This window comes from Vulpes lagopus, chromosome 13, assembly GCF_018345385.1.
Source record: "Vulpes lagopus strain Blue_001 chromosome 13, ASM1834538v1, whole genome shotgun sequence".
Taxonomy (NCBI): domain Eukaryota; kingdom Metazoa; phylum Chordata; class Mammalia; order Carnivora; family Canidae; genus Vulpes; species Vulpes lagopus.
This window is the reverse complement of record NC_054836.1, coordinates 37840626-38098971: the sequence shown is the minus strand read 5'-3', so window position 1 is coordinate 38098971 and position 258346 is coordinate 37840626. Positions and strand designations below refer to the sequence as shown.

At 38.5% G+C, this 258346-nt stretch overlaps 2 protein-coding genes across 7 annotated transcripts; one reads left to right on the top strand and one right to left on the bottom strand.

Moving 5' to 3' along the window:
• The first annotated feature begins 31511 nt into the window (after positions 1-31511).
• On the top strand, positions 31512-102974 carry GSDME (gasdermin E). Its single transcript, XM_041727301.1, has 10 exons — positions 31512-31686; positions 43587-43815; positions 46668-46860; positions 70509-70680; positions 72332-72452; positions 77305-77466; positions 79471-79598; positions 81373-81568; positions 98136-98209; positions 100971-102974. The coding sequence occupies exons 2-10, from the start codon at positions 43605-43607 to the stop codon at positions 101199-101201; spliced, it is 1488 nt and encodes a 495-aa protein (XP_041583235.1). The 5' UTR covers positions 31512-31686; positions 43587-43604; the 3' UTR covers positions 101202-102974.
• Positions 102975-110251: 7277 nt separating this feature from the next.
• Positions 110252-217314, bottom strand: PALS2 (protein associated with LIN7 2, MAGUK family member). 6 transcript variants are annotated; one of them, XM_041727668.1, is made up of 13 exons: positions 217109-217314; positions 169628-169749; positions 155577-155729; positions 151214-151366; positions 150273-150500; positions 135450-135491; positions 133887-134018; positions 131954-132053; positions 131551-131619; positions 129783-129944; positions 118666-118868; positions 117534-117662; positions 110252-110472 (listed from the first exon to the last, which is right to left on the bottom strand). In XM_041727668.1, the coding sequence occupies exons 2-13, from the start codon at positions 169742-169744 to the stop codon at positions 110296-110298; spliced, it is 1665 nt and encodes a 554-aa protein (XP_041583602.1). In that variant the 5' UTR covers positions 169745-169749; positions 217109-217314; the 3' UTR covers positions 110252-110295. The 6 variants fall into 6 exon arrangements, with proteins under 6 accessions (XP_041583602.1, XP_041583601.1, XP_041583603.1 ...); XM_041727667.1 differs by having other exon boundaries at positions 169628-169746; XM_041727669.1 differs by lacking the exon at positions 217109-217314 and adding an exon at positions 216434-216706.
• Between the last annotated feature and the right edge of the window lie 41032 nt (positions 217315-258346).

Below are 258346 nucleotides of genomic sequence, written 5' to 3'. Positions count from 1 at the left end.
AATCACAAGGACAAATGGACCAAATACCACCTTCGTAGTCATCTTATTTGAGATGGAAGTGGGGATAAATTAGAATATGATATGGGACTGTATGCAGACTTAAAAAGCTACTAGTGAGTACCAGCCCTATGAAGGGCTTTTCTGAAATGTAAACAGCTTAGGGATGCATCCTGTTAGAGTCTCAAAACTACCTGGAGGGGGAAATGCTTCTTTTTCCTTTCAGTCCCTATTCTCAAAAGCACCCTCCCATCTAATTTGTAGTTCAAGGGCATTTTATATTTTTGGGACAAAGAAAACAGAAACATGGTAGCATTCTTTGGGATGAAGGGAGATAGAATTTAACTTTCTGGATTTTGAAAATCCCAGTGAAATAATTGCATTCACTGCGCTGAGATTCATGTTTTAGCCTCCATTGTATTCCTGATTATTCTATCCCAAATTTATGGTGAATTTTATATATATACTTGGAAATGGGACTCTGTGCAGTCAACCATGTTGTACTTCAGATGTGCCCGTGGCCACTACCAATCACCCCAAGTTGCAGGAGATGCATTCAGGAAGAAGCCAGCAGTGTCCCATGGAGCCAGGCAGCAGGTCACTTCCCTCTGCAGGCCCCAGAGCAGAGGCTGGGATCACCCTGAGTCAAATGTCATAATCAAAATCACAGTGCAGCTCTCCATGCGGTTCACCTCCCAGAAGGCAGGCTGTTTCTTTTTCTTTCTTTCTTTCTTTCTTTCTTTCTTTCTTTCTTTCTTTCTTTTTTAAGATTTTATTTATTTATTCGTGAGAGAGAGAGAGACTGAGAGAGAGAGGCAGAAACACAGGCAGGGGGAGAAGCAGGCTCCATGCAGGGAGCCCGACGTGGGACTCGATCCCTGGTCTCCAGGAACTCACCCTGGGCCAAAGACAGATGCTCAACCGCTGAGCCACCCAGGTGTTCCTGGTTCTGATACCAACTAAGCAGATAGAGTTCACTTTAGGACAAGAGTCCAGGTCTCTATCAAGTCCCTAGAGTGCCCGGATTGCCCAGGATCTTTGTGTGCTTCCTGTGGGAGTCTCTGGAAGAGAAAAAACATAACAAGTTAAAAAAAGTTCTTAATGTTTACTTCATTTGAGCTGCTGCTTTTCTCATATTCTGCTTTTAATTTACTTCCAGTAAATCACTTGCTTGGGCTTCGAGGACTCTCCCTCCTCTTGTATTTTCCAGATTTATGATGAATGGTCTTATCCTGCTATTAACCGTGTCAATCTGAAAAGCAAAATAACCAAGTTTTTATTTGGCTCTTGAACCTTGTGGCAGGCCTCCTACATATTCAACGAGTTATATTATGCCCTCAAGCTATCATGGAATTTCCTCAGACCTCTTAGTTATGGGTAGGAGCAATAAAGTTGTTCTTATGATGTTTGGGAATAATAGTTTCAGTGCATTGGCATTATTTATTTGAATGTCTTTAATTTTGATATTAACATTGGCATAAATCTATTTTTGCTACCAGATGATAGCTATTTTCATGCACTCAGCTTCCTTCTGCATTGTAAGAATCTATTACTTGGTGTTAGTCGTTATTTTTCTGTGTTGGAAATATTTATCACAGAAGTATCTGTAAATCATGACAGAAAATGGAAACCATTTTCTGAGACTTTTGTTTTGAGTTACACAATGATAAGAAGTTGCTAATTTATTTTAGTCATGATTTTATCTTCCTCCATTACCTTCAGAGGATACTTTTTTTTTTTTTTTTTTTTTTTTTAACAGGATATCTGTAAATCTTCTCTCTGGCTGTGTATAAGATTATTTTCTGTTTAAATCCCACCCCTCCACCCATACCCCATTCTCCCCCAAAAGCTCCTACTAATTTGTTTATCCTCCTCATGTAGCTAGTTGACAGTGAATAAACAACTTGGAAAAAGGGTCACCCTTGTCTTTGTTTTTGCTGGTTAATGGGTCTTAGTGGCTGCTGAAGGGGACAAAGCATCTAAGCTGGGCTCTTTTGAAGAAACACGCCTGGTTATCTAAAGCGATAGAGATTTGAAATAAGAACACCCTGGGATATAAACTAAGAGTTTAAAGTTGCCATACTACAAATGTAGATCCCCCAGCCCTTTGGAGGAGGGACCTGAGGCAGCTGGAGTCCCAGATGCCTCCCACGGAGTGCCCTATGTTTACCCCAGCATACAATGGAAATATGATGTTCTGTGTCCCCTAACATGAGAAAGGAAATGCTAACTGCTCATACCGATGTAATGGCCCTTATGAATGACTGACTGACTCATCTCCTCCTGCCCTATGCAAGTTGTGTCCTCTGCAATGCCAGGAACATCCTTAGCTTTCACCAAAGACCCGTCTGATTCATTGACATATTTATCGTGTTACATAAGACACTGGATCGTAGAATTATGTGCATCAACTCACATCTCTGTATCCCTAAAAACACTTAGACAACCAAAAATAATTTATGAAACTTGATTGGATCCTGGCTTAAAAGAAAAATAAGCTATAAAAGACATTGTGAGGATAATCACTGAAATCTGCATAGAAACATAATGAAATTCTTGCTAATTTTCAAATTTGTGTTGTTGATATTGCCTGTTGATCGGTATCAAATCTGCCATCAGAGAAGGACCATTTTCCAACATTATCCAGAATAATGGGTGATGAACACTAAAGGAAATCTTTTTTTTTTTTTCTACTAAAGGAATTCTTAACAAGCAACCTCAATATTTCAACATGTTGGCCAATGCTGAAATAGGTCTTAAAACATCCTATGGTGTCAACTTTGAGGAGGCAATGAAGTTTGGAGGTATGGGTTCCAGGCCTTGGTTTACAAACTTGGTCATACTATTTCCTTAGTCATGCCAACAGAATACTAGCACTGACATGATTCATGGCCGTCAGTTATCTGCAAATCAGGACCTCACTGTCTTCCTCTACACCCTCACAGGACAGCACTGTCCTCCACACCCTTGTCACCTCTTATCATGCACTTATTCATTGGAGACCCTGCAGGAAACCAAATCTAACTCTGGTCATTCTAGAGAGTGAGTAAAGGGGTTACTTGTGGGGCTTCTAGCAAATTGAAGGCATAGTAGCAACAGCAGGAAGTTGTTACCACCGCTCTGAAGCAGCTGGAGCTTCAAAGAAGGGAAGTGCCATCAGGAGCTGTAGTGGAGGGTCTCTGCTAGAAAATCCAGCCCAGAGTAAGGAAGCTTAGCCCAATCTCTGTCTCCTCTGGCCTCTATCCTACTTGGTGGTGGAATCCAAGTCAGGCCAGAACCTGCAGCACTGTTCTTAGACCTTAGCCCTGCGGCGGTGGGGAGGGCCACGGCAAACAGGGCAGACACCTGGATCTTATATCGATGGGAGGAATTCCTGTCTGGGCTCTCAGAGGAATCTGCAGTAAGTAATAGACTTAAGAACTTTTTTATTTTTATTTTTTTTTTGAGAGAATAGAATTTGTTAAATTATTTTGGCTCCCAGTTATTTTACCAAGGATGAATTATGATTAACTGTGCTTTCTAAAAAAACAAAAACAAAAACAAAAAACAAAAAACAAAAAAAAAAAACACAACAAAACAAAACTCTGGTTCTCTGTAATATTACGGTTGTCAAATTTTTGGTGAGCTAAGAGCAGCCTCTCTTCTTTATTAACTACCATAACTTATACCAGACTAGGAAGGACATAGCAACATCAGCAGGGATTCTCAAATTTGGATAATGTGCTGGTAGTAATTATACACAAACACACACACACACACACACACACACACACACACTTCCCAGACAGCTGCACATATTCTGTTCACCAGCGCTTGCTCACCACCGAGCTGCGACACCACCTTCTGATTGTATGATAGTTCTAGGTCTTTAAAAGTAGCGTGTTGGCCTTTCTTTTCACAAAATGTTGTGTATTGCTTTTGTACCACGTTGGAAATGTAAAGATAAGGGCCTTGTCACCTCTTTCTCCTGTGACACCTCATGGGTACTCTAAAAGGGCCTTGCACACAGGGAGCAGTCCACAGCTGCTGTGATAGATTATTTGAAACACGTGTGCCCAGCCAGGAACGGCCCCAGGCCCTGGGAATACACAGTCCTCCACCTTGAGGAGCTTCCAGTCTGGTGGGAAGTCAGTAGGTCAGGACAGAGGATGCCCAAGTGACAAGGGGAGAGGTGACGGGGTCTCCTCAGACGTGCGCTGAGAGGAGGGACAGACCTCCGGCAGTGAAGAGAACAAGAGGACCTGGCGACCCAGAAGGCCGGGGTGGGAAGGAGGTGCCACATCTGACTCCCAGTCCCTCTCCATGCCAGTTGAGTCACAACGCTGCTTCCCAACTAACATCACAGTGAAGTTTTTGATGTGTCACAAGACCTGGGGTTTCCTCAGCCTGGAGCCATGAGACAAAGGGTGGGGAGTGTAGGCAGGCAGCTGCCAGGTGCCTCTGTGGACTGAAGAATACCAAGGAAGTCACACCAGGACCTCACTCTTCCTCCTTCACTGCCGGATCACATAAGCCACCACCTCCAGGCTTTCCCCCACCCCATACATCCGAACACAGTCCTAGGGAAAGTGAGGCTAAGCCTGAGAAATCTGAGGGGTTGATGATCTTTCCAGAAGTGACTCAATATTATCAGAACAGCATCTGAATTATCTGAATAGACTAAGGTTTTTCATTTTAATCTTTCATTGTGGTAAAATATACATAAAAAATTACCATTTTAGCCATTTTTAAGTGTATAGTTCAGTGGCATTGAGTAAATTCACATTATTGTGGGACCATCACGAATACCCATCTCCCGAACTTTTTCATTGTCTCACACTGAAAATCTGTTCCCATTTAGACTAGGGTTGGTTGTTTTTTTTAAATTTTGTTTATTTACTCATGAGACAGAGAGAGGCAGGGACATAAGCAGAGGGAGAAGTAGGCTCTGTGCAGGGAGCCCGATGCTGGACTGGATCCTGGGGTCCTGGGATCATGACCTGAGGCAAAGGCAGACGCTCAACCTGAGCCACCCAGGTGTCCTGCATTTAGACTAAGTTTTAAACAAAATTGGATCTTGAGTTAATTTTTTCTTGCTAATCAATAGGTGAAGGGCTCATGAGGAAGACCAGGTCAGTTACAGACAAGATGGAAGCACTAGATCTTCCTGACTTGTTAAGTTACAGCATGGGTCACAGCGTGGGTCACCCTGCTGTGGAAGTCTCACAACAGCACCACTTAGGTCATCCCCATTTAACAGATGAATTCACTGAGGACCAGAAGTTAAGCCACTTGACCCAACTCTCACAACTAGTTGATAGTTGTATGGGGACATTCTGCTGACCTGTCCGAACCCAATTTCTTCTGATACAGAATGAGATGCAAACAATGTGACCGCGACTCCCTTGTCCCTTCCAAATGTTAAGAACTTATTCTCCAAAGGTCTCATTAGGTCTTTGAAGCTGACATAAGCAGTTCAAGGATAGGAGAGAACCATGGGATGGGGCTTGGGAAACCGAATTCTAGTTAGCAGTGAGACCTTGGGTAAGTCACTTACCCTCTACAAATCTCCCATTTAGGCCCAACAGCAAATTGGGGCTAAACTGGGGCAAGTTATCCTTAAGTTTCTCTCTATGTTACCACTTTGTGGTGTCAAGAATAGGTGGGAATGTTCTTTGCCCAATCACCAAATATTCATGAGCACCAAGCATGTGCCAGACACAGTCCCTATCCTTATCTATACATTGCAGCTTATAGTCTAGTGGGTAGAGGGTAGGGGTAGAGACAAGAGCACAGAAACAGACAAATGTGTGGAGACAGATATGCAAGGATGGTGGGAAGGCAAAGCTGGAGGAGACTGTTATTTCATGCTACACAGAATGGTGAGGGAGGGTTTCACTGGTCCAGGACTTGAGAGTGGTGCGGAGGAAAAGCAGGAGAACATTTCAGGTCCTGGGAACAGCAAATACAAGCCTGATGCAAAGTTATGTCTGGTGCAGTTGGAGGAATGGCCAGGAGGCCAGTGTGGGTGGAGCCTGGGAGTGGGTGAGCAGTGGGGGGAAGGATAGTAAGTCAAAATGAGGGCCAGGAGGTATTTGGGATCAGGGGCCTTTGGTTTTTACTCCGAGTGAAATGAAAAGTCATAAAGGGTTTTGAGCAGAGGAATGACATGATTTGACTTATGATCTGGCTGCCTGGGGGAGCCTAGGAGGCACGGGCAGAAACGGGGAGTCCAGTCCAGAGAGAGAGGTGGCGGTGGTGGTGGTTTGGACCAGGGCAGAAGCAGTGGAGGTAGAGAGAAGCCATAAGAAACTGGACATATTTTGAGAGTGGAATCAGTAAAATTGGCTGATGAATCAGATTTGGGGTGTGAGGAGAGGGGTCAAGGACAAGCGCAAGTCCTGTGGCCTGATCTCCTAGAAGGACGGAGTTGCCATGGGCTGAGATAAGGAGCACTATGCACAGAGCAGACTCGGGTGCGCTGGTGAAAAAATGAGGTGGTGATTCTTTCCCAGAGGGCCTCTTAAGTAGGCAGCTGGGTGTGTGTGTGCAGTAAAGGGTAGTGCAGCTGGCTTGGCTTATTCAAACCCTGCACATGTAAGGCTGGCGCTTGACCATCTCCTGGGAGATTCCCTCCAAGCCTTCGGAATATCCCTCCTGATAAGAGTGGCTTTGTAGACCTGGGACCTTGGCCCATGCCATCGTTTATGCTAAAAATGTGTCTTACAGCGGAGACTTTGGATAACCCCATATCAGTTTGACATCTGCACAGGTCAGAGACTAAGTCACTATGGTCAGCCACATGGGTGCCCCGTGCTCCTGCGACCCACCCTGGAGACCAAGCCTGCCCTGGCTGACAGTGCTCTGAATATGCTGTCACACCATGTTGTTGGGATTTCTCCTGTGGGAAACCAGGGGGGTTTGGACTCCACCATCGCCCTCATCCCCACGCTCATGGGGACCAAGGCCTGCCCAGCCTTCCCAGCCCTCCCATGCTGTTCCTTTTCCTAACCCCACTGTCTGTGCTGCAGGGGGGCCCTTGTCGGTTCCTGCCTGGCGCACAGGGCCCCCGGCGCGGTCACAACCCCTTCCCACTCATCCTCTAGGCGGCAAACACAGAGATCTTTCTAGACTCTCATCATATCCTTAATCTCTTTGTAATCTTGCTGTGCGCAGGGCACCGCAGCATGGTGCGTGTGTAACACAGCGGTCACAAGCCCAGCCTGGGATCAGAGAGACCAGGGTTTGAAACCCGGCTCTGCTGTGCTCTGTGTGCCCTTTCTCGGTTCTAATCCCCAGGGTTGCTGTGAGGATCGCTGCTCACTCTGGGTTAGCCACTAGTTTCAGGCTCCTTCAGCATCTGCACTTTCCCTAAGAGGAGTTCGAGACCCAGGTGAGGTGGCTGGCTCACAGTCCAGCCTCAGGCTTGACGAAGCCAGGCTGCAGGTGCTCTTAGCCCCAAAGCCTGCAGTTCTCAGAAAGTGGTCTGGGCACCGCTGCGGGCCCTCAAGACCCACCCGAGGGATGTGCGAGGTCCCATGTTTTCACAATAATATCAATACACTATTTGCCTTTCTCGCTCTCATGGTCTCACGAGTGTACCGTGGACTTTTCCAGAAGCTACAAGCCATGAGAATGCAGCAGCAGGTCGATGCAGAAGCAGTTACGCTATGTCCAGCTGTCTGCCTTTAAGCCAGACATTCAGTGATGTTTGCAAAAACGTAAAGCAATGCTATTCTTCCCTCTTTTTTTTTTTTTTTTTGAAAACTGTAGTTCTATTTCACCAAAAGTATGCTTTTCGATTAACATACGATGGAGTTGTTGTTGATTTTTTTTTTTAAGATTTTATTTATTCATTCATGAGAGAGACACACACAGAGAGAGGCAGAGACACAGGCAGAGGGAGAAGCAGGCTCCATGCAGGGAGCCCGACGTGGGACTCGATCCCAGGACCCCAGGATCACACCCTGGGCAGAAGGAGGCGCTAAACTGCTGAGCCACCAGGGCTGTCCTTGAATTTATTTAAAATATCAATTCCTTAGTTTGAATTTCTAATACGGTGAACATCAAAAGATATTCCCTACATAAATGCAAGCTCTCTGAGGATCTCTGTAAGTTTTAAGAAAATAAAGATTTTCTTGAGAGCATGTAATTTTTAAGAGCATATTTGGTCTTGGGGTACCTGGGTGGCTCAGTCAGTGGTTGAGCATCTGCCTTTGGCTCAGGACATCATCCTGGAGTCCTGGGATCGAGTCCCGCATCAGGCTCCCTGCATGGAGCCTGCTTCTTCCTCTGCCTGTGTCTCTGCCTCTCTGTGTGTGTCTCTCATGAATAAATAAATAAAATCTTTGTGTTTGGGTTTTTTTTTTTAAAAGAGCTTATTTGGTCTTGAGACCAAATAGTGTGAGAAGTAGAGCACTAACGCTGTGCAGACTGGATGTCATCCCTTACTCTAGTGTCTAACAGAGGACGAGGGCACAACAAATGGTTGTGTTTACTGTTTTATAAGGCTGCGCACACGAGTCATGAATTTACCGGCCTCTGACTTGCCTGAGCCTTCTCATCACTCTTCTGTCCTGTTACGCTGAGCTACACGCAAGCTTGGATCCCCACACCTTTGCACACTCCATGCCACACCTACCAAACTCTTACCTTCTCCCCTACCAGCCTCGACTCAGGCACCTGCACCTTTTAGAAGACTGTTCTGTGTTAGATGCTCCTGCTCGAACCCCCTGTCCAGGCTCTTCCCACTGAACCATACACACCTTGACTTTGGCAGAAAATGGATGCAAGGAGGATCATGGGCCAGGCCAGTGTTTCCCAAAATATGGCCTAGAGCCCCGGCTTCCAGGTCACTGAGGCACAAGTTAATATGTAGATTCCTGCCCCCCTTCTACAGCCTACTGAGTCAGCCCCTCATAGGGCCTGAGAATATGATTTTTTTAACTCAGTAAATTTTATTGTATGGAAATTATATCTCCATAAAGCTGTTCAGAAAAATATGAATTTATTCAGCGCTACAGTCCTTAGTATGTTCTTTGAACAGCCACCAATCAATAGTACAGGAGGTACTGCTTGTAAGCCAGCCGTAGGTTGTTTCTTCTAACTTATTGGGCTAGTAATAAGCTTAGATGTCGAAGGAAGTCGGTTTTCTTTTTATTCTGTAGTATTTAGAGGCCAAGATTATGATTTTTGAAAAGAAAGTCTTATGTTGATTTGGTGGTTCTTACACACACCAAAGTCTGAGAACTGCTCTTCCAGATACTTGTAGGTTCCAGAAGAACCACTCTACCATCCATGGGACAAAGATGACTAAGAATTATATTACGAGAGAGGAAATACAGCTTAGAAGGAATATTGGCCACCTATGGAAAATTCACAAAAGGAGATTTGGATCTATTGGGATGAGGGTCAGGGAGGATTTCACAGATGTGATACTTGAGTTGGCTTGAATGGGCATTTTTATGCAGTGAAAGACAGCAAGGGTGTCTAGGCAAGGAAAATATTGTAAACAACAGGAAAGAAGCAAGGAAGTGTGTGGCACAGACATAAAAGGGCACAAAACCATCTGGCATCCTTTGCTTTGATATTAGCTCAACCAAGAAACTTTCTGGATATTAATTGGGCTATTTAGCTATTCTCTACTGGATAGTAAATGTGAGTTTTTCAGCCATTGGAACGACATTTTGTGCACACTGCATTGCAAATCATTAAACTGATATCCCAACTTATAAACTGACCTTTAATGTGTCAATACTTCAGAAAATGTCGGGTGGCCAAATTATGTTTCTAACCCTAACACTAAGGCCTTCAGTGTGATTCCATAGGACATAACCAACCCCCAGGAGAGTGACCAGAAGAATCAGCTGAACTTCAGACCTCCTGCATCAGACATTATAGATTGTTTCCCAAAGTCACCTGTTCATCCTCTTTCTTACTTACTAATAGAATATTGGTCTTTTTGGATATGGATAGTCTGTGTTTGAAAGGAGGCCAAGCCCATCCTGGCCCCAGCATCTTTTTTGAAAAATATTTTGTTTAAATTAAATTTTCCAACATATAGTATAAAACCCAGTGCTCATCTCATCATGTGTCCTCCTTAGTGCCCATCACCCAGGTACCCCTCCAACCCACCCACTTCCCCTTCTGCAACCTTTTGTTTGTTTCCCAGAGTTAGGAGTCTCTCATGGTGTGTCTTCCTCTCTAATTTTTCCCCACTCAGTTCCCCTCCTTTCCCTTATAATCCCTTTCACCATTTATTATATTTCACATATGAGTGAAACAATATGATGATTGTCTTTCTCCATTTGACTTACTTCACTCAGCATGATACCCTACAGTTCTATCCATGTCGAAGCAAATGGTGAGCATTCGTCCTTTCTGATGGCTGAGGAATATTCCATTGTATACATAGACCACATCTTTATCCATTCATCTGTCGAAGGACATCATGGCTCCTTTCACAGTTTGGCTACTATGGTCATTGCTGCTATGAAGGTGTCCCGATGTTTCACTGTATCTGTATCTTTGGGGTAAATCCCCAGCAGTGCAATTGCTGGGTCGTAGGGTAGCTCTATTTTTAACTCTTTGAGGAACCTCCACACAGTTCTCCAGAGTGGCTGCACCAGTTCACATTCCCACCAACAGTGCAAGAGGCTTCCCCTTTCTCCACATCCTCTCCAACATGTGTTGTTTCCTGCCTTGTTAATTTTCCCCATTCTCACTGGTGTGAGGTGGGATCTCATTGTGGTTTTGATATGTATTTCCCTGAGGGCAAGTGATGCAGAGCATTTTCTCATGTGCTTGTTGGCCATGTCTATGGCTTCTTTGGAGAAATGTCTATTCATGTCTTCTGCCCATTCCATGACTAGATTGTTTCTTGAGTGTTGAGTTTGATAAGTTCTTTATAGATCTCGGATACTAGCCCCTTATCTAACATGTCATTTACAAATATCTTCTCCCATTCTGTAGGTTGTCTTTTGGTTTTGTTGACTGTTTCCTTTGCTGTTTATCTTGAAAACAGAAGCTTTTTATATTGATTAAGTCCCAATAGTCCATTTTTGCTTTTGTTTCCCTTGCCTTCATGGATGTATCTTGCAAGAAGTTGCTGTGGCCAAGTTCAAAAAGGGTGTTGCCTGTGTTCTCTAGGATTTTGATGGATTCTTGTCTCACATTTAGATCTTTTGTCCATTTTGAGGTCATCTTTGTGTATGGTGTAAGAGAATGGTCCAGTTTCATTCTTCTGCATGTGGTTGTCCAATTTTCCCAGCACCATTTATTGAAGAGACTGTCCTTTTTCCAGTGGATAGTCTTTCCTGCTTTGTTGAATATTAGTTGACCATAGAGTTGAGGGCCCATTTCTGGATTCTCTATTCTGTTCCATTGATCTATAGGTCTGTTTTTGTGCCAGCCAGTACCACACTGTCTTGATGACCACAGCTTTGTAATAGAGCTTGAAGTCAGGCATTGTGATGCTCCTGGCTTTGGTTTTCTTTTTCAACATTCTTCTGGCTGTTCAGAGTCTTTTCTGATTTCTCACAGATCTTAAGATGATTTGTTCCAACTCTGTGAAGAAAGTCCATGGTACTTTGATAGGGATTGCATTGAATGTGTAAATTGCCCTGGGTAGCATTGACATTTTCACAATATTTATTTTTCCAATTCATGAGCATGGAATGTTTTTCCATCTCTTTACATCTTCCTCAAGTTCTTTCAGAAGTGTTCTGTAGTTTTATTTAGAGTGTAGATCCTTTACCTCTTTGGTTAGGTTTATTCCTAGGTATCTTATGGTTTTGAGTGCAATCATAAATGGGATCGATTCCTTAATTTCTCTTTCTTCAATCTCATTGTTAGTGCATAGAAATGCCACTGATTTCTGGGCATTGGTTTTGCATCCCACCACATTGCTGAACTGCTGAATCAGTTCTAGCAATCTTTGGCCCCAGCATCTTGTTCAGGCTAAGCCTACATGGGAATTCTTCCTCCAGCCAGTGATCGATTTAGGAAGGGACATGGGATGCAGCTCTGGGCAGGGAGATGGGGTAGGGAGGATTTGCTGGCAGCTTTGGAAATGTTTCCAGTTTCACAAAGGGATAAAATACGAACAAGTCCCCTTCCAGCCTTGGACTATGACTTGTGTGGATTGTTTCCACAATCATCCTGAAACCAGGAAAAGGTGAGCCTTTCCTGAGGACGGTACCAGGGGGCCAAGAGTGGCAGCAAGAAGCAGTAGACAGAGCTTAGGCTGTGGGTGATGTCACTGGGTCTCTGAATCAGCTCTCCTGGAACTGCCCTACTTCCGCATGTCTTAATATGTGATATGACAGATGTCCTTACTCATTAGGCCACTTTTAGCTGTTTTTTTCCTCCAGCTGAGTGCACACACATGGCACCTCACCCACACAGACGCAAACAAACACAACATACCATGTTGTCACATTTCCAGCTTGAGAGATGTGACATTCCCTTGGTGTCACAGGGAATGGAGGAGCAGCCTTTCTCCCAGGCTCTACAAACTACAATATATTTGTGGAACTAGAAGATTATACAGCATCCCACCCACTTCCGTCAGTAAGTTCTCTCCTCAAGGACTAGTGAATTCCCCTCCTGGGTGCTTCTCTGCTGCTCCACCTGCCATCCTGCACTTACCAATGACTTCTCACCTGACTACCTTTTCTCTCGCTCACGGCTTCACTTGCTCAGTTTCTCCGGCCTAAATTCTCTCTGTATATCTTTCAGCTTCTGCAACTAAATATCTCCAGAGTTCAACTTTTCCAGAAAAAGGCCACACCCTGGTGCATAAGGCTATCCTGTCAGGCCATGTCATCAGCTACTGATGGCACTATAAGTGACTAGACTTGGGTCATAGGCCAAACTCTGCTCCACTCAGCTGGGGCCTCGGTAGCAGGTCGCACAGTACCAGTATGAGAACTTGTGCAGAAAACCACTTAGAAGAGGCTTGTGGACTACAAGCAGGCAATGTGAAGTATTATCTGCTTAGTATGATGGCGGTTTGCCAGACGTCCCTCCTACATTTATTCTCCCCTTCATCCAAAATAATAGAAGTTTTGGTTAGGCCCATGGTTACCAGATAATGTTTTCCAGAGTCTCACTAGGTGTGGCCATGTGACTGTATCCTGACTATAAATTTGTGAGCAGAGGGGGTACGTGGCAATTTCTAGGATGTGTCTATAAATGAAGGCCCCGTGGCCCCTGCATCCCTGCTGGCTGCACCCAGACATGATGATGAAGACTGGAGCAGTCATTCTACCTTTCAAGGTGGAAACTGCATGTTGGCAAACCAACAACGTCAGCGGACCCTGGGATCCAATACCCAGGGCTGCACCCTTATCTTGATTTGCCCAGAACTTTCCTAGTTTTAGCACTGAAATTCCTGCAAACCAGGAACCTCCACAGTTCTGGACAAATGGGACAGTTGGCCACCCTACTCCACTGAGCTGCTACACCAGTCTGGACCACCTACTCAATACTTGTTTGAGAGAGAACCAAAAGCAAATGAAAAACAAAATGCTTTTCTCTTGACTAAGCCACTGCATTATGGGATTTCGCTGTCTACATCATGCTCTCCTGTCTCCTAACTAATACAGATACATTCGATCTAAAGATCCTTATTGACTTATTGACCACCTTTTCATTGTTGCTCTGCCAAAGGTCTGATGCTCCTTGGCTGGGCTCTCAGAACCCCTTGTTGGCCCATGTCTCATTCCAACCTCTCACTACCTAGCCTCCTAGGGAGACTGAGGCCTGCTTGTCTTCTGGCTCTAAATTTGTCCATCTCATTCCCTATCTTAATGGATAGTCACTTTTTGAAACCTAGTTATTAGTCCATGCTGACCTCCTACATAAACACACACACATATACATATTCAATAACATGTATGCACATGCAAGCTTGCTCGCATGTGCATGTGCACACACACACGTCCTCCCTCTCTCTCTCTCTCTCTCTCCTTTCTTCTCTTGCTCTTTCTCTCAGCCTATTACCCATTTTTCATGCTCGGCCTTTCACAAGGCAGCTTTGTGGGGAACAGATGGGAAGCTCAAGTGGATTCAAGGGCAAAATAAATTTGTTTACTTTTTAAAATCATATAATACAAGTTCTTTGCAGAAAAATTAGAAAATGGAGTTTGGTTCCATAACCTGTTTTTTTAAGGCAAAAATAAATGCAAATAATAAATACAATTCATCAGGATTTAATCTTCTTTGACCCCACTCTCATAAAAGGCACTCGAGCTACTCTGGTTACTTGGGAGTAAGAGGGGGAGTTATGCTTCATGGGAGCAGAGGCCTTCAGGCTCACAGACAAGTATGGCCTTGGCTTTCTAGAAGCCACCTGCAAGGATGGCACCAACAGGAGCCAGTGACCCTCCGCTGTATCTCTAGGTTTTCCAGGAATGCCATAGTTTCAAGTATACTATCTCCTGTCCCTAAGAGCCGTCTAAAAAACTCAAACTTTGAGTGGTTGGATTCCTCAGCTACATTTCCTCCACTGCTTCTGCTCCCTGCGGTAACCCTAGGAGCGTAGGTTGGGCCATGTGTATGGTTTGGGTTCAGATAATATGCAGGGTCAGATTTTGATCCACCCATGGGTACAGCAGAGAAACTGCAGAGACCTTCCAGGGTGTCCAAATTCTGTTGATTGATTAAAATATTTTGTCCCTTTTTCATTTATTCTCAACTGTTCACCCTGTAGAAGGGGCTCGATATGTCATTTTCCAAAAAGCTTCTTTGGAATTTATATTCTTCCTGGTGGACATTTCTGCTCCTTTTTCTAATCACAAAAATAATTCATTACTTCTAGAAATAGAAAAAATTTAAATAATTATAAGCTACAAGGAAAGAATAAACTGGAAATTTCCTGAATTTATATCACCCTGAGAAAATGCTGTTAAAATTTTGACATATAATTTTTTACTTTTTAGCACTAATTCTATTATATACATTTCTGTGTCACCCAAATAAATAAATTTGTGGTCTTTTAGGCAATTAAAGGACACAATTTGCATCAGATTGGTTTGGGAAATAAATAATCTTTGGAGCAGGAGGTAGGAATAGTGACCTAAGAGATGGTAAAGTCAACCCACTAAGCTAACCCAAAAGCTATGCATTTTCAGCGCCCATCTCATGGGTTCCTTTGTGCAATAGCAGTTTATATCTGTTCCAGAAGGCTTTAACTAAGGCAGTCCAAGGCTTTACTTTTAATCAAATTTTTTAATGACATAAAAGCAAATCTTGATTAAGTGGTGAAGACCTGGTCATCAAATGAAACCTAGGGTTTGCTTCAAAATAAAATGGTGGTAGCCAGAAAGGGGTGGGGGTGGAGAGAGATGAAACAGAATTGTCCATTTGTTGGTAATAATTGGAGCTGGATGATGGATATGGGAAGTTTATTATACTATTATATCTTTGATAGATTTAACATTTTCCTTTTTTTTTTTTTTTAAGTGGGCTCTACACCCAATGTGGGGCTTGAACTCACTACTCAGAGATCAAGAGTCACATGCTCTACTGACTGAGCCAGCCAGGTACCCTGAGGTTTGACATTTTTCATAATAAAAAGTTAAATAACTTAAACTCAAGACCTGGCTCACAATGAGAGAGAAAATCCATCTTCCCATTTCTGAGACCTCTCTTTTCCCAGAAGCACCACCACCATGACCACTGTATTAGTCATAGGATTAATCACCATGAGCAACATGGTCATTGCCCAGGAGCTCTCCCTTGCCACAGTACATTCTTAGCAAAGATTCCAAGAGGAAGGTTGGGGCAAGTTGCTGGGGCAAAGAGGAGGGGGAAACAACCTTGCGCCAACTAGAATCACAGAATTCTAGTCGTTTTACAAATTGTTGATTTTGCATTCTAGACACTGGGATTTTTAGGCAGATTATTTAATCTCTGAGCTTCAGCTTCCAAGTTGATGAAATGAAGACAACTACCCTAACTTTGCAGCCCAGAAATAAATAAAATAACATTAAAAATGCTCTATCAGGATGTCTGACAACAGTAGATGGTCATTATTCATGCCCTTCCCTTCTTCTGAATTATTAAGAAAGCTGTGAGAAGGTCTTTGCCTTCCTAGACTTAAAACAGAGGCAGGAAGATAGTGTGTCCATATAATATTGTGTAACAGGATGAGACAGCAATTCCAGCAAAACTGGCATTGGAATTCCTCTTAGGAGGAGAACTGTCTTCGTCGGGAAAATTAATTTGAATAAACACTATGACACTCCAAGATTATGGTTTGGCAGAAGACAAACCATAGAGACGGCAAAATGCCAAGGCCACCCATTGCATCATTTCTAGTTGCTTGTTTTGTTTTCTTGTAAGCTCTATTTCCCCGAGCATTTAGTCACATCTTCCACACACATATGCCACTTGGGGGTGGCATTTGTATAAATGAAAGACAGGGACCTGATTCCATAGCTGGATCATCTCCAAAGACAGGAGGGACTAGGTAAGCATAGGTGAGTTTGCAGAACCAGGATCTCAAAGCCAGACATGAGAGTGAGATTGAAATCCTGGGAAATGCATGAAATCTTTGGGGAGGGCCTGGTTCTGGTTTGAGGTTTCCAGGTGAAATATGCGTTATTTAAAAAGTTAAGCAAGTGACCACGATCTGTTTTGGGGGAAGTGGCAAATGAGTGATGCAACCAGGAAATGACTTGAAGAGAGAGGGCATCCTTGGTGGAGTCATGGGACAGACAGTGCCTGGAGCCCCTCATTAAGATCGCTACAAGACAAGAGCCTCTCAGAAAGACCGTCTCTCGCCCTCTTAAAGAAAGTAGCATGATTCGTTTATAAACTAGACCCCACATACTTTCCAAAGAGATTTGTACATCTAAGAGACAGACATCTATGTAAACACAGGAAAATGAAAAGATAAAAAGAGATCAGAAACCGTAAGAAAAAGCAAGGAGATGGTTGTCCTGGGAACAAGAGAAGATGTGGCTGTGGCATTTGAGTCTTCTGGTAACCCCAGGGAGTAAGAGTCACAGAGCTTTCCACAACCAACAAAGGGAGTTATACCAACTCGGAAGGAACATACTAGATTTTAGGAAGAGTTCCTTCTAAGAGATGTTTCCATCTGCATATAGGTAAGCTCCCTGGCTCTGTAAAACCCGAGGGCTCATGCCATCACTATTTCAGAAGGAACAGAAAGGCCGCTAGAGACTTTAACATATATATATATAATACATATATATATAATATATATATAATTTTTTTAGAGAGAGGGAGAAAGAGAGAGTGGGGAAGTGGAGGTGGGCAGAGGGAGTAGAGGAGGGGAGAGAATCTTAAGCAGGCTCCATGCCCAGTGTGGAGTCCCAGTGTGGGCCTGGATCTCAAAACCCTGAGATCATGACCTGAGCTGAAGTCAGGAGTCGGACAGTTAACTAACTGAGCCACCCAGGCATCCCTATGACTATTAGTTTTAAAAATTCTTTAGTTCTGCATAATATATCTGAAGCTGAGAATCTCCATAAAACATGAAAACAAGAACAGATTACAAATCTGTAAATGGAAGAACAATGTGAATTGCCATCAAAGATGAACACCAAGTGAATTAGTCATAAGCTATATTAAAATGAAGGCCACGGATATATGGATTTAAGATTGGCACTAAAATGTGAAAGAATAAGAATAGTACTTTATCTTAAGCTATCAAACTTAATTTTTTTCCATATGCTTCAGATACTGGCTATATGAGTTGAGATGTCTAAGTCATAAAACAGAATTATAGTCCGAGTGATTTAAACAGTGGTATAAAACTAAACACTGTGTTCATTTATACCCAAGAACTTATAAGTGCCTGAAAGGAATTGTGCTTATACAGAAAATAAGATGGAAAAAAAATGTTTTTATTGTCACTGATGAGTTTCTGGGAGGACTAAAGATAGAATTTTCAGAAATGGAGGTGGGAAAAGAAAAGTTTATTCTGTTGCTGAGTGCCATCTTGTAGATCGCTGCTGACTACAGGCTCCCAGACCACACAGTCAGTTTCTTGGTATCCTATAACAATTCAATCCTGTACCTTAACCAGTACCTACTATCTGTCTCATCTCATCCCCACAAAGTCCTTGAGTGGTATTGGGTATTTATTCTTTGAAATAACCCAAGTCCCTAGCTATTGGATTCTTCATCTAACATTAAGTCTCATCTCATGCCACCTCCCCTTTTTAAAAATAAGAGGCTTTAGCATATAGCAGGAGAAGCAACAAACCAGAAAAAAATGCCCCTCTAAATTCTAGTGACCTGGATTTCTGAAAAAATTGCTGAACTCTATGGAAATCCAGTCCTAAAATCCCAACAGTTTTTATAAAGACATAAAACCAACTTAGGCATGGGACTATTAGCATCTGATGAGAAATACATCCATGAAATCAGCGGCTATCATTTATCATTTATCATTTATATGCCAGTAGCTTAACTGTGCCATTTCCTTAATCTAGAATTATCTCTAAGCAATGACCACTTGATTGTTCATTCATTCATCTATGCTTTCAAAATAATATTTGTGGAGTGCCTACTCTGTGCTAGATAGGATGAGAGGTTCTGGGGCTGTGGAAGTGAGCAGAGGTAGGCATGTCTCTCCCTCTAACAGAGCTGACCTTCTAGCAGGACAAACAGATATTAAATAGCTACATACCAATTAATTAATTACAATTAAGAAAATTATTAGGAAGAAAGGTGTGAGAATAAATAAGAGAGACCTTATTAAAGCTGTAGACCAGGGAATGCTGTCACTAGAAAGTGAAGTTTAAGCTGAGATCCAAAGATAAGCAAGAGAATAAATAAATAAAAATCTTAAAAAAACAAAGATAAGCAAGAGGCAGCCACACGAGGAGCCAGGGACAGAGTGGTCCTTGCAGATCCAGGTCCCATAGAAAGGAGTTCAGCTGGAGATGTGGATGGGAGGCCCGGAGAGTCAGGTCACCTGCCTAAGGTCACACAGTCTGTAAGAACCAGGATGTTAGTCTGGTCACACCCCTCCAACTGCACCAACGGGCCTATTATAGTCTCCAAATAAAGAAAAACATTATTAAAGCGTCCATGAAATCCAAAACTCACAGTAAATTTACCAAAAGTTCTCCATCCAGGGAGGCTTTCCTTGGCCACTTGGTGGAAAAATTCTAAACCTTTCTCCCTCCTCCCTGTATAACTCCTTAGTCCTCTCTTGACTTTTTCTCCATTAGCCTTTGCCACTATCTACTATGCCTTACATTTCCTTCATCTGAGATTTTTTTTCTTCCTCTGGTTTTCTGCAGTTTGAGGATGCTGTTTAGTTTGGTTGGTTGGTTTTGGTTTGGAAGTGGGGTTTTTTGCTTAATTTTTGTTCTTTTGTGTGTGGGGGGGTGTCTTTTAAGGCTTTTTCTTTTTTTCTTTTATTCCTTTTTTTGGTCTTTGTCCTATTTGGTGTTCTCTGGGCTTCCTGGATCTGTGGTGTGGTGTCTGACAATAATTTAGGGGAATTCTCAGTCATTATGGCTTCAAATACATCTTTGGATCCTTTCTCTCTTTGTATTCTCATTATGTTATACCTTTTGTCATTGTCCTGTAGTTCTTGGATCTTTAGTTCCTTTTTTTTTTTAGGCCCCTTCTCAGCTGTGTCTGTCTAATTAGTGTATCAAAGGCATTCTCCTTTTCAGTTACAATGTTTCTGATGTCTAGTATTTCTAATTCTTTCTCAGAGCTTTCATCTCTTTGCTTACATTACTCTTAGGTTCTTTCTGGAGTGTTTTCTAATACCAACAAATTCACCAGTTTTTTGACATCGAGTGGATGTCCAGCAATTCAATTCAATTTTGACACCAATTCCCAGAATTACTACAGACCCCATTGGTTAAAAGCTCTGTCCTGCAAGTTTGCCTACACCTCAGACACCAGTTGCAAGTATCAGGTCCCCAGGTTACCCATACTTTTGTTTCCCTTGGTTATAAATTTGGGGATTCCCACAACTCCCTCTTCAGTCTTGATAATTCACTAGAACAACTCACAGAAGTTAGGAAGGCACTTCAGTTACTATTACCTATTTGTTATAAATGATATCACTCAGGAACATTCAAAAGGAAGAGACGAGGGATCCCTGGGTGGCGCAGCGGTTTGGCGCCTGCCTTTGGCCCAGGGCGCGATCCTGGAGACCCGGGATCGAATCCCACGTCGGGCTCCCGGTGCATGGAGCCTGCTTCTCCCTCTGCCTGTGTCTCTGCCTCTCTCTCTATCTCTCTGTGACTATCATAAAAAAAAAAAAAAAAAAAAAGAAACATTAAAAAAAAAAAAAAAAGGAAGAGACGAAGGGACAAAATATGGGGTTAGTGCCCTAAGCTTCCACACTGATACAAGACCCTCCTAGCCTCTCAATGTGTCTGCCAACTGGGAAATTCTTCAAACCCTACTGTTTATGGAGTTTTATGGAAGTTCCACTACATAAGCATAATTGATTCAACCTTTGGCTATTGATGATTGAACACAATCCCCAGTCCCTCTGTCCTCCCCAGAGATCATGAGTAGGATTGAAGGTTGGAAACTACCATCTAATCCCATGGTATGGTCTTTCTTGTGAGCAACTCTCATCCTGAAGCTATTTGGCACCTCTCAACCAAGAGTCATTCCATTAACACACCAAAGACACTCATCACTCAGGAGGTTCCAAGAGTTTGAAGAGTTTGGTGCCAGGAACCAGGGCCAAAGACCAAATATTTCTTCTTATATTACAATTACTGATCTGTTATTGAATACTGCCTCCTGTGTGTGTGTGTGTGTGTGTGTGTGTGTGTGTGTGTGTCCCCATTGGAACCTTCAGCATTGTTGTTTTAAAATCCTGATCTGGTAATACAAACATCCATCCCTGCCATATTTGAGTCTGGTTCTGATGTTTATACTATCTCTTCAAACAGTGTTTTGTTTTGTTTTTTGCCTTTTGTTATGCCTTGTGGGTTTTGTTTATTTGTTTGTTTAAAGCTGGGCATTATGTATGTACTGGGTAAAGAAACTTGGTACATAGGCCTTTTGTGATGAGGTGGTAAGGTGGTGTGGGGGAGGGCCAATGGTCCATAGTTCTGTCCTTAGATCTCAGTCCTTCAGAGAGCCTGTGCAGGTGTGCTGTGAAATACACAAGAGCTTCTCAGCACTTTACCCCCAGGTGGGGGCGGGGGGGGGCAGGGTAGCTAGAGGAGCTGAAGTTGGTTATTTCTTCTCCATCAGATCCATCAGGCTCTGATAAAGCCTCAACAGGTTAGGCCTTGGTGAAAGAGTTTCTCTTGAAGACAGTTAAGGAGAGTGTTAAGAAGAACTGAGGCACTGGTATATTTTTAGATGGTTACTCTTCCCTTTTCCCTGCTGGAAGCATTAGAAGATTTTTCTTCAGTCTTCACTGGGAGAACCTGCTAGAAGTCCTAGAGGTAAAATTCACAAAAGTGTGGAAAGTTCTTAACTCTTACACTCATTCACTGTGAGCCTCCAGGAATTTATCAGTTCTAGAGCAGGCTTTCCTCTCCTGGACTGTTCCTGCAGAGGGTTCTGCTCTGGTAGGTTGTGATTCTCTGTATTTGCCCATCTGTCTGCAAGACAGCCATTTGCCCTGTGATCTCACTTCTCAACAGATCCAAGTGGAGTCATTGATCTTTCAGTTTGTTCAACTTTTCACTTGGGTTAGGATGGAGAGATACCATCCTAGCTCCTTACATGCCAAATTGGAACCTGGAAGTGTGTCTTCTCTATTTTCCTATTTATTGTCATTTCACCCATTAGAATATGCACTCTACAATGGGAGGGGTTTTAGTCTGTTTTTATCTGTTGTTCATGGCTGTATCCTTCATGCCTAATCTAGTTCCTGGCACATATAAGGGCCTCAGTAAGTATGTGTGTTGAGTGAATTTTCTCTATCTTCATTCATTCATTTAATTAACATGATATATAGTACAACTCAGTATAATTGTCTTGATTCTTTGGGGCTGCTATAATAAAATATCAGCTTATAAATAATAAGATTTATTTCCCACAGTTCCAGAGCCTGGAAAATCCAAGATGAAGGCAGATTTGGTATCTGGTAAGGGCCTGCTCCATGGTTCACATGGAAGAAGGGGAAGAGAGCTCTGTGGGATCTCTTTTGTGAGGATACAAATCCCAGTCAAGAGGGCTCTGCTCTTATGACCTAATCACCTCTCAAAGGCCCCACTTCCAAATACCAACACACTGGAAATTAGATTTCAGTGGATGAATCTTGGGGGGAGATACAAATATTTAGTCTATGATACAATTTAATATAATTGTGCAATTGTATAATTGCTTGTATAGTAATACAAACAATTACACAATTTAATATAAATGCTATTTATGCTTGAACTGCTAATGAAAAACATTTGCTAAGAAAATAAATTTGGTGGACTGGATTAATTCAGAGTAGTGCTCCCAATCTTTGCTATATCATGGTACATATAGAAAATAAAGTATTTATGTAATAGCCAGCCAATGACTCATCTCTAGGTCTAAAGGTTTCGATTTCTAGGTCCACACATCACCTGCATGCTGTACCATTTGGAAAACTGCTTTAAAGGTAATGTTTAGCCCACTCAAGAGAGTGGCTAGACCTATGTGAATGGTTCCTAAGGACTAAAGAAAACTAAGACAAGGAGGAGGGAAATGGTAAAGATCCAGCTGTCAATTCTTCTTATCAGGTAAAGCCCTCCCCAATCTGTTCTTTGTCTATCTTTCTAGTCTCAGTTCTCCACTCCTGCCTCAACCTTATATGATGCTGCACCTGCCTGTCTTATGCTGTTCTCTCTCCCCACCCATCCTAAATCATTAGGTCCCAGGCCACAGCCAGGAAGTGTTTACCAGCCATCCCCATACATAATCCCCTCCTCTGTGTTCCTGGGGCTTGGGTCCCCCTGCATTTGAGCTTCTGACTTAGAATTTTAAAACTTTGAAGTAATCTCAGAGATTGAGTCCAACCTTCAATTTTGAGGTGAAGCACGTGGGGCCCAAAAAGGTAGAGGGACTGTGCTGGCCACAAGACCAGCTGGGGGCAGCCTTGAGACATGTGTATCCTGGTCCCCTATTCTTTCCACACTACCCGGTTTAATCTCTCTTTTGCTAATCATGACACTTGATAATTTATTCATGGGTAAGAACCTACTCATTGGAGAGTCTATATGATCTGTAGCAACTGCCAGATGGTCTTTAATGAAACATTAATGTAGCAAAAGCAGATGGCATTTAATAAAGTATATAAATAATAAGTATTATATAAACATGCCTGAGAGTCCTCAAAAAGCATTTTTTTCTAGACTCCCTAATAATAGAAAATCATCAGACAAGACATAAAAGAGGAAAAATTGTGATGTGAGAAATGTTTTAGGTTCTGGTAGATATTATGGATAATAATAAAAGATTTTAAATTTATTTTTATCCCAGATTTCTTAGCCCTACAATGACTGTTATGTGGCAATTTTAGAAGAAATGACAAAAGCTTTAATAAAACATAAGGTAAGTCTTACAACTTTCTCCTCCCTTATAATTTCAGCCAAAGCCAGGCTATCCAGTTTTCCCACTTTCCTAGAAAAAGAGATTTCTAGAAAACATAAAAAGATACTAAATGTTAATATCAGGGCAATAGAAATCACTAGATTGGCCTGCAAGGGGTTGTTTTAAGAGTCAGTATTCCAGAGAGCCTTTAGGAACAGAAGTAATAACCTGTTTTGATTGATTATTAATTTACCTGAAGGTAAAAAGTTGAAGTTTCAGAATTATGTTTATATGTTTAGCTTCTTCCCCAAATTCACTTATTAGGCAGCAGTCAAAAGTTAAGGCTTAGACTCAGATCTGACTTGAAATCTTAGTATCAATTATGCCAAACTTCTAGGCTGCCTCTCAAGGATTTCATTTTTTAGGTTTTTCCATCTATTAAATAGGGATAATAATGCTTGGTAGAGTTGTATAAAGATTTAATGAAATAATGTACATAAAAGACCATGCATGACACAAAGTAAGCTTTGAAAAAATGTAGCAAGTATAGATTTCCAACCTAGTGCCCACTGTTCTAAATAAGCTAAAAGTAAAAAAGTTGTGAAATAAGTAGGTTTCCTTTCCCTAGCCCTCCCATGTGTCTTTCAACTGCTTGATCAAACCCTGCTGCTATCTGAAAGAATCTGTATCAATTTTTACATCTTATGTGATTGTATGAATTCCCCTGGGGATATTTGCATTCCAGCCTGTTTCTAATTCTAGAATGTGAGGCTAATCATTGTTAGAGGGAATGTTTGGCATTACCCTTGTGCCAGCACGGCTTTTCTGGTAAGGAGGGAAAATAAGACATAAGGGAGTTTGCAAGCATGCAAACTGAGTTGTCTGGATCCTTTACTGCAAGGTCCTGATCAAAGGCTAGTCTTTCCAAAACACATTTCCATACAACTTCCTCACCCAAATCAGAATTACTGGGTTCTTTAAAAAAGTTTCTTTAGCAGGTCAGTCCTCTAATAGTTGTGAGCTTTTGAAACTTCTTAAATGACAGTCCAAAGTGATGGCAGGATGTGCTCCTTTGATTGGCTTCTGGTCTCTGTATTAGAGTTCTCTAGAGAAACAGAACCAATAGGACACAGTTTTTGTGGCTTGAACAACCCAGGGGTTGGGGGTTAGGGTTAGCTTTTGACTCCCCAGAACTTAACTATTAACAGCCTACTGTTGACTGGAAGCCTTACCAATAACATAAATAATTGATTAAACATTTTATTATATGTATTATACACTGTATCCTTTATTTTTTGAAGATTTTATTTATTTATTCAGGAGAGACAGACAGAGAGAGAGAGAGAAAGGCAGAGACACAGGCAGAGGAGAAGCAGGCTCCATGCAGGGATCCTGACATGGGACTTGATCCCAGGTCTCCTCCAGGATCAAGCCCTGAGCCAAAGGCAGGTGCTCAACCGCTGAGCCACCCAGGCATCCCTATACACTGTATCCTTAAAATAAGGTAAGCTACAGGAAATGTTATTAAGAAAATCACAAGGTAGAGAAAATACATTTTTATGGCTATCTGTAGATTTATTGAAAAAATCTGCATATTTTTGGGGTGAATTGGACTCACCCAATTCAAACCCATGTTCAAGGGTCAACTGCTTATTTACATAACTATGTAGATAAATCTGTATAGACACATAAAATTTACTGGGAAAATCTTTCTGTATATTTATGTAGAACTACAGATGTATATAGATATATCCTATTGGTTCTGTTTTCTTCTATATATAGACATCTGGATTATATATATCAGGAGATTTATTTTAGGAACTGATTCACATGATTACCGAGGCTGAGGGTCCCACAATCTGCTATCTATGTGCTAGAGAACCAGGGAAACCAGTGGTGTAATTCAGTCAAAGTCTGAGGGTTGAAGAATCAGGAAAGCCAGTGTCTGAGGGCAGAAGATGGATGTCCCAACTCAGGCAGAGAGAGCAATTCATTCTTCCTCCTCCTTTGTGTTCTCTTCAGACCCTCAAGTGATTGGATGCTGCCCACCTGCACTGGTGAGGGCATCTGCATTTTTCAGTCTACAGATTCAAATCTATTTCCAGAAACACCCTCACAGATTCATCCCTGTCTTACCAGCTCTCGAGACATTGCTTAGCCCAGTCAAGTTGACACATAAAATTAACCATCAGGGTTGATGTTTTTTATTGTTTTTAAGATGAGAACGTTAGCAGAGGAAGATGGATTTGCCTTCAGAAAGTGAGCCTCCTTGAGTTGTGAAGTCCATGTGAGGCTATGTCCTACTGGCTAATTCCTCAGAGAAAACTAGCCTTGCAGTGAGGTGACAGGCACAGTTCTTCTGAGGAAGAAAGGAAGCTTCAAGATTTCAAAGTAAACTGTTAGAAAAAGAAAGTCCACCTTTACCAACGGTTTGAAACAAAATAAAAACCTTTCATGGTGTCAAAGGTGCCCAGACCCCACAGGGGCTAAACTTCTGGAGCTCTTTTCTCCTCCCCTGTTCAGACGAACACATTTATTGTACTGGTGTTTCTTGCAATCAGCCAAGATTGAGTCAGATGCCAAGATAATTTTTTTTCTTGCCAAATTGCTTTTTCCATTGTAATTAGCCTTTTTAAGAACCTTACTGAGCAAGAAATGTGTCTCCAATTCCCACTCTCCCCCTTCAATTAAAACTCAGCTAAGAAGTTTTATCAGAAATAACTGTTGAAGATGAAAATCCTACCCTCACCCACTTTATCATCAGTTTCTCCATGTTTTCTTAGATATCCTTTAAAGCAGGTGTAGGATTAAGGAAGGTTTAATTTTTTTCATAGTTTGTATTATATAATCTGAAAATAAATCATCTAAACTAAAAATGATTTAGCTGTCTGGGTTGCCCTTGTTCAGATCCTTTATACAAACTAGAAACTTGGACTATTTGTCCTCTAAAAGTGGTTTCAAGTGGATTCTGCTACTGCTCTTGGAAACCAATCCCCCCCCCCTCCCCCCGCACAGAGACATTTTCTAGTCTCCCTTGTGGTTAGAGGGGCCATATGACTAATTTCTGGACAACAGAAGGTACACAAAAGTGCCAGGCCCATGAAAAACCTCCCATGAGAGAGCCTCCAGGTTCTTTCCTTCTCTGCCTGCTGAAGATGTTGGTGCCCAGAAAACCAGGGCAGTCTTGAGCTGAAAATGGTAGTGCCTCCAACCAGTCTGGTTCCTGAAGGAAGAGACCACCCTTCTCCATCACTGCCTCCCATACTCTGGAATTGCCTTCAGTTGTTCACTGAGAAAAAAAAAATCTGCCATTATATTTGAGACATTATCATTTGGGGGTTTGTTTAGCTTACCCTACCTGACTTGACTTGACCTAGATACCTTTCCTCCTCAACCACATTAGATGGTCTAGCCAAACCTTCCCATGGCACCTGATCATTGAACTTCTCATCCTGTACCCTCATTGTTTATCTGTCTGCCTCCCCAGATACCCTCCAAACTCTGTGGGGGCATGAACAACATTTCCCTCTCTCATTATTATAGCCCCATTATCTCATATAGGGCTTGGGTTACAGTATGTCCTTAATAAATATTTGTTATTAACAAAATGTCGATGTATGGATTTTGCCTTTCTCTGTGCTGGGTATAGACAACTTAGATGCTGGACAAACTTTAAGAACAATAATGGAGCAAGAAAAGCACGTACAGCTCTGAATGGTACTACTCTGGAATGTTTTATAAACCTGACATCTGGTGGATGACTCCTGGTCTTCATCACAAATCTCTTTGATGCTAACAATGAAAGATGTTTCCACATGAACAATGAACAAAAATATAGGCTTTTTTTCCCACTAACTTTGTTTATTTGATGCCACTCTCTTTCATAAAAGCAAATGTGATAGACTGAAGGTATCCGAAGTTATTTGCTATTTCTCCCATTGAAAGGTAGAGTATAATCCTCCCCTCGGAATCTGGGCTGGCTTCAGCAATGGAATGTTGCAGAGGCTGCATGCCAGGTCTTCAGGGGCTAAGTCAGAACACATAGCTTCTGCCTTGTTTTTTGGAAAACTTGCTTTTGGAACCCTGAGCCTCTATATAAGTCTGATTTCCCTGGGGGCACCTGCCGTTGGCTCAAGTCATGATCCTGGGGTCCTAGGATCGAGTCCCGCATCAGGCTCCCTGCATGGAGCCTGCTTTTCCCTCTGTCTATGTCTCTGCCACTCTCTCTCTCTCTGTGTCTCTCATGAATAAATAAATGAAATATTTAAAAAAAAAGAAGTCTTATTTCCCTAAGACCACCATGATAAAGAGGCCACGTGTATGGAGGTCTGCTTGATAATCCCAGCTGAGTGCTCCCTTCCGGCCATCCCTGCCAAGGCATCAGCCATGTGGGTGAAGCCATCCAGGATGCTCCAGACTCAGTCATTCACTAACTAAATTCTACTGAATGATCCCAGTCGGAGCCACATGGAACTGAAGAATTACTCAGCTGAGCCCTGCCCTAAATTCTGACCTGCAAAATCCTGAGATGTAATAAAATGGTTGCTATTTCAAGTCATTTAAGCTTTAGGTAGTTTGTCATGTAGTAAATTATAATTTGAACAACAAATTACTTCATTTTTAAAAAAGATTTTATTTATTTGGGAGAGAAGGACAGAGCACAAGTAGGGGGAGGCGCAGAGGGAGAGGGAGAGGCAGGTTCCCTGCTGAGCTGAACTCCTGCGATCAGGACCTAAGCTGAAGGCAGCCACCTAGCTGACTGAGCCACCCAGGCGCCCCCCAAAGTACTTCATTTCTTTATTTGTCCCCAATAATATTTGCTTTGGGACTTTAAACTTTGATAATTTTGGTTTGTCATTTGTTGGCCACCAAGTAAATTTTAGCTTTCTCCTGTCTGTATCTATACCTTTCATTTGAAAAGAGATGGTTGAGACTCTGAAAGAAATAGGCTGTTAATTCTGGGCTGTATTTAACCCTCCATAAAGCTTTTTATTTTAGAGCAGTAATTGGTAATATGCATTGGCATTGCAGTCTCCAGTTAAAATACTTTTGGGATTCAGGGAGATAAATTGGTTTAAAAATATATATCAACGTATGCCAAATTTTATGTTAATTTATGTTAGTAGCTATGTTCCTCTGGGAAGCAGTCAATATGGTAAAAGGCAAAATTATACATAGGTGAAAAATTTTAGACTCAATTTAAAAGCAACATTAACTAGAAAGTAATTAATAAAGAAAAGGAAACTCATTTTTATTGATGGTCTACTATGTGCTGAGTGCTTTTTATACACTTTTTCTTTTAATCTCGTGACAACACTATAAGTAATTTTTGAAATAAGAAGTTGAAAATTTGCCTAAGGTCACTCAGTTGGTAGGTTGTAGGCTGGATTTGATGCAAATTCATCTGAAGCATGTGTGTGTGTGTGTGTGTGTCTGTGTGTTCTTTCTTTTCCATAGTGTCTATTCCTGTAAAAGAGACCAGGTCTCCCCAAGATCACCTCCTAAAGAACTAGATGTAGTTATGGCAGCCTTGCAGAGCTGGTTCGTTAATATGTTCATTTAAATACTACACCCCATTAATGAATTTTATCAATATAAAAGTATACTAAATCAATGTGTTGTATACCTTAAATAAAAAAATGTGGGATGCCTGGGTGGCTCAGCTGTTGAGTGTCTGCCTTCGGCTCAGGGCGTGATCACAGAGTTCCGAGATCGAGTCCCATGTCAGGCTCCCTGCATGGAGCCTGCTTCTCCTTCTGCCTGTGTCTCTGCCTCTCTCTGTATCTCTCATGAACAAATAAATTAATCAATCTTTAAAAACAAAAACAAAAGCAACTTTAAAAATGTTATATGTCAGTTATATACCAATTAAAAAAAGAAACCTAGATGGTGTCAGATGATCTGGATTTAAATCCTGGCTCTGTTTCTTCCCAGCTAGGTAAGCTTCCTGGCTTGTGCCTCAATGTACTCATTTGTAACTTGGGCCTCCAATCAGTTCCTGGGAGGATTAAATGAGTCAATTAATGCACATAAGGAACTCGGAACCGTGCTTCCTGATAGTAACTAGCGAGTGCTATATAAATATTAGCATCTAATATTATTACTATGCTTCTCATGCATTTAACTGAAAGGCAATGGATGGGACAAAAGGAGTGAAAGAATCTGAAGCCCTTAAGTAACCGTTGCAACAGAAAGGTCATGCATTCTCAGTTACAAGTGGTAACCTATCTAGACGGGGCTGGGGCTTGTTGGTGGGGACTTCGTGAACATTCTGTTTATAAGGATGTTCTTAAGGTTAAGGGAGTGATAACAAGCCAGAGTCATCACTATACAATTTTACGGACACAGACAAGCAATAGCACGGATGAAAGTCTCTTTCAAAAGCCAGCACAGTGATTCTTTTTGTCTTCCAATACCTCTTAGTTGGCAAGACAGAGGACCACCTCTCTCAGCCATTTCTATTCACTCATTCACGCAACAACCATTAACAGTGCACCTGCCTTGGGCCAGGCACTGCACAGATGAGTAAGACCCCACAGTCTAGCTGGGAGAACAAACAAGAGGATGCATTAATTAATTTAACAATTATTTACTGTCTACCATGTATCAGGTACTAGGCTAGGTGCTGCATATAGTAAACAAAACAGACCAAGGTCTCTACCCTTGTGGAACGGACATTCTAAGGAAGAGAAAGATAACACGTGAAGTACTCTGTGTATAGTCTATCAGACTGTGGTCAGTGCAAAGGAGGAAAATGAGGCAATCAAGGAACTAGGAGGTATTCCTGCAGATTGATGGCCTGGCTGTACTTTTTTTTTTTTTTTTAATTCATGAAAGAGAGAGAGAGAGAGAGAGAGAGAGAGGCAGAGGGAGAAGCAAGCTCCACGCGGGGATCCCAACATGGAACTCCATCCCGGGTCTCCAGGATCACACCCTGGGCTGAAGGCAGCGCTAAACCCCTGGGCCACCGGGCTGACCCCTGGCTGTACTTTTAATGTGAATAGTCAGAAGGGCTTTACTGAGACAAATACAAGGAGTTGGGGTAACTGCAATCTAGGGATCTGCTTAGAGCAATGGGGGCCCAAAAGAAAGCCTGCCTCCTCCCCAGCCCTGTGGAAGGCAGCAACAAAACTCAACACTCCCGGAGGCAAGTTCTCCAAGGACTGAAATTTTATTTTTTTCTCATTCATTGCTCTCACCCTGGCAGAGTACTGCTCGGAAAAGATGATCCTTAAACACTGACTGAAGGGGGTGTTTGAGTCATTAACTTAGCACCTAGTGAGGGATGTTGGGCTCTACCCTCGGGGAGCTTAGAATATAGTTGCATGAATTATTATTTTTAAAGATTTTATTTATTCATGAGAGAGAGAGAGAGAGAGAGGGAGGGAGAGGCAGAGACACAGGCAGAGGGAGAAGCACGTGGGGAGGCCGGGAGCCGAACATGGGACTCGATCCTGTGTCTCCAGGGTCAGGCCCTGGGCCAAAGGCAGGCGCCAAACCGCTGCGCCTCCCAGGGATCCCCATGAATTATTAATAATGCCAGGACTAGGGCAGCCCCGGTGGCTCAGCGGTTTAGCACCGCCTGCAGCCCAGGGTCTGACCCTGAAGTCCCGGGATCGAGTCCCACATTGGGCTCCCTGCATGGAGCCTGCTCCTCCCTCTGCCTGTGTCTCTGCCTCTCTCTCTCTCATGCATAAATAAATAAAATCTGAAATAATAATAATAGTAATAATGCCAGGACCAAGTGTGGCAGGGTGACGGCACAAATGCGGCCGGTCCAGGCGCGGGCATGCGGGCCCCCCCGGCTGGAGCAGCCTCAGGCCCGGCCGCGCAGGCCTCGGGCGCCCGTACGAGCGCGGGGGGGGGGGGGCAGCCTCCGAGAGCGGGCGTGTCCCCCGGGGCGCCCCAGGCCTGGGATCCCGGGCGGCGGGCGGGGACTGGGGCCGAAGCCGAGCCCGGGGAGTGGGTGTGGGCGCCCCGCGTGGGCGGAGCCTCCGAAGAGAGGGAACCGGCGGGCGGGCGGGCGGCCTCGGGGCGGGGCTCGGGACACCGCCCGCCGTCCCCGCCCGCCGTCCCCGCCCCGCCCCGCCTCGGCCGAGCTGGGCCCCGCGCCCCCAGTCCTGCCCGGCCCGGCCCAGGTCCCGCCCCCTCCCGCCCCCTCCCGCGGGGCTCGGCCGCGGGGCAGGCGGGGCTCCCAGTGCGCGGCTGCGGGACCGGCGGCGCTGGCAGGTGAGCGCGGCTGCGGGTGCGGGTGCGGCTGCGGCTGCGGGTGCGGGTGCGGGTGCGGCTGCGGGTGGCGGGGCCGGGCCCCCTCCCCTCGGTGCCCCCGACGGAGCCGGGTCTGCGGCGGCTGCCCTCCGCCCCTCCCCGCCCTCCCCGCCCTCCCTCCTCCCGGCCGTGGCGAGCCCCGGGACCCCCGTGCGCCCTCGCCACCGCCTCCGTTCCGCGGCCTCCGGCTTGCCCCTGGCGCGGCTGCGGGCGTGCGGGCGGGGCCGGGCCGAGGCGACGGGGGTCCCCGGGCTGGAGCGGCTCCCCGCGGCGCCTGACAGGGGCGGGAGCGCGCGGAGCAGCCCCCCCGGGTCGTGGGCCGGGCCGCGTGACGTCACGGCTGCCCGCGGCCCGCTCGGGCCTGGGGTGCGGACCCCCGGGGCCCCCGGCCCCCGCACGGGGTGCAGAGGATGCTTGGAGGCCGCCCTGGCCGAGCGTCTGCTTGTTGCAAGGAGTGAAGGGCCGCGGGGGCGCAGCCTCCAGGGGCGGGCAGGGAGTCAGCGCGGAGTGAACTGATCACGGGCGAAATCACCCATGCGCTCGCTATTTATTTATTTATTTGTTTGTTTGTTTATTTATTTATTTATTTATTTATGAATTTTCTTTTATTGGAGTTCTCTTTGCCAACATATAGCATAACACCCAGGGCTCATCCGCCAAGGGCCCCCCTCAGTGCCCGTCACCCCCGCCCTCCCCCCCTCCCACCACCCCTAGTTCGTTTCCCAGAGTTAGGAGTCTTCATGTTCTGTCTCCCTTTCTGATTTTCCCACTTATTTTCTCTCCTTTCGCTTTATTCCCTTTCACTAATTTTTATATTCCCCAAATGAATGAGACCATATAATGTTTGTCCTCCTCCGACTGACTTACTTCACTCAGCATCATACCCTCCAGGTCCATCCACGTCGAAGCAAATGGTGGGTGTTGGTCGTTTCCAGTGGCTGAGGAATATTCCACCGTGTACATAGCCCACAGCTTCTTGACCCAGTCCTCGGTCGTGGACACAGGCTCGAGGCGCTCTTCCTATAAAGGAAAGCAGCCCGGGAAGCGGAGGCCAGGCCATCAGAGATCCAGGAGTAGGCCCCGGCTTCCAGCTGCTGCCCCATAGGCCGCGCCTGACCACCAGGTTCTGCATTTGTTCTCTTTGCACCTTCAAGGGGACCAGAGAGTTCCCTTTTTTTTCTTCTTCTTCTTTTTTTTAAATTATTTTTTTATTGGAGTTCAATTTGCCGACATATAGCATTTCACCCAGTGCTCATCCTATCAAGTGCCCCCCTCTTCAAAAGCCGCCTCTCCTTTGTTACCCAGCCCACTTCCCAGAAGCCTTGGTCGCCTCACCCTCACTCCTTTCTCAAGCTTGTGCCTATTTTACGACCATCATTTCTCTCTCTCTGTGTGTGTGTGTGTGTGTGTTTATTTTCACACACGGATTTTTAGTTTAGAAAGAAGTGGTGGGGCACCTCGTCTTGAACTTGTCTTCTTACTGTCAAAAGGAGCTCAGTACTAGGCAGTGAGCTGGGAAGATAGAAAAGGATGACACCTCTAATAGACTAAATTTCATTTTGTTATTGAGAAAACTAAAAAGAACTCAAAATGTGCTGAAGTTAACTATGAGATAAGTCCAGCAACGTCTCCTTTCCCTCCACAGTGAGGAAAGCGCGTGTTCCATAACTGAGGTCTACCCTTTCGAGCACACTTTCTTATTTTATAAAATGAATCATGTAGCCCAAATTTTAAAAAGCTGACTTGAGGAATCAGCCAAGCGGGGTGGCCAAGCGCTCAGGCCTGGGAGGCGGCTGCACCTCCACTGGAGCCTTGGCTGAGCTTTAATTCTCTATGTGACATTCAGTGGCCTCCAGAGACCTCCAGGAATGCACTTCGAGTTGAAAAAGTTGAGTTTGTAGCTTGTTGCCGCGAGGGAGATCTCACACCAGGGGCGGCTCCTCAAGTGGGTGTTAGACAGGAGTCCTCACATTTAGGCTTTCACTTAGGTGATTTTGGGGAGAACTTAAGCAAACAGGACTTTGCTCTGGATTCGATGCTGTTAGGAAGGGGGAGGATTCCACTGAGTATCTTCACAAGGAAGCCACCAGTGAGGTTAAAGCTGTGGTTGGCCAAGAAGCGGCCGTCACTCATTAGCCAGGACTGGTGGTGGTGGTTGTGGGGGGGTGTTTGGTCATTTTTGTGGTTTGGACAATGTTCATAATCTGTCTGAGGTCAGATGAGATTATGAGGGGTCTTGTTTCTGTCTTAATTCATCATGACCACAGAGTGGCCTGGCCTGAGGTTGATGTTTGGAGACACTGTTCATGTATAACAGGAGGAGGCTGGGCCATTACCTAGCAACTCGTAGTATCAGAATGGCTCCCTGTGTCAGAGCTGCTTTTTTTTTCTTCCCTTCTCGTGATTTGGGCAAGTTACTTAACATCTTCAAACTTCAGTTAACACATCTGTAAAATGCCTACTCAGAGTTGCTGAGCAAGATTAAATGAGGAAATGCGTAGCAAGATTTTAGCCCAGTGCCTGGCACACCGCATGGACTCACCATACAGTTGTTTCTCTCTAGTGTATTTTGATGTTGAGGTTTCTTGCCCAGAACTATTCAAGCAGAGGCCCAGTGATCAAGTAGAGCTGCTCCAGAGAAGAATCCTGAATTGGGTATGAGAAGAACTGGGTCCTTTCCAACTCAAGAATTTGATAATTCTATCAATTATAACCAGTAAGAATGGATGCTAATTATAGTATATTCTCACACAATCATGACCTTGACACCTATTTTTAAGATTCTTTGTTCCCAGGGGCCAGTGGCCCCAGTTGGCCCTGTGCTTTTCTGACTTGGCATTGTCTTGTTTTCTTAGTTTCTTCCTTCGAGATCTGTTGTCCAGGAGCCTGATTCAAATTTACATATCCTTACCTCATTGTCTTTGGCTTTCTGAGTTCTAATTGCTTTGAGCTGGGAACCTACATATGCAGGTGAATTAACACACAGTAAAATATCAGTTTCAGGTATTATTTAGTGATTCAGCACTTCCATACAACACCGGTGCTCATCACAGCAGCGCTGTCCTTAATCCCCATCACCTGTTTAACCCCACTGAGCTAATAGAGTTCTTATGGCCCCATGTGAGAGTGGAGATCTGTGGTATAGTTGTGAAATGCAATGCAGGATTTTAGGCCATAAGCAATTTGAGCTACATCTCTCATGAAGCCATTTTTGTCCACTTCCACATTGGAACACACTGAAAATTTGAATCTGACTTCTGACATCTGACATATGGTTAATTGAGACTTTTTTGTGTTCGTCTATGTCAGACAACTTGGGTTCTTCAGTTGGCCCTAGACAAATTATTTAATCTTTCGTGGCTAGACAGTTACTTTAGATGTTTGAGTATGGTGTGGCGGCTTATTGTCTTCCAATGCCACGTGATAAACTGTTGTATTAGATTTCTAGACTATATTTTAGCTGATCTCTCTATCAAAAGCTCCTAGGAATAAAGAAAAAAATGAATAGAAAATGGACCAAGGACACAGTTAAGAAAAAGAAATACAAAAATTCTTTAAACAAAAGATGCTTGACTTAATTTATATTAAAATAACACACCCTAAGACCAGAGTACCATTTCTCACCTATGAGACTGACAAAAATACAAAAGTTTGATAACACTCTGTTTCTGAGACTTTTTTCATACCTTATTGGTGTGCCTGCAAAATGATGCAACCCCTAAAATTATAGATATATTTACCCATTGGTCTAGCAATCTCTCTTGTAGGAATCTTCTTTCAGGTTCTCTTGTCCATATGTGAAGAAGACAAATGTTCAAGAGTATTTAGTGTGGCATTTTTTTTTAATTTTTATTTATGATAGTCACAGAGAGGGAGAGAGAGAGGCAGAGACACAGGCAGAGGGAGAAGCAGGCTCCATGCACCGGGAGCCCGATGTGGGATTCGATCCCGGGTCTCCAGGATCGCGCCCTGGGCCAAAGGCAGGCGCCAAACTGCTGCGCCACCCAGGGATCCCTAGTGTGGCATTTTTAATGCAGAAATAAAATAACCTAAATGATCAGGAGTTTAGGACAAACAGTGGTACAGCCATGTGGTAGAGTATTATGCAGCTGCGAAGATGAAGGTACTAACATGGAAAGATCTCCAGGATATATTGTTACATGACAAAAAGTGACATGCAGAACAGGGTGCAGACTCCTTTGGATTTTTATTTGTATGAAGAAACACCAAGGTAATATACCTGTGGGGGAGAGCCATGAAAAGGGTAGATGGGACATGGGTTCAAATGGTATTTCTTAGTGTGTATTTTTTTACAAAGTAGATATTTGAGCCATCTAATATATTATGTATTCAAATGTAATAATAAAAAAGAAACCTCTAACTTCACAAGAATGTATACTGAGTTCCTTGATTGAATAAGCCTGATTCTAATAAAAACCTGTAAAGTGAGATCCACCTGCAATAACTCTTCCTAAAGCAAACTAACCTCAAGAAGGCAAATTGGCTGTTTGATGGTAGGTGGAAAAAAATTAAAAATTAATTTAGGAGTTCCCTTTCTTTATCCTGTAATTCCTCTGGGGAGGATTAGTGGCATTAGAAAAGCTTTGCCACCCACAATAGATGGTTTTTGTTGCATTTTAATGGCAAATCTAATGTGTCTTCAGAAACTTGTTTGATCTGAAGGGAAGTTGATGACATCCCTCTTGGGGTGTCTCATAAAAAGAGAAATTCTGATACGATTGCCACGCTGAAGCAGATCCTGCTATGACTCTTCTCTTGAACAAGCAGGTTGGATTTCCATAGGTCATTGGGGAGACCTTATTTTGTTAAAGGTTCTCTCCCTATGTTTGGCAAAATAAATCTTGCATGCTATCCTAGGTACACCTTCAGCAGGTACTGTTTTATTGTCCCCCACCAATCTGCTTCCTCCCGAATTCCCTTTCTCGGTAACTGGCATCTCTCTCTCATCAGCCAACTCACACCCGAGTTACATGGAGGCCATCATAGGGAGTCTCTTTCAACAGCACTCTCACATCCAAACAGAATTCTGGGGAAACCACCAAATCATTTTTTCTATGCTTCTGCCTGTGACGTAGTTCAGTATAACCATTTGTTGTCCATCTTTCATCTTGTTCCCTTCCAGCTGGTTTCCTATTTTGCTTCCAGAACATCTTGCTAAGTGACAACTCTGATTGCATCACTCCTTATACAACCCTTCCCTCTGATGGCTCCTGCTGCTCTGGCCTCCAGCAAGGGAGACCCAGGGTGCATGGCCTGGACTGAGGCTTACTCATCCCTGTCCTTTGCCCTCCCCCACTCTAGCACCAGTGCAGGAACAAGTCTCAGAGCTTGAAAAGCAATTCCATGTCTGCCAAGGAAGTGGCAAGGGGCATATTAACACAAAATGATGTCTTATGGATCATCACGAGCTTGCCAGGCACAAATCTTACTATGCAATGCATGAACTTCCCTACCCTTCCACCACCTCCTGCGAATGCTGAGCTTTTACAGTTGCTGCTCATCTGCTAGAGCACCCCCACAGTACTCTTTTGCCTGGTTCCACTTAGCCCACAAAATGCAGCTTACAGGTATAATTGTCCGCTATAAACATCGGAGGGGTATGTACCCCTTCGAATCTGTATTTTTGTATCCTTTGGGTAAATGCCTAGTAGTGCAATTGCTGTATTGTAGGGTAGTTCTATTTTTAACTTTTTTTTTTTTAAAGATTTTATTTATTCATGAGACACACACACACACACACACACACACAGAGGCAGAGACACAGGCAGAGGGAGAAGCAGGCTCCATGCAGGGAGCCCAACATGGGACTCGATCCTGGGTCTCCAGGATCACACCTTGGGTGGAAGGCAGCGCCAAACTGCTGGGCCATCGGGGTTGCCCTATTTTTAACTTTTTGAGGAACCTCCATACTGTTCTCCAGTTTGCATTCCTACCAACAATGCAGGAGGATTCCCCTTTCTCCTCATCCTCATCAACATCTGTTGTTTCAGGGATCCCTGGGTGGCTCAGTGGTTTGGTGCCTGCCTTTGGCCAGGGGCACGATCCTGGAGTCCCGGGATCGAGTCCCGCATTGGGCTCCCGGCATGGAGCCTGCTTCTCCCTCCTCCTGTGTCTCTGCCTCTTTCTCTCTCTCTCTGTGTCTATCATAAATAAAAATAAATAAATAAATCTTAAAAAAAAAATCTGTTGTTTCCTGTGTTGATTTTAGCCATTCTGACTGGTGTGAGGTGGCATCTCATTGTGGTTTTGATTTGTATTTCCTTGATGCTGAGTGATACTGAGCTTTTCTTCTCATGTATCTGTTAGCCATCTGGATGCTATCTTTGGAAAAGTGTATATTCATGTCTTTTGCCCATTTCTTATCTGCATTGTTTGTTTTTTGGGATGTTGATAAGTTCTTTGTGGATTTTGGATGCTAACCCTTTATCAGATGTCATTTGGAAATATCTTCTCCCATTCCATAGATTGCCTTTTAGTTTTGTTGATTGTTTTCTTTGCTGGGCAGAAGCTTTTCATTTTGATGAAATCCCAGTGGTTCATTATTGCTTTTGTTTCCCTGGCCTTTGAAGACATGTCTGGTAAGGAGTTGCTGCAGCTGAGCTCAAAGAGGTTGCTGCCTGTGTTCTCCTCTAGGACTTTGATGGATTCCTGTCTCACATTTAGGTCTTTCATCCATTTTGAATTTATCTTTGTGTATGGTGTAAAAAAATGGTCCAGTTTCATTCTTTTGCACGTGGCTGTCCAGGTTTCCCAACACCATTTGTTGAAGAGACTGTCTTTTTTCCAGTGGATATTTTTTACTGCTTTGTTGATCATAGAGTTGTGCATTCATTTCTGGGTTTCCTATTCTGTTCCATTGATGTATGTGTCTGTTTTTGAGGTGACACACAATGTTACGTTAGTTTCAGCTGTACAGCTTAATGATTTGACAACTCTCTACACCACAACTGTAGCTACCATCTGTCACCATACAAGGCTCTTACAGTACCATTGACTATATTCCCTGTGCTGTACCTTTCATCCTTGTAACTTATTCCATAACTGGAAGCCTGTGCCTTCCACTCCCCTTCACCCATCCCCCTCCTCTCTGGCCCATCCCCCTCAGTATGTTCTCTGTATTTATGAATCTGTTTCTGCTTTTGTTTGTTCACTTATTTTAGTGCTTTTGTTTAGTTCACTTATTTTAATCACTTATTTAGTGATTTTTATTTAGTTTTTCATTCAATTCCATATGTAAGTGTAATCATATATTTGTCTGACTTCACTTAGCATAATACCCTCTAGGTCCATCCATGTTGTTGCAAATGGCAAGATTTCATTCGTTTTTATGGCTGATATTCCATTGCATATATATAGCACTTTATCTTTCCATCTGTTGGTGGATACCTGGGTTGCTTCCATGTCTTGGCTATTGTAAATAATTCCACAGTAAACCTAGGGGTGCATTTATCTTTTCAGATTAGTGTTCTTTTTTTGGGGGGGGGCGGCGGCAAATATCCAGTAGTGGGATTACTGGATTGTTAGGTATTTCGATTTTATTTTTATTTATTTAATTTATTATTTTATTTTAGTTTTTTACTATTTATTTATTTGGTATTTCTATTTTAAATTTTTGAGGAACCTCCATACTGTTTTCCACAGAGGCTATGCCAATTTGCACTCCCACCAGTAGCGCATGGGACTTCCTTTTCATCCTCAACAACATTTGTTATTTCTTGTCTTTTTAATTCTAGCCATTCTGACTGGTGTGAAATCATATCTCATTATAGTTTTGATTTGCATTTTCCTAGTGATTAGTGATGTTGAGCATTTTTTCATGTGTCTGTTGGCTATCTGTATATAGGCTGTTTTTTGTATCATTATCCTAAGTGCTTAAATGCACTACCTGTGTATAGTAGGTACTAAAGGATAATTAATGATTCAGTAAATGTTTCGATAAATGAGTGAGTCCTCCATCACATGCAAGAAACTTACTATATTGAGAAATGCATTAGAGATGAGAGTTTGAGCATATGTGGTTTTCCTTATTTGCAGTTCACTGTTTATCAGAAAGGAACTTTTTAGGGGCTACTGGGTGGCTCAGTCAATTAAGCGTCTTACTCTTGGTTTGGGCTCAGTTTATGATCTCCTGGACGTGGGATTGAGTCCTATGTTGGGCTCCGTCCTTGGAGTACAGTCCGCTTCAGATTTTCTTTCCCTTTCCCTTCCCCTCTGCCCCTCCCCCTGCTCCCACACAAGTGCTCTCTCTCAAGTAAGAAAGGAACTTTTTATGTTTTAGAATCCCTTCCTTAAATGTTTATTCTTATTGTTACTATATAAGAATAGGGTGACGTAGCCACACAGTAATCTAAGAAAAGGCCTTTAGAGAAGAACTAGTGATAGGTAAGACAAACATTTTCTGGTGTCCCAGAGGAGGTTCATGTTAAAGCGAGTGGCTTGTGTCTGTTGGTCATTTGTATGTCTTCTTTGGAGAAATATCTATTCATGTCTTCTGCCCATTTCTTAACTGGATTATTTGTTTTTTCAGTGTTGAGTTTGATAAATTCTTTATAGATTTTGGATACTAGCCCTTCATCTGATAAGATTGATAAGATATCTTCTCTCATTCTGTAGGTTGTCTTTTGGCTTTGTTGACTATTTTCTTTGCTGTCCAAAAACTTTTTATCTTGACAAAGTCCCAGTAGTTCATTTTTGCTTTTGTTTCCCTTGCCTTTGGAGACATGTCTAGCTAGAAGTTGTTGTGGACAAGGTCAAAGAGGTTGCTGCCTGTGTTCTCCTCTAGGATTTTGATGGATTCCTGTCTCACATTTAGGTCTTTCATCCATTTTGAATTTATTTTTCTGTGTGGTGTAAGAAAATGGTCCCGTTCCATTCTTCCTCATGTGGCTGTCCAATTTTCCCGACACCATTTGTTGAAGAGACTGTCTTTTTACCATTGGATATTCTTTCCTGCTTTGTCGAAGATTGAGTTAACCATAGAGCTGAGGATCTATTTCTGGGTTCTCTATTCTGTTCCATTGATCTGTGCGTCTGTTTTTGTGCCAGTACTATACTATCTTGATGATTACAGCTTTGTTACAGAGCTTGAAGTCAGGCATTGTGATGCCCCCAGCTTTGGTTTTCTTTTTCAACATTCTTCTGGCTATTCGGGGTCTTTTCTGGTTCCATACTAACTTTAGGATTATTTGTTCCAGCTCTGTGAAAAATGTTGATGATATTTTGATAGGGATTGCATTGAATGTGTAGATTGCTCTGGGTAGCATAGACATTTTAACAATATTTGTTCTTTTTTAAAAAGATTTTATTTATTTATTTGAGAGAGAGCATGAGTGGGGTGGTGTGCAGAGGGAGAAGCAGACCCTCCACTGAGCAGGGAGCCCCATGTGAGGCTTGATCCTGGGACTCTGGGATCATGATCCAAGCCAAAGGCAGACCCTTAATCGCCTGGGCCACCCAGGTGACCCAACAACATTTGTTCTTAAAATGCTCAACATCACTCAGCATCAGGAAAATACAAATCAAAACCACAATGAGATACCACCTCATACCAGCCAGAATGGCTTAAATTAACAAGTCAGGAAATGACAGATGTTAGAGAGGATATGGAGAAAAGGGAACCCTCTTATACTGCTGGGGGAATACAAGCTGGCACAGCCACTCTGGAAATCAGTATGGAAGTTCCTCAAAAAGTTAAAAATAGAGCTACTCTATGACCTAGCAGTTGCACTACTAGGTATTTACCCAAAGGATACAAAGAGTGATCCAAAGGGGTACCTGCACTCCAATGTTTATAGCAGCAATGTCCACAATAACCAAACTATGGAAAGAACTCAGATGTCCATCGACAGATGACTGGATAAAGAAGATGTGGATTATTATATATTATTATTATATTATTATATATGTATAGTATATTATTATATACATATTCTCTTTCAGTATTTCAATTGAGAATTTTTATATAACGCAATGGAATATTACTCAGCCATCAAAGAGATTTAATCTTACCATTTGTAAGGACACAGACAGAACTAGAGGGTATTATGCTAAGCGAAGTAAGTCAATCTGAGAAAGACAATTACCATGCTTTCACTCATGTAGAATTTAAGAAACAAAACAGAGGATCATAGGGGAAGGGAGGAAAAAAAATAAGACAAAATCAGAGAGGGAGACAAACCATAAAAGACTCTTAACTATAAAAAACAAACTGAAGGTTCCTGGAGAGAAGGTGTGTAGAGGGATGGGGTAACTGGGTGATGGGCATTTGATGATTTGATGTAATGGAGGTCACTTGATGAAATGAGCACTGGGTGTTATATGCAACTGATGAATCACTAAACTCTTACCTCTGAAATAAATAACACTGTATATTAATTAATTGAGTTTAAATAGATAAATACAATTTAAAAATTAAAAAAAAACAAAAAATAAAGCAAGTGGGTTGAACTAGTTAATATCTAAGACTACTTCCAGTTTTTAAACTGTGATTTTACATCTATGTGACTGCCAGGCACCAGGGTACAAATACAAATAAAACACATTTCTTGTCCATTAGATATTTTAACCTTTGACTATGGATACTTTTTACAAAACTTATTTCACTTGTGTTTTTTTGAATAATAATAACTATATATGTGTGTTCTTGTGTGTTTGCGCATATGTGTATCTTCGTGTGTGTGTGTGTGTGTGTGTGTATGTATGGGCTAGGTGCAGTTTATATATTGTGAATTGTTAATAACCTTTGCCCATAATTTTTACTACAGTGTTTTAAAAAAACTTGTGAAATTTTTTTTAGTATATTAAGTATTCTAGTTTTTTGTTATAAATATTACAAGTATTTTCTTAGTTATTTCTCTTCCCAGAGGCCTTTCTATCCTACAATTGAACAATATTTGTCTCTATTTTTTTCTAGTACATATATGGTTTCATTTTTTCCTTAAAAAACCTTCTAATCCATTGAGAATTTTCTCTTCTGTACAGCATGAGATAGGAATCTGGCTTTATTTTTTCCACATGATTAGCCAGTTCTTCTAACACCATTTGAGGAATAGTCTACTTTTTCCAGTGAACACAGTATTTTATATCTTCCAATGTGTTTCTTCTTTTTCCCTCCAGCTGAAGAGTGACTAGGTCTTTATTTAAGGATTAAAAAGTAATATTTTCTTCCCATTTGTGAATAGGGGAGATCACACAGTATGGAGAAAAAGCATATTGACTCTTCAAAGAAGTGGTTATAACTTTGTACGTTAAAAATTAGGGCAGTCAGTATGTTGGTCAACAAATACTCTTAGTTGTCTACCTATTAAATACATGATATAATTGTATTTCCTTACCTTTCTGGCTGGCTGAGACCATATAACTACTCTAACAAATTGTGAGTGGACATGATGTGTGTTAGTTTAGGACCAGAGCATTTTAATTGCTAGTATAAGACTTTCCAGAACTCTTTCATGTTGGATGGTGGCTGCCCTTCAATCTGGATCTTTGGATGACTGTAATGAGAAAAGCTCTCCTGTCCTCCTCTATCAGATATAGAGTGTGACCAATAAATAAACATTTCTTATTATAAGCCACTAATATTTGGAGCCTTATTTGTGTCTGAAGCATAACTTAGCCTATCTAGATCTACATATCCTCTTTCAGTATTTCAGTTTGATTTCTTTATCACCAGCTGAACCCATACTAGAGTGTTTTCAAAGGAGAAGACATTCTTTCAGGCATACTGATTGACACTAAGGAAAAATAAGGCAATTTTAGAAAAAAATAAATAAAAAAATAATAACTTCTTATTTAATTTGGGGTAACAATTTTTTTTTTTGTTTTTTTCTTTTTGTATTCAGGTAATCTGGGCTCTCATAATGTTTGCCAAAGCAACAAGGAATTTTCTTAAAGAAGTTGATGCTGGAGGTAGTCTGATTGCAGTACCAAACTTGAATGACTCTGATAAGTTACAGCTTCTAAGTCTGGTGACCAAAAAGAAGAGATTCTGGTGCTGGCAGAGACCCAAGTACCAGTTTTTGTCTGTCACCCTTGGAGATGTACTCACAGAAAACCAATTTCTGAGTCCAGGTAGGTTTCTTTGGGTATATTCTATAGTTAGTCCCAGAAAAGAAGATGATTTATCTTCTAGATACATGTTGTTTTGAGTCACTGGTTATAAGGTGAGTCCTTAAAATGAGTTCTATTTCTGTGCATACTCTCTTAAAGATATATCCTTTCTTTTTTCTGTTCTCTCTCTCTCTCTCTCTCTCTTTTTTTTTTTTGGTAAAGATTTTATTTATTTATTTTAGGGTGGGGTAAGAGGCAGAGAGAGAGGGAGAGAATCTCAGGCAGACTTCCTGCTGAGCATGGTGCCTGAGGTGAGGCTTGGTCTTACAATCCCGAAATCATGACCTGAGCTAAAATCAAATGTCAGATGCTTAACTGACTGAGCCATCCAGGCACCCCAAGACATAGCGTTTCTTTAAATGAACAAACTTCTAGAGGTCAAACATGAGAAGTTATAGCTTAATATTTAAAAAATAATATTGCAGTTTTTGGTATAAAATTAAGACATGCCCATTTTAAGTGTTATGGCCACTCAACATCAGTAGGATGGATCTACCACCCAAAATCTGGTTTGTATGAGGTTGATGATGCCACATGTCCATCAGGAGGTTTTATTACTCATGTAATGAAGCTTTCTGCGGAGAGCAGGGCAAGCTCTCAAGCTGGTCCACAAATAGATAGAGATAAAGAAATAGGATTTCTATCTGTGTAGCATTTTGTACAACCTAGGACTATTCCTTTTATCAGGAAATAATATTGTTTTGGCCTAAACCCAGTGGATAGATTGAGCACTTGCTATGTGCCAGGCTCTGTATTATGTGATTTACATACATCAACTTGTAACAGAATCCATCAGGAAGGTATTATCTCCAAATTACATCTGAGAAAACTGAGGCTCAGGCAGATGAATGTTAGCCAGTTCATCTAGCTAGGAATATTAGAATAGTGATTAAAATCTTGAGCTCTTAACAACTGCTCTATGCTACTCCCCAGAGAATTTCCTAAAGTGTTTGTATTCCACAAAATTATAAAAAGGAAAGGGCTTCGAATTGAGGACATTTTCACAGTTGTCTTATTTTTGGCAGTGGTGACAGAGATGATTCTCTATTTTATAAATTGCAAAGATAATGATTGATAATTAATTCTCATTAGCCCTTGCTCAGGAATGGTTTTCCTGATAGGAGTGAAAAAATACAGGTGTTGGGGTATGGAAAGAATCCTTTCAGACTTTAGGCAGATTTGAATTTCTTAGGAAGTACAATCAGGAGCCCAAGAGAGCCTTGGATCTGGGAAATGAAAAAAGCCAAGTGTGAGGTTCCTAAGACGCTCTAAATGTAGCTATACCAAATGACAATGACTGACACGATTTTTATGGTGGTATTGGTTGGATTCAAAATGAGAACAGGGGAAATAAGAGATAAGAGAATGCTGGCAATTCAGAGATGAGCTCATCAGATGTTTATCTTCAGAGTCCAGATAAGAAAGGCAGATCTTGAAGGCAATGTAATAGTCACTTGGATGTGACCAGATGGGGAACTTAGTAATTTCCGGAGGACTAGATTGAAGCTGGGACACCTGGTAGATGGTGGCATCTTCCTAAGTCTGGGAAGCCAGAAAGTAAGGGTAGAGAGTCTGGAGCTTATGTGTCCCAGGATGGTGTGAGAGAGAGAGAGAGGAAGAGGGCAGGCATGCCCACTGACTTTATCAGAAGTAGAGATAAGGAATTAAATGGCTGGGTAGGGATTCCTGGGTGGCTCAGCAGTTTGGCGCCTGTCTTCGGCCCAGGGCGTGGTCCTGGGGTCCTGGGATCAAGTCCCATGTTGGGCTCCCTCATGGAGCCTGCTGCTCCCTCTGCCTGTGTCTCTGCCTCTCTCTCTCTCTCTCTCTCTCTCTCTCATGAATAAATAAATAAATTAAAAAAAAATAAATGGCTGGGTAGAGGTCAATAGAAACAGGTAAGCTGGCGCGCCTGGGTGGCCTCAGTTGGGTAAGTATCAAACTCTCAATTTCAGTTTAGGTCATGATCTCAGGGTCCTGAGATTCAGCCCCATGTCGAGCCCCGTATCTATGCTGGGGGTGGAGCCTGCTTAAGATTCTCTCCTCCTGCCTATATTCTCTCTCTCTCTCTGATGATGATGATGATGATGATGATAATAAAACAGGTAAGTATAGGAAGGGAAATTTTTTTCATAGGGACGATAATGAAGATAACAAAGGCCAGGGGAATGTCTTTCAAGACTGGTGGGTGGGAAAGGAAGATGCCCAAGGTCCATGTGGCTGACCTGCCAGATACAGAGTAATGCAGACCACTCAAACATGGGTTATGAGCAGAGACTTCTCTTTTCACCCTGTTAGGTGTCATCCTCATGAAGCCCCTTTACAGTCTTCACGCTGGAAAAGCACACATTTAAAATACTCTATTGGAAAAAATTAAAAAGTAACATATTCTATTTCATCGGGATAATGGTTAAATGGATGCTTAAAGTTTAACTTATTTACTTTTGAGTAATCTCTAAACCCAGTGCTGGGCTAAAACAACCCCAAAATCAAGAGCTGCATGCGCTTCTGACTGAGCCTGCCAGGTGCCCCGGATGCTTGCTTTCAAGTTATCTGTTAAACTCTTCAGATACTCTTGGTACCCCTGTCTACATATGTATATATTGGAATTGAAAGACAAACGAGCACCCAGTAGAGCCCCTGGCCACCGGTCACACCATGTTCTCAGTAGTACGTAGCGGTGCTAGCTCCATTTTCTCTTGAATATGCACATAGCGTAGCTGCCAGCTTTCCATGGAATTCCACAGGATTGGAAAGGGAGGCGGCCTAAGGCCGATAGGTGGCCATATTATCATTGTGTGTCTCATTCACTCCAGTGGTCGTGGAGTCGGACTTCGTGAAATATGAGAGCAAGTTTCAAAACCACGTCAGTGGGACCATTGAGACAGCGCTGGGGAAGGTCAAGCTGAACATTGGAGGCAAAGGACTTGTGGAAAGTCAGTCTTCTTTTGGGACCCTGAGGAAGCAGGAGGTGGACTTGCAGCAGCTCATCAGAGATTCCACGGAGAGGTAATAAGAATTCTGTTTGGCATTTTGGATTTTGACATGTATCACATTTAAAGGTCATTCGGTTGGACCTTTGTAAAAAGGGTGACAGATGGGAACTTTGCCCAAAAGCAAACATTACTGAATGACGGTTGTGCTAAAACTTTATGAGAGCTCCTCCTTTAGCCTGGGATTTCTTGGTTGTTCTTAGCCTGAGTGGGGAGACAAGGAAAGTGCCACTTTTTTTTTTTTTTTTAACTGAGGTATGATGACATTGTATTAGTTTCAGGTGTACAGCATAACAATTTATTATTTGTCTCTATTGCAAAATGTTCACCACAGTAAGTGTAGTTAACATCTCTCACCCTACCTAATTGCAAATACATTTTTTCTTGTGACTTGTGATGAGAACTTTTAAAATTTATTCTCTCAGCAACTTTCAAACATGAAATACAGTATTATCAACTACACTCACCATACTGTACATTACATCTCTAGGACTTATTTCATAACTGGAGGTTTTGATCTTCTTTATCTTCTTTACTCATGTCACATACCCCCCACCCTCCGCCTCTGGCAACCACTAATCTGATCTCTGTAACCATGAGCTCGTTTGTTTGTTTTGATTCCATATATAAGTGAGATTGTGCTCTTTTTGCCTTTCTCTGTCTGACTTAACTTCATTTAGCATAATCCCCTCAAGCTCCATCCATGTTATGGCAAGATTTCTCCCCCGCTTTTTAAAAAATTTATTTGGGAGAGGGAGAATGAGCACAGAGGGAGAGAGAGGACTCCCTGCTGAGCAGGGAGCCCGATGAGGGGCTCAGTCCCAGGACCCTGAGATCATGACCTGAGCAGAAGACAGACACTTAACTGACTGAGCTACCCAAGCGTCGCAGGATTTTTTCTTTTATATGGCTAAATAATATTCCACTGTATATGTATTAAATTCGGATCCTGAACCAGTTTCAGCAGTGTCGGAGAATTCAAGTGAATGCTGATACTATCTACCTAAAGATAGTATTAGATTTGCAGGGTAAGGTAAACTAAACGTCCAAAAAAGACCGTCCTCAACCTTTACTCTGGATCAGATGGCAGCAGCAAGCCCAGGCTGTTACCTGTGGTTTTGGTCACCCGTCTACAGACTGGAGGTTCCCACGACCCCCTCCTTGGACTTCAGATGCCCTTCATGAGTCCAGGTTGTTAGCTGTACTTCTGACCAATGGGCTAGAAGTCAGATTCCCCCTCCTTGAGTTCAATTAATTTGCTAGAGCAGCTCACAGAACTCAGAGAAATGTTTTACATAGTAGATCACTGTTTTATTATAAAAGGATATAACTCAGGAACATCCAGGTGGAGGAGATGCATAGGGAAGGGTATGGGAAAAGGGTGTGGAGCCTTCCTGTTCTCTCCAGGTCACCACTTTTTCCAGATCTTCATGTATTCACTTCTGGAAGCTCTCTGAAACCTGTCTTTTTGGGTTTTTAATGGAGGCTTTATCACATAGGCATGATTGATTGATCATCATTGACCACTGGTGATTGATTCAATCTCCAGCCAATCTCCCCTCCCTAGAGGTTACAGTGAAGGTACTGAAAATTAAAACCTTCTAATGACATGGTTGGCTCCCCAGATAACCAGCCCCTATCTTTAGGTTACCAAAGGGCTTCCCAAAAGTCACCTCATTAACATAATGAAAGACATCTTTATTACTCTTATCACAGGAGATTCCAAGGGTTTTAGGAGCTCTGTGCCAAGAACTGAGTTGAAGACCAAATATGCATCTCTTACAATAAATCACAATATAACACATATCCGCCATATATCTTTATCCATACATCCATCCACGGACACTTTGTATATTTTGGCTATTGTGAATAATGCTGCAGTGAACATGGGAGTGCAAATCTTCTCAAGTGAATATTTAAATACTTTGCATCAATACCCAGAAGTGAAGTTTCTGGATCATATGGTAGGGTTTTTTTTTTTTTTTTGAAGATTTTATTTATTTATTCATGAGAGACACAGAAACAGAGGCAGAGACATAGGCAGAAGGAGAAGCAGGAGCCTGCAGGGAGCCTCATGCAGGACCTGATCCCAGGACCCTGGGATCACAACCTGAGCTGAAGGCAATGCTCAACCACTGAGCCATCCAGGCGCCCTCATATGGTAGTTCTATTTTAAATTTTTGAGGAACCTTCATACTGTTTTCCATAGTGGTTGCAGCAATTTACAATTCCATCAATGGGACCAAGGGTTCCCATTTTTCCACATCCCCTCCAATTTTTGTTATTTCTTGTCTTTTTGATATTAGCTATTCTAACAGGTAGAAGGTGATATCTCATTGTGGTTTTGATTTGCATTTCCTTGATCATTAGTGATGTTGAGCATATTTTCATGTGGCCACTGGCTATCTGTATGTCTTCTTTGGAAAAATTGTCTACTCAGATATGCCCATTTTAAAAATTGGATTTCTTTTTTCTGTTGAATTATATGAGTTCTTTATATATTTTATATATTAACTGTACCAGGTATATGATTTGCAATTTTTTTTCCCCATTGAGTAGGTTGCCTTTTCACTTTGTTGATGGTTTTCTTTGCTATGCAGAAGTGTTTTAGTTCATAAGTAGTCCACTTGCTTATTTTTGCTTTTGTTGCTTTTGCTTTTGGTGTCAGATTAAAAAAATCATTGCCAAGGCTGATGTCTAAGAACTTACTACCTATGTTTTCTTCTAAGAGTTTTATGATTTCAGGTGTAACATTGAAATCTTTAATCCACTGTGAGTTAATTTTTGCATATGGTGTTAGAAAATGGCCCAGTTTCATTCTTTTACATGTGGCTGTTCAGTTTTCTCAATGCCATTTATTGAAGAGACCATCCTTTCCCCATTTTATATACTTATTATAATTAAATGACCATATGTGCATGGGTTTATTTCTGGGCTCTCTGTTCTGTTCCATTAATCTATATGTCTGTTTGTATGCCCAAATCATACTGTTTAGATTAGTGTAGTTTTGTAATATAGTTTGAAATAAGACAGTGTGATGCTTCCAGCTTTATTCTTCTTTCTCAAGATTGCTTTGGCTACTCAGGGATTTTTGTGGATCCATTCAAATTTAAGAATTTATTTAGAGTTTTTTTTTCTTTCTCTGAAAAATGCATTGGAATTTTGATGGAAATTACATTGAATCTGTAGATTGTTTTGGATAGTAGGGAAATTTTAGTGCTATTATAATCCGTGAGCACAGAGTATTTTATTATTATTTTTCAATTAATTTTTATCAGTGTTTTATACTTTTCAGTGTGCAGAATATTCACCTCTTTGGTTAAATTTATTCTTAGATATTTTATTCTTTTTGATGCAATTATAAAAGTAATTATTTTCTCAATTTCTCTTTTGAATGTTCATATCGATGTATAGACATGGAACAGATTTTTACATATTGCTTTTGTTTCCTGGAACTTTACTGAATTTGTTTATTAGTTCTAACAGTTTTTTGGTGGAGTTTTTAGGATTTTCTATATATATAGTATCATATGCAAATAGTGGTAGTTTTACTTCTTCCTTTCCTGTTTGGATGCATTTTATTTCTTTTTCTTGCCTAATCACTCTGGCTAGGATTTCTAATACAGTGTTGAATAAAGTGCAGAGGGTTAGCATCCTTGTCTTGTTCATAATCTTAGAGATGAAGCTTTTAGATTTTCACTGTTGAGTGTGATGTTAGCTGTGAGCTTATCATATATGGCCTTATTATATTGGGATATATTCCCTCTATACCTACTTGTTGAGGGGTTTTATCATAAAGGGATGTTGAATTTTCTAAACAGTGCATTTCTTGAGATGATCATATGATTGTTATCTTCCATTTTGTTAAGGTGGTGTATCACACTGATTCATGGATATCATCCTTGCATCCCTGGAGTAAATCCCACTTGATCATTATGGTGATCCTTTTAATGTGCTATTTTCTTCAGTTTGCTAATATTTTGTAAAGGATTTATGCATCTATGTCCATCATGGATATTGGCCTGTAATTTTCTTTCTTTTTAAAAATTGAAATATGATTGACGAGCAGCATTGCATTAGTTTGAAGTGTACCACATAATGATTTGGTATTTGTATATATTGTGAAATCACCACAAGTCTTGTTAACATCTGTTACCCTACTGGCCCATAATTTTCTTTTCTGTGGTGGTCTTGTATAGTTTCAATATAAGGGTAATGCTGGCATTATAAAATGAGTTTGGAAGTATCTTCTCCTTTTCTATTTTTTGCAAGAGTTTGAAAAGGATTGCTATTAATCTTTAAATGTTTGGTAGAATTTGTCAGTGAGTTGTGTGGTCCTAGACTTTTGTTTGTTTGGAGATTTTGATTACTAATTCAATCTAGTAATTGGTCTGTTCAGATTTTTTATTTCTTCTTGATTTAGTCTTGGTAGGTTGTATGTTTCTAGGAATTTATCCTTTCTTTTAGGTTATCCAATTTGTTGGTGTATAATTGTTCATTGTGGTCTCTTATGATCGTTTTTATGCCAATGTCTGTTGTGTATTCTAGTGGAGAGACGCAAAATGTACAACTTAGTAAAATATACAGTAGGTTGATGGGGATTGGTAGAATGGAGAAAAATATAGTAGGAAGGGGGACAAGGTAGCTAGCAATGGAGTCTGTGGTTTGAAAAAGTGGCCAAAGAAGGCATTGCAGAGAAGTTGGCATCAGAGCAAAGATTTGAAGAAGAATAGATTCAAGTATAAGAAAGAAAAAAAAAAAGATTCAAGTGTAAGGATATCCTGGGTAAGAGTGTTATAGGCAGAGTTCAGTGTGGCTGGAGCTAAGTAAGCTGGGCAGGAAAAGGGGAGATCTGAGGGGGTAAAAGGAGTTTATGGCAGGTCCTGAAGGGACTTGCAGGTTGCTAGAAAGATTTTACCTCTTCTGCAGAGTGAGATGGGAAGCCACCAGAAGACTTTGAGCAAAGAAATGACATAATGGGACTTATTTTTTAGAAGGATCATTCTGGCTGCTGGTTTGAGACTGGGTAAGTGGAAGCAGGGAGTTCAATTTAGAGGTTATTGCAATAATTCTTGTGAGAGATGATGTTTCAGTTTGTACATTAACATATGTGTTTTCCTGTGTAGTTTTAAAATCTTTTTTTAAATTCTTTTCAAATAGGAAATGCAACTCCAAATAAAGAGAAAACTCACTTGCATTTAGATATAGGTGGTTTATCTCCACTTTCCCAACATTCCTGATATTATATGAAATATAAAATTCATCCATTGAACAAAATTATGTTTAAAAAAATTAGTGAGTAAATAATACCAAAGAAGTCATATGTCAAGCATTTAGTGGGTGGATTTTGTATAGATATTCAGAATGCTGGGGCAACTGCAGTCTTCAAAATTCATTCACTAACCCCTGGTGCTTAACAGATTTGAAAGACCTTGGCTATTATTCAATGCCTCCCAGTACTACTGCCTAGAACTCTAAGACTCTGGCAGGAATCTCTCTTTGGTCAGACAACTTTAAGCTCTCTCTGGCAATGCCAGGTGGAAGGGACAGCCACCCCTGTCCGTGATAGTCATGGTCTTTAGTTTCCTTTCTCTGTGGCTTTTTTTCTTTGCTAGGGAGGCATTTTACTTTTCTACTACAATACTTGGGACATACCAAAAAAATATCTGTTGCTTATCTGAAAATAAAATTTATCCAGGCATCGTGCATTTTTATTTGCTAAGTCTGGCAAATAAGAGAGAAGAAGGACAGGTGGCTGGGAGTGTCCAGGGGCCCCTGTTTCTCAGTCATCAGCCAAACCTCTATAGTTGAGCCCTGTTTTGCATTTTTGTCACTTCTATTTTATGAACCACATTTGGCAATGCTTTATAATCACATTTCCCAGTATAGGTTTTCCAAACCCTCTTCATGATTCAGGTGTAGAAGATAGTGCCAACAGAAAGCATATGGAGAGGGGTCAGCAAGTAGAGCTAGGAGAAAATATTCTGAAGAGAAAGAAGTTCTTGCCAGCAGTTCTAAGTGGGAAGTCAGGGAGAAAGGGAGGGGAAGGAAATAAGCATCTTCTGAGCACCTACTGTGTGCCATGCACTTTATAGCACAGACATAAAGTGTGCATATACTCTGCACAGCTCTCTTCTTTTACACTTAAGAATCTAAGGCTCAGGAAGGAAAAGTAACTGGTTTTCAGTCCCAGAGCTCAATTTGGATGCTGGAGCTGGGATTCAACCCAGGACTTGCTGGCTCCAAGGCTCCTGTTCTTTCCTCAGAATTGTGTTTAAGTGGCTGTGAGGCAAAGAAACTAGCTGAGGTAAAAGTAGCTAAAGTTCTAGCACAGGATGTAAAGGTAAAGTGTGAATTCAGGTTTCCAGTACAGTGGACCAGATGCATGAGTAAGCAAGCCCAGTGCATGGCTAGGCTTGCCCACCTGGAGGTGCCATACACAGGGATGAGATCATCTCAGGAGGGTCTTTAGAAACCTGTTCATTGTCGAGGTGATGGGGAAGAGAGGGTGGGGATGGAAGTGACATTAGGAACATGGTAAAGAACAATTTAACGTCTAGAAATGGGAGATAGGTCTTATGACAGAGTCACCTCCTCCTTGTTCTGTTGCTAAGAGGTAAAGGTGAGCTACAGGTGAGGAGATGGTTGGCAAGGGAAGAGTCTGCCAGTCATGGGATAGAGATCATGTAGAGCGAATATTCTTACTTCATGGTGGAATCATAAAACCTTATCTACGTTGTCTGCCTGTCTTTGGACTCCCACAACATCACTGGATTGATAAGGTGCTGTTTGACATACGTGTGGCCTTGGGAGTGGTAATTAGTAATGCTTAAGTACTGTACGTTCTTGAGCGCTTATTTGCAGCCAGTCATTTTATTTCAGGTCATTTAGATAAGTTGTCATCTGTGTAAAAGTTACTTTAGTCCTCAGAATTCAGAGTATTAGCTTTATTGTCCATGCGATGTGTGTACATCTCAAAAACAAACTTCATCTATCCTTGAAAAAACAAGCACCCGCATATATAACATTTATCTAGCATTGTTGGGCATGAAGGTATTCTACTGTAATTAACCTTCCACGCACCTGGAGCTGACCTCTTTGAATGAGAGCTCTATGTTTATCTTAAAACATTCTTGATGGAAAACTATGCTAAGATATATCAGGAACTTTTTTTTTTTTTTAATGGAGAATCCCACGTTTATTGAGACCTTTGCATAATGATTTGGGTTCATGTTTTATTCTTAAGATCCACTATTATTTTGTAATAAACTCTCATTTTTCTGCCCTGTCTCCCACGGTCAGCAGCCATCTGTTACTGCCTTAAGTAAAGCTACCACACCACACTCCACCCCATCTCTGCCCCTGATCTATTGCTTCTAATCTCCCAGGGTCTTGGGGAAGTTTACCCCTGGTAAATAACTTCTGAAAGTTGGTATGTCACTTCTGCCCCTGGTCTGTTTTCTTAGCTGTCAGTGAAGTATCTGGACTAGATGGCCTTTGAGGGTTTTCTTCTGGCTAAATGTCAGAAGTGAGTGAACTGCAGGGTACAGGCATCAGCCCCTTCTTGAGTTCAGGCCTTGGTTTCAGCTGATTCCCAGAGCAGATACCATTCTCGTTTTCTGTTGTATTGTGAAGCAAATTCTGGTAAAACAGATTACATTGCTGTATGAATATGTGATAATTAGAAATTTGAAAAAAAAAAAAAGAAATTTGGCTCTTCATTAAGAATTCAACTTATAAATTACATGGAACTAATTTAGCAGCGCCAGCAATGGCATGGTAATGACAAACCTTCACAGTTATTAAAAATATTTCAAAATTACACTCAGTCTTATTATGTTTAAATACTTCTGAATTCCAAAGTTCTACACATAAAAATTTTAAATGCTCCTCTTTATTATGGCCCACATCGGACCTCTCTAAAGTTCCTACAGTAGCTCTCATGAGTAGTCTTTCAGTGTGCCATCAACTCTTACCCGATTTAAAAGTTTTTTGAGGGCGGGGTTTTGAATGCGCATGTCTTTCTTAAAAAAACAAAACAAAACAAAAAAAACATTGCATCGAGGTTGAAACCTGTCTTCCTTCCAGCCTGATACATTTCCCTGTGGCCAGCAGAGGGTTCGGAAATCCTTTTTGTTTTAGTGCTTGACTCAGTGTGGGCATCATTAGTTTTAACGGAGTTTGGGCCTAACAATTTAAAGACTTCTGGCCACACATACTTGGGGAACAAGAATTTCTTGAATCTGGTCCTTTCATTTATTCTCTTTTTTTCTTTGTTTCTTTCCTCAGGGTCAGCTTTTAAGTAGTCAAAACAAACCAGGGAAGTGCATCCCAAATTCTGGGTGTGGGAGCAGTAGCAGCACCTCATCATGCTTTTCTTTTGGCATTGGTGGTAGGAGTATTCTAGGCCCATCATGGAGTGGTAAACTTCAGGCTCATTTTTAAAAAGTAAAAAAAAAAAAATGGGGGGGGGGGGTACCTGGGTGGCTCAGGTGGATGTTTGCCTTTGGCTCAGGTCATGATCCCAGGGTCCTGGGGTCTAGTCCCTTGTTGGGCTCCCTGCTCAGTGGAGAGTCTGCTTCTCCCTCCTGCTCGTGATCTCTCTCATTCTCTCTCTCTCCCTCAAATAAATAAATTAATAAATAAATAAAATCTTAAAAAAAAAACAATTCTGGAAACGTAGACATATATAGAAGAGTATAACTAACAGTAATATACCACCTCCTCCCACTCCTGGCTTAAAAAAGATCTTTTTCTTTAAACCAAGACATAGGAGGCATCTTTGTCTCCTTCACTGCCCTGGATTTCATTAATAAGATGGGATTAGTGTTCCCAGGGTATTTGTGTGAGAATTAAGTGAGAGAATATAAACAAAGCTTGGCACACGGCAAGTTCTCACTGCATGTAGCTATTAGTGGGAACACTTTTATAACTACTGCTATTATTGCTACCCCCAAATAGAGCCTGGCTGTAAAAGCCAGCAAAGGTCAGAGCTGTCGGAGGGAAATAAATGTGTGACTTAGCCTTCGATAATGGAGCAGGGAGATGCTGAGGTTCGGAGGAGAAATAAAGTGAAGTCCTTGGAGTTTCTGACGTGTGGCATTTCTGACGTTCACATCTTGGGGGAGGCAGGCAGCCGTGTAGTCCCCGGTAGGAGCCCCACCGTGAGAGGACTGCCTTCAGGGAGATTGGGGGAGTATCTGGTCCCTGCCTGTAGCAACAGCCTGGCTTCTTCCAAAATGAGTGTGGACCCGGACATGTGGCTGTGCCACGAAGGCTGGGAAGCAGGGGGGCTGTCCCTGTGCATGTTTTGTCACAGTAAGTGCTTGTTAAATTCTTGAATAAAACTAGATGAAGTCCTTGAACAACATCAGGAAGACGTTAATGGGCCTTGTCTTGGTCACCCTATTCTTGGTGGGAAATGCAACTATGAAGCTTTCAAGGCCCCACCGAGTTCACTCTTTTTAAAAGATGTCTTTCTCGAGACCCTTGGCCACACTCATCTCTGGGCTGTCTGAAAGTCAGTCAACTTACTGTTATTATTATTTTTTTTCAAATTCTTCTGTCTCCTGGTTTTGGCCTTAGTTCTTAGGATTGGGGGCTCCTGGAAGCTTGTTTGACCTGTTATTTTTATCCACTATGTAATTCATGGCCAACTAATAACCCTTCATGTGGGAGACAAGGGCGCTCTGGGGATTCTTTCCAATATTTAATCCTGGGAGTGGTTTTTATTTATTTATTTATTTTGCAGAACCTGCCCAGCCTATGATCTTTACTTTGACAGGTTACTTTGGATCTTTTTGGAACGAGGTAGGATTTAAGTCCTAAGGAGAGACATTCAAATACTATTTTCTTCTAAGATTGGTAGACCTCGTATTTCATCAAATTGAAGATGCCATCCATTGTAAGATGCACCACTCTTGTACCTACCAGTAAGAAAGAACACTGCTAATCAGCCCATCTCACCCATCAATTTTAAAACATCCTGATTTAAACTGTTAAGATGTGAAAAAAATGCGTGTCTTAAAGTTGATGAGATGTAGTATTCAAAATTGGATTGCCTGGAACGAGTCAGGAGTTCAGGTTCAGATGAGCAGGTGTTTATCCCACCTGAGCCTTTCACACAGGGTCTGACACGTGGGCTATACCCATCACTGAACTTGTCGTCTTCTCTCTAAACCTGCTTCTGGGCCCAGTTCCCTCTGAGGTGCTGGTTGGTGAGGAGGTTTAAGTCCAGGTGTGTTAGCCAGAAATCTTAGTATCAGATGTAGCTCCTTCCTCACCTTTTCTCCTACATCTGGTCTCTCATTAGTTGACTTTACATCTTCAATATCTTTCTTACCCGTTCCCATTGCTCCAGCCTCACAACCACTTCCCTGGTGCTGGCCTCCTGATGGATATCCTCCTTTCTCTACCCACTGTCACCTCTCCCAGTTGATTCTCCACAGATAGTGGCTTCGATCAGGTCCTTGCCTGCCTCATGCCCTCTGTGCTCTCCAGGGTCCGAGGATGATGTCCACACCCTCTTTGGGTTGACACGGATCTGCTTTTGCTCTTCAGCCTCCTATCCTACCATTCTGCCCTCATATTCTCCAGGCCAGTTCCCTGAACTTATTTCATTTCCTGGGATTGAGCTTCAGGCTCTTTCTTACCTTCAGGTCTTATCTGCAAGCTCCTTCACTCCTGTCCATACAGATGTGCAAAAGGACACAAACAGATTTACCTCCTCTGCTTCTGGCCAATTCCTCAGATTAGCCCCACTGCCTTCAGGAGTCATGTCACCCATCCCAACGATTCCCCTGTTGGGACACAAACCAGTGTGACTCTGTGGGGTAACATATGTTGTATCTGCCTGATTCCGAGTCCGAGTTCCTCCTGACACATCGTCTGGCTCACCTCTGGCCCTGCATGGTGCCTGCAGCATACTAAGTACTGTCTGGTTGAGAGAATAATTGGTTCATCTTCAGTTTACATCTGAGGGGCCTGAATTGCTGACATTAATTACTTTGGACTCAGGATTTAAATCCAGGTCCACAACCCACCTGATTTTTCCAGTCTAGCTGCTGTAGCACAGAGTGTGGAAAGAGAAAAATGTCCCAAGGGCTCCTGTGTGAACTCACCTCTGCATCAGCAGCACTTGGTTTATCCCCCCCACCCTTTTTTTTAAAGATTTTATTTATTTATTTGAAAGGGAGAAAGCAAGAGAGCATGAATGGAGAAGAGAGGCAGAGGGAGAGGGAGAAGCAGACTCCCCACTGAGCAGGGAGCCCGACTCAGGGCTCCATCCCAGGACCCTGAGATCATGACCTGAGCTGAAGGAACTTAACCAGCTGAGCCACGCAGGTGTCCTTTGGTTTATCATCTTGCAGACCTGCTGCATCTCATCAACTGGTGGCTGTGAATGAATGACTATCTGAAGGCTGAATGTCTATAATTGCTCAGTTGTTTTTTCTTCTCTCTCTCTCTGGGTTGTATGTGAGGTGAGTGTCCTGTAGACCGTAATGTGAACAGAGGTGGAGCAGTCACAGTGTAGGGGTCACCTGGTTATGTTGGTAATCGTGTGGTTAGCGTTGTGCCTTGATTTTTGTTTTTTTTCAGGCAACTTACAGTCCTGAAGTTGCAGTCAAGTGAGAGAGAGAGAGAGAGCAAGGCTTTTCTCATTATATTACAGTGGAGGCCCCAGTGAGCAGTAGTTCAGGTTTCTAGAGATTTCCTGTCCCCAGCTCTGGGTTCAGTATCTCTGGTATGTGGGAAGTTTCTCTCATGCTTGAAATGGAGACTCTTGGTTGGTGGTGAGGAGCCTGCCCATGGGTGGCTGCTCCGGTTTCCAGCAGGCTGGTGTCTGGGGGAGCAGAAAGCCTGCTTGTCTGTTAACACACACCTATTTAGTACTTTCTGTGTGCTGGGCCCAGTGGAGGTCTTGGAGGGAGAAGACAGAAAGGCTCAGGGCTTCAGGGATGGCCACGCTCAGCTGATTCTCATTCTGTCCCTTATTAGCTGTGTGCCTTTGGCTCATTGGCTCACGAGCCCATGAAATAAGGGGGACAATGACTTCACGATCCAGTTACGATGGCTCTAGTTGCAAAGAACCTCACATAAGGAGTCATCTTGAGGTGGGATGAGTGACCCTTGACCCAAGTGAATGGTGGGTGGTTAATCCAGTGCCTCTGTGGGGCCACCCCCGTGGTAGCCTCCATGCATTGCGGTCTCAGCAGCGTACCTCCCCTCTTGGTCCTCAACTGGCCGCACTGCAGACAAGATCCAGAGGCAGAAAAGCGGTCTCTTCCTTGTACCTCTTTTTAGGAGGGAGGGAAAACACCTTGTGGGAGCCCTCAGCAGGTTTTCCTTAGGTCTCAGTGGCCCAGAATTGCCACAGTGGCCTTACTCCAATCCCTGCGAAGAGCAAGGGAATTACCAGGACTGGCCGAGAGACCCCTCTGTGGGGCTGGGTCTCTCCCTGCCAATCCGCCGGCACCAGGCTCTCAAGCTTGAACAAACGTGAGGTGGGCAGCTAGTGGCGAAGCACACTCGGGGTGCCAGAACCTTCCAGGCCCTGAGGGCTGTACCTGGAGGGCAGCACAGACGCAGGGGAGGTGCTGCTTCCCCTGCCTCCCTCCCAGGGAGCATGCAGACTTGAAAGGGGAAATGCATGTCCTCTTCCAGGCAGATGGAAGCAGCATTGGCTTCTGCATTTCAGGATTTTAGGGGGTGGTTGCCGCCCGCCACAGCGTTGGTGGGCGTTTTGCCGGCTAAGGCCTGGGGATGTTGGCTACCGAGAGAGAAGCAACCTCAGTTGCTCACGGGGCTGTTAGAAGAGCCAAGCTAAGCTTACCAGCAGCGTGCATAGACCTCTGCGAGCAGCCTCTTTCACTGCAGCTCTAGCTGATAAATCACAACTTTTTAGAAGAAATCCCTAAATTGCTAAAGCTTTAATCATCAGTATACATCTGTGTTCTTGTGGGTTAGTAATTCGTGCTTAATATTTTCGCAATAGTAGGCCAGCCACCATCTTCTGGCTCTTTTGATGTCCCCCTCTCTGTTCCTGGGGGGATGCTGAAACCGGCTCTAGCCATCCTGCCCCATTTCTCCAGGTGCCTCTGCACCCTGTGCCTCTTTGCTGTTTGTTTTCAGAGCAGTGGAGCAGAAAGAGCACTGGTCCAGGAGTCAGAAGCTGTGTGTCCCTTTGATGTAGTCCCAGTGGTTTATTTTTGCTTTTATTTCCCTTGCCTCGGGAGACATAGTTAGAAAAATGTTGCCACAGCTGATGTCAGAGACATTACTGCCTGTGCCCTCGTCTAGGATTTTCATGGTGTCAGGGCTCACATTTAGATCTTTAATCCATTTCGAGTTTATTTTTGTGCATGGTGTAAGGAAGCGGTCCAGTTTCCTTCTTCAGCATGTGGCTGTCCAGTTTTCCCAACACCATTTGTTGAAGAGACCGCCTTTTTCCCAAGTTCATATTCTTTTCTGCTTTGTGGAAGATTAATTGACCATGTACTTGTGGGTTTATTTCTGGGTTTTCTATTCTGTTCTATTGATCTATGTGTCTATTTTTGTACCAGTACCATACTGTCTTGATGACTACAGCTTTGTAATAGAGCTTGCAGTCTGGAATGGTCTCCAGCTTTGCTTTCCTTTTTCACAATTGCTTTGGCTATTAGGGGTCCTGTGTGGTTCCCTATCAGTTTTAGGATTTTTTGTAATTATACTGGAATTAAAATAAAATTATAGAAAAAAGAAGCTATGTGTCCTGATTCTGGCTGTGTCACTAGTGTGCCATGTGATTCAGGTGAGTCTGTAACCTGGGGGAGTGGGGGCAGGGGTGGGGCAAGGGGGAGGGTGGGGGAGGGAGGGATAGTCTCTGTTGCCTTCCTAGGCCTGTGCTGAGTAGCCAATCAGTTGTGGCTTTCTTGCTCCTCATTGCCTCAGGCCTAGACTCAGCTGTAGAATGCTTTTCCCTACAAGTAAGCAGCTGTTGCTAATGGGTTCATCTGGGGAGACAATCAAGAAGCATCCGGTTTTCCACCCCAGAACTAGTAAACTTGGGGCCTTTGCACTTTTATCATTTCTCTTTCGCAGACTTGATAAAAGCTGATGTTCCCTACTCTGTCCTGATGTTGCCTGCTTTTTGAGAGCCTTGTGAGAGGGCCAGGGGAAACCCTGTTCCTGTAGGACCTGTTATTATCAAGGGCTCTCACACGGCGGGGCGGGGGGATTGTGGCAACAGTGACTGCCTTGGTCTTGTTCACTGAGAAATCACCGGCATCTAGCCCAGTGCCTGGAATGTAATAGGATGGAGCTATTTGTGGAGTTGAATGGAGGAGTTTGGCGGGGTGGGGGAGGGTGGTCTGCATGAGAAAGCTTGCCCTCATCTCTGTAGGAGGTATCCTGGGGATGGCATTTGGAAAAGACACCTGGGGGGCTCAGTGCTTGGGCGTCTGCCCCGGGATCAAGTCCCATATCAGGCTCCCTGCATGGAGCCTGCTTCTCTCTTTGCCTATGTCTCTGCCTCTCTCTGTGTGTGTCTCATGAATAAATAAATAAAATCTTAAAAAAAGAAAAAAAAGAAGGGAAAAGAAAGCTGCTTCCCTCCTCCTTTTGGATATTATTAGAGTTGTAAAAATCTTCTCTAGGATTTCTTCTATATGAATTTGCATTTTGGCTTTCAAAGCCTTAGAAAAAGAATCCAAAGTAAAGCTCCAGCCTGGGAGAGGAGGCAGGTTCTTTGGGGCTGGGCCTAGGGAATGATTAGGTGCTTTGGGAATGGAGGTCTGGCTGCCTGCTGGCTGCCCTGGTCCCCAGCAGTGGCTGCCACCTGGCTGCTCTCCCCTCTCAGCCAGCCCCCCTTCTGCATCTGTAGAGTCATTTCTTCCTTGCTTTGAGGGTCCACCTCCTGGCTGAGCGCTCACCTCCTGAAGCCCCCTGAGAGTTGTGGGCATGTCTTTGACCTGTCTGGAAAGGGTTCTTGTCATGGCTTTCCTGCCAGGAGTAGAAGCAAAGAAATGGGCACAGTGCGGTCACTGTGTATAAGGCCTCACTAAACAGAAGCCTCATAGCCAATTCTCAGTTTCCAGGTGGGCAAACTGAGGCTCAGAGGAGGTGGGAACCCAACAGGTAGGAGATAAAGCTGGGGACGAGGTCTAGAAGGACAGCAGTGTTTCTGTGACACGGAGTGGCCAGGTACACACAAGTAGGATGATCCTGGGGCGCCTGGGGGGCTCAGTTGGTTAAGCGTCTGACTCTCGATTTTCAGTTCAGGTCATGATCTTGGGGTCGTAAGAAGGAGCCCTGAGTGGGGCTCTGCGCTCAGTGTGGAGCCTGCTTGAGGTTCTCTCTCTCTCTCTCTTCCTCTGTTCCTCCCTGGCTTATGTGTGTTCTCTCCTGCTCTCCTCTCTCTCTCAAAATAAATAAATAAATCTTTAAAAAGAAGTAGAATGATCCCACAGGAGAGTGTGGGCTAAGGGGGGGGGCATCCAGCAAGTGCACTGGGTAAGGAACGGGCACTTTCTTCCCATTTACTGTTACTTCCTTCACTCACCTCCAGGTGTGTTCCTTGGGGTCTAGCCCTTTAAGATGGGTTATATGCTGTCTCCATCCTGGTGGCCTCTGTTCTTGCTTTCATACTGCTGTCCCCAGGAAGAGGAAGGCACCTTGGGCCGTCCTTAAAAATATGTGTGAAGAAGACAAAGAACATCTGGCTGTTCATATGGGAGAGCTTCTGTCTCCTTCCTTCTGTCTATGGACATTGATCCCTGGCCGGACTGGGGAAGAGACCATTGTTGTTGTTGTTTTCTACATTGAGGTATAATTGACACATCACATCATATTAGTTTGAGTTGTATAATGTAATGATTCAATATTTGTATACCTTGCTAAATGATCACTATCGTAAGTGTAGTTAACATCTGTCACCGTATGGAATTACAAATATTTTCTTATGCTGAGAACATTTAAGACTTATTCTTCTAATAACTTTCAGATATAGTGGTCCCCCATTTCCCATGGGGGATATGTTCCAAGACCCTAGTGGATGCCTGAAACCATAGATAATACCGTACTCTGTATATGGTACATTTTTTTCATATATATTTATATATGTACATACATACACCTGTGATAAAGTTTTAATTTACAAATTGAACATAGTAAGAGAGTAACAAGAATAATAATAAAGTAGGATAATTCTAACAGTGTACTGTAATAAAAGTTATAAGAATGTGGTCTCTCTCTCTCTCAAAATATCTTATATACCATGCTCGCCCTTCTGATGTGAGATGGTAAAATGCCTATGTGATGGGAGGTAAATGATGTTGATGCTGTGACGTAGCATAAGGCTATTCTTGACCTGATGATTCATCAAAAGGAGGAACCTCTGCTTCCAGACCATGGTTGACTATAGGTAATTGAGACCATACATAAGGGGTGGCTACTGTGCAGTATTATTAACTGGAGTCATCTTCATGACTTACTTATAATTGCAATTTTGTACTTTTGACCCACGTCACCCATTTTATCCACCCGCCCCCACCAAACCCACATGTTTGGCAACCACCAGTCTGTTCTCCATATCTATGAGTTCTGTTGTTTATTTGTTTTTCTGAATTCCATATATGTGATCATACTGTATTTGTCTCTCTGATTCTGACATTTTTCACTTAGCACCATATCCGTAAAGTCCATTGTTTGCAAATGGCAAGATTTAATTCTTTTTTATGGCTGAATAAAAATTCATTGTATGTACATACCACATTTTCTTTATCCACTTGTTCGTTGATGAACGCATAGGTTATTTCTAAATCTTGACTATTGTAAATGATGCTGCATTGGGTGTGGGGGTGGATGTATCTTCTCAAGCAAGTGTTTTTGTTTTCTTTAGATAAATACTCAGAAGTGGAATTGCTGGATTATATGGTAGTTCTATTGTTAAATTTTTGAGAAATCTCCCTATTTTTTCGTAGTGGCCACACTAATTTACATTCTCACCCACAGCGCACAAAGGTTCTCTTCACATCCTCACCAACACTTGTTACTTCTTGTCTTTCTGAAAATAGCCATTCTAACAGGTGTCAGGTGATATCTCGTGGTTTTGATTTGCATTTCCCTGATGATGAGTGATGTTGAGCACTTTTGCATGTATGCATTGGCCATCAGTGTATTTCTTTGAAAAAATGTCTATTCAGATCCTCTGCTCCATTTTTATTTGGATTGTTTTTATGCTATTGACTTTTATGAATTCCTTATATATTTTGAATATTAATCCCTTATCAGGTATATGATTTATAAATGTCTCCTCCCATTCAGTAGGCTGTCTTTTCATTTTGTTGATGGTTTGCTTTGTTGTGCAGAAGTGTTTTAGTTTGATATCGTCCTACTTGTTTTTACTTTCATTGCTTTTGCTTTCATTTTTGCTTTTAGAGTCAGGTTAAAAAAATCATTGCCAAGACCAATGTTAAGGAACTTACTACTTATGCTTTCCTTTGAGAGTTTTATAGCTTCAGATGTAACATTCAAGTCTAATCCATTTTGAGTTAATTTTTGAGGATGCTATAAGATAATGGTTCCGTTTTGTTCTTTTACATGTGGTTGTTCAGGTTTCCCATCACTATTATTCTATATACTATAGTACTTTCTCCATTGTATGTTCTTGGCTCCTTAGTCATAAACTAACTCACCATACGTGCGTGGGCTTATTGCTGGGATCTTTGTTCTGTTCCAGTGATCTATGTGTATGATTTTATGCCAATACCATACTGTTTTGATTCCATAGTTTTGTAATACAGTTTGAAATAAGAGAGTATGATGACTCTAGCTTTGTTCTTCTTTGTAAAGATTGCTTTGACTATTAGGGTCTTTTATGGTTCCATACAAATTTTAGGATTGTTCTATTTCTGTGAAAAATACTATTGTGGTATTAATACAATTACATCGAATCCATAGATTATTTGGATTGTATGGAAATTTTAACAGTATTAATTATTCCAATCCATGAGCAAAGACTATCTTTTTCATTTATTTGTCTTCATTTTCTTTTATCCGTATCCTGTAGTTTTCAGTGTATAGGCCTTTCACCTCCTTGGTTAAATTTATTCCTAGGAATTTTATTCTTTTTGATATAATTATAAATGGTATTGCTTTCTTAATTTCTCTTTTGTTTCCTAATACAAAGAAATGCAACAGATTTTTATATATTGCTTTTGTGTCTTGCAACTTTATTGAATTTGTTCTAATATTTTTTGGTGGAGTGTTCAGGGTTTGATATAAGTAAAATCATGTCATATGCAAATAGTGAGTTTTTCTTTTCTGATTTGGATGTGCTTTATTTCCTTTTCTTGCCAAATTGCTCCAGCTCTTGATCTTAGAGGAAAATGTTTCACATTTTCACTGTTGAGTATGATGTTAGCTGTGGGCTTGTCGTATATGGCCTTATTATTTTGAGGTATGTTCCTTCTATACTTACTTTGTTGAGAGTTTTTATCATAAATGGGTGTTGAATTTTCTGCCTTTTCTGCATCTATTGAGATGGTCTTATGATTTTTATCCTTCATTTTGTTAATATGGTATATTAGAACACTGATTAGTGGATGTCAAATCAGCCTTGAATCCCTGGAGTAAATCCCAGTTGATCATGGTGTATTCTCCTTTAAATACATGGTTGAATTTGACTTGCTAATATTTTGTTGAGGATTTTGTGTCTGTATTCATCAGGGATATTGACCTATAACTCGCTTTTTTTGTGGACTCTTTGTCTGGTTTTTGTATTATGGTAATGCTGGTCTCATAAAAGGAGTCGGGAAGCATCACTCTTTTACTTTTTGGAGGGATTTTTGAGAAAGATTAATTAATTGTTTTTTTGAATGTTTGGTGGAATTCACCCTGGAAGCTGTCTGGTCCTGGGCTTTTGTTTGTTGGGAGGTTTTTAATCACTGATTAGATCTCCTTACTAGTAATAGATGTGTTCAGATTTTCTATTTCTTGATTTAGTCCTGGTAGAGGAGGGAGATTTATTCCAACCATGCCTTTTAGAATTTATGTGAGAACTTATTCATTTATCCATCACCTGGGTGGATAGCATAGGCATAGGGAACAATTAAAGGAGCAGGGTACTTGGTCCTCTAGGAATTTATAATCTGAGAGGTCTTTTTTTAACAATAAAATTTTAATAAGGATTTTATTTGAGAGAGAGCATGGGGGGGAGGAGAGGCAGAAAGGGAGGGAGAGGGAGAAGGGGTGAAGCAGGTTCCCCATTGAGCAGGGAGCCCAATGTGGGGCATGATCCCAGGATGACCTGAGCTGAAGGCAGGCACTTAACCTAACTGTTCACATGGTTTAAATGTCAACAATCAAAAGAAAAAAGATGAAGAATCTCCTACCCATGATCTTTCAGTCATCTAGTTTCCCACTCAAGAGGTAACTACTGTGAATAGTGTGTTTCTGAAGATGTGCTGTCCATGTTGTTGAGTGGCTCTTGACAGGGCCCAGGGAGGTGGAGCTAATCAGGGTAACCCAGGGAAAATTCTTTTAAGGGCACATGGCTGCAGCCATCAGGCGATAGGGTCAGGGAGGATGGGCAGGCAGAGATATTTTGAAAAAGATTCCTGGAGGACTTGGGTATAATCCTTGCTTCCAAACCCAGCTGTGGGTCTAGCTAGATAGGCAAGACATTTACACATGGGAATGGATATAGTAGTACAAGGTTTCAGTAGAAATGAAGGTCAAATTCCTGGTACAGCCAGATGGTTCCCCCACCCAGAGGAGCAAGATAGCAGCAGCGGGTCTCCATCACTGGCCGGGGCTTTAAGAAAGGTTACTGTCTTCAACCTGTCTGGGCCTCCTTGTTCCTCACCTCTGAAACCCCTAATCTAGGGTTTTAAACTTTTTTTTCTTTGAAGCCCAGTAGCAGTCTGAAGGAACCCATAGTCTTTTTTAAACATGCAGGATTATAAATGTAAATAAATTACACTGATATACAGTGGTTTCCCCCCTTGGGGGCCACAGGGTAGTCCGATGGCACAGAGACTCTTGCTCTGAGGAGAGCTAGGGCCAGATTCTGGCTCCCATGGGCTGTTCTGCATCTCGACACTGCTTGGGGCCTGGTGGTGTTCAACCAAGAGAAGGGGGTTCCCTCTGAGGTTGCTTTGCAAAGAGTCAAATGAACAACCCCATTTCCCCCATAATTAGCTTCCCCTCTGTCTACACTAGATCTGCTTTCCTAGCTGAAGATGAGTAGGTCTGTCTGGTGTTTGATTTCCAAAAGGTGGCAGCACTGTTCTGGGCAACAGAATCCCAGGCACCTGGGTGGGGAGTGCCTGCCCTCACAGCCTGGCTTCTGTAGCCCAGTGGAGAATTTCGGAGTCAGCCTGCCTGGTCTTACCTGTGTTACTGTCTCCTCCCCAGTTGCCTTGGAGATGCACCAAGCCTGCCCAGCTTCTGTTCTCGGCCTGTGGTGGGGCCACTCTGAGGGCTGCTGGGCCTCACAGGCACATGTCTCAGGATAGGCCTGCCAGCAGATGCAAAAGAAAGTCATGTTCCTGCAGTTGACTTTTCTCCCTCCTCCTTTCGGTGTTTGGCATGAGGGTTCTGGAGGGTGGTCAGTGTTTTAAGCAATGCAGTCTTGGCTGGCTTAGGCCAAATTTTTTCTTTTCAAATAATTTAACATTGGCTAGGACAGCATCAAGTATTTGTTTAAGGTACGGAGAAGTGCAACGAGATCCAGTGTGGGGGAGTCCCTTCAGACTCCTCAGGGTGTCTTCAGTTGTCCCTCTGCTATGGGTTCTGGGGGCTGTAAGCTGCTTCTGATATGTGCGTTCAGATGGCTACAGTCAATACCTGAGCATAATTGAAGCAGTCGAGTTTCAAGAATCTATTAGAAGCTGAAATTGCCTTCAGTAGACGAAGAGCCTCAGAAGGGCCTGGTTCAAATGTCCATTCTGCCTGCTGGACACACTGGCTCTCCTCTTCAGTCAGTGCCTCTAGGACATCTCATTCTCTACACTGCCCCGCTAGTCCTCTGTTTCCTTCATCTTCTCCGTGTTCTCTCTTCTACACAGGGATCCATCCATACAGACACATTTGCACATTTGTTAAGGCAAAGAAGGGAAAAAACCCAACAATATTATTCATCCATTTATTACCAAATTATATATTGTACCCTTGCTATGTACTAGGCACTGTCCAGAGATGAACCGTTATCAAGACGGGTACAGTCCCTATTCCATGGAGTTTATAGTCTAGAGGGAGGAGACAGATAATGTACAAATGAGCAAATGTGCTAGAAAAGTATTGGGTGTAAATATGCTCTCCAGCTAAACGGTCTTAGGTTGTGATAGAGTTGTCACTCTACACAGGGTGAGCAGGGAATGCCTGCCACCTGGAAGACGTGACTATTGTCAGCAAGATATGGGAATTGGGGACATGGCATCAAGGCCATGGGGTGGGCAAGCACCTGTTGTGTTTAAGGCATAGAGAGAAAGCTGGAAGTGGGGTTGACAGAGGCAGGGGCCAGGTCATAAGGTGTGATGTAGTCTTTGAAGGTTTCTAAGCAAGTGAGTAAAAAAGTACCACTAAGCCAATTAAATGGACTCATAATTCCCATCAAGTGCACACATTGGGGCTTTTTTGGGGGACCTCAGCAAAGGATACCAGAAGGTAGCTGGAGCCAGCTGGAGTTTGTGTGATATTCAGCTCACTGCATGTTATTTCATTGAGACCCTTCAACAGCTCCTTGAGGAGAGCATTGTTACCATCCATTTATCCATAAGAAAAGCAAGGTACAGAGGTGGAATAATTCACCCAGCTGGAGAGGCAGACCTGAGATTCGAACCCAGTGGGCAAGCTCCAAGCCCCCACTTCATATGCCTTCCTGGAAATGGACCCTTGGACAGCTTTTTTATTGTTGTTGTCAACTTATTTTTATTACTTATTTTTTTAACCCACGATTTATTTATTTATTTATTTATTTATTTAGTAACTCTACACCCACGGTGGGGCTCAAACTCATGACCCCATGGTCAAGAGCTGCATGCTTCTCCGACTGAGCCAGCCAGGTGCCTCATATTTCTATTTAATATGTGTGAAACATTGTTATAATTTGCATTTCTTTGAAACACTATGAGATTGAACAGTTTTTCCTGTGTCTATTTTTTAAAATTGTGATAAAAATATATAACATACAATCTGTCATTTTAACCACTTTTAAGTGTACAGTTCAGTGGCACAAAGTACATTCACACTTTCTTGCAATCATCACCACCATCCATTTCTAGAACTTTTTTGTCACCTCCAAACGTGTAGCCATCAAACAAGAGCTATTCATTCCTCCTCCCCTCAGCTCCTGGTAACTTTGAATCTAATTTGTCATTATAAATTTTCCTAATCTAGACACTTCATGTAAGTACGACCACCCAATATGTATCCTTTTTGCCTGGCTTATTTGACTTAACACGCTGTCTTCAGCGTTCGTTCATGAGGCAGCAGGCATCAGAACATTGTTCTTTTTTGTGGTTGAATAATGCCCCATTGTGTTTACGTAGCACATTTAGTCTGTCTTTCCGTTAATGGAGTTTCCACCTGGGGGCAGCTTTTCACACAGAGACAGGCCTTACAACTACTCACTCCTGTTCTGGAGATACTTCCTGAACCCTGGCAAATCTGTGTTTCTCTTGGGTCAGGAGTCACCCTCCACTGTGTGTGGTTAGGGGTGCTGCTGAGTTTCTTAAGATAACGAGCTTCAGACTGTATTTAAAAAGTTCAAGTGATGGGGAGCCTGGCTCAGTCAGTCGAGTACCTGATTCTTGATTTCAGCTCAGGTCATGATCTCAGGGTCATGAGATTAAGCCCTGCATCAGGCTCTGTGCTTAGCGGGGAGTCAGCTTGTCCCTCTCCTTCTGCTCCTCCCCTACTCACTCTCTTTCTCTCTCTCTCTAATAAATTAAAATCTTAAAAAAAAAAACAAACTCAAGAGGAATGCTATAACTGTCCTTGCGCCAACACCAACTCTAATTAGGTTCTTTCCCTGTCCGTTCCATCGATGGATAGCGTCAGAGAGCGCCACAGGAGTTATTTCATTGTTTACTTCTAAGCATGAAATCATCTGCTGTAGATGGAAATTTAGCTTATTCTTGAAATTCTCCAGAGTAGCCACACAGGAGCCCCAAGTCTGTGTGGGGGCCTGATCTATCTTCAGTGTCCTCATCTGTAAAATCACATTAAACTCTTTCTAAGGGATTATATATCCTTCCCAGAGAGGTTAAGATACTCCCTTCTAATTCTACCCTGGTCTCTTCCTTGCTACTTAGTCATTAAGCCTTCGCCTCTCTCCTCTCAACATTCCCCCACAGTAATCCCACATTACAGTGATGAGATGACAAAGCCGACTTTCAGGGTGCAAGGCCCAGGGACGCAGCTCCCTCACTTGCTGGGTTGCTATATGGCGGGGGCCCCTTCCCCTCCCAGCAGCCTTTCTCTGATGCCTGGAAGTGCTAGGCGGCCTTGGGAAGTTTGATTTATGTCTTTTTGCATGAACTGCCCCCTCTCTCATCACCAGGAAATCAACGGTGCTGGCGGCTACCTGTATGCTCAGCTGCCAGCTGCCAGAGAGGAGAAAATCCACACTGCCTCAATGTCCCCTGAGGCACTAAGCTGCTCACGGCTAGTTTTCTTTTTCAGAGCGATAAATCTGAGCAATCCAGTGCTGCAGCAGGTGCTGGAGAGGAAGAATGAGGTCCTGTGTGTCCTGACACAGAAGATAGTGACGACCCAGCAGTGCGTGATATCGGAGCACGTTCAGATTGAGGAGAAGTGTGGCGGCATGGTGGGGATCCAGACCAAGACCGTGCAGGTGTGCGTGCCCAGGGCACAGGCGTGGGCTCAGCGGGCTCTCTGGTCCCAGTCATTGTGGCCAGGGTCACGGGCTGCTTTGGGTGGTGTCTTCGTTTGTCAGGACCCTTCTGTAGTGAGCTAATAGAAATCCAACTCAAAGTGGCTTAAACGAGATATAATTTATTGGCTCCTGTAACTGAAACACTCAAGTAGTTCTGGCTTCAGTCACATTTAGATCCCAAATTTGGAAAACTGGCGTGTGCTGCCTTCCTGGGGGTGGATTCCCTCTCAGGTAGGCATCCTCCCTGTGGTGCAGCAGCTCCATGCTTTCATGCCACCTGCTGCCACCCCAGGGGAAAGTGTGCTCAGGGTTGGCTCCCACCGGACCCTCCCTGGTTGCACCCATTCCTGAAGCAGACCCAGGACTAGGGCAATAGGACCAGAATGGCCACCCAGCTTGGGACAGGTGCCTTCCCAAAAGAAAATGGGGCAAAGGAGCACTGGCCATGTCAATGTTCAGGTAACTGCCGGAGCCCCTCAGAGCCAGGGGTCTCAAAATGATTACTTTGGAATCAACTGCCTCAAATCCTTTGCGAATGGAGTGATGGGAGGTAGAGAGCAGTATATGTGTCTATATACACATAGACAGATGCTTCTGGATTAAAATAGTCTTATCAGGTTAATCCCTGAGCCAGTACTAAGCTTCTGTGGAACAGGAGGCTGCCAACCCCAAACTGCTCCACAGCTTGCCCTGATGCCTGATGTCCTATTCTTAGACATTTGCTCCCTGGGGGAAATTTTGGCATTTGTTAGAGGACCTGGGAAAGTTGTATTTGGAAGGAGGTGGAGACAGAGTCTGGTGTGGAGCAGGACTCTCACTGGGGCAGTGATGAGGGAGGTGCCTGACGAGAGGTGGCTGTGGTCCGCCTTGCCAGTATTTCTGCCCATGGTGACCCTCACCACAGGCCTGGCCCCTGCCTGGGAATCCGGAGGCTGGCTGTCCTTATACAAACCAGGATCAAGTTGCTACAAGGGGTCTCTGATCTCCAGTGTTTAGGCAATGATCCTCTCCCCAGGCCATCATGGGAAGAGCTCATGTTTGTAACAGTGTTGGAAGGAGAGAGCTTTAGTGTTTGACCACTTGGCATTTCCGGTAATCCTCCTCTTTTCCTTACCTCTCTTCCCTCCTTCCCTGGCTCTAGGTTTGTTTTACTGCACAGTGTGCCGTCCACAGGAGTCTGGAATGATGCCCTTTTGGGGGCTCCTCACTGTTAAGCTAGGTTCTTCCAGTCAGGCTTTGAAATTGTCCAGATTTTCATCCTTGTCAAGGATGTAGGAGTGGTTACCCTAATCCTCCGTGAGGGAAGTGGGAAGTTATCTTACATACCTTCTTTATTCAGTACCATAGACCTAGCCTCACTGTCTCCCACACTCTGGAATCTCATTTTGCGTACCCACAAAAGTTTGCTCATTTACTTCTCAATATCTGCACTACATCATGAGGCCCACAAGGACTGAATCCTTACCTACTGTGCTGCCAGCTTCTCTTTTTCACTTGGTTCCTTGGGCATTGGCTGAATGCAAAGCCCTAGGCCGGCCACAGTGGGGAGGCAGAGAGAATCCTGGGGGAGTCTGAGCATACAGGTGACTGCATGTGTTCTTATTCACAGGTGTCCGCAAAGGAGGATGGGAACATCACCAAGGATACCAACGTAGCACTGGAGATCCCAGCTTCCACCACCATCGCCTATGGCGTCATCGAGTTGTACGTGAAACTGGATGGCCAATTTGGTGAGTGCTGCCTCCCGCTCTGGGTATTAGAGGAAGGAGATGGGAAGTGTGGGGGTGTCCCATGACAAGTGAGGCAGGTGGGGTGCGTTGGGAGGGCATCAGTGTGGGTGAACTTTCACCAGCGTGGCACAGGGTCTGCAACGTGGTCTCTGCTGTCAGACAGACTGGGTATCAGTGCTGGTGCCTTGGAGTCCTAGGAGGCCTCAAGCAAGTTGTGGATGAGCCTTAACTCCCCATCTCTGGAAGGGGAAAAACATTCCCTCACAAGCCACAGTCAGGATTAAAGGGGATGAGCACATGAAGTACCTGGCACAGTGGTTGTTTATTAAGTCACGCTGTCTGCGTCAGCCCTTAATCATACTGTCAGCAGCAGCATCTCACCTTCCTTCCCCAACCAATATGAAGCCAAAAACACAGTACTTGACCTTGCTCTGCTGATCACCAGTGTTCAGAGCTGGGAGATCCTGGTCATTGCATCCTTTGAAGAACATGAGGGCTTTAGCTTCGCTCCTGTCTGCTGATCTTAGATGCTCATGGCCCTTCCCTCATGCTCAGCCTGAGAAGAGGTTGTGTTGAGCCCACGAAAACTGTTGACCACTTCTGGGGGACATGAATGAATAAATGTAACATAATGATTGACTTTTTAAGGTATGGTAATGTCATAGTTATGTTTATAAAGAAGACTCTATGTTTTTAGAGATTTATACTGAAGTCTTCACAGATGAAATGGTAACACGTTTGTGTTTTGATTCAGAAATAATCTGGGTGGTGTAAGGAGTGGGTGCATGGGGTCCGCAGAGGGAAAGAACAATCACTGAAGCTGGTCGGTGGGTACGTGGGGGTTCATTATACTACTCTAGTCTTGTGCCATTTCACATCTTCCATAATGAAAGAGTTTTAGGGACGCCTGGGTGGCTCAGTGGTTGAGTGTCTGCCTTTGGCTCAGGGCATGATCCCGATCCTGGGATCAAGTCCCCCATCAGGCTCCCCTCAAGGAGCCTACTTCTCCCTCTGCCTATGTCTTTGCCTCTCTTGGTCTGTCATGAATAAATAAAATCTAAAAAAAAAAGTTTCAAAAAGTGTGCCATAATAGACCATTCACGTATCCATTGCAGTCTCCTGCTTTTCTCCCATTTGTTCTCTGTAAGATTAGGGAGGAAGAAGATCCCCAGGAGTCAGCCTTTTATGTGTACTTGGCCCACTCGAGGTAACATGCCTTTGAGCTACAACTACAGGCACTCAGAACGTGCACCGTCCCTACAGTCACAGGCTCCTGGGAGTGTAGGAGCCAAAGAAGACACATGGGAGGCAGGGGAGGCAGTGGCAGAGACCCCACTCCCTCTTTCATTTCACACATGGAACAGCCTCCATTCCAGGGAGGTGACCAAGGGTGAGGGGGTTAGTTTTAAGAAGCTGCTCTAGAGAGGTTAGTCAGGGGCACATGAAATGCCAGGAACACCCAGAATCATGACATACAGGCTTTGGCTTGGCCTGGTTACAAATTTGTGTCCTCGCTGGCATTTTTATTATTTTACTCTCTTTGGAAGACTTTGTCTACTGAACAAACTGCGTTAAGATGATTAAGTTGTCCCTCTTGTTTTTGCTGTCGGCATGTTGCTCCATGCACTTACAGGATTCCAGCCTAAAGCTTTGGGGCCTGGCTATCCTGCCCAGAAGGGCTGGCACTTTCATAAGCATCTTGAAAGCTTGGCCCGACCCTGAGGCTGCCCATGAGTGCTCTGAGGACCTTTGGACCAGGCCGCCTCTCTAGTCTGTCTCTCTGAGGAGGTCCTGCCCTGCTTTCAGCCCCGTTGGGGCACCTGTTGCTCTCCTGGGAAGCCTCCCTGTTCTCCGACAGGGTTGGAAACACCTAAAAAAAAAAAAAAAAAAAAAAGAAAGAAAGAAACACCTAGCCTCGGCTGGTGTGGCTCTCTCGTTTGCATTTCAATGTCAAGCCTTTTAGCTTGGCTGGCTTCTGCCTTCTGTGAAATAAACTTCTCTTTGTGCTGTGGGGAGGTGCCCAGGGGGAATTCTGGGGCCCTCTCTGCTCACTTCGCATGCCCTGACCCAGGAAGCCCTGCTCCGTGGCTCTTTCCCACTGACAACTACCAAGCCTGTGCAGCCTGGCGGACAGGCTGACATTGTATGTGACTTGCTGCCTGATTTTTTTTTAAAAGACTTTATTTTTTTCATTCATGAGAAACACAGAGAGAGAGAGAGAGAGAGAGAGAGAGAGGCAGAGACACAGGCAGAGGAAGAAGCAGGCCCCATGCAGGGAGCCTGGTGTGGGACTTGATCCTGAGTCTCCAGGATCACGCCCTGGGCCAAAGGCAGGGGCTAAACCGCTGAGCCACCCAGGGATCCCCACACTGCCTGATTTTTAAGCCAGTTCTGCGATTTTTCCTTTTTGCCATCTGTGTTTTCTGTTGCTCTTGCCACAGAGTACTCTGATCTGGCTTCATAAACAGACGTGCAGGGGCCAGAGGGGGCCCTTAAGAGGCTGCCTTCCCACCTTCTGGGAGGATCCTGTGTGTCCCCTGAAACTCTAAGCAGGCGCTGACTCCCTTTGTATCCCTGGGGGGAGGCACCTGTGCAGCCTGTCCTCACCAAGAGATTCTCTCGGCCGTGCCCCCCTCCTCACCAACAGCCCCTCCCTTGCATAGCCAATCAGAAGCATCATTTTATGGTCTCGAACTTTAGCCTTGTGCTTTGTATAATTAGGGATAAGGCCAGTGTCCTTTCCGCGTGTACCCCTGATTGGAGCCCTGTGGCTAGGAGCCCGCGCTCCCCGCCCTGCCTGCCCTGCCTGCGTCTGTGCACCTTGGCAGGTGTGCTGGCCCTGACGGCATCTGCCTACTGAGTCCTGCCGCACACTCTTTTTTTAAAATTTTTTTAATTTTTTTTTTTTCTGCCACACACTCTTAATTGGCTCCCCTGCTTCTCGGAATCTTTCCCCATCTGTTCCATTCTAGCACTGTAGCCACTGTGATTATTTAAAAATAAAAATGTGGTCAATTCACACACCTGCTTAAACACCCTTCGGAGGCTCCCTGTGTCCCAAGATAAAGCTTGCCCCAGCATTTGTCCCGCCTTCCTTCTAATCTCCAGATGCCGCTGCTCTAGCCAAGACCCTGTTCTTGGTCTTACCCGGAGTTCCAGGACTACCTGCATGCTCTCTGCCTCTTCGCCTTGCTAATTCCTACCAAAACTTTAGGGGGTTCCTTAGACACTGCTTTATCCAAGAATCCTTTTCTAGTTCTCTCTCTGCATTTGCCACTGTGTCTGGCTTCAGGGACCTGACCACCTCCTCCAACAGCACTTGTGACCTCTGTCCCCACTTACACTTATTGTCCAGGCCTGGACTGTAGTCCTTTTGTGTCACTGGCCCCTAGCACAGTGCCTGACACTGAAAAGAATGAAAGAACTGGCAGTGTCTTCCGGGGCCTGTGCATGTATATGGGCAAGAGTGGTGCTGGTGCCAGACTCCTGAAATACCAGTTGGGGGTCCTGTGCAGCTCTCAGCAGGACTTGAGACTATGTTAATAGTCATGGTGGCTGCTCTGGGGGAGCAAAGGTATTACCTCAGGGCTGGTTCACGTTGATCTGCCTCAGTGCCTGGTGGAAAGGGCAAAGCCAGCCACGGGTGCCCTGGATGCCCAGTGAGTGTGGGTCATAGGTGAGTAAATGAAGGGTTGTTTCATTGGTCTTTAGATAGCTATTCGATCTTTTACATCATTAGTGCCTACAAGCAAGTAAAAATATGTGCTAATCTTCATGCCTTCCACATTTTTATTCCATAGCTTGTGCTTAAGTACACAAATCATTAAATAGAAGTATAAAAAGAACCCCAATTCATGAGTTCTCTTGCTGTTTTGGCTTATTAAGGACATAATAACTATTGCATAATAATTGTTACCTTTTGGATTTTTAAATATGGAAGTATTTAAGGAAACATTTTATTTTTTTATATTATTATAGAAAAATTTCATACATGTTCAAAAGGAGAGATAATAATATAATGAACTCCCGTGTACCTACCATCCAGCTTTAATAACTAGGGTGATTCATATTTCATCTATAACTTTACCACCTCACCCATCTCACTCAGTTATTTCGAAACAAATCCTAGGCATTATATTGCTCGGTCTATAAATAGTTCAGTATATCTAAAGATAAGGCTTTTAAAAAAAGACTAGTTTTGCCTTCATATAGATTCATGGAGAACATCTTCATCTGTGTCCAGCTTTTTTCACTTGACGTGTTTGTAAGATTCATTCATACAACTGCTAAAGTCAGAAGTTCATTTTTTTATTGTGTATTATTTACTAATGAAGAAAAGTTAGTATTTTAAAAATACAATCACACACCACTTGTATACTTAAATATTTTGTCAATAATACTTTAATATTATCAGTTCAGTCAAGTCAAATTAAACAAAATTTTTTTTTTTCTTTTGTTTCATACATTGTGAGTTGTGTAAGATTTGGTTTTGTTAAAAGGAAACCCCAGGCACCAAATGGTGTCATTTCAGAATTTATTTAGTTGAATTTTTGTTATTTAATAGTTTGTTCAAATCAGGCTAAAGGAATACTTAATGTTTGAAAGATTGCTTCCTACCTCTTCAGAGAGGACACACTGGAGAGCTTTATGTTGAGAACAACCATTTCTCCTTAATTTGTAGGAAGGGGCTGAGTTTTCGTCAAATAGCATAACGTGTAGGAAGTGGGTTTATGAGGTCAAAGAGTGCATGTGTTCCCCACCCCTGTCCCCTGTTAGGTAAATCTGGGTCTGAGGTGTGCCAGCAAGGCCCAGTTAACCCTGTGCCGGCTTGTCCTTTTCTCCCACATTACAGAATTATGCCTCCTACAAGGGAAGCATGGTGGCTTTGAACTCGAGAGAAGTGACTCTGTCTTCCTGGACCATCTGCCCTTTCGAGAGTTTGCATACGGGGACATGCCAGATGCTGGGCTGGGATCATCTGCCCTGGATGGGCCGTTGGATGTTTTAAAACAAGGTATTGCCTGCAGGGTGAGGTGTAGTGAGCTGATGGCTACTCGAGCACTGCGGTGCAAGAGGTGATGTGGCCTTCATGAGCCATGACTCCTTAGAGATGTGATAGAGAACATTTGAGAACCGAGAGGACAGTGCCTCCAAGTTGGACCTCATGCACTCAGCAGGACTCACCTCAGTGGCATCTCAGGGAACCTCACGTCTTAGGTGCCATGTTTTGAGGAAGAGATAGATGACTGAGGAATGAGAGGGCATTTTCTTTCATTTCAACCATAGAAGCCTTGCTGACTATTAAAAAATAATTGGTCAGCAACAGAGAGAGAACCCAAAATTTGCATCTGTTTCATTATATTCCAGCCTTCACTGCCAACACAGGCAAGGCTTTGTCAGCCTTACAGAACGCTTTCTTGGGGGCTCTTTATGCACATGGCTTGAAGCCCTGCGGTGCCATGGTGTGACTTACCTGCAGCAACTCCTTTTATTCCCCATGGTATTTTGTGTTTTAAAAAGTTGGCTTTTCTTGTGGTGGCATGGGCAGGGTGTGGAGTGCAGTATACGGCAGAAGAGGAAATGGGCAAGGAAAAGGTGAAACACAGAATCGGTAGGAGCTAAGAGCTAGTTCAGAATATGGTCTGGCTGGCAGGATAAGAAGATTCTTACCTAGGGGTCCTCAGTGAGTCCCAAACCAGAAGATGCTTCTGTTTCTGTAACAAAAATGGTAGTGTTGGAAGAAATGGCAGGGAAAGCCCAGTCTTCAGACGGGGCTTTCACATCTTATGCAGGGCCACAGGCCTTTCTTCTGCTTCCTTGAGATTGATGATTGAGCACAACTTCCAGCTGCTGTTTAAGCACTGCTGTGGGTTAGAAACACAGCAGAGCGGCCCTCTAGCCTTAAACTGTGCTACAGGGAAGTGACACGATAGTTTGTGGGCTGCAGCTTCTTTATAATTTCTTTTCCCACCAGTCCACCCTGCCAGTTGGCCGTCCTAGTCAGCCTGGGGTGGAGAGGGATGGCTGGGTCTGTGAAGCAGAAATAGGGTGGGGGGCCAGCAAGCCTTTGTGCTCTCAGACCCTAGACCAACAAGGAATGCTCTTCTCTCCAGGCTGAGGTGGCATTCCCTAGCTGTGTTCATAGGGAAATATTTGAATATGTCAGTGACTGATGTGACCCGTTCTCTCCATGGGGCTGACAACTGTGTGCTGGAATTTGCCATCAGCAGAGGTGTAGTATGCTATGTATTAGTATGCATCCCTGCATGTGAAAGCTGTGGTTTATCAAACCTTGCCTTTAAATCCCCACTGGGCTTAATTTACTAGAAGTGTTTCAATGTCTTAAAAAAAATATATTTTAAGGAGAGAGCCTCAAGCATCCTGCAGAGGATGTGCATAACCAGGCCGGGTGGGCCGGTGTGCCCGTCCTCCAGAATGGGTGAAGAATAATGAGTGGGAAAAGTGGAGTGGCTGTGTTTGCCATGAAAATAGGGTGCCAGCATTTGAGAAGCAAGCATTAAATATTAAAAGATAAAAATCTGCATAGTATTAGAAGAAAGGACATAAGAAATACTGGACTTTGGAATTCGTGTAGCTGTGAAACCCTGTAAAAGTACTGACTTGATGTTTTAGTGATTCAGCCTTAATAATTTACTTCTATAGAAATCATGCTAAAGAGGAGTCTAAATAATTGATTAGACTTTTCCAGAAAATAGACTTAATGTTTAGTGACTCATCAGAAAAAAAGAGTGAAGTCTGAAACAAATCTGGGCAGCCCTCTTTATTTTCTCTTTCCGTCCCCGTTTTTTTCTTCTTAAAGTAGTTTGACTGGTTATTGAAAAACATGCAGGGTGGTCACTAACTCTGTGTCTAACTTGAGCTCCATGACTGGCCGTGCTCCTGAAGTGTCTGTGAAAGAACTGAGGACAATGACTATAAAAAAAAGCAAAGTCTGCTGTCCCTTGTTCTGAGACAGCACAGTAGTCATGATGCCATGTGTGCTCTGCTGTTTTCATAGCAACTGTGCTCTTGGAGAAGAATTTCCACCCCTTTGTGGAGCTGCCCAAACAGCAACAGACAGCACTGAGCGACATCCTCCAGGCGGTCCTGTTTGATGAAGAATTACTTGTGGTCCTGGAACAAGTGGTAAGACCAAAGATAGCTTGAGGCAGAGCATCTCCACCTGGGTTTTTGGGAGATGTGGACAGGTGAGACCTCTTGAGATAAGGCTGTGAGCTGGGATAAAATTCTATTACAATTTCCCCACCTCCTTTAAACCTTAAAGCCTCCTTTTTTTTATTTTTTATTTTTTACTCCCAGGTCCTTAGTTTTCTGACTGAAGAAAAGTGGCTGATGTCAGGAATCAAATGGTAGATTGGTTCCCTAGGGTTGTTGTAACAATTTACTAGAAACTCCGTGGCTTAGGACAATGGAAATTTATTCTCTTAGAGTTCTGGAGGCCAGGAGTCTGGAGCTGAGGTGTCAGCAGGGCCATGCTTCTCAACCACAGGCTTTAGGGGACAGCCCTTCCTCACCTCTTTCATCTTCTGGTGGCTCCTGATGCTCCTTGCCTTGTGGCCACACTGATCCAGTCTGTCTTCCCAGTGTCATCTCCTTTTCTGTCTTAAAGGACACTCATCATTGGCATACAGGGCCCATTCCCATCCAGAAGTATCTCATCTTGAGATCCTTACCTTAATTATATCCGCAAAGACTCTTATTCCAGATAAGGTCATACTCTGAAATTTGGGGGGGGGGGGGATTATTCAACCCCACTACAAGGAGGCTGTCTGGTAGAGTCCAGTAAGTAAATTTATTCTATTTAGAATAGATTAAAAAGCAGGCCTTTGTGTTTTTCTGTTTTGTAGCAAAAGGGTTTTCTGGGGAGGTTGAGTTCCTTAACTAGTAGTCGTACAAATGGTGAAGGACATGCTAGCTGCCAACCTGCCAGACTTTGTATTCTTTGCTAAGGGGGCTGGGGCACTATTAAGATGATTTAGATGAGAGTTTTTCCTTTGTTTTTTTTTCCCCCCATTATTCAGAGTTTTTGAACTCTGATTTTCTGATTCAATGCTTTATGGTTTCCAGGAGAGTATTCTTGTTATTTTTCCCTCTTGAAACTGGATTGTGCCAAAAGAGCTTAGCTGCCAGTGATGGAACCTGCAATTGTTGTAATAGCCCAACAGTCCAGGACACCTGGGTGTTCTGGAGGATGCTAAGCTCACAGGACAGTGTGTTAACTCCAGGGTGAACACAAATGTTTCAAAAAACCAACTGATTTATACTTCCTAAAATAGCTCCTTCCAAGAGGGAAATCTCAGACCAGTACCCTTTAGAAAGAATGTCAGTTGCCCTGTCAGGTGTGGGAGAAGCAAGCTGCCCAGCTGGTGGGGGCCAGTGGGCTCATCTGTGAACGCACCTGATGTGTAAGTTACAATGGAGAAGAGCTCCCTAGGTGGTACTGAGCTGGCCAAAGTGACCCTCACTGGCAGGGCCACCTACCTCCCAGCGGGCCCAATGTGGATGGATGAGGCTGCCTTGGGCCCAGCTGGGAATGTGGCTGGGGGCTGCTGGTGTGCCAAGTTTAAAGCTGCAGAACCGTGATGGGACAATGCTTTTATGTTCCCCTCCTTAGTTCTGCATGTAGTCACCTGTTCCTGGTCCCTGGTCCAACCTGACTTGTCCTGGAAGGTTCTATCCGTAGTTCCTGCATCCCTTTTCCCTTCTCTGTGAAAGAATAGTACCAGGCAAGGCTGTTTACTCTCTCCTTATGAGAGACTAGTAATTTCAAAACAGAAAAGAATGTAGGGTTTTGCTTTAGTTGGGAGACGGTGGAAGGGTAAGCAGTTGTGTGTCATGGGGCAGAGGCTTAGCTTGGCCTTTGGCTTTAATGTATGTCTTTTTTCTCCTCCTCCTGCAGTGTGACGATGTGGTCAGAGGTCTGTCGCCCCCACTGGCAATACCGGGGGAGCTGAAGCCCCCACAGCAGCAGGACCTCATGGCTTTCCTGAGCTTGGTGGGCTACAGAGTACAGGGCGGGTGTCCAGACCAGGAGGATGCAATCAGCAACCAGAAGCTCCTTTCTGCGGCCCACTTCTTGGTCAGTGCACTAGCAGGTACGGAAAAAGAAAGAAATGCTGTTATTGCTTTGAAATTGCTTTGCTTATTATTGTGGAAGATTTGGTACATGTAGTTCCCTCCCTTTCAGCAGTACAGGGAGGATAAGAGGAAGGCTGAGGAAGCTTATGATTGTCACGAAAAGTCTAGACACCAGCTTCCTCTGCTCTCTGAGAGCATTTCTCTCTCCCTCCAGGGAGGGAAGACAAACACAGCTTCAAACACAGCCTTATGACCTTATGATTCACACTTAAGCCCTGACACTGCTGTGGGGCCGTGGCTTTCATTGGCAACTGCTCTCTCCTCTAGTGCTTTGGTACTTCTGATCCTCTCTGCAAACTTCTTGGCCACTTTGTGGCCATTTGGGGAAGGAGACTGTGGAAGGCATCCTGCTGCACTAGGATACTGGGCCCAGCCGCAACCCAGCTTCTCTACTGGTTTCCCCGGGCGTGGCCATGAAGTTATCACCTAGCAGTGGACCCCGCCCTGCCACTCCTCTACCACGGCCACCCAGAATTCACCATACCAGCGGGTCTGGGGTATCAGAAGGTAGCCATTCTGTGTGGGCTTTCAGTTCCTTCTTGGAAAGGCAAGACCTGGCATATCAGCCCAGTGTCCTTGTCCCCACAACTTCCCTTCATGGTGGTTACTTGAGGTTTTGAGTTCATGATGCGTTCACAGTTCCTTCCCAGCACTATAGAGAAAGAGGCCAAGGAGATCTTCAGTTTTCAAAAAGTTAATCAGAGAGGATCCCTCTTCCAGCTCTACATGCTGATGAATGCACACTCTTGTGCTAAATCACGGATAAAAGTTGTAGCTGGGATAGGACATAAGATAGAGGCCTGTGGAAAACCAATGGAGGTGTCCCCCCCGCCCCCAACCTGTTCCATGTTAACATCAGTGTACTAGGATCTTTATTTTTTTATTTTTATTTTTATTTTTTAGGATCTTTAAATACAGTCTATCAGGGGCTAATCCACTGGCTAGAGATTTCCAGCTTGTGTGTAGGGTCTTTTCTTCACATACCCTATTACTTATTGAAATACTTCTGTCAATAGGCTAGTTCAGTAATATGAAATATGCAGTATGTGTCTGACATCATGAATGCATGAGTCTCCTGCTCCTTGAAACCTGGACACAGGTTCAAATTCTCTTGCAACCTTGCAGATAGGGAGTCACTGGGAATTAACAAATAACCTGAGACTCATTTGCTATTTCTGAGCTGGAAACTTGGAGGTAGTGAAATCTTCAAATGCAGCTGAAAATATCCAGTCAGTTTCTGAACCAACAATGCCCTTTTGCATCTCTCAGAATTGATATCTCATTTACATGTCAGTCACTGCACAGGGCAGATCAGCTCCTTCATTGTAAAGCTCTTCCATTAGTGCTCCTCCTAATCCTCAGCCCTTCTGAGTTGACCTTTCCCTCTTATGAAAACAGTCTTCTCTCTTTAGAACCTAGGGAAAATGCTGGAACAAAGAGCAGCTTTCTAAATAATAACACCAGTTACTACTAGCTTTACAGTGCCTAACTTTAAAAAAATTGAGATAAAATAGATATACAACATCATTAGTTTTGGGAGTATCACATGATTCCTTATTTGTATACATTGCAAAACAATCATAACATGTCTAGTTAATATCCATCACAGATTTGTACAGTTACAAATCTTTCTTAGAATTTTTTTTCTTATGAGAATTTTTAACATTTACTCTTAGCTTTCAAATATACAATACAGTATTGTTAACTACAGAAATCATGCTGTACATTACATGTTCATGATTTACTTTTTTTAATAGCTGGAAGTTAGCACTTTTAACCACATTCATCCATTTCCATCCTTCCCTCCCCATTGCCCTCTGCTTTTGGCAACCCTCAATCTGTTGTTTATGTCCATGAGCTTGCTTGTTCATTCATTTTCTTTCTTCTCTTTCTTTTCTCCTTTCTTTTCTTTTCTTTTTTTTTCTTTTCTTCTTTCTTTCTTTCTCTTTTCTTTCTTTTCTCTTTCTTACTCTTTTTCTCTCTCTTTCTCTTTCTCCCTCTTTCTTTCCATATAAGTAACATCATATGTTTGTTGTTGTTCCCTGACTTCTTTCACTTAGCATAGTGTCCTCAGGGTCCATCCATGTTGTCAAAATAACAAGATTTCCTTCTTTCCTTCCTTTTTCATGGCTGAATAGTATTCCATTGTGTATACATACCACATTTTCTTTATCCATTCACGCATCAATGGACACTTAGGTTGCTAACATATCTTAGTTATTTTAAGTAATGCTGCAGTGAACGTGGAGGTGCTTATCTATTTTTCTCCAGTTAGTGTTTTTATTTTCTTCAGATAATTACCCAGAAGTGGAATTGCTAGATCATATGGCAGTTCCAGTTTTAATTTTTTGAGGAACTTCCATACTGTTTTCCACAGTGGCCGCACCAATTTACATTTCTACCAACAGTGCACAAGGATTCCCTTTTCTCCAGATCCTCACCAACATTTGTTATTTCTTGCCTTTTTGAAAAATAGCCATTCTAACAGGTATGAAGTAATATCTTATTGTGATTATAATTTGCATTTCTCTGATAATTAGGAACATTGAGCACCTTTTTATGTACCTTTTGGCCACTTATTAGTCGTCTTTGGAAGAATGTCTCTTCAGATCCTCTGCCCATTTCAATCAGATGTGTGTGTTTTTTTTTTCCTTTTGCTTTTGAATTGTAGGATTCCTTTTATATTTTGGTTATTAACACCTTATCAGAATTATCTTTTTGTAAATATTTTTTTTCTATTCAGTAGGTTGCCATTTGATTTTGTTGATGGTTTTCTTTGCTGTGCAGGATTTCCTTAGTTTGATGTAGCCCTACTCAGTTCTGGTTTTGTTACCTTTGGTGTTGGTGGATGATTTTTTTGGATTTGACACCAAACGCAGTCTCAAGGAACTTATTACCTTTGTTGATTTCTTTTAGGAGTTTTATGGTGTTCAGATCTTTGAACCATTTCAAGTTAATTTTTGTGTATGGTGTAAAATAGTGATCCAATTTCATTCCTTTGGTGTAGCTGCTCAATTTTCCCAGTGCCACTTACTAAAGAGATTGTCCTCTCCTGATTGTACATTTCTGGCTCCTTCTCATAAATTAATGGGCCAAATAGATTTATATCCTGGGCTCTCTATTCTGTTCCATTAATCTATATGTCTGTTTTTATGCCAATACTATACTGTTTTGATCAGTACAGCTTTGATAATATAGTTTGAAATAAGACAGAATGATCCCTCCAGCTTTGTTCATCTTTCTCAAGATTGCCTTGCTTATTTGGAGTCTTTTGTGGTTCTATACAAATCTTAGAATTGTTTGCTCTATTTCTGTGAAAAATGCCTTTGGAGTTTGGTAGAGATTACATCCAATCTGTACATTGCTTTGGGTAGTATGGACATTTTAACAATATTCTTCCAATTCACAAGCACAGATTATCTTTCCATTATTTGTGTCTTCAGTTTCTTTCATCAGTGTCCTCTAGATTTCAGTGTATAGGTCTTTCACCTCCTTGGTTAAATTTATTCCTAGCTATTTTATTCTTTTTGATGTAATTATAAATGGATTTCTCATTCATTAGTGTGTAGAAACACAAGAGTTTCGTATCATGGTTTTGTATGTTGTAACTTTTCTAAATTGTTCTAACAGTTTTTTGGGGGGAGAGTCTTTATTTTCTATATATAGTATCATGTCATCTGTAAATAGTGATGGTCTTACCTTTTCCTTTCCAATTCGGAAGTGTTTTATTTCCTTTTCTTGCCTAATTGCTCTAGCTAAGATTTTCAATACTATATTGAATAAAAGTGGTGAGAGTGGAATCCTTGTCTTGTTTCTGATCTTAGAGGAAAAGCATTCTGCTTTTCATTATTAAGTATGATGTTAGCTATAAGCTTGTCATATTTGGCCTTTTTATTTTGAGATACATTGCTTCTATACTTTATTGACAGGTTTTTATTATAAATGGATGCTGAATTTTATCAAATGCTTTTTCTGTATCTTTTGAGACAATCATATGATTTTTATCCTTAATATTTTTAATGTGGTATATCATGTTGATTGATTTGTGGAAGTTTAGCCATCCTTACATCCCTGGAATAAATCCCATTTGATCATGGTGTAGGAGTCTTTTAATGTACTGTTAAAATCAGTTTGTGAATATTTTGTTGAGGACTTTTGCATCTATGTTCATCAGTGATATTGGTATATAATTTTCGTGTGGCCTCCTTGTCTGGTCTTGCTATCATGGTAATACTGGCTTTGAAAAAGGCATTCCAAGAGTTTGAAAAGGATTGGTATTTATTTTCCTTTAAATTGTATTAATTTTTATTTTTTAAGCAGGCTTTATGCCCAGTGTGGGGCTTGAACTCATGACCCTGAGATCAAGACCTGTGCTCTACCAACTGAGACAGCTAGGTGCCCCAGTGTTAACTTTTATTTTTATTAAATTTTTTTTTTAAAGATTTTATTTATTCACTCATGAGAGACACAGGGAGAGAGGCAGACACACAGGCAGATGGAGGAGCAGGCTTCCCGCTGATGTGAGCCTTCCCGCTGAAGGAGCCTGATGTGAGACTTGATCCCAGGAACCTGGGATCACGATCTGAGCCAAAGGTAGACACTCAACCACTGAGCCACTTAGGCATCCCTTAATTTTTCTTTAAATGATTCACAGAATTCACCTGTGAAGCCATCTGGTCTTGGACGTTTGTTAGGAGATTTTTGGTTACTGATTCAATATCCTTACTTATAATCAGTCTGTTCAGATTTTCTATTTCTTCCTGATTCTGTCTTGGTAGGTTGTATATTTGTAGGAATTCATCCATTTATTCTAGGTTGTCCAATTTGTTGGTGTAGAGTTGTTCATCTGTTTTCATGACCTTCGAATGGCTTGCATATCTATAATTTTTCCTTCATTTTGTATTCATTAACTAATATATTGTTTGTAATTAGAATCAGTTCAAGAAATGCAAGATTGGATGGGATGAGCACTGGGTGTTATTCTGAATGTTGACAAAACACCAAAACACCAATAAAAAATAAATTTATTAAAAAAAAAAAGAAATGCAAGATTAAAATACAAAGGAAAAGTTGCTGAATCATGTTTATCCATAGCAATTCTTGATGTACTGGAGTTGGTTTCTCAAGATCCTTTGTATTTGCTATCAGTTGTAATTTCTCTTTCATTTCTGATTTTATTTACTTGTCTTCTATATCTTGGTGAGTGTAGCTAAAGGTTTATCAATTTTATCTTTTCAAAAAACCAGCTCTTAATTGTATTGGTCTTTCTAGTCTCTATTTCATTTATTTCCACTATGCTCTTTTGTTATTTCCTTCTACTAAATTTGGGCTAAGTTTATTTTTCTCTTCCTAGTTCTTTCAGCTACAAAGTTAGGTTGTGTATTTGAGATTTTTCATATTTCTTAAGGGCAATTATTGCCATGAGCTTCCTTCTTAGAACTGCCTTTACTGCATCTAATTAGTAAGTTTCAGTATGTTGTATTTCCATTTGCCTTAAGGTACCTTTTGATTTCTTATTTCACACATTGATCATTGAGTAGTTTTAATGTCTACACATTTGTGACTTTTCTACTTTTCTTCTGTTAATTGATTTTAGTTTTACAGCACTGAAATCCTATTAAGCATCTTTTCCAATCACAGTCTTCTTAAATTTATTAAGACTTTGTGGACTAACCTATGATCTATCTCAGGGAATATTCTGTATATATCTGTTAAGGCCATCTTAGTGTGTTGTTTAAGGCTGATGTTTCCCCTGATGATATTCCCCTGATGATATGGATGATTTATCCCTGGTAAGTATTAAATTCTCTATTTCCTATTGTGTATTTCTCTCTTTAGGTCTGTTAGTATTTGCTTTATATATTTAGGTGCTTCTACACTGGATGCATAAATGTGTTATATTCTCTTGTACTGTCTTTTTCCCACTGATCTATTTATCATCATATAATGTACTTCTTTGTCTTATTACAGTCTTTGTTTTAAAGTCTATTTTAAATTTAGCTATTCTTGCTTTCTTTTGGTTTCCATTTAGATGGAATACCTTTTACCAACTTCAGTCTGTGTCTTGACATCTTAAGTTTGTCTCTTGTGGGCAACATATAGATCTTTTATTTTTTTTCCCATTCAGCCACTCTATGTCTTTTGACTGGAAACTTTAGTCCATTTATATTTAAAGTAATTATTAATAGTAATACGTATGTACTTATTGCCATTAAAATTTGTCTTGTGGTTGTTTTGTAGTTTTTGTTCCTTTCTTCTCTTGCTCTCTTTTTGTGATTTGATGATTTTCTGTAGTTGTATGCTTAGATTCCATTCTCTGTGTATCTACTATAGGTTGTTGCTTTGTAGTTACCATGATGCTTACATGTATCAACTTATTTTTATAAGTCTATTTTATTTTTTTTCTATTTTATTTATTTTTCAAGATTTTATTGATTTAGAGAGACAGCATGAGTGGAGGGGTAGGGCAGAGAGAGAGGCAGAAGCAGACTCCTCACTGAGCAGGGAGCACAGGCGGGACTTGATTCTGGGGCTCTGGGATCATGACCTGAGCAGAACCAGGTCATTTAACTGACTGAGCCAACTAGGCATGCCTATAATAGTCTATTTTAAGTTGGTAACCGTGAGAGTTCAAATGCATTCTCAAGCCTTAAATTTTTACTACCTCCTCCTCCATGTTTTAAGGTTTTGATGTCACAGTTTATATCTTGTGTATCCCTCAACAAATTATTGTGTAGTATTTTTCTACTATTTAGAATTAAAATTTTGTTCTTTTATTAACTTTTAAATTTTAATTCCATTATAGTTAACATAATTTTAATTCCTTACAGTTAACATACATTTTTATATTAGCTACATTATATACATATTATATTATATATAGTAGAATAATTCAACGATTCTGTATATTACTCAGTGCTCATCATGATAAGTGTACTCTTTAATACCCATTACCTATTTCATCCATCCCCACCTCCCCTCTGGTAACTATCAGTTTGTTCTTTATAGTTGAGAATCTGTTTCTTGGTTTGACTCTTTTTTTTTTTTCTCCTTTGCTCATTTGTTTTGTTTTTTAAATTCCACATTATTAAAATCATATGGTATGTGTCTATTTCTAACTGACTCATTTCACTTAGTATTATACTCTCTAGCTCCATCCATGTACTTGCACATGGCAAAATTTCATTCCTTTTTATGGCTAATATTCCATTGTGTATGTGTATAAACATCTCACATCTTCTGCACCCATTCATCTATCTGTGGACACTTGGGCTGCTTCCATATTTTGGCTACTGTAAATAATGCTGCTATAAATATAGGTGTGCATGTATCCCTCTGAATTAGTGCTTTTGTATTCTTGGGTAAATACCCACTAGTGTGATTCTTGGCTTGTAGAGTAGTTCTATTTTTAACTTTTTGAGGAACTTCCATATGTTTTCCTACAGTGGCTGCACTAGTTTGCATTCCCAGCATTGCAGGAGGCTTTCTTTTTCTCCACATCTTTGCCAACACCTGTTGTTTCTTGTGTTGTTGATTTTAGCTATTTTGACAGATGTGAGGTGATATCTCATTGTAGTTTTGATTTGCATTTCCCTGATGATGAATGATGACGAGCATCTTTTCATGGTCTTTTGGCATCTGTAGGTCTCCTTTGGGGGAATGTCCACGTTTTCTGCCCATTTTTAAATTGGATTATTTGTTTTTTGGATGTTGAATTACAGAAATTCTATATAAATTTTGCATACTAACCCTTATCAGATCATTGCAAATATCTTCTCCTATCCATAGATTTCCTTCTAGCTTTTTTGTTTCCTTCATGGTGCAGAAGCTTTTTATTCTGATGTAGTCCCAACAGTTTATTTTTGCTTTTGTTTTTATGGCCTCAAGAGAAATTCCTAGAAAAAAGTTGCTGTGTTCTCTTCTAGGATTTTCATGGTTTCCTGCCTCACATTTAGCTCTTTAATCCATTTTGAGTTTATTTTTGTGTAAGAAAGTGGTCCAGTTTCCTTCTTTTACATGTTGCTGTTCAGTTTTCCCAACACATCTATTGAAGAGATTGTCTTTTTCCCATTGGATATTTTTTCCTGCTTTGTTGAAGATTAATTGATCATAGATTTGTGAGCTTATTTCTGAGTTTTCTCTTCTGGTCCATTGGTCTATATGTCTATTTTTGTGCCAGGACCATCCTGTTTTGATTACTACAGTTTTGTTTTTTGTTTTGTTTTTAAAGATTTTTATTTATTTAGTTGAGAGAGAGTAAGTGAGAGAGCATGCACAGGGGGAGGGAGAGAGAAGCAGACTTCCTTACTGAGCAGGGAGCCCTACATGGGGTTCAATCCCAGGACCCCAAGATCCTGACCTGAGCAACCCAGGCATCACTTGATTACTACAGCTTTGTAATATAACTTAACATCTGAAATTGTGATGCCTCTAGCTTTGCTTTTGTTTTTCAACATTGCCTAGGCTATTCAGAGTCTTTTGGGATTCCAGAAAGATTTTAGGATTGTTTGTTCTAATTCTGTAAAAAATGCTGCTGGAATTTTGATAGAGATCGCATTAAATCTATGGATTGCTTTGGGTAGTATAGACATTTTAACAATATTTGTTATTCCAATGCATGAGCGTGGAATCTTTCCATTTCTTTATTGTCTTCAATGTATTCAGAGTATAATCTTTCACCTTTTTGTTTAGGTTTATTCCTAGGTATCTAATTATTTTTGGTGCAATAGTAAACGAGATTGTTTTCTTAATTTCTTTTTCTGCTGCTTCATTATTGGTATATAGAAATGCAACAGATTTCTGTAGATTGATTTTGTATCCTGCCACTTTACTGAATTTGATTATCCATTCTAGCAGTGTTTTTTTTTTTTTTAATTTTTTTTAAAAATTTTATTTATTTATGATAGGCACACAGTGAGAGAGAGAGAAGCAGAGACATAGGCAGAGGGAGAAGCAGGCTCCATGCACCGGGAGCCCGACGTGGGATTCGATCCCAGGTCTCCAGGATCGCGCCCTGGGCCAAAGGCAGGCGCCAAACCTCTGCGCCACCCAGGGATCCCCTAGCAGTGTTTTTGATGGAGTGTTTCGGGTTTTCTGTATATAGTATCATGTCATCTGCAAAGAGTGTGAGTTTGCCTTCTTCCTTGCTGATTTGAATGCCTTTTATTTTTTTGTTGTCTGATTGCTGTGGCTAGGATTTCCTTGTCTTGTTTCTGACCTTAGGGAAAGGCTCTCAATTTGTTCCCATTGAGAATGATGTTAGCTGTGGTCTTTTCAGAAATGGGCTTTATTATGTTGAGGTATGTTTCCTTTATACCTACTTTGTTGGCGGTTTTTGTCACGAATGGATGTTGTACTTTGTCAAATGCTTTTTCAGTGTCTGTTGAAATGATCATATGGTTCTTATCCTTTGTCTTATTAATGTTATGTGTAATGTTATTGATGTGCAAATACTGAACTACCCTTGCAACCTAGGAATAAATCCTTGGTCTTGGTGAACCATTTTTTTAATGTATTGTTGGATTTGGTTTGCTAATATTTTGTTGAGGATTCATCACAGATCTTGGCCTATAGTTCTCATTTTTTTGTGGTGTCTTCATTTGGTTTTGCTACCAGGGTAATGCTGGTCTCATAGGGTGAATATTGAAGTTTTCCTTCCTTCTCTATTTTTTGGAATAGTTTGAAAAGAATAGATATTAACTCTTCCTTAAATGTTTGGTAGAATTTTCCTGTGAATCTGGTCCTGGACTTTTGTTTTTTTGGGGAGTTTTAAAATTATTGATTCAATTTTTTTGCTGATAATCTGTTCAAATTTCTAATTTTTCCCATTTCAGTTTGGGTAGGTTATATGTTTCTAGGAATTTATGCATTTCTTGTAGGTTGTTCAGTTTGGCATACAGTTTTTCATAATATTCTCTTGTATTTCTGCAGTGTTATTTCTAATCTCTCATCTGTGATTTTATTTGGGCCCTTTCTCTTTCTTGTCTTCGTAAGTCTGGCTGGTGATTTATGTTTTATTGATTTTTTTTCCCCCAAAGAACCTGCTCCTGGCTTCATTGATCTGCTTTATTGTTTCTTATCTATATCATTTATTTCTACTCTACTCTTTATTTCCTTCCATCGGCTGGCTTTAGGTTTTTGTCCTTCTTTTTCTAGCTCCTTTAGGTGTAAGATTAGGTGGTTTATTTGACATTTTTGCTCTTTAGGTGGGCCTACTTCCCTTATGATTGCTTTTCCTGCATCAATGGTTTCCTGCACAGTGGTTTTGGGGACCACTGTGTTTTCATTTTCATTTGTTTCCATGTATTTTTTAATTCCTTTTGTCATTTTCTGGTTGACCCACTGATGATTTTTTAACATGTTGCTTAACCTCCTTGTATTTGTGGTCTTTCCAGATTTTTTTCTTGTTGTTAACTTCTAGTTTCATAATGTTGAGTAAAGATGCATGGTGATGAACTGTTAATTCATCACAGTGAACTGTGATCTTTTTAATTTTGTTAAGGCTTGTTCTGTGGCCTAATATACGATCTGTTCTGGAGAATGTTCTACATGCATTTAAATAGAATGTATATTCTACTGTTTTAAGATAGAATGCACTGAATATATGTTAAATCCATCTGGGCCATTGTGTCACTCAAAGCTATTGTTGTTGATTTTCTGTTTAGACAATCTGTCCATTGATGTAAGTGGGGTGTTAAAGTCCCCTACTATTATTGTATTATTATTATTCCTTTATGTTTGTTACTGTTTTATGTATTTGAGTGTCCCCACGATGGGCGCATAAATATTTACAACTGTAATATCTTCTTGTTGGATTATCTCTTTTATTATTATATAGTGCCCTTCTTTGTCTCTTATAGTTTTTGTTTTAAAGTCTATTTTGTCCGATATAAGGACTGCTACTCTGGCTTTCTTCTGACAGCCATTTGCATAATAAATGTTTCTCTATCCCCTCAGTTTCAATTGGCAGGTGTCTTTATGTCTAAAGTGACTCTCTTGTAGGCAGCATAAAATGGGTCTTGTTTTTTGAATCTATTGTTATCCTATGTTTTTTGATTGGAGCATTTAGTCCTTTTCCATTCCAAAATATTATTATTATTATTTTTTTTTTTTTAAATTTTATTTATTTTTTCATGATAGTCACGCAGAGGGAGAAGCAGGCTCCATATAGGGAGCCTGATGTGGGATTCGATCCCGGGTCTCCAGGATTGCTCCCTGGGCCAAAGGCAGGCGCTAAACCACTGCGCCACCCAGGGATCCCCAAAATATTATTATTTTTGAGAGAGGTGAGGCAGAGGGATAGAGAGAATCTTAAGCAGGCTCCATGTGGAGCCTGATGTGAGACTTAATCTCACAACCCTGAGATCATGACCTGGGCTGAAATCAAGAACTGGACACTTAACCGACTGAACCACCCAGGCACTTCCTTCCCTCATTCCAAAATATTCACAGACATGTATTTGTTGCCATTTTTTAAAAACTCATTTTGTGGTTTCTGAACATTTTCTCTTGTTCTTCTATGGTTTGCTGGTTTTCATTAGTGATATACTTGGATTTTTTTAATTCTATGCATATTCATTAGTTGTTTTTGATTTGTGGTATAACATCTTCTGCATATAGCAGTCTATATTAAATTGATGGTTAAGTTTCAACCCATTTTTTATTCCTCCCATCCCCATGTTTTAGTTATATGGTGTCATATTTTACATCCTTTATTTTGTTCCTAGATTGATTTTTCATCAATCTAGTATTCATGAAGTATTCATTTTTCAGTGCTTTTGTGTTTTCTACCTTCTTACTCTTTAAGTTTTGGTTGTTCCTTTCCACTCAGAGTTCCCTTTAATATTTCTTGCAGGGTTGGCTTAGTGGTCATGAACTCCTTTAGTTGTTTGGGAAATTCTCTCCTACTCTGAAGAATAGCCTTGTTAGATAGAGTATTCTTGGCTGCCATTTTTCCCATTCTGAACTTTGGAATCTGTCATGGTTCTCTTTTCTGGCTTGGAAAGTTTCTGCTAATCCACTGATGGATTTATGGGGTTTTCTTTGTATGTAGCTGTCTTCCTTGTCTTGCCACTTTTAATATTTTTAAATTATCACTGTATTTTTCCATTTTAATTACAATAGGATTTTTTTTTTTTTTAAGATTTTATTCATCCATTCATGAGAGAGAGAAAGAGAGAGAGGCAGAGACACAGGCAGAGGGAGAAGCAGGCTTCACGCAGGGACCCTGACTTGGGAATTGATCCCAGGTCTCCAGGATCAGGCCCTGGCCTGAAGGCGGCGCTAAACCGGTGAGCCACCCAGGCTGTCCTACAATAGGTCTTTATGTAGATCTGCTTTTCTTGAGGTTTCTCTGTGCCTCCTGGATATCTGTTTCCTTCCATGCCTTAGGAAAGGTTTCAGCTATTTCTTCAAATAAATTATCTGCCCCCATTCCTCTTTCTCCTTCTGTTGACTCCTATAATATGAATGTTATTATGTTTGATGGAGTCACTAAGTTCCCATATCTATTCTTGTTTTGCATAATTCTTTTTTTTTTCTTTTGTCATCTTGATTACTTTCCATTACTCGGTCTTCTAGGTCATTAATTTGTTCCTGTGCTTCCTCCATCCTGCTCTCAATCTATCAAGCATGTTTCTCACTGTTTATTGAGCCCTTTATCTCTGCTATTATTCATTATCTCTGTATTAATGGTCTCACTGATATCCTCCACTGTTTTCTCAAGTCCAGTGAGTATTCTTATGATCATTGCTTTAAATCCTTTATTCGGCATGTTACTGTATCTGTTTCACTTAGATCTCTGGTCATGGCCTTGTCTTGCTCTTTCATTTTGGACAAATTCTGCTGTCTTCTCATTTTCTCTAAGTCTCTGTGTCTGTTTTTCTGTGTTAGGAAAGTTAGCTATGTCTCCTATTCTTGAGGGTAAGGGCTTTATGAAGAAGAGGACCTGTAGTGGCCTACAATGTAATGTCCCCTATTCCCCAAGGCCTGGCACTTCCGAGGGTGTCTCCAGTGTGTCTTGGCCACTTTATCCTTCAGGCCAGTCATTTGCAGAAGCTCTCTTTGCCTGTTGTAGGCAGCGTTTGACCTTTAGTCTGTATGTGGCACATTTTACCTAGGTGTGCTCTGATCCACTTATGAATGAGATCTCTCATCACTGGAACTGAGGACTCAAAGCTTGCAAATCAGAAGATGCAGTGTTGGCAGGAGTTTGGGGTAGTCTTCTGGGAGAGGGGACCTATTGTCCTGGGCCTGAGGCAAGGGTGACTGGAAAGGGCAGTACTTCCAGAGCAGAGAGCTTGGTGTAAATGAGTTAAAAGCAAGTGTTTGCATTGTGCTAGCTCCCACAGATGGCTCTGCTTTTAAGCTAATGGGCAGGGTAGGGAAATGGCACCTGCCAGTTCCTATATTCCCACAGGGGTCTCTCCATGAACCCTGTCTCTCTGGAACATGCTACAAGATGAGCAAATAATCTCCCCACTATGTGCCCTGGGTGTTCTTCACATCCCTATTTCCAAGCTGTACATCCACAAGCTGTTTGTGGCTACTCCTAGAGAGAAGGTAGGCCATTTCCTCTAGCTGCCTCAGAGCCAAGCATGGTGACCTTTAAAACTCTAGGCTTTAAGCAACTGCTGGTTACAAGAAGTCACAAAATATGGTCCCTCCTGCTTTCCAAGCCAGTTGTTACAAGAATTTGTTTTGCCTGTGTGCTGTCCTGTATGCTGATCTGTCTTTTCTCTTCCAAGTGATATCCCTGTCCTTCCTACCTTGTTTGCTGTGGACTCTTCTCTACCTTTAGTTGTAGAGTTTGTTCTGCCAGTCTTCAGATAGATTTCTGGGATATTTAGGATGATATGATAGTTATCTAGTTGTATTTGTAGAATGAAGCAAGCTTAGGGTCCTCCTACTCGGCTGCCATCTTCCCCTCCTGATAGTTGGCCTCTGTAACAGAAAGACTGGGGGTAGTAGTCAGCCAAGTCTATTTGTTACGGTACCATGGGACCCAGGCTCTCAAGCTTGCTAGCCACCAGAGCCATGTGATCAAGAGGTGTCCTCTGGTTGGCACCCATAAAAACTAGAGCATCAGACTTGTGTAACAGCCTCCATTCCAGGAGATACTCCTTGGAGTGTGGCAGGGGAAGGATGCAAAGATGGTAAGCACTGGCAGCCAGCCTCACGGTGTACTTCAGTAGGCCCCTTGTTCTCTTTGAGAGGTCTTTCAGATTGCTGCCTTAAGAGAATAAGCTTCTTTTACAGAAAGCCTGCACACCTTTCAAAGGGCTGCCTCTGTGCAGGTAAGTTCATGTGTGAGGCCCATAAGAACCTTCTCAGTTATAGCCTTGTTGGTCTCATGAACATGAGTCCCGTGGCTTTCAAAGCTCAATGTCTGGGGAACTGGTCCCTTGAGTGCATATCTTAAAAATGTGGGGTTTAAGCTCTATGGTTTTCAGAAGATCTGTGTTCTTTTCCAACTATGGGTTGCTTTACCAAGGTGGAGTTTATGGTGAGATTTTTGTTTCAGCCTCTCCTACCTGCTTAGATGTTGTTTTTTTTTCTTGTTTGCTGTATGTGTAGGAGTTGCTCTGGTAGTTGTTTTTTTAACCTGAGGAAATTGTTCTATATGTAGCTGGAAGTGAGTTCAGGATCTTCCTACATTGCCACCTTGAACCAGCCTCTTCATGCTTAACTGGTTTAAAGCACTTCAGTCCCAGCATCTTGCCTGTCTCCTTAACCTTAGTGACCTTAAGCACGAACTCCCCAGGTCTCATTTGTAAAATAGAATATGGAAGAGCAATGAAAATACATTATTTCAACTCAAATACTAAAGGAGCTTCTTCTGTGTTTTAGGCACTGCTAGATGCTAAGGTAGGAGAAAATGATTATCTGCATCCACAGGAAATTAAAGTAGTAAATAGTAAGCTCTATAAAGCAGATGCTGTTATTTCATCCTTGTGTTCCTAGCTAGTGAGTGACCATCTGCATAACATGGAACTAAAGTATTTTTAAGAATAAGGGTGTGTGTGTGGGGGGTGATGATTATATGGAAGCATGAACAGGGGAGATGATGTGTGACTGTGGTTTAGCCAGGCCTTCATGTCCCAGGTAACTTTGTCATTGCTCTTCCAGGTTCTGTGATCCCTTCACTAGGTGTCCTATACTGCCAGCTCCCTCTTCCTGATCTGGGATAAGGGCCTCCTTGATAATTTGTTGACTGTGGGCAAATGCACAGACAACATTTAAATTTAATTTTAGGGGGTTCTCAAGTGGGATCATTCCCTGGAGCTGCCTCAGCCTCCTCGAAACCTTCCTGTCTTGGGAGTAGCTATGTTTCATTGTACTCGGCTTGATCACAGCCTCAGTGACATGCTGCTGTTTATATATAAGGCTGCTAATAAATGCAGGAGATGGAGGGACTTTTTAAGTGGTCCCTGGGCCAGATAATGCAGCAGGTGACTTTTTTTTTTTTTTTTTTTTTGCCTCTTCAGTTCAAAAGTTACATCCTGAGGGACTGGGTTCTTTTAGAAACTACATCTGTTAAATACCTGGTTGGTATTTAAAATCCATTTTGAATAACACTGACTTGGATTTCCTTTCCCTGGGACTTGGCAGTGCCCTTCTGGTGCATCCTCCAGCCTTATCACAGCCCTGCACCAACTTCTCCTATCATTGGTGCCCCTTGTGTTAGCTAGTGCGGGGCTCTGCAGTGCTAGCCCTCTGTCCAGCCACATTGCATTTTTCTTCCAAAAATCCCTAGGGACCTGATTGGAACCCTTCATAGTTTACCATGTTCTCTGACATCTGTACAAACAAAACTGTGGTTGGTCAAAAGAGGAAACACGCTCCTAGAGGTATACCCAAAGCCATATACCAAATATGTAGCAGAGCTCAAACACAGCTCTTGTTCCATGTTTTTTTTTTTTTTTTTTTATAAATTTATACTTAGATTTAGCCAACTAGACTCAGTTTAAATGATCCCAATTTTGTTGGCAACATCCAAAGCCTCATAGTCAGGAGCCAAACATATGCCATCTTCTATTGGGCTGATCAGGGTGTTAACTTTGGCCACATCAGTGTCATAGAACTTCTTCACAGCCTGTTCGATCTGGTGCTTGTTGGCCTTGACATTCACAGTGAACACACGTGTGTTGTCTTGGACTCAGTAGTCAGGTGAAACTTGATGGTACAGTGGTCAAGCTTGTTTCTCCTGAGGTGTGCTCTTTTGAGGACATTTGGGCTGCCTTCAGAGACTGTCTTGGGCTGTCAGAAGATAGATGACATGGATCATCTTTCTTTTGGACTAGCGAATACAGAGATGGTTACCTTGTTCCTACATCCATTTTCTAAAAGGCTTTTGCTGCTTGTTCAGCACCATTCATTCATTATTCAGTAATTACTGAGCATATCCTCTGCCTGGCTGGTGGGAGAGCACTAAAAAATATAAATTAGGTATAATTCAGAGGTTGGCCTGTTCCCATGGATTTTGTGTTTGTTTTCTGGACATTGACTGATTTTTGTCTCCTGCAGAAATGCCAGATAATGTAGCCGCTTTGCTAGGTGCTTGCTGTAGACTCCAGATTATTCCTACGCTGTGTCACTTGGTAAGGAACCTCTCCATGGGGATCTGGGAATGGGCACCTAACAACTGATAAAACACCTTTAGGATTTGTCACCTACAACAGCCCTTCAAAATAGGTTAAACAGGTATTGTTACTAACTCCACTTCTTTACACGCCATCCACATCACATCATACACCCTACCCTATAGGAAGACTGAAGCTGAGAGGTAAAGCATTTGTACAAAGAACTTGCTTGCAGGGCTAGGACTCCAACCTTGTCATTAGATTCCAAATCTTATGCTTCCTCCGTTGTTTGGAGAGAATTTTAGCCAAGGTTTGGTTTATAGCATTGTAGGGAATGAGCCTGACACCGTATTATTTGCAAGGGCAGTGCTAGTGACCAGTTTGGTGACCAGTTTGGTTCAGCTCTGCATGAAATTCACCAGGGAGGTATACCTCAGATTATGATAACCTTTGTGCCCTAAGAAAATGTCATGGCAAGAGCAAGAGTTAATCTTTCTCCTTTTTAAATTACAAACTGGGTTATTAATGGAAGGAACCATCAGTAGGCTGACTAGAGCCATTCTAATGGGGCAGGTGGTACTCAGCCTGGGGCAGAGTAGCTGAGCACACCTGGCTGGATTATTTTAAGGTCTGGTTAGTTACTAAGAGCCAAGACCAGTATGCTATACAGGTTCATAAAGATCAAAGCTCAGAGCTCTGCCCCCAGATTTAGGAAGCAGGTATTAAGTGCCAACCCAAGACCCTGAAATTTGTTAACCATCCGACTTTGGGAACTTGGAACACCATGTTCTTGTGTGCATAGCAAAAACATCCGAACAAGGCATCATTCCAAGGAGCAATTTAGAGCCCAGTCACAACTGAAAGCAGATTCTACTCATCCAGAAGAATGCTGGGTTCTTACATTTTGACCACAAAAACTGAACTACTTGAAAACACGCCAGCATCTGTTCTGGGGCCAGCTAAGGGTAAAGTCTGGTGGTGTAGTTGGGTTAATTGTGAACAGTGATGAGCATGGCAGTAGCTCTGCCTTCATAGCCCAGCTCCCTGTTGCAGTAACTGAGTACTTTGTGTTTTCCAGGTTACCCTTAGTAAGATTTACAAAATCATCAACCGTGTTTATGAAGATATATATACATAAATACCGTAAGACCATATGAGCTAATTCCCTCTCCCAATAAACTCACACTTAGTTGTCATGTTCCATGCAGTCAGCGTTACGATTTGATCTTGTGTTTCTTCCAAGTTCTACTTTGTTGGTCTGAAAGGAGTGAGGAGGACACATTTGGAGTTCCAAGATGTCTGGTATTCCATACTGGCACAAAACTACCCACCCACAGAATCTTTGCCTGCTTTTGGGGGTTGTTCAACATAGACAAAAAAATTATCTGTCCTAGATACATCAACAACTCTTAAGACAATGAGGCTCCTGCCTCCTAAAGGAATTTGGGTGTCATGTTTCTTACAGGGATTTACTTAGAATGGGGTATAGAAATGTACCTGCATTCCTGTCTTCTCTTGTCTGGTGGCCAGAGTTAACTCTGAGAGCCTTTCAGAAGGGCTTTTGGAAGAACAGCAGATACAGTAATGTGTTTGCCAAACTGGTAAGAAGGTGATTTAGAACTATTAATTTTGCTCCACTACCCTTTGGGTCACTGTAATCTTATACCTAGAAGTGCCTCTGGGTACGTGAGGCTGGCAGCTATTCAGAGAAGGAAGCTGGATGCTGCTCAACACTTGGCCACCAGACTCCAGACACAGAGCCTGCTGTGGCCAGGCTGTGCTAGCTAGTGGGGTTTATGCTCAAAAAGCAGGCCTAATCCACTTTCTGAAGTGAAATTGATAGTTTATGGTCTTGGCCAAAGGCTGATTTAAGCCCATGGTAATAACACCGTGTGAATGGTATTTGGCAAATCTACATAGCGTAGATTTGTAAGGCTGATTTTGATTATATTATCAAATGAATGCTGCCTTTCAGACATTGGGGTAAGCTTTCATAGCAAGGTTATCATCGCTCAGGACGTTTCTGGAAATCTTTTGGATTCCCTTCAGATTCAGTTAAAATTCACACATACTTCATAGGTTTATTTCATTTTTTATTTTACATTTTACTTTTCTACATTAATCTGATCTAGTTCTCAATGCCTGGTAAAAGTCATATTAGCTAATCTTTGTAATTACTGAAGATTGTCACAAAATATAGCAACATCTGAGGGCCTGTGTTCTAGGACAGGCCAGGTCCCTCTAAAATCTCCCAGATTTTAGAAAATTTCAGAAATAGTGGCTGGGAGGTGGAGGGCAGAGTAGGAAAAGCCCTTTTGATGTGGCATTTCAGTGGACAATGAGATGAGAAGAAAAGGTCTACACAGAGCTCTGAAGGAAGAGGGTTCCAGGTAGAAGGAACAACAAAGGCTCTTAAGGCAGGAAGCATAAACTGTGGTGCCTATCCATTTGAGATCAAGTGACTATATAAGAAATTCAAATATCAATTAAAAAAAAATCAAACCATACATACTGTATGGGAAAGTTACATTCTGAACTTTCTAATCTCCTAAAGTTAAGGGATCTAGCAGAAGGTAGAATTCAGAAAGTGGGGATTCAGTCAGAACTCCAGGCAAATTGGAAAAATTAGGCAGAGGGAGAAACAGATCTTGTTATATCTTAAATCTCTAAATGAAAAACCCTTAACAGTTTTTTCCCCATAATCATCCAGAAGTGCATTAGTATTCAACTATGTGGGTTTTCTGTAATATTTTTAAGTGATATGTTTGTGTCATTTCAGCTCCGTGCTCTCTCTGATAATGGAGTATCTGATCTTGAAAACCCAGACTTGGCTCCTCTGAAAGATATGGAAAGGTTTATGATCGTGCAGCGTTTGTTTGCCTTAGCCGACATGAACTTGGAAAGACTGCAGTCATCTGTAAAAGTTGTCACCCAGAAGGACCCTAACATTCTCCCACTAATTCTTTATATAAGCCTGAATGGACTCTGTGCTTTAGGCAGAGCACATTAATAACATGTGAATTACAAATACATGTTATCATCCAAGGCTGGGTATTTCTCAGCATTGTTAAGTAACTACTGAGTTTAGCCACCAGGTACTCAGTAAACACTTTTTCATTAGACACTGGGTCACTAGAACAGGGCTCTAAGTTAGATTCCAGCACCTGAAGAGCTGGAGGTGGGTTGTGAATTTTAAGCTAGTAAATGGTCAGACTTTTTTTCTGCAGCAAAATGGGTCCACTTACCTATTATACAAAAACAAAGGAGTCTGACACTTTGACCCAAAAATTCATTTTAAATTGTGAATGCTATAGGAAGACAATTTCTCTTTATAGAAGAGTCTGTGTTTTAGATGTGCTGATTGACAAATGAACTGTAAATGCTACTATAGTACATATATTCTGCTAAACAAAATTATACTAAAATAGTAGCAGGACACCTCTCCTTAGGGGTCTAGCTACATACTTTTTTTTGTCATGCTTTAATGAACATAGCAATTCTATGTCTAGAATAATGCTGATTTCCCACGTACTCTGGATTTTTAATTTATAAAATAGATACTGTATCAAAGGAAACTGTGAACTGTGTATATTTATTTTGCATTTAATTGTTTTGAAATTCTTCCACAAATAACTTGTACTGTCTCTCTAAATGCCTGATTCCATTGCTACTATCCATTGGGAATCTGAAACCACTTTACCTTAGCAAAAAGTATTTAAGACTTCTTCCTAGAATTTGGTCTAACTTTAAGAGCAAGGAGGATGAGAAATAGGTATTGAAATAGGTATTGAAAGGGAAATAGGTATTTCAGCACTTTATTACCTCAACATCATCTATTCCTTTTCTGCTCTTCAGATTTTAATAAACGTTAACACAGAAGAAATGAAGCAAAATAACCCTTTCATCACCTCAGTTAAAAATGAGACTAAATCTTATGCAAATACTCATAATACATGAGAAGAAAAAAGGAAAGTTGTACACTGTGTGGCAGCAACATAAAATGTACCTTATAACAAACTGGAAAGCAATCTGCAAACATGAAAATAGTTGTGCTACAACTGTGGCACTATATATGCCTTTTTGTCTTTCTGAAATAAGTTTTATAAACAACAAATTGATGACAGATTTCCTAAGAGGAATCTACTTGTGTAAAAAATAGATACATATGTATCACAATGCAGTGGGAGGCTCCTTTGGGGAGAGGATTTAGAAGTTGGGACAAGAGGTTGTGTGACGGGTTACCCTTCTATTCCCATTATAATTTTGTATATATTAGCCTCTAAATTGAAAATAAGTCAAACCAAAAAAACCCAAAAGCAAGAAAAACTAAAGACTGGCTTTAGGCAGAAAGACAAGATGCTATCCCAGCACATGCCAAAAGTTTAGGTTTTATCAAACAGGCAACTAAGGCATTTGTCTTTTTTCACAATTATCAGGCAGCTGCCCAGTTGGACTGTGTTTTAAAAATTTGCAATTTTAAAGGATGTAGCCTTATACTGCTACAGGTGTTCCCAGCCCCCCAGGTACTGCCACTCCTTAGCAGACCCCACTGTCATGTGGTGGGAAAAGTAGTGCTGGGCATGCTTGATTGGGGCTTCCAAAAGGCTCTTCTAAGTAACTGGTATCCTCATCACTATATACGATTATTACCTGTAAATTTACATTTGTAAACAGATACCTAGAAAACAGTAATATTTCCCAGAACAACAAAATAAAAACCACCTTCACTCAGATGTTTCCATGACCATTTCTCTTTCACAAGTGGATGCAGGAAGAAACAATTAACTAGTGTAGTGTGGGCCTATAATGGTCCCTCAGGTGTTTGTGATGTAATAATCCCTGGAACCTGTGAACATGTTACCCTATGCCAAACAGAGACTTCATAGGTGTTTTTTACCTTGAGATAGAGATTATCCTGGATTATCTGGGTGGGCCCTTAGAAGGCAGAAGAGCAGTGAGAAACTCGGCCAAAGAAAATGCAGGAAAGAGGAGGCATAGAGAGGATTCAGTGCTGCTGCTGGCTCTGAGACAGAGGAAGGTCAGTTCAAGAACAAGAGTGCAGTCCACATGATAGCCTGTAAGGAAGTGGAGACCTCAGTTCTACAACAGCATGGAACTGAATGAAATCTGCCAACAACCTGCAGGAGCCTGGAAGCAGATTCTCTCCTGTGGTAAGAGTGAGGGCAGGCCCTGGGAAATGGCTCAATTTTAGTTTCCTGAGATCTGTGTTGGATTTCCCACTTAAAGAGTTTGTGTTTTAATCTGGTAATTTTTGTGGTAATTTTTTTTTACTGCAGTGAGAGAAAACTGACAGTATAGATGAAAGAATGAACAATCTAAAACCTAATTCTTTGGGAGACATGAAAGTACACTGGACTAGTGATTTCTGAAGGATGAGGTAAGGAATCCCAGAAACTAGCCTGAGAAAGAGTTCCAAAGTACCTTTTCTGGAAACCAGCTTCCCAAACTCACCCACAGTACAGTTGCCTTCACCTGTTGGCCAGCCTGATGGTTCCACCTCCCTTTTCCACTGCAGGCCTCAGGACCGAGCTATGCCACAGCAGGCGTTGTCTTTCCCACCGGGGTTTCTCTTGCTTGGCTAGCTGGTCCTAGTATCTCATGCCATCTAAGCATAGAAGCCTTCTCTTGTTCCTATATTTTAATCTTCCCTGTTTCTGACATTTTTTCCTTGAGTACATCACCTTTGAAAGCCACCAAATGGCTTGGGCTGGGATAGAGGAAACAATAATTAGGGGGTTTCCTTGTTAAAGAAGAGAAGCAGGTGAAAAATTTATATATTTATTTTGGTGGAAAAACTAAATGTTATTACAGGTTTTTAAAAAAGATTATTAGCATTTAAAAGCTAATCAGATATCCTCCATATTTTATGATTTCTAAACCTTAATTCTATCTATAAATGAAACACTACATTTTTGCAATTATTAAATATTTATTTTTATATATACAAAAATATTTTACTTGGAATATACAATCTCACATGTTGAACATTTCAATAGTTTTTGTTTAGGACAGCATATGGAAATAAGTGAAAAGAAATTTATAGGGACAGTTTCTGAAAAATCAGTACTTAATTGTAATGTAAGGAAAGTTTTATTTTTACAAGGACAGCAGTGATGTTTCTTTTATACAGGAACTAGTAGTACAATTATTTGGAAAGCAGTAGCAATTAAATTTTATTTTTAAACTTTTTCATCAGAAACATAACTTTAGCAGCTTGTACAGCTTTTAATTTTAGATTGCTGACAAGCATTTTGCCCTCCATTAAAAAAAAAGTTCTACAATTATTTCAAAGACTAGAGGTTAAAAAGAACATGCATTTGTGTTCAAAAATTAAAGATATACCAAACTGAAATGGAAAAAAAAAATCCCCAAAGCAAGGTTTTTACATCAAATACTCACCAGGCTCTAAGAGAACTCAACATGCAGAAAACTACACTTGCTGCTGAACCCTAGTGTTCATTCTTCTCCAGCAAAACCCTAGATCCCACTTCCTTAAAAATCAATGTTACCAAAGAAACAGGAATTGGCAGTTCTTTTTAAAAGTGTACACATGGCCAAAGGAATATTTATCTTGTATTTAAATTACAGTTAGAGATGAGCTATTCCTCAAACCTGGTTCCACCTGAAACTATGAAGGCATTCCTCATTTGGACCATGTTTACCAGAACGAGCTTTAGGTCTTCAAAGCAATGTTTCTAAACTACTGCCTGCCTCTCATATTTAAGATGAAAACCACATATTTTAACTGGTGAAGACTTCTGCTTTGACAGTGATCATTTATAGCTGAGGAGTTTTGAATGCTCTGTTTTTTTCCACTTCCTCTAAGCTTCTGGCCACCTCGACTGATATGAGGAAAGCCAAATTTCAGGTATGGCCTGTTGTATTTATAAGTTTCTACCTCCAGCTTGCTGTTGCTGAAGTGCACAAAGACATCTAGTTCCAACTTTTAAAATAAGACCTTGTGGCTTCTGCTTTGTGGAAGCAATAATACCTATTCAGTGGGACTCAAGACAGGTTTATAAGCATTGAATCATTCACCCTCCCAAGTACGTAGCAGCATTTATATTCACTCTAGAGGTGTTCATTCAGTTTGGCGGGGAATTAGAAAACAGTAAAAACTAGTAAAGAAAAAAAGAAAAAGGGAAGAACTGTCACTTCTGGCTGATTCTGGTGTGTGGAGGCAAGTCAGATTTATCACAGCGCTGCGTTATCGGCCAACGGCGGTGAAGCAATTAGAAAGAGAATGCAACTAAGAGGTCTTCATGTTGGATTCAAGATCCACTAACTGGAGCTAACATTTCTCCCTATAAAGAAACAGACACTTTTAAAACTTAATACCATCGGTTAAACACTAGGGCTGTGGTGATAAATTTCAGGCATAAGAACTAAGGTAGGGAGAGTTAAGGGGCAAAGATCAGAATGCCTTGGATGTCAGAGTACTGGATTGCTCACATTTCATTTGATGTAAGAATTTGTTAAAGGTTTGGCTTTAAGAGTGGATTCTCAATGAACATGGACCTCCTAAGGTCACAAGAGAGAACAACAGACCCTCCTCAGAGCTGTTCTGAAACTGGAGGTAGAATTATTGAAAGGTGTGTACCATTTATTATGCTACCTCTGAAAGAGAAACGTTTTAAAAGAACTAAAAGATAAGCAACCTCAATATAAGTGAATATGTATAATAAACACATAAAAGTAGCCTAAGAAGGATTTTTCAGTCTAGCATTTATCACATCAGAGTCACAAATTACTTCTTGTAATTTAAGGTGAAGACAAATATATAAGCTAGCCTTACTCAACTGGTGGAATATTAAAAGGAAAATATAAATTCTATCAAAGGTCGCATGGTCAGAATCAGAATCTCAATTAGTAGAAGTAGTACACCATCTCTATTTTTAACAAAACAGATTATTTTTAAAGAAAGTAGTGCAATGTACTGCAAAAGTGGTACAAACCATGCTTTAAAGTTCTTACCTTAGAAATGAGATATCATTGTTTCACTTTTTAGTGTATTAAAGATTCATTTTTGATTCTGTGCACTAAACCATTCCAGGAATACAAAAAGTAACATAATGAATTATGGGAAATACTAAAAAATGAATAAAACTTGAAGCTAACAAAAATGTAATTCAAAAACAATCTTACCTTTTAAGAATTATAGAATTATCTTCTTCAAATACAGAGTATACTCAAAAAATGATGAATTTATTAGTTGACTATATTCTTAAAAGCTTGTGAATATTCACTTGTACTATATACAATAATCCTATTATTTAAGATACTAAATTTTGCTCAAGAACTTAAAATACATTACAGATGTTATTACATGAATTCTCACAGCAAATCCATTGGAACAAGAGGAGGGCAGTTACCATAATCTCTAAGCCTGAACCATATCACAAATTCATTTGAAAGTTTAAAATAAGTTATTTCCCAAGATGCTGCCATCTAGAACTCTGTCCTTTTTTGCTTAGGGAAATTAAGTTATAATAATTTTCTGAGCTTAATTTCATCATATTTTTCAGAAAGGAGATTAGTATCTGCCTCAAAGTAAAACTAGAGCCTTATAAAACAATGTGAAAACTTTCAGAATGTCTAAGAATTTGGAGTAAACATTTAAGAACACTAGCTATAGTTACATGGGTGAACATATTTAGTTTTATTATTCATGTATTTTGGGAGAATGTTACATATTATACATATGGCTATATATATATATTATATATATGGTGACTCAGACATTTAAAAAATGACCTATATATGTACATAAAAGTTCAGGATTTCTTTTTCCATATTTAGTAAAAAGATTTATTACTACAAAATTATTGGCTCCCTAGCCTGTGATTTCTGGAAAATGGAGTGTTGTTTCAGAAGTCATAAAAGTACGATGTTAAGTAATCAATCACTATTTTGACCAATTTTCAAAACTTTTATGTTCAAATATTTACCAGTTCAGATTAATTGTACCTAACTCCATGGCTATCCATCTTAAAAATCAACTCCAACCACCGGATAGGACACTTGTTGTTTTACATAACAGTAAGTACATAGTTAATGAATTTTTAAAGCAAAGATCATCTTTTATTGCCATTGGGATAGTACGGTCAAAGCAGTTAGTATGTGGCCATAATCTATAATGCTATGCTATTGTATTTTATTGCTAATTTGCATTATATCCTAAATTTGTGTTAATAACCAATTTATTCTTTTAAAGAAAACTTGTCCTGATAAGCTACTAAAAGTAAATTTACTAGATTCTAGAATCTAGGGTTCAGGCTACTATTGCTGTAATCATACTGGGTTTAGGATAGAATTTCTATTTTAGAAAGCTATATTCAGCAACTGTATAGTTAAGAATTGGCAAAAGTAAAAGTCCTGATGTATTAGATATTTGATAATATACAAATACCAGAAATTAAGACCGCATAATCAACACATGGCTGGAATAAAAGTGAAACTCTACTTGTAATGTATCACATATATTCCACTAGTTATAGTGTAACAGGACTTATCCAGGAACATCACCTCTACTGGTATTTGTACATTTGAAAATCAAAAATATATATGTATATACTATAGACATGCCCTGAATGCTGATGTGGACACTCTCTGTCCACAAAGAATCCTCAGGTGCATTAATGTATTGGCACATGTTTTCCGAAGTCATATGCACGTGCATGTGTATCTTAACTATTACCAATTGTTCAGCATCATTTTAAACTGTTTTCTCTTCAGGAAAGCTAATTATTTTAGATATTTCCCATATGAGAAGTTCACACTTCACTGATTACAATACTCTCATTGCCTTGGGAGAACCCTGGGGCCTCTGGAATACCCTGACCCAACAGAGCTCTACCAGGTCCAGCAGACTCAGATGGGACTTCACTTTCAAGTTCAATGACTCTACTGAGATACAGTGAACTTTTCTGAATTTATTCTCTTCAGTTCTGGCATCTAGACTGAAATAAACTAAACAGCATTATTTCTTTTTATATCATGGAGGATCTAGTATATATTAAGTAGTTAGTCATGAAAACCATTTATAATAGAAATCCTTTAAGTGTAGACTATTTTCTACATAATATGCATCTTATACCATATGAGAAGGCTAAAAATATTAATGATGTAAAAATCATCTCCATTATGTCACGACAGTTGAGATATTTTGTGGTTATTAAACTTCTTGTGCTGCTACAATGATCCCAAAGCTGTTCAAAGAGGCTCCGTGCAGCAGCATGAAGGCACACCGCAGAAGACCGCACATTTCCTGAGAACATGGAAATGAAATTTCTCTTAAAATTTACAGTGTTGAAACACTAAGTCATGACGCTGTGCTTTGATTCAGGTTGCTTTGAGAAGCCGAGAATTTGATGTAAATATACGTGGTTTAAAAGTTACCAAAGTTATTAAAAGGGTATAATCCATTTTACCACTAATTACCTATTCTAGGACAAGGAACATGAATTCGTGCTCTGGATATGAAACTCTAGAATAAAAAAATACCTACACATTTCCAATCTTAACAATACAGCAACTTGGATGTTTTGTTTCAAGATTTAAAGCAATGTGTGCATATTAGTGCTTATTGCCATGTATTTTCTCTTCCCTCTAAGCTCTTCCTAGCTGGTGTTCCAGGTGATAGCTCGGTTGAGGAGACAACAAATTCAACAACCAGGTGCCTGGTCTAACACAGACAATGATGATCACAAGCACCTAACCCTGTAGGTGTGAATACTGTTCCTGTGAAAAACTGGCAATAGAAAACATGGCTAACTTAGTTTAATGATGAGCTACATCTGTACATATGTTTGAGGAAGAATTTATACCATCCAAGAATCCTAAAGGAAGATATTAAACTGAGATGAATTTTTAAAATCTGAATATGTTAATGCATCTAAAGAGCTGTTTTCTATTAAACCAAAAGGTGTATTTCCTAACAGAAACGTAAAAAAAATATATAAAGCCTTACATAATATATATTATATAATACATACAATGTACATATTATATAATGTATATATTTTATATAGAAAAAACAGCTGACAATCATTTCCAAATCTCATAAGTTGTTCAATGGATTTGGTTCTCAACACAACAGATTTAACAAATCTACTAACAATCACATCACACTTCAAAAGCACACCAATTGTTCACAAAATCCCCCACTTGGCAAACTTAGAGGCATTTTAAAGCATCACAGAAATTTGCAGAGGCATGATACATTTGCTGACCATATCCCAGTAAAAACCTGTCAAAAGCAGTAGGATCATTTTTGTCAAATTTCTACACGTGAAAATCAACTTTTTATGTGTCATTTTGCTATGTTACATGATAAGGCACTCTCTTAGCCTGCATGGTCTAACTTGCTGTGTACACATTCACTTGGCCTCAGCCTGTCATAGCAACAAATGAGAGTGCAAAGTATTGCTGTTCACTTTTCCCCTCAAGATGGAAATGAAGGGGAAAAAAAAAACAATATATCTGCCTAAGTTAGAATGGATAGCCATGTATCTCTGAAACAATGAAACCATGTAGTGTTGAGCAGACTTCTGCTGTCAGACTTGGAAGGTACTGACATTCTGTACCTTGGAAGGGTCTGCTTCTGTAAGAATTTATATTAGGAAAGAAGGCCAATAACTACTGTTTTTTCCTAATAAGAGTAATTGACCCTTCACTAAATACTGAACTAAAGGACAGCTTTACAAAACTATTTCAAGTATTCATTATCACAGTGAAAATGGGAGACCAATGTGAGAATGAAGGATTTGAAAATTCCTTTGATGAAAAAGGCAAGGGTACTAAATCAAAACATATACAAAATGCTTCAACGCATTTCTTTATGTGGTATGAATAGAAAGATTATCCATAAAAAGTTAGAAAAATTAAGATAAATTATATATTAGTACACCTTCCCAACCACATTTTATATAAAAATTCAGAATAGTGTACTGGTATTTCAGTCTACACAATAAAAATGCCTGAACTTGGCAGATATCTTCTGTGCATGTATTTTCTCAGTAGAAGGCTTATTTTTTGCAGTCACTTTTAAAAAGTTTTATTTCCATTATGAACCTATTGAATCATCAGTAAACCCAGCTGATTGGGACCCACTGTGGCTCCATTCTCAGCTTCTCTATGGCAGTTTGTAGTTTCTCAAAGGCTTTGTCTAGATTGTCGTTTATGATGATCAAATCAAAATAGTGGTTGTACGCTCTTTGAATCCGTGCACTTTCGTCCACTGTTTTCTTCAAGTCAGAGTCCTGTCAAAGAATGTTAAAAGGAAATGTTTCTATCACAACGTGTATTTACTTGCTTAAACACCAATTCAAAGTGAACATAAGTACGTTGGACTTTTGTTTATGGTGATTCTGACATTAATGCTCAAAATCTAATCTATACAGTGTTAAAACAGACATTACCATCTGTTCATATCCTAGTCTTTCCAGCGGTGTTCATGTTTGCTTTATGAGTATTCTGTATCTTCTGTTTCACCGATCTTAGAATAAGACTCCTAATTATTGCTGACAATAATCTTAGGGTGAAATCTAAGGTAATAAAAGAGTTATTGCAGTTTCTAGCCCAACTCTATCATGCTTTTCAAATGATTTTTTAAAAATTTGCATGTATATGTTATATCACTAGAAAAAGAATGCCAGATTTTCCCTTCTGTGGGTTTTTGTCTTGTTTCTTCATGGTCCATGAGGCCAGCTTAGGTTGTCAGTATAATGAAACCAAACTGGTAGGAGAGGAACAGAATATTATGCCATTTTTCTAGATCTTTGATTTGTACATAAAATCTGGGGTTGATCATTCCATGCTTGTTTAACCTGCTCATGAGTTTCATGAGTTTCTCAGCTCTGTAATCAATGATTTCAAATTAGCCAAGTGACCATGCTTCATCATCCAGGTTAGAAACTAGGTAATGACTTTGGGCATGGCCTAGTAAGAACCTGGCACTCCTTTCATCAGTGTTAATGCTCTTGAGAGCATCTGCCAGGACATACATGTTCCAAGTTGTAATAAGTGTGTAATGGTACATAATGTGTACCATTATGGGCGCGGAAAGAGCTCAAAAATTTTTTATCTTATGGGTTCTGTAGATTATGGAAACCATTCTGCAGTGCCTGTTAAGCTCAAAGCCAAATATGCTGCCTATCGCTAGGAAAGAAAATATTAGAAATGTATTTTGAAGACTAACTACATGCTTCCTACCCTCATCAATACATACACACATATTTATTTAGCTAACATTGTTTATATTTTGTATAATATTTCCAGCCATTTTGGAATGATTTGAAGAATGAATAAGTAGTGGGTTCTACATGAGCAAGTATATTGCAACTACTTTGAAATTCCACAGTACTTCTACATTTTCTTCAAATATTTATTGAGTTCCTATTAAGATGTCTATAATGTTTCATCATCTGTAGATACAACAATGAATAAGACAGAGTGGGTTCCTATCCTCCAGAGACGGAGACAGATTAAAGGCAAAAAACACAAAAAGTTCCAAGTTGTAATAAGTACTACTATAAAAGAAACCAATCAGGAACAAAGAATTTTGAAAATTCTCCTTTAGAAAGAGTGATTACAAAGACACCAAGTAAATGACATTTAAGTCAAGAACTATAGTGGGGGAAAGAGCATTCTAGGCAGAGAAAACAGCAATGCAAAATCTGGGAGGGAAATGACCCTGATATTTTTAAGATACTGAAAGATCAGGATGGATGGAGGAATGGAGGGACTGAGGACAGAGGTGAGACCTTGAGATGAGTATGAGACCTAGGTTGTAGAGAACTCACATGCAATAGAAAGGTCACACCGGCTTGTGATGGAGAAAGAGGAGATGAAATGAAACCAGATTGGAAATACATTCTGGTGATAAATTCATCAAGATTGGCTGATGGGTTGGATATGAAAAGTGATGAATGAATGAATGAATGAATCAATCAATCAAGATGTAAAATAAGTTGTAGAAAATGCAGAGCTGGGGAGTGGGAGTAGGGAGAGCACAATTTTTTGGGGGGAAACACAATGTTCTGTTTTGTACGTGTTAAGTTTAAAATGTTTCAGGAGACATCCAAGTGCAGATGTAAGCTAAGTACCAATGGTTTATGCAAGGTGGAGCTCTGAGTTCTGGGTTACCTATATACTAACAAGGAATCATCAGTATAATGATGGTATATAAGAAAATGAGTTTTGTGAAAATACCAAAAGGGAAGTATAGAGAGAAATGAGTTCCGAATTAGGCCTGAGGGATACTATGCTTACATTTCAGTTAATATTTTCACTGACATCTCTAAGTCAGTTGGAAACAATTAAAATATCTTTAGTTGTGCAAACAACCTCGATTCAACTTGAAAACAATTCTTATGTATTTACAGTCATGAGCAATCTGCTTCATTTAAAAAAAAAAAGGGAGATTCTCTAAATATATTGGTAAGTGGAAAATGCAAACTACTCAGTACAATAAGCTACTTTTTAAAGTAAGAAATGAGGGAGGGACACATACATACTTGCTTATATTTAAAAAAAATATGAAAATGATCTATGTAGGTGGGAATGGAGAGGACAGAGAAAAGCTAGATTTTTCTGTTAAGATTTACTTTAGAACTATGGAATGTATAGAAATATACAACAAAACTAAATACAAATAAAAAAAAAAAGCAATACCTAAAAATCAAAAGCAAAATGAAACAAACTTTTTTTTTTATTATTAGAGACAGAGAAAGAGAGAGGCAGAGACATAGGCAGAGGGAGAAGCAGGCTCCATGCAGGGAGCCTGACTTGGGACCCGATCCAGGGTCTCCAGGATCATGCCCTGGGCTGAAGGCAGCGCTAAACCGCTAAGCCACCAGGGCGGTCCATAAACTTGTGTTTCAAGTTGATGATTTAAGCACACAGAAAGGAATTATTTCAGTGACTTTAAAATAATACCCAGTGGGATATATCTTAGGAACAGTTTTTTAAAAGCCTGAAACTTAAATGTTTTTATACTGTTGGTATTGATATTGTTACTTAGAAATTACATACACACACACACACACACACATATTGTTTACTTGTATATACAGTGGGTTCTTGGTTTATATATGTAAAGTAAGAAATTATGTTAATGTCATCTGGAACCAAGATTTTCAACATAAGGAAAAAAATATAGAGTCAAAGAAGTAAAATAATGTAAAGTTCAAATTGGAACTCTCAAATTGAACAAATGATGTGTGTTTTTTAAAAAACGAAAATGTATTTCCTATATCTGGCCACTGAAAAGCCCGGAAATAAGAAGCAAATAAGTTGAGCACATAACTGTAGCACCTATACTGTCTCTAAATACCATTTCCAACGGAAAGGAACCAGGTTTTTTGGATGGCTGGTTCTAGGCCTGGGCCAAGAAAAGTGCAAAAAAACCTGGAACAGCTTGTCTAACTAGGAAGTAAAGATTTATCAAAGATTATTAGGTTATGTTAAAAAGACTCAAAAGACAAGCTGAACATTCATTCCTGCAAGCAAAACATAGGCCGATTTAAACATCAAAAAGAGTAGTAACTAAACTAAGTACAGAGGGAAAGTATTCCAAGGGACTTTAAAACAACTGACTGTATATACTCAGATAAACCTTAAGGACAAAAAACCCCCACAACAAAACAAAACAAAACACAGTTCGTGGTAATCACATCTGGCAATGTTGGATGTACTCATTCTCAGACTGTTGTGTGTGTACACTGGGATAAAGCAAATGAGCAATTATGTGATATTCTAAGTCTAACATTCCCAGTGTTTTTGAGAACTGGGATACTCAGTACTCAGAATGGAGATATCCATAAGATAAAGGAGGTTAAATAAAAGCCTTCATTTTCTAATTTGAATAGGAAGTAGCAGTATGAATTCATGATAGTTTCTTTCAAACATGCAACAGAAAAACATATATCCTAGTTCTGTCTACCTGAAAGACATAGCTAGAAAAAAATGATCAATCTTGTGACAACATGCACTCCTGGTAGTAGGGTCTTAAAACACTATTTACTCTAAAAGAAACCAGAGCTTCTTGAAGAAACAGCTGATAACTGGCCTAGAATAGGATATGTACAAGAGGAGCTTGGAGCATCTGTCATACCAGAGATAAGCAAGTAAGCTGAGACTACTGGGCTCATGAAGTAACTTTGCAAGGGCCAACTTGATACACTCCTATTGGTCAAAGATGGGACAATTTGAGCATCAATAAGAAAAACTGTAATAGAGTAACTACATCAAAAACTCACATTAGGTGCTCATAATGAAACTAAAAAACAAAGAAAACAAACCTTCTTTGACCAGCTGTTACTTCTGGAGGCTCTCAGAACAATCCATTATTCTGAAAATGGACTCATAAAAAGTATCAGCATATACCCTGACTTTCCTATATGAACTCTACTTCAATCAACTAGTTGAGGAAAAGTTATTTCTTTTTTTTTTTTTTTTTTTTTGGAAAAGTTATTTCTTAGAAGAACTCTAGTTTATAAATTCAGAATGAGGGCAGCCCGGATGGCTCAGCGGTTTAGCGCCGCCTTCAGCCCAGGGCGTGATCCTGGAGACCCGGGATCGGGTCCTGTATCTGGCTCCCTGCATGGAGCCTGCTTCTCCCTCTTCCTGTGTGTCTTTCATGAATAAACAAATAAAATCTTTAAAAAAATAAAAAATAAAAAATAAATTCAGAATGACAAACTGAATATTATCATCTTACAATTCCTAAACAAATAAGTGATTCGGGCAAAGATGAATAAAGCTTGCCAAAATCACTAGGTAAAAAGCTACTGGGGAACTTTACAGATCAGGCTCACAACATCTGAATCCACTGATTAACCTTATTAGAAAAAGAGCAAGCCTTTCATATGCCTCAAAATGTAATAAAACAAGAAGTACCAGTTATTAATTATTCTTGGGGAAAAAAGTAAACCTGTATCTGATCAAGCCTCTATCAGTTCACAGGAAATATGGGCAACAAAGGGAAATGACACAGTGGGGACAGAATTGGTAAAATCTAGACTTTGTAGCACTCTATAGGATAACTGATCCAAATTTTGTTTTGTTTTGTTTTTGTTAGAGGAAGGGCTTGATCTCATGACCCAGAGATCATGATATGAGCCCAAATCAAGAGTCAAATGCTTAATCAACTGAGCCACCCAGGTGCCCTAACCCATTTTTTTGAACAACTAAAATTGAAGGCTACAAAAGAGGGGAGGGGGGATCCCTGGGTGGCGCAGCGGTTTGGCGCTTGCCTTTGGCCCAGGGCGCGATCCTGGAGACCGGGGATCAAATCCCACGTCGGGCTCCCGGTGCATGGAGCCTGCTTCTCCCTCTGCCTGTGTCTCTGACTCTCTCTCTCTCTCTCTGACTATCATAAATAAAAAAAAAAAAAAAAAAAAAATTAAAAAAAAAAGAGGGGAGGGTGGGAAGTGAGAATTTACAGATTAGAGCAGAGTAAAGGGATGTCTGCTTCCAGCTAAGATGTAGTAACAGATATTAAACTAACCCTCCCATCAGATAATGAAAACAAAAAACGTATGGAAAAACAGTTTTTAAGACCTTGAGCATGAGGCAACAGAAGACTGATATCTCAGAGAAACAAATGAAATGAGCCCTAAAACTAACCCAACTGTCTTGAAAGACTTTCTAGGCTGCAGTATACAAGGTGGAGCCCAGAAAGAGCCTATCCAATATTCCAAGTTGGGACAGATCTAAGAGCCCAGAGACCAGGGTGGCAAGAGTTCACAGGACAGAATACGTGAACAAAATAGCAGCATGGAGAGAAAACTTCAGAGACTGGCAAACCTTCCCCTCTTCCAGCATACAGCTGTATACCAAGCAGGGCAGTGTAAACCTACCTGAGGCCACCAAACAATCACCACAAAAAAATGAAAAGTATTCAACCTGAGCCAGGGACAGGACCTCTTCAATATGCACAGGCCATTTGGTAGAGTCCTCAAATGGTCTTGCCTCAGGATGGAGAACTGCCCCTAGATTAAGAACTGTTCTGGTCTTACATAACATTTTAAAAGCAACACCTGAAAGGAACAAACCATCTCTCAACAAGTACATCCTCGAACAAAAGCTCACAATGTCTTGCACCTAATAAAAAATTGCTAGGAAAAGCAGCAGGAAAATATGGCCAATGTGAGAAGAAAAGTCATTCAAGTCAAAACTGATCCAGAACTGACACAAATGTCAGAATTAGTACGTGATGACATGAAAATATTATTATAACTGTATTTCAGATATTCAAAAAGTTAAGTAGAGACTTGGAGAAACCTGAAAAAGAACAAACAGGATTAACACTGTGTAATTTCAGAATTAGTGTGAAGAAGTAGAAATAGTGTGGGAAGAAGTAGATGCAGTGGGAAGGAGGAATCCTGAAGGAGCAGAAGGACACCCTTGGAGGTGATGGACATGTATATTATCCTGACTGTGATAGCTTTTATGGGTGTTTCCATATGCCCAGATTTACCAAGTTGTGCACTTGTAGTAGGTACAGTTTATTATATGTCAATTATCCTCAACTAAGCTGGGGGGGAAAAAGAAATTTAGAAGATATCAAGTAAATGCAACGTGTTCATCTTGTTTGGATCCAATTTGAACAAATCAACTGTAAAAAAAATTATAAATCTTGGAGAAATTCAAATATAGATAGTATATTATTGATATTAAGAAGTTGCCCTTATTTTCTTGTATTAATGGTGTTATGGTTATATTTTAAAAGTCTATCTTTTAGAGAGAGATAAAGTATTTGCAGTTGACATATGAAAGATTTGCTTTAAAATAATTCAAGATAGGGCGGAAGTGAAGAGAGGTCTAATTGAAACAGAAATGGCTGCACATTACTGAAGCTAGGTGATGGGAATATGGAAGTTCTCATTTTTTTCCCCTTTGTATGTATTTTAAATTTCCCATAAGATGAAAAGAGAGAGGAGAACAAGAGAAAACAGGTAACAGGAACTAAAAGTCAGAACAACCAGTAGTAAACCTTATGATGAATATGCTTGTTAATGGTCTTGGAGCCCAGTTTCCTCATTGATAAAATGAAAGTTGGATTTATATGCATATTTTAATATTGCTCCATTTCATTTACATAGGAGGAATAAACTTGTGTTTTAAAATAAAGTGAATGATTATTTTTAAGTAAAAGCCATAATATTCCAAATCCTAGCTACATCTAATGAATTTTTATTCTGCAATACATCATATAGTATATTTCATTAATATGAGTAGAATTAAACATGCCCAGAAAGAAAAAAGAAAAAAATCTTAGGAGTAAAATAATATTGTCAGCCTAAATAGAACTGCTCACCGTCAAAAGCTTAGTCGTGATACCAGCATCCACCACTGCCTTGTGCATGGCACGTAATGTCTCTAGTTCTGGAGCAGCAATAAATACAACATAGGGCATGAATTCGGATGTCCTCAGCACTTTCAGGGCCTGTGTAGAAGAATAATTACAAACTAATTTATATGGGATTAAAATTTGAATTATGTTACCCTTTAATTTATACTAAATGCTAACTAATCAAAGTCTATCTGCCCTCTAAGGATTAAGGATGTAATTTAATACTTGCCCCCTTCTATCCTTTTGATTTCATATATTTCTTTCCTAAAATAGTGATCCATTAACTATGTTCTGACCTCAGTCATACTACCTTTTAATTCTCAGAAAAAGGAAAGTATTGAACTTAATGATCCAAAAATCATCAAGAATAATGTAAATGCTTTCTCTGTTACTTGTAGAATTCTGTTAATATTGAAAAAGCAGAAATAATCTGTGTCTACTGACAGTGGTTAAATAAATTATACATTTGTACTACAAAACACTATGGAGCAATTACAAAGAACTAAGCTAAAGAATCTATACAGAATTTTCCTATTTATGTAACAGAGGAAAATAGAAAACCCATAAAAAACTAATAAAATGATATATCTATATATCTGTATTTAAGGCATACTAAAATGACAAAGATATATACCAAACTATTAATAATTATCTCTGAGTACGGAAGTTGGGTTGAATGTAGTGGGGTGAGAAGGGGTCGGAGAGAGAGAGAAGGAATGAGAATGAAGAGAATGGTGTGTGTGTGTGTGTGTGTGTGTGTGTGTGTATTGGTTGGGAAGGTGTGGGACTTTAATTCTTTATTCTTTGTTGTAGCTTTGTTGAAATTTTAAAATTAATATTTCCTAATGTGTATTTACACATTACTTGAGCAAGTAAGTAAATATTAAACTTCTATCAAGTTCTATTGTTATCTAAACCTCTGTGGCCTAATTATTGATCAGAGATTTATCTAACTAGATGTGGATGCGTATTAAGGTTCTCTATTACCAACAGGTGATAGAGAGAAAGAGGCACCTTCAAAATTTGAAAATAAAACCAAACAAAAACTTCACAGGAATTAAAAATTTAAAGCAACTTTGGAATCCATGCAGCTTACTTGTGGGTTGACATCCAAAATGCAAGTTCGTCCAGTTTGGACAACTTCAAGAATAGAATCAATTTTGGTTCCATAGAGATTTCCTTCATATTCCCCATGTTCCAAATATTTTCCAGCTTTAATATCTGCTTCCATCTCAGAACGTGACACAAATTTATATGCCTGACCATCTTTTTCATCTTCCCTTGGTTTCCGTGAAGTAACTAAATGTTGAGAATTTATACAAAGAGAATGCAGGATATTAAAATTGATACCAAAATGCACAAGGTACCTAAGATTTCAGACACAATGCCATTTAGTTCAGAGGTTGGCAAATTATGACCTAAGGCCAAATCTGGTCTGCTTCTTATTTTTGTAAATAAAATATTATTAAACCATAGCTATGGCTCATTTGTTTTATTACCTATGGTTTCATTCATTTTACAATGGTAAAGTGGTGGTGACAGAGACCAGATGGCACACAAAATCTAAAATATTTGTTATGTAGCTCTTGAATTAAAAAGTTTGTTGACTCCTAACCTACAGGAATGTTTTAAGAGGTAGTCCCCAATACACACAATTTATATTTTTAAAAAAGTGCTTTATAAAGTCAGCTTGAATCTGAAAATATATTAACCTAGAAGCAGAGCCTTAAATTTAAATTCTTAACTATGAGGAGTCCTACTAAGCATGAGGTATATTGTAAGTGAAGATCTTTTCCAGTTGCCACCAGCATTCCCCTTCTCCTTAAGGAATATCAATTATATTCTTTCTTTACACTTGAACACTTACTAATTGAGCAACTCAACAAGAGCAAAATTCTATTTTTAGTCAGTATTATCAATCTTCTGAAATGTAGTTTTATCCACAAATTATCCTTTTCCTCACCCTAACACTAAACCTTCTTTTAGCTTACTGCTTACTGATATTCTGAAATGTTAATTGTTCTTTACCCTGGTGGTGGATCTAGTCACACTTGATGTCATTATGTTCTACTAACTTCCTCTACTCTAACCTACAGTATTTTTTTTTCCTGAGAGAATAACAGTTAATAGACCAAGTCAAAATTTAGAGGATTGTTTTCGTCTGATAGGTTAGAGTTCTGAATACTTACAGAGATATACAACTCCTTTGCAACTTGGGCTAGCTAGCACAGGAAAGGATATTCTCTTTTAAACTGCTGCAAAGATGCAGTTAGGTACTCTCTACCAATTTGTTAACACTAGTTTGGAAGAAGAAAAGTAATTTGTGTGTGTGTATGTGATTTTCCAGTTTAGCCTTAATTTAATCTAGGCTAGGTCAGATATAAAATCAAGTTCTTATATGTGAAGAATATCTGATGAAATCATTAAGCACATGCAATTAAAAAGTAATCCAGATCAAAAATTGACAATATTTTGACTATGTGTAATAAGCATAGCACATTAAGAAAGCCTTTATAAGAACAGAATGAACTTCAAATTCAAGCTCAATAATAAGGGTCTAATTTATAAATGAGATCATTAGGTATAAGAAGACTCCTTTTCTTCCTCTGTGGTTTCCTGGCTCAGCCTTGAGGGTGATCATCCCAGACATCCCAGTCAAGTAACTTAAAGATCCTCAAGATGCTATGATGCCTTTTCATATTAAAAAAATGTGTGATGTCTAAGGTTTCTGGAATTATTCACCAGAGGTGATATGGTAAAACATCTAAGGCAATTTTAAATTTCCCAAATAAATACATAGTAGGACCTGGCTCAATATCTGTGAATATAATTTTAGAAGAATACTGTTTTTTGGTGAAGCTCTACAATGAAACCATATATAGGAATGTGCTGCTTGAAATAAATATGTATAGGTACACACACTGCCCCATCACAACCTCCATGCTAAGGGAAACTTAATTATTATCAAAATGTTTTTAGTTTACAAGTAAATTAAAAAAAATATCTATCTATTTAGAGAGGTAGAATGAGCACACATATAAGCAGGGAAGAAAGAGACGGAGAGAGAATCTCAAGGAGACTCTGCCCTGAGCACAGAGCCCAACACAGGGCTTGCCCCCACAACCAGGAGATTGTGACCTGAGTGAAATTAAGAGCCAGATGTTTGCGACGCCTGGGTGGCTCAGTGGTTGAGCATCTGCCTTCAGCTCAGGGTGTGATCCCAGGCCTGGGGATCAAGTCCTCCATCAGGCTCCCTGTGAGGAGCCTGCTTCTCCCTCTGCCTATGCCTCTTCCATTCTCTCTGGGTCTCTCATGAATAAAAAAATAGAATCTTAAAAAAAAAAAAAAAGAGCCAGATGCTTAACTGAGCCACCAGATGCCCCTAGTTTATAAAGATTTTATTTATTCATTCATGAGACACACACACAGAGAGAGAGGCAGAGACAGGCAGAGGGAGAAGCAGGCTCCATGCAGGGAGCCTGATGTGGGACTTGATCCCGGGACTCCAGGATCATACCCTGGGCCGAAGGCAGGCTCCAAACCGCTGAGCCACCTGGGGATCCCCGCCCCTAGTTTATAAGTGAATTTCAACTACAATCTCATTACCTAGTGAAAAGTCAATCAGAACAAAACAAAAATCCAAACCCAACAACTATATTGCCACATATTTAAGTTCCTTTCCACTCTTAGGATATTAGGATAATATTTTTTTAAATTAAATTTATTTTTTATTGGTGTTCAATTTGCCAACATATAGAATAACACCCAGTGCTCATCCTGTCAAGTGTCCACCTCAGTGCCCATCACCCAGTCACCCCCACCCCCCGCCCACCTCCCCTTCCCCCACCCCTAGTTCATTTCCCAGAGTTAGGAGTCTTTCATGTTCTGTCTGCCTTTCTGATATTTCCCACTCATTTTTTCTCCTTTCCCCTTTATTCCCTTTCACTATTTTTTATATTCCCCAAATGAATGAGACCATATAATGTTTGTCCTTCTCCGACTGACTTATTTACATAAAAAATATATAACGACAATGTCTTGTGAAGAAAAAGCTCATGATATAATGTTCATTCATTTATTCATTAAATATTTCTTGGGCATATATGACGTGCCAGATCCTAGTTTACATTCTGGGTCTAAGCAGAACAAAAGACAGAGCAGCTCTCTGTTCTCATGGGACATAGTCTTGAATATGGAGATAGGGGAGTAGTCAAATAAAAAACAAGAATTTAAGTGCTAAAACATAACTACTAGGTAGTGGGGGGGCTACTTTAGATGGAATGGCCAGCAAAGGCCAACAAAAAGGTGAGATCTGAGTACAAAACAAAATTTAAGCATCTAAAGATTTGGGAGGTAGGGTTCCATGCTGAGGGGCCATTAAGAACAAAAAGGTGTGAATGATAAGTTTGAAGAATCTGAAGAAAAGAAAGACCAGTGTGTTAAGTAGGAGAAAAAGTATGCAAATTTTTATATAAATAATATAAATTATATAATAGTATAAGGATTCTGTAATTAGAATATAATTCTGTAATTAGAAGCTATTTTAATTGTGTTCACTATATTTATAAAGAGAATGTTGAATAAGACTTTTTTTTTTTCCAGTCTCACAGTATCCCTCTGAAGTCCCAAATAGAAGCTAAAATGCCAAGGATTTAGAGCCTCCTCATTCAGAGTTTACTAAAAAATGGCCAACTTTATCCCAGGATCATCTGTCTACTACCTCTATCTTATTTATACTCAGAAAGGAGTCACTGAGGTTAACAATTGTAGGTTCAGAGTAGAATGCTTTATTTTCTTCTTTACCCCATGGTAAAATGATTCTCCCTGGATAATCCCAGAAGCCCATGATGACATATTGTAGCAGTGGGGTGATTAATACTTCCACTGTTTGGCAAAGCAAGAATGAGTTTCCTGTGGGCTGTGTGTGTGTGTGTGTGTGTGTGTGTGTATTCAAAAGATAGCCTGGCTTGAACTGCTCTGAAGGTATCCTATATAGAAAGACAGAACGAAAGGTAGAGAACCAAAGGAGAATATGAAATACGGGTTTGGAGCTTGGCATTGGTCTCAAGGGGACAGCTGGATCATAATACCTTGGCCAGGGAATGGCAAAGTATGGAGATCTCTAAGAAAGACCTATCTACAAATAGGCCTCAATGAAGAGACAGTATTTGGACATTTGTGACATACAGAATTCCAGTCTCCAAAAGGCAAGATTTTACATGACAGCCCTTTATCCCCACTTCTTCCTGCCCTGCCTTTGAAAAAGAGAAGTAGCAGAGCAGGATGTGAAGGGAGAATAATAAAACAAACTACACTTTTCTCCTTACAATATAGGACCTAAGCCAAGGATCAGGAATGATCTGTGAGAAAGGGAGAGACAGTGAACTGGATGCAACACTGAAGTTTTGAATTGGAGTAGCCTTTTCTTAAGCACTCAAAATACAAGTCTTATTTAGCAAAATAACACAGTTCTCTTAACTGAAAGAGATGAGAAAGTTACAGAATCTTCCAGGGGGCTGAAGGAAAAGTAGAGGAAAAGAAGATGTGATGGATGAAATCAGTGACTGGGTGAAAATAAAGCTCTTTGCTATTTGTACTCCCAAAGAGCTCAGTCATCCAACAAACCACTTAGTTACCTACTTGCCAGAAACAAATTAGTCAACTGACCTAACTGCAAGGATTCTAGGAAATGAATGTGTATTCCAAAAATATGAGAAAAGATTTTATTGGGCTGGTAGCTATTTACCCAAATTCAGGAAAAGATTTTAAATTAATAAATTATTGATGGATTCTAAAACAATTTGGTAAAAGTTTGTTGAGGACAATACTTACAGTTTCAAAGTATCTTTGAACAGATTACTTATTAATGACAAATGAAAGTTACCTTTTATAGTAAAGAAATCTATCAGACATGACCTAAATCAATAATCAAAGTTAACATCCTCAGTAATGGGACAAACTGACAAGATGTACCTACTATGTAACATTCAGAGAAGGATAAAACATGACTTTATATTTTTCTAATAATGCCTGATTTGAACCTAATCATGGGGAAACAATCAAGTAAACGCATGGTGAGGGACATTTACATTAAGTGGATAAAAGACTCTAATTAAAAGGCAGAGAGACTGGTAGAATGGATTTAAACAACAAACAAGCAACCATGATCCAACTATATGCTGTCCCTAAACTACATACTTTAGATCAAAGACATCAGTAGGTTGAAAGTAAAAGGACTGAAAAATACCCCATACAAACAGTAACACAAATAGACCTGGAGTGGAGATATATATATATATATATATCATACAAAATAAAAAAGACAAAAACTGTTGGGGCACCTGGGTGGCTTAGTGGCTGAGCATCTCTCTTTGGCTCAGGTTGTGATCCTGGGGTCCTGGGATCAAATCCCACATCAGGACCCCTGCAGGGAGCCTGCTTCTCCTTTTGTCTATGTCTCTGCCTCTCTCTCTCTGTCTCTCATGAATAAATAAATGCAATCTTTATTACTAGAGACAAAGAACATTTTATAATGATAAAAGTGTCAATCTACCAAAATGATTTTAAAAGTACAAACATATGTACATCTAACAACAAAATTCCCAAAACACATGCTGCAAAAACTGACAGAATTGAAGGGAGCAATAGTTAAGTCAACAATAGTATTTGAGACTTCAATAACACACTTTACACTTTCAAATAACGGATAAGACAAATAGGAGATCAACAAGGAAATAAAAGGCTTGACCAGTACTATAAGCCAACTAGACCTAACAGACCTCTATAGAAGACTCCACCCAATGACAGCAGAATACATATCCTTCCTAAGTATACCTGGAACATTCTCCAAAATGGATCTTATCTGAGGTTATAAAGCAAGTCCCAGAGAGTTTAATAAGAGTAAAATCATATAATATTCCCTGACCACAATGGAATGAATTAGAAATCAGTAACAGAAGAAATCTGGGAAATTAAAAAAATATGTGGAAATTGAACAATACGCTCCTAAACAACCAATGGGTCAAATAGGAAATCATAAATGTAATTAGAAAATATTTTGAGATGAATGAAAACAAAAACCACAATACCAAAACTTATGAGATGCAGCTGAAGCAGTTGCTTTTTTTTTTTTTTTTAAATTTTTGTTTATTTATTTATGATAGTCACACAGGGAGAGAAAGAGAGGCAAAGACATAGGCAGAGGGAGAAGCAGGCTCCAGGCACCGGGAGCCCGACATGGGATTCGATCCCGGGTCTCCAGGATCGCGCCCTGGGCCAAAGGCAGGCGCCAAACCGCTGCGCCACCCAGGGATCCCTGAAGCAGTTGCTTCTAAGGAAATTTACAACTGCAAATGTCTATTAAAAATGAAGATCTCAACCCAATAACTTAACACTCTACCCAAAGAAAATGGAAAAATAGCAAACATAACCCAAAACAAAAAGGAAATAGGACTATCACAGAAATTAATGGAGAATAGAAAACCAATACAGAAAATCAAAAAAAGCAAATGTTAGTTTTTTGAAAGAACACCAAAATTGACAGACCTTTAAACCAAGAAAACCTTTATGACCAAGAAAAGAAGAGCAAGAACTCAAATTACTAAAATCAGAAATAAAAGAGGGGATATTACCATAGGTGCTGCAGAAATTCTGAAACTCTAAAAAGAAACAGAAAACCCCAGCAGACTTATAACAAGATTGAATCAGTAATCAAAACCTCCTACAAAAATGATCCTGGGATTGGATGCTTTCAAGGGTAAACTATGAATTTAAAGAATAAACCATCAATCCTTTACAAACTCCTCCAAAAAAACATAAGTGAAAAGAATACCTCCCAATTCAATCTATGAGTCTAGTACTATCACTATCAACATTAGCTAACATAATAAGAAATGAAACCTATGGACTAGTGTTTCTTATCTACAGCTGCACAAATATTCAACAAATATTAGCACATTGATTCTAGAAGCATATCAAAAGGTTCATACACCATGACTAAATGGGATTTACCACAGGAACACAATTATTGTAAAAGAATAAAAAAATCATGTTATTGTCTCAATAAAGAAAAAATATTTGGCAAAATCCAGTACCTTCTCAGGATAAAAAGTCAATGAACTAGGAATAGAAGAGAATTTCTCCAACCTGATGGAAGATTATCTACAAAAACTCCACAGCTAACATCATGCTTAGTGATAAAAGACTGAATAGGTATCTCTCTAACACCATGAACAAGACAAGGATGTCCACTTTTGCCACTTCTATTCCATGCTGCACTGGAGGTTCTAATCAGGGCAATTAGATAATAAGAAGAAATAAATGGAACCCAGTTTAAAGGAATAAGGAAAACTATCTCTATTTGTACATAATATGATCTTATATATAAAAAATCTTGAGAAATTTGCAAAAAAAATTACAACAAACAAATTCAGCAAGGTTATACATTTATAATGAACAATCTGAAAAGGAAAAATTAGGAAAACAAATACTTAGGAATAAATTTGACCAAAAAAAGCATATGACTTGTACACTGAAAACTACAAATATTACTGAAAGAAATTAAGGAAGAATAAACTATAAAGCGTTAGAGAGTTATGGATGAGAATTGGACCACTTTATCCCCAGAACACTAAAGAGATTTAGGACTTTGAAGCAAGAAGCTGAAAACTGGAGGTGGGGGTGTAATTATGGATATGGAGCAGGTTAATCCATATCTTCTCTCTCCATCTTGTTAGAGAACAGTATCAGCAGGAGGGATATCTGAAAACTCTTCTCTGGAAAATTTAACAGCTCCCCTCAAAAAAAAATATATATATACTTTAAAGATTTTATTTATTCATGAGAGAAGCAGAGAGAGAGAGAGGCAGAGATATAGGCAGAGGGAGAAGCAGGATCCCTCCAGGGAGCCCAATGCAGGACTCGATCCCAAAATCATGACCTGAGCAAGGCAGACACTCAATCACTGAGCCTTCCAGGTGTGCCCTCAAAAATATCTTATGCCAACTTTTTGGTTCCTTCAACAAAACAGATCTCTCCTTGCCTATCTCATATAATAAAGCTCAGCCAATTACCCAGATCTGCTCAAGTACACAGAGCTTCCAATCAGTTATTACACTTACTTTTAGGTATGAATGTACCGCCAAGGATCAGTGCATAAAAGAAAGAAATCCTCTAGCATAAAAGGGAAAATACGTATAAACATACCACAAACAGAAAAAATAACCCAGAGGAAAGCAGAGGTAATTTAGCTATAGACAAAAACCTAAAGAAAGATATACTATGTACTATTCTTAAAGATATATTAAGATATAGCCCCCACAAATAACAATGCTGTGGAAAAAACAACCAATAAACAGAAAATCCTAAAATGAAAAATAGGATTACTCATAAAGCAACAATGGAATAGAAAATGAAAAACTCAAGGTAATCGTTTAAAGAGTAGGATAAAAAAAAAGTGGGGGGGGATAGACAACATGATTTAAAAAAGACAGAGAGACCGAGAGAGACATTGAGAAGATGAATCCAGGATGTTTAACATCCAGCTAACAGATTCTACAAAAAGTGAACAGAGAGAACATGGAGAAATCATCCAAGAAATAACAATTTCTCAGAATTGAGGGACATGAGTCTCTAGTCTGAAGAGTCCACTAGTCATCAGCACAATGAATGTACACAATGTACACAATGAAGATGTACACAAAGGAATACTATTATTAAATTTCAACATATTCAAACATGAAAAAAATTTCAACAATATTCAAAATATTGCAAAACAACAAAGTGAAACAAACAAAAGACCTTGAATGTCTGTGCAAAAAAATAAGGTCATGTATGAAAGAACAGGGATTACAAAGGCAGTGGCATAAAAAAAACTGGATTCAAGAGTAACATCTTTTGAGTTTTACAATCTCGAATTTCTATTCTTGGTTAAGCAATCAATCAAATATAGGACAGAAAATATACATCTTCAAATACAAAGATAAAGAAATTATACCTCATACACCATTTCTTGTAAGGTTACAAAAGGATATGTCCCAGCAAAACAAGGCTACTGTGAACCCAGGGGAGCAACAAAAGGAAACATTCCCATGTCAACAGCAGCACAGACAGAACAGAGAGCATCTCATCTTCGTTGAAGCAGGAAGGTCTATGGTTCTTGAGACAGAGGTCTCCAAGAAAACAAACATGACTTACTGGATGAGAGTTTGGTTTAAAAAAAAAAAATTACACACATACACACATAAAATCAAGGAAAGACAGGAAGAAAAAAGGAACTCCAGCAATTGCTGAATGGAAGGAAGGAGAGGGAGAAGCTGTTTAAGAAAGTAAAATTCAATGAACTGAAACCAGACTTATTTTTATATTGGGAAGTCAGGAAGTCAAAAGATAAAGCTTATATTGGATAAAGCAAGAAATTGCAGAATGAGGACATTATTAAGAAATATGAAAGACTACCAAATAAATAGCAAGAAACATGAAAAGCAACTCTTTCTGGTAAGTAGGCCAAAGCAACACAGGCAGTTAATTTTTCTATTTACATAACTTTAAGAACTACTTGATTAAAATACTGTACATGTATTAAGTTGATAAAATGAGAAACAAAATAATTTTTTTTTAAAAGTAAACTTCTTCATTTTATTTTATTTTTATTTTTTTATTTATGATAGTCACACACAGAGAGAGAGAGAGAGAGGCAGAGACACAGGCAGAGGGAGAAGCAGGCTCCATGCATCGGGAGCCCGATGTGGGATTCGATCCCGGGTCTCCAGGATTGCGCCCTGGGCCAAAGGCAGGCACCAAACCACTGTGCCACCCAGGGATCCCACAAAATACTTTAAAATACTTAGGTCATTGAGAGGTTTTTATTTTCTTAACTATTTAACCAGTCTTTGTCTGAATTTAGTGACTTGCAGTGCCTACAATGGAATCCAAGGCCTTACCATGAAGAGATTACAAATAACACATGGTTATTACTCCTCCAACCAAACCCTAAGAATTTTAGCAATAAGATTACTCACTGAAAATAAAACCTTGAAATACCAGATGAAAGCAGAGAAACATTAAAATTCACCTAAAAGAGATGGAGTGACATTAGGCTAAGAATTAATTCAGAATGGCTTAATGGCATTAATATACCTAAAGAAAAAGGTATATTAATTAAAAAGGGGCTCAGTCAGCAATAGAAACACAGAAAGGGGAGTTATAAGGGCAACGCTGGCTTGTCTCCTGCATTGTTCAGGGGAGAGAGCATGTAAATTCCCATATGCAAAGGCCCATACATTTACAAAATAAAGACAAATGTGCTTTAGGCTTCATAACAAGTCTATGACATCATCTAACTTCTTGATGTGATCTGTTCTTATCAGGTATACTTCTGACATTATTGCTTAATTTTCCACATAAATATGCAAATATGGAAAGAATGTAAAGATCATAAAATGAATGTTTAGTTCACTTAATAGTTAGGCTTCCCATCCCTATTATTTTTATTTTATGTCAACCTTTGTGACCTTAATTAATGCTTCAGGAAGATGAATCACTGTTGATGTGCTATCAAAAATCAGGTTTATGATCTTGTAGGACAGAGCTACAAGGGAGAATGCACAAAATTCACAAAGGGATGGCCACATGGAGGGGGCGGTCTGAGGATTCAGCAGGTTTCCCTCTTTTCTTTTTGCTAAAATGGGTTAAAAAAATATAACTTTTCACATAAACATCAGTTGTACAAAATACAAAGTTAATAATGATTCTGCTAAAACTCCTAATACTTGCATTTAACTACCATTTCTGGATTAAAAAGTTTGGAGAAGCAACTCTCACTGGGCAACAAGCTGACAGGACTTAACTATTAACTATTTCAAGAAAGCTGTAGAGTCACTGAGTTTTTCAGGATCTTCTACTTGTTTATTTCCACTGGCATATTAAAAAATTCTTCGGGAGGGCAGCCCCAGTGGCGCAGCGGTTTAGCGCCGCCGGCGGCCAGGAACATGATCCTGGAGACCCGGGATCAAGTCCCACGTCAGGCTCGCTGCATGGAGCTGCATGGAGCCCACTTCTCCCTCTGCCTGTGTCTCTGTCTCTCTCTCTCTTTCTCTGTGTGTGTTTCTATGAATAAAACAAAACAAAACAAAACAAAAAAAACCTTCGGGAATAAAAATAATAATCTGTCCTACCCTACTCTTTGATTTCAATTAAACAGCAAAGAAAACTTACATGGCACTGTAGTTCCAAATCTAGTGGGATTCAACACTATGAACCTGTTTTTCAAGCTTCTTCGTCCCACACCTTGAGCGCCTATCAATACTAATGTCTTTCTCTGGAAGGGAGGCATTTTGGCTACCTCCTCATATATCTGGATTTCATGACGATCAAATTCTAAATATAAAAGGAAATGGAAAATCATCATATTCAGTTATCTTTCAGATGGATGAAAAACTTCTGCAATTCTGTTCAATAAGGGCTTAGTTGTTGGATAGGTAAATATCACTTGAATTATACTCACTACAGATGTTTTCATAAATTCATTTTTAAAATAGTTTTAAAAATCATTTTTATATTGGTAAAGTACAATAAACTATTTTATATCTTGATTTAAACATCTGCTTCCATCTATTTGCTCAAAAATTTGTCTAAGCTAGAAAATACCTGTGCTTTACCTTCATCACATATTCTATCCACTTAAACCTTATCAATTCATCACTAGAAATAATTCCTTTAATATATATAATCAAATTACAAATTAGCTTATGTAATTTGTTCAGCCAACTAGTGTATACCAGATATAAAAGATGGCAGTACACCTAGTGTGGCTGCTTCAGTAAGTCCCATAGAATGAGTATGCCCATCCAATAATATAAATGAATAAATACTGCATGCTTAGTCAGCAAACACCAGTTTGATTAAATAAATGCATTCGAACATGCTGACAACTAAATTTTAAGACTCTGAATTTATACATAAAATGTTGGAGCCAAACTATTTTGTCAAAACACATTCCAAAATTAAATCTTAGTGAGCAAGTTTTCTATTTTGCAAGAAAGCTGTAAGGATATATATCCTTCATATATAATTCATATATAATGAATAATAAGGCCAAAGTGGGTTTGAAATAGTATATTACCTGTTATTAGTTATAACTCTCAATCTGCAGTAATAATACTTCCTCCTTAGGTGATTATCTTAATAATAACAACTCTTTCTTTGCATAATTTTTCCACAGAAGATTACAACAACATTAAGGGAAAGTCTATTTTCCCCTTATTTTATTATTATTATTTCCGTTATAGTGTGCTATTTAGTTTTATTACAAGTGTAGAGGCAGCTCTGAAGTCTATAAAGTATTTTAAAATTGTCAATTCCTTTCAGAAGGCTTTCTCACTCAAAGAGCTGCATTTCATGCCTGTCAGCCTCTAGAACTGAAAAGAATAACTATGGTAGTTGTCATATTTACCTTTTTTTTAGTCTAAAAGATTTAAGAGAGAATCCTACTAGATCAGATTAAGATTTGTTTGGTCCAGTGTTATTTTCCCAAAACTATCATGGACAATGTTAAGGCAAGATATAGCTGCTCTTAATCATCTCTTTTAGTATCTTCATCAAGGCATTTCTTTAGAAATTATATATAAATTACCATCAAGGTTCTGTGAAATAAATAGTATTAATAATACTGTTCCTTCAATAATACAAGCATAAATCCTAACCAATTCATTTTATTGTAAACTATACCTAAAAACAAAACAAAACAAAAAACAAAACAAAAAACCCACAAACCACTCTGGTGACAGTACAAGTATATACAGTATCAAGATTTAAATAATGTCTTCATATTATATTGTACCGTGTTTTCAAGTGACATCCCCTTACAGTTGGGTATTAATCTGAATTACTTTCATTTAAAATTATATATTCAGAGTTTATGCTACATTAATTAATGATTAAAGCTATCTCACTTGGACTTTTCGAAAAGGTATTTAAAACATACCTGCATTTCTGGTTGTGAGATACATCATCTTTTTCTTTTTTTTGCTACTTATGGTTCCACAAAAAGGTCCTGAAGGGTGACAAGACAAATATAACTTAAAACAGTATGTCAGAATATAATAAAACTGCCCTGTGGTATTCTATAGGGGTGGGAGAATTACCTTTCTAGTGTTGTGTCCTACAGAGCAGAAGGGGGCAGAAGTGAGTTGAGCCACTAATTTTGATAACTATACCAGCAGGTGGCAGAGAGGGATCAAAAAGTTTACTTTTGAGAGAGATACAACAAAGTAGATGGGATGGATTAGATACATTTTAAATAAATTTATTTGCTGATTCAGATGAAAAGAGGAAAAGAAAGGTGATCACAAAGGACTACTTGTTACACATTGTTTTGAGCTCATCACCTGAATTGTCCCAGTCTCTTCTAACAAATGCCTTTCTCTTCTCTTCCAGGAACTGGCTTGGAATGAGACCAGCGCTTCCTCCCTCTTTTACATGGCTAGCCTAGAATCAAATTAATGAATTGTATATCTCAGTGACCAAACCTTGAGACCATATTCTAATAAGTAGGACAAGTAATAGTAAAAATATACTGCATTTGCTCTTCAAAACTGACCCTGAGATTTAAATCCATGGCATTGTCAGTTAACGATACTTCAACATTTTAGTGCTAAGGAATCAACTGGCACCTGCTCAATCTGCCATTTGGTGTCAAAATTCTGGGACCAAAATGCAAAAGTTTAAAGGAAGGATCTTTACATTACTACAACTTTTTATTTATAATGCTAAATTAGTCATCAAATGAAAAGGAATAATAATTTTTATGTGTTAAAAGGATGTTTCATTAGCACTGTGTATTAAAAGGATGTTTCATTAGCACCGTTAGTAAGGTATTTACTATCAACCTTAGGCCTACTAGAGAGACAGAATCTGAATATCCTAAGTTTAAAATAGGTAAAATTACATCTACTGTCAAGAAACTGAATTTTGAAATCCAAAAATGTGCTGTTTTAAAAATAGTGGCTAAAGAACTGGCTACTAATGGCTTATATTCCACAAAGTTAGGGTCTTTTATCTTTACAACTTGCATTGAAAAATCTGGTATTATTTTTAGCCATTAAAATCCTAAAAAACAGAATTAAAGTAACAGATCACTAAATGCAGGAAAAGACTGAAATAATGGTGATAGGATGAAAAACAGAACTAAGAGATAACATTCACAGAAAGGAGTAAAAGAGAAAAATTTCCTGGAAAAGTTGAATAAAGGAAACAGCCACAGAAAAAGTTTTTTGATGAGAGTTCTAAGAAATTCAGTGGAAACCTCTAGAGATCATGGATTCTGTTTAATTTACCTATTTTTTAGTTCTCTCACTGCAAAATGCCCTTGTACATAATAATATCTTAATTTAAATTTAAGGACACATTAGTGGGATTGTTCTCATTCTTGTCATTCATTCCTCCTTAGAAGTCAATATAACTTTACAGAGCTAACGTGAGTTACTAATACTTCCATTTAATTTAGAGTTAGGGCTAGGTTCTGGGTCCTTTCTTCTTACACCTTGCTTTTAAATGAGAATCTCACTTGTTCTGACAGTTTAAGGGATTTTAGACTTTGATTTGTCAGTTTCTCTAGCTCTGAATACTGTGGGTATTAGCCAGTGTAAACAATTACAAAAACAGATTTAATTCTGCTGTTAGAGATTCCTGAAAGCTGTACTATGGGGAAAGTAAACAGAACATGATTGCAGAGATCTTTAGAAAATGAAGTGGAGGAAAATACAGTGATAACATATATTCCTTTCCATATACACAGATTTCAATCCAAAACCAACTAACACTAATCATAAAGCAAACCTTCATTTCTCAGTAACTGAGAAAAGGTGGGGAAACAGACTTAAGAGCCTAATAAAGTATTTTTTATTTGCCATGAATGTATATAGAGGGAGACAATATAGAGACACTACTATACACATAATAAAAGACTTCTAGATTAAACAAAACAACAACAAACACTGAGAAGGGATGACCCCAAGTGCATTGTTCTTGCCCAATGCCATATTTGACCGCAATCACTCATGTGAAGAACCAACTGTTCTAATCCCTAAACCAACAGAATACCTCCACAGGCTAGTTAATTCTGCGTTAACAGCTACTCACAAATTCCCTCTCAATTTGCTCTTCTGTCCACAAAATTAGCAGCCATGAAGCAGGAGCTGTTCATGCAGGAAAAATGATTTAAACAAATGCTAATATCTTCTTTCTGAGTATTCAGATATTGGCCAGGTCTAAGATTGAAAATAAAAAAGCAGCTGAGGAAATTATGAGAAGCATACTAACCTGCCACCAGTTTGGATCTTCTCTGTTTACAATTTGAAGAATTTCTCCTTTTGAAAACTTCAATCCTGCTTCTTTGCAGGGTATCAGGTTATCATTGTATGGATTATAATCAAAATGACATTTCACAAACACCTAAAACACACAGCACAATTTAAAGTAGTAGAGATGTATCATTTGTCACTAGATTTTTGAAATCTTTTTCAAATGACTATTATTTAATTGTAATTGACAATTTACTTAGTAAGGAACTTATTCTACTCAAATAAAAATCAATGATTAGACATTAATAATTTGGCATTAGAAGACACAAATATTAGTACAATTAAAATTTTGTTTCCTTTTTAATGTCTAATCTTAAATCAACAATCATTTTACTCTACCATTCTGACACTTTCTCCAAATCTTTTCACGATTTTCCAACTAACGTTGTGTAATATCTATGCAATTAAATGCCACTTTCTGATTAACCCCCAGAAACAATATATGCAGCTGATTTAAGGCATATATTTCAGATATAATAGGACTTTTTTTTTTTTTTTTTTTTTTTTTTACTTTTTGAAAGAGCCCTAAGACCAAAATTTAACAATGAAAGTTCATGTTGAGGTCAGACCTGAAATATATTTAGTAACTTAAAAAAATTAAAAACCCAAATTTCATCACTAGTAATATATTTTTTATGATCACACAGATTCACAGTGGCCAAAGCTAGTGTGGTAAATACTTTTTTGAAATCATCCTGCTCTGACTTAAATAATTAGCATTAAATTAATTGTAAGAAAAACACTGAAAAAGCCTTGGAACTAATTCTCAATTTAAATTCACTAAACTATACAAATTTCTTTTAAATACGTTTTAATAATAAAAGTATGCCAGTTACCACTATTAGCTCCAATAACTGGAATATTTTGCTAATTCACTTTAAATTCTAATAAGTTACGCATTTTCAGTATTTGATGGCAAGTTCAGATTACTTTCTTAAAGTTTTCATGCATAATTATAAGAATTCAAATTTTATCTACTGAAGAATTAACTTGGCATTAATCAGCAGGTAAACTTTAACAAGCAGAAGAGCACAAAATTAGTCAAAATAACATTGTTATTATATTTCTGTAAATGTAACCAAACAATATATTCAAGTAACACAAGCAGATACATTATATTATTAGTGTGGTACAATGTAATGTGATGGATGCATATTAAGACAATTTTAAAGTAACACTAAGTTTGGGAACATGTGACAGAATTTTAGTTATTTACAATTAGATGATTGTGGTAGAAAGCATTCAGAACATTTTCAGTAACTTTGGAAAGACTATTTAAAAAATCAGTAAGCTAATAATTTTTTTGATATACAATTTTAGATATATCTAAAAAGCAAGCATACAAGCAATATTAAGGTTGCTAAAATGTGACAACTGGCTAACTGGACAATAGCATGCAGCTCAATGTTTTGGCAATGGAAAAAACACCCAAATTATTAAGTTTATTTAATCAAGGTAAATTTAGTTGGCTGATAAGACAGAAAAACGGAATACCAGAGAATGTCCTGGAATGACATCATACCTGACGGACGTGTGCTGGATGCCTCTCCATACTGATGCAACTCTAAAAATATATTTTTCATTGCATAAATAAAGCCAGACTTTTAAACTGACAATAAATTAACAAAATATAAACAAACTACTGGGCCATTTTGTTACTTCACTCATTTGGTAAAGTAACTACTCCCCTCATCAATTGTCCATAGGGTATAACACCTGAAAATTATAAATAATAGAAGCAAAAAGGTAGAGGTGCTTGAGATGAGGCAGAGAAAAAGGATGGGTATGCAAAATTGTAAAAATACTTGAAACTCCTTACTACTCAAGAAAGCTGCATCAAATGAATAGTAAGAGCATCCTGTCATCTAACTAGGAATGTGTTTATCATTCTTATCTGTGGGACAACATACATTTTATAACCATAAGTTCTGATTTTCTGAGATAGTCTAAATTTCAAATATTTATTCCCTTACTCCCATTAAATTATTCTGGAAATGTCATTATTTGTGAAATACACCTCTCAAATGTAAAGGATTTCTAGAGGAACAGTTATTATTTCACTTATTAAACTAATTTTAGAACATTATTCTCATACTTGAAAACTCAGATTAGCCTGGTTTTACTTTGACTTTTAAAAATCTGTCTGGAAAAGAATAAAATAAATAAAATAAAATAAAATAAAAAAAATAAAGTATAAAATAAAATAAATAAAATAAAACATACAATAAAATAAAATAAAATAAAATAAAATAAAATCTGTCTGGAAAATAAATTAACACAACCTTTGCTCTCAAGATTTTATAATGACCTTAAAATCATTAGAGATTTGACCAGATTTAGTATAATTATATTCTATCAAGTATATTGTAAAGTGTTTTACTAATAGACTATGAATGTTAACGGTTCATTCATTATTAAGAAGTTACTAAACACAATTTACTAAAATTTTCAACCTTATATTCTTATCACTAAAGAAAAAACTGACCAACCAATAATCTAAAGTAGATTGAACAGAGAATGGGAAGTACAAATGGCTTTTTAAAAATTTTTTTATTTTTTAAGATTTTATTTATTTATTCATGAGAGACACGGGGGGGAGAGAGAGAGAGAGAGAGAGAGGCAGAGACACAGGTAGAGGGAGGAGCAGGCTCCATGAAGGGAGCCCGATGTGGGACTCGATCCCGGGACTCCAAGATCATGCCCCGGGCCGAAGGCAGGCGCTAAACCACTGAGCCACCCAGAGATCACCACAAATGACTTTTAAACACAAAAGGTATTCAACATGACTCAGAATAGAAATATGAATTAAAACTATATGATGATAATATCTTCTTCCTGTCAGATTAGCAGAAATCCAAATATCTGATAACATTCTATAGATAGGACTATGGGCCAACAGGCTTTTTTCTAATAGGTTGGTGGAGGATCTGGTTCAGTCCCCTTGGGAGAACAATTTGACAATAGCTATCAAAATTACAAATGCAAAAATCTCACCTAGTAATCCACCTCTGGTAGTGTATTAAATAGCAATGTTACTCAGACATATATGCAAAATGACTTACGTACAAGAGTATTAATTACTAAATTATTCCTGGTAGAAAAGGATTGGATGCAACCTAATTGTTCAATAATACGGAATTGGTTAAATAAATGATGATAAATCTATGTGATATAATACTATGCAGCTATTAAAAAGCATGGGGAGGCGGTGATGTGTGTCAAGAGGCAGTCTATGTACCAATAAGGAAAGATCTTAAACATACAGGGTTAAGTGAAAAAAAAAAAAAAAGTGTATATACTATGTAACCTTTTCATTGAAAAGGAGGTGGAATAGGATTAATATATAATTTTTGCTTACTTGCATATGAATAAAGAAACTTTAGAAAGATAAACTAATAGCATGGTTTCTTTTTTTTTTTTTAATTTTTATTTATTTATGATAGTCACAGAGAGAGAGAGAGGCAGAGACATAGGCAGAGGGAGAAGCAGGCTCCATGCACCGGGAGCCTGTCGTGGGATTCGATCCTGGGTCTCCAGGATCGCGCCCTGGGCCAAAGGCAGGCGCTAAACCGCTGCGCCACCCAGGGATCCCAATAGCATGGTTTCTTATGAGGAATGAGGACTAGGTTTTAGTGGATTAGGAGAGAGATTTCAATTGAATACCTATTTATATTTCTTGAATTTTCAACCATGGGAATGATTCACCTGTTTAAAAATTAAATTTAAAAATTTTATGGTATCTTAAAAATAAGATAAAATGACTCATGCTTCTCACTAAGATGAACTAATAAAGGACCCTCCAACCTGAAGCAATTAAAATATTGGACAAAACTTTACTAAACATTTTTTTAAGACATCAGACAATGAAGTCCGTGATCTCTAAAAAAATGGAAATAAACAGCATGAACTTTTCAGTTGCCCCTGCTAACTGCACAGAACAAGTTCCCAGGTTGCAACTTAGGAAGGAAGAATCTCGGTAGAGCCTGGTGGTCTCCAAGTTGAGGAGATGAGCTGGGTCACCAGAGAGATCAAGGTGGTTGCAGCATACAAAATATAGTCAGTGAGGAAAAGGTTGCACACTCAAGAACTTCAGAGCACTCCCCTCCAGTCTTCAGCAGAATATTGATCATGCATGGATATGGGGAAACTATTCAGTAAGGTAAAGAACCAGCATGGTAAGGAGCAATATCATCAGGTCACACAGGGTGAGAAAAATTTCTTTTCTCACCAAAGTGAGTAGAAAAATCTCAATTCATGAGGCACTGAGTAGTCAAAAGGATTATGCCCCAAACTTAATCCTGCTCTGGTTGCACCTAACAAAGCTTAAAAAGCAAGATCTGAAAGGATCAAACTGCTCCCAGTTAACCTAAGTATCCTAGAACAAAGCTTAAGAATCTTCTGAGTACAAAAATATCCAGCATTCAACATGGTAAAATTTATGTCTAGCAGCCAATCAAAAATAACCAGGTATGCAAATAAGCAGGAAAATATAAAATGCAGAGAAAAATCAATTAAGTGTGATCCAGAAATGATAAACATAATGAATTAGTAGATAAAAACATTAAAATAGTTATTTTAACTTTACATATTGTTTTGTTTTGTTTCTTACATATTGTATTCTTATGTTCAGGAAGCTAGAGGAAGGACTAGCCATGTTATGTAGAAACACGACAGATATAAAAAAGACTCAATTTAGATTTCTGGAGATGAAAACCAAACTATATGAGATGAAAAAGCCCACCACAAATGATTAAGAGATGACACAGTGAAGGAAACAGATAAGTAAACTTGAAGATAAAGCATTAAAAGATTAAAAAAAAAAAAAAAACAGGGGGCAGCCTGGGTGACTCAGCGGTTTAGCGCCGCCTTCAGCCCAGGGTGTGATCCTGGAGACCCGGGATCGGGTCCCACGTCAGGCTCCCTGCATGGAACCTGCTCCTCCCTCTGCCTGTGTCTCTGCCTCCCTCTCTCTCTCTCTCTCTCTCTCTCTCTCTCATGAATAAATAAATAAAATCTTAAAAAAAAAAAGATAAAGGGAAGTAAAAAGACTGAAATAAATGAAGAGTATCACTGAGCGATGGGACAACTTCAAAGAGCCTAATATATGTGGAAGTGATGTCACCAAAGGACAGAAGAAATGGGCAAAGAAAAATAATCTGAAGAGGTAATAGTCAAAATGCTTCCAAATTTGAGGAAAGAAATAGTCTTTTCAACAAATGGAGCTGCTGGAAAACTGGATATCTATATGCAACCCCCACTCACCCATATCTTAAATTATACAAAGATTCATATCCATATCCATTTAGTGTACATCTAGAGATAGATGTAAAGCATAAGACTATACAACTGTTAAAAAAAAATACCAAAAAAAATCTTTATGACCTTAGGTTTATACAAAAATATTTTACACGGAATATAAGCATTATCTGTAAAAGAAAAACATAGAAAAACTGGACTTCATCAAAATTAAGAACTTCTGCTCTTTGTATTACACTGTTAAGAGAATGAAAAGGCAAGCCTTTTCACTGTGAGAAAATCCTTATAAGTCATAATTCTGATAAAAATACCCAACATTCAAAATAAAGAACTCTGAAAACTAAATTAAAAAACAAACAAAAAATGGATAAGATTTGAAGACAATCACCAAAACAAACATAAAAAAAAATAAACACATAGAAAAGATGCTCAATATTAAACAGTCATAAGGGAAATGCAAATTAGAATCATACTGAGGGCAGCCCCAGTGGCCCAGTGGTTTAGCGCCACCTGCAGCCCAGGGGGTGATTCTGGAGACCCAGGATCGAGTCCCACGTTGGGCTCCCTGCATGGAGCCTGCTTCTCCCTCTGTTTCTCCCTCTGCCTCTCTGTCTCTCATGAATAAATAAATAAAATCTTTAAAAAAAAATCATACTGAGATACCACTATACAACTACATAGGTGTCTAAATTTATAAGGACTCACCATAACAAATGTTGGTGAAGATGTACACCATCTTCTCTCACCATTTTATGAGAGATTGAAACTCTCATAAAATGATGCTGGGAATGTATACTGGTACGACCACTTCTGAAAACAGTTTAGCCACTTCTCTGAAAGTTCAATATATACCTACCATGACCCAATCCTTCAATTCCTAGGTATTCACCCAAGAGACGTGCATGTAAATGTCCACAGCATCTTTATTTATACAGCCCCAAATTGGAAACAACAAAAATGTTCAGCAGCCAATTAATGAATAAACTGTGGTATAGCCAAGCAATGGAATACTACTCATCAACAGAAAGGAATCAACTACTAATACACATAAAAAGATGGATGAATCCCAAAAGAATTATGCTGAGTGAAAGACAACAGATTTAAACCCAAAAAACAGCAAAGAAGATTCATGTTGTATGCTTCCATTTATATAAAAATAAGGAAAAATGTAAACTAAACTATAGTGACAGAAAACAGAGCAGTGCTTGCCTGGAATGCAGGGGGAGGTGGGAGGGAGCATGGAGGAAGTACTATAAATGGATACAAAGAAACTCTGGAGTGCTAGATATATATATCCTGTCTTGATTATGTTGATGGTTTCACTTTAAATATAAACTTTATCTCAAAGATATTTTTTAAGTAAAAATAAAAATTTTAATCGTACTGAAAAAATAAAATATTGCACAGGACTATGTTGGACCTATGCAAATGACAATAATTAGTAGAAGAAATTAAATGGATGAAATGGCTGTAGAAATAGCTCTACCATGACCTTTATGCTAAATTAGAATGTGGCTGTTAATTTGGGAATATGTTATCTTAACATAGTGCAAGTGCTCCTTACATATCCCCAGTCTCAACACATATTTTCAGGTCCATTTGAATTTGCAATCAGAACAAGTGACAAGGTGGTGAATGCAGTGATCATAGGTGCTACAAAGTTCACTATGACAATAGCAGAGATGATTAAGGATGAATGTTATTTTTCGAAAGATTTTCAAAGTATATGAACTCAGCGTACTCAGTTAAATGCAGCCACACACACATTTTCAATTAGCAGGGAGACTAGATTATATGTTTGCTTAAAAAAGCTTTGAGGGACAATGCACACTCCTATATGGTAAATCTCCATCTGCAGGCCACAAATTTAAGCTTCTGTCAAAAAATTAACTTAAAAAAATCTATTACACTAGACTGTTCAGAATTATACTACTGTTCTTAATTTATATCACATTTGAATCATTTGTTCATGCAAAGCCTACTTTTACTTATTCCTTTTAATAATGTGGTAAACAGCCAAAAACTTGCACCCAAAACAGAAGCTAGAACCTTAAGTGGTCTTCCTGCTCTCATTTCATTCCATCCCATCACCCTGGCTTCCCCAGCTAAAGTAACCCTTACCTGAATTTTGTGTTCATAAATTCCTTGCTTTCCTTTCATACAGTTTTACCACTGTCCAAATATATACATTCTTTTAAAGTATGCATTTAGTTGTTTTAAACATAAAAAAATGTTATCACACTATAGCATATAATCTTTTGGGATTTATATGCTTGTTAATATGTTTTCAGTTGTACATATATACAAACTGCTCTAGGAAATGACTGTTTTGGTATATGTGAACACTCAATTGTGATAATGCTAAACTCCCCCCACCCCACCCATCCTGCAGTTATATGAATTTACACACCACCAGCAGTGTAGATAGAAATTGTACAGTCACATGCACACTTTTTGCCAACTGAATGTTATAAAATGGTATTTCACAGTGTGATTTTTAATATTGCTTCATAGGTTCACTGATTGTGTCTTTTACTTGATTTGTGTATGTAAAGTGAAACAGGAACACAACTTCATATGCTATCCCTGTTAATAACCAGTTTCATTCACTGAATAGTCTCTCCCCTTCTCACTAAAAGATATATCATCTTATCAAAGTAGTACATGTATTAGCTCTCTTTCTGAACTCTCTATTCCATTAGTCATTCTATCTGCTGCTATGCCATTACCACGATTGTACCAGATTAGTTATTAGTAATCAGATGCCACAGATTAGTAATGCCCCAGTCCTGCTTTTCTACCTCAAAAGTGTCTTTACTACTCATCAAATACTATGAAAAACTTTATTGGAATTCCATTGAATCTAAAAGTCAATTTGAGGAAAATGCACACTTTCACAACATTGTCTTCTCATCCATGAAAATGATGTATCTGCTATTTAGATCTTCATTGTAATATTTTTGTTAGATTTATTCCTACACATCAATGTGACATTCCCTGACTTTATTGTAAATGATGTTTGTCTTTGAACCTGTTTTTTGTATATTAATCTTATTTTTAAATATCTTGCTCAACTCTTATTTCTAATACTTTATATTAGAGGCATACTTTATGTCTTAGGGGCATTCTATGCAAAAAAATATAGATTATTTGAAAATAGTAATTTTTGATTTCTCCTTTCCAAACTTTGCTTCTATAATTTGTCTATTTGTGCTTATGAAACTTCCAATAAAATATTAAATAGAAATGGTGTTAATTAACATCCTTCTCTAGTTTTATTTTTTGTAATGAGGCAATAGTTTGCCCAGGACAGTCATTGTTTATGCCTATCGTTCCAATATAATTAGTAATCATTTCCTCATTTGCTTTAGAAAATGACCCAATTTAGATGTTTTGGCTCACTTTGGAAGCCTTCATATTGTAGTCTCTTTTCTTTTTTATGATAGATAGGCTTAAGAACTGCCGCAGGCTTGGATGACTTCTAACCCATTTAAATCTTTTCTCCCAGTTCCAAAGGCTAAATAAAAGAGTTTGAGAAGGCATGGGATGGGAATAAATTTAAGCCTGACAGGACTAAAGATCCTTGCATTTCACTGTTCAGTCCAGTTCACCAGGTACAGAATCTACAAAGGAATTTGAGTCAAAGTGTTAACATGTAACATGTTAATATAAAAATTTTAAAAGCCTTGGTAAACTGGTAAAAAATTCTGGTTTAAACTACAGGGATAAAAATCTTCCTAATTATCACAACACACACACACACATACACACACACACACAAATCTTAGGTTTTACTTTTCCAATCTATTCAGGTCCAAATGGCAATGTGCTAGTTGAGAAATACAGGAAGTCTGAGAGGTACCAGTGATGTGAAATGTCTAATTTCAAATATTTCTTTTATGATTTTTTTTCTCTGAAGACAAGGTCTCTACCTTTATCTCAACCAAAGTTCACTATAAGCCTATTTACTTTTTGGTGTCAAATATACATACTAAAATTCATGACTAAAATATTCTATTCTTCATATTGAAGGAGGATGGCAGTAGAGTAGGAAGATGTTATGCTTGCCTTGTCCCACAAATACAACTACATAACTGTCAAATCATCCTAAATACATCAGAAATCTACCTGAAGGCTGGCAGAACAAACTCCACAATCAAAGGTGGAAAGCACATCGAAGAAGGAAGTGCAGAGACACAACTTGGGAGAGAAAGGGATTGTGGCCACTATGGTAGGGAGGGAGCGATGATCAGAGAAGAAGGGAAAGACAGACTAGCATACAAGGGAGGGCATTGGGAAAATGAATACCCATCTATTAGTTGGCTTGGAATGTGAGAGGGCCTAAATTTCTTGAGTTCCTGCAACCAGCGAGACTTAAAGCCTGGAATTTTAAAGGTCCACATGCTTGGCTCAGGAGAACTCAGAGGGCATTGGGGCTGCTCTTGGAGAGAAGGCAAGGGCAAATAGCCTGCAGACACACAACATGGAAACAAGGATCTGAAGAGTCCCCAGGGCACACAGTGGGGAGGTTAGCTGCTCATTTTGAAGCATGTCTTAGAAAGGAGGCAACATTCATGGGGAGATCCCTGTTGAAACATAGGAACTGATATGCACCATTTCCCTTCTCTGCCACTCCGCACACAGAGCAATCTGTGGGAACCAAGCCTGTGCTGACACTGGCTACCTAACTTGCTTTTTTTTTTTTTTTTTAATTTTTTTTTATTTATGATAGTCATACAGAGAGAAAGAGAGGCAGAGACACAGGCGGAGGGAGAAGCAGGCTCCATGCGCCGGGAGCCTGATGTGGGATTCGATCCCGGGTCTCCAGGATCGCGCCCTGGGCCAAAGGCAGGCGCCAAACCGCTGCGCCACCCAGGGATCCCACCTAACTTGCTTATACCAAACTCCATTCCCCAATGCTTTGGAAGAACCACCCTTTCTAGTCATGCTTGTCTCAGTCCCAACATAGTAGGTCACCTCCTACAGAACACTAGCACAAACCCCTGCCAACACTTCATCTCCTGACCCAGGAGTTTGCAAGGTCTCAGTTCTGGTGGTGGTGGCAAAAGGTCTCATTTCACAAGCAGACCAGAACATACCAAGTTAAAATGTGCCACACACAGACCAGAGACCAAACACTGCCCACAACAGGCAGAGAGCCTCTGCAAATGACTGACCTGAAGGATAAAGCAGCCAGCACACACTGGAGACACTCCTGGAAGCACCAGGTGCTAGGGAACAGGTGCTGGGGAACAGAGATATAGCTAACTTTTCTAACACAAAGAAACATTCACAGAGACTAAGATAAAATGAGAAGACAGAGGAATTTGTACCAAACAAAAGAATAAGACAAGATCATGGCAGGAGATCTAAGTGAAACAAATTTAAGTAATGTGTTTGATAAAGAATTTTAAACAATGATCATAAGGATACTCAATGGGCTTGAGAAGAGAGTGGAAGACATCAGTGAGACCATTAACAGAGATAAGGAGTAACAGCAGAGATAAAGGGCTTAATAAACAAAGTGAGAAACATGCTTGATGAAATGAACAGCAGGCTGGAAGAAACACAGGAATGAATTCATGACCTAGAAGACAGAGTAATGGAAAGTAATTACACTGAACAAAACAGAAAAAAAAATTATGCAAAATGAGAACAAACTTAGGTAACTTAATGACTCTAAAAAATATAATAATATTCATATCATAGAAGTCCTAGAAGAAGTAAAGAGAGAAAGGGGAGTAGAAAATCAGGAGAAGTAATAGCTGAAAACATCTCTAATCTGGGTTAGGAAACAGATATCCAGATCTAGGAGCACAGAGAACCCCCAACAAAATCAACAAAAGCAGATCAACATGAAGACATATTGTAATTAAAATGGAAAAATAAAGTGGTAAAATAAAAATAGTAAGAGCAATAGGATAAAAGAAAATAGTTACATACAAAGGAAATCCCACAAGGCTACCAGTGAATTTTTCAGCAGAAACTTTCTAAGCCAGAAAGGAATGGCATGATATATTCAAAGTGCTGAATGGGAAAAATCTGTAGCCAAGAATACTCTACCCAGCAACAAAAACTAAAGGAGTTCATGACCACTAAACCAACCCAGCAAAAAATATTAAAGGGAACTCTGAATAGCAAAGACAGACCAAAAATGATCGTATGAAGATAGAAAACACAAAAGCAGTAAAAATGAATATTTCTGTGAAAAAGCAGTCAAGGAACTCACAAAATAAAAAGATGCAAATTATGACACCATATATGTAAAACATGCATAGAAGAGTAAAGAATGGATTCAAACATAAAAATCATAAATTTAATATAAACTGCTATATGTAGATGTTATATATAAACCTAATGATAACCACAAGTCAAAAACCACTAATGAATATGCAAATAATAGAGAAAGAAATCCAAATATATTACTTAAGAAAACTAGCAAACCACAAAAGAGAAAAAGAAAGTATCAGAGAAAATGTTCAGAAACAACCATAAAACAAGAACAAATGGCAATAAATACATATGTATCAATAATTACTTAAATGTAAAAGATCTAAACACTCCAATCAAAAAGATATATGGTGACAGAATAGATAAAAAATAAGACCCATTTATATGATGCCTACAAGAGAATCACTTTAGACATTAAGACACCTGCCAATTGAAACTGAGGGGATAGAGAAACTTATCATGTAGACGGATGCCAAAAGAAAGTTGGAGTAGCAATCCTCATGTTGGACAAAATAGACTTCAAAACAAAGACTGTAACAAGAGACAAAGAAGGACACTATATAAAGGGAACAATCCAACAAGAAGATATACCAACTGTAAATATTTACACACTCAACATGGGAGTACCCAAATACACAAAACAATTAAAAACAAACATAAAGGAAGTAATTGATAATAATACAATAATAGTAGGGGACTTTAACTCCTCACTTACATCAATGGAAAGATCACCTAAGTAGAAAATCAACAAGAAAAAAATGGCTTTGAGTGACACAATATACCAGATTGATTTAACAGATATATTCAGGAAATTCCATCCTAAAATAGCAGAATACACATTCAATTCTAGCGCACATGGACCATTCACCAGAACTGGTCACTTATGAGATCACAAAACAAGCCTCAACAAATTCAAAAATACACCATGCATGGTTTCTGACCACACCATTTTGAAACTAGAAGTCAACCAGGAAGGAAAAACCTGGAAAGACTAGGTTAAATAACATGATACTAAACAATGAATAGATCAACTAGGAAATCAAAGAAGAAATTTAAAAATGCATGGAAACAACTGGAAACGAAAATACAATGGTACAAAACCTGTTGGGACATCCTCAACAAAATACTACCAAACCAAATCCAACAACACATAAAAAAAAAAAAAAATCATTCCCCATGACCAGGTGGGATTTATTCCTGGGTTGCAAGAATGATTCAATATTCACAAATCAGTCAACACGATACACTGCATCAACAAGAGTAAGGATAAGAGAAAGGATATGATCATTTCAAAGAACACTGAAAAAGCATTTGACAAAGTACAACAACGATTCAGGATAAAAATCCTCAACAAAGTAGGTTTGGAAGGAACATACTTCAACATATAAAGGCCATATATGAAAAACTCACAGCAAACATCATCCTCAATGGGAAGAGAGCCTTTCCCCTAAGCTCAGTAACAAAACAAGGATGTTCACTCTCACCACCTTTATTCGACATTGTATTAGAAACCTAGCCACAACAAAAAGATATAAAAGCCATTAAATCAGCAAGGAAGAAGTCAACTAACTGTTCACTTTTCGCAGATGACATGATACTATATAAGGAAAATCCAAAGACTCCATCAAGAAACTGCTAGAATGATCAATGAATTCAGTAAATTCACAGGGTACAAAATCAATCTACAGAAATATCTTGCATTTCTACACACCAATAATGAAGCAGCAGAAAGAGAAATTAAGAAAACAACCCCATTTACAATTGCACCAAAATTAGTAAGATACCTAGGAATAAACCTAACCAATGAAGTGAATGATCTATATTCTAAAAATCAAACAATGATGAAAGAAATTAAGGATGATATAAAGAAATGGAAGGATATTCCATACTCATGGATTGGAAGAACAAAAAACATTGTTAAAATATTGATAGTTCCTATACTATACAAAGCAATCTACACATTTAGTGCAATCCCGATTAAAATACCACCAGCATTTTTCACAGAGCTAAAGCAATCTTAAAATTTACATAGAACCACAAAAGATGGGGATCCCTGGGTGGCTCAGCAGTTTGGCACCTGCCTTTGGCCCAGGGCGCAATACTGGAGTCCCGGGATCGAGTCCCCGTTGGTCTCCTGGCATGGAGCCTGCTTCTCCCTCTGTCTATGTCTCTGCCTCTCTATCATGAATAAAAAAAAAAAAACACACACACACACACACACACACACACACAAAAAAAAAAAAAACCACAAAAGAGCCTCAATAGCCAAAGTAACCTTGAAAAAGAAAAGTAAAGCTGGACACATCACAATTCTAGATTTCAAGTAATATTACAAAGGTGTGGTAATCAAAATGGTATGGTACTGGCACAAAAACAGAATCATAGATAAAAAGAACAGAACAAAAAAACCCAGAAAGAAATCCACAATTATATGCTTAATTGATCTTTGACAAAGCAGGAAAGAATATCTAAGGGAAAAAAGTCTCTTCAACAAATGGTGTTGGGAAAACTGGACCACTTTCTTACACCATACACAAAAATAAATTCAAAATGTATTAAAGACCTAAATGTGAATCCTGAAACCTTATAAATCCTAGAAAAGAGCACATGACATTGGCCATAACAACTTTTTTCTAGGTAGGTCCCCAAAGGTAAGGGAAACAAAAGCAAAACTAAACTATTGGGGCTCTATCAAAATGAAAAGCTTCTATACAGCAAAGGAAACCATCAACACAATTAAAAGGCAACCTACAGAATGGGAGAAGGTATCTGCATATGGCATATCCAATAAAGAGTTAGTATCCAAAAATACATAATTTATAAAACTCTGCACCCCAAAAGCAAATAATCCAATTGAAAAAATGAACAGACATTTCTCCAAAGAAAACATACAGATGGCCAACAGAAACATGATAAGATTCTCAACATCACTTATCAGGGAAATGAAAATCAAAATTACAATGGGATAGTACCTCACACTTGTCAAAATAGCTAAAATCAAAAACACAAGAAACAAGTTGATGAGGATATGGAAAAAAAGGAATCCTCTTGCACTGTTGGTGGGAATGAAAATTGGTGCAGCCACTGTGGAAAACAGTATGGAGGTTCCTCAAAAAGTTAAAATAGAACTACCCTATGATACAGCAATTGAACTGTATTTACCCAAAGTACAAAAACACTAATTCAAAGATACAAGCACCTCTATATGTTTACAGCAGCATTATTCACAATAGCCAAGATATGGAAGCAGCCTAAGTGTCCATCAGTTGATGAATGGATAAAGAAGTGGTGTGTGTGTGTGTGTGTGTATGTATAATGGAGTATTATTCACCCATAAAAAGAATGAAATCTTGCCATTTGCAATGGCATGAGATAGAGCTAGTGAGTATAATCCTATGTGAAATAAGTCAGTCAGAGAAAGATAAATGCTGTAAGATTTCACTCCTGTGGAATTTAAGAAACAAAACAAATAAGCAAAGGGAAAAAGAGAGAGAGGGGCTCAATTATATAGAACAAACTGATGGTTACCAGAGGGGAGGTAGGTAGGAAGATGAGCGAAATAGGTGGTGGGGATGAAGGAATTCACTTGTCATATTGAGCACTGAGCACAAGGTGATTAAAATAAAAGCTTAAGGAAAGTATATATTCTATCCTTCAAAGAACAACGTAAAACAGGTACTCAACATACGTTATTTCAAAGAATTATATGAGCATATAAAAAACTACTTTTAAGTTCTCATACTGAAAGTAAGATCATTGGCAGTATCATATGTAAAAACTTATAATTTCACTTACTCATGCAACAATACATTTATGGAATGAAGTTGAATAATTAAAGGCATCAATCTAAAATATTGATAGACATTTCCTATTTCTACAGTATGTAGGCCTTTGAATCCTCTCCTCAGTTCCAACACTCCCATCATGATTGCCAAATCTTTCTCTGCAATTGCTTTTTTACATTTCTTTCTTTACAATTCTATTATACCACCACCTCATCACCACCATCACAAGAACAGCTACTTTTTGAGCGCTATGCACCAGGCATTATGAGAGCTTTACATGAATTAAGTCATTTAATCCTCATAATATCTTTTGAGAAAAGAAATATTATCCCTAACTATATATATAAAACAATGAAGCACAGACAGGCTAAGCTAGTAAGAGGTAGCATTGGTATTTGAACCCAAACAGTTAATCTTTAGAGTTGTCTCTCAGAAATCACCTCACACCTCCAAAATTCTGCTTCCTGGTTACAGGATATCACTTCTCTCCTTTTGGAATTCACTCAACATGATGAAACTAGATGATTGCTGTCATTACAACATTCCCCTGTTCAATAATCTACTTTACCTAAAAATTAGTTATAAAAATCAGATCAACTGTGTACAATTCAGGTATTCAAGATTTTTCTCAATCTATATACCCATCCTCCCTTTCTGGCCTCATTCTCCATTCAGCTATCACATGAACACTAAGCAAGAGGTAACTGGAGCTATATTCTTATTCTCTCATAGGACCTAATACAATGTCTAAAACATAAGAGGTGCCAAAAATGTTTGCTAGATTAATGACTAAAAGACCTTATGATTCTTCAGATACCTAGCCATAGGTTACGGAAATGCTAGGGTTCATAGTGTTCACAAAGACATTTGGTTATTCCTTTCTTTATAAGAGAGTGCTAATCATTTAAAAATTCAAAAATTCGCCCATGACAAAATAAGGCAATTCAGAACACTTAAATCATAGTTTTTTTTCTCTTTTCTTTAGCAAAAGAGTAGCAAGTGGTGGTTATATCCAACAGAGTGATTAAAGAAATGAAAATATTCTTAATATTACCAAGAATTTTATTACTGACCTGTTGAGGGGTTATGGTATCTCTATAGCTTGGTAAAATTTTTAGGGTGACACTTCCACTAATATTTTTCAGTAATTCTTGTAATTCCTTTGGATTGTTTCCAACCTCATGACCATTGACTTCTTTAATGATATCTCCCACATGAAGCAGACCTTGTCGATCTATCATTCCTCCGTGAAGGATTCGGGCAATTACCAGATCATTATTTTCGACCCTAAATGTTACACCCTACAGGAAAGAAAAACCCAGAATTATCACTGGCTTTAGATTATTAGGAAGAAACCTTAAATATTCATGAATAAGAAAATTCTAAAAGTAGGTAAGTAAATTGTTCCTACTTTCCCCCTATTCTCTCCTGTCTCAATATTTTAATCTCATTAAACCACAGGCAACTGAAATGACATATACCACCCCATGGAAATTATATTCCACAGGATAAAAAGTTCAAAGGAGAAGAGTATCTAAGCATTGATGGCCTTGTTTCAAGCTTCTCCTTTTTTCTTATAGTCAGGACTCAGAAATATAATTTTAGCAGGGAATAGTAAATTTCACTACTTATTGAGTCCTACCCATGCCTTCAATTTTTAATAACTTTCTTCTGTGTTTTGATACTATCATTAGCAAGCAACTTGAGTTCATTTCTTCAAAGGATATAGAAAGAAATGGAGTAATTATCTCTTGTAATTTCTGCTGCCCATCAGCAAACTTCTGGCCTCTATTTCAATTTAACTTTTTATTTTGGTTTAGTTTTGTATGCTATCTTAAGAGAGCATCAGTTGTGTATTTATATACAAGCCAAAAAACACTGGTAAAACAAATATACATGAATTGATGTTTTCATAATAATAATAATACAAATTTTGAAAAAAAAAAGGGGGGGTAGTAATTGAGGCAAAAAAGTCAGATTTCAGATTTTAAAAGGCACAGATTTATCTACTCACCAATGGCTCCCCAGCTCTTTTGTGAATACCAAGAATACGAATGGCATCTACTGGTAATAACTGATTATTGATAGAAGAATTATTCATTTCTGGGCTTGATGGAGGTGAATCATAACATTTTGATGCCACAATATCATGGGCCTCCAAGAGTGACTATAAGGATTCAGAACAGCCTGTGGTTATTAATTACTGATGGAAAAAGTTATTAAAAGTAACAGTTCATTATCCTACTAGAGTACTAAAACCTTCCAAAGCACACATTAAATTCTAAAATACGAGTTAAATCAAATGCAACAGAACCTTTTAAATATGAATATATACAGTTTCATCAACATAAACAATATTGTATTCCTTGTTTTAAAGGATTTGAAGAGACTGGTAAGAGTTTTGTGACTTTTTAAAACAAGTGACATGTTCAGTGGAAACAACCTAGATTTCCAAGTGTGGTGCACTCAAGGCACTGGAATTCACTGCTGACATTGTCATCAACATTATCATCATTCAATATTTATATTTATCATCAAGCCCTATTTATCAGGTATCACACAAATTCAAATGGTACAGGGGCTCCTGGGTGGCTCAGTTAGTTAACCATCTGCCTTCAACTCAGGCATGACCTCAGGGTCCTGAGACTGAGCACCCTATTTCTCCCTTTCCCTCTGCTGCTCCCTCTGTCCTCTCTCTCAAATAAAATAAAATCTTTAAAAAAATTCAAATGGTACAGACCCTAATTTTTACTCTAAAATTGTTGTTAGCAATACCATGTATTTTTTACACATATAAAATGTCTAATAAATAGATAACCAATAGAAAATGGATAAGTATCAGCATCTTATATCAATGATGAAAGATTTTATATTACTGATAAAGGCTTTAGTCTATAGAACATATATTTTAAGGGAAAAACATTAATGAGCTATGAATGGTCCTGAATATAATTTTACCTCCTACATTTACTATGTATATGCTATCATCATGAATGACTTTGATCTAGCTTCCTAGGAATTTCTTACAATTTTTTAATATATTTATTTTAGTTTTTTGTTTATACTATAATTGTGTATACTCAATAGAAAGCAGAGTTAAATTTTTTGAGTAGATGGAACCCAAGCTCAAAAACAAATCAAAATAAAAAGAAGGGAGAAAATAAGTATCAGCAAATTCAGAACAGAAGCAATCAGGATATGAATTGATAATTTCTAGTCATTTCATGAAAATATATTTTAAGAGACTAAAGAAAATTTCAAAAAGAAAAAAAAATCACAAGGATTTTTTAAAGATTATTTCCATAAATGCTAGAAATTGCTCAAATCTCTAACCTGGGCTGCTTAGTTTTCATCCTATGCCTTCTTAGGCAATATTATCTACTCTGTGACTTGAACCACTACTTCAACACTGATAACTTCTAAAACTCTCATGAGCTTCAGATTCAGACTAAAAATCTGTCTACAACTAGCCAGTCATGATAACTTGAAAATCAAAGAGTAAGGATAGTAAAGATCGAAACATACCGAATTTACGAAAATCAGTAACTGCAAAATGCTATTTAAAAAACAGAAGGACTGAAAAACTCATCTGTTACCATTCAAGAGTGCTATTTTAAAACAATACTTTGAAAACTGGTAAAGGGAAGGATCAGGCATTTCCCTGACTTTTCAGTATGAAATGCATCATGGGTTGGCGAAATAGCTCAGTTGATGAGGAGAAGCTCTATTTTATATAAGAACAGCAGCTACAAAATATAGAATGAGAGAATCTGAAAAATGTCAGTTTGAAGCCTCTAATGAAAATATTAATTCAGGCAAAGATTAATTTGTGTTCATAAGTAGATAAATGGCTGAACAGGAAATAACTTTGTATAATGCTAGGATAATAATACAGTAGATTATGCTCTAGTGAAAAGTATTTCAAAGGAAGGATTAGACTGTCTTTGCCCTTAATTAAGACACCAATCTCAGCATCAGTAATGTGGGTTAACCAGGTGTCACACATCTTCTGATGTAGTTTAATTCATGTTGTATTACATCACTATTGATGCATTCCAGTTTCAAATAATTAACTTGAATCACCAACCTTTTACTTTTTCAAGATTTTATTTATTTGAGAGAGGGAAAGAGAGAAAGTATGAGAGAGAGGAGAGATGAATGGAGGAGAAGCAGGCTGACTCTACTGAGCAGGGAACCCAATGTGGGGCTTGATCCCATGACACTGGATCATGACCTGTGCTGATGGCAGACACTTAACAAACTGAGCCACCCAGGGACCCTGAATCATCAACTTTTTAGAAAGAACTTCTGTTTATAGGAAATAGAAGGGATAACTAAACAACACAGTAAAGAGACAACCAGATTCATTCAGGGAGTGGGAGGTTCTGCAGGGCAGTCATTTTTTATAGGTCAACATTATAATTAAGGGAGAAAAGACAGGGATCTAAGTTGGAAACCCATAAGCACAAACCCTTAAGTACAAAACTATACAGAGTATTTTGGTGTCAAATGGAGATGTTTGAATATAATGTGTATTACATGATATGGAGATCCACTGAAATGAAAAAGTGGAAATCAATGACTGAAAAAAAAAGGGGGTAAGTTACAAAATAACTTGTATAAGAGGATCTCAATCAGTAATGAAAAAAAATGCACATTTATGCACAGAAAAAGCATAGAGGAATATGCACTAGAATAGTACAGTACTGATATGGGTAATAAAAATGCAATGTCTTGGGCAGCCCTGGTGGCTCAGTGGTAGTGCCTGCCTTCGGCCCAGGGCATGATCCTGGAGACCCAGGATTGAGTCCCACATCGGGCTCCCTGCATGGAGCCTGCTTCTCCCTTTGCCTGTGTCTCTGCCTCTCTCTCTCTCTCATGAATAAATAAATTAAAAATCTTAAAAAAAAAAAAAAAAAGAACTTATAAAGAATGCAATGTCTTCATTTTTAAATTTTGGCTTGCCTGTATTTTCTAATTATATTTATTAAACTTTATATAAATTGATAAACTTATTAAATTTTATATATTTATTAAAGATATGTAGCATGCATGAAAGCTCTACCATATGCTTCTGAGGTATCACAAACAACATTGCCAGTTACCTTAACATGTCAGTTTCTTGTAGAGTGTTCCTTATCTCAGCAAGTGCCATCAATTATTTGTCAGAAATACTATCCATATCAACTTCCCACATCTCTCTTCTGTAACTATCACATGTAATCAATCACCAAGTCCTGTTGATTTTATGGCTTAAAACCTAAAAATTCCCACATTTTCCACTCTTGATACTGCCATCAGTTTCTTGCCTTATTCCTCAACCATCTTTCTGCCTCCTTCTCCTTAATATCTCCTACTCTCCCCTCTTATGGTTCTCCCCTCCTACTCTCACTGTCCTCAGAATAAAGTCCAAATAGCTTTCTGTGCCTTATAAGATCTTCATCAACTGGCACAGGCATATAAGATGTCTCTGAAATGTGTCCATTTTTTTTGTACTTTGAGATACTGATTTACAGAGCAACCAACTCACTATAAACTTTTGTATTTTGCAGCCACATTGCTGAAGAGTCATAGAAAGCCCTTGAGAAAAAGCAAAGGGGGTGTTGCCATTTGATTTTCAATGCTAAGATTTGCAATGGAAAGCAGATGACACTTTATTCTTTTATCCCAGCACTACTTATGGAACAGTCTATTCCTTCTCCCTTAAAATGCAGTATCTCTGTCATAAATCAAGTTGTGGTATACATGTGGATATATTTCTGGGTTTTTTTTCTCTTCCATTGGTTTATTTTCTAATACTGTCCCAATACCACACTTAATTATACATTTATAAGAAATCTCTCCTCCCTCCCCTCCACTTTCTCTTCTGAAACTGACTCTTCTTTGTTAAACAGATTTACTCTTCACTGCTACAGACCAATGCTTAAATTGCACGTATTTTTTAGCGCCTATGGAGAATGTGTTATGGATTAGTTCTATACTTACACAGTTCTCTTTTGTTCCAAGGTCACTGATTGCATCTCAGTCTCAGAAGCAATACTGAAATAACTCTAATAAGAAAGGCTGCGAAACAGTGGTGGTGAGGAAGGAAAATCCATTATCACTATAAGAAAAAGGTCTCTAGTATGTGGTCTGTTGCTGAATCAAGGCTGGTTTTAATTACACAATGGAAAATCCATTTTAATGTATTTCTGCTATACATTTATGTAGTGTATATTAGCTCTGTTTTTATATCCTCAGGTCATTAAAATATCTGTTGGAATTTACATATTTATAAAATTTGGCTCTAAATAATCTTAAATAAATCACCTTAAGCTGGAACCCATCTACTAAAAGAATACAGGGGACTTGGGAATAAGAGTAATAGCAAAATTTACCTGGAAGTGAGGCTCTTTGAGTATGCCAACCAGTTCTGCCACATTTTCATCCACATTTATTAAAGGAGTGATATCTTCAAGAATTTCATTGACTAATTCTAAGTTATTATCACTGACAGCTTCTAGTTTTGAATCTTCTAGCCTCTCATGAGCCTGAAAAGATAACAGTATAATTGAAGTCATAACACATATTGTTTTGCTCCAGAACATGATTTTCTTCTTGATTTCTTTTTCATAAAGAACACTCTAAAAGATACTACCTAAAGGTTTGATTCATTTAAACCAAATTTAATACCTAGTCAGAGGCAACATACATTTTATAGTAAATGTTATCAAGCAATATAATAAATCTTGGCTTTTATTCCTATTCTAAAAGTCATGGAAAACTTGCTTTAATAACTAAATGATGAAAAAACTAGTAAGCCAGAAGACAATTGAAAAAACACATTTCCTACCCAATAGAATTTCCTAATGGCTTTCTAGTCTAGGCTCAAACTCTAGAGGATACTGCTTATGCTTCATGAAAATAAGTCATTATGCATAATAAAAATTTAAAAATAGGAATGTAATCATTATATGGACTGCCATTAAAAAATAATAAAAATCATTTTGGGGGTACCAGTATCCTGAAGCTACCATTTTTCAATTTTGATATCAGCAAAATAAGTAAGTCAATTCAGGGAAGTCAGTTCTTGAACTGACTTGACCTTGAAAGACTGTTTGATTTCATTAGGAAATCATGTCTCTTTATCTTAAGCCACTTAAAAAAAAAAAAAAAACCCTCACAATCTTTTCCATGGCAAATGGACCATGAATCACACTGTCACAGGAAACAAGTAACCTTAATTAGCCTTTAATAGTGGGAGTAAAACAGAGTTTTAAATTCAAACTGAAACTGAACACTAAGTAGTCTCCCTCTTTTTAAGTGATGTTTTTTCTGATAAATGGTTGCGTCTGATTTTGAACGCAGGCAAAGCATAACTGTTAAGATTTAATGTATAAATGAAACCATGTAAGATGACAAATCTTGTATTTAATATCTTAAGATCGATTTCAGTAAGTACTCAGGAAAAATCCAAGTTTCAAGTGGTAACAGTATCAATTAAACTTTATCTGTACCTATAATACTTCAGCCATTATGAATGGATCCTTCAAAGACAAATATAGGGTCTGATTTTAAAAATGAGATTTTTCATTTAAGTGTATTTTTTTGAGGTGATTCACAAGAATGAAATAAATATTTAACTGGAAGAAGGGGCTACATACATAAGCAACATTTTTAAAAACCGCCTCAGGAGAAAAAGTTTTAAGTCATATGAAATGACAGAAGAAATTTTAACTGTTATTAAACAAAGAAAAATGTCAAAAGACCAAATGTATTTTAGAGGAAGGAGTTTCTATTACATTTAGATAAGAAAAAAAATTAGGTAAGAAAAAAATTAAGATTAGAAAACACCACAAAGAATAAAATGGGTAAATCTATAATTTTCTGAAAGTTCAATATAAGCCTATTAAGGATAGGATGAATGGGAAACTCAACATATATCACCATGGGTAAGAAAACCTAAAATAATGGACATAACTAGCTATTAACACTTATAAAACAAACTAGAATTGTTTATTGCTTTAATAAAAATATTCGCTGTTAACAAGAATTTAATTTAGCATTGGTAACCTTGCAATACTCCTTTACTCTTATAGTAGTATATGAAAGTTTAAGGAAAGAAAGGAAGTAAAGAAGCTTAACATTTATTAAGGGGTTTGTGTGTGTGTGTGTGTGTATGTGTCAGGAACTATATTCTCAGTATAGTGTGAGTGTGTATTTGTGTGTATTAAGCAAAGGTAGGTGTGTTGTTGTTATCCTTACCTTATAGACATAGATGCTAATGCAAAATAAAAGTGATTTGCTTGAATCTATAATACTGATAAGTGGCAGAATCAGATAGTCTAATACCAAGGCTTGAATGCTTACCTACTAAAGCTTTTTATTTGACTTCATCACTATGCAGCCACTGAAACATCATACTGTGGTTAATTATTCCATCTACTACATAATGCATTATTCTAACTCATTTAACTGTGTCAGATATGTTCTCATTGACTGCGAGTTGAGTTGCAGTTTCTTAGCATGCTACTCTAGTCCAGATGTGTTATTAATTCTGTTCTACTACATCTATCCCCACAGTTATTTTATACTCCTGTGGTCAGAATACCACCCATCCCTTCAACCTGCAACCTCTTTGCTCCAAGTAAGAGCTATAAACACTACCTGTTTCTCTAGAAAACACAATGTTTGGTTTACAATTTTCAGGTACTATGTCAATATATTTTCTATAACATCCTATGATCACATAATATACCCATTCAATTCAAGACACTGGGACAAGTAATAAAGAAACAAATGATCACTGATGAGAACTCTAATATAGCTCCTTTAGTTTCTATGTTCATCTATCTTATTGCTCTCAAACTGGGTGAAGACACATGGAAATATATGAAAGAAGAAGTAGCAAGGCAAAATTATGTTCTAAAAACAAACATATACAAAGGTTTCTTCACATTGACTGCACAGACTGGTGCAACAGTAGAAAAAAAAAAATCCACACAAGAAATTCTCAGAAAAAGGAAAAAAGGTTTTTTAGTGAAACTGTCACTGTAATTATATTAACACAGAAAGCCAGTTTCTGAAATATAATTGGGTTCTATCAAGATCAACTTTATTTTTCCAAGAAAGCAAATGCAGGTCCATATTTTTAAGGTGTAAGATCCTGTGAAAAAAGTTAGGACTTCTATTCACTTTAAAGCCAGCATTTATTTAGTAGCTTTGAAGAGGCAAGCATCAACTTGAATTTAACTGATTTGACAAAAAAAAAAAAAAAAAAAAGAATAAAAAAAAGAAAAAAGAAAACACGGAAAATTGACTAGGACAGATAAATTATAAGCTATTTGAATAAAGTGGGTCTTGTTTCCCTTTAGAAAAGACATTATTAGAAAGCTAGTATAACTTCAAAAAAACAAAACAAAAATGAAAGCTAGCATAACTTAATAAAAATATATTCCACCTGCCACAACTTGGGACACTGGGAGCTGATACAAATATGATGTAGCCTAGCCTTCTTGTATGTCCAGTTCTGAGAATCCTGTTTACTACTGCACCTTAGAAAAATGAACTGCAGAGAAGAAGAACTTCCTTCAGGACTTCTAGGTATTTCTTCTAGGCATAGTCCAACCATGCTTACAAAAAAAAAAAACAAAACAAAACAAAACAGAAATTGTGGGCTATAAAGTGACAAATACTATCTATTTTATCACTATGTGTACTAACCTTGCCTTTTTCCCTTAAAAGGACCAAAATATCATAAATTTTGTTTCTATGTTTGAACATGGCTAAGTATATGGTAGTTGCTCATTAAATATTTCTTGAAAAAGCTAATTAAGTGACAAATGTTTTCTGAGGTTAAAGTCATTCTCTTCTATTATAGAAACTCGAGGATGAGAAAGATCAAGAAAAGCCCACAGAGTCAAAAAATAAATAAGATTTTGAGCAGAAAGTAGAAATGAGAGAGAAAAGTCAATTTTTATTTTGCTTCTCCATACATTTCAAAAAGAATGAGATTTGTTCTGAACAAAAAAATGGATGAAATAAGTATAAATTAAAATTGAATTCTCTAATGAGTAAAGAACTTGTCAGAAATCTAGTTAACAAAAGAAGTTCAAATTCTTAGATTAATTATATATCAAAGTACTCAGGGAGCTTCTAAATAACATTGCTGAGCCACTCTTAGAAATATCTGTAGAAATCAAAGAACCACAGAGATGCCAAAAACTAGAAATGGGAATCTGTTACACTTTTTAAAAAGAGAAAGACCTGGGGCTCCTGGGTGGCTTAGTGGTTGAGCATCTGCCTTCTGCTCAGGGTGTGATCCTGGGTCTGGGGATCAAGTTCTGCATCGGGCTCCTGTTGAGGAGCCCTCTGTTTATGTCTCTCATGTCTTCTCCCTCTCTCTGTGTGTCTCTCATGAATAAATAAAATCTTTAAAAAAAGAAAAAGATCTTTTTCCTTTAAGCTTATCTGTAACAGTATTTAGAAAAAATAAAGGAATACTTTTTATGATTTCTGAGTAGAAAAGACCTTTCTAATGTTGCAAAATCTGAAAGCTATAAATTTTAAAAGGCCCAATAAAATTAATGACACAAAATTTAAAATTTCTTATCAAAAATCAGCAAAGTCAAAATATAAATGACAAACTAGGGTTAAAATACAAATCATATTACAGATAAAAGGCTAATTTCTTTATACATAAAGGACTTCTTTTACTTATGAGAGAGAGAAATGTAGGGAGAAAGAGAGCACTAGCAGGAGGAGAACAGAGGGACAAGCACAATCCCAGGTGAGCAGGGAGTCTGATGCAGGGCTCCACCCCAGGATCCGAAGATCATGATCTGACCTGAAGTCAGATGCTTAGCCAACTGAGCCACCCAAGTGCCCCTACATAAAGGACTTCTACAAACCAGTAAGAAAAAGATCAACACATTAAGAGAAATAGGCAAATAATGCAAACAAGAAATAGATACAAAAAGGAAATCAAATACCTCTTAAACATATGAAAAGATACACAACCACATTCATGATAAAAGAAGTACAAACTAAAATTATAGTACAATATTCTTCTCTTTTTATCAGATTGGCAAGGATAAAAATTCTGATAACATCCATGTTGGTGAGACTATGGTAGAAGACAGATACTCTTACACACTTTTTTCCCAGTGGGAACACACTAATGAGCAAAGTACACATTCATCTGAAGCTCACATGGAACATTTACAAGACAGATCATAGTGAGGGCCATAAAACACAACTTAAAAAGTTTAGAAGATTAAAAATCATATTAAGTATGCTCTCAGACCACAGTGGAATCAAATCAAAACTCAATAGAAAAATAGCCAGAAAACTCCAAAACACTTGGAGACAAAGTAGCACATTTCTTTTCTTTTTTTTTCTTTTTTTTTTTTAGGATTTTATTTATTTATGAGAGAGAGAGGAGTAGAGTGGAAAAGGAGAAGCCAAGTGTCCACTGAGCAGGCAACGCAATGCAGGGCTTGAGCACAGGACCCTGAGATCATGACCTGAGCCAAAGGCAGTCGCTTAACCAACTGAGCTGCCCTGGCATCCCCAGAGCAACACATTTCTAAAAATATATGGGTCAAGAAGTCTTAAGAAAAATTTAAAAATATGTGAACCAAATGAAAATATAACTTACCAAATTTTGAGGGGTGGAGGAAAAGCAGTGTTTAAAGAGAAATTTACAGCACTGAATGCACAATTAAAAAAGACCTAAAATCAACAATCTAAACTCACATCTTATAAAGTTAAGAAAAAAAAAGAGCAAATCAAATCCAGAGTAAGTGGAACAAATAATCAATTTAAAGCAGAAACCAACGAAAGTGAAAACAGGAAATCAATAAAATGAAACCAAAAGCTGGTTCTTTGAAAAGATGAAAACTTCTTGCTAGATTAAGAAAAAAGAGACTTACTAATAACAGAAATGAAAGGGGAGAGGCATCACAACTGATGCTATAGATGTTAAAGAAAAATAAAAGAATACTATGAACAATTCTATGCCCACAGATTTGATAACCTATATGAAATGGACAATTCCTTTAAACATATGATCCACCAAAACTCACAAAAGAGATACAGATAAACTGAATAGTCCTATATCCATTAAGGAAATTAAATCAGTAATAATCTTTCCAGACAGAAAGCATGAGGCTCACATAGGCTTACTGGTAAATTCTACCAAACATTTAAGGAAGAAATTATACCAATTCACTACAATCTCTTCCAGGAAGAAGAGGAAGCATTTCTTAACTCACTCTATAGGGACAACATTACTCTTAATACCCAAACTGGGCAAACCCATTACATGTCATTATACATTTGTTACAACCCATAGACACACATATACAACACAAGGTATGAACACTGATATAAACTATGGACTTAATAAAGTTCTAAGTTTATAGAAAAATTGAGCAGAAAGTACAGAAAATTTTCATGTATCTGCCTCGCTTCAGTTTCTCTTACTTAAATCCTGCATTTGTGTGTGATATATTTGTTATAATTAATAAGTCCATTTGATACACTGTTAATAACTAAACACTATAGTTTACATTAGGATCCACTCTTAATCTTGTACGGTCCCATGGGTTTTGACAAATGCATAAGGTAATCTATGCACCTTTACAGTATCATACAGAGTAATCCCATGGCTCTAGAAATGCTCCACGCTTCACTTATTCATCCTTCCCTTGCACTCCTCCAAACCCTGGCAACTACTGATTCTTTTATACTGTCTTTATAACTTTTGTTTTTCCCAGAATGTAATTGGAATCATATAGTGTATTCCTTCTCCAGATGGTTTCTTTCATCTAGCAGTACGTATTTACATTTCCTCCATGTTGTTTTGAAGCTTGACAGTTCATTTCTTTCTATTGCTGAATAATATTCCATTGTATGAATGCATAACACTATCTATGCTCCTATTAAAAAACATCATGGTTTGCTTCCAAATTTTAATAATTATGAATAGGCTATAAACACTCACTTGTAGATTTCTGTGTGGACATAAACCATCAGTTCCTTTGGGTAACTATCAGGAGTACCACTGCTGGATTGTATGCTAATACTATGTTAATATTGTAAGAAAATGCCAAAGTGTCTTCTAAAGTAGTTGTACTATTTGCATTATTACCAGCAATGAATGAACAGCTTCCTTTTTAGGATACAGGCTTTCTCAAAGATAGTGCAGGTTCAGTTCCAGACCACCACAATAAAGTGAACATTGTAACAAAGAGAGTATTGCAATAAAGTCATGAAAATGAATTTCTTGCTTTTCCAGCACATGTAAAGTTATGTTTACACTACAGGGTAGTCTATTAAGTGTGCAATAACATTTTGTCTGAAAAACATTGTATATACATGAAAAATTACCTTATTGCTAAAACTGCTGACCACCATCAGAGCTTTTGACAAGTCATAATCTTTTTGCTGAAAGAGGGTTGCACCTTGACTTTGATGTCTGCTAACTGATCAGAGTGGTGTTGTTAAAGGTCTGGGTGGCTGTGGCAATTTCTTAAAATAAGACAATGAAGTCGGCTGCATTAATGGGCTCTTTCTTTTATAAAAAATTTCTCTGTAGCAGAAGATTCTGTTTGACAGCTTTTCCCCTGCAGTAGAACTTCTGTCAAAATTTAGAGTCAATCTTCTCAAACCCTGCCACTGCATTATCAACTAGGTTTATGTAACATTCCAAATCTGTTGCTATCATTTCAACAATCTTCATAGCATCTTCATCAAAAATAGATTCCATCTCAAAAAATCACTGTCTTTCCTCACCCATAAGAAACAACTCCTCACTTAGGGGCACCTGGGTGGACCAGCTGGTTAAGTGGCTGACTCTTGATTTCAGCACCTTAGGCTGAGCTCTGTGTCAGGCTCGTGCTTAGCGCACAGTCTAAGATTCTTTCCTTCACCTTCTGTCCCTCCCCCACCTGCTCATGGGTTTGCACATTCTCTAAGAAAAAACCTCCTCACTCACTAAAAGGTTTATTATGAGATTGCAGCAATTCAAATATCATCATGAAAAAGTGGAAATACTGTGAGAATTACCAAAACGTGACACAAATACATGAAGTGAGCAAATGCTGCTGTAAAAATGATACAGATTTGCTCAATGCAGAGTTGCCACAATCCTTCAATTAAAAAACAAAAACAAAAACCATAGTATCTGTGAAATGCAACAAAGAGAAGCACAATAAAATGAGGTATGCCTGGCTATGTTTTGCAAATATTTTTCCCCAATCTGTAGTTTGCCTTTTCATTTTTATAATGGTGTCTTTTGAAGCAGAAAGTTTTAATTTTGATAAAATCTAATTAATCAAATTTTTATTATGCTTCATGCTTTTTATGTCTTATCTAAGAATTCTTTCTCTAACTCAAAGTTGCAAAGTTTTTCCTTATGTATTCTTTAGAAACTTTAGAGTTTTAAAATTTGGCTCTTACTTTTAGATCTATAATCCACTTTGAGGTATTTTTTGTTCATAATGTGAGGAAAAAGATGATGTTAATTTTTTTTTGCATATAAATATTCAATTGTTCCAGCACATTTATTCAAAGGACTATCATTTCTTCATTGAATTACCATGGTGCTACTGATAAAAATCAGCTGACCATACATGTGTTGGTTTCTTTCTGGGCTCTATTCTGTGCCACTGATGTGTATGCCAATACTACAGTGTTTTCTCTATCATAGGGTAATAGTAATCCTTGAAATCAGGCTGTGGAGAACATTAAATTTTCTTCTTTTTTAAAACTGGTTTGGTTAGTCTACGTCCTTCATAAATTTCAGTACCAATATATCAGCCTGAAATTTTGACTTGGATTCTATGGAGTCTACAGATCAGTGTGGGGAGAACTGACATGTTAACAGTACTGAGCCTTCCAAACGCTGATGTATGTATGCATGTATGCTTTTAATTTCAACAATGTCTTTTTTAGTTTTCAGTGTATAGGTCTAGCACATATTGTTAAATTTACTCCTATTTCTTTAGTATATAAAAATACAACTGATTTATGTAGATTGATCTTGTATCCTATGACTTTGCTAAACTCACTTGTTAGTTCTAGGTTTGTTTTTCTTCCTTCTGGTATATTCTTAGGATTTTCAACAGAAACAATAATGTCATCTGTGAATAAAGAAAGTTTATTTTTTCTTCTTTAATCTGTATGCCTTTTATGTATCTACTTTTCCTTGTCATTTTGTACTGCCTAGTACCCCAAGTACAAAAGTGAATATAAGTGATGGTTGAAGAGAAGTGATCCCATAAAGAAAGCATTCTATCTTCATCATGAATTATGATGTCAACTGTGGTTTTTTTTAATAGATGTCCATCAGGTTGAGACTGTTTCTTCTAAGTTTACCTAGTTTTTATCAAAAATGAATGTTCATTTTTGTAAAATGCTTTTCCTGCAACTATTAGCATAATCACATGATTTTTATCATATCAGCAAAATTGTGACCAACATTTATTGGTTTTCAAATGCTAAGGCAGTATTGCATTTTTTTTAGTCAAAACTCATTTGACAATGAGTATAATCTTTTTTTATATGTTGCTGAATTTGATTTGCTAGTATTTTCTCAAGAATTTGAAGTCTATGTTCATGAAGGATACCATTTTTACAGTTTTCCTTTCTTGAAATGTCTACAGCTGGCTTTGCTAACAGGGTAACACTAAGCCTCATAAAATAGTAAATGTTTCCTTCTCTTCCCCTTTCTCTGGAAGAAATCAAGTAAAATTGGTATTATTTCTTCCTTAAATGTTTGATAGAATATTATTGTGAAGCCATTTAGGCTGGAGATTCTTTTGTAGAAAGGTTTTAAACTGCAATATTCAGTTTAAAAAATATAGAGTTATTTGGGTTTCCTATTCTTATATAGGCTTGTTTGTATCTTTTATGGAATTAGTCAATTTCATCTAAGTTGTCATATTGTCCTAAAGTTGTTCATAATGTTTATTATTCTTGCAATGTCTGTTGGATTTGTAGTGATGTCCTCTCTTTCACTCTTGTTACTAGTAATTTGGGTCTAGCTGCAGGTTTACTGATTTTATTGATATATTGATATATTTAAAGTCACACTGGCTTTGTCTATTTGTCTTATATTAAACATATAATCTTATTTTTATTATTCCTATAAGCATTGTTTTGACATATATTTTCATTTTCATTCAATTCAAAATATTTTTTTCTGTTTCTTTGTGATTTCTTCTCTGCCCTGAGACTATTTAGAAGTACGTTGTTTAATGTCCAGATACTTGGGGATTTTTCAAATAACTCTGTTACTGAATCCATTAACCCCATCAAATTAGCTTTTTAAATTTCAGATATTATATTTTTGAGTCCTTGAATATCCATTTGATTGTGTCTTAAAGCATAATTAACATAGTGTTATATTAGTTTCAGTGTACATTGATTTGACAAATCAACACATTATTCAGTGCTCACCGTAAATGTAGTTACTGCTTGTCACCATACATTATTTCAGTATCACTGACTATATTCCCTATGCTAAACTTTTAATCTCCAAGACTATATATATATATATATTAAATATTTTACAATTGGAAGTTTGTACCTCTTAATCTCCCTATTCATTTCACACATCCTCTACTCACTCTCTCCAGCAACTACCAGTTGTTCACTATATTTTAGAGTTTTTTGTTTGCAGCACAACTTAAAAAAGCCAAGTTCTGGAAGTAACCCAAAGGTCCATCAATAGATGAATGAAAAAAGGTGATGTGGTATATTGGGACTATATAAAAGTAAAAAGCTTTTGCAGTGAAGGAAACCATTGAGAAAACAGTAAGGAAACATACTGAGTGGGAGATCATATTTGCAAATGATATATCTTATAGGAATTAATATGGAAAAAATATAAAGAACTCTAACAAGTCAACACCAAAATAAATAATAATAATCATCTGATATAAAAATGGGCAGACCTAAATAGACATTTTCCCAATGAAGACATACAGATGCCAACAGACACATGAAAAGATGCTCTGCCTCACTAATCATCAGGAAAATACAAATTAAAACCAGAATGAGATCATCTTACACTTATCAAAATGGCTAGAAGCAAAAAAGACAAGAAATAAATGTTAGCAAGGATGTGGATAAAGAGGAACCCTTGTGCAGTGCTAGTGAGAATGCAAACTGATGCAGCCATTATGGAAAACTGTATGGAGGTCTCTCAGAAAATTAACAGAAATACCATATAATCTAGTAATCCCACTATTGGGTATATGTAAAGAAAACAAACATGCTAATTCAAAAAGATGTATGCACCTCTATGTTTATTCCAGCATTATTTACAATAGCCAAGATTTGGAAGCAGCCCAAATGTCATCGATAGATGAATCAATAAAGAAGATGTGTGTGGGGTGTGTGTGTGTGTGTGTTGTGTATGTAAATATATATATATATGTGTGTGTGTGTATATACACATATATATAAATACAAAATAGAATATCACTCAGCCATCAATAAAGAATGAGATCTTGCCATTTGCAAAACATGGATGCACCTATAGTGTATTATGCTAAGTGGAGTAAGTCAGACAAAGAAAAATACCATGATTTCACTTCCATGTGGAATCTAAAAAACAAAATAAATAAACAAAGAACAGAAACAGACCCACAAATACAGAGAACAAATTGATGATTGCTAGAGGGGAAGTAGGTGGAAGGATGGGCAAAACAGTTGAAAGGGAGTACGAGATACAGACTTCCAGTTATGGAACAAGCCACTTGGACAAAAGGTACAGCGTGAGAAGACAGTCAGTAGTACTGTAATAGTGTTATATGATCACAGATGGTAGCTGCACTAGTGGTGAGCACAGCACAATGTATAGACTTGTCAAATCACTATGTTGTATAGCTGAAACTAATGTAATGTTGTGTGTCAACTCTATTTCAAAAGAAAAATGTTTTTAAAAAGATAATGTGGAGGGATGCCTGGGTGGCTAAGTTGGCTAGTGTCTGACTCTTGGTTTTGGCTCAGGTTATGATCTCAGGGTCAAGGGATGGAGCCCCATGACAGGGGAACTAGGAGTCTGCTTGAGACTCTCTCCCTCTCCCTCTGCTCTGTCACCCCCACTCCATCCCATGCTCATGTTTGTTATTTTTCTCATGATTACTAGTCACATGTTCCTGTCTAGCAACATCCTGTTTCCTCAGTAACAACCATTTTTTATTTGTTGTACAGGGAATGTTGGCCAGCTGTGACTTAATATCTCTTTCTTGGAAGTAGAAGTCTTCCCTTCCTCTTGGGATTTCTTTTCTTTCATTGTAGGAATACTAAACTGTCATTGTTTCTATTTATTGAGAAACTGCTTGAATGCTGGATACTATTAGTTCTTAATTTTTCAAAAAGATTTATATATTTGAGAAAGAAAAAGAGCATGAACAGGAGGGACAGAAGGAAAAGGAGAGAGAATCCAAGCAGACTTTGTGCTGAGCCCTAAACTAGTTTAATACAGGCTTAAATAGCCTCTACATATTTCAATAGACCCTGAAGTAATTTATCTTGATACAGTATAGTAATTGTTATTTATGACAAGAAGCTTGAATTTGAAAGTAAACCATATCCTATTACTATTAAGACAGAGGACTATCTAATAAACTTTGGCAAAACTGAAACCAAAAGTGACCAAAACTAGGGATGCATGGGTGGCTCAGTGGTTGAGCATCTGCCTTTGGCTCAGGTTGTGATCCTGGGGCCCTGGGATCGAGTCTCACATCAGGTCCCTGCAGGGAGTCTGCTTTTCCTTCTGCCTATTTCTCTGCCTCTCCCTTTGCATCTCTCATGAATAAATAAATACAATCTTTTTCAAAAAAATGACTAAAGCTGGAGCACCTGGGTGGTTCAGTTAGTTAAGCAGCTGACTCTTGGATTCAGCTCAGGTCATGATTTCGGGCTCCTGGATGGAGCCCTGTGTCAGGCTCCGTGCTCAGTAGGAACTATGCTTGAGGATTCTCTTTCCCTCTCCCCACCTCTCCCCTGGCTCATGCTTATGCACTCTCTCTCTCAAAAAAATAAATATTTTTTAAAAAGTAATTAAAATAAAAATTCCAGTTGAGTGATATACAAGTAGATTAGAGTTCCACTTAGGACCCAAAGTTTTTATATCATGTGATCTTAGAAATGACTAAGTTTGTGAATAAAATGAAGAATTTGTATCATTGACTTTAACAAATGGGAGATTTTGTAAAAGGTGTGATGTTTCATGGGATCCCTGGGTGGCGCAGCGGTTTGGCGCCTGCCTTTGGCCCAGGGCGCGATCCTGGAGACCCGGGATCGAATCCCACATCAGGCTCCCGGTGCATGGAGCCCGCTTCTCCCTCCGCCTGTGTCTCTGCCTCTCTCTCTCTCTCTGTGACTATCATAAATAAAAAAAAAATAAATAAATATAAAAAAAAAATTAAAAAAAAAAAAAAAAGGTGTGATGTTTCAAAGATAAAAGAAAAAAAGTAATAGATTGTGGTTAAAAAACAATTCTTGGGCTTGCCTGAGTGGCACAGTTGGTTAAGTCTCTGACTTGATTTCGGCTTGGTCATAATCTTGGGGTCATGGGATGGAGCCTGCATCGGGTTCTGTGCATGATGGGGAGTGTGTTGGAGACTCTCCCTCCCTCTCTTTGCTCTGCACCACCCACATGCTCTCAAATGAATAAATAAAATCTTTAAAAAAAATAACAATTACCAGAGAGGGTGAAATCAACATGCTGCGAGTGCAGAAAGCAAATGTAAAGACAAGATGATGACATGAAGGAGAGGTCATAGAGGGCACATGGCACAGGTTTCTGAAAGCAAGAATCATTTGAAGGAAGGCTGAAGAATGGGAGAACAGGGTGGTGAAGTAGTTAATACACCAAGCTTTAGTGGTGTTCATAAAAATTAATACAAGAAACAGTGTAAGTGAAATAAACTGGACCAACAATACCTGTAAAAGTCTATTTGCAGATGAGTTAAGGAGACTCCTATAATAGACTATAAAAATAGACTTAAAATATCAAGGTTATCCGAAAGAAAACAAGTTTTCAAAAAGTACTAGATATAGGAAATCAAGAACTGAAATGAAAAACAGGTACACAGTCTAACGTAACAGAAAATCAGTATCTTGCTTTTGCTGAAATGGAGACAGTACTAGGTTCTTTTTTTTAAGTCCTGTTATAATATGACTGTTTGGTTATAATTTCCCCTAAAATTTTAAATGTGTTAGGCTAAAACTAAAAGTTATTTTATCTTGTATTTTAAGTTAGCACAGGGAAGGCAAAAGCGGTTTAATTTTTGTGTGCATAAAGATTTCATTATGTGATAAGTGTTATTATTTGCTAACTAAGCCAAAAGCGTATCAAGTTCTGAAATAGTAATCTCTGTAAAGACAATCTTAAAAATTATTTAGTAAGCTTATGAATAAACCACTATACCTTAGCAAGTGATTTTACAATAGGATTCTCCATAATCCCCTTGAGGAAAATTAGGTCTATTTCTTCTGCTCCTGTAGATGAAGGGAGCTCCGTAAGGTTATCCAACACTTGCTGCATTGCTGCTGAGATAAAAACAACAAAAAAAGAAACCAAACCCTTAAATTCGAAGCCATTATGAAATAGAATTATAAAATATTTGATAGATTTAAAATAATTCAAATAAAGACATTAACAACACTTTTGAAAAGTCATGTTTTAAAAACGTGAATTGTTAAAAATGGTATTAAGTTTCACACTGAATTCTCCTGAATTGGGAGGACATGTTTTTATACACAATTTAGGCTTTATCAGAGTACCTTAACATACTTACCACTTTACACTTGCTTTATATATATATATTTTTTAGTTTAAAACATTACTCAAGAAGAAATACAAAATTTTAATAAACCTATAAGAAAATAAAGAGATTGAATTAGTAATCAACAAACTTCCCACAAGCCCAGAACCAGATGGTTTCACTGGTAAATTCTACCAAACTTTAAAGAGAAACTAAAACCAGTACTTCACAAACTCTTCCAAAAAAAAAAAAAAAAAAAAGAGGAGGGAACACTTCCCAATTATTTTATGAGATCCTGATACTAAATCCACAAAAAAAGTATCACCAGATAATTACAGTCAATATCCTTTATAAACACAGACGCAAAAATCTTTTAATGAAATACTGACAAATTGAATCTAGTCACATATAAAAAGGATTGTACACAAGGAACAAGTACAACTTATCTCAGGAATGCAAGAATGCTTCAACAAGTGAAAATCAATCAGTATAATACACTGTATTAACAGAACATAAAATAAAACTACATGATATCTCAATGGGCACAGAAAAAGCATTTGACAAAATCCAAATCCTGTTCATGATAAAAACATTCAACAAACTTAGAAGGGAAATTTCCTGAACTAGAGGAAAGGTATCTATGAAGAATCTGTAAGTAAAGTAATATCATATTTAATAGTAAAAGACTGGATACCTTCCCATAAGATCAGGAACAAAGCAATATCTCTAATCTTGCCACTTACACTCAACATTGTAGTGGAGATTCTTGCCTAACAAGGCAGTTAGACAAGAAATAAAAGGCACTGGAAAGAAGTAAAATTATCTTGTTTTGCAGATAACATAACCTTGTATATAGAAAATCCTAAGGAATATGCCAAAAAAAATTATTAGAATAAATGAGTTCAGAAAGGTTGTAGGATACAAGGTAAAAATACAAAAATCAAAAACATTCCTAAATATTATCGATGGATAATCTGAGAATGAAATTATGAAAACACACCTTTTACAACAGCATCAAAAACAGTAAAAAAAAAATTGGGATAAATGCAACAAAGGAAGTGTAAGACCTGTACACTGAAACTATAAAGCATCACTGAAAGAATTACTGAAGACTAAAATAAATAGAAAGATATCCTACATTCATGGATTGGAAGACTTAATATTGTTAATTTAAGATGGCAACACTCCCCAAATTGATCTACAGACTTAATGCAATCGCTATCAAAATCTCTACTGGCTCTTCTCTGTTTTTTTTTTTCTTTTTCTTTTTTCAGAACCTGAGAAGTTGATTCTAAAATTCATATGAAAAATGCAGTGGAATCAAAATAGGCAAACAATCTTCAAAAGGAACAAAGTTAGAAGACTCACACTTCATTTCAAAACTGACTAATAGCTACAGTAATCAACACTGTGTGATGATAGCATAGAGAGACATAAAACGTAAGAGTCCAGGCGTACATGGTGGCTCAGCTGGTTAAGCATCTGACTCCTGGTTTCTGCTCAGGTCATGATCTCATGGTTATGTGATCAGGCTTCACACTCAGTAGGGAGTCTGCTTGAAGATTCTCTTCTCTTACCCTACCCCCCTCAAATAAATAAATCTTAAAAAAACAAAAAACACAACTTAAAGTCCAGAAATAAATCTGTATCTTTAAGGTCAAATGACTCTCAACAAGGGTGGCAAGATAATTCAACAGAGGAAATATAGTCTTTTCAATAAATGGTACTGTGACAACAGAATACACGTATGTAGGAGAGTGAAGCTAGACTCCTACTTCACTCAATATCATAGTCTTAATATTATTCAGATTAATTTTATTAGTTTTGTCTCCTCTTATTCCTCTTGGAATAAGCTAAATAAAATTGCAGGTTTTAATATTTTTTATTTTTATTAAAATAAAATATAAACTTTTTAAAAATAATTATTTATTTATTTATGATAGTCACACACACACAGAGAGAGAGAGAGAGAGGCAGAGACACAGGCAGAGGGAGAAGCAGGCTCCATGCACCGGGAGCCCGATGTGGGATTCGATCCCGGGTCTCCAGGATCGCGCCCTGGGCCAAAGGCAGGCGCTAAACCGCTGCGCCACCCAGGGATCCCAAAATATAAACTTTTAAAAATCAGATTGTACTTACTGGCTATAATGAAATACTGCAGTTCTCTGGTCCATACTGTCCTCCTTCCTCCCAACTTACACCACTCTGATTTTTTTTCTTTTTTTTTCCTCTCTTTTTTTTGTTTCTTTTTTTTTTCTTTTTTTTTCTGAATTTATTATAGTTTCATTTAATCACATCTGTATTTCTGGATAATATGCTAATATTGCTTCTTTTTCATTTACCCATTTTAGACTTTATTTTCTGTTAGAGTACTAGAGGGTTAAGCTTTTATCTTCCCCTATCCCCAGACTAGCAATTTTTAATAAAGTCAACATATGGGAATCCTACATATCATTTCTGTCAGTAATTTTTTCCAAGTGCTCAAATATTTTTCCAACACTTTATCAGATCTATTCCCTGACTTCTACTCCTTAAATCCCTCCCAAGGCGTTCTTTTGTACTTTAATCTGAACAGGCTCATCTCTAGGTCTCCTATTCACTCTGTGAACAACAATTCTCAAAGATGTAAACAGGAAAAAAAAAACAAACAAAAAAACAAACAAAAAAAAAGATGTAAACAGGAGAAAAATGTGCACTTAGAACAAGGAGAAGGAAAATCTACACTGGGCTAAAATGAAGAAAGGAGACCTAGGAAATAAAAAATACATAGTCTATTTCATAATTTTGTTTGAGGCTCAATGTGTACCTTTCAGTCCGTAGAGAACAAGATAATCAATAATCTTTAGAAGTAGTTTTATCTTATAGCTATATTTAGCTCTACTTCTCATGATGTCTTTTTTCTTTGACAGTCTATATTTATTTTTAACTTTTGTTATGATAAACTCCAAACATTTGTAAAAGGAGACAAAATAATATAATGAACTAAATAGTTATCAGCTCTAACAACTACCAACTCATGGCAAACCTTGTTTCATACTCCTATATACTTTCTATCCTATATAACTTTGAAGCAAATCACAGAAAAGACATCTCAGTACATATGTCTAAAAGATCAGGGCTCTTTTAAAATAATGTAACCAAAATACTGTTAGCACACCTAACAAACAACAATATCTTAATACCACCAAATTGTTATACTGAAAATCTTTCTAAGATGTACCTTCTGTATTGGTTCTTGAGGTACTTAAATTTTTATATCGGTGCTTAATTAAGTCAGAGGAAAAGTGGTGGAGGTGGTAAAACATACCCTTGGTTATTTTAAAGATCTTCATAGGTTGCTATTGATTCTTGATTATATGAATTTTTAAAAAGATTTTATTTATTCATGAGAGACAGAGCGAGGCAGAGACATAGGCAGAGGGAGAAGCAGGCTTCCCTGAGGTGAGCCTGATGTGGGACTGGATCCCAGGACTCCAGGAGCACTTTGATCTGAGCCAAAGGCAAACATTCAACCACTGACTGAGTCACCCAGGTGCCCCGATTATATGAAATTTAATTAAACACTGATAAATCTGCCAAATATCCCATGTTCTGGAAAAGAGATCAATATTATTAGGTTGCCAAGCATTCCCAAACCAATTGGTACATTTAATGGGATTCTGATCAAAATGCAATAGACCCATCCACATGTTTTCAGGCCAGGTCTGACTTGTCCTTTCCCCATAAGAAAATGGCCAGGGGTCTCCAGGAAACCTGAGCTGATGCGGCAAGGGAGCAAGGAAAACCAACACAGTTCTACACAGGTTGGGAAGTCACAGCATATGGCAGTAACTGGTTGTTCAGGGGCAACGTTGTGCTGGTGAATGTCTACAGGAACCTGATATTTGTTCTGCTGTTTAGTTTTAGGAAAAAGCAAATCGTGTGCTTTACAAGGAAATCTTGAAGGAGACCTCATGTCCCCAAAGACTTCAAGGAGGGGAGATTATACTGTTCAAGCTTTAGGATATCCAGCTTGAACCCAGCTCCCTGAATACGATGGATGATACAAGGTTGCTACATCTGGAAAGCCAGGGAAATCAGAATTGTTACAACTGTCCAGGATGAAAGCTTTGGCCGTTGTCCATGCCTCTGAGATCCCATTTCAAGCTAAGGATGGCATCCTCACTGTTTTATGGGGAAGAACTTCACCCCACCTGCTAGATCTTTGAATCACTAATACTTCTTTCAAGAAGTACTCAAAGCCTTCACTATATCCTATGGCTGAGATGGCCCACTATGGGACAGAGGTCTGTGGCTAGAGTACTTGTTCTATCAGGAGACCCTGACCAAGCTGGCCACCATGGCCAAGGCATAAAGTGGGAGCTCTCAGTAACAAAAGTAGTCAGCAGCTGGAGACCTAACCCAATTTCCTAAAGTCTCCCCAACAACCATCAGTTACTTCCCCTCCAGTTAGGAGAGTAAACATTTCAAGCACCTCCTTGAAGAGTTTTAAAGACACTGTAACAAATAGGAATACTCTTCAATGGAGCTGAACTGAAGGACTCTTGCTGGGCTGAGCCAGACAGATTACAGTATACTTGCTGGGCAGATCCAGACTGGTCCAGCCTAAGCCTCACTGAGTCAGAAGCTTCTAGAGCTCAATGCCTAAAGGATCACTCCCTAGTCCTTTCTTGTGGGCAGTTTCAGAACATACACTAAGACTGTGTTTTCCCTGACAGCAATTTTTTTCTGGAGCTGAATTCAGATGTTATTCTTAACATACCTGTCAAAGCTTCCTTAAGATTCCTTACTTTTTCTTCTTGGTTTTGATATTTTACCTGCCCTGTTCCATGCTATTTAATCCTAAAGGGAAAGAGTTGGAATAAGGAGACTTGGTTTCTTCCATATCTTCTCCTTTTCAGTTGGGTGAATGGGAACCATCTGAGGTTGGGGCATCTCAGAGTGGATTAGGAGGAAAGGCAGACAGGAACTGGTGGGAAAATTGGTGAGGTAGTAGGTGTACATGTTCCAGTTACACTAGGATGTAAAAATACTAACAAAACTTCTCTGGGATGCAGGGATCTGCTCTGACACTTTCATTCCATACTGTGTCATGAACAAAATGAACAGTGTTCTGACAGGGCATAATTGCTCTCTCCTTCATGTATTGGGATGCTCTGGGGCAGTATGAAGGAATGGTTCCCTGTATATCAATCCACTGGTTTGACTTTATAAATTAGTTACCTAATAACATGAACTACTTAAAAAATGCAATTGTCCTTTTTAATAAAGTAATCCCAAAAGCATATGAAAAAACAAATGAGAAAATTATAAGAGTAATGAGAATTAACCCTATAACATTTATAACATAAACTAAACCTATCAACTCTAGTGTATGTAAAAGCTTAATATATAAAATAGGAAGCTCTCTGTAGTGCCAGAGAAGCAAAACATTCCCACTTACTCAGAGGTTTCCAGCAAGAAAAGAAAATTCCAAAACTCAGAAGGTTAGTTTTCTGCAAATTCTACTCCTCCTCCATAATGATTATAGGATAGGCCCTTTATTCAGAAGCTAGGTTCAATGACATATATAAATGGTATTCTTATGTGAGAGAAAAATATACTTAATCTAGATTGTTCATTTACAGATCGAATAAGGAATCACTGAACACCTATGAAAACAAGTAACATAAATATGACTCACCAAATTCAACAAACAGAAGCATTAACTGCCAATGAAACAGAATTACTGGGTAGGGGGAAGGAAAGAAAAAGAAAAAAGATGAAATTATAGTGTGCAGGAAGATCAAACTGAAAAATTCTGCCACTAGTAAATTTCCTCAATGAGAAGAAAAATATAAAACTGCTGTGGATCACAAAAGACCAAAATCCACAAGGTGATGGGATATCCATAAAAAGAAAGAAGGAATAAAAGGGAAAGCAAAAATGAATAAAAAATAATTTGATTAATAAGCTGGGTCTTTCAAAAGACCAATAAAAATACATAAATGCTTGGCTAGTCTGATTAAGAAAAGACACAAGTAACAGAGATGCAATGAGAAAATAACTGCAGTCATAAGATTAAAAGAATGTAATAAACTACTTTTAAAATCTAGTCAAGTAGAGAGTTTCTAGGAAAATGTCAACTACTGAGGTTTAGAAGATAGAAACAGATCATAAAAGAAGAAACTGAAAACGTTTTCAAAGATCTACCTTCTTAAAAAGACAATAGGCCAGGAAAGACTTAAGAATAAATTCTACCAGGGGCTCCTGGCTAGCTCAGTCAGTAGAGCATGCAACTGTTGATCTTGGGTTATAAGTCAGAGGCCCATTTGGGTGTAGAGAATACTTAAGAATAAAATCTTTGGAGAAAAAAGAAGAAATTCCATCAAAACTTCAAGAAGAGCTACTTCGCATTAAAAAAAAACAAAAACAGAAAAGATTTAAAGTATTCCAACTTTTATGCAGATTTCAAAACTCAATAAAGGAAATTATGTTAAACTCACTTATGAGCAAATAGGCAAATATCTTAAACAATATATAAGCAAACTGAATGTAGCCAGGTTTTAAAAAACAACAGTGGCCAAAAAAAAAAAAAAAAAAGGCCAAGTAGAGTTTATCCTAGTTATGTAAAAATGATTTTACATTAAAAAATATATAATGTAATTTATTATAAGAAAAAAAATCCTATCATCTCAATGCTTTGAATATACTATATTAAATAAAATTCAAAACTGAATCCTAATGGAAAAGTCATACCATAGTAATAGAAGAAAGTCATTTTATACTAGAATCTATATGAAACACCATACTTAATAAAGAAATGGCAAAAGCTTTACCATTAAAGTCAGAGACATGACCAGAACACCCACTAAGATCGCTACTTTTCAAAACTACATTGAAGGCTTTTTTTTTATAGAGATTTATTTATTTATGGTGGGGGGAGAGGTAGAGGGAGGGAGAGAGAGAGAATCTCCATCAGACACCCCACTGAGTGCAGAGCCTGATGTAGTAGTGCTCAATCTCATGACCCTGAGATTATGACCTGAGCAGAAACCAAGTTGTATGCTTAACCGACTAAGCTACCAAGTGCCTCTATACTCAAAGTTTTGATCAAACTCTAAAAAAAGATGAATGTTAAATATATATAATTAATTAATTAATAATATATTAAGCCAAAGATATAACTAGCTACTTGGAAAAGTCTCATGGAATCAGCTGAAAAATTTAAGTTAGTTTAAAGTTAAAGTTGGCTAAGGGACTAGATATAGGAGCAATAAACAAAAAAAGAAAATTTTCTAAATAATAGCTATAATCAATTAGAAAACATCAACAAGATCTACGAGTAAGAAATAATGCTAAAATAAAAATGTTCATCCAGATAGATATAAGAAAAATGAATAAAGAATATTTAAAATAAATAAATGAAGAGACTATGTTCTGGGATAGGAAGATTCAATACTATAAAAATCTCAATTCTCTCCAAGTTATTCTTTAAAAAAAATGAGTAAATCCTAATAGAAATCCCAACAGGAGTTTTTGTAAAGCTATTCTGAAATTTATTTGAAAGAGAAAATGGGTAAAACTAGCCAATAATTTTAGAAAAAAAAAGCACAAATATAAACGAGGTACCTGTATTATCAAGGATAAAAACAGTATAAACAGTATAAATTAAAATCATGCAGTCATGGCATGGCAACAGACACATCTTGAAAGAGGTTAAAGCTAACCACGTTAATATATGTTAAAAGTGACATTTCAAATCAGTGTCAGGAGGGTTCAGTTAAATATGGTGAATGACTACCTGAGTTTATATTTTTTCCCTTCAGAGCCTCTATTAAAACAGTCGCAAAGTATTAATGAAAGTAAAGCCCCACAAAAATAAACAGGAAAAAAATGGGCAAAAAAATAGCAAAAATATTTGGAACAGTAGGAAAAGTAATTTATAGCAAAGGTAGATTCTGCCTAATTTGCGGAATCCAACAATTTCATTCCATCACTCACTGATGAGTCTCAGCTATCATTTCTATGCCAGACTACCACAACGGCCTCGTGTACATGTGTATGAGTAACCGAAATGTAGATTTTATGGCGCATAAGCCATCTTAGAACATTGCTAGATTCAATATACACCACTGTTTATAGCTTTAGTTATACCAATCTAATTCCTGTCCTAATGCAAAGCTCCCCCTCCACTTAGCACCAGATATGCGCAACCACTTTGTGTCCCTAATTCATACTCATCCTTCAGGAACAGAATTTCTAGGTCCCTGGCTGCCCTGATTAGGAAAAATTCTCCTAATATATATTTTCATGATATTCTATACATTGTGACTCTGATAGACCTATAATTATTTTGGTATTTGTTTAATGTATAATTTCTAAACTCTAAGTTTGACAAGCATAGAAATTATATTTGTCTTGTCGAAACCTGTATTCCCAGAAACCAGCCCACAATCTGGTACACATCCTAGATTCTTCATAATACAGTTTTAGTCACAAAAATGTAACATTTTTCTCATTAAAATCAAGAACAGTTTTAAATTATATATTATTTACCAACAAAACATCTGCACAATACTTGGAATTGGCAAAATGTGGTGTAGTTTATAAAGCCTTAATCTTAAAGCTATCAACTTTCAACGAATTATAAAAGTTATAAAGATATAAAGATAGAAGTGGTTTCAATGTTTAGTCTATTAAAATGGCTTTTTCTGTAATTCTCCTTATATATGTTTCTAACTTTCTATACTATAATTCAGCATATAAGGCAAATATAATAAAATAAATGGCATTTACCCACCTATATTGTTCCAAATGCTCTTTAGAATTGTTTTATGTAAGGATTTCTACCCAGTTTTAGAACTAATTAAATGAGCTATTCTTAATAAATTAGGCCTAGAGCCTATTTTAATATAAAAATCCTTGGTGACCACATTTGGTGGCATATTCATTCCCATTTGACTCAACAAACTAGATTTCTCATCGAAAATATAAGTAAGTCAAATTTTCATAACATGTTAAAATTTATTTTTGTTATTTCACTAGAACCATGCTGGATAATTTATAGAATTCTTTAAATGAAAAATTAAATCTCTTTCTATGGCTTTTAGAAAGATTTAAGCATAATTTTAGTCATTTGGACTATTTCTTAGATAATTGCAACAAAGCAGCAAAATTCTTAAATTTGGATCAAGTTTCTTTAAAATTTAAATTATGACACAACTGGGGCGCCTGAGTGGTTCAGTTGGTTAAGCACCTGCCTTTGGCTCAGATCATGATCCCAGGGTTCTGGGATAGAGCCCTACATTTGAGTTCCCTGCTCAGCAGGCAGTATGCTTCTCCCTCTAGCCTGCAGCTCCCCATGCTTGTGCGCGCTCTCTCTCTCTCTCTCTCTAATAAACTTGTTTTCCTTATATTGTCAATACCTTAGCTCTCAAGCTAATATATTGAAATTCTAATTTAGTTATAGCTATGCTAAATCAAAGAAAACTGAATGTGCTCAGCTAATTTAATCCACAGTAGCTGAGGGCTTACAGGTGAGGTATGATGTTATGTTACACAACTAAAGAGACTTGAGACATACTCGTCAAAAACTCAAACTAGTAGACCAAAATGTGTAAATGTGTATAAAACCAGATAAGAACACTACGAAGGAACTATAGTCAGGTGATAAGCTTAGTGGTTAAGAGCCTGGATTTACCACTTAACAAGTCCTAAAAAGCTGAGTAAGTGACCTAACATCCCCAAGTCAGCTTCTTTCACCTGTTAAATGGAGAATGACAATAATATCTCACAAGGTTGTTGCTGCTAAATAATACATGGAAAACTCCTACAACAATACCTCCTAGTGCATTATTAACATTGAGAGAGTACAGGAAAGCAATAAAATGTTAACTCTTTGATGGTGGTCACAGGATAAGGGGAAACCAGGTAGATACCAGTGGAAGCATTCTAGTGGAAATGACCAAAATGAGTTGATCCTACTCAAAATCTGGAATTTATGATCAATATTTAATGATTTAAAACAAAATACAAAGTACTAATTCCCAAAGTATTCATAGACAAAAATCTAAGCTTGGAGTCAACAAAGATGCAGGCACAGTGGAGGGGCAGCCATTCAGAGCAAATACAGAAACCCATATACAAGAGTATGCCTTTCTTTGCAAAGACAGTAGTAGGTAATCTGCATGGGAAGGGTTCCCAACACAGATGTTAGGAGTGTAGAGGCCAAAGTAAATCTGGTTCTTCATGTTAAAAATTAAAGGAGAAGGGATGGAGGAAAGGCTACTATACAGGAGACAGTACACTAATATACAGTGTTTCTCAAACAGGAAACTATTAGCATTTGGGGAACAAAAATTCCTTTTGGTCCAGAACTGTTCTCCAACAAATCTATAGTGCTCTAAAGTTATTATGAGAACCAAAAATTCCAACTACCACATTTTCTAACATTTCTATGGATGATAATCTTCTCCCCTTCTGTTCTTCCAACAGAAAGGCTTGCACTAATATGTTGTATCTCCAGGATAAATTCTTCTTTCTCAATTTGGCTTGCTCACCTGCTCTATGCCTACAAATCCAGAGGAGAAGTCTGTCTGAGGACAGGCTTACCTCTTAGCCCCTACTCAAGCCTTCTTATTTTATAGAGAGTAGGGGCAGAGCCAGGGGTCAGCCTATACACTAGAATGGAAATCCTCATTAGGTACATACTCTGAATTAATCAACCAACCATATATTTGATTAATCAATCAATCATATATTTATTTATAAATATAAACCAACTGCTACATATCACCAGACATCTAAAGAAAAGATAGGGGACAGTGAACAAAGCTGAACAAACTAAACTAAGGGAAATCAGATGGTGCTGAGAATAGAACTTAAAATTTTATTAGCATACTCAAGAGAGATGTGAGAGGCTACTGCATTCATAAATGAACAGGTCGCTAAGAGAGAGAAAATGGACACTTGGAGAATAAGAAAAAGTTCTGGCAATTAAAAATAATGTAAAATTTAGCAGTGCCTAGGTGGCCCAGTCAGTTAAGCGACCAGCTCAGGTCATGATCTCAGGCTTCATGATCAGCACAGGGTCTGCTTGTTCCTCTCTCCCTCTGCTCCTCCCCCTTCTCTGTCTCTCAGATAAATAAGAAATCTTTTTTAAAATATACTATCAAATTTAGAAAAATCAAACAGTAGACTAAATGGTAAGACTGATGAGGTCAAAACTGCAAATCCAGAAAATCAAGTCAAGGTGAACTCATAAATGTAGAACAAAGATGAAAACATGGAAAACACAGGAAAAAAAAAAAAAAACACAAGCAAGTCCAAAAGTATCTATCAGGAGTTTCGTAAGATCAGAGACAAGGATGAAGAGGAAATAGCTGTCAAGTAATAGAAGAAATGTCCCTGAGTTTAAATGACATACAAAACTTCAGAATGAATTGCTTTCCAAGTATAGAGCATACTGAATGAGAAAGACCCAAATCTGGACACATCTAAGTGAAATTCGAAAATGTCAAGGATTAAAAGGGGGGGTAAGTGGACATTTCCAGAAAGAAATGTTATTGTTACGAACAATAATCAAGATTCCACGACATTTATTACTAGTAATATTGAATACCAAAGGATAATGGAGTAAAAATGGAGTAAAAATGTCAAAAGTTTTGATGAAAAAAAGTTTTAAAAAAATTATGGTATTTTTTAAAAGCACATTCACATTCACACATATATACATACAAAAATGTGTGTATATACATACATGGTAAAGGAAAGTTTAGGGACCCCTGGGTGGCGCAGCGGTTTAGCGCCTGCCTTTGGCCCAGGGCGCGATCCTGGAGACCCGGGATCGAATCCCACGTTGGGCTCCCTGTGTATGGAGCCTGTTTCTCCCGCTGCCTGTGTCTCTGCCTCTCTCTCTCTCTCTGTGTGACTATCATAAATAAAATAAAAATAAAAAAGAAAGTTTAACTATATTTCCAGTTTTTAATTTGTTTTAACTAAACTCTATCTTCAATGTGGGACTTGAACTCATGATCCCAAGATCAAGAGTAGCATGCTCTACTAAATGAGCCAGCTAGGCACACAAAAGAAAGTTTAACTACATTGAAATATTTAATAAACACAAAAAATAATCTCCTCCTGCAAAGATTTCCTTTCTAGCCTTCCAGACAAAATATGTGCTGTATTTAAATATATCATTTTCTATCTATAAGAATGTGATTGTTTTATTAATATCTTAGTGATTTTTCCATATGGAGTTCACTCTTTTCAATATATCTAGTAATTCCCTATATGGATGCATCAAAATTTATTTAGTCTGTCCTCTTCTGAAAGATACGCAGGTATTTCCATTTTTTGCAGTTATAATTAGTGTTCAAATCAGTATCTACATATCTATATTTACACACAACGTAGGTACCGTAAATGAGTAAATACTAAAAGTAGAATTGCTACATCAGAAAATACATGAAACTGTTCTTTAAACAGGTTCTATCAATTACATTTCCATCAAGAGGTCTTCATTTCATTATTTGTTATAATGAATTGCCTCATAAAGATATCAATGTAAATGCTGAGAACACATGCAGCAAAAGGAGTGGCCATAAACAAAATTAAATTCTGAATTTTGCTCTCACTTTTTTCCAACATGCCATCACAAAAAAATCTAACTACACATTTACTTCCTTATCTGTAAAATATAAATAGCATTGATCCAACTCATAAAGTTATACAACAAAATTAAATGACCCACCTGCTAAAAACATGTAAATGCTAAATATTCTGTTTTAGCTAATATTCCGCAACTCAATCTCATCTCTCATTGTGACTGTTGCTTATTCAAAGTATCAATGAAAAACAAATCTCAATAACAGCAATATAATTTTTCCTACCTTAAAGAGTTTTTAAAAAAATTAAAATAGTTGAGGGCTTTTTCCTAATTTTATCATTTTAACCAACCACTTTGTGTCTTGTTATCTTCTGATAAGTTTTAATTCAGAAAGGAAAATGAACTATCATTTGTAATGGACTTGTCAATATTCCTATTATAAATCGTGTCTTACAAAAAGAAAAGTGTCTTACAAAAGCGGCTAGGATAACTTTCTGGCTTAGAAACAATTTCTTAGAAACTTACTGGGAAACAATTTTTTTTCTCCAAGTTCCTATCTAAATTCCAGCTAGTTAATATGCAGTGTAACATTGGTTTCTGGTGTAGAACTTAGTGATTCATCACTTCTATACAACACCCAGTGCTCATCACAAGTGCCCTCGTTAATTCCTATCACCTATTTCAACCCATTCCCTGCTTCCCACTAATAACCAGAGTTTGTTCTCTAGGTAAGAGTCTGTTTCTTGGTTTGCCTTCCCTCCCCACCATGTTCGTTTGTTTCTTCAATTCCACAGAAGTGAGATCATATGGTATTTGTTTTTTGCTCACTGACTTACCTTGCTTAGTGTAATACTCTAGCTCCATCCAACCTTGTTGCTAGACACAATTTCCTCTTATGAGCAATGCGTTAAGAAAGAAGTCCTCTCCAAAAACAAAAACCAGAAAAAGGTAGAATCTGGGCACTATTTTTACTAATAAAGAATTCTGGACTGATATCTCCCTTCCCCACCACAATGCTTAAAACTGTTTTTACTTCCTTCTAGCCTTTATGGTCTCTGATGAGAAATTCAAATTCATTTAAATAGTTCCTCTCCTCCATTACTCTATTAGGGGTTTTTGCTTTCAGTTTTGTTTTTTTTTTTTGTCTTGTTTTCAGTAGTTTAATTATAATGTGACTAGAAATGGATTTCATTTGGTTTATCCTGTTTGAGGTTTGCTGAATCTCCTGACTCTACAGGTTTATGCCTTTTACCAAATTTGGGAAGTTTTCAGAGACAACTCAAATATTTTTTTCTGCATTGTATGCTTTTTTCTTTTTTTGCTGAGTGTCTGATGAATCAAAATGCCAGACCTTCTGGTATTATCCTATAGGTCCCTGAAGCTCTGCAAATTATTTTATTCAATGTTTTTTTTTTTCTCTCTGTTGTTCAGTTTGAATAAATTTCTGTTGATCTCTAAGTTCATGGATTCTTTGTCACCTCCATTCTGCTACTGTACTTGTCCAATGAGGTTTTTGTTACTGTATTTTTCAGTTCAAATTTTCAATTTGGTTTTTCTTTTCGTATATCTTTACTGAGACATTCTTTATTTCATTCATTTCAAAAGCTCACCCTTACCTGTTGTGGTGCATTTATAATAGCTTTTTAAAATCTTTCTCAGATTATTCCCACATCTGTGTCATCTGTTTTGTCTCTTGACCATCATTGTCTATGTGGAGTTGACATTTTCCTGGTTCTCCAGGTGATAAGTAATCTTGGAATGTATGCTTTACATTTTTAATATTGTATTTTGAGACTGTCTTGTTGAAATCTATGGAGAGTGCTAATATTTTTGTGGTAGGAAGCAATTAACTCAGTTGAGTGTAGGCCTCAAATTCTGACTTTCTGAGGTACTGCTGCCATTTTAGTTTAGTCTTCCATGATTATTTGCACCCTTGGTTTGTGAATTTAAGTTTTCATTTCTCTCCAGTATATTCCTAGTAGTGAGACTGCTGGTTGACATAAGTATACACTTAACTTCATCAGAAACTACTACATGCTTGAAAACTTTCACAATGTTATTTGGATCTGTCCCAGATATGCACCACCTACTAGCCAGTCTGGGATTTAGGTAGTGGTCTATCAGCATTTCAGTACTCAACATCTGTATGGCATACTCTTTAGGGTCAGATCCACAAACACACAGCTTAAGGGCAAGTCCAGGAGTGCACAAACAACTTTAAGGAATCTCTTTCCAGACCTACTCCCTTTCTATAAATTTGTCGGGTACTTCTAATTCTCTAGGATGCTCTTTACAATGCTCTGGCCAGAAATCATTGGCTCTGTTTAACCCGCTCTGCCATAGATTTCCTACAACCAAAATCCTTCAATGGAAGAGGAATGTACCCTCCGTTGGAGTGAGTGTCCTCCTGGCTGTTACAGTTGCTTCAACACTGTTGCCAAAGGATTTCCTGGGAGTTGGGATGCAAGAGAACTCAGAATAAGAAAAAGAAGAGAGAGATTTCTGCACTTTAATGAGTATCCTGTTCTTTAAACCAGAAGTAGGTTTCTGAAGTTCTCTCTGTTCATTCTGATGCCAACCTTTGGGTTTGGGGATAGTTGGTAGGAGATACCAAGGGGGAAAAAAGTAAACTCACCATTGATTCAGCAGTATTTAAGTTTCTGGTTGTCTTCTCTAACCTGCCTGCTACTATTGACTTTTTAGTCCACAAATAGCTACTCCTTTATTCACGCCAATTTTAACAGCTGCATTCACTATGAGAGATGGTGTAGTACATTTACTCCTCCTTACTGGAACCCTTAGTAAGTTATATTTTCCACCAAATTTGGGTTGGTTTGGTGCCATTACTTCTTCAAATATTTTTTCTGTCCCCTTTTCTCCTTCCTGTGTGGAACTTGTATTACATGTATGTTGAAATGCTGGACATTGTCCCTAAGGTCTCTGAGGTTCTATTTACTTAACACCTTCTTTCTCTCTCTTCTTTGGATTGAATATTTTAAAATTTATTTTCATATTTTCTCTGCCACCTCAAATCTGCTGTTGAGCTTGTTCAATAAATTTTTTAATTCTAACTACTGTACTTTTCAAATATAAATATCTATTTTGTTCTTTAATTTGTTTCTCTGTTGGGATTCTTTATTTGTTGAGTATTATTAACATACTGCCCTTTAATTTTCTGTTTAAAACAACCAATTTGAAGTTTTTGTTAAATCCAACATCAAGTTCAGAGTCCATTTCCATTGACTATTTTTCCTGATTATGGGTCATCATTTCCTGGCTTTTCTTTTTCTTATTCCCTTTCCTTCTTTTTCCAAGTCCAGTAGTTTCTGCTTGAAAACTGAATCTTTAATATAGTAACATTTTATTTTTCAGCATCGTTGGGTCTTTTTTAGTAATTCATCTGGATTTAGGGATCCCTGGGTGGTGCAGCGGTTTGGCGCCTGCCTTTGGCCCAGGGCGCGATCTTGGAGACCCGGGATCAAATCCCACGTCGGGCTCCCGGTGCACGGAGCCTGCTTTTCCCTCTGCCTGCGTCTCTGCCTCTCTCTCTCTCTCTCTGACTATCATAAATAAATTTTTAAAAAATTTAAAAAAATTCATCTGGATTTAAACTACAGAATCTACCCCCCCTCCCCCATGGTTTGCAGTTGGGACATACATGTTCAGTTTTTTAATTCTTATTTTTATATTTTAGACTGGTTTTCTAGGGGTTGTGTCTATGTCTGTATAGCTTAATCGTTAGCCAATGACTTGGGCATAGGTTATGCTCAAACATCTCAAGCCTGTAAGATTTCCACCATTTGCCATTTGATTTGTGTATAGAATGGGGAATGGATTCAAACTTACAGCGAGTTCCCTCATCTCCCTTGCTTTGAACTTTTTGCCAGGCTCCCTTAGGTCTCCTCTCCACATAGGTAGTTTCCCAGACAACCAGAGCTGTGTGGAGAGCTTATCTCAGTACTTCTCTGGCTCTCTTGTTTCTAGGATTTCTCTTTGAAATTTCTACTGGTCCAATGCTCACCCCAAACCAGGTCTACAACCTTGAGCTAGAAAGGCAGCAGGTCTTCTCTACTTCTAACCAAATCTACCACTTTTTACCAGCAAAGTCATAGGTTTTTGTGCCCATTCTCACTCTCCCATTCTCTGAATCACAACACTTCTCTATTCTTTCAGCAAAGCTACTAGTTTTCTTTCCGTCCCAACCTGGGAAAGCTTTAGTTCTCACCAATTGAGGGGACAGGGGAGTACTGGGAAGAGCCCAGGCATGAAGGCCACCAACTTACACTGTTCTCACCTAAGAGCTGTGCAAGATCAATTCTTTAACTGCCTTTGGTCAATTTCCAGTACCCCTAAATGGCTGTTTTTCATGATTGTGTCCAGTTTTATATTTACTTTTTGCAAAGGAGAACTGCCCGTCTCTTCCTGCCACTACTACCAGAATTCAAATAATGTTTTTTATAAAAGATTTTCAAGGTTTTAAGTATACGAAACCTTCATCATCACAAATTATCAATTGAAAAGATCATCGTAATTGGTAATACTGCCTCTAAAGAGGCAATTTTTTAAGATGCTCATTGTGAAGAAAGGAAGAAAAAAGAAACAAACTTTAATGTTCCTTAGAAGGGGAGTCACTAAATATTCATCCTATGAATGATCTGCAACAGTAAAAGAACATGGTTTTACTTATACTAACATGAAAATGCTCTCCAAAACATAAAACAAAGTGTAACAAGTATCACCCCTAGGGAAGGAGCAGAGATTGAAAGAAGGGTTAGTTAAAAAGCTCCTCGCTCTATCTGGTAATTGTTACAAAATTAATATACTTACATATATCTGTGTAACAAAAACAATAACTTAAATGGGTTTTTTCAGCTAGAATTAACTGTATATTTGGAAAAGTCATTATCATAGGGTTCCTAGAGCTTTTAATACAGACCCATAGGGATTAAAGAAAACCACTTTACCTAATAAAATTAAGTACTATTATCTATAAGATTTTATTACGCAAAAATGCTTAGCCTCATTCCTCAAGTCATGAATCTGCCAAAAATAATCTTCTTATAGAGAAAACTTCATCCCTTAAATATCCTATGCCTTATGAATTAGTTTGTACTTTTTATCATGGATTTTTTTCCTAGTAAGCCATTGCAGTCTATGTCACACTAATGCCTTTTTATAAGTTTCACAGGCACCCTTTAAGTAACAAGGCTTCTTTAATGCCTATAATTAAGAATTACAGTAAATAAAACTCATTAACAATTACTCTTAATTCTTTAAATTTTCATCTTACAAATCACATTATTTTTTCCCCAAACATTTTTACTCTAATCACAACCTTTATAGATTTCAAAGAGGAGCCTTCAAGACAGGATGGGGTGTATATGAAAACAACTTACATTTCACTTTTAGTCACACACACATTGTAGTTCCCACATGTAGCTCCTGGGTATTTTGTTTGAGATTACTAAGAATTAAGTTATATACATACTGATTCTTGATAAATATTTATCAGGTCAGAGGACTTCTCTTATTCGCCTATAATACTCTCAAAATTGTGAAATGGTAAAACGATATTTTGTATTAATACTAAATGACTTAGGAAGAATTTCTTACTATTGTTGCTTTATGGACCCCTTTTATAAGATCTCTCTTAGACTTTTCTGCTAATATAATCAGCCACCTACACCTGCTAATTTAAACAAAAGTGATCAAGTCTTTTGATTGGGGCATTTATCCCATTTACATTCAGTGTAACTACTGAAAGATATTAATTTAGTGCCATTCTATTACCTGTCAAGTAACTGTTTCTATATATTGTCTCTGTTCCTTTCTGGACTATGTTACTTTTTGGGCTCTCCACTTAAGGGATACCTTTTATTTCTTGTAGGACTGGTCTGGTGATCACAAATTCTTTTAGTTTCTGTTTGTCTTGGAAGCTTTTTATCTCTCCTCCTATTCTGAATGACAGCCTTGCTGGATAAAGTATTCTTGGCTGCATATTTTTCTCATTTAGCACCCCGATTATATCTTGCCAGTCCTTTCTGGCCTGCCAGGTCTCTAGGCAGGTCTGCTACCAGTCTAATGTTTCTACCCTTGTAGGTTATGGACCTCTCGTCCTGAGCTGCTTTTAGGATTTTCTCTTTGTCTCTGAGATTTGCAAGTCTCACTATTATATGTCTGGGTGTTGACCTATTTTTATTGATTTGGGGGGGGGGGAGGTTCTCTGTGTCTCCTAGAGTTGGATGCCTGTTTCCTTCCCCAGATTAGGGAAGTTCTCAGCTACAATTTGTCTAATATACCTCCTTCCCCTCCCTCTTTCTTCTTTTTCTGGGATCCCAATTATTCTAATACTGTTTTCGGTTTATGGTATCACTTATCTCTAAAATTCTCCTCTCACGATCCAGTAGTTCATCTCTTTTTTTCTCAGTGTTCTCCATCATTTTGTCCTCTATGTTATTCCTTATTCGGCCTCATCATAGCAGTTGAGCCTCCATTTTTTTTACTGCATCTCATTAACAGCCTTTTTTATTTCAACTTGATTTTAGTTTTTATTTCTCCAGGAAAGGATTCTCTAGTGTCTTCCATGCTTTTCTTAAGCCCAGCTAATATTTTTATAAGCATTATTCTGAACTCTAGTTCCGACATCTCACTTATATCCATACTGGTTAGGTCCCTGGCACTCTTGTTCTCATTTCTCAGGAGACTTTTTGCATCTTGTCATTTTGACCCGAGAAGAAAAGATGAGAGAACAAAATACTAAAATGGCAACAAGAACCCCAAAGAAATATACATTAAACAAATCAGAAAAAACTTGAAACTGAAAAATACAGAAAATATACTCAGATAGGCAAACAGAACAGAACAATACACTGGGTCCTATGTGTATTTTGGTTCATTTATTAGAAAACTAGATCCCAAAATTGTAACAAAAGAAAAACTTATATGTGCATAAAAAATTAAATACAATGAAAGGATAGAATATAACCGTAAAAATGAAATGAAAAATAAGAAAATAAAAAAGGAATATAAACAGGTGAATATTTCCAGAGTGTATTTTGGTCAGTTTGTTAGAAGAAACTACATCTCAAAGTTGTAAAGAAAGAAAAACATGCATATACAAAAACAAAATTAAACACATTGATAGGATAGAATGTAACTGTAAAGATGAAAATGTAAAAAAGATGAAAAACAAAACAAAACAAGACAAAAAAAGAATAAAGTGAATATGATCAAACAGGTGAAGAGAACAGAGCCATAGACTAAATCCTGGGTGTATTTTGGTCTGTGGGAAGAAACTGCTCCCAAAATTGTAAAGAAAGAAAAACTTCTATAAATACAAAAATGAATTAAATACAATGAAAGGACAGAATGTAACTGCTAAAAATGAAAAAGATTTTTTTTAAAAGAGTTGAAAAATAAGAAATTGAAAAAGGAAAGAGAGGCACAAAAACAGATGTATAGATCAATGGAACAGAACAGAAAACCCAGAAATGGGTACTCAACTCTATGGTCAACTAATATTTTTACAAAGCAGGAAAGAATATCCACTGGAAAAAGGACAGTTTCTTCAACAAATGGTATTGGGAAAATTGGACAGCCACGTGCAGAAGAATGAAACTGACCATTCTCTTACACCATACACAAAGATAAACTCAAAACGGTTGACATATCTAAATTTAAGGCAAGAATCCATCAAAATCCTTGAGAAGAACACAGGCAACAACCTTTTTGAACTTGGCCACAGCAACCTCTTGCAAGATACATCTATGAAGACAAGGAAAACAAAAGCAAAAATTGACTATTGGGACTTAATCAAGACAAAAAGCTTCTGCACACAAAAGAAACAGTCAACAAAACCAAAAGACAACCTACAGAATGGGAGAAGATATTTGCAAATGACATATCAGATAAAGGGCTAGGATTCAAAATCTATAAAGAATTTATCAAACTCAACAACCAAGAAACAAACAATCCAATCATGAAATGGGCAGAAGATATGAACAGACATTTCTCCAAAGACATACACATGGCCAACAAGCACATGAAAAAAATCCTCCATACCACTTGTCAGCAGGGTAATACAAATCGAAACCACAATGAGATACCACCTCGCACCAGTGAGAATGGTGAAAATTAACAAGACAGGAAAAAACAAATGTTGGAGAGGATGTGGAGAAAGGGGAAGCCTTTAGCACTGTTGGTGGGAATGCAAACTGGTACAACCACTCTGGAAAACAGTATGGAGGTTCCTCAAGAAGTTAAAAATTAGAGCTACCCTATGAGACAGCAATTGCACTATTGGATATTTACCCCAAAGATACTGATGTAGTAAAATGTCGGGACACCTACACCCCAACATTCATAGCAGCAATGTCCACAATAGCCAAACTGTGGAAGGGGCCATGATGTCCTTCGACTGATGAATGGATAAAAAAAGATGTGGTCTATATATACAATGGAATATTAGCCATCAGAAAAGACGAATACCCACCATTTGCTTTGACGTGGATGGAACTGGAGGATATTATGCTGAGTGAAATAAGTCAATCGGAGAAGGACAATCAGCACATGGTTTCACTCATTCATGGAATATAAGAAATAATGGAAGGGATTATAAGGGAAAGGAGGGGAACTGAGGGGGAAAAATTAGAGAGGGAGACAAACCATGAGAAACTCCTAACTCTGGGAAACAAAAGGTTGTGGAAGGGGAGGTGGTTGGGGATACAGGGTGACTGGGTGACAGGCACTGAGAAGGGCACTTTGATGGGATGAGCACTGGGTGTTATACTATATGTTGGCAAATCCTGCAGACTCCTATAGCGTGCTCCTATGCCACTCCTCCCAGGGGATGAAAGGAGGGTCTTTCCAGTTCTAAAATTTGTTGGGCCACCGACTATGCCTTGGTTTGTGGTTTATGGTAACCCCAAACTGAGAGCACACTCTTGGGCTTTGCAGTCAGTATCCCTGTTCCAATGCCCAGGAACTCTGGGTACTCAGGCATCCTGGATCTTCCTATGACCCCAAGGATCCTGAGATCACACTGTCTTACCCAGGATTCCGCCTCCACTTCACTGCCTGAGCACCTTTCAGGCAGGGACCCTCACCACAGCAGACTTCTAAAAGTTCTGATTTTGTGCTCCACTGCTATATCACTTTCCAGTAGCTGGCTTTTTTTTGGGGGGGGGGGGGGGGAGGGGGGTTCCTCCCCCAACAGTTTATCTTCCCATATATCGCCTCAGATTTACTTCTCTTCGCCTCCTACCTTGCAGAAAGTGGTCGCTTTACTCTATTTGTAGAGTTGCAGCTATTGTTTTCTTAAATCTCCAGTTGAGTTCATAGCTGTTCAGAATGGTCTAACTGCTATCTATCTGAGTTCCTGGGACCAGATGCAACTAAGGTCTCCTACTCCTTGGCCATCTTGGACTCTATCCTTGGTAGTAGAAGTCTTAAAAACAGGTATTCTTTACAACTCCACCACCATTGAATCTTGCTTGAATACCACTGTAGTTATACACACTGTCTTATTTTCACTTTATTTTTAGGTCAGTTGTCCATTGTCTCCCACCTACATTAGTCAATTCAATATTCATCTTTACATTTTTCCCTTAGTGAATACCAAATATTGTTCTAAGTCATTACTTGAATTCAACTAGTAACAACCTTATGTGTGGATTATTATCCTTTCTCACATCGTCTATCCCATCTTAGTCTTAAAATATGCTGTAAGCTGGATAGGATAGGTATTATTTCCATTCTATAGATGAAAAAAAGAAGCCCCAAAACTTTGAGACATGCTAGAAGGGGGTCAATAGGATGGAAAAAAAAAAAAAGAGAATTCAACTCAATTGTCTGGCCCCAAACCATGCTCAACTCCTTTTGCTATAATCACAGATTATAAGCAGCATTTCTCATGCATAATCTAACAAAGCAATCTCAATATATTCCCTAAACAAAAAGGAAAATGTCCAAGACACTGAACGGATAGCAAATTAGGACATTCTGCAAGGAACTGACCATGAGCTAGGGATATGCTAAGTTCCTTCATTTGCGTATGAAGAAAAATCATGAAACAATCTAGTTTTGAGAGAGCACTGGGCATGAGAAAATACAGTTTCTAGTTTTAGTCTTACCACAGTACAGTGGGACTTTATTATGACTTTAGCCCTGTAAAAAGTAGACACACAAATTTCCACAGGTCAACACAAGCCATCTCTCATCATTCCTACATTTGGACCTACTAATGGAATCAGAAATACCCTCAAGAAACTAGGAAGCAGTTGCAAAGTTTGGTATAATAGAAGAAAATGAGTTGCTAGTAATAACGTGCTCAGGGGCAGTCAGTGATTGAAATAAATGCTTGCAAGAATAGTAAATGACTGAAATAAAAGTAAGATTAATAATCAGAAATGGCCATTAAAAACTATTTGAAGTCAGAAGGGTCCAGTGATGCTAGATGTTACGATTAACACTGGGTTAAGATACTTCTCACCACTCTATTATCTATCTTCCTGGACTATGACAAATAGCTACCAAATCAAATCTATTTAATGAAAGAAAAGGAAGTATTAAATATAAAACCTTTCCTTTTTAAAAAGAAAACTACCTTTTTCCCCCTTATTTTTTGCTTACAGTAGTAATCTTGTAGGGTTAAAGGCAATTAACCAAGAGTACAAGAAATGCTGAAGGAAGAGTGATAATACAGATTTTAATTATATTACTATACATTACATAATTCCAAAGAAAGACTATTATAATATTTAATAAATGTAGCAAAAATCCAAAGGGAAAGCATGTAGTCATCATTTCTTTTCCCACTTCCCCAAATGTTTTTAAGTATTGGTAAAATAAAGGGAAAGGGAGGTTTGTCAGCATTCACTAGGTGTATCATGTGTGCTTTCTATTTCTTTTTATTATAATCTCTCATAGAACAAGAGCACTCTCTTCTACATAGCCCAATACATTGCCTTGTATTCAACAGGTACTCAACAAACACTCAGCTAATGCTCTGAATTATTTTTCCTTCTGTTATCCAGCTTTCAGCCAAATTGGACATAAAATTTTGTATAATCAACTGATAAATACAAAGTGAAATATAAAGTCACTTTGGAATTGCCTTGAGTTTCTAATAGCACCTATGTGTCAGAAGCCAACTTATTTCTCCTGTTAATACTCAAAAGATCTGGGCAGCCCAGGTGGCTCAGTGGTTTAGCTCCACCTTCAGCCAAGGGCCTGATCCTGGAGACCCGGGATCCAGTCCCACATCAGGCTCCCTGAATGGAGCCTGCTTCTCCCTCTGTCTGTGTCCCTGCCCTGCCCCCCTCTCAGTCTCTCATGAATAAATAAATAAAATCCTAAAAAAAAAAAAAAAATACTCAAAAGATCCAAAGAAAATTCCAAATTGAAGCAAAGCATGGATGGCTGTAATGACTCAGAAAAAAATCTTTTGGGAGGGAAAGCTGAAGGGTGCCCTTTATCACAGATCCTTGTACCTATAAAGCATAATTAAAAAATAAAATTAAGAATGGTTTTCTAGGGGCAGCTGAGTGGCTCAGTCAGTTAAGTGCCTGACTCTTGATTTCAGCTCAGGTCTTGATATCAGAGTCCTGAGTTTAAGCATCACTTTGGGCCCCAACTGGGCATGGAGACTACTTAAAAAAAAAAAAAAAAAAGTTTTCTAGCAGAAGCTTATCTCTTATCTCTGACAGGGACCAAATTTTTGGTGTGCTTGGATTTGACAAAATAAAGTGTCAACTTTGAAAGAAAATTAAATAGAAATACAAAAATAAAATGAAATGAAAAAATATTTTTATTCGAGAGGACAATATCAATATTTCTAGATAAAAATAAATTGCGGGCAATCAGGGTGGCTCAGCGGCTTAGCGCCGCCTTCAGCCCAGGGCCTGATCCTGGAGACCTGGGATCGGGTCCCACATCAGGCTCCCTGCATGGAGCCTGCTTCTCTCCTCTGCCTGTGTCTCTGCCTATCTTTCTCTGTGTGTGTCTCTCATGAATAAATAAATAAAATCTTTAAATAAAATAAAAAATACAAAATAAATTGAACTCAATTAATTTTGTTCTCTCCTAAAACCCCTCTAAAGTATAATAAAGATGTGTGTCTGTAATTTCATTTTAGTTTTAAAAGCATAAATTCACAAAGATAGGAAAAATGAGAGAAAAGTGTACTTTGAAAGCTGTAAAACATGTGGGCAAAGGAGTAACTGAATTGAGCAAAACCAAAGAGACCAAACTCAAGAAGCTATGGAGAAAGTAAAAAATCATCCCATTTACACAACAAAATCTTCCAAAGGCTCAGAGTTCAGCAGCACAAAGAACTTGAGATGAGCGAGGAGAGCTATAGAAAGGAGACTTGGATAGCAGTTGTTCAGTGTTCATTAGCTCATTTAGTAATAAACTGTAGCTATCTAAAAACCATTCCTGGTTTTTATTTTCTTGGAGCTGTATTTATTTTCATATATACTACTTACATTTCACCCTCCTTATAGAGTAATTGCCTGCCCCTTACCCTGCACCATACAGGACCAAAAACTAGAGGTTTATTTTCTGGAAAGACTAAGGTAAGAAGTGTCTGGTCAAAGGGCAATGAAATCATATGGAAAATGGAATTACTGAAAGATGAGACAACTCCGCCAGTTGCTTCTCCCTTCTGACTACCAGAAGACTTTAGCTGGTCTTAATCTTCCAGGAAGATGTCAAAAGTCTTCTCTAGAGAATATGACCAGCCTAACAGGAAAGACACAGATATCAAGTTCAGGTTTACCCCTAAACAATCCAGTCATAGAATGGCTACAGAGCTCCACATGCAAAAAAGAGCTTCACATTTTTAGTTTTCCACTCTTAACAATGAGCTAATAACCTTAGGATATTATATGCTGAGAATGTCTATAACATGAAAGATAGAGACCAGAATAAAACAATCAAACAGGTAAAATCTACTTGGAACAATGAAAGTATTCAGGAAAGAAAACAAGCATCATTAACATTCTCAGAGAAATAAGAGAATAGTGTATTCATGAAATTAGAATTCATATTGCTCCAGGAGAGGAACATCAAGAGGAAATAAAAGAGCTCTTAGAAAATAAAAATCAAAAGTAGAAATAAAAAAATTCAGTGTAGGAAACATGGACAATAAATTTGGGGAAATACCAAAAAAAGTAGAAAAGCACAGAGGTAGGAAAAATAGAAAAGAATTACAAGACCTGATAGAAGACATCTAAGTAAGAGAAGTTCTATAAGGAAGGAAAGTGTTAGTACTTATTGCTTTTGATTCTGGAAAATATTAACTTGCAAGACTAAATGGTGAATAGAGCACCCAGTGAAATTGGTGAAAAGAAACTCATAGCATGACACATCACTGTGAGATTTCACAACACTAGGGACAAAAGAAAAAAAAAAACGCATGTCAAGAACCAGGAATCAAAGTGCTTTCGAACTTTTCAATAATGACATCTAAAGACAGGAGATGAAATGACGCATTTAAAAACATTTCCATCCTAAAATTCTTTACCCTGCCAAAGTATTAATCAAGTGTGAGTATAGTTAAAACTTATTTTCAGACTCTCTTATAAGGTTTCATAAAATTAATCTAACACAAACACTTTTTCTCAGATTAAAAAAAAAAAGTGCTGCCCTCTAAACATGAAACAAGGACAAAAGAGAAAAAGGAAAGACATGAAGTACAGGAACTAGACCTAAACCAGGAGAAAGGCAAAGATGATTCTCAGAAAGATAGCAACAAGTGTGTATCAGGTATGGAGAATAAGGAATCCATATTCAACGGGTCAGAAGCCTCCAGGACTGACATCTTCAAGAAAATGAAATTGATAAAACTTGAATTAACATACTGAAAGGTGATTTAGAAAACTAGCAGAGATTTGGGGACTGATTTATTGATAAGTAGTGTATATAGAAAACTTAGCAATTATAACTCCAAGAAAATAAAAATACAAGAATGGAGAAAGGTTGTTATAGTTTAATAATTTCTAATCGAAATTACCAATATAATTACGTTGGGAGAATTGAGGGATCAGAAGCATGTATGATATATATATATGATATATATACAGAGAAAGCGAGAGTAGAGTTGGAAAAAGAGCTAAATCCTCCTCTTCCATAATGTTTAACTGACAGATCAAAAATCAGCAACACAAGCACGACATTTACCGGTACAACTAAAAGGTTCAAAGTAGTAGCCTCTGGGGAGCAAGAAATAGAAATAAAGAGAATTAGGGAGCACTGATGGTCTTTTACTTATATGTGTACTAACAACTTCAATTTTTAAAAAGTATAAAAAATACATCTCTCATGTAGAAAGAGTAATGCCAGTTTTTTTTCTTTTTTAAGATTTTATTTATTCATGAGAGACAGAGAGAGAGAGAGAGAGAGAGAGAGAGAGAGAGACAGAGAGAGAGAGGCAGAGACACAGGCAGAGGGAGAAGCAGGCTCCATGCAGGAAGCCTGATGTGGGACTCAATCCCAGGACTCTGGAATCATACCCTAACCAAAGGCAGACACTCAACCACTGAGCCAGTCAGGTGAAGAGTAATGCCAGTTTGAATGAAGAAAAATCAGAGAGTTATAACCATTCTTTTAGAGTTAAAAACAAACAGGACTTTTCTTTGAGGGTGAAAGCCTGAGGAAGACCAAGTTGTTCTTGGACGATGTGCTTCATTAAATTCTTCTTTGTATACATTATGACATGAAATGTATTTTTAGGGAAACATTCCACTAATATATTAACAATAAAATACATAAAACCAATATTTAAAAGCCTAAAAGAATATTTTCAATTTTCAAATTATATGTATATTCTCTACATTCATAGCATAAGGATTTAATTTAAACAAAAGGAAACTTTAGTCAATCTTCTTTAACTCATCATAAAACTGCTTCTACTTACTGCCAGGTTTATTGAGCGTCAAACAAATCATTTTCCTTAACTCATACCCACCAATTCCATTTTAACAAAAAACTGGGGCTTAAAAATTATTGACCTGTACTCAAATGCAATCTAGATTATAATATTATGCTAAAGCAAAATGACACATCTCTCTATGCTAAGATATTTCACAAGCTACTAGAATTAGCTATCAATTTGGAACATTTTATTGTCTTACCACTCAGGCTGTTGTCCCTTTCTACTTACACCAGCCTTTAAAGCACTGGGCAAAACATTACATAAAAATATGCACAAGGCATTGCATTAAAAATAAGCACAAAAATCTATTTTGGGTGGTGAAAAAGAAGTGGGAAATATTCTCAAAGGTATAATGTCATTCAGTCATGCCCTCTGGGCAGGAATGCTCATGTGAGAAGATAGGGAGACAGAGGTTCCCCACACAAGGAGTCCTTGCCATAGGAATGTCAAAATAGTCCAAATATTAGAAGACTTTGATTTTACATGTCCAAATGAAAATCCTGCATAGAAAAGCCTTGCTAATTATTTAACAAAGTTTCAGAGATTTAGAATGTCCACAGAGGTCCTACCTTGGTGAGAGCAGCAAATTATATCCTATCCAAAATGAAGAGATTATTTTGGGTTTTAGCCTCACATTTCTTATGTGGAAGACTTTCTGGTTATAAGAAACATAAAGAATATGCAATATATTCAAAGTGGTGAAAAACTACTCCAAACAGATGAAATGACAATTGAACACTGGTTGGTACTACTTAAATCTTTATCTCATTGTAAATTTCCCTATGGCAAGACTAAACACTGTACACAACTAGATATCCTTAACAGCTTTCATTTCCAGAAGTTAAGGATTGAGCTGGATATCATGTTTTGAGAATATTGGTAACAAAATGAACTAAAAATACGGTAATTTGGTTTTTCACAAATTTTTAAAAGGTTACATAAAAATATTGTTTCAAAGATTGCAGGATGTTTTAACAAGTCCTTTTCTATAATGATAGTTTTCTGGTGTAACAGAACTTGTTCACATGCTTTGGTTTGATAAAATGGCATTAATGATGTACTTTACACTTAGGCTTAATGAAAAGAGTCACCCAGTGTCCTGGATAAAGCTTGTCAGCACTCATTTAAGCATAGGTAGCCCTAGACAAAATTGTCAGGGAACCAAGTTTGCCTTCCTTTCTGCTCACCTCTGATGTCCATAGCTCTTTCCTTCATTTCAGTGCCCTCCTATCTATTCTTTTCCCGAGGTTTTCAACATGTTCAAACTTCCCTGGTTCTCCAAAAATCAGCAAGGTCCCAAATATTGCTGCACAATTCCATTACTTTGCCCCCTCATGAGTTCTCCCACATTCCCATTTCAAACATTCACTACACTATATTACCAACAGAGAATTTTGTTAGAAGAGAAAGGAAAAAAGAAGGTATCATTTATGATTTAATGAAATTCCCCTCCACTTCTAAAATCAAATGTCAGTGCAGTTCCTTACTTTCTTTTTTCCAACCTCAGAAGAAAATAGGTCCCTGCTCCCCTACAAGGCTACAATGAATCAAGTCCTTCCTGCCTACTGTGGGACCATGAAACACAAATCATCTTACTCTCCTAAGTATTTTTTCCTCATTTGATACTTCTACATTTTATAAATGTGCTAACATCTTCCTCATCCTTCAGTAATTTTTTTAAATCACTATCTGAAACCCCACTTCCCTTCTCCCTAAATCACAGCCTTCTGTCCTTTTCCCTCCACACCAAAGCTTCTCTCAAGAGTAGTTCACTTCATCCTTTCCAACTCAGCTTCCCAACTCAGCTCAACTTTCTGGCTTCCCCTGCCATTGCTCAAACTTTGTAAATAAATTTAGGAATGACATGAATGATAAATTTGTTACATTATCTGTTCTTAACCTGCCTGAGGAGAGACCATCACTGCTACTGACATGCTTCAGGTTTTCATTCTTTTCTTGAGTGATCTCATTCACTTCTAGAGCTTTAACTAGTTTCTTTTTTTTTCCTTCTTTAAATAGTTTCTATATGAATATTATTTTGAAATTTTAGTGACTGCACTCACCTTTCTCTGACTGCCTTCTTAACATACTTCCCCAGGGAAGTCCTAAAGATGATGCTTTTAATTTACCATTTTTAAAACTACTCACTCACCTGGGCCTACTCCTCCTACTATAAAGTCTACCTATTATGACATCACCTTCCACCCATTCTCCAAAGCTTAAGATCTCAGAATCATCTGATTTTCTTTATTCTCCCTAACTTGCAAACATTTAAATTTTTTTTCAAATACTTTCACTCTGCTTCATTAAAGTCTCAATTTCATCCTCTTCAAAATTTCCACTCTCAGACCTTTGATTTACAGTTTTTATCTTCTTTTGTATAGACTATTTTAAAATTCTCTTAACTAGACTACCAATCCCTAATCTTTCCCCCACCCTAGTCCCTGCTCTATCCCATGACTGGAAGTATCCTCATGAAGGCACCAAATTCATCCACAGAAAAGCTAGATCTACAGAGATCCTTTTTTAAACAGCTCAAGTAATAGTAGTATCCTTAATTTACTCTCACAGTGTAGTAGCCCTGCTTTGAATATTTTTATTGACCTCACCACTAATTAACAAAGCAGGTCAAAGCTTTGCTACTTTAAGAAAATATGTAGTGTTATAACTAAATCAGTCAAATTGTCTGGAAGTGTTTTTACATAACTAATAAACACAAATAGCCTGAAATATTACTACAGGATCACTGCCAGATCTTATTAAATATGAAAATTTGAATCTTATTTAGTAACTCAAAACTAGGTTATTTTAAAGTAATAAATTTCATTTCTTTTCAAGATAACATTTTATATATGTACTTACAAAAATACCCAGAATTCATAACAGATCCAGTGATGCAGTGGTTTTTAAATTCAGCCATGACGGAGGTGATTGAAAAAAAAATAATCTTAAGTAGCTGACTCAAAACCTGACCTTCTCACAGCTGCACTTGGCATCATTTTTATTAAGCCACCATCACCTCTTGCTTATTTACTTCAGCAGGCACTCAACTATCACTTATTTCCACTCTAGTTCTCGACAATATTCTCCAGAATGGTTAGAGATATCATTTTAAAAAATAAAAAATACTTTGTTACTCTTCTGCTAAACTGTCCAGTGGCTTCCTGTTGCACTTAGAAAATGTCCCAAACCTGACCATAGCCTATACCAGCCTTCATGACTTGGCACTGTGTGCCCTGCTGAGTTCACCCTCAACAATTTCTCCCCCATCTGCTCATCTCCAGTTGCACGGCCTGCCTTCCCCACTTCAAACGTGCTGAATTAATTTCCCATTTCTCATCTTTACCATCGTCTGTTCTCTCTGCTTGAAATGATCTTCCCAGATATCCAACATATATCCTTTTTCTCTCATTTGTCTTAATATGTTACCTCCCCAGAAGCTAACCCTAAACATTCAATCCAACTGCTGCACAATTCCATTACTTTGGAATATGTAGTGTGCCTCTCCCACACATACTCTTAGCCACTTTCCATCCTACTAGGTTTGTTTTCACCAGAGTGCTTATTTGAAGTAACTCTGATTGTTACCTGTCTTCCCTTCACTTAAAAAAAAAAAATTCACTCATTGTTTTATCTCCTCTGGTGCTAGGACAGTAACTTGACACATTGTATGCACTAAAATATGTAGTAATCAATTCATAAATACATTCTAATATCTTTCAAACCTCTATCTCTTGAGTTTCACTTATTTCCTTTCCTACATCTCTGTAAAGATGGTCTATGGGCACTACAAACTCACTGTATTCAAATACTGCATTACTTCCTAAATCTGGTGTGTTTCCTATATTCCCTACCTCAGTTAAAGGCACCTCTTACCTTAACTTCTACAACATTCTATTTATTTTCCTTCATCTATCCCCAATATCGCTATTAGAGTGAGCTTTCCAAAATACAAATATAACTATGCTTATCCCTAGGTTAATACCACTCAGTGGTTTCCTATCATCTATAAAATCCAAATTCCTTAATATGATACAAGGGACTCACATCTCCTTCAACTATTCAAACGTGCTCTCCTGCTCCTCCTCAGAGGGGCCCTTTCAATTCTGGCCACACTGGGCCATTTGCTATTCTTTAAATCTATTGCTTCATACTGCTATCACTTCATCTTAATGGCTTCAAATGAAGCCTTTCCTGACCCATGCTAGCAGATTTAGAATTAATCACATTACTCACCACATAGTAGAGTCAATCTTCACTATTCATCAATTCTGTTTTGTGAATTTGCCTACTAAATTTGCTAAAATTTATTTTGAACCCCAAAGTCAATACTTGGAGGGCTCTTGTGGTTACTTGCAGACAGGCACAGAGGCAAAAACTATGCCCAGTGTGTGCATCCTCAGCTTAGGTCCAATAAGGCGACATTCTGTCCTTTCATTTCAGATCTTACACTAAAAACAAGTATCCTTTTCATGGTCTATTTAGTGCCATTTTTTCACATTTTCGTGCTTTTTCATGGTGATTCTGCTGTCAAAAATGCCCCCTCAAGCATTAAATGCTGTTTGGTGTTCCTAAGGACAAGAAGGTTGGGGATGTGCCTTACAGAGAAAAATAAAACATGTGTCCGAAGACCCTTCTTCAGGTAGGAGTTACTGTGCCATTGGCCATTCAATATTAATGAATCAACAACACATGTTAAGGTGTCTTTAAACAAAAAAAAAAACCCACACGAATAACAAGGTTATATACTGACCAGTTAATGAAAATGTGATCAGAGGCTCATAGGAACATAACCCAGAATTTTCCCCCCAGAAGCAATGACTCCGTATTTGCTAATTCAGTGGTCACAGGGAATTTCTAAGACATTACTACCATGAATAATGAAAACTGACTATATTTTCATATGCATGTCTGTCTCCACCACAAAATTAGTGGGCTGAGAACAGAAATGGCACCATATTTATGTTTGAACTCTAATTCTTAGTACTATGTCAGACATGCATTCTGCAGTTAATAGTTTTTGCACTTAATTTTACAATTGTAGTTTCTCATCATTTTATTGTAATTTGCCCTATAAGTTTAGATATTATGGCAGGATCTTCACTGCTTCCCACCCCATGAAGACATTGTTCTACTTCACAGTTAATAATCTAAATTTTATCTTCTGTCCCTGCCCCTTCACCTCTTTTAATGCCAAAGATCATGCTCTTCAAGTTCAAACGTCAAAATTAAAGTTAAATGAAAAGGCATTTATAGAGGTTTACTTTTCATCAGTTAGCCCTAATGAGCTTAGATCTAAAAACAGACAAGCTGTGAGCCAAAATGAAAGACTGAGCACACATGCCTATATTCTTTTGCTAAGGGCACAGTAAAATGACAGAAAAAATACCGGCATTTTTTAAAAGAATAAAATGCCAACAATACTGGAGGTGAGGTGGGAGAGAAATGAAAAAGATTAGCCAAACTAGAAATTTTAGGAAATTCCTGGAAGTTAGAAAGTAGATGAACGAGGCTTGAAAGTTTTGGTTTTTTTTTTCGAGGCTTGAAAGTTCAACAAAAAATTAGACTTGACAATCTGAAGATAATTCCCTCATTTACAAAATAGCTAGGAATGCTATATAAAATACCAAAAACATCTTCTCAAATACAAAACCAAGCGAAGAGAATCTTCATGGGTCCACAGGATGAAGATAAAAAACTGGTAAGCAGGTGCTTAAGCCACGGCTCCTCCGGGGTTTGTAGATTTCAGTACCTACAAGTTCAGAGGCAGCAGCTTAGGACTTGGTCTCTTCACAACAGAGAATTGAAATTGTGACTCTCCATATAAGGCTGGGACCTTACAGGACTAACTGCCACCCTATGAGAGAGTGGCCTAGCAAAGATGTGCCTGCTAACCAAGGAAGACAATGAGCATTAGCTTGTCTCAGTCTGGATTCCATGATAAAGGGAAATATCTCCTGAGAATGTATAACCATGGCCTACTCTCAAGGATCCAGGGTTCCAATATACCTACCTTGTACAGAAAACCCTGAGCAGAAAAATTACAAAGATGCCAAACAGAAGGCTTAGCAAATCTTCCTTGGAGGAATGTGCTCTTTAACCAGGCTGTACAGAATCCTTTCAATGAAATCCAGCCAAGCATGAGCTCATAACTCCAAAACCACAAAACACTCAAGGAAAAAAAGGTAATTGAAAACACAAGACAGTAACACTGTCATAAAGGAAAGCAGATAAGATTGAATAAACATCGTAATCTATGACATTCAGTTCTTCCTAAGTGGATTTCCTCTAGGCCTCCCTTGAGAAGTACATGTGTGTTCAAATAGTCTTCTTTTATAGTAGAGTCAATATAGTTACTGTGTAAAATTGAAAAAAGACATGTTTTCTAAGACATGCAGTATAATTTTAAAAATTATAATACTCTCACCCAGGGTAAGTATCACTCCCTCCCCAAGAAGCATTTGGAGAGAAGTCATGGCATTTTTGATGCCCCCATGGCTATGGCAGAGAACAGGAGCCCTAAAAATTAAGATGTGCTCAGCACAATCCTACACAACATAGTTCTGCCAAAATGCTAATTATGAATTGTTGAGAAACACTTCACTAACTAAATCTAAAACTGTTATCAATGATTAACTCTATGAAATAAGGCTGGGAACAGAAATTTTTAACTTCATTGCATATTCATTTTTCTATAGTTTAATGCTGTTTACTAGGTAACTGTATTTTTTAAAGGTTAATTAAAACAAGTTTATCATAATAACTAGGGAGGAAAAGCTATTCTGTTCATTTGTCAACATAAATCCCTCCCTCCTGATAAACTGGGTTGTTCAGAGCACAAAGGCTGCATATTCAACTACCCCAGAATTCCCAGACTCAGGAGAGCAGTCTCTTCAAACACCTAAATGTTTCTTAGCTAAAATACCTCCACAATTAAAATAATCTTACTGATGTGGGTTGTATGCTTATGCAGTGAAGATATACTTCTTTTGTGAGGTGGCAGTTGCAGCACCAAAGCTTTCCACAGCTAAAAAGAAACCCAAGGAAGGAGTCAAGACTCAAGACAAATAACGATATATATTGAAGAAGTGGGGTAGGATGGTTCTGTGGTGCAGTTCAAGAATATATCACTTAGTAAACTAATGAAAGCCTATTGTTGTTAAATAAGTGATCTATCAACAAGGCATATCAGTATTAGATTTGATGGAAGGTCAATTAATGAAATACTTGCACAGATGAAAGTGGAAGATGAAAATATAATTTATGGGAACTAGAGGCAGACGAGAAGTTATCTATTAAACAGTAAATCTGTAATTACCTTACAACTTTGCCACTCAAAGATAAATTCTCAGTGTTCTCTCTCTCACTCTTCTCTCCCTCTCCTTTATCACCATACCCTGACCACTAGAGAATAGTTTTCTTCATACTTTTGCTTTCCCTCTCTATTCCTTTATTGCACAGAGTAGCTAGCATACACAGGCATATTTCACTTGTATCTTACTAAATAGCCAATATGTTTAGATCAACATCAAACTGAAGTGGGCTAAGATTCTTTCAAAATGTTTTTCTCCATTGATGTGCTCATTTATCTTTATATTCCAATGAATTATTTTGCATTGCTTAACGATAACACCAACAAAAAACTTTGCATGCTTGTTACATTCTAGAATTTCAGTGTTTTTCACTTATCATTATAAAACTATTATAAAACCTTTCATATGTACTTGTTTATATTTAAGGCAATCTTTATCTATAAACAGGGATAAAATTATTCTAAAAGAAATAACTCCTAGATGTTTCTTCTTTTCAGCTAAACATTTTTTTTAAATAAACTTCTTATACATAGAAAAATTAGAAAAGGTTCAAATGCTATCAGAAAAAAAAAAATCTTGCATAAACAAGTTAAGAACAGATGCAAACACTACCAGAAAAACCTAGACACAAGAACTAGCTCAACACAGACCCGGGTCATGAAAAACCATAAAGCACATATAAAGCCTTGTTGTAAAAGAAATGCTTAGGAAATCACATTAAGAGGCTCTCAGAATTTAGAAACAGGGAGACCCCTCAAGATGACTGAAACACAAGATACATAAATTAGCAGAAAAAAGCCACCCTAAGAGGAACAGATCTACTGCAAATATTGTCTAAAGTGTCTAAGATATACCTTTAGGATAAAAACATAATAAAGATGGAATGCCTGGGTGGCTCAGTGGTTAAGTGTTTGCCTTTGGCTCAGGTCATGGTCCTGGGATCAAGCCCTGCATCGGGCTCCAGAGGGAGCCTGCTTCTCCCTCTGCCAGTGTCTCTGTCTCTCTGTCATGAATAAATAAATAAAATCTTAAAAAAAAAAAAAAAAGAACATAATAAAACAGTGACAATTAAGTGTACAGTAAGCTTTTAGAAAAAAGAGCGTTAACAGAAAGACAGTTTCTGGACAATCCTAGGAAAAAAAGAGGAAATTCATAGGTCTCTAAAACTGCCCACAGAACTTGCCTACTCGATATTCCAGGATTTCTCAATCTTGGTATATTGACATTTTGATAATTCCTTGTTATGGAGGGATTGTCCTATAAATGGCTTACCAGCATCCCTGGTCTCTACCCACTAGATGCTAATAAGCATCCCCACCCCCACCGCAGACTGTGACAACCAAAAATGTCTTCAAATATTACCAAATGTCCTGTGGGAGGCAAAACTGCCCCCAGAATCAGTGGTATATTTTAAATAATGCAAATAAATGCACCAAGCTAATACAGTTTAACATTTCTAAAATCAAAATCACTTCAATTTTCTTGCTCACCTAGTGTCTCATAATATATAAAGTATGGTTTTATATAAAGTATGGTCAGGGTTGTAAGAAGTATTTGCTGACCATACTTTATACTATGTTAATAGCATAGCATAATGCTAATAGCATAGCATAATGCTAATAGCATAGCATAGCATAGCTATATGCTAATAATAAAAATCAAGTCACATACTTCTCTTTTTTCCCACAACTTCTAATACTGTTTTAAGTATCTTTCAGGAATTTGAATGCTTTTAAAAATGTTTTTAAAATTCCTTGTTTAACATTCTCATAATCTTCCTACCAGTATCTTGATTTTCTAAGTTTTCCTTTTCCCTAATTTTTACAGTTCCTTTGACCCTCCCCTCCATGACAACCACATAGCTCATTCATCATCCTTACTGTAAATATCTTTCCTTTGAAAGTTAACAGTATATCATGCAGGGATAAATGAAATGTGACTTATTAATTAGTACCCAGGTAAGTGATCACAAAAGACATCTCCATCCTTTAATAATAATAAAGGGGTCATATATCGTTGAGAACAACCTGCTTGAAACTAGAGAATACAAGAATGTACTAAAAACATAATCTACATGATCTCAGGATCGTGAGATCAAGGCCCAAGTGGACTCCTTGCTCAGCAGGGAGTCTGCTTGAGATTCTCTTTTTTCTTCTCCCTCTGCCCCTCCCCTGCTTGCCTGCACATATCTGCAGGTGCACATGTTCGCGTACTCTCTCCCCTCAAATAAATAAATCTTAAAAAAAGAAAGTAAGAACCTACATGAACCTTTAAAACAAGATGAGGGCTTACCTTAGGAAAAGATCCCCAAACCCTGAAAACCCATGGACTGCCCTTTGCCTAGGAATCCCTTGCAAACTTTGAAATACCTCTGTCATTTGATCAGCCACAGTGAATTTGTAATTTCCCTATATTTATCTCTTACTCCCCATTCCCTCTGCTACCACTTTCAAGTTCTTATTCCTTCACCTTAAAATTATCACTGCAAGTCTCTTCCCACTATTCTCTTCTTCACTGTAACCCACTCAGCACAAGACTATCATGTAAAAAAAAATTTTTATCATGTAAAAATTTTAAAGACAATATTAGAAGAACTTTACTGTTACCTGAAAATGTTTAAATCTCTTTTAAAAAATCTAGCTTTTTAAATCTATTCAGCCTAATTCCTCTATTCTCTAATATAAACTATCTATTCTAACCAAATTATTCTTTTTTATTTACTACACGCACAACCACACATCTCTTTCTACTGAAACGCCATCACTCATGTTACCCCACCCAACAATATTCTTTTCTTAGCAATTCAGTACCTAATCAATTTATGGCACACTTCTTGCCTTTTCAGAATCAAAGTTTTAGAGCTAAAAGGACTCATCTCAAAATTAATTCAATCAAATGAATGCCAAGTCTCTCTCTACAGATGACTTTCTTTTCCTAAACTTCAAACTCTTTCAGAACTTAGACAGGTGCACATGATAAAATGCTATTTATATGCTAATTTGTGTTGTTTCCTAATTTCAGTAATAAAGATTAAACTCAGGCTATGATCATGGAACAATGCTTGGTTGAGGGGATGCAAAAAAGACAGTTTCTTTTCTAAGGTAACCCTTCTACTGTGTGAAATCCCAGTATACATGTATGTACACAGATTTACTTTTGGTGAAAATTTCTACTTGAGTGTAACAAATTCTAAGCTGCTCTTTTTGGAGGTATTTTGGGAAAAGGGGAACTGCAGGTCTGGAAGATAAAAGAGAAGGGAAATAAAAAGATGGCAGAGTAGAAGATATTTGCAGTTCACTCTTAGAAGAAGGGACAAAAATTTCCAGTCTTCGATCTAGAAACAGTCTATTAGGAAGGAGAGAAAGGATATGAGAATGAGAAGGACAGAGCCAAATCAGTGTTCCATTATGCTATGTTCTGATGAGTGCTGGCATGAAATTATCATGGGTAGAAAAGAACTATAAATACCCCCTCAGCTCTAGCAAGCTGAGTTAAATAAAGGTTACTAAAAGCTTATTTTTTTTAATTTTAAACATCCAAGTTATGCTATCTCTAGAACAACAGTTGGAACCACAAGTTGGAGTAACTTTTGAGTGGAAATAAGAAAGGTTCTTATTTATAAGACACCATAAAAAAAATGCTTCTTAAAATTTTAAGAACTCTCTACCTCATTCCCTCAAATTGGAAATCCTGAAAAGTTTCTTTCAAGTAGGGGGAAATGGAAAATAACGTATAGTCCACGTTTTTTTCCAAATTTAATTGCATAAAATGTTGTTGATAATCTGATACATTTAAGGTTTTAATTGGATGAATGTTTATAAGGATTTTTAAGGCTTCAATCACAACCACAGATTGCTTAACCTTACTGCCCCCATAACATCTTAAATTCCTTCAGGGAAAATTTCTCTACCTTGGGATTTTCAAGAACCTAATGCTAAGACTGATGAGGGCATCCAGTGATGACTCTGCCTCAAAGTGAGGCATATGCCTCACAAGGTGCTTCAACCTTCTTAAAGTCTTTAAAGTTTTTTCATTTACCCCTCATTCCAAAAGATTACTAGTTTGAAAAAGAAAATAAAAAGCATTTGAATCAACTGACATAAAAATATGCAGTATCATTGCTTAATTTCTGAAACAAGCAACTTCAATGAATCAAAATTTAACTCAGTTACCCAAATTTCTTATATCAAAGTCCCAGATAGAGGAGCATTTAATAGATGAATAAAAAGGCCCCAAAATTTATCTATGTAAAACTAAATTTTCCATAAAACATATTATATGTAAACAGACATATATATATATTCTAGGTAAAATAAAAAGACAAATCCCCTTGAAGACAGCCACAGTCATCCAAAACACTAAAAAATTCCTCTTATGATAGTGGACCATAAGAAACATATTACAACTATTTGCATATGTGATTAAGAATCCTGCGATAGGGAGCTTATCAGGAATCATTATGTGTCCTTATAAAAGAAAGGCAAATTACTCTTTCACACATACAAGAGAAGGTGATAAGAACAGCTGAGAGAGATTTGAAGCCCTTGAAGACTAAAGTGGTGTGGAACCACAAGCCAAGGAATGCTAGCAGCCACCAGAAACACAAAAGAGGCAAAGAACAGATTATCTTCTTGAGCCTTTGAGGGAGCACAGCCCTGCTAATACCCTAATTTTGGTCCATTGATAGTGATTTCAGATCTCTGACCTCCAGGATTGTGAGAGAATAAATCTCTTTTTATTATAAGCTATCAAGTTTATGGCAATTTGTTATAGCAGACACAGAAAACTGACAGAATCATATAAGGGGCTTAGATTTTAAAAAGCTAATGATGAGCAAATGAGATGATGATGAGATGAGCAAATGAGATAATGTATGGAGAGCATTTAGCATAGTCCTAAAACATAGTAAGCAGTCAATAATATTACTCATGCCATTGACACAATGACTAATCTCCAAGCTCTTGGTGCTGACAGGAAAAATTAGGAGGTTCAAACAGTAAAACCAGGCATATATGCACAAGGCTCATGTGAGTTAAAGCATATAAATCAGCCACTCATATGGTGTGTACTTGCCAGTTATGTGTTGTGCTATAATTTGCCCCATACTGAAAAGATAAACTGTGCATGAGGCCAGCCAACTGATAGCTTCCTGGGAGTGGCAAGCTTGAATTTTTATTAGTAAAGGAAAAACAAGGTTACAAAGAATGGAAGGGTATAAAAATGAGCAAAACAATGGAAATCATTTTGATGCTTGCAGAGATATCAGATCTGGCTAAAACAGATACCACGGTAAGAGACCAAATTCTAAGGTTAGAGCTATATAAATGATACAGGACCCTAAAACCTATGCTGATTTGATTATTAAAGAGAACATTTTATAGAATGTATTATTTTACTAATATCGGCTCTTGTTGACTTTAAAATATAAACATGATCTGGCCCTACACCAGACTAATTTAGAATTCTTTGATATAGAATAATTCTCAAGGATTCTGATGGTTACTTAGGTGGAGAACCCCTGTACCAAAGTCAATTCAAGGCAAATGACCTAAGGCATAAAAATATTATAAAGCATATATCATATCTTTGATGTATTCGGCTAAATTGGCTTATCATTTTCCTTTTGTTTTTGTTTTTGTTTTTTTTAATGATAGGCACACAGTGAGAGAGAGAGAGAGGCAGGGAGAAGCAGGCTCCATGCACCGGGAGCCCGACGTGGGACTCGATCCCGGGTCTTCAGGATCGCGCCCTGGGCCAAAGGCAGGCGCCAAACCGCTGTGCCACCCAGGGATCCCCGCTTATCATTTTCCTAAGTGAAAACTCCTCCCAAGATATAGCCTCTCTAGGTTACGCCACATATTTTTCTCTAAAGCAATCCCTCACACTTCACTTTTTTCATATTTCTCACAAATTGTTCTAGAAAAATTTCAAGCATCTTCAGGTGCCCTACCCACCCCACTTTTCATATCTAACCCAACCAAGATCTAACAATATTTTATAGAACAAAGGAACCATGTAAAAGTAAAGTTCCATTAATACATTATAAACAATTTATAAAACTGGCCATTTACTGTAATAAAACCTAAGTACATTTATCAAATAAAATTCCAAATCACCTCTTACAAAAGATTTCCAAAAGCATTAAATTAGGAAGTGAGTCTATGAAAAGCTAAGCACAGTTCATTTCAATCTACTTAAGTGCTACTAAGTAGTTAACTGGTAGGCTCTGAAAGATACAAAGTATATGGAAATCTCTACCATTTAGAAATGAACTTCACCAGCACTAAGGTAAAAAGAAAGGGTGATCTGAGAAGATGAACTAAACATAATCCTAAAAGGAATCTCCTTTGTGGAGGTGGGGGTGGGGCAGGGGAGTGGGGCGTGACCTTGCTGGCTTTACCCTAGCCTGGTCTTGTTTCATGACTAAAGCTAAAAATAAAGCAACACAAGTTAATGTTCAGATAATTAAGTTGTAAATTAGCTCTTTCCTCTCCCACAAACACCTACAACAATTTACGCATATTCTCACGTAGTTCTATTTACCTTCGTACTCTTCAGAAATTTCAATCACATCAAATTCTATTGATGTCTCTATCTACCAGCAATGTGAGAGAGCATCTGTTAGTCTCTATCCTCCTCAAAAGTACTATCAAATTCTTTTGGTCCTTCTAATTTGTTAAAATGGTATCTAACAATTGTAATTTATGATACTTATAAGTGAGGTTAAGTATATATACTTAGGAACCATTTGGATTTCCTATTCTATGAATTACCTGTCTATAATCTTTGCTCAACTTTACAGTTGGTCTTTTTCTTATCAATCTATAGGTATTCATTATATATTAAGGAAGTTCACCTTTTGTCTGCAATACAAGTTGCAAATATTTTCCTGTTTCTATATTATCACTATGCTGGTTTTGAGCATTTCTTTCCTTCATGTATGTATCTTATTGTCCTCAAACTGTAAATTCCTTCCATGAAAGGACATTTCTTTTTAATATCGCCAGGACAGTGCTTCTCAGATCTTCTAACTACATATGCCGGAAAAATTTAAAAGAAGGGAAACCAAACTTCCAGAGGGTGGTCAAGGGTGAACATTAATTACCACTGTACCATCTACTTGGGTTGTCTCTCCAATCCGACTTCACACAGTTACAGCAAATATCACCAAGTTCTAATAATACAACATAGTTTGTTGAACAGGGGAGGGATGAGTACTAGATAAATCTTTCCTGTCATCTGAGCTGGTCCTTAAACTCAGGAGATGCTGGCAGCCATATTTTCCACTAAGAGGAGTAGGAAGTGGTTCTCTGCAAGAGAAGAAATAAAGGAAATGTGTGCAGAATAAAGAGATGTAGTGTATTGTGCTGACACTGGACGGAATTCTGAGTCTCAATCTTTGGATTCCATCAGATGCTCCCTCAGTCTTTACAATAAATCTTCCCTCTTGTTTACACCACTTAGATGGATTTCTATTAATTACAGCCAAAAGTAGCCTACTTACTACAACTACCATCTCCTCATAGCATTCCATAAAGGGACACTATAACATCAAAAGTTGAGGAAGGACAGAACCTCAGATTTTTTCTTTTTTGAAGTTATATTTATAAAATGACAGCTGTGTGCCAGGAACAGGTCTAAGTCCTTGAAAAATAGTTAAACAGAAGAGCTACAATTACTGTTTCCATGGGGCTTACACTGTAGTGAGAACAGATAATAAAATTATATATTATATAAATTGTAACATAAATTACATATAAATTATAAATTATATAAAAATACAATTTCAGATAGTGATAAATGGTTTGCAGAAAAGCTTTTATATAAATTTATATAAATTACAAATTGTATAAAGATACAATTTCAGGTGGTGATAAATGGTTTGCAGAAATTTTTTTTAATGGTAATGAGATAGAAGGAAATAAGGGAGCTGTCATTCTAAACGGTTGGTTAGTGAATACTGCTTATCTGAGAATACTTGAACTGAAACCTGAAATGATGAAAAGGAGCCAGTCACGTAATGTTTTAGGAAGAGAATTTCAGGCAGAGTGAACAGTCCTAAGTCAGAAACAAACCATGACATTTCTGAGGGACAAAAAGGAGGGCAGATATAGTGAACAGGACAATGTTAAAGAAGTGGTAAAGGAGTAATTTAAGAGAAAAAGATGTAAGTTTGTGAAGTAAGTAGAGATCAGTTCACGTGTGGGAACTAGTAAGCAGTAGAAAGGATTTGAAAATTAACTTAATCTATACAAAAAACACACTATATTATCTTTAATCCTTATATTGCCTTGCATCAACAACTTTAACAGAAAAAGGTCTTTAGAAATTACCATTCCCACATATTTGACACAAACCTGAAGTTAGCTAGAAATGAACGTTTCCTAAGCAGAAAATATCATTTCTACTATACCATGAACATTAAAAAAAAAAAATAGGTAAAAAGCAAAGCCATTTAAGAATCTAGGATGATAAAATGATAGAAACTACTTCAAATTCTATCCTATCTACTATGATCAAGAATGTACAAAGGTCTTAGCTATGGAAGAACAAACTTCTTTCTAAACTACTATAAACATAATATCCTTTGTTTACTGAGTTCACTATGATTGTATTTGATGTTGCCAAGGTAAAATACCATCAGAAGAGAAAAAGTGGAAACCAGACTTCTGACTTTAAGAATAGCCACAATATAATGGTCAACAAAGTTGTTAGTTTTAATGTTATCTTTACTATGAAAAAGGAAGAATTTCCCCTTTGTGGTGACACTGGATACAAGGGATGCTTTAACATCTCTTCCTCTGGGCCGCCTTGGTGGCTCAGCGGTTGAGGGTCTGCCTTCCATCCAGGGCGAGATTCTGGGTTCCGGGATCGAGTACTGCATCAGCCTCCCTGCGAGGAGCCTGCTTCTCCCTCTGCTTGTGTCTCTGCCTCTCTCTGTTTCTCATGAATAAATAAAATTAAAAAAAAAAATCTCTTCCTCTGAAAGCTTTTTAAACAGACAACCAATCTGTTTGAAGAGGTTCAGTTCAGTATCTCCAGATCTTTCCAGACAACTAATATCTGTGTACAGTAAGCAAGTAAAACTACATTGCTACTAAGATTAATGTCAGTCAAGTCAGATTATAAAAGCTCTAAAGTAATCCTGAATCTCATCTTTCACGATGTTAGATATTTAGTTAGCCCACATAACAAGAGACTAAAAAGTAGACTGTTTATAACACAATCTATAAAGAGACATACTTTGTAACTGTGGTGTGAGTTTTAAAAAAAAAATAAAAGTCACTAGACACCTTGATCAAGACTTGACTCTGAGTGCATCCTTCTCAACACATTTCCAGCAGTTTGGCAAAGTGCCCAGGGATGATTAGCAGCCAGTGTATGTAAGGGAGGGATATGGTCAATCTAAATTGTATCAAGTCTCCCCCCAGTGGTCATAGACAAATAACAAGAAAACTGGGGAAATTGTTGCACCTTCTGTGAGACTGACCAGAAATACACTGTGCAGAACCTGAGCCCTACAAGAAAGAAATAAAATCTTTAATTCAATACTAGCAACCTACCAGTAAAGAGATCTTTTATGCTTCTCTGCTCTTACGATATTCATAAACGTGAAGCCTATTTTTGGAAGGAAAGAACCTACAGGTAAGATAAAACTAGCATATTTCTTCTCAGTATATTTTTTTAAAGGAATAAACAATATCTTCAGACAGCCCAGTATTGGTTTTACCTAAAACAACCAGGTGTTCATTCTCCCTAAAATATATACCAGCACAGCCCTTGCAAGTTAACTACATTTACCTGAAGTAGGGTTCTGTTACAAATTTAGTCATTTACCAAATGAATTGCCTTGTTAAAGAAAATTATCAGTTACAAACCTAATGTCTACTTTGCAAAACACTCTTTCAAAAACCACCAAGAACTAGATAATTTATAATACAGTAAGTGATGTCAAACATACAAATGGGTCCTCTTGCTTCTTGTAATATTTATTTTCTTGGTGCTTTTACAATTAGATAGCCTTTGACTAGCACTAACCCTGTATTATTTGCAACTCTCAGCAATAATTTGCTGTTACTCACTTTTAACAAAGCCTGGATGTCAAAAATGTGAAAGGCATTTAATTAAAACATCTGCTGTCTTCTAACCATCCATTATTAAGTGGTAAACTACATTTTAAAAAGATGGTAAATACTCAACTTCAATTTAAAAACAGCCTTTGAAAAAGGTAACACAATTATGGCTGTCTTGGTTATCCCAAGCTAAAAAGGAGGGGAGAGGGGAAGGAGAGAAGCAGGCTGTGTAGTCTTCTGGAACAATTTCAGCTTGAAATGAGACTCAGGGAAAAAAAAAAAAAAAAGCAAACTGCTCCCTCAAATGTTTAAGAAAAATATGATTCATTTTTAAAAAATCCAACAGTTGGCTCAAAGAACAAAAAAACGATTCTGTCTTATATAGTGCTACCAGACTTGCTTAAGCACCTTAATTTTTCCAGTGTTTATTTAATCTAGAATGTAAAATAATTCATTTTGAAATTCCAGGTGAGAAAGGAATTGAGGAGCATCAATTGGAAAAGGACACACACACACACACCTAGCTACCCCACTGGTTGATGTTTTTTCATAAAAATATTTAGTGTGCAACCCCCAAAGGATAAAACAGAACGATTAAAAGAGTTACCATTTGAACATTATGTAACCCTGGTCTAAAATAAAAGAAACATGGGACTTTAAAAAAGTAGCATGTTGTGCAAACACGTATTTAAATATGTATTTAAATACAGATTTCAGATACAAATGACCTCAAAATGACACAACCCCAAAGTTCTTTGTTTACTGTAATAAGGCCTCAGAAGATGGGTCTATAATCAGGCCCGATCCCTGACCGTAACTGCACTGTAGGTACCTAAAAGGAGCAGGATCACCTTAGTTGCGGTGTTCTACGTATGCACCGCAACTATCTCTGCATTGATTACCACCGTGCTAGCTACCTCGCCTAACATAAGTTTCCAAACGACGATTTGAAAGATTTCACGGGTGGAAATGGCTGCTAAACCATACTCCAAACTGAAGAGCCTTTCAACACACCTCAAATGTTCCGAACCACATTACACGGAGACCGATTCAGGAAGCATAAAGTAGAATTCCAACAAGCCCCAAAGGCGTAGGAAAAGAGGAGAAAAAAAAAAAAAAAACCAACGTGGCTAGCTTGACCTTAACAGGCTGTTTGTAAGTAATGCGGAGAATTTTTCTGGGCTTCCCCATCAGCCTTCAATCCCCTTCCTCGCCTGCCCCCAATCCCCTTACATAAATGCACGCCCAACTGATGAAGTTGAATGGATGTCCTCTCCAGCTGTAATCCCAGGAGCTGCTGAGATGGGGACTAAACTCCCAATAAAGTGTCAAAAAAAGTCCTTCTGAAAAAAAAATAATAAATAAATAAATAAATTGATGGATATATATATATGTGTGTGTGTGTGTGTATATATCCATCAACCAGTCCACAGCCGGTCATCAGACCGGCCGTAGGGATCCCTAAATCGACTCCCTCCTGGCCCTCCTCCACGTCGCCTTAAAAGAGAGAAAAAAAAAAAAAAAATCCCCAGCGCCTCTCTGGTTCCAGCTTAACGTACCCAGGATCCGAAAACGAACGGTGGCTCAGCAGCGAACGCCTCGGAGGAGCGTGTGCTTGGCCCACAACCACTTGGACCAGACGAGTCCGAGCCTCGGAAGTCGCAGCAGTAGTTGCAGAAAGCCTCCTCCCCCAAGAACTTGGGGCTCGGGGGCACGCCCGGGGCCGGCGGAGTCGCCCCCTCCCGGCGCCGACCCCGAGGGTGTCCGTCGCGGCGCCCACCGCCCCCGGCGCGCCTCTCCATTCATGCCTGGGCGCCCGCGCTCGGCTCCCGGCCCCCCGCTCCCGGCTCCCGGCTCCCCGCTCCCCGCTGCCCGCGCGCCCCCAGCCCGGCCCCCGCCGGCCCCCGCCGGCCCCCGCCGCGGCCGCGCCGCCGAGCGCGTGGAGGGAGAGCCGGGCGCCGCGCGGCGGCGGGCAGCAGGGGCCAGACACGTTGCCGCGCTCCGCCCGCCCGCCCGCAGCCCGGGAGCCGGGGAGCCCGGGAGCCCGGGAGCCCGGGGCCGGCACAGCGCGCCGCATCTGCGCCGCCGGGCCCGGGCCAGGCGCACCAGCAGCCCTCGCACCGCGCCGCCCGCTCGCCGAGCCCAGGTGCTGCGGGGGCGGGGCGGGCCGGGGTCCCCGCGTGGCGCGCGAAGAGCCCGCTCCCCGGGGCAGCCTGGGGGCCCCGGCAACTCACCGGCTCGCACCTCGGCCGCCTCCGCGCCGCCGCCGCTGCTCTCCCTCAGCCGCAGGCGCCGCCGAGCAGCCCCATCTACAAACTCGGGGCTCCCAGTTGGGAAACGCGAGAGGCGGCTCTCACGCCTCCGCCCCCTCCCTCGGCTCCCCACTCCGCCCCGGCTCCGGTCGCCGCCGCCGCCGCCGCGCGCTCGGCCAGCCTCCCCTCTGCCGCCCTCCTCCTCCCCCCGCTCCTCCCCCGCCTCCCCCTCCTCCCCCTCCTCCCCCGCCCCCGCTCCTCCTCGCGCCGCCGCGGCCGGGGCGCGCTCCCTCCGGGCCTCGCGCGTGCGCCGGAGCCGGGGAGCGCGCGCTCGGGCGCCAGGAGGCGGCGCCGCCCCCGCGCAGCCCGGCCCCGCGCAGCCCGGCCCCGCCCCTCCGGCCGCGGCGCGGCGACCAGGTGGAGCCCCCCTCCGAGCGCGAGCGCGAGCGCGAGCGGACAGCGCCGCCTGCGCGCCGGGGCCTCCCTCCGCCCGGGCCTCCCTCCGCCCCGGGCCTCCCTCCGCCCCGGCCTCCCTCCGCCCCGGCCTCCCTCCGCCCCGGCCTCCCTCCGCCCGGCCTCCCTCCGCCCGGGCCTCCCTCCGCCCCGGGCCTCCCTCCGCCCCGGGCCTCCCTCCGCCCCGGCCTCCCTCCGCCCCGGGCCTCCCTCCGCCCCGGCCTCCCTCCGCCCGGGCCTCCCTCCGCCCCGGCCTCCCTCCGCCCGGGCCTCCCTCCGCCCCGGCCTCCCTCCGCCCCGGCCTCCCTCCGCCCCGGCCTCCCGCCCCAGGCCGCGGGCGCCCAATCCGCGCCGGGTCTTCCGGCCGAGACCGCCGCTGTCATTCTGCATTTACCGGTGGGCAGGGTGCTCCCTGGGGCAGGAAAGACGCTCCTCCCTGCCGTTTCCAAGAGTTTACGTTCCAAGAGCCGGGTCCTGGGGCACAAAGCCTAAGCCGGCGAAGGAGAGCCTCCGGGGAATCTCCTCCCTTGCCCTTCGCACCCCCCCCCCCCCCCACCCTGGTTCTGATGGGTGTTTGCAGGGTCTGCAACGTTGAGGCTGTCCTTTATGAATTTTCTCCCAAAGGCCCAAAGGGGGGTGGGGGTGGGGGTGGGGAGGGGCGTGATTCCCACCCAAGGCACCGGGCTGCCCTGAGAGCTCTCCTAGCGCGGGCACCCGTGGAACTCCCAGAGTTGGCTCCGCCGCACCTTCCCAGGACGCCAGGTGTTCAGCTCCTCCCGAGCATCTGGCCTTCCCACACCTGCGCAGGGGCAGCTGCGCCCCCCTTGCCCCCTCTACTCTCAACTCTGACTCTGCGTAGTGTGGCGAGCTCTGATGAGTGTCCGGGGGTGAGATGACACGTTTTGACAGCGCGGATTTAATTTTTTTCAGTTGAAAGGAACCGAGCAATGCAGTGCAGCGAAGACTCTGGCTAGAAAAACACAGCAAGGTAATCGGAGAACTTCCAGTTCCTCTGACATCTACCTGATTCCAGAAGGTGTCTGCGAACCGTCAGACCTGTGATGGGGGCTTTTGCAAAAGCTCTTGTGTTCTTCTTGAAATTGGAGAAAACCTGTGAAGATGTTGTTTGAATTTCACGAAATGTTTACTGCAGTCCTTTCAAACAGTGAGTGTAGAAAGTGCAAGTAAAACTTGACGTGAGGAATAGCCCATCAGGAGACCTCGATGCAGCCTTTCTTGGCTTCTCTTGGGCTTGTTGCACAGTGCTGCAAAAGCAGGATCTTTCCTGGCAAATGTTTGCAGAATGAGTGGATGCATCGTGGTCCTTTGGACTCTGAGATGGGAGTTTCAAACTATATAGGATCCCCCCCCCCACCCCCTGTAAGTGTGGTTAGCATGATAGAGAGGGAGAGAATACTGTGGATGAGGGGTATTAGGAGGCCTGGTTCCCTAAAAAGTGTTTTTTTCTTTTTTTCTCCTTAGCCTCAACCAAGCATCAAAGATTAATTTACTTTTCCAATAGGATCATTAATTTTGCAAACCAACATGCAGGGGGAGTTTGTAGAGTATTAATTGAGAACCTTCCTTCCTGGAACAGCAAACCTGAGGAGGGGAAATTAGAAGCATTTACAGAGACTTGAATGTACAAAGGGGTACAGAGTAGCTTTGAGCACATGTTGCGCCCCTCTCCCTGTCGTCAGGCCTGCTGGACAAAATGAAGTAGAGTGTGTGGTATGCTCAAGAGTGACGCAAGGTGGAGGCAGCATGGAAGAATGAGGTTTCTCTTCTCAGAGATACAGCATAATTTTCAAGTCTTCCTTTTTTCTCTTCTTTGCTTCCCCAGGCTCATTTGCTTCCCGCAGGATACCCAGTGTCTCATTCCTGCTGTACGCCACCCAGGCCTCCTCACTTTTCTCCCTCCTGGCCCCCAACTTCACTACATCCCCTGCTGCCCAGCCACTGCCCTGAGCTCTTCTGGAGGGCAGGGGATGAATGTCATTTTGGGGTGTCTTTTTGATCCCTATAGTACACTTTTATTTTCTCAAGGGTCTTCCCGAAACAATGTCCTAACTTCCTACTCTACCTCCATTCCCTGCAAATAGGAGGAAGTTTTGGGGAGGGAGAGACAGGGGAGTCTCTGCTTCTAAAATTACATATAGACTTCCCTGACTTACAGCTAGGACCTGCCCTGGCTGACTCCCTTATTCCTGCATGCCCCAGGGACCCGTATTTGGGAACAGGAATATAGGAACAATGACATTTTATTTGCAATTCTAAGTTTATTCTCTAAATAATGACAGCAGCTGTTAGATGGAGGCTTATCACAGTTGTAAGACAGCCTCATCCTCAGAACCAGAAAAATGATTGTGCTCTTCAACTATTGCTTCAATTGCTCCTCTTCAGGCTTCTCTTGCCAGTGAAGTTTCTCCTTTAGTGTCTATATTTTATCAAATACTCATATACAGGTTGTATTATGAAACACTTACTACTTTTTATAAATAATATGCCACTTTGTGACATCCTCCCCTTCCTCTAAACTTTAAAGGTGGGACATGCCAAAATAAATTTGAAGTGATCTAATAGGAACATTTGGAACTCTCATCATTGCTTGCCAGCCCACCTTTCTGAGAGGTCATAATTTCTGAGACACTACCCATCCATTTCCCGTATCTGTTACAACTTCTTCATTCCAGAAAGGGGAGTGTTATGATTGAAAATGATGAATTCTTCTCTTCAGTGTCCTTAATGATCTGACTTTTCATTTCCTTCAAGATTACTCTAGAGGGATAGTTTTACCACAGCCCAATATCTCCTAACCATAACTCAATTTAAAGTCTGAATTTTGGTTCTTAATCCCAAAGCATCCATTGTTGACTTTACTTCCTCCTTCCAATACAAACAAAAGTTTCCATACTTTTAATATGATTGCGTTTTCTTTTCTCTTCTGACCTGCTTTGCTACTTCAGAAACAGAATTTCACTAAAGAACAAGTCCCAAATTTTAGCAAAGCAAGTTACTTGCTCATTTTCCAACTAATCCATCATAATAAAAGCGGTGATGCTCCAGGAATATAGCTTTATGAAAAATTGCAAGTGACATGCATCACAAAGTCCAACCAAGCTTTCCCCCAGAATACTTTATTTAGCTTCACCCCTTTTATCTCTGTTCAGTAAGCTAGGTCAGACTCTAATTTCCAGCCTCCTTGCTAACCTTTCTAATTCAAGTCTCTTGCTTGCTTGCTTGCAATTTCCCCTATGCTTAGAACAGTGCTTTTCATTTTTGGCTATTTATTATCATCCAGGGAACTTTAAAAACAAACAAACAAACAAAAATCACTAATAGCTGAGTCCTGCCTCTAGATTTAATTGTTCTGGTGTGCAGCATGGGCACCACGCTTTTTCAGAGCTCTGCAGGTAATTCTAATATGTAGCTAGAGTTAAGAAAGAACCGCTGAAATGAGTCTGCTTCCAAACATTTATACCAAGGCTTCCCAGAACATTGGGGTGACTCCAAATTACCTCAAGTAATCAAATTAAAATACTTAATCCTGTGCTTTAAGACTCTTTGCCAATTGACTAGAATAGTCCCCTTTCAAAACAGCTTAAATTTATCTCCTTCCTAAAGCTTCTCCAGATTAGTCTCACCTGGCTGCCTAAAGATCACTGTTCCCAATTCTCTGAGTATTCCATCTGGCACTGGTTTACAAGCCCCTGGACCACAGTTGATTGTGTATATTATTGTTTTAATCCAGCTTTCATAGATACCTGTCAGAGGCTTTTCTTGTCATCTAAATCTCTCTGAAGTCCCACTAGGTCAACAGACAATCTCAAAATAAACAGAAATGTTATTCTTGGTGGAACTTTCCCCTACCTATCTGAAATCAGAACATTCCCTGACACTATGGCAGTTCATTTTTTGAACACCACAATTAAAGCCAACAGTTATAAAAATTTATGTGTTTAGGGTTGTTTATTGTTTTTTACAAAAATAAAAACAAAAACAAAACTATATATGTAGTAATCTCCCTGACTCTCTCTCCTTACAACCACTCATTCACTTACAAATGATTACATATCAAATTTGCTTCCACACCCACCTCTCTATTGACACTGTCACGACTGAGATTTTTCATTCAAGTGTTGATTCATTTATTTACTCATTTATTAGTGATAAAAATGCTGGAAATAAAATCATTAACATTGTCAAATTACCCCTACCTTATGGTGGAAAATAATAAGCAATTAAAATATCACGTGATAAATGTTATGTCAGGAGTCTTACAGAGACACAATAGAATCATGGGGGAGAGTCTTAGCTTAGTGTTCAAACAATCCAACTTCTCTGCAGTGTTTGAGGAGGTTGACCAGCACACCCCCACCTTTTCATCTTTTTTTTCCTTTCATTTTCCTGATTCTATACAACTCAGAAACTTCTTCAGTTTCTCTGATTATTCCTTGTCTGACCTCTTGTTGCATCATCTCCTCCCACTTCCTAAATTAAAATGTTATACTAAGAAGGAAGAGACGTTTGAGGAAAAATTTGTAGAAAAAGAGACTACTTCCCTCAAGAATATCATGACCCTTAGAACGCCATCTTCAAAGCTTCCACATCTGCATCTACTGTTCTATTCTCCCCCAGGGATGTTTCAACTTCCTGTTGAATGTTTCCATCTGGATAAGTCATTCAAGCTCAAATTCACAAGTCTAAAATAAAATTCACTGCTTCTGCTACCCTACTCAATCCCCTCCTGTGAGTTTCCCTTGCATCTCCATTTCCTTACCTCTCTTTACCCTTTCTATAACAGCCTGAACCCAGGTCCCTTGAAGTTCACCTTCTGAATGTTATAGGAGTAGATTCTCTTCTTCATTTCCTCTGACACTACAGAATCTACTCGCCCAATCTCATGCATACCTGAATGCCAGGTGCCAGGCATGTCATCCCAGCCTGCTCACGGCCTGTAGGACTCCATTCACAAGGTCATTCACAGCTATCTTCAAGGCTCCCCTGTGTATGGGTATTACACATCAGCCATATCGTGTGACTTCATGTTCCTACCCCTCTGTTTTTGAAGCAATGCCTTTCCTCATCTCTGCTGATCAAACAGAAACTTTATGCCCATCTCACATCCTCGTTTTCTATTAAAACTTTTTTGCCCCACACCAAAAAGAGGCAATTGCATTATTTTGAATCCTTATAACACTTTGATGATTTCTCACAGCCCTTTTCCTATTCTACTTCGTAATAGTATTATTTATGTTTCTGAATATTAATCTTAACACTCTTTTCACCACCACCCTTGGGCCCCTTCTTGTTTGCAAATAAGAGTACAGGGTGCTGTGTACAGGAATGCCTGTGGCACAATATTGATCATAGTAGGAGCTCATTTATGGAAACAGATAAAGTTGTTAATTGGTGAGCTTCTAAAACTAAAGAAAATTAAATGGCAAAAATGTTGCTAATTAGAATTGAACTCCTATTCTTAAATATGCAAGTTTTGAGTCTTACAAGGACAATCAGATTTCAGGCAGGGACTCTAACAGAGCTACTGGACTTTATCTTGTCAGTAGCCAACCTCTGAATCCTATGATCCTATGAATCCTATGAATCCCATGAGAATCCTATGGGGTTCTCATTTAAAAGTTAACCTCTAAATTCCACATTTTTCTATTTATATACGAGCTGAGAAAAAAAATAGCCCTTCTACTCAGGTACCAAGTGAGGATTTAGAAAGATACAAAAACAGGAAAAGAATATATAGTCTTCATTGGGGAGGGAGAGGCATGAGTCCTGGAGGGCAGAGAAGGTCTTTCTGAGGAGTTTTGTGCCATTATAGTAAAAAAAAAAAAAAAAAGAGTATCTGAATAGCTATTAACCACAAAAACAAATGGTAAAACTCTCAGTCTCATGCTCCTCCAGAAGACTGAAGAGCAGTCATGAAGGTGCAGAACAGGCACTTAAGACATTTTTGTTGTTGTTGTTGTTGTTATATAAGTGAATGACAGATGGTCAGGATTAGGGAAGTGAGAACAAAGATAGATGCAGGTGTATATGTGTATAAATAGGGGTTGGTCAGGGCAAGCCACTTTGGCTGTTAAAAGTCCAAAAACCTAATGGCCCATTCTAAAGTGATGCCATCTTCATGGTAGACAAGTATAGGGCACTTTATTCCTTCTTAAGATAGCAGCTACTTATAAATATGAAAGTCCAAGTCTTTAAAAAAATCCCATTTTGATAATAATAGTGAATAATGACAACTACCTATTGAGCTCACACCTTGTGGAAAACAGTGTTTTATGTCTTTTTATCCAATTTAAGTCATTAATATTACCACCACTCTGCAAACAAGGAAATAAGTTAAGAAGGGTTAAGTTAACCTTCCCAGGGCTCCAGAACTAGAGGTGTTCAAGTCAGTTTAAATGCAAAGCTCCTGCTCATTCCCACACCTCATACACAGAGTGCTTTGTAACTCTCAGGTCCATTCAACTGGAGAGAATTATAGTACAAGTCCCCACAATTAAGGGTTCTCTGTAACATGTCATTTAACTTGGATTCATCACCATGATTTTCAAACTTACTGTGTATTTTTGAACAACCTAGAATTTGTGGAAAGGCTATTGTTGTTGTTCTTAGAGTAGAACTATATGATAGAAAAGTCCAAATTTTTCTGAACTAGGCTTCTTGAGAAATAAAAGGGTAATAGATAAAATAGTAAACAATACCTTAAAACAGACTAAGAAAAGTTTCTTCTACTCATTTAGAAATACATGACCATTGTTTAGCTGTCAACACATTGCACTGAAGATGGTTTTATAGTTTTTTTTAAAGATGTTATTTATTCATGAGAGACACAGAGAGAGGCAGAGACACAGGCAGAGGGAGAAGCAGGCTCCCCACTGGGAGCCCAATATGGGACCCGATCCCAGGACCCGATTTCAGGACCCCAGGACCATGACCCGAGCCAAAGGCAGATGTTCAATCACTGAGCCACCCAGGTATCCCTGGTTTTATAGTTTTGTAGTTACTTACCAAATAAGAAAGGAATAGAGAAGGATTGATATCCAGCTTCACAATGTATAAATTCACTTCTATACAAGGAAAGAATAATTCTAGATTAAATGAAATACTTTTTAAACATAATGTATGTAAATTATCAGTAACAGAACATTACAGAAACTATTACTCTAGTTTTTGGGATTGTTTTTCTCATTGCCTATTAACTTCACCTTCCTTAGAGAATGTGATGGATGCAGAGAGACACTCCCCAGATACGCTTCAAGGAAAGACTTGTTACTCCAGCTGCAGGAGAGCTGTCAGAAGAAAGGCTCCAGCTCTTGTGAGTCCTTTGTGGATCACCTGAGCTGCAGAAAGCCCACATGATCAACTTCATGCCCCAAGCTCTTTCCAGGGTGATCCATGTTAAATGACTGGTGGAAAGGGTAGAGGATCTAAAGGTCCAGCTGCCAAGAGGCCATTTTAGCTCGACTTCCTGTGGGATCAGCTAAGACTGTTGTTCAGTCCTGCATTCCACATTGATTTCTCCCTTGGACCAATCTTGCTACCTTTTCCTCCTTCTGCAGGTGTTGATCCAAGCACACCTACTGAACTACACACTGAAATCTGTCTCAGGGTCTGCCCTTCAGAGAATGCAATAGGTAACACAAGAAAGGGACACTTTTGATTCATACATCACACATTTCTTTACCTTAGGGAGAAAACATAATGAAGTCATATGTGCTAATTCAATTGTTTCAGGGGAGATTCAGGCTGACTCTGAATCTATTTAATTTTTTGTATGTATATATTGTTTTTATTTATGCATGGATAATTGCTTTGCTGGTTGTTATGAGGGATGCAACTAAGTTCCTTTGCTGGTTGTTATGAGGGATGCAACTAAGTGAAAGAAACTTTGTTGACTTAGAAGAGCTTACAGTTTATGATGGATGCCTCTCATTTTCATCTAACCAATGTTCCTTCCCTTATGTTCTGATACTTCCAGCCTCTTTTTTCCTTTGGGGAAATGTTTATGCCACTACTCACTGCTTTAAATTCCAGTATGGCTACTAATCATTGTATCCTTCCCAACCTCTCAAGTCACAGGAGTGGCCATCTGACATAGCATAGCCAATCAGAGGACTCCCTCCCTCAGCTACAGTGATTGGTCCAAGAAGTAAGCATGTTACCTAAATCAAGAAAAGTTGGGATTTTTATATACTACAGTAAGCAGAAAGGTATATGTTTTTTTCTTTCCTCTAATCAACACTTGGAGAAACTCAGGAAAGGAAGATTTAGTAATGCCTGAGGCCAGCCCTGGACTCCTCTGGTTACGTAAGTTCACAAGACCATTTTTAACTTAAGCTAATTTGAGTTGGATTTCTATCACTTGGCACTGAGTTCTGACTTACAATCTATATGGGGGAGAAGTTATACACTTATAAAATGTTAACTCACAATACAATCAAGATACAATTATATGGTAGTTAGGTAATTATGAAGATACAGACATATTGTAGGTACTTAACCTTTATTTGATTAACTAATTCCAATTTTTTAAATCAAGAAGTGATTATTGTAATTCATCTCATTCTAAGTCAATATATAATTCTTTCAAGTTGAATACATACCTAAAATGTATTAAAGTGCACCATTGCAACATATACCAGTTACCCAGAGATATCTATTTATGTATTTCAGAATTAAGGCAAGATGGTATGTATATAATGCAGGTAATAGGGTACAAGAGTTTTAGAATCAAAGAGCTCTAGGTTCTGTTTCTAGATTTACTTCTTGTGAGCTGAGTAACCTTGGGCAAGTTATCCAATATATGACAGCCTTTCTTTTTTTCATCTGCAAAGCAGGTATAATAGTCCTATCTTGCAGGATATTTCAGGATTATAAATTCAACCTGTAAAATGCTTGCTCAGAGCAGAGAGAAATTATTGACTATTATTATTTTCACACTAGTTGTAAAACAGCAAATGACTATTTGCTAGTTATCTTTAGTGCATAATTATGAGCCAAGAATGCCCTTAACTGATAATGTTTCCTCTCCAAGAAGACTAAATTTCCATTATATCTACTATTGTTAAACATGATCTGGAATTTCTAGTCAGTGCAATATGATAAAGAGAAGAGATAGATATTCAGATTAGGAAGGAGAGACAAAGTTATCATTATTTACAGATGATGAAATTATAGCTCTTGATGAATAATCAACTAAAGTAACTAATAGGATAAAAAGGAAAGATTTGACAGATAATCAGATCTGATCAAAGTGTACAAAGTGTAATTCATTTCCATAGACATAATAATATGATATAAAATTAAACTGAAAGAGCAAATATCCCAATCAAAATAGCAACAAAAATGTGCCATACCAGAAACTGACACATAAAACCAAAGTAATTGAAATATACAGTATAGGAGAAAGAGTAGATGGATAGATTTATAGAATAAAATAGTCAATACATAGGGAATTTGGGAGTGCAAAAGTTATTGTTTATAATAACTAGAGAAAGTTTGGCTACTCAAAAAGATGGTGTGAAGATAATTGGCAAAATGCTTTTAAAATACCATCCACAGCTTAAATTCCAGTTGAAGAGTTAAGTCTGAAAGATTAAAACATATGAGTGTCTAAAAGAGAATATACCATTATACCAGGGCAGAAACTATAATCAAAAGACTAAAAACTACACAAAATTATTTGGAAAAAAAGATGCCATAAGCAAAGTTGAAAATCAAATGATAAATTTAGAAATACAAGTGAAATCCATGACAAAGTGTTATCATTTAAAAAGAATATCTAGAAAACAGTATAGATATAAATGAGCGGATTAATATATGACAAATGCAAGCTTGGCTGAATTGATGTTCTTTAGGATTCACCTTTTACACTAAAAAATTTATGAAAGTTAATGAAGTTTCAATAGAAGCCAGTTGCTCAAATTGTTCTTTAAATTTAAAACAAAGTGTCATGAAACTTTTTTTTAAAAGAGAGGATGACTTGAGTCAGTTTGATTCCCAAAGTGTAGGGATTGTACTTGCTTTAATTAAAGCCTTTTGCATGGTACCTAGCAGGCTGCTTTACACAGATGGGTGTTTAATGATGATGATACAGTCTATAATAATGTTCACACAATATGTGAAATATTTGATAATCATGTGGACTTCTTTATGACAGCAAACACGACTGATTAGATCAATATCATTTGCATTTCATTATGGGCTTGATGGTTTTTCATTCTCTTCTAACATTTTAATGATGTCTTAGTATGCTAAAAGAAAATTAGTAGAATTATGGCAATTTTGTCATATTATATCCTTTCTGGGATTCTTTGGATAGGAAAAGTGATAAGGTCTTACAAATTGTTACTGTATAAATAATTTGAGTACCTATTGCTTTGGAAATATTGTCCTATGATTTTTTTTAAAGATTTTATTTATTTATTCATGAGTGACATAGAGAGGCAAGAGACATAGGCAGAAGAAGAAGCAGGCTTCCTGTGGGGAGCCTGATGTGGGACTCTATCCCCGGACCCTGGGATCATGACCCGAGCCAAAGGCAGATGCTCAACCACCGAGCACCCAAGTGCCCCCGTCCTGTGATTTTTTTTTTTAACCCAACTAGAGTGTAAGCTGCTTTTTGGCAAAAGATTTGATTTATACTTCTTTCCTTGAAGTTATTTGTACCAGGTAGGTGCTTACTAAATTAACCATTTCAACTAATATATTGTGTAAGTACCTAATATATATATGTGAGATAGTATTTTAGGAACCTGAGTACAAAAGTGACTAAGGAATAGATTTTATCCTCATGGAGCTCATAATATAAACAGGGAGACAAGCAAATTCATTAAACAAGCAAATACATTAGATTCAATACAGGTGCTTCAATAAGGGAAGTCCAGCTGCTATGGGAGCACATAACAGGGACTACCAAACTCACCTATTGTTATTCTAGCATAGCAAATTGTTTTCAATCCCTAGCAAACTACTTAAGTTATTTATACCAACTCTGTCCCAGTACTATGCTAAGCACTTTTCATATAGTGAGGGAGGGAGGGAGATAAATTAATTTTTCTAGTTTATGAGTGAGGAAGCTGTAAGTCAGGTTGTTTAAGGGGTTTATGAAAGATGATACAGTGTAGTGATTAAGACAGGCCTTAGAGTTAGACAGCGTGGTGAATCTTGGCTCTGCCATTGATGAACTGAATGGGGAAATTCCTTAATATCCTTGAAAATCAGAATTTTTCCATCTATAAAAATGGAGACAATGGTGAGTATAATTGGGTTATTATATATATATATATATATAGAGAGAGAGAGAGCTTAGTACAGAGCCAGCTACTTGGTAAAGGCTAAGTAAATGATAGCAAAAAATTAAAAATGTGAAAAAGCCACATAGTTTTTATTAACCCACCCAAACTGTTATTATTTATTTAATACCCAGTGTGTATCAGCAAAAGCATCATGTAGATTATATACCATAAGAACAGTCCTGGCAGCTCGGGTGGCTCAGCGGTTTAGCGCCGCCTTTAGTCCCGGGCGTGATCCAGGAGACTCGGGATAGAGTCCCACGTCGGGCTCCCTGCATGGAGCCTACTTCTCCCTCTGCCTGTGTCTCTGCCTCTCTCTCTCTCTCTGTCTATCGTGAGTAAATAAGTAATATCTTTTTTTAAAAAAATGATGAAATTTAAAAGAACTATTTTATTAAATATTTGCAAAATATGATTGTTAATTTAATATTTCGTTATATTTAAAACTGATTTCTGGGTCAGATTTCCTACTTAGGAAGAATGGTGAGTCTGCTTAATGACTGCCTACAAATCATAGCCCTTTGAGAATTAAACCAGTAATTTATAGCTAAATAATTTTAAAAGCAAAATTATAAAATGATTCTAAAATATCATAGCTAAGAAATAAAATATCATACCTACAAAGTTATATGAATTATGGGATGTGTGCTTATTTTAACATATTCAATATGAACTGTGATAAGGTCTAAAGGAGTTAGAGTGAAGATAGTTATATTTGTTAGGTGTTCGCCATGTCAGGCTAACTAGTGTGTGATCTCAATCTTCAATGAATTGAGTCTGGTAGAAAAACAGACACACAAATAATCATAGTACAGTGTTAAAAATGATGCAGTCATGTTTTATACCAAAATATAGTAGTGACAAAGAAGGAGGTAAGATCAATTATAAATAATTCAGAGAAAGTTTCTTAGAATTGGAAATGCTTCAAGTGGGCCTTAGCTATGAACAACAAGGAGTTACATGTACAATGTTGGGGAAAGAGGAGGATATTTGCCACATGGCCTAGAATTGGGAAGTCAGGAAGGTCTGAAGTCGTGTTCTGAGGAGGGTGCAACTTTAGGAAGCATCTAGTGGAGAGACAGAAGATGAGTCTGTAAAGGCAGATGAGATGGAGGGCAGTGAATGAAAGCACCTCCTGGAGTGGCTTTGTCTTGTAAGCAAAAGAAAGACACCAAGTGCTTTTTTTTTTTAATTTTTTATTTATTTATGATAGTTACACACACACAGAGAGAGAGAGAGAGGCAGAGACACAGGCAGAGAGAGAAGCAGGCTCCATGCACCGGGAGCCTGACGTGGGATTCGATCCCGGGATTTGATCCCGGGTCTCCAGGATCGCGCCCTGGGCCAAAGGTAGGCGCCAAACCGGTGTGCCACCCGGGGATCCCCCAAGTGCTTTTTTAAAAAAGAATATTTCTGATTCAGAAAGGCTGCTCTTTTGCATCTGTTAGGAAACACTGACCAAAACCAAAGAACCAAAAAATGGGTAGGAGAAGGAAACCAGTATTTTTTGAAGACCTACTCAGAGGAGCAGAATGCTCAATCTCTCATACATGTTATCTTTTTAACCCTCACAGCATGCCTGTAAGATGGATTTGACTCTCATTTTAATGAAGAGGAACCATAGGAAACATCAAGCAATTGTTCCAATGTCAGGCCATTAATAAGTAGTGGATGTGAGTCAAGCACAGGTTCCTCTGATACCAAGTCATTGGTGTGGTTATTTTCCATACCATGTTACTTTTCCAGGGGATAGATCATGAGGGCTCAAATTAAGGTGGTAGCAACAATAATGAAAAGAATGAACAGGTTTGAGAGACACTGAGAGGACATGGTCTCCCAGATTTGGTGTCTGGATGTGGGGATTGAGGAAAGAGTTTAGGATGACCCCCAAATGTGGGAAAAACATGGAAGGATGTAGAGGAGGAATTTCAGGAAGCAGAGTGGAAATGACAGGCTAGGTGAGCAGTCCTTGAAGAGCATGCAGATTGAAAGTTAAGCCCTTGAGGGCTTGCATCTAGACAAGGATGATAGGGATAATAATGATATTGATTGGCTTTAAGGACTGACTTGCTATAATTTCTTAGTTTGAAAATAAATATAAATCCCAGAAGTGGGAATTTGGTTTACTATTTAAAAAGAAAACAAAAACAAAAACACTTTCTAGCTCAGAGGAGAGTTTGACATTCCATTCATCATAGAGGTTATCTACAAAGTATTTACTGAAGCGGGAAAGAATGGGCCTTCTCCCAGCATTCAAGCAGAACCAGACTTGAGCCAATGACTTCAGGAGTATCCTGGGTGTTCAGGGAGCCATGGAGATCTTCTGAAAACTCATCCTCTAGACACAGTCTTCCTCATGTGGCTAGGTATTGAATGGTCATTGCTGAGTGAGGACAGAAACAATAGAGAAAATTTGCTCACACTTCCTAAATTTATCTTAATGTGAAAGATTAGTGTGAATCAGAGTAGTGAGAGTTAAAACATTAGAAAAAGGATGAATACATCCTCTAAATTGGTTGTTACATTAAGGAATTCCAGTGTTCCCATCTATTGCTATAGACTAGAGCAGCCTCAAGCCTTATTTTTAGAACTTGTTAGAAATGCAGATTATTGGACCCAACCCAAGACCACTGGATTTGAGTCCACTTGCTTTCTGGGAGAAAAGACAGTAATATACCTGCCTCAGAGGACTAGCTACTCCTCCTGCCGCTAAGCCCCCCTTTCCGCTAAGTTTCTGCTGAAAAATTGAAGGACTGTATTGCTTCTCTCATATCTGGGAGATGTTCAGAATGTGTCCAACACATTTTGTGATGTTATCCTTTAAAGTTAGAAAGAATGGAAAGGTAACAGATGTTAAGGTGGGAGAGGCCTTTCTAAGCTACAAACCAGAACAGAAGTTATAAAATGAAATTATCAATAAATATGACCACATAAAATTAAAAAACTCTTCAAAGTCAAACTCAGCAAATAAATTAAAATGCAAGCTATAAACTGTGAAAATTGCTTTCTCACATGTGGCAGACAACAAGTCATCATTTATTATATTTAAAAGAAAAAAAGCCCTTAAATAAGAGAGAAAAATAGAACCACCCTAATAGAAAGAGGGCCACAGCCATGAAAAGGCAATTCACCAAAGATGAACTACAGAGACCAATGAATGCTTAACCTCAAGAGAAATCAAAAAAACAAATTAAAACAAGAAACCAATTTTCGCCTACAAATTGGTTTTAAAATTTTAATAATAAATACCTAATGTTGTTGAGGATATGGGAAAAGAGGCATTATTATAAGCTGTTTTTAGAAATAGAAGGTGGTATAAGTCTTTTGGGGGAACAATTTGGTGATGCATTAAAAGTCTTGAAAATATGCATGATCTTTGACCCATAAAGAGGATCACATTGATCTGAAAATAATCCATCCAAAGGAAATAACCATACACACACACAAAAAAATGTGTCTATAAAAACATTTGTCTTAGTGGTGTTATAAGAACAAAACTCCAACAATAAGATATAATAGGTTTATTAGATAATATAGAGCATGTCTCTAAAATAAATTTCTCTGCAGCTTTTAACAACTATGGTGTGGGTGAAAGTGTGGTAAAATAAACTCACACTAGGCAGCCCCAGTGGCTCAGTGGTTTAGTGCTGTCTTCGGCCCACAGCATGATCCTGGAGACCTGGGATCGAGTCACACATCAGGCTCCCTGCATGGAGCCTGCCTCTCTCTGTGTGTCTCTCATGAATAAATAAATAAAATCTTAAAAAAACAAAATAAACTCATGTTTATAACGTTGTTAAATAAAAAGTCAACTAATAAAAGAATGTGTAGTAGTATCCAAGTCTCATAAAAGTATGCATGTGTATTTGTATATATCTCTCTTTTTAAAAAAAAAAAAAAGATTTTATTTATTTATTCATGAGAGACACACAGAGAGAGAGAGAGCAGGCTCCATGCAGGGAGCCTGATGTGGGACTCGATCCCGAGACTCCAAGATCATGCCCTGAGCCAAAGGTAGACACTCAATCGCTGTGACACCCAGGCGTCCCTGTATATCTCTCTTTATCTTTATCATCTACAGCTATAAAAATGAAGAAATAGGATGTCTTTGAAGGCAGGGATTTCAGCAGTCCAATACATAGTAGAGCCCCAAAGCTTAAAATAGTTACTGGGCACATAGCAGACACTCAACAATAAATATTTGACTGTTGTCAACAAAAATGTTGATAGTCTTATTTCCTATTGATGAGCTTAAGGCACTTAAATTTTTTTCTTTATGTTTCTCTAGATTTTCAAAACTTTCCACAATAAATCTGTATTCCTTGTTGGGTCAGAGAAAGAATATACTTTAATTTTGAAAAAATGTCGATGGATGAAATTCACTATCTACAGGCAGAACCTAAGAGCTAATGGGGTTCATGAAATTTAAAACACCCAACTCACTCAAGTTGAACCAGGCTGTGTTGGAAAGAAAGGTTGGCAAATTAGGATTATAATTCAGGACACAGTTCTGCTAAACTGTCCTGTGTTGCTCTTGGACTATAATTTTAAAACTTTTCCACGAAGTACCCTAAAAGAAAGATCTCAAGACTTTTACTTTAAGGATAAAATTTCTTTGAGGTTTGTCCTTTACAATTCATTCAAAGTTTTCCATTGTTTTTCAGTAATATATCCAGTTCATTTCATATAAAAGATTTGAAAATTTGTACCATCAAGTAAAATTGATTATTTGGAAAAATTTCCATGTTATTCCTTAGCTTTTGTGCTCACTGAGGCTTCTTGCTAACTTTGGGAGTATCATTTAGGCAAAGGTGGGAGCACAGTCTTAGCAAGCAGGATTAGTGGGGTCTAGTACAGTGGAGTCAGAGAGAAAATTTGTTGGCATGTGTTTATGAGAACCATAGTTGGACTAATTGACATCAATATTCCATCTGCTTGGCAGGTATATCTCATCTCGGCACTGAAAAATCTCATAGGGTGAGGATTAAATGAGATATAAAGTGTTGAGTACAATGCCTGACATGTAATAAGCTCCCAATAAATGCTAGCTGTTATTAATTATTATTACCAGAGAGAGTTTTCACACCCAGATGTCACTACCACTTACATGATCAAACTAATTACAATTACTCTGATTCAATGTGTGCCAAGCCACATTCTTATGCAATTACCCAGGCAGATTTTTCCTACCGGGAGGGAATGATCAAAATAGGTTTGTGTGGCCATATTTCCTTTGGAAATTAATAAATGAGTCAGTCCTAAGATACTGTCCATCTTTTCATAGACAGCACAGATTTCTTTACCCACGAAACACATGATTTTATTAAGATGTGCCCACCCCTTGAGGCATATCTGGACCACAGTTCTTTCCTCCTCAACAATTGTATCCTATTTCCCTACCACTGATAATGGTATAATTTTCAAGGAGGTCTCACGTTCCCTAAAACAGAAGATTTCAGGGCTCACAGTACATAATACATTTTATAATGTGATCCAGAAAATACCTGTTCTTATTATCTTAATTCCCTAAAACCAGAAATGTAGGCAAACAGCCACTCTCTCGGGATTCACAGATGAAACTAACTGCAGCCCTCTGCTTAGTCCATCTTTCCTCCCCTCCCTGTTTATTCTGTTGCCCAATCTGAACTGCATTGGCCCATGCCTTAGATATATTCTCCTCCTTCACCTGCCAGCCCTGGCTAGCCTTTAGCTCTCAACCTCAAGGTGAGCTCACCTATTGCTCATGTCTACAGGAATGGTTAGTCTTGCCTGGGTTTTTCAGGACAACTTAAATACTTTATTCTATGATCCCTGGCTTTGATTTAGAATATTTCCTATTTGCCCTGACTTCTCATATGATGACCTCAGCCTTACCCAGAGGACATGTCGTGACTGAAGACCCTTTTCTCCATGTTAAATGTCTTCCTTTACTTCTTTATTGTGCCAGGCACTGTTCTCTAGGACACCAACTCTGACTTGCCCACGCTTTATCAATTCCAGCCCAGCTCCACTCCTGAATAGAACTGTCTCTGTCCATTCTAAGAGGGAGTAAGCCCTTTTGCTTAGTTCTTACTATGTGTGGGGGAGCTGCTTTATGAATGACTGATGAATACTTTCCTGGCAGTCACAGACTTTCTTCCTGATGTTCTTTTTTTTCATCCTGATGATTGCTTTCTTGTAGACACACACAAAAAAATAATTTCTGGAGTCAGAGGACTATGGGCTCAAATCCTCATTCTACCACTTATTAGCTTTGTGAGATGGATCAGTATCTCCTCCTTTGTAACCTCCTAAGTTTTGTAAAGATGAAATAAAATAAATAAAATCTTGTACTATTTAAATGTTGGCTGAAGCACCTAGCAAACAATAGGCGGTGAATAAATGTTAACCCATTCCACTTGCTGTTTTATTTATTTTTTTTAAGTTAGTAAAGCATAAAGAGAAGATATAGTGTGGTAGCATGGTAATGTTAGCATGTTTTAAACACAATTGTGCTAAAAGTTTCACATGATTTATCCAATTTAATCTCAGAACAATTCAATAGGGTTTCTTATCGTTTTACAGATGAGGAAAGTTGAGGTCTAAGGAGATTAAGGAACATAGTCAAGGTTACAAAATTAGTAAGGTACAGAGCTGGATTTGAACTCTAACCCAAGGGGTGTTCGAACTCCTGATCCCATTTATGTGTATTATCCATTGAGGGGTCGGGGGTCAGACTTCTCAACAGATTAGATTCAGATTGCTCATTGTATGTACCTGTATAATTACATTTCTTGCCTCTCCCCAAGATAAGAATTCTAGGCTTCTCCCCACTATCCTCTATCCTCCATTAGGGGACATTTTCCATTGGACCATTTGAGAAAATCTTTGGCATGAAGTATTTAGAAGTAGCAGCTAAAGTTCACGATAAAAAAATATTTATGAATCACTTGACCATCTTTTTCACTCTCATTTTGTACAGTTCTGCAGTTGTCAGTATTAAATGTTCTGAAAAACTGACTTAGCTCAAGGCCAAGCAAGTGGGGGCTCTGTGTGGGCGTTTATTCCAAAGGCCATTAGGTTAGTACGTGCCTAACTGTAGTACATCTGTTTGTTTTGGATAATAGCGAGTGCTTTTCCAGCTGTTCATCTTTCTATGTTCCTTCTTTGTTTCCCTACGGCTTGAGCTTTCGAGTTTTTAGTATTCATGATCTTTTTCAAGCTGTTAGACCAACCTAGAATTATCATTCTAGCATTTCAGAGGACTTGGCTTTGTCCATTTTCAGACTTAAGTTAAATGCTGAAAAAACAGCCTGCTACAGAATAACCTTAAAAGAAAAAATGTATATATTCATTCAGCATTGGAATTTAACACCTGGCAAAACATAGTTTTAGTTACCTCCATTTAATACATGCATCTATACATTCTCTTCTTTTTATTGAATTTATTTTTCGAATGTGTAAAACAAATACATGATTCCAAAGCCAAAACTGTATTACAAGGTAGGTCCAGAAAAGTCTTCCTTTTCTATCCTGTCTTCTCCACCCGTTCTCCCCTCACTTCAGAGGGAGCCTGCTTCTTCATGAGTTCTTGTAAACTGAAAATACTCATGTTCCCACTCCCCCCAGATGCAGAAATAGAAAGTTTCTACCACCCCAGAAATTGTCCTCTGCCCTTCTGACTCTTATGCCACTCTTCTTCCCAGAGACAACTGCTCTCCTGACTTCAGACACTGCAGAGTGGTTTTGCCGGATATAGGACTATATATAAGTAGAATACTACAATATGCATTCTTTTGTGTTGTTTCTTTCATTCAACAGTGTATATATAAGATGCATCCATGTTGTGTAAAAGAGAAGTGTTCACTATTTCATTGTTGTTAATATATTCTGCTATATTGCTCATATAGCATACTGCAACTTATCCGTTTTGCTGTTGATGGTGATAAGGGTTTCCAGTTTGGGGCTTTAACCAACAGTGCTTCTTAGAACATTCTTGTGTCTTTCAGTGTACATATGTATTTCTGGTGGGTATATTCCCAGGAGTAGAATTGCTGGGTCATATGGTATGTGTGTGTGTTCAAGCTTTAGCGGATACTGCCAAAGAGTTTCTATAAGTGGATGTTCCAATTTATGCTTCTTCCAGCAATGTATAAGAGTTCCATTTGTTCCTCATCTTTGCCAACACTTGATAATTTCTGTCTTAGTAATATTATCTGTTCTGGTAAGTATCTCAGTGTGCTTTTATTGTGCTTTCCCTGATGACTAATCATTTGTACTAGTTTCTGACTTATTCTTCCATTTGTTTATTTTTGCAAAAAAAGGAAAAATATATATACATACACCACTTTATCACACATGGGGTAACGCAATATATACTGTTTTCTGTTTTGCACTTAAATTATATATCCTGGGGATTCTCTATGTAATATGGTATAACAAGATCTTCCTTATTTCTTTTTTCATCTGCATTGTATTCAATTGTGTGAATTAGTTTATTCAATCAGTCCCTTATTGGTGAACAGTTAGGTTTTTTTCTAAACTTTTTCATTATAAATATCCTGCAATTAATAGTTTTGTTCATGTTTCATATTTTTGCTACTATACCTTGGGATAGAGCCTTAGAGTTGGTGTAGCTGTTCAAAAGTAAATGCATATCTGGTTTTGTTAGATCTTGACAAGTTTCTCTCCATCAGGATTACACCATTTTGCATTCTCACAAGTAATTTGTGAAACATGCATATATATTTTATGCGATAGACTTTCTCTCTTAGAATATTCAACAGCCAGCAGGTGCCTGGGTGGGTCAGTGGTTGAGCATCTGCCTTTGGCTCAGGTCATAATCCTGGAGTCCTGGGATTGAGTCCCATAGCAGGCTCCCTCTGCCTGTGTCTCTGCCTATCTCTGTGTCTCTCGAGAATAAATAAAATCTTTTTTCTTTCTAATAAAATCTTAAAAAAAAAAAAAGAATGCACCTCTCCCTCCATCTCTCACTTCTTCTTTCCTCAGTATTGGCTTCCTTATTGGCAGGCTGAGGGGTTGTTTCTCATTGCTCCTACAGTTTGCAACCTCGCAAAGCAAGAGGACTTCTCTTGTCAAGCACTCACAGCTGTCCCCCCAACCCTCCAAAGGGACTCTGGCCCTTAATGAATCATGAACACTTGAACACTTCTCCTATGTTAGAAGTGGGTGTATATGTGGGGGGCAGGTGTGTCTTGATTTACAATACCATCAGAGACAGAATAAAAGAAGCTGAAGTGACCAAGGAAAGGTTGTAGGGCAGCCCCCGAAGAACAGCATCATCTGCAGCTGCAAATCCTGTTGTCTGGATACACTGTAATTAATTTAGCTTCTTTCTGATCTCTACTCTCATGTTTAGGTTGTTTCCAGATCTTGCTGGTATATAGTATGTTCTGATAAATACTCATGTTCTACACTGTTATTTCTTTAGGATATATCTCTGTAAGTGAGATTACTGAGTGAAAGGCTAGGGATATTTGACATATATGGTCAAATCTTTACAGGGTGTTTGTAGTAGTCTACATTCTCAATGGCAGCTGATGATACTGCTGTACTACCACACCCCAGGGAGTATTATGAATTTTAATTTGATAGGGGTTATCACATTGCTTCATGCTTAATTTGTGCTAAACAATAAATGTCTGTTCTCCTTTATAGCAGGCATTGAATATATGGCTCTTCATTTGATTAACATTTCATATTTTTCCATACTCTTTAAAAAATGTCTACTTATTTCTTTTCCAATTAAAAATTATAAAAGGAGCATGTATCTGTTAAGTGCAAAAATGTCAAGTTCTTAGGTTTTCCCCTTTATACTTTGGATTTTTGAGATGACTTGAGCAATTTGCTAGGTAAAGCTTGTCACCAGGAGGTGGCTCTGGGGTGTGGGCAACCGGTCATCATTTCTTCAGCTCCCCCATTATAGCTTCTGCAAATAAATATGCAATCTAAAGACAGTGTGCTTGCAACTGGAAAGGCAAATCCCTTATCTTTCTTCCAACCAGATTGTTATCGATCAGTTCTTTTTATATAGAGATTCTGGAGTTGTCACTAACTTTGTTCATCACCATGGTTCTCAGGTTGTAGACCTCGAACCAGCAGCATTAGAACTGCCTAAGAACTTGTTAGCAGTGTAAATTCTCAGACTCCATTTCAGACCTACAATATTAGTAATTTGGTTACTGTTGTGTGTAATTTTGGTAATGTGTTGTGTGTGTGTGTTTGATTCTAGTAAAATACACATAACATTAACTTTGCCATCTTAACCATTTTTATGTGTACAGTTCAATAGTGTTAAATACATTCACATTGTTGTATAACCATCACTACCGTCCATTTCCAGAGTTCTTTTCACCTTGCAAAACTGAAACTCTAAATGCATTAAACAACAACTCTCCATTTTACCTCTCCTCAGCCCCTGGCAGCCACCATTCTACTTTCTGTATCTGTGAATTTGACTGTTCCATGTATCTCTTATTAGTGGAATCTTACAGTATTTGTCTTTTTTGTGACTGGCTTCAATGATGCCCTCAAGTTTTATCCATGTGATAGCATGTGTCAGAATTTCCTTCCTTTTTAAAACATATCCATTGTATGGATATGCCACATTTTGTTTATCCATTCATCCATTCATCCATTCATGGATACTTGGGTTGCATCCACCTGGCAATATATGTTTTAACAAATCCTCTAGGTGATTTTTTTTAAAAGATTTATTTATTTATTTGAGAGAGAAGGGGAGAGTGGAGAGGTAAGGAAGAAGGAGAGAGAGAATCTGAAGCAGATTTCCTGCTGAGCATGGAGCCTGTTGTGGGGCTCAACTCATGATCCTGAGATCATGACCTGAGCCAAAATCAAGAGTCAGAGAAGCTTAACCAACTGAGCCAGCCAGGCACACCTAAGCCTTCCAGGAAATTCTCATGCACACTTAAGTTTGAGAACCACTGGTTGAAAGGAAATAAAATATATGATTAATGTCATCTTGAATCACCTAGAATTCTGGTTTAGAATGTTGTAAGCTATATTTGATATAGCAAGGTAATCTGTATAAATCATGTGACTCAGGGCAAAGAAGTATAATAATACTTCATTGCTTGCAATAATCTCACAGGGTTGCAGTGTGAAATGCTATAATGCTACATGATGCATGTTTAGTAATGTTTGAACTAAAAACTGTTGCATTAAGCAAGGGTATATATGATGATAAAGTGTTGTAAATTAGGCTAATCCAATCTTTGAATGATGGAAACTGGACGGTGGTAAAAAACTTACCAAATTAAAAAGGTAAGGTGAATAAAAGAAAAAAATAATGATGTCAAAGAGCACATGTCATAAATAATGTAAAGGTGAACAAAAGCACTCTATTTTATGCTCCCCACGGAAGCATATTCCTGGAGCTATTCCTGGAGTTAATGTTATGACAATTTTGAATGAGTTGCATTCTATTGCAGTTACCAGAGAACATCTATGGTCATGTAGAGTACTATGACAAAGGTAGTCAGATCTCATAAAACAGCCCAGGTTGTTCAGTCAGTTGAGAACCCCATGGTCGTGTGCAGCATTGTATAGTGGGCTAAGTAAGCTCTGGGATGGGGAGATTCAACTTTCCCACAAGAATTCCAGCGAGAGAATTCTGCTGAAGGTGGGGTATATTACTAGACAGGCTGATGATATGATCTGACATAAAAATATTAATGTTTACTCCAGAAATGAACATATGTATTTGATTCTAATACATTTTATTTGAAGGAGAAACTGACCTAAGTGATGATATATCTGATGTCTGGAACCGAGTAGGTATTCCAATACAGGTGATCCAAATGAATGAGTGGATAAATCAAATAATGAATTAATTTCACAGGTATTTTTTGAGTACCTATAATGAGCAGGCAAAAGGGAGGCCCTGGGATACACAAAGATAAATAAGCTAGCAGACTCTAATGAGTGAGCAAACAAATGGCTAATGTCCTTTATTTGTGTTTCTAGTTATCACTACTAAATTAACTTCATGACCTTGGGCAAATTACTTAAAGTCCTTGGGTCTCAGTTTATTCACCTTTAAAACTGGGTGTGTGGGGTGCCATGAGATGCCAAGGTGGATGATCTTTAAGACTTCTTACCATTTGTGAATTCTCTTTCTTATGCCCTGTTTTGGGGGAGAAAGGTAATCTCATTTATTAATTCATTCAACAATGTGTGTTGAGGGTATGTAAGGCTCTGTGCTATAATTTTTCCATTATTTATTAAAATCACTTTCCTTTTTCACCACTATAAAATAGCACTGCCAAACGTGAGGGATAAAATTTTTCATAAATGGATCACTATAAAATTCATACTAAAATAGTAAGTATTCTTCGGATCCTGGCACAGCCATGGTCAGGAATTAGGTTTTCTCCCACCTTTCCAGAATTTCAAAGTTCCAAGAAGTGATCCTCAGAGCATTTGTGATTGGTGCTGTCCTTTCCTTTTTTTTTTTTTAAAGATTTATTTATTCATTTATAGAGAGCGAAGAGAGAGGCAGAGACACAGGCAGAGAGAGAAGCAGACTCCATGCCCAAGCCCGATGTGGGATTCGATCCTGGGTCTCTAGGATCACACCCCAGGCTGCAGGCGGCACTAAACCACTGCACCACCAGGGCTGCCCAGTGCTGTCCCTTCCTGATGCCCTCATGATATCTTCTTTGATAACAGCTTTGCAAGGGTCTTTAGGCTTTTCCACTGATCAGCAATACTGTGCAAATGGTGAAAATCATTTCAGAGGCATTTGGTTATTTTAAAATGTGGGTCTTTATAAACACATTCATCCCCAAGTGATAGAGAAATGGGACTACCAGATGTTGCTTCATTTTTTCATTTTTACCTAGGGATTTCATGGTATCTGTTTTTCAATTTCCAATTAAGTATTAAATGCTTGTATAATTTAAGTGCTTCGTTTAATTAAACTTGAAAATGTATTTAAACTTTAGATCAGCCTAGATAACTTGAAAATAGAAACAATTGGGGCAATTCTGCTGGTTCAGACTTGATCTACAGTTCATTCCATTTTAAGTGATTCAGGCATTAATAAGTACAGTTCTAGAGGTTTCTGAGCAAATCAACTCTAAATTCTTGAGTCTGTCCAGGCTATGTTTATATGAGTGAAGCTATCACATTCTATCTCTGCTTCCCATCATTTTTAAATTAGCCCATTTTGGGGGCCTAAAATAGATAAGGAATAAGTCTTTGCTTTAAATTACAAACTGGTGCCAAGTCAGTAGCATGACATATCTAAACAACATTTTTATTATAGCAGAAGAGCGCCTTGACATCCACAATAAATATATTCCTGAAAAGTTGTGTTTATGTACCTAGTTTGAACATCTTGCTACTTTCCGTTTTTATGGGTTATTGCTCTGCCACTTGAGATATAATTGAATCTAGCAGTTTTTATTTGGCACAAATGTATAAAATAGATTACTTATTGTTTGCTATATTGAGCGATGTCTACAAAGGAGACTTAGGAAAGAAAAATGAAGTGTGGTTTACATGCACATCTACACGGATGATCTTCCTCAGAGATGCTAAAGGCAAGATTTGACAATCACAGACAGATTTGTAAAGTATGAGGATTACTTTTTTAAGGAATATGTGTTCCAAATGACATCTTTCCTTATGGGTCCAGTAAACTTATACTACATCGTAAGGAATTATGATAATAATAGCAATTATTTAAGACTTTTTTTCATTTTTAAAAAAATATTTTATTTATTTATTCATGACAGACTCACAGAGAGAAAGAGAGGCAGAGACACAGGCAGAGGGAGAAGCAGGCTCCGTGCAGGAAGCCCAACATGGGACTCAATCCGGGATCTCCAGGATCACACCCTGGGCTGAAGGCGGCACTAAACCGCTGGGCCACCAGGGCTGCCCTATTTAAGACATTTAAGAATGCGTTCTAGATGTGTATTGCCTCCCGTAGAATCCAAGCAGGCTACTTCTTTTTACTTTTCTTCCCTTTCTGAGAGGCAGGCCCTGACAGCCTTTACAGATGTAATACCAGGAGGTGAGAACTTACCCAAAACCTCTGTCCTCTCTTCTCCATCCCTGCTGTCTCCCCACAAGCTTTCATGAATATCTTTAACACTGCTTGTGCCTTAACTGCCCACTGGTCTTCCTCACTTGGGATTTGTCCAAGTCTAGGCCACGATCCCTGGACTAGAAGAGCAGAAGCCAGCTCTTCTGAGAATGCAGATTTCTGCCATGTCACAACCCTGCATGAAATCCAAGTGGTTCCCACTACCTTCAGGACATAATTTAAATTTCTTAGCATGTCCTAAAAGGCTGATTGTCCCCTGGCTCTTCCTGCCCATCCAGCCTCATTTCCTACTACTTTTTGACCTGTTCTTTCCTTTATTCTTCCCTGGATCCCAGTTCTCAAGTTCACTCCTGTTGTTCTTTCTGCTTGGGGCACACTTTTCTAGTTTTTTCACTTGACAGATGCAAGTGAATCCTTCACTTCTGATGGGAAGCTTCATTGATCTCCATGGTGAGTTAGTTGCCTTCTCTCTCTGCTCCCAGAGTGCCCTGTGCATGACATTATTATAACACCACACCTGTTTATGCAACTATTCTTCTGTCTCTTCTATTAAATGAGGAGCCTTATCATTTCGGTAACCCTAGTCATTACATTTTTCCCTTTACCTATTATGTCTCTAGAAGTGACAGCAGTGCTTGATGTGTGGCTGCTTTGCAACAAAAGACGGGTTGCAAGAACTCATTCATTCACTCATTCATTCATATTTTGGTCAATTCTATTTTTAAAAAAAGCTCTGTTACCAGAGGAATTGTTATACTAGTAGCACTGTATCTAGGGTATCTGTTTCAAAATAATTCTGTGCTTGATTGGTGCCACTTATAAGATTTCATATTAGCATTAATATCTTATAACATCAGTTGGGCCACTATACACAGCTTGGCAGCTTATGCCAAAATATGATGATGAGAACAGGTTCTGGAACCTCAAGCAAATATTTAAGAAAGATCCACTGTATATTTAGTCATTTATGAAGCATTTCTCAAAGTCTGTCTTTTCATCGATTTCCACAGAATAGGAGCTGTTTGAAGAGGACTTACATCTGCACCATGCTATTTAATGGTTAAGTCAAATGCTTCTACACGCATTGTTTGAAATATAGTCTTGTTTTCCAAAGAACTTGTACCTGTAATGTGTTTACATGAACACTTTCTTCATTATTAGCTGGCAAGCAAGATGAAAAAGCCATTGAACCTAAGACTGCAAACACCAGCTTTGACTTTTGGGGGTGTGTGCTTAGAAAATAGATTTTTCTAGTGTGCAAAATAACTGTGCCCAAGGCTTACCTTTCTCTTTTTAAATATTTTCCTCTGGCCACACAGAACTCAGTGCTAAAGCTCTTAAACTAGAATCATAGTTCTCACACAGAGCTGTTTTACTCCTCAGGGTACATTTGGCAATGTTTGGAAACATTTTTGGTTGCTGTAACTGGGGAAGAGTGGTGAATAATAATAGTGTTTAGTTTGTAGAGGCCAGAGATGCTGCTAAACCTTCTACAATGCACAGAACAGCTCTCCACATGCAAAGTTCTCTAGCCTGCATTGTCCACAGCACCAAGACTGAGAAGCCTTATGCTAGGGTGAAAGAAGAAAAGGTGCAACTAGAAGCTGAAAGGGAGTACTGGTAAGGCCTGTGGTTGGTTTTTCTTTCATGGTGTGCTGCTCCTCCCAAGGTATGCTCTCTTATAGGCAGTTCACAACATGGTTGGTTGCTTCTTCAAGGCCAGCTGGAGAGTTTCTCTAGCTCCAGTCTGCTAAACACTGAGCCTTATGTAACATAACATAATCAAAACAGTGATATTCATCACTTTTGCTGTATTCTATTGATTAGAAGTAAGCCAGAGGTCTCACCTGCACCAGGTGGAGGGTGTTATACAAAGGTGTGGACACTCAGAGGCAGGGATCATGAGGACCACCCTAGAATCTCTTGGCACAACATATTGTTGCCTTAATGGCAGGTGTGGGTGTTTTATGCTGTGTCAACCTGGTTCAGCTGCATGACATTGAATGGCAGAAGTGATGTAATGGCCAGTACTTTCTGCTGGGTATCACAGTCAGATCAGCGATGGGAAGACACACAGGTACTCAACCAGTTCCAGCTGGTCCATGCCTAGCTCCTCTTCCCAGCTGATGACCAGTAGCTGCTGGAGGCCCACCACCAGAGGCTGACTGAACCCTGCAGAGGCAACAGCTGCACAGAGGCAATGGCTTCCTGTCACTCTCCCCTCAGCTCCCCTTCTTGGAGTGGAATCTGAGTTTCTCAACCTGACTGATTATTGACCCCAACTGTACCACAAGATCTTTATTTCCTAGTTCTTCATAACTGTGTGAGGTCAATTCTAGAAGTTCTTTCTTCCATAATACTCAAGGAACTGTTCTCCTCTCACCAAACACTGACTGCTACAGATAATGTTCCACATTATAGTCAGAAGAGGTAAGCATAACTTGTGTGCTAGGAGTTATGGTCAATAAAATCTAAGATAACAGTATACTCCCACTAGAATGTGACCTCTCTGTTCTGTTTACTAATAAAACCCCAGGGTTGGGAATGGAACCTAACATAGAGTGGGCAGTCATATATATTATCTTCATGACTAATGAATGATATGTCCATAATTTGGGTAATATATATGTATATTTACATATACATATACATGCATATATGCGTTTATGTGTCTAATCTCTTTTCTTATTGCTTATTTTAGCATTTAAATACCTTTGGTGTCTAACTTGGCCCCAACTATTTTCCTATTCAGAGTATCTTTTGGGAAAAGTAGGGTAGACTGTTATCTAAGTAGGGCACCGTGATTTTTTAAACTTTTATTTAAATTCCAATTAGTTAATATACAGTGTAATAATATACAGTGTAATATACAGTGTAATAAAAGTTTCACGTGTACAATTAAGTGATTCAACACTTACATACAATATTTGGTGTTCATCACAAGTGCACTCCTTAATCCCCAATGCCTATTTAATCCATCCCCTGACCCACCTCCCCTCTGGTAACCATCAGTTTGTTCTCAAATATGAGTCTGTTTCTTGCTTTAGCTTTCTCTTCCCTTACCCCCCCAGTATTGTTTGTTTAGTTTCTTAAATTCCACATGTGAGTGAAATCATATGGTATTTGTCTTTCTCTAAGTTATTTTACTTAATATTATACTCTCTAGCTCCATCCATATCATTGTAAATGTAAGATTCATTCTTTTTATGGCCGAGTAATATATATCACTATAGATATAGTGATATATATCACATCTTCTTTATCTAGTCATCAGTCAGTGGACATTCAAGCTATTACCATAATGTGGCTCTTGTAAATAATGCTGCCATAAACACTGGGGTGCATATATATATCCCTTCGAATTAGTATTTTTGTATTCTCTGGATAAATACCTAGTAGCGCAAGTAGTACAATTGCTGGATCATGGTAGTTCTATTTTTAACTCTTTGAGGAACTTCCATACTGTTTCCAGAGTGGCTGCACCAGTTTGCATTCCTACTAACAGTGCAAGAGGGATCCCCTTTATTGCATCCTCACCAACACCCATTGTTTCTTATGTTTTTGATTTTAGCCATTCTGACAGGTGTAAGGTGATATTTCATTGCAGTTTTGATTTGCATTTCCCTGATGATGAGTGACTTTGAGCATCTTTTCATGTGTCTGTTGGCCATCAGTATGTCTCCTTTGGAAAAATGTCTGTTTATGTGTTCTGCCCATTTTAAAATTAAATTATTTGGAGGGCAGTGTTGAGTTTTGTTAAGTTCTTCATATGTTTTGCGTACTAATTCTTTTTAAAAAATTTTTTTTCTTTTATTTATTATTTATGATAGTCACACAGAGAGAGAGAGAGAGAGAGAGAGAGAGCGGCAGAGACATAGGCAGATGGAGAAGCCGGCTCCATGCACCGGGAGCCGGACGTGGGATTCGATCCTAGGTCTCCAGGATCACGCCCTGGGCCAAAGGCAGGCACCAAACCGCTGCGCCACCCAGGGATCCCTGTGTACTAATTCTTTATCTGATATGTCATTTGCAAATATCTTCTCTCATTCTATACATTGCCTTTTAGTTTTGTTGATTGTTTCCTTTGCTGTGCCAAAGTTTTATATTTTGGTGAAGTCCCAGTAGTTTATTTTTGCCTTTGTTTGCCTTGTCTCAAGAGACATATCTAGTAAGAAGTTGCTATGGCTGATCAAAGAGGTTACTGCCCATGTTTTCCTTTAGGATTTTAGTGGTTTCCTGTCTCACATTTCAGTTTTTAATCCATTTTGAATTTGTTTTTCTATATGAGAAAGTGGTCCAGTTTCATTCTTTTATATGCTTTTGTCCAGTTTTCCCAACACCATTTTTTGAAGAGACTGTCTTTTCCGTTAGATATCCCTTCCTGCTTTGTTGAAGATTAATTGACCATATGGATGTGTGTTCATTTCTGGATTTTCTATTCTGTTCTATTGATCTATGTGTCTATTTTTGTGCCATGCACTGTGATTTCTAATGCCTAGGAAAAGTTCTCCAAATTTCCTGCTGTCATCCAAATGGTATATGATGTGATATAACATCATATCATATATATTTGCCAATTTTCCTAGGAGATTATCTCTATTTATCCATCTAACTACCATCTCTTAGGAAAATTGGTTTCTTAGTCAAAGATTATTTTCAGGCCTTCAGTGGGTATAGTTTTCATGTCTCCTCCAAAGCCCCCACCACACTGTGGACAGAACAAAGACTTCTGTCCGCTCTTTGCTATTTGTTTTCATCATCTCCCATGTCAGATATTGAGTGCTTGTACCTTTAATGGTTAGAAATTACTATTATGTTTTTTTACTTTAAAAACTATTTTTAGGGACACCTGGGTGGCTCAGTGGTTGAGCATCTGCCTTTTGCTCAGGGCGTGATCCTGGAGTCCCAGGATGGAGTCCCACATTGGGCTCCCTGCATGGAGCCTGCTTCTCCCTCTGCCTGTATCTCTGCCTCTCTCTCTCTCTGTGTCTCTCATGAATAAATAAATAAAATCTTAAAAAAAATAAAAACTTTTTATTGTACTTTATTGTTTTAAAAGATTTCACATGATATATCTTTCAAAAATCAGTTAATTTATTAAAAATTTAAAGTCAAACATGTTTCCTGTTTGGATTCAGTGTTATCTCAGTCCTTTATAAAGAATTTTCTAGAACTAGTAAACAAGTAAGGGACATTAGATGACTTAGAGACTACTCCAGCTGCTATGAATCAGTGTATTACTTAGGCAGTAGTCTACCTTGTTTTCCCCATAGGTGGTTCTGAATTGAAAAATAGTCAGGGGCCAAGTTAGGCACCAAAGGTATTTAAATGCTAAAATGAGCAATAAGGAAGGGGATATAACATTTGTGCTATAATAAAACACATAAAGTTTATAGAAAATGTAGGAAAAAATTAGGAATGAAGGCTAATGAGTATATTCATAGATTTTGACCATAAGCACCATATGTAGTCGGAAGGAATTAGCATATAACCTTGAGAGAGACAAAATTTTTTGTGTTCAATGCTTTCTTAGGAAGCGTGTGCCTGAGGGCAGAAATTATCATTTGCCATTAATTCTTATTGTCTAAATTTAATAAAGTAATAATCTGGGAACATTATTAGAAGAGACCTTAGTGCTCACCTGGTCCCATCCTTTTATTTTGCAGCTGAAGTAACTGGGGTCTAGAGAAATTAAGGACTTGTTCAGATCATGTTAATGAATAGGATAGAATCTAGAAGTTGAAAAAAACTTATTATCTCTGAACATTCTCAAAATTCCTGAGGTTGCCCATTCTATTTCTGATTAATTCATTAATTTGTAGCCTCTTTTAATTTTTGGAGCCCAATCATTAGAACTCAAGGATCTTATCTACTAATAAGAAAAACTGATCTGTTCTGGTGGTTCTGTCCCTCTCCTTGAGTAATGCATTTAGTATCAGTGGGTTTTATTTTAATTTTTTATGAGGGTACACATTTTTGGACACTGTGAGATCATATAACATTTTATAAGAACTCTATAACATCATTCTACTTTTCCTTATACACCTTGGTTTTCTTTTATGCAATAGTTGAAGGAACAAGAAAACCACCCATTTTATAATAGCACCAAAAAATACTTAGAAATAAATTTAACACAAGGAGTAAATGGCTCAAATGGTGAAAACTGCAAAATACTGTTGAAGTAAATTAAAGAAGACCTAAATAAGTGGAAAGACATCCTGTCTTCTTAGAGCAAAAGATTTAATATTGTTAAGATGGCAATATTCCCAAACTGATCTTTAGTTCTGTATCATTCCTCCCATAATTCAGATGCCTTTTGCAGAAATGAAAGCCGATCCTAAAATTCAGATGAAAACACAAGGGATCCAGAATATCCAAAACAATCCTGAAAAAAGGAGAACCAAGTTGAATGACTCACATTCCTTGATTTCAAAGCTTACTACAAAGCTCTATAGTCCAGACACTGTGGTACTGGCATAATGATAGATATATTAATCAATGGAATAGAACTGAAAGTACTGACTAACCCCTCACATTTATGATCAATTGTTATGATCAATTTGTTTTCAACAAGGGTACCAAGATAATCCAATGGTGAAAAAGTCTTTTCAACAAATGGTTCTGGGAAAACTGGATATGCACATGTATAAAAATGAAGTTGTATACCTTCCTTACATCATATACAAAAATTAACTAAAAATGGATCAAAGACCTAAATGTCAGGTTAAAAAATATAGAACTCTTAGAAAATTTAGGGGTTAAACTTTGTGACCTTGAGCCAAGCAAAGTCTTCTTAAATGTGACAGCAAAAACACAAGTGACAAAAGAAAAAACAAATATACTGGACTCCATCACAACTAAAATTTTTCAGACTTTCAAGGTGCCATCAAGAAAATGAAAAGAATAGAAAAAAATATTTGCCAATCATATAGCTGATAATGGACTTGAATTCAGAATAAAGAACTCATATCTCAATAATACAAAAAAAAACCTACCAAACTGAGTAATAGACAAAGACTGAATAAATATTTTCCCAAAAGATATGCTAGTGGCCAATAAACAAATGAATAGATGTTCAACATCATTAACCATCAAGAGAAAAAAAAAAAAACAAGAAAAACCACAAGATACCACTGCATACTTACTAGGATGGCTATAATCAAAAGTCAACCAATACCAAACGTTGGTAAGGTTGTGGAAAAATTAGAACACTCAGACACTGCTGGTGGGAAGGTAACCCTCATATAGTGCTGGTGGATATTGCAGCCACTTTGGAAAAGTCTAAAAGTTGCTCAAAAGGTTAAGCGTAAAGTCACCATATTACCCAGCATTTCCACTCCTAAGTATGTATCCAAGAGATATTAAAATCATACATCCATACAAAAATGTGTATTTTTGTTCAGAACAGCATTTTCATAATAGCCAAAAATGGAACCACTCAAATGTCTATAAACAGATGAATGGACAAATATAATGTGACATATGCATGCAGTGGAATATTATTGAACTATAAAAAGGATGAAGTACTGATACATGCCACTACGTGGATGGACCTTGAAACAGTATGCTAAAGGAAAGCAGCCAAGCACAAAAAAACCCACATCTTATATGATTCCATTTATATGAAATGTCCAGAATGGGCAAATCTATAGAGACAGAAGTCAATTAATTGTTGCCTAGGGATGGGGGATTGGAGCTTAATGAGGAGTGGCTGCTAATCTATACTGGGTTGCTATGTAGGGTGAGGAAAATATTCTAAAATTGATTGTGGTGATTGTTGCACAACTCTATGAAAATACTGAAGACCTTCAAATTGTATAGTTTAAGCAGATAAACTGTATGGTTTGTGAATTATATTTTGATAAAGCCGTTTCTTTATATAGGGTATACACCCATGCATATATGCTTTATATATGTTTTAATTATAGAAACCCTAAATATTTTTATATTAAAAACTTATATACAGTAAAGTACAGTATATCAATTGCCATGTGCGTCCTGGATAGTCATATGAATAGAAAGACCATAGATCTCAAACCTCCTGCCTTTGGAACGCACAGTCTGTGCATAGATTTATAACTTTCTATGGGAGCCCTGAGTGAAGCCATATCCAAGGGAAACTTGTGACTGCTGTGTCCCCAGCAGACCTAGCAGTCCTTGGCCAAAGGTGAATCAGACTCAACATTCACTTTGAAATGTCTTACACTTCCCTCCTTTACTCCTTCGTCTGTACAATATTGAAATATAGGTTTCCCTCACTACCCGAAAGTTTGCTTTACGCTACTCTGCTTTAATAGAAGAACTACATTAATACCCTTTTTTGCTAATCAAAAGAAACTCAAGAATATTTTTGGTTTTACTAAATGGTAATTGCTTCTTCATTTTAGCCATTTTGGCTTATGAAAGGTTTCATAGGAACACTCCACTTTGGGATGTGGGGGAAACCTGTATATAAAGTGGCTAAGCACATCATAAACTTAAAAAACAAACAACTAAAAAGCCATTGCTGAAGTCCATGATTCTCAGCAGGTAAACCATGGGTAAAATTTTTGAAAAAGGAGGATTTTATTCTTTTATTCTGGTTTGTTTTCTTTATAGCTGAAGGTCTTTAGCCCCTTTTGGTCAATTGTGACTTGAAACATTGAGTCATGAACAGATGAAAATAATTATTTAGTGTTTATGCATCACTTAGACCTAAATTAAAAAACAGCACATTCAAACCCTGATCATTTCTAGTATCGTATCTGCAATTATACTGTCTCATTCATTGTTACAGAAGTACGTGCTGAGCACTGTGCTTGAGTTAAAGCTCCACTCCTGCCAAGGTTAGACCCAATCTCCATTCAGAGAACGTTTAACTCAGTGAGGAAGACAGACATTATAGAAGTCATTGTGAGGAGAAACTACTAGATGCCATGGAAACAAAAGCATCTTATGTGAGAAGGTAACTTTTACATTGAAAACTGAAGGTTGAGTAGGCAGGTGAAGGAATGAAGGAGATGCGGGGGTGGTAAAGTGAGGTGGTATTGGCTGGAGGAAGGAGTGTTGCAGGCAGAGGAAGAACATTCAAGAAGGTGCTAGTGGAGATAACCCTAAAAGCCGAACTTTATATGTCTAGTTGTGAGAGTTGAGGAGAAAGGGTGTAGGATGAGACCAATGAATTGGTCAGGTTAGATTTTAAAGGCTGGGGTGAGAGGTTCAGACTTCATTGTAGGGCAAGTGGGAAACCATTGAAAAGTTTTAGGCAGTGGAGCTGTGATCAGATTTTTAAAGAGATCCCTGTGGCTGCTGTGTGAAAAACTTCTCAAATCTGCATATCATGACAAAAAATATTTAAATTCAATTACACATCTTCACTCCAAAATTTCCTTAATTTCCAAAAGTCAGAGGAAGCTTAAGATCTTTTTGTGAGAAATGACAAGTAAAATGCTGTATTTAACTGATCCTATTTAATCACCGGGTTATTCAGGGACAAAGCATAGAAATTTTGTTTTCAGCAGTATTTTCCTCATTCCAGACATTTGAATTTTGAAATCCAATAAAAACATGAACAAAGACACTTTTTAATTTCTAGGACAAATACCACAAAAGCAAACGAATGGAGTATCAAAGAAATTATTTGAAGTACAGTGAGTAGGGTGGGCAGTGGGTGACAGAGTTTGTGGGTGTTGGTATGCTGAAAATCCAAGCACTTTTCTGTTGGTTTTGAGATAAACCAAGGACTTAATGCCTAAATCCTAGTGGATGTGTGACAACACCACAGAAAATCACCAATTCTAGGCAAATGCAAAATTATAGTGTTAGAAGAAGAGAAGATCAACTTCTCTGAATGGCTTAAAGACATTACTCCTGAATTTCAGTCTTTTAATTAATTCAGTGACTACTTACTGAAGAGTCTATTTTGTGGAAGGAAAGGTACCAAGTGCTAAGGGATATAGGCAAGGATGTTGAGCAACAGTTGTCTGCAGACAGTTCATCTGTTCCACATACACTTCTGTTCTTGTAACTTTTTATGACAGAGAAGTCCTATAGTTTATTTGGAGGACTTAATAGAACAGATCTAGTCTTATTCTCCTAAACAAAACAATATTCTTCATAAGTTATTTATATAGCAACTAGTCTATAACGCCAATGAGCTATGTTCTCAGAAATGAAACTTAAGGGCAGCCCAGGTAGCTCAACGGTTTAGCGCCTGCCTTCAGCCCAGGGCCTAATCCTGGAGACCTGGGATCAAGTCCCACGTCGGGCTCCCTGCATGGAGCCTGCTTCTGCCTCTGCCTGTGTCTCTGCCTCTCTCTCTTTCTCTGTTTCTCTCATGAATAAATAAATAAAATCTTTTAAAAAAATGAAATTTAAAATATGGTCTGAATGATATATTCATGAAGCAACGGGACAAAATATTTGAAATCACAACCATCCATGGAAATTTTAGGATGCATTGTTATTTATTTGAATTCCTGCATTATTAGCATTACAAAAGGACTCTGTTGTGATTTGTTAAAGAGGTGACACATGTCCATCTATCCATCACTCATCCCAACACTTTCTGCATTCAAGAAACCAAGTGGCACATGCTGTAGGTGGAAACTGATTTTCACTTTCTATTACAATTTGTGTTTTATTACAAATTATTTTTTAAATTTATTATTTGTTAGTAATCTCTACATCCAATGGTGGGGCTCATGACCCTGAGATCAAGAGCTGCATGCTCCGCCAACTGAGCCAGGCTCCCCTACAATTTATATTATTATTCCCATTCCTCTGTCTCTTGGGAAGGGTTGGTTAATATTTGTGTTTGCTGCCAATCAAGTTCTGCCCCTTTCTCTACCCTTTCTTCATGTCTGAACTATAGCAGAGAACAAGAATAGGAGTTCCAATATTAAAAAAAAGGATCACAGAATATATGACCTTTAATCAATACTATAATTATATACTTCTTTTAAAAATAAGATTATAACTGACAAGGGCCAATAAAATCCAATCACTTGTATTTTTTCCTTGTATAAATAAAAGTTGAGAAATTAGTTGAAATGGAAGATGATTAAGATTTAATAGAGAATAATTTCTTTAACATAAATGATTAAATCTTAACATTTCTCAAGATATTCATTTAATTCAAAGCATCCATTTTGATTTAACCTAATTTCAACAAGATTGGGCCTTAATATCTTCCTGATTTGCAGACTTTTTTTTTCTTTAAATGGGCATTTAAAAAAAAATTCCAGATTTATCAGATTAGGGTGCTGAGGCGGCTGAGTTCTTTTTGATAGGAGTTAGACTTTCATATTTAGAAAGGCCATTCCTTTTTTTTTTTTAAGAGCAAACATTTAGCAGGTATTTACTAGGTGCCACACATGGCTTTAGGTTTCTGAAATACAAAGTTATAAAGTCGTGGTTTTTGTTTTGAGAAGCTTCCTTTTTAGTGAGGGGGGTAGCATGCTAGAAGAAAAAGAGAGAGAGAGAGAGCTAGAAAGTGCTAACAGATAATGAAAGCAGAGTTGGGCCTCTGAAGATAGCATCTTGAGGAGGTAACACTGAGCTGGAACCCTTACTGGAAAAAAAGGAGTTTGTGAGGTGAAAGAGGAAAGGAGAAACATTTCAGGTAAAAGAAACAGTATGTGCAAGGGTTCATGAAAAGGCTTGGTGCCTTGGAGAATACTGGCCTGAGCACAGGGCTCAGAGGGTGAATGCAAATAGGCTCACAGTAAATAGTACAAGATAGTGAGTGAAAAGTCACAACACCTCACTGAATTTTTCCAGACATTTGTAATGCAACCTACCTATCTACATAGGTACCCACCTACCTTCTATCTATCATCCATCTATCCCTCTTTCTCCTCAAGTGGTATCTCACTCTACATAACTATTCTGCAACTTATGTTTTCTTCATATATCTTGAATACAATACAAATCAGCAGATGGAGATCTATTTCATTATTTTTAGCACCACATCCCACATGATATGGATGTATCAGCCTTCATTTAATCATTCCTCTTTTGATGAACATTTAGGATGTTTGTTTTTCGCTCTTACAAACGATGCTGCCTCAAACACCCCATGCATCTATTTGCGTAGCTTTAAGGGACTATATCTGCAGGATAAATTGATGGTCATTGAGTGTGATGAAGATTTGACTGGTACCACCAAATGGTCTTTAACTTATAAGAGGGTAAGAAACAATATTATTGTTCTATGTCTTCCCTTCCACTTTTTGTGCTATTGTTGTCATAAATTTTACTTGTACAAATGGGATAAAGCCATGCTCCATTGTTATCATTTTTGTTTAAACAGCCTATATGTTTTAAAGAGATTTAAATAATGAAAAGAGTCTTTTATTTTACCCATATGGTTCCCATTTTGGATCTCATCTTTCCATTGTATTTCAGTATGATATCATTTTCTTTCTAAGGACTTTCATAACTTTTCTTATAGTTAATTAATTACTGTTGCTGCTAATTAATTCTTTTAGCTTTTGTGTCATTTGCATGTCTAAAACAGCCTTTAATTTGCTTTCACTTTTGAAAGATATTTTCCCTGGGTATAGAGTTCTGGGTTAATAATATTTTTCTTTCAGTATTTCAGATGTTCTACTTCCTTCCACCTGCATTTTTTCCCAGTGACATATCTGTTGATATTAAGTTTTCTTCTTCTGCATGTAACATATCTTCTTTCTCTGGCTGATATTAAGATCTTTTTCTTCATCACTGGTTTTGAACAACTTTATTATGATATGCCTTGTTGTAACTTTATATTTCTCATATTTGGAGTTAGTTGGCATTCTTAGATCTGTGGGTTTATAGTTTTCATCAAACTTGAAAAAATTTTGATCATTTTTCCAACAAATATTTTTCTGCCTCTCCCCCCTCCTTAGAGGACTCCAATCTCATGTATATTTGGCCCCTTGAAGTTGTCCTATAGTTCTCTAATGCTCTGTTCATTTTTCTGATTCTCTCTTTTCTCAGTGAATTTGAGATAGTTTCTATTGCCGTGTCTTCGAATTCTCTAATATTTTTCTTCTGCAATGTCTAAGTTGCTATTAATTTCATCCAGTGTATCTTTATTCCTACCTACTATAGTCTTCATCTTCAAGTTTGATGTGGGTCTTTTTGTGTCTTCTATGTCTCTAATTTTTAGATGTATGGAGGGTATTTATATAATAACTGCTCTATTACTTATAATAGTGTTGCCAATTCCAACACTATTATACTTTATAAAAAAGATTTTATTTATTTGAGAGAGAGAGCATGAGCAGGGGATGGGACAGAGAGAGGGGGAGAAGCAGATTCCCTGCTAAGCAGGGAACCTGATGGGGGCTCAATGTGGAGCTTGAGCCCAGGACCTTGAGATCATGACCTGAGCTGAAGTCAGACACTTCACCAACTGAGCTACTCAGGCACCCCTTAATACTATTACATTAATCAGCAGTGTGATTAATTTGTCTCCTCATGATGAATCTTATTTCTTTCTTTTTAATGTGCCTGTTTGATTTGTCATTGGATTCTAGTCATTAGGAATCTTACCTTGCTGGGTGCTATATATTTTTGTATTCACATTGGGCTTTGTCCTGGAATGTAGATAAATTACTTGAAAACAGTTTGATACTTTTGGGTCTTGCTTTCAAGATTTGTTAGGTGGGACCAGAGCAGCGCTCATTCAAGGGTGAATTTCCTAGTAGTGAGGCAAAATTCTTTTGACTATTCCGCTATGTCCTGTGAATCATGAGATTTTTTAGTATGGCTGCTGGGACAGGCCCCATGTGAGTGCCAGGCAGTGTCTACTTCAATCCTTCTGGGGGTCCTTTTCCTGGCCTGTCTTTCCTCTCATGCATGTGCTAATCAGTACTCAGATAAAGACTGAACAGGGACCTCCCTCTGCAGATTTCTGGAGGTTCTCTCTGTATGCAGCGTTTCCCTTCTCTTTATTCTATCCTGCAAATTCTAGATGCCTTAGTCTCCCTGGATTCTCTGTACCACCTTTTCTTTTCTTATTTATTCATGAGAAATGGGGGGGGACAGAGAGAGAGAGAAAGAGAGAGAGAGGCAGAGACACAGGCAGAGGGAGAAGCAGGCTCCATACAGGGAGCCCAATGTGGGACTCGATCCCTGGACTCCAGGATCATGCCCTGGGCCAAAGGCAGGCATTAAACCGCGGAGCCACCCAGAGATCCCCACCTGCACCACCTTTTCAATTCAGGTTGCTCTGTAGGCTCTGCCTGAGTCCCCATGCCTGGCCAACAACCTGGAAACTCTCAAGGCAGAAGCTGGACAATCCTATGGCTCACCTCATTTCCTGTCCCACCTTTCAGGAATCACTCTTCCCACTGACTGATGTCTAGTGTCATGCAAATCACTATTTCCTATAGTTTGTTTAGTTTTCAGTTGTTGCAGTGTGAGGACAAATCTGGTCATTGCTAATTCATTTGGTTGGAAGCAGAAGTCAAAATACACAGAGATTTTATGTTTTCTTTTAGGTCCTAGTCAGGTTGAAACATTCCCCACCCTCCATCCCAACATTTGTTGGTAACTTCAGTTTTTCCTATGAATTGTCCATTATTGTTGCTCATTTTTATTGGAAATTTAACATTTTTTTCTTATCAATTTGTCAGAACACTTTATGTATTGTTTCTTGGCTCACATTATTCAGTCTAGACAATGAGACAACAACTTGCCATTAGAAATTTATTTTGTTGTGAAAACCTCACATGAAAGGTTATATAAGTCAGAGTTTGGTTCTTATTCTTTTCTTGGTCCTAATTCACTTCAAAGAGAGTATAATCCACTCTCATTGGTTAAGAATGGCTCGCTACAGCACCAGTAATTCTCGAGAGAGAGAAAAAAACCCACCCCCATCAACCTGCCCCTACTCAGAAGGTATACCAGTTTCTCCTGCAGGGGCTCAGGGAAATGCATAGCTTGAGTAAGTCCCTGAGGTGATTTTCATAAACCTGTTAAGGTGGTTGCCTCCTTTCTGTTAAGATACACTGATATCACCACCAATTATTAGAGTAGTGATTACTTATTAGAACCCTGGAAGGTAGCAGGGGAGGTGCTTAAGCCATTTTCAGTATTTCTAAAAGCCTGATGAATTTTTAGTGTTTCTAAATGTCTAAAGGCATTTATAGATGAAAAAGCTGACAGATAAATGTGAACATCAATTCTTTGTTTTTACCTGGAATTATATCAACTGAGTGTAGTAACACTGGCTACCTCATGCTGATTTAGAGACACAGATGGGTAGGTATATATGTATTATATAGCTGATGAGTAGAAAATCAGGAATGAATTCATTTTATTTTACAAGGGAGGTTTGTTTGATATTGTTCAATAGATACTACCTTTCAAAACATGCAATCCCTGAAGGAAAAGAATAAATAAATATGT

Bases quoted from the DNA above. Each gene is read 5' to 3' on its own strand.
- GSDME (XM_041727301.1), top strand. From the start codon at position 43,605: ATGTTTGCCAAAGCAACAAGGAATTTTCTTAAAGAAGTTGATGCTGGA. The intron at 72,453-77,304 runs GTGAGTGCTGCC...CCCACATTACAG, and splicing joins GAAACTGGATGGCCAATTTG to AATTATGCCTCCTACAAGGG. The intron at 79,599-81,372 runs GTAAGACCAAAG...CTCCTCCTGCAG, and splicing joins TTGTGGTCCTGGAACAAGTG to TGTGACGATGTGGTCAGAGG.
- PALS2 (XM_041727668.1), bottom strand. From the start codon at position 169,744: ATGCAGCAAGTGTTGGATAACCTTACGGAGCTCCCTTCATCTACAGGA. The intron at 151,367-155,576 runs GTAAATTTTGCT...GAATCCTTATAG, and splicing joins TCAAAGAGCCTCACTTCCAG to TCACTCTTGGAGGCCCATGA. The intron at 150,501-151,213 runs GTGAGTAGATAA...TCTTTCCTGTAG, and splicing joins AAAGAGCTGGGGAGCCATTG to GGTGTAACATTTAGGGTCGA.